This window comes from Struthio camelus, chromosome 4, assembly GCF_040807025.1.
Source record: "Struthio camelus isolate bStrCam1 chromosome 4, bStrCam1.hap1, whole genome shotgun sequence".
Lineage (NCBI taxonomy): Eukaryota > Metazoa > Chordata > Aves > Struthioniformes > Struthionidae > Struthio > Struthio camelus.
In genome coordinates, this window is record NC_090945.1 from 27,622,704 (window position 1) to 27,879,081 (window position 256,378).

A 256,378-nucleotide genomic window follows, 5' to 3' on the forward strand; every position below is an offset into this window, starting at 1 on the left:
TCCTATTTATGTCAATTATGTCCTAGTTTTATGTCAATTTTGGTAAATATAGTCCTTCTTCTGGGTTCTAGATTTTTGAGTGCAGGAACTGAAAACATCCTTGAGATACCCAGCTAGGTGCTGCGTGCTTGCATGCTACACCCCTTTCCCATTTCACTTCTCAAAAGCTGAAGTTTTAGTGAGCACAGCTCTAAACTACAGACCCCACGGCAGAGGTTTGTAAGGTACATCTTTCAAGGATGTTTTCTCCTGATTATACATCTTCCCTGAACTAAACTGGACCTCTCAGGAAGAAAGAAAAAACAGAAACTCCGGTCCTCTAGGTCTAATTTACTTTCATGCTGCACAACAGCAGAATATACTCCTTGCGAGAACTGGTCCTGTGGATGGATTAACCAAGAAGTCTTTGCTGAAAAAGCTTGACTGACCAACGCTTTTTGGCCTCATTTTATTAGCCTGTGGGGTTGCAGGCTTTGCTTGGCTTTAGTGCTAAGTTGGAGGGATCCTGAGTTGGGTGTCCACTGCAGCACTGGAGGCTTTTGAATGGCATGGAGCAAAAGAAGAACCGCCCTCCTACAGAGGAAAGACATCCGCAGCCACCATCCACATTATAGCAGTGTGTGCCAGAAGTAAGTCACAGTGCAACTACAGTAGATGTATATCTATATGTCTATAGATATATGTTTATGCATGTGTATATTAAAAAAAATGCACACATATAGAAGTATATCTAAAGCTATCTATCTATGCATATTTCCCATGTATTTTATTAACAGCACGGGGGGGTTTCCAGTGCTACTTGCTGGTAACTTGTCATGACCAGGCAATTCATTCAAATATCAAGCAAAAATTTTGAGAAAGGCCAAACTATTAATATTCATAGACTTTAAATCTACTGTATGGCAAGTAGCAATGCAGCTTTTCAGTGAACTCTCAATGTCATCTCTTTCGTTCTCTGGTTTAGAGCATACGTCTGTGCATTGCTATGTGTAAGCGAAACCTGTTGCCATGGTGACACTAGAGCTTTCTAAATATGGCATGTGATGTCCAAAATTGCATTTGTGTTAACTGTTGAGGTGAAGATTAGAGAGAAAGTACTGCACGCAGGGTCCTTTCAGACAATAAAAAAACTGCTGTTTTGACTCATGAGAAAAGAACGTATTTGCATTGATGTATGAACTTACTAAGCTGATATTATTAACTATGGCTTGTTGATTTTATCTTCCACAATATGCCACATGCTCTTCAGGAGGACAAGACATGGATGTGATTTCTGTCTCTGGGACCATGCAAATTGAAGCTGATAAGGAGCTATACTGTATTTTTCTTACAAGTGCATGTAGGTATTTGAATCATTTTAAGTAATTAACATTACTGGATTGCTTCTCTTGCTTAAAGCTAAATATCTGTTTAAATGCTTATCTGTTGTGGGCTGAATGGAAGTAGGGAGAGGTTGTATCTGATAGAATTATCAGTCTTGTAATTACATGCAAACACCCCAGACATTCTCCTGGGTTTAGCATATGAATCTAATAAGAGTCAGGTATGGGAATATTATAGGTAGGTTAATGAAATCTGTATTTGCCAGACCCTTGCATATAACTTTTGGTGAGGGCTGCAACATGAAGAGCAATGATATGTTTTAAGCAACAGCATTTGCCTGGTACTTTTTGTCACAATCTGTATTAGCTAGGGTCTGGCTGTCATGTTAGGGAGTGAAAAATTACCTTGCAAAGTGAGAGCGCCGGCTGCACGCACCCAGCAGCTTGTCAAGTGCTAGATCTGTGTTTTCAAGGCAGAAATGATTGTTATGTAATTGCAGTTGACATTTATGGAACACTTTTAATCCTAAATGAGCTCAAATCCAGTCACAAGCTCTGAGTCTGTTGTGTCAAACAGTCGGGTCTGCTCGGGTCTTAAAATTTAGTTGCGGCACCAAGTGCCATGGGACCTGCCAGAGCTCCCAGTTCATACTGATATATTTTTTCTCCTCTGAAGTACACCAAGAACCTCAGCCGAGACACTGGACACCTTGCAGTACCAGTGATCGACGCACCCTCTGGACGACAGCACTGCAGAGCACAAGGGTGGGATTTTCTTGGAGGATGAGGGAGCTGGAATTGCTGCACGAGAGGTTTTCCATGTAGTCTTTCCATCTGTGCAGTTGCTGCATTTGGCACTGCCTTGTGTGTTGCTGAAGTGCTAGGACATGAGGTCCCGGTGAAGCCTCCAGCTCTCTGCTGCAGCCTGGGCTCTTCCTTGGACATCTCTGGTTCCCAGCCCTACCCAGGGACAATGTAAGGCCCATAACACCCACTCTGCTCCACCCTACTGCTCAAAGAGACTTCAGTTTAAACGAGAATTAGGAAAATAACAGGGTCCTATTGTTCCTAACACTGTGAATCATAAAGATGCGTGTCAGAAAAATGTTATTCTGGATCCAGCTTGTCATACTCTTCTCTTCAGTAAGACTTTATTTATGAGCTCCCCCACTAAGACTTATGCTAGTGCAAGACCCTTCTCAGCCTGCAACAGGATGTCAGGATCTGGCCCTGACTGACAACAGAGTTCCCCTAAATTTCAGAGTCCACGAGGCTGTTCGGTGGTGGCCCCATGCATCTATTTGTCACGTTTGATGTTGGTTAGTGAGATGAAACAGAGCTGGCACGCCAAGGGACAGTATACAGGGTGACGAGTTTGCCACCATGTTAGAGCATGTGAGGGAGTAGGGACTACGGCCAGGAGTTGCAGCTCCCGATTCATCTGTATTAGAGAGCTTCCAGGCTTCTTGAAGTAGTCTGAACCTTCCTAATGTGAAATTTCCTCAAAAAAGGACAAATAGCTCATATTTAAGGTATGAGGTATGGGAGGGAAAAAAGGCAAGGGAAGAGAAATATGATGCCACAAAACTTCCATAAGCCATTACAGCTAATAAATAATAAAGCTAGAAGCAAAATAAGAGAGGGAAGGAATGAAAGCTGTAAAGGAGTCCTAAAATGGATGCCAACTACTCTCTGGAAACATAAAGAGATAGAGAGAGAGGGGCCAGGAACAGGAATTTTTCAGATGAAATAAGGACATCAGGGAAATCCTCCCTCACCAGGCCTTTGGCAGGTGCCTGCGTGCAAGACTGCCAGGTTCGGCACTGGATTTGTCCTCAGACAGATCTGTCACGTGCAGCCAACAGCACAGCACTGCAGAGGTGAGGCTGGCTGAGCTGCGCGTGGGGTTGATCTATAGCTAGTGACATCCAACGGAGCAGAGGGGCCAGGGCTGTGTGTAATTCAGTACAAGCAAGGCTCAAGGGTTGCAGTGAGACAGCCAGGGTATGTGGCAGTGCTAGATGGATGCCTTGAAGCTGTGTTGTGTTCGTTTCCATTGCAAAATGGATGTGAGGAGGTGTCTTTTGGAGCCTGGGGTGTTTTTTTTTTTTTAAACAGATAAGCTAAATGTGAAAAAAAGATATTGCTTCTAGTCTTATATGCTCAGAATTATTTATGTTGGTATGTTAGTATTTAATTCCATTTGTGTTTTTCTGCCCACCATGTTTTGGTTTTCTCTATACTTTTGTAAATTGTGCAAAAGTAGTGCATTGCTACATAATGGGGTTGCAACCCAAGGCTATTTGGAAACAGACCTGGGGTGGGAGGTTTTTTTCTAAAAAAAAAAAAAAAAAAAAAAAAGTCACTGCCATCACTGTAAATCTGGGTCCTACTCTTTGCAAAGATGGCCAATAAGTTTCTAGGCAGAATTCAAGGTAGTGGTAATTAGTCAAAGCTGATGTGGCATAGGGTTTGATTAGCCAAGGTGTTTGCTCTGTCTTGCACGTCACTGTGACGAGCTGAAATATGCAGGCTCTGGGGGATCTGGGAGGGTCTCCACCAGCATGTTGCCCGAGCCACGGATCCAGGAGGGTCTCCATCAGCACGTTGCCCAAGCCATGCAGACCACCTATGGGTGCTGCCAGGGCAGGAGGCAGCTCGGAGAGGGCTGCTGCCAAGACAGCCATGGTGGTGCGTCCAGTTCAGGCCCAGCATGTGCAAAAGGAGAGCTTCTGTGGGGGCCCAGGGCACAATGGTCAATCACCACTGGCTTGAGGTCAGGACTGGCTGCTGTTGCTGTGGTTGTGTTGCCTGGGGAAGTGTGAGGCTGTGGCACGTGCAGTGTGCATGCCAGCACAGCTATTTGCTTTTATTGTAATCATTTATTGAAAGCTTTGTTTTAAACTTCCAGGCTCTCTTTGGTTTCCTGAGTGTTCGCACGCTGATGGATTGTACAATCAAGTACTTCATTAAAAATAAATAAAAAGGCACCTGCATTGCTTTTATGTAGAGTATGCAGGCATTAATAACAGGAGTATGAATAGTGAAAAACTGTAACAGACATGCACATCATCAGACCTGTTTTCCCTTGCCCATGTTTGCTTCCTCTTAGCACACTCCAGAGATCACCTCGATGCCCAGTATATCTCAGACCAGCCCATGAGTGACCTGGCAGCGTGTCAGAGTGGAGCAGGGTGGACATTGGCATTGCCAGTGCTGACACCAAGGACTGCTGCCTGTTCACCACCCAGGCTGGAGCTGCCTAGATGTTTCCCTTTGTCATAGTCAGTTCAGCCAAATAATACAGCCTTCTAATTTCTTACTGAACCCCTGTTTCAGTTAGTTTGTGTTTGCTGTGGCAAGTCATCTGTGACCTGTCCCTCTTGACTTTTCTTTCTGGTTCAGGGTCCCTTTCTCAACAAGCTGCCTCAGTCCAGCAGAGAAAGAAGGCAAAAACCTCAAAAAATCCAATGAAAAACCATACAAAATGCATACAAAAATCAGACACAGATATTTCCTCTTCCCCATGTTCTCTTGCAAAAGTTAGCAGTTTAGCTCCTTTATTCCATTTTTTCTGACTTTGTTCAAAGCAATTGCATCTGACCTCAAGTGAAGGTACTTTATATTTTTTTATTTAAAAAAAAATCAAGACGTTTTCTGCCCATTAGGACCCTTTCCACTAATGGCCTTAATATCATTTCAGGAAGCAGCAATACTGAAAGATTTGCGCAATTCCAGAACGGTAAGGAGAAAACTTTACAAGCTTGTGGCTAGATTTCACTGTCTATGGAAAGATTTCCTCTCATGATGATTTTTCAGCAAATCAACAACTGAAGGTGGCTTGTGAGCTACAGTAGCATGTCTGAGAAGGTGGGAAGCTTCTCCTGGTTGAGGGTCTCAGGGGTTATTCAGGGAGTAAATAAAATCAGAGTAACATAAACTAGACCTGAACCAATAGTGGGCTGGTGACAGTTTTTTCTTCTTGCTCCTCTTCAGACAGCAGAAGAGCAGAGACTTTTTCCTGGGTGAACGCATTTGTGTGGACACGTAGCTTGATGGACACAACATGATTCTGGGCCCTCAGAGATATTGCTGAAAAATTGCCCCAGGGTCGGATAGTGCACCAGAAAGACACATCACTGTCAAGATATTTAGTTTGTGCATGTGTCGTGGTGGGGGGTGAGGGGAGGAGAGGGGTGTTGTGTTTTTCTCTATTTTTGGTTTGTTGGGTGTTTGTTTTTTGTTTTTGTTTACAACCAAAAGGGCAAGAAATATAGTTTCAAGTTAAGGCTGAAGTTTTGGAAGATGATACTTCAGGGAGAGGTGGATTACGCAGCAAACCATGCAGGTACAGAATAGCCTACTGGGGAATGAATTAGGAAAGATACTTGGAGATAGTTTACAGGAGAAATACATTAAAAAAACATGCCGTCCGTGGTTCAAAACTATCTTGTCTTCCCTCCGGAATCCCCCTGACATAAACCAGACACACTGTTGCCCATTGTGCTGAGGTAATCTCCTGAGTTGTCATTTTTCCGCAGAAATCATCAGCTGGGAGATGGGAAGGAGGAGAGCAGCCCAGCTCTTCTCCCCACTCCCTTTATAAGCCTCTGCCTCCCTCAGCACCTTCCCGAACTCTAAAACACAAGAAGAGAATTGATTTCATTTAGCTGTTGAGCAACTAGACCTCACATTGGTGAAACTAATGAATTATTAATAGAAAGCAGAGCTTCATTAGGATTCCTGCAGCTCCGCCATTACAGTGTTTCCAGACAGAGTTAATTTCTGTAAAAATATATATGGGATTTTTCGGCTCATTGGCTCTCATTGTGCTTCGCTTATTTCTTCTGGCTCCTCCCTGCGGCTGGTGTTGGCCTAACATAGTAGACCACCAGAGAAATACCTAAGGATTAATTAATTTAATCCAGCCTCTGCTGAGATGGAGCCCTGGAGACTGCTTGCAGCACTTGGATGAAATGTAGTGTTTGCACAAATGGCCAGTGGAAGAGGAGAGAAAAAGTGCTCGTAACAGGTTTCCTGCAGGATGGTGTCTGCTTCCTCTTACTCTGCAGGGAACAGATCCAGGCCTCCACAAGATTTTTTTCATTAATAGACTTTTTTCCCCATGCTTCACAGCTCTCGCTGAGGCAGTCTGTTTCTTTAACAAGGAGCTGGGCAAAAGCTGTGCCACAATGTAGCTCGAGGAGTCGGAGTACCTTAGAGATGTGCTAGCGGTGCCCATTTCCATTCCTGCTTCCGCACCGGCTTCAGAGGATGCCTGAAAATTGGTATCTGGCTGCCTTTGGTGCTTTTGATAACCTCAGAAGTCTAATATACCTTAATGGCTATGTAGACAATCTTCACAGGGACGAATTTAACCCCGAAAGTTTTGACTGCGGTTCGTTTCAGTATCTGCTTTACCTTTTAATGATTATCAAGAATCTCCCAGCATAGGGGTGAACAAAAGGGATTCTTCTTGTTAAGTATTTCAAAAATTTCCCAAGATTTGTTTCCTTTCAGAAGAGTTTTGTAGTCTGCCAACTTGCTTTCCTAATGCATATCCCATGCTGCCTTTACTCTTGAAAAGTGAATCTGTTGCCTTTAATTTCTATGTTTGGTTTGTAACAACAGCATTTCCACATCTGGTCTGTTCTTATTTCAGCCTTTCTTCCTTGTCTGTGGTTTCTGTAACCACTGAAGTTGTATCTGTGCACTTTGCAGGCAGAAGTTGCTGTGCAAGTTCACAGGGCCAGGGCTAGTTACACCCAGCACTGTCAGATCTCTGCCTTAGAAATCTGTGCTGCCTTTCTGGATGAAAGACTGATAAGGTAGCAAAGTTTGATTGCTATGCAATAAGCAAAACATAAAGAGAAAAAAGTTCTCTTTGTTTGAAAATTAAGTTATTTCCTTGTTCTTTTTTTTTAATCTCTAGAAAAAAAAACATCTGGAACTATTAGATCATTGCTTTATAATCAGTCTTTGTCTTTTTACAGAAGAAAGGTATTAATAGAGAAAAATGAAACTCAGCACTTAAATTTTCAATTGGAGATGAAGGGGCAAAGAGTCCAAATTCCACTGATGATACATTCAAAATTATCCTTTCCATAGCAGAAAATCTCAAGATTTAAAAAATTATTAACACTTATAATTCTTAATATTCTTACTAATTATTTGCTTTCTGTTAGATATTAAAAACATGCTTATGGTTTATCTTTCTTCAGTACTCAACAAAAGAAAATTTCATTTCTCCTGTATCAGGACTTGACTTTTCTTCATTGCTTGACAGCCCAGGAGTGTAGCCCTCATCAAGTGTTATTACAGGCTCTGGAGTGAAGTGTTTTCATGCAGTCACAGACCCTCGTGCCCTCTTCTCTCCAAACAAAAAATCTCTTCTCCCCCTGCCTTCAGACTTCCCTCATCCTCTCTCATCTTCCCAGTACCGATCTTCCCGTCCAGCAAGTCCCAGTATGCAGGACATTCACGCACACATACACCTCCTGGTATGAGTTTACTTGCCAATACTCTGACAAAATACCAAAATCAGATAGGAGACAAGGTGGAGCAGTGCACGGAGTATCCTGTATGCAACGCACTGGCCTTACCCTAACTCAAAAAGCTTTTCGCCATCTGATTTTTGCACAAGCTTTGAGCTGCCTTTTATCCAGCTCTGCTCCGCTACCAGGCAGATATCCTCAGCTGAGCATTTGGGCCATAGAAGTTGGAAAGCAACATCCAGCCCAACATCCAGGCAGTTAAATATTCCGGGGTTTAATTTGGAGAAAGAGTTGATACAATTTAAAACATAAAAAAATTTGCCTTGAAACCTGCTAATTAAGATTTTAGGGCATACTGAGAAACTCCTGGATTTAGCTAACTTGAATTTAAAAAAAAAAAACAACCCTGCTACAAGCAGTATTAGCTACCAATCCATAATCCTGCAAAACTGGAAATCCCTTGCTCAGCTGAACCTAGCCCATTGGTATAGCATCTTAAGTGACTTAACTGGCATTGAAAAGCTAACATTTCTTATAAATAATGAACTAAACATTTATTTTGAAGTCATCCTGACAGTTTTCTTGGAAATCTGCAAATACAATACTTATGTTAACTAGCTGTGTCATCTGAATCAGTGTTTTAATTTTCTGATGGAGAATTAGAAAAGGCAACATCTGTAAAGCAGTAGAATTCCTATAGATTATAAAATACTGTCTCTAATGCAGAAATCAACCAGCTAAAGCTTGGTTTTAGATATAATCTAAAAAAATTCTGTATCTATAATTTATAGAGGTATTTATATTACATAGTAATTTATTCTATTATTTTGTGGCTTTTGTTGTTGTTTAGCTTTTATTTTTTCCCTTGAGAGTCTTCTGGGTGCAGAAATTTTATTCAGGTAAGTGCACAAAAGTTGAGATACGGGCAAACAGTAGGAAGAATGGCTGGGAACAGAGAATCAGTTTTAACGACAGCATTCACCATGCATATTGCAGCGTAAGCAAAAATCCAGTGTAGGTCATCAGTGTTAAGATGCAAGTATTTTGCAAAGCAGATAAGTAAGATTATTTAGGAAGGTGATGGTTCCTTCATGCTTAGAGACTTTAAATCAAGCTTGTCACTGTCACTAACATATATGCTCTGTTTCAGCCAGGAGGAAGTAGTAGGTGGGACGGTACAGTCTGTGTTATGTGGATCATCGCAATAGTCCCTTTAGGCTTTGGTGGAGTCATAAATTTTAAGACTAGAATACGGGAGGGGAAAAAAAAAAGAGGAACCGCAGTGTGATTTTTGTATTTATTGAAGAAAAAGTGTTTGGCATTCTCATTCTTTCAGGTGTTGTAAAATTATAATAGATAAAGAACAAGGTCATTTGGTTAGCACAGCTTTTCTTAAGAGAGAGATCTCTGCTTCTACCGCTCAAACCTTTGGTATTCTCAGGTCCTGTCTGAAATCACTGAGGGCTGAGAAATTTCAACAGGTTGTGAAAAAACAAACTCAAGGACATCAAAAATACCTCCTTTTGGTTGAGTCTCATGAAACCCAGAGAAAGGCCTTTATAAAAAAAACTGATAGTCAATTGACACTTCTCTGACAAGCGTGGTGGGACAACTCTGTGTATGTAAATAGGAAAATTCTGATCAAAGTCATTCAGAAATATGTAGTATCACTCCTGGCCTGGACTTGGTAGAACCGAGTTACAGTGAATGAACAGTTATACAGTGGAAATGGTTTCTTGTGAGCTTCAAACAAACATCATAGCTGTAATCTAAACTCTGTGGTAAAATGGTTTTACTTACAATAAGCCATTATGAGTTCTGCTGAAGCCATTTTGCATCTGCTTCAAAGACAGCAGCTACTGGTTCTTTGATTCTCCCTTTCTGTAAAATAAGAGAAGGGTCATACAGGACATGCCCCTTCCTGAATGCCTCCACAAATTCATTCCTCATATCTGCATGTCTCAAGCCACAGAATAGGGTTGAAGAGGGAGGTGCAGTAGAGCAGACAATGTCAAAAAGGCTCAGTGCAGCTAGGGCAGGCTCAGAAGGTGACTGTCTGATTTCTAAGCTTCAGAAACTTTACTAGACTGTAATCAAGAGCACTCATGTGGTTGGATAAAGAGGGCCCAGAACAATGGGGTGACCACAGTTTGCAGAGCACAGCCAGGAGAAATGGTGAGGTTTGGGCACTGGCATTCTTTTTACAACCTGAGAGGGGGAAAAACAAGCCACAGAAAGGGAGGCCCCAAAGCAAACAGGCATCAGACTTATCCTGTATGGTGTGGTAAACTGTGTGGCAGCCTCCAAGGGAAGAGGCAGTGCATGGGAGACAGCAGAACTCTGCTAAGTGACATGATCTGTACATAAAATAAGAGATACATAAAAGCTAACACCCAAGAAATGCTGAAGATTCTAATGTCTGTCGTCTTTGTTGTATTTCAAAGGGTGGAAGACAACACAGTACATGGATGGTCCGTAAAAGTGCTGATGAAGACCTGGAAGCTCTTGTGGACTTCTAATGAGTAATACTGAGTCTGGCAAAACTACAGGATCACGAGGCTGCAGTTCCCTGAGATAACATCATAAAGGAGTAAGTACAATTGGTGGCCAGTTAAAACAGCTATGACCACAAAATTCACAAATGAGAAAATCCTTTGAGGTCTTAAAGAGTTTTCCAAGTGCAGATAACGAAGATGTTTGTCAGTAGGCCAGGCAGCAAAAGGGGAACCTGGAATGAAACCAGAAATCTGAGAGGTCTTCTCTGCATGGATGAAACCCACAGAGGAATGCCATTGTTGTTTTGTGTGACTGGAGGGATTCAAAGTATTGCTGTCACTATTTACCATTTTACTGGAGAAATATAGAAAATGCAAGACTATATGTATTTGCTAAGCCATTCATTGGAGGATCCTGAGGACAGACTCATTCGGCTGTTGCTGCTGGCAAACAAAGCATCCCATTGAAATTCAAAGGTTTGTGGAGGGAATATGAAAACAAAATGATTTATGTGACAAGTATTATGGAGTCTTCTCAGTATCAAAAGGAAGTCAATTTAATGTTATGATTTGCCTCAGCTTCTCTAGAAGTCTGTGCCTCTGCCTCCAGATGGGAGCAAACTTGATTTGGTAGGTAACTCCAAGCCTTGAGCTTAGGCCTCCTTCTCTTTTGTGGTGAGAGGGAAGAAAATAATGGGTAAAAGAAGTGGAGGAGTAGCTTTGCCACTGGTGAGAAATACTCTCCCTGTGTAGAAACAGGCTGTCCACCTTGAGCTTACGGCCACCTCTCCTACCTATCTCACATTAACCTTTCTGCTCTGTGCTGTTGTTCTAAGTCACTGCTTTGATTTCAGAGTATCTTCTCCTTCTGTAACAAAGCAGTGCAGCAGAGCAAGCCTGTAAAGTATCACAGCAGATTAAGTCAGGGTTTCACAAGTGTTCTTATACTATTGGGTTTTCATTATTGTTGCTACAGCTCATCTTGTAGGTTTTCTTTAACTGTGGTAGAACTCTGGATGATACTAACAACCAATTAGAAAGGTATTCACAGCATGAACTGATGATGGGGAAGGTACCATCCTAACAGATCACTGATAATTTGATGCATAACCACTACGAAAGCTGTTAAAAGCAGTACTCGTAGTAGCAAATCCGTAACAGGATGGGAGCAGCAAGCCCCAGACAGTGGAACCTGTCCTTGGATTAAACTACGGTGAATGAAACTTGAGTGCACGTACACACAGCAGGTAACTTTAGCTATGCTTTCAAAATGATTTCAGGTGTATGTATGGAAGCTGCTGAGTATAGTAAGGAAGGATGGTCCAGTGGTTAGCAGGATAGTTTTGGACCTGGCTATCCTAGATGCAGGTCTTTATTTCCCAGCAGACTGCCTGTGTGATTTAGCCAGTTCTTCATCTGTAGATTGCATTGATATCTGTGCCTCTCAGGGGTAAAGACCAATGCAGGTCTAGTAGTTTTCTTAAGACGTCAAGTTACCATGGCACTGGGGTTGTATGGGCACTTTACTGTAACAGCTTAACCATAGTTGTAATCTTTACAGATTTAAGTGTAATTCCATACCACTTGCATTGTCACTACTCAAATTAGAACAGCAATCCCACAGGGATATGAGAAATCACTTATTTTTAAAAATACATGGTAATTAAAACTATTATAAAAATTAAACATTTCTATAACCTCAGTTTCCCAGTTCTCCAGTGGGATTGTGATGTTGATAATTTAAGATAGAAAGAAAAAAAGGAGATGCACATATCTAGGAAGGTTAATTTGGGGCTGAAGTGAAGGATTCCATTCTGTGTTATGAAAATTGTCAACAGCTGCAGCTGTAGGAGACAGAAATAGCTCTGTTCCACTTGTCATACAACTGTCCATATGGAAATACTTATTTGTGAAGAAGTAATTGAGAGCCTTAATATGATAATCATTTTAGCTTTGCCTCCGAATCAAAATGTCTTTGTCCTTGGAGATTTAAATTTTATATTAAATATTAACAAAAGAACAAAAGCAATTTCTGCTGAATGTTTGTAGTGTGCCTACAAAGCAGTCAGGGAAACATTCACAGGAATTTACAGTTGCAGGACAGTGTACACATGGAGGCCTGCTGGAGGAAACCAGACCATTGCTGCTCAGTTCAACAGTGTGAATACCTGAGCAACAAGATCAACCTGGCTCAAATAACTTGAAAATGAAAAATCAGTTCCAGAACAAAGAATGAAAGAAAACTGGTTTGCCTTTTCAGAGGTTTGTATTTAAAACAAAGCACTTTTCACTCAGCTATATGCACTGCTAAAAATCTCTGTGTGCTCATAATTTTGCACACAGTCACTACAGAGTTATGTCTGTGTCAGTATTCAGCATCCTTTCTTTCTACTTTATTGCTTTGACAAATAGACAATTGTAAATAATTTAAGACTGCAAATTGTCTGTGTCAGTGACTGCCTTTTAAGATAAAGGAATCTTCAAGTGCACTAATGCTATTCACACAGTAGTTTGAAGTTCTGGATAACAGTTATTATTTTATTTCAATTTATTTCTGGCCAGAGTAGGCTGGTGACTAAAAACATTTAAAAAAAAAACACAATTCCAACTCAACCTAGTTAGTGGCAGCTTCTTATATCGGTAAAGATTATCTGTATTATTCTATTCTCTTCCTTGCACTGCCCTCATCAGATCTGAGCTCTAGCTGTCTTTCACGGAGTGCTAGAAATACAGCCAGAAATAGTATTTAGAAACTTAATTGATAGTTTAGCTTCAAATGCATATAACCTGTCTATAGATTATAAATATGGTGGCCACAGATTACATGCATATATTTTAGCAGTAGTTTCTTCTCTGTAGGCACTTAGAATTAAATGGAAAAAAAGTAAATAGGATGAAGGCCATGAAGGGTAATGGGCAGCTGAGAGAAACAGTCCTGTGAGTAATGCGGATCCTCTCTTATGGAAATCCTCACTCCTACGCTTCCTGAACTATGGGGAAAGCCCAAACCACCACTGAAACATGTGCGTCAGGCCCCAGTCTCTTGCTAACATCTGTTTTCAATCTTTTAAAAATCACTGTGGATGGAGTGTAGGGAATATTGTTAGTTAGCTGGGCTTTGTTTTGGTTTCTTGTCTTTTCTGCTCTTTTGGTGTTTGGAATTAGGGACAAATTACAGTACAAACACTAAAAATCATCTGCCAGACACGAACCAAGAGACATGTGTGTCCGTGTTTTCTGTGTCAAAAAAGGAATGGTGTGATTTGTATTTGTTCCCTCTTTCTCTGAGTGCTTTTTGTTTCTAAGACTTTCCCTGTGCTAGGGTATTCAACTTGCTTACAGATGTTGAAATGATGCCTTGGATCATCATGCTGTCCTGCTGCTTTGCTGCTTGCTTGGTCTCTAGTTAAACTTGCATATAGCCAAGGAGGATAGCATACACTAGCGGGCTGCCCCAAATGCTACTTCTCCATGCTTTGCTGCATGCCCAAATGTTGTAGCGCTAGTGTTTCTTCCATCTTTCTGGTTTATCTAAATAAATTCCTTAATGCAGATGCAGGAAATAGTCTTGCTCTTTAAAAAATGTTACATGATAAAGAACCAAGCTAAGGGCAAGAAAATTTGGTATGCCATCTGCCTAATGCCTGTAGCAGCACCATGCTTTCTGGTATTTAGAGCAAGGGATGCAAGGAAGTGGTTATTTATTGATTGCGGAAACAGCCCAATGTTTCACTGATTCACTATTGATTTCCAAATTTGATATTTAAATATGCTTTTACAGTGTATAAATCCAGACAAAATGTCATTCACCATATGTTTATTACTAAAACTTGGCACTTACTTGCATCAAAGTAGTTTTCACACACGGACTGTTTGTTTCAAAACCTCTGCGAAGCAGGTATAATTAACATTAGCACTTTAGGGGGAAAGCTGGGGCTGAGAACAGAGAAAATAATTCCATCACTGCTGCAGAGGGAGTCAGCACAGGGATTTGGATTAGAAACAGCCTTTCATAGCTTCCAATTTTCTTCCAGCAGATGACTAAATTTGCATCTTTTATTATAATAACTGGACAAATAGTAACTTGCTAATTTCTTAAAGAAAGTACCTAAAATGGTTGTAAGCCTGGTTTAGAAAAATGTAAAGAAACGATCTTCTTACCTGAATAGCGATAACTACCTCACATGGAAGATGCATGATAAATAGCTCTATGCCATTTTGCATACAATTAACTTTTATCAACCAGAACAAGAAACACATTTCAAATGCATCATTTATATGAACTTTATAAATGACCCACTCTTGTACTGCTGGCATAAGTCACTATGATGAAGCCACGTAAAGGGCCTCAAAGGAATAAGAAACTAGGAAAAGATGTTTTTGTATGAAACTTCTCCAAGAACTTGCATATCACTGCTAGGACTGTTAGCAAGTGTTCAGAGACTTTTGGCTTTCAAACTAAGTTTGAGCTCTAAGGATGCAAAGATAACTGGTCTTTTTTCACTTCAGTGTTTATACATGAGCAGATCAAATTATAGGCTGATTTTGGTATTGTGTTGGCTGCAGAACAGACCTATCAAAAGATTAAATTCACATGCAGGTTTCTGACTTTTAGTTAAATTCCTAAGAAAATGCGAGCTTGACATTCTGTCTGAAAATGACAAAAGTAAAAATTAAAAAAAAATCCATGAGTTCTTTCTTCTAACATGTAGAAATGATTTTTCTTTCCTCTTAGTTAACTGCTTTGTGTATGTTAATGAGTCTTTCTACCAAATCCATGAGTATCAAAGGAGCATAATTATGCAGGCAAGGTTTTTGTCTTTATATTTCATTATATATTACTTTTTATTTATTTTCTCCTATTGTGAAATCCATTTGTAGAGAACTGTGTGCGAGAGAGAGAATGGTAAGAGATCAATGAAAAAATATTTTCCAAAAGTTGCTTTTCCCTCACCCCCCAAAAAACAAGGTTAAAAATTAAAATGTGCTTATAAAACATGCAAACCCCTGTTGTTTTACTAAGGCAGGGTCCCAGGCATTACATACATTCCCGTCTAATACACATACGCTATGAGTACCCTGGCACACTTAATTTCAGCGTAACATCAGTTTTCTTAAAAGAGGGTAAATTACAAAGAACAGCAGTTCAACTCCTCTGCACAACACAACTATCAACCGTTTTGGCTTTTTGGATTCATATTCATAAAGACATAGAGAAGTCTGAATCCCCAGATCAACTCTCTTTACCCTAACTCTTTCCTTATTACTCTCATTCACTTCTCAGTCATGCATATTGGGAGTTTGCATATTTTCCTTCAATGGCCTCATCTCTAATTGCATCCTAGATCTTTTCAATTAGATTTTCACCACCAAGATGACTGTTTTTATTAGTGTTCTTAATTTATCCCTTCCTGGCTGACTCACAAAGTTTGTACTCCATCCTTTTTTCTCAACAATTGCTTTGCTCTCTTGTGGCAACAGGTCCTTCATTCCTCCTGGTTCTGGGGTTTGTCCCTTTGTGCCTTTCGATGCTCCTGCAGTATTGCTGCAGATGGATCTTCTTCTTTCCTCGCTGTGCCAGAAAAAGGCATGGCTGGTTTCCGTGGCAGTTCCAGTCTTCACTGTCACCCTACCCCTGAGAAGCTTTATTCAGTCTGTGTTTTGTCTGCCATCTGTTTTAGATCATAAATCCATGTTATCCTGATCTCTCAGTTCAGTTCCTCTCTCTAACCTTTCTTTCTGGATGTCTAATTATCCAGCACTGTTTTGCTTATTCTGAAAGTTTTTTCCCCTCCCCAAATGTTCACAACCTTCTCTGACACAAGAACTTCTCTACCATTGTTTGTGTTGCCACAAAGGTCTGTATTCAAAGGTCTGTATTTCAAAAACATTTCCTAAATTTAAGATCTGCATTTTTGGATGCCTGGTGGGAGACACTAAATGGCCTAATTTCAAGAAGAATCAAGCACTCTAATTTCCAAGTGACTTTCTTAGGACATGCCTGTTATCCTACATTAATCGACTTAAGACTTCCATGTTGGAAACCCCAGATCCCACTTCTTCACTCAGCCCCAGGCCATATAGATGTTGGCTTCTTCCATAGTCTTGCACAATCTAAAATTTCTTTCCCTTACCCACAGCTGAATCCCTCCAGGCATACTGCAACAGGTTCATGTGCCATTACTGCCATAGCTTTCTCTCCACGTTCCTGAGCACTCACTTTCTAGGCTATTCTGCTTTTCTGTTTAAAATGCCACAGCTAAAAGAGCTTTACTTACTCGTGCTCAGTTAAGAAGCCTCACCCATCTTCCCTTTGACAGCTGCACCAAAGTGTGACAGGCTTCAGGGAGGAACTCGTGCCTCATATTGTCACATTTGCCATTCCTGATTGATGAAATGCAATGTTTAACAGTTCGGGGGGGGCTAAATCCAGGCTGTAACCCAAGCCTTTCTACTCTCCACCCTGCAATGCTGTCTAGTCCAGAAGCCAGGCCTAGCAAGAAATTGTTGTATATACCTGTGCGAGGTCTGCAGAGTCAAGTTTGTCTGGTAGGGCCTCTTAAATCAGATGCAGCAAGTGTGATTACATGAAACTGCCTCACTTTGGCTGACAGCTGAGTCGCCAAGTGTGCTCTTTTCATGATCCCCCCCCCCCCCCGTAACTATGCTCTAGGCCTTTGACGTGTAACTTGTCTGTATGTCAAATGTGGATTGTAAAAAATAGATACATCTATCTCAAACTAGACAAGCAGTTGCAGTATATGATTAGACTTTCATGGATATGGAAAAACTGGTGCTTTGCAAGAAGGGAAGGAACAGAAAAGCAACATGTGAAGTGACTACCAGAGATCTCTGCACCCTTTGGCCATGATAAAGCAAAGTTTCTAAATACAGTGAGTAATTCTACGGCTCTGAAGTGAAGCATATAGGAGCATGTTTAAATTCCAGTTACTTCAATGGGATGTAAGGGAAATCATTTAAAGATGGCTCTATGCAGACAGAAATGGGAGTTAGAGCTACAGAAGGTTACAAGGAAATGTTAGCCTCGCAGTGACTACTTGTAATTTTACGAAGAAATTACTTTTTTGTAATTCAGAGACAAAAATAATTGATTTTGAGGAAGTATGTTGAGGCAAAATAACATGACGTAATCCTCTGCCTCTCATACATTTTGCTTAGAGGCCCTCAAATAAGACATAAAATAAGTAAATGTCGTCTGTGACACATGCTGTAGCTGTCCTTTGAACATAAGCGTGTGGTCAGAGAATTAGAGAATCCTTTTCTATGATTTAAAAACATGGACATCTACCTGTGCAATGCTTAATGCAGGCCTATCTTGTGATATATGTTATAAATTTAAATGTTACTATAACATATTGGTTGCTGCTACTGAATCTAGTGGGATGGCTCTTCAGATAATACTCAGACTGAGTAAAGGTATCACAGCCTGGGGTTAATTCATAGAGACAGTGAATATAGAAAGAAGGCTGATGCAAGTGGTACTGAAACATGTACACAATGTCACTCAGGCATTTCCCCTAGTCTAGTACAATATCAGAGATGAATTGAATTGATTTTTCTAGTCCCCAAATTGCAATGACAGGTTATGGGTAAATGTTAGGAATATTACAAATGCTGCTATGGTAATTTTGTGATACAGCATACTATTTTGAAAACCATTATGGTACTAACTCTTTCACAAAAGCTTTTTTATTATAGCCCAAGAGGTACTCTTACCTTCAAAGAAAGTACGTTACCAGTCCTATTTTCATCATCACGCAAAAAAGCTGGATAAATGATATTTTCATAAGGTAAGTTTTCCCCATCATTTTGTGTCCTCTGGGGAGTTTTTAGGACAAGAGTATAGCCTAGTAATAAGCATACTCAAAGGGCTGATATCGAGCCATTTGTACCTGTTACAAGACAAATGGCTTTGATACTTTCAGGCTTAGCCAATTGTTATGACTGATTTTTACACAAAACTTCCTGGTCTTGGTTATTTTTAATTAAAGCTGACTGTGCAGTCATGTGGCGAAGAGTCTAGAGCTGCCATGGTGAAATGCAAAACTATTTGCAGGGACGTTTTCACCAGCCTGGGAAAATGGATGTCCCCGGAGGAAGGGGGACTAATGGAGAGAGTGTTATGCAGAGAGCTGGTTAGGTAAATGGTGAAGGCAAAGGAGAATTGTCCCCCACATGATGGTATAGCTGCAGGTTTGCTGCCAAGGAGGCACTGAAATGGTATGACTCTGCTTGCTTTCTCTGGAGGCTCTTATTTTGGGTTTGCACAGTGATGGTCAGGCAGCTTGTGCTGGTTTCTTTCTGCTCTAGATACACTTCTGCAGACACAGCTGAAGTTACTCATTATCCCCATTCCCCTTCTTTTCACTGTCTTGGCTGCTTCTCCCTCTCCTTTTCTTTCCTTTTCTTTTTTTTTTTTTTTTTTTTTTTGGGGGAATTGGAAGTGGCAAAGCTTTCACTGATGCATTAATACTGCTTCAGGTGAGTAGTTAGCAGGTAAAAAACAAATGCATTTGGAGGCACTTAGGACATGAGTTGTGCTGTCAGCATGGAGGCAGATAATGGAAAACAGGCCTAGCAAAACAGAAGGGAAAGGATCATTAACCAGCGTTTCTTTAAGTCAGGCTTTGTGGGAGGAAACTGCTGCTCTGCCTTTCCCTACAAAGCGATATCCCTGGCTTGCTTCTTTTCCTGTCTTCAAATTGAGCAACCGCAAGAGCGCACAACCCAGGGAGGAGTTACTTGTTGGGGGAAGGGGGGAGGGGTTAATAGCCTCCTACCTGTAGGTTTGGCCCTGAGCTAAACTAGGCCGGTGGGAGTCATCAATCTTTGCGCACAGCCAAGAGGTGTTGTGTCAACCAGCTGCCCAGGGGAGGTGGTGGTGGGCAGAGCTCCTGAAACCTGAAATCACAAGTGTTCACTCATGTATGAATGCAAACCCCCGCTGGCAGATGCTGCCCACGCATACCTATCATAGGAAGGCAACTGGAAGAGAGCTCAGGGTGTATATCAGGGCATGCAGGCTTTCCTGTGCTAGTATAAGTAACTAATGGTGTTGTGAGGGTTTACTATTTTGCTATAGCTAACTAGCTCAGAGGAATTCCCACACGCACTTTAGGGATGGGGAAACTAGGATTTCAAAGCCAGATTTTCTTTTTTTATCTGCCTTCAGGCACTCAGAAAATAGGAGGAGTTAGTTAAGAAATGGCAACCATTCATTTTATTTCAAAATTTGCCTGTGTCTTGGAGGGCCCTAAGCGATTCACAGTCTACTGATCATAGCATTTGGATAATTTGCAAAAGGCTATATAGATGATGTACAACTGAGCTGCTTTTCAGGTCTGTTCCTCTACCCTCTGTAGGTGTTCCTGGCTGTGTGCACTGTGTTGCTGTGGGGTGGGCCATGCACCCCTGTGACAGCTAACTGTGGAAGGAGAGCTCTGTTCCCACATGGGAAAGCTGCATCTAATGGGTGGAAAGGAAAAGACCAAGCCAAAACTAGCCTGTTCAGATTTTTGGGCAGGCCTGTGACTGTCAAGCCTTACTCAAGAAAGCATCCATCTGATTCAGCTTTGGAGGTCACAGGGAAGACAGCACACCAAATGTTAAATAGTCCTTGCCTCCATAAGAAACTGTAAATACTGCTGCTGAAAGCTCATTGCATTAACTGAAGCAGTAACTTTTCAGATGAATAACCCTAATACATTAGAGGAATAGCCTAGGGTAGAACAGGCTGGCAACCTGTCGGTGTGAAAAGTGACTCAGATTAAACAAGCATCCTTTAAGCCACTTTGCATTGCCCCAGAATACTGCTTTAGGATGGAGAGGTAGGGTGTTAGCAGGGAAGACGGAGCACATTGCTGTCAGGGCACATGGTACGCTGGTCACTGATCGAAATAAAGAGAAGATATATGTGTATGAAAATATACAGAGAGAGAGAGAGTGTGTGTACGTATGAGCAAGTGAGTTGGGGATGGGGGGAGAAAGATTTTGGAAAACACACAAACCCCTGAATTTTAATGGGCGTACCAAGTTAAATGTTGTATCTTTTTGAATCACTTCAAAAATAACTTAGGCATGAAATAGAGAATAAAATCCTGTTCTAGAAAACAGTTAGTTCCTCATATAACCTCATTGGGTCAGTTACAGGAGATGGGTTGATTTCAGGTTTGACCCTATGGAAATTAGAGTTTTATTCAGTCTCAAAAGATGTGGAAAATGTTTTTGAAAAGTGCCTTGTGATAAGAATCAAGTGTTTGGGAGCAAGGCAACTGATTTCCTTAAGAAATTGAGCACTGTCTCAGCAGGCGTCAGCCCAAATCAGTGCAATGGTGCTGGCTGCAACCACAGTGGATGTGGCTCCAACGTCTGCCCACCATGTGTCCTCCATGGGCTGGGTTTTGTCTCCGCGCCTGGTGGGAGCAAGGCTGGGCGGATGGGCCCTCCTAGCTCAGATATTTGGATCTCTAGGTGCACTTTTTTTTGGTTATTCATCTGGACTGGGGAGGGGTGGAGAGGGGAGTTAAGGGGAGGGGAGTTAAATCCTGAAACCATACGACAACATTTCCACAAGCAACGAGACTGTTTAAAAAAGAAAGTAAGACCAGGTTACAGATGATGCACTAAAATGTCAAGCCATTTTGTTTCTATCGAACAGGCAGGGGTGAAATAATAATTGTATGTGTAGGTATACATATACACACACATATATATATGTACATGTGTATACACACACATATATGTATATGTATGTATATATCTATATATAACCAGGGTCAAAAAATAGAGTTGAAAACAAATGAAAAACTAGGTCAGGCAGGAACAGGGTGAAGGCCATTTAAAGAGGACTGAACAATAGAGCTACAGTAAGCATGAGTGAATGGGGGTGACTGTAAATTGAATAGGAATAATTAGAAACTTTACATACCATTAGATTATTTGTTTGAAATTCTGGATACATACATTTAAGCTTATTTCAGTTGCCATAACAACCTGAAACAAGTATCACATCATCTTTTATCGCATTATTTTGGATATGATTGCATTATTTTACAACTTTGGTTGCCAGGAGAACACAGTACCTTTTCGCGTGCTTCAAATAATTCTCACTTTGCAGAGACGTTATCTTCTTGTTTTAGCTTCTGAAATAGCTTATGTAATCATTCGTAAAGCAAGAAACCTAATTATAAATGTTGTAGTGATTGCATTTGGAAAACTATCAGTGAGAGGATGGATTTTCTCTTGCTGGGGTGCTGACACAGGTGATTTTTCTTGAAGATTTGGGGAAGAGAGGCCACAGAAGTTTGGAGGGGAAACCTTAGAGGCAGATATATTTGAGAGGTAGCTAAAGCTGAGGATCATACTGTGCTCTTGTTTTGATGAGTCTACAGTATCTTTATATTAAGGAGTACAAGTTGAATTCTGTAATCTCAGACTCCTTTGCTGGAAATGCTAATAAATGTGAAGTTATAACTTTAGAGTCTTCTCTAAAGTAACAGCATAAGTGGATTCCCAGTCAATGAACCACAGTTTTGTCTACTGAATAATCTAATATACATAGAGCAAAACTATAAGATAAACTGTGGGATATCTGGATAACTATTGTTTTACAGCAGGGCATTGCAGAAAAGGAGAACCTGCTATTTAGAATATAACAATGGACATATCTTGGGGTTCAACAACCAGCAGAAAGCAGTGGCAGGCAAGGCTAAATGTGATGGTTTATATTTTGGGACAGGCGTGCACCACACCAGAGAGGCATTGTTTTGGCATGTGATCTTACAGATGAATTTGGGCCTCATGTGAATGGCTTGTGATGACAACTCCAGACAGGGGAAATAAAGGAAAGAATGTGATTTACTGTAAACATTGACTAATGGAGAAGGCAGTGCTGAGAGAGAGGGGACAGGGATTAACAGACATGTCCCACTGTCTGAGACCAAGGACACGGCTGTAAGGGAACTGCTTCTGATTTCAGTGCTTTGTATAAAAATTTTTCTTGTCTGACCCTTATCTTCCCTAGTTAGTAATTTTTTTGTTATTATATTGCAGACTTAGATCCACAGAACTAGCATTTTTCTTCTTTCAGTAAAGAAAAATGTTTTTTTGCGGGTGTTATACTCAGTTCAGAGCATCTATCTGGGAGGAAGCCTGACATTACGAGAGCTCAGCTCAGCACCAGGTGTTGGTGATGAGCAGGCAGAACCTGGCTCTCATGAACCCAGCCTCCAGGCAGGGGTAAATGAGAGGCACCGTCCTGCTTCATGTGAAAGGGCTCTGTAGCCTGTTGGTATTTTCTGGAGGAGATGCAATAGAATTGTCTGTTGTCCAGTCTTTTTCTCTATTTGAGCAATATATCACTTCTGTTATGTTATTTTGGAAATTCTAGATTTTGCCCCCACGCACATGTGGAAAAAAGGCTGCCAATACTTCCCTACCTCTGGAGGTTTTAATGCTTTGAAACTTAGGAGGAAAAGGCATTACAGGTCTGTATATGCTAAGGGTATTGTGGTTACTGTGGAGATTATAGAGGTCTAAAATGAATAAAAAGAAAAGATGAACACTGAAATATTTTTAAAGTGTGTTCAAAAGCCAGGGTTGTTAGTAGGAGCAGGGTTTTCTTTGTTTACCCTTCTTAGATTTATTTATTATAGTGGCTCTAGAAAGATTTTGTTCTTTAGCCATACTCAATAGTGTGAAATGGAAGAGAATTAGTCTTTTTTTTCTCAGTCTTCCTCCCTCCTCCTGCTTAAATTGAGACTGCAATTATAAAAAAACAAAACAAAAAAAAAGTTGCCCAAGAAACAAAACAGAAATTCGTGAGACAGCCTAAATATCAGCATCATCTTGTTTTCCTTTAGTTTTCTCATCTGAGAATTACAGTGATTGCACAATAAATACAGCAGTGCCAAGCAGTGAATTTGAATAATAATGTGCATATCTTAGAATGAAAACATGACAGTGGTGTGTTCTTTGTTTTTCATGACTGCTGTACGTCTCTCTGTAGGTATGGAGGGACAGAGATTACTGACACAGACTGACAGGAAAAGAGATTTTATCTCACAGACCATGTTCTGTTCTACTACAGAACTAACATTTCTCAGTGGTACGGGACCATCCTCCCTCCACTACAAAATGTCAGGCTTTGGCATCTGCAGAGTACCTTGCTTCTTTTAAATGACAGCCTGACTCTCCAAGTGTCACTAGTAATACAGGCTCCAATTAACGGTGCAGGTTTGTAGGCTTCTGACACTATTCTGAAAGCTTCTGTAGGCTGCTGCAGCCTACAAGCAAAGGATCATTTTTGCTTTGCAAGATTCAAAGGAGAGGAAGGAAAAAGCTAGGAAGGAAAAGCTACAGTTTCATTATTCCATGCTAGCAGGATAACAGAATACATTTCCTTTAATACTAAAATGTGTCATTTGAGAAAAAAATCCTGCTGTCTGATCAAGCTCTCCATTACTTATTTTTGCAAGTGTATGCACAAATCCAGCAGCTAAGCCTACAACACTGCTGTATGTTGGAACCCAGAAAATACTGCAGGGTGTTTCTAAAGAATAGCAATTTAGAGGTTGTAGGTGGTTTGTGGGTGTAATAAAAAAGACTGCATACCGAGGCATCTGAATTAGGCTTCTCTTTAGGCTGCTTACATTCTGTATCAAAATTGTTAAGAACCTGATTCTGCCATCCTTATCTTCACCTACTAGCATTTGCTCATGTGAGTAATTTTATTTAAGTGCTACTCATTGTATCCAAGGCCCTAACACAGAAGCTGAGCATGAGTGTTGCTGAACGTAAGTGGAAAAACACTGGGCTTTACCATACATATTGATGTTCCCTGTATTTTTAGCAACTGATGAAAGCTGAGATCAGTTGGTCACCAAACCATGGCGCATGGGCGACGCACTGCCTGTGTCATCTTTCCACATTGCTCACGATCCTGGAGGCTGCCAAGACCACTGCCACCAACGTTAACAGAGGGTGCAAAACACACTGTTGCTCTGCATATGCCGCTTGCTTGCCTCGTTCCCCTCCCTGCCATGCCAGAGCATTGGCTCATGGTCCTGCATCCTTGTAGATGACGGCAAGGATTTACTCCTGCTCCAGCCCCTCTGTGGTCAGTCACAGCCATCACCATCTCAGGACTCTCAACAGCTCTTATCCTCCTGGGTTTTTTTTTTCTTTCTTTTTGTTTCTGAGGTGGTTGTGGGTTTCTTTTGCAAAATTCCCTCCTCTTGCAGCTAGATTCCTTGCTGTTCTTGTCCCTCACGGAGCCAGGCTGCTGCTGAGCTGAGGCTATATGCTCCTCATGTAGCCAGTTTGTTGCACAGGCAGCTGATTCCAGTCTCCAGCCTAATCTGGTTTCTCAGTTACCACTGAGAAAAAACAGTCCTTGTTCTCCCTTGAGCTAAAATTTTGCCTGTTTTTTTAATTGCAGCAATAGTCTACTTTATAACCTCTGCTCTTTCACTGTGCCTCGGCATTGCTATGGAGCAGAATCCTACTCAATCAAAACCGTTATTTCAAGAGCACGCCTAGCAAGTTCCCTTGGTAGTTTATAGCTGTTATTTTGCTAATGGAATGTTAATCATTGGCTTGAAACTGTGCAAAAATGTTTAAGGGAAAGAATCACACGATCACAGGAAGAACTCTAATATGTTCTCTAGTATGTCTCTCTGGTTTGCCTCTGCAGACTTCAGCTCTAAATACCTCAGGGTGAAATGTGTCTGAGCATTTCAACACCTAGCAAATATTAACTACCTCAGAATAGATTAAAACAACAAGGCTCGGAGGGTGCCTTTATGCTGCAGCCTGTGAAGATGAAAGGTCTGAAAACTGAGGTCTGTGGAAATTTTCACTTTTAAGTTCTGCCCTTCATTTCTGTAATTTTGTAGAAGACTAGCACTGTTACTGAATAATACTAACAGAAAAACACTTAGAACACGCAAAGGCCTTAAAGTGCTTGACAAACATGATTTCATTAAGCCTTCTGATGCCCTTTCAAGGTAATTGTGGCATTGTAATAACAGTCTTCCCACTTTTAGAAATGGGAAAATTAAGGATTCTCACAGTGTAATGCAGAGCCAACTGACTTGCAATGCCAATCAATTTCTGCAAATCCTCTCATCTCTACTGAATGGGTCTAGTGAGCGGTACATCTGCATTCTCTAGTCAGCTAAGTGAAGCATACTGTTATAGCTGAGCTGTTTGTAAAAAAAAAAAAAAAAAAAAAAAGAAAAAAAAAAGTCTGCATTCAATAATGCTGTACGCTTTTCTTTCTGAATTCTATTTTTGCTGTTAAAAAGCAACACTGTGGTCTGCCCACTGGAAGTAAACTCAGTAATCTGAATGGCAACCACCATTTCAGGAAGCCAAAAAGGTAGGATCACTTATATGTACCTTACTTCTTATTTGCTTTAGGTCTTTCCCTAGAAGTCATCACTGTAGTTCTCAGAGGCAGGACCGTGGGCTAGATGGTTTTCATGAATGTATATTGATTTTAGTGAATTATTTCGTCAAAGAAAATATGAAAACAAATCTGGAAAGATTTGAAACGTATCTTTTCTAAAAATTGCTATATAGTAGATTTTCAAAAATGCCTGGCAACCTGCCTGCATCTCAAGCACTGAAATGTCTGTATGAACCCAATGGCAGAACAGGGTTTGATCAATGTGAATTTGTCGAGGGTACCTGCTGCTCTCCTCAGTTTGGGGCAGTGAGCACAAATGAACTTTCCTCTTCTAAACAACAACTACCAAAATCTGAGCTCCAAGTTTTCAGGGCAAGTTGTGTCCATTTTGCAGGCCAGGTGTGCTCCATCGTCCTCAGCTCCTGCTTCACCTGCAGTCTCACTCAAGACTGCATGGACAAGATGTTGGTAGCCACCATCTGCCTTGGAACACTGGCTTCCTTTGGAGGAAAAGTTGAACACAGGCAGGGAAGGAGCTGTGATGTGCTCCAAGTGGCCTTCCATTTTGGAGGAGCAGTGGGACCAGGCCTTTGGGTCACACCTTATAATGTATTTGTCCTGCAGTAAAAACAATGTCACTGAGCACTCAACACTCTCAGCAAAGCCTGCATGGCTTGCAGGACCCACAGCACCCTCTTTTTTCCAAGCAGTATATTCTAAAGCAGGAATGATACACAGCTAGTTAAAAATGCATGAGGCAAATATAGAGAAAAATAAAATGCTAGTATGTATGCAGAACTAGCAAGTGACGTATGTGGAAGTGCTACATGCCTGCTGATAATTTATCTGTGAGGTTAGGGGAGGGTTGTGTTTTTTAGAGAATATAATCTGGCCACCCATGGAGAACAAATACAAATTTTGCTGGGTGGGACTGTTTGCTAGGCAGCTGTGTTCTTTAAGAAACAACATCCCAAAGGAATATAGTCCACAAATCAAAACAGGCTGGCCTTTTTCTTTCCTCACGTTTGGACTATTTGAACAAGTGAAAAAAACTATGGCAAGAGGAAACTGCTAGGGACAGAGTATTGCATGCCACTATGCGATGTCTGGAGCGATGGGTCTTACATAGAGCTCAGAGTACTTTTTGCACTACTGGTAGCACTCATTACCACAGTTTCCTTGTGTCACTGATGCAACCCCTATTTTGTAGTAATATGTCTGCTCGCAACTCCCCTTGATATGAATACAATGAGGTGTTTGTCAGTGAAACAGCATAGCCTCAGTAGCCCCTTTCTCTCTCTCAGGGAAACAGTTTTTCTGTCTGTGGCAATATGCAACACAGAAGTAAGCCTGGCTTTAGTATGTTTGTATTTCAGCTTGCTTGCTTGCTTTACTGCTTTAGTATAAATTACACTGATTTCTAGCAATCTTGGATGCTTACAAAATTAATGAGGCAAGAGAAGAGCACTATATGTAAATGCCAGAGAGCAGCCTGCACTGCTGCTATTTATGGTGATATTTTATTGCATTATGAAAGCGCCCATTGAGGTACAAACTTCTACATGCTGTACAAGTTTTTAAGACCCCAATAAAACTATGACTGAGTACAAGGTCCAAGAAGTAGACACTCAGACAAACTGGAAACAGGCACATACACACAAAGGACTAATTATCTTCTCCATACCACTGTGCTTCTGTCTCTCAAGTGAGTCATGCAAAGTGGCATGAGAGCAATCATTTTATTCTCTTTCTGGATTTCATGGCAGTCTCTCCAGATAGGTCTTCAAAGAAACAATTAATGGGACACTTATCCTAGAGAAGACTTTATTTGCTGCTGAACCCTCGGCCCTGTCACTGCTCTGAGTTGATGGTGCCTCTCCCAGGGTATATGTCGACATCGCTAGGTGCAGGCACGCAGGCCTTTGCCCACAGCCTGAGCCAGATGGACCAGAGCCAGCTGTCTCCCAGAAGCCATGTAGCTGTGTTAACCTGGGTCCCAGCCCAAGCCAAAGTACCTCATTTGTTAGCACTACTGCTTTTTGGGACCACATCTAGTTTCCATACATGATGCTGAGGTACTACATCTGTGAGGTCAGAGGTAGCCCTCTGCATTGCCTTGCACTTTATTGCACTGTATACCTCTGCATCAATCTCTTCTGGAAAATTGTAGTATCTTTTTGTGATGCATCTTATGTTGTACGAGCACTGATGTAGGCAGATGTCTTAAATAACATCTGTTTGATGAACAGATGTTTTTGAATAACACTGTTTGAATAACACTGTTTTTGAATAACACTGATAAACACATTAAGCACTTGCTAGTTGGTTCTTGTCAATAGTAGCCCTCTCCTGCCAGGGACCCCACTGATCAACACTGCATAATTCACGTTTTCCGTGAATAATTATGTTGAAGGAGTTTTTGTTTTAGACCTAAACAGTAAATGCCCTTGTATCTTGCCTTACATCTAAGATCAATATAAAGTAACCATCATGACTCTAGAAGCCACTTCTCTGACTGCGACGTGCCAAAATCTGAGACAGGTATAAATGCATGGCACCCACTGAAAACACTAGCAGTATATACTCTTATTTCAGGCACTGCCTGTTGAAACTAGAAAGGCTCATATTCCTACTTTTATGTAACAGTAATCCCAGTGAGAACAGAGCTTCTTCCAGGCACACTTGCGAAAGCATGTGAAACAATCCAGAGACGAGTCATAAACTGCATTCTAAGTTTATGTTGTAGAGGTCACTATAATAAATATGCAACTTTTTTTTCTTTCCAAAGAAAGGTGTTCTTGTACGTTTTACAGCCAGCGATGGAAAAGAATACCAAGCATAGTTCCTGTTATGAGGAGAATTTGGAAGTAGCCCTCCAAGTAGTGCGTTGGGCCTTGTCTTAGAAAACACATTGCTATGGTCCACAGTGCATGAGTGTAGTTCCTTCACATCTGTTTCTTTAAAGAGCAAGAGGCAAAACACAGTCCTTACTTTAGGTGGATGTTTGTGTCTGCTCTAAGCCTGCATGACTGATCTGTGCCTGATCTGCTTTCAGAGCTTTCTCCCTAGAAAGGTGAGCAGTGGGATCTGTGCACAACTCCATGAATGTCCAACTTAGACCAACCCTGCTGTCCATAAGAGGAACACCAAAGTAGGCAATCCAGATGTGTTAGCCCTGGGAGTGAACTGGAAGAGAAACTACTCCACCACAGGGAAATAACTCTTGATTCGTAGCTTTACTTCATGCTTTATTCCAGTTGCTGCGGTGCTGACTGAAGAGGTTACTGTCCCTCATATCCATGACTACTGCCAGCACAGGGGATCAGGTAGGTCCCTGTCTAATCTCTTTCCATTCAAAGGAGTCAAGGCAGCAAAAGCTGCTGAGCAAACTGATAAACTTGATATAACTGCAATGTGCTGAGTGGCTAGAAGGTCTAAGAGGGCCCTAGTCTCTGGTAGGGGTCAATGGCAAGCATGTAGATGGACTGGAAGTCCTGATTTCTCTACTTGGCACAGCTGCCTCCAGCAGAGGAGCTGTGAGGTTATCCCAAGCAATGCAGATGCTCCAGATAAACTTTGGTGTCTATAGGGCTGCAATTTTCAGCTGAGGAGTGGGCCCAGCCCAAGGTACTCTGCTTCAGTGTTGGCAAAAAAGATTCCTAGAACAGTTAGGGTTTTGGTCTAAAGAGACCTGATTTTGACAAATAGCCGCTACTTTTTATTTAAGTCCTCCTTGTCCTGATTTTCAAGAGGCTTTTACTGTTTACTTTGTGATAGGGCGTTGACATTACTAAGCAGGTGGTGCACCTGTATTCGAATTGAGATTTATTCTAATCTCATAATTGTATCCCAGAGGAGACCCTGAGCACATGAAAGACACACATGAGATTACAATTTTCTTCCAGGTCCACCGTATCTTCTGTGATGAAAAGAGCACTCTCTGGGTGTTCAGTGACCACTCAGAGCCCAAATTATTACTTTTATCTGATCACAGTTCCAAATTCTTATGCTTAAAGACACCTGACTATTTCTGGCACATGCGACAAGCCTGAGAGAAGACAAGTGCTTTAGAGAAAGAGTCTGAATAGTTAGACTATACAGATACTTGAGTTGCTCAAATGATATAGAGATTTTCTGTGGATTCTTTTTTGCTAAATTCTGACCTGTTGCCTGGATTCAGCCAGGAAGATGTGTTCATAAATGCGGGTGATGGTTGCAGAATCAGGCCTCCTTAGATTAAGCTGATCTGTGAAGACATTCAGATCTTCTTGCTGATCTACACCCAGGTGCCCTTCTTGAATAGGGAACTGGGAAGCATTATTGCTGTGTTGTTATAGCTGCAGTTGACTGTTCCTATGGTAGGCAAACAGACTGTGCTAGGATGCCTTCTGCACTGAGACCCTTTCCAGTGTTTGCACAGATTGCTACAGCGTGGAAATCTTTGCCATGGCAAAAAGTCTATTGAAAGTACAAAGGTGGCAAAATAGGAGTGAACGGCCATTAAAGATTGCTACATTTGCTTTGGCAGGTGGGAAAGATGCCAATTTAAACAAAATATGCTGAGCAAACCAGAGGGTAGCTAAGGCACCTTCGGGGAAGAGAGCTATTCAAGCACTCACAGAATCTGTGTACTGCAGCCTAAAGGACAAGGTCTCTTTTATCTTTCTTGGTTATTTCTTAAGAAAGATATATTTAGCCTTGTTGTTTAAAGATGTGATGCCTCTACTAATGAGCTTTGGGGGCCCCTGTGCTGCCGTTAGGGGGCCCTGATCTCTTGTGGAGGTATCAGTTTTGCTAAGGTGGGAGGACATACTGCAGAATATACACGCTACTCTTGTAGGAGAGCACAGGCCTCGCTGCTTAGCCCCGCTGTGACAAACCCAGCCTTCCTTCTTTAGCAAATTAACCTGGAAGTCTACTTTCCTCACATTTTTCTTTCCTTTCCACTGCGACTCCAAAACCATAATGAGCAGTGCATATTTAAAGCGTTCATTCTGGCTTAATGGTTTCTTAATCCTTAGCAGGCAGGGGGTGGGGTAGGGGCAACTCACTGAAATTGTATGAGCAGCAGACAGCTCTGTCCTCAATACCTCAAGGTACTCTAAATTAATGCTGATAGAGCTGGCAGTCTATGCTAATCCTCAACTAAATGCATGAAAACTGATTAATAAAACAAAGCTTCAAGCTCCAGCAGTTCTTGCATTCGGGTCACTGACCCTATTTTAAGTAACAGGCTTTTGTACTGATATATGGGTCTCATTCAAGGGGTGGGGAGGCAGAAGTGGCAAGGAGAGTCATGCATTTGCCTCTGCCATGGCATGGCTTCTCCAAAGCTCATCTCTCCCTCGGACAGAAAAAAAATTGCCATTAGATATTCTTTTTACTAAATCCTCCACTTATGTCCTATTAAATGCTTCCTGATGTTTTGTACTAATGTTCTCATTATTTAGTAGTGACAAAAGAATACATTTTGTTTCCAGGAGAGCAAAGCCTTATTTTCTAACTGTGTTTATCTCACTTGGGAGTTTATTCTGAATGCAGTGCTATTAAGACTGCATAAATTTAAGCCAGGAGTGGTTTATGACATGCTTAAAGTGTGTATCTAATTTGTTTATACTGGTGAATTGGGAAAGGAGGTAAAAAGCATATTACTTCCTCTGGATACAATCCGAAGGCTTAGCTCTATCTAATTCAGTTAAAGTTAATGAAATATTTTAGGCCAAGAGATAGAGACCTCCGTCTTAAGGAACTGCCCTTACAGACAGTGGGAGTCCTTCTACTAATAATGCCTTCAATGTCTCAGATCCTTTGAGAAAAAGAGGCTGGAGTGTCTTGCCACTGCCATCACAGTCTTGCACCCCCTCCAAGCAGCCAGGAAAGAGTAATTAGCTATAGGTTTGTTGTATTACAAGGTCAGCATGTTTGTCACATATTCTTCAGGAACTACCCTAATGGTTGACTGCTTTACTGTGATTAAGCTGCAAAGAATGCAGAGTTCCTACCAACTGTAGCACTGGGATTTGCCTTATCCTCTTTAAGACAACTGTTATTATTATCATGCCCTTTGCCAGGACAAATTTGGTCAAAAGACTGTAGACTGCCTTCCCATCCCAAACAATTCAAATTTGTGACCCATCAACATGGACTCCCTCCCCGTCCTGGCTCTTCCCTGTGCCTGTGTCCGCTCCCACAGGAGCACTCAGGGCTGACTGCAGTAAGCTAACATGGTGTGGGGAACGCTCCAAGGGTTAAACACACAAATTTGCTGGCCAGGGCCAGAGCTTATACCACTTAAAGACTGAGTTTGTCTTCATGAGCTGCTGTCTCGGCAGAAACGCCCTACCTTCCAGAAATGTTTGAAGGCATGTATTATTCCTGAGCCACTTGAGCAGGGGAATTTGCAGTCATTTTCTTTAGACTTCACAAGGAACCATAAGCTGCAATTTGGATTCTGTGCAAAACCCTCTGAGCACAAAGCCTTGCACCAATAGCTGATGTTCACTCCTGCTGCAGACGGAAGGGTGCATTTGCAAGCAACAAAGGAACAAAAAGCATTCATTGCCTATGCAGTTTATAGATGCCACTTAGCATCCTGCACTTTGACTTCCAAGCACATTCTTACTTTAGTGCAAAACCTGTGACAAAAAATTGGATTTCACTGAAGTATGAGGTATTCAAAACACTTATTGCTTCTGTCTCACTTGAAAAACAGCTCCCTCTCAGCCCGAAGATATATTAATATCCTTCCCCATCACTTCTCCCAAGTTCAGCTACAATAGGAATGAAATTCAGTGGAAGATGCAAGTACCAGATCATCTTCGTCAAGAGATGGCAACAAATCATTATGGAGCAAGTTGTATTTAATCAGCACTTTTCAGAGACTCATACGCTGTTCTTTTTCCCTCTGTCTCTCTCTAACATAAATGAAGTTCATTTTAAAACAGGATGAACAGGTGTTTGCTTAGTCTTAGTTTTGACAGGGCAACCTGAGCTACAATAAGGCTGATAAGGTGATAGTCCTGAGCTTGACCAAAGAAAGTTGAGCGACTGGGGGAGCTGAGGGAGCTGCGCAATAGGAAGAGAGCTTCTCCTTCCAACACTACATATAGAGCCTCCCCCACTTGCACTGAGCAGTGGAGATTTTGTGTCATGGAGTTGCTCATGGGAATCAAAATACAGCCTCTTTGGGAAGCTGTAATATATCTTGTGCTTTTCCACTAGTGTTTAAGTCTAAGTTAAGATGGAGGAGGTGGTGGATTTCTGGCTGAGGAGAGGAAGAGAAAGACTTACCCCCTACGAGGACTACAACCAATAGGATTCTGTAGAATGATTGTAGGAGTTGCTTGACCTTTTTTTTTTTTAAACCTACAAAATTGGAGAAGCAAATTAATAGGTTCTTTGAGTCATTCTGTGAAACCAATAGCAAGCTGTGAAATTCTCCTGAATGGCTGAACTTCTGTACAAGTTGTTTGGGGTATTTTTCCACTATAGAGAAGGAAAAAGAGAGAGGGGGAAGCTGCAAACCTGGAAGGACTAATGCCAAAAGAGAAACTCTTTGCCAAAGCTGAATTTCATTCCTCTGCAGCTTTTCAGTGGAAAAGCTATGAATAGCTTCAGTTCCAAAAGGCTTACGTGGGCCTTAAGTCATGGACCAGTTTTGTGCTGGGCAGCTACGTAGGGCGAAGGTCATCTTACACAACTGGCACCTGAAATGAGGGAGTGAAGCATAAGGAACCTTTCCTCTGCTTGTGCTTATGTGCACTAAGTCCTCTGAGAAAATCCTGGCAGAGAAGAAAGGAACATGGGGAAAACAATTTAACTGAATCAGTTTTTATTAGCATAATGATTAACAGTGGGTTCTCTCTGCTTTATGCTATTTGAGATCACATCATGACTGTACTATCTGGGTTATTTTATCAGATTAAAACTTTGAGTTTCACATGCCATAAGTCATTTTGCTTGAATCATGATGCATATTTTGCTAGAATGAGAAACAATGAAGCATGGTACACAATCCCAAAGAAAGATCTTATGTATTTTTTTGGAAGGAATACCAAAACAGGGACAGAGATTAGCCTCTGCTGGTTCCTTACATCCTCTTTGAATCTGTACGCTTTTTCACTTTCAGGAAATCAGACTGATCCAAGGGTGACTAAAACATTCTAATGAGTCCTCTTACAAATGGCAAACTGTTCCTCCTTTGTCATTTCTTTCCTTTCCCTAGACCCTCTTCCACTTTAAATTCACTGCCTGACAAAAGAATCCTCACATTCTTCAGCAGCAGTTGTGTAGTTTTTTGGGAGAGCATTAACCTGTGATTTTTCAAAGGCTTCTGAAGGATCTGGATGCCATTATATGGGAAGTCTGTATTATTTAGGCTTTGAAATATCACAACCCGAGACCACCACATTTTTTAGGAAAGGGAGCTTTTTTTCTGATAAAACCGAATTTCTGTTCTACTGAAGAGACAAAATAACATCTTCTGTGCTTAGGGCAAAATTCTCTTCTCAGATCAGCATGACAGATTGCTTCTCAGGTTGGGTGAAGCTCAGACATATGGGGATTGGGTTGGGGACCTTTTTTCCCTGCAGCATGTGCATAACCCTATAGAGTTGGTGTTAGTAAGGCAAACTAGTAGTCATCCCCTTGAAGTTTAATCTGAATTCAGCAACTTTAGTGATTATTTGAACTTTCTGAATCAGCAAAATTAATCCTGTATTCCAATCCCAAAACCCACAAATTCATAAATGGGATTTCTAGCACTCATTATATCTCATACTGACCAAACATAGCAAATGTACAAAAAACAGCCATTCTACTGTGACAAGGTCACAAAGATTTGAGAAGAAACAAAATCTATTCCAAACTTTTAAATAAGCAAAATTCAAATTTAGTTCAAAAAAATGAGCAAGGATTGGAGAATACCTTTGTTCTTTTTCTCACTCTTGTTTGTCCCAATATATTCATTATACTACTTTACTATGTGACATCTGTAGGAGTCCAACTTCTCTCCCAAGGGCACAGAAAATCTTTCCCAGCTTCATAAAGAAACACAGCATTGGTGGACTCTTTATGCCAGATGGAATTGGTTCAGTTTTAAATAAATCTGGGGAATAATGGTGTTGTGAACATAATGATCTTTTGTCCTTTGCTATCAATAGCTTTGTCCCTTTCTCATATATCATTATAACATTTTTATAAGGTATGTAAGGTTTACCTTTACTTGTGGAAAAAAAAATTAGCAAACAGTGTGTTTTATTCCATCTCTATCCTTACTCTAATAAGAAGCAGTAATGTCATGAGCATTATGCCACATAAATGTAGGTAATTAGGTCCAGTGCACTAACAACCACTCTGATGGCTGCTGAAAACTTGAAGGTTAAAGGATGCTTTGCCCCAGCCACTCATACCTTCCTGACGTCCTTTCATGCTGCACAGTGGCTAGAAAGGAGAAGGGTTTCCCTGTTTAGTCTAATGAGAAGATGAAGCTCAGGGCTACTGCTTTTCAACTAAGGTTTTACCAAAACCTGTGGAAAATTTCCCTTCAGCATTACTATTTTTGGCTATCTGCCCCTGCTTTGCTGCCAGATATTATTGCCCCTCTCTATGGCAGAACAGATCATAGCTATGTATTAGGCACCACCAATGTCATATGCAGAGCCTGTGATCAATGGTTTCATCACTGTGAACTGGGCTGGCCAAAGTATGGGAACACAGCTTGGTCTTCTGCCTTTCCTACAGGAAAAATAATGTCTGATGGGGTGGCAGCTGGAGGAGGGAATACCTTTAAGCATTGCATCTAAATCATTCTGGCCTTGGCTATAAACACTCCTCCAAGGAACTGAGTAGGAAAAGTAGAAAGTTAAGGCAGCTGGAGCCAGAGTTTTATCAGTATTCCTGAAGGTGATTAGAGTGTGATTTGCAGGATTTTTAAAAGTGGCTATATGTATGCTGTTATAGTTTCAAAAATTTAGCCATGGTGTCCATTGCAGATGAAGGGAAAAACATATTTCTTCTGAAAACCCAGCAGAGCCTTAAATCAGCACAACCAACAGGTCATGTTTAAATTTGGGGGGGGGAAAAAACCTACATAACTAAATTACTGCAAGAAAATTCTGTCTTGGCATCACTCTCTTCTTGGAAAGTGACCACCTGAAAGGCCCCAAGCTGCAGAAAAGATGCTGCCATATTGATGAGCTATGGTTTGCAGAGAAACAAAGCTCTAAAGGAAACAGGTCTGAGGGAGAAGTCTTCAAATCACTTTGAGTCTTGTACTAAGAAAAACAATGGCAGCCTCAAGTATTTTTCAAAATAGGATGGAAATATGGTTATATGGAAGGTGGGGGTTGAGGGAGATGAGGCCTGTGAAATGGGTTTATATCAATCTTGTGAAGTACCATAGCATATCAAAACACTTCAGTAAAATCAGGAAAGATAGATTTTGACACAAATGTGTCTTCTGAATCAGCTAGGTGCACATCTCCCTGCCGACATTATTCATAGGTGAACTTTGAGAAATGAAAAACCAGTTCACTTTTTCCCATCTAAAGACAAGCTAAGGTCTGAAGGAAAATATACAGTTAGATGAAAGAATATGAACTTTAATGAGCATATGGGACTGGATGGACCTCAAGAGATTGGTTACTGACTTTTTCCTCAGAGTCTGTGTAGCTCTACTATGAAAATGTAATTTTGTCTTACTGAAATATAGTACATTTCTCATTTCCTCATATTTCATGGGCCCTAACTCTACCAGCTACTGTTGCAAAAATAACTAAAGTGCTCATAACTGAGAATTTAAATGGAATATGAGGTCTGTAAACAATGAGCAAACTCAGCTTTTCTTGCATGCAAAACATGAAGTTTATCTAAAATAGAGGAAGAATCTCTATTCTAGCGTTATGTGGATTAATAGTGTTGTTGTAAAGCTAAGTTATCTCAAACAATGTTGTTCCTAGTGGCGTCAGATAAAACTTTTAGCTCATTATTTTTCTCCTTCATTTTTTCAAATGGATATTTTCTGAGTGATATGTAAGAAGATGTGGGAGGGGACTGAAGAGATGTAGGTCATTTCATCAGGAGTTTGAACAACATCTAAAGCTACTCTGGGTCTAAAGGATAGCTACCTAGATGAAAGAAAAGCATACTGCATCTTCATCTTTTTGTATTATGTTGTGATGTTGCAAGATTTGTGTCTGTGTATTTGCTTGCACTTACAACTCTTTCTTTGATTTGTGGATGTTTCTGTGAAAGGATTATAATAGAAAGAGAAAAATGAAGAAATATAAGATTATCTTTTGAACTTGGTTCCCAAATCAACAAAGGAATATACTTGAAAATGATTTAGGTGGTTGTTCAGTCTGCAAAATAACCCATTTTGCCATGAAAACACTGTGTAGCATTCTCAGAATACTGAAATTTGATTCAAAACCACAAAATTTTGCTCTGATGTGGTACAGAAAAAGGATTTTATGATTTTCTTCTCTATGAGGTGAACATTTGGAATGGACCCATAAGCAACTAATGTTTGAATAAATAACTAACCTTCTTGGCTAGCTGCTCTTCAGTGGGCATGCTCGGACCTCCGGAGACTCTCTCCTGACTCTCTGTCACAATCGTTTCCAGTCAAGCCTAGAGCTTGCGTCAGGCTCTTTCACCAAACCTAAAGAAAAAACATGTTAGCTGTTAGTACTAAAGAACCTCTGTTCCTTCAAAACTGCAGCCAGGCAATAGACAGCAATGCACAATTGCCCCTGCTTCTAGTAATATTAGCAATAAAAAAGAAAAAAAAATTTTCTGTTGACATCAGTGAGGCAAAGAGTGGGCCAAGCTTGCTTCACACCCACACAATATGTTTAATTAGAAACTATTTTCCTTTAAGAGCAGACATTTGATTTTTTTGAAATGTTACAAAGAGCTTAAAGAGGGAGTTACCAAAGGGTGGGGGTGTTTCGGATAAAAGGAGGCAAATCACTATTAGAGAAAAAATTAGAGTCTGAAATCAGGATACTTTTGTAATGATCCATAGTCAAAGGCTGTTTGAATGTTCTTCAGATTTTTCAGAAGCATTTTCCATTACTTTCAAGATAAATTTGTCAATTATCAGGCTAGATCTATTTTTTAACTACTGTTCATATGGGGCCAGAATTTTCCTGTATAAGGGGAGCTACCTTCGCTATGTGGAACAATCATCATGTATTGAAACTCATTATCCTTTTGATTTCTTTTTTTAGGCTGTCTTGAACCTTGTCCATCCTGTGCTTTCAGTCCTGTTCCCAAGGAAATGGGCATAGTTATTTATTAGTATTATAAAGAGAAGGTTTGTGCTTGACTTAATTAGCAGAGAGACAGTGTCCATAGCTTGCTTACAGCTCAGCCATCAGGATTTATGCAGGCTACGTTTAACCATTTGCCTTATAGTAGTTACATGAAGTCCCTACAGATTTTGGTCCATAAGTAACAGTTTAATGACAGCAGTAAACTTGAGTTGAAGTCATAGATTCTGTGAGAGCTGGCCTACTCCATACCCAAATTATGCGCTTGGAAGTTGGCACTTGTAAGTACTATCATGGTTTGCATGATGCATAAAACTCAGAATTCGGGGATAAAAGTAGAAACCTGACCACAGGGAGGTCCTAGATTTAAAAAAAAAAAAAAAAAAAAAAAAAAAAAAAAGCTCCTCAGCTCTTCTTTATTATAGCCCACAGCATCAGATCCTTCCACACACAAAAGCTGCAACTCAGATGACCTTTGAGGCTGAAGTCCTTTCAAAGTAGCTACTAATTTTGAGAAGTGCAGAAATGAAGTAAAGGTTTCTTGAGGCTGCTCCTGTCTTTTGAGATGCATAAAGGAGAAATGGCCTTCTGCCTTCTAAAGAAACCATGCACTACAGCACTTCTGTCACAGGTCTCTGAGCATATGGGGAATCAGGGACACTGACCAATTGCAAGTGCCGTTCTTGGTTAAAAGTGTGAGAGAGACTTGCTGGGAATTAATAACACTTTTAAGGCTTCTTATTAGACTCTTCAAAGTACATAAATACAGGCATGCATGCATAAACATCCCACTGAGACAAACTAGACTGACAGCTATTTCTGAAAATCAGTGATACATACATTTGGTAGGAAAAAACATTTTCCTGATGGACTGGAATTGCCCAGAGATGCTATCTAATGACAGCAGCGGGGAACCCACAGTGATAATGAAAAGAGTGAGTTATGCAGTGATTCCCTGAAGCGTTAGAGTGCCCACCACTTTATTGGATCTGAGTGCAGTCCTTCCTTCTGTTTCTTAATTCATTTTGATTACTTGATAGCTGACTAAAATTGAGTAAAGCTGTCACTACTGGCAGTGAAGATAAAGATGTGCTGTACGCCTCTTGTTTATTTTCATTTCAATTTGGAGGATAATACAGTCGTTAGGTACAGTGGTGCTACACGTAAAACAAAGCCCCCCATTTCTCTGTAACTGTCTCTTAGTTCTGCTTAGCTGAACGGGTAGTACAATCAATGGGTGCAGAACGGGGAGGTGGCACAAAAAGTTACCACATAAGCATCTTTGTCTCGGGGGATGAGATTTCCTAATAAGCTGCTGTAGGCAATGTACTGTGTGCAGCTCATCAAGTGGAAAAATACTGCTTCAGAATCCAGTGTGGAGGCCACCTTTCATTAGCTAGAAATGACAATACTGTTATTTAGCCCCAGTGCTTTGCCTATGAAGTCTCCTGTGAGAATGATGCAGTGCTAGGGAGAGATATTGCTGACAGTGTCAGGAGGAGCTGGGGAGGGTCTTAAGGAGCCCAAGTATTTCAAGGGGAAGGAGTTCAACTGGCCAGCAAAAAAAAAAAATTCTTATTTTACTGAGCAGGGCCTGTGTAGAGGTGGAAGCAACGGGGACTGGGAGCAGGTACCACCTTGATTTACTCTGTGCCATTGATTTGTCCAGCTGAATTTGATATTAGAGTTCCACTTATGAAAAGTTGATAATCTATTGCTAGTTGTTTTAATAGAGGAGTAGCAGTTGTTACAGATTCATGCAGTCCAGTCATTTGCTTGTGAATATTGTTTGTCAGGAATTTTCTGCAAAATGTAGATTTTCCACAAACAAACTTTTCCAAAGGAAGAGTTCTGTTTTACTAAAGGGGAAATTGCAAATGACATTTTTCATTTGACATTAGCTCAGCACAGACTGATACATTTAGATTTGTGGCAAGGAATCTAAACACTGTTTTAAGTCAGTTCAGCATTGAACAGCACCACCCAAAACTGCGTTATTGCTGATGCATATTGTGTGCTCAGTGTCTCCCCACTGCAGTTCTCCCAAACCATGCAGTATCTGTTCATCTTGGAAGAAAATGGTGCAAGTTCCAGGCCAGTTTAGCTGCATCTTGCAGTCCCATGAGTGCCCTCATTTTTCCCAGTGGGCTGGGAAGACTCCTGGCGAAAATTAACCTAAGTTTCTTACTTTTGTGCCCTAAGCTGCACCATAAGAAATGCGTTTTGCATGGGAAAACACACTGTGGGGTCAGAAATTTTCAGAACATAATATCAGTGACTAATTACAGCTTTAGTCGTTCAGGACATGTTATTATTCCATTAAAAATTTGGTGCTCTTATAGTATAATCATTTTTTTCTAGTGGCTCTAAAGACAACATACACAAAAGAAAAAATGACAATCAAAATGCTTAGTAATTCTACTTAACTGTTAACTCAAATGATATACTTCAGAATATTAAGGGGCACAATATCTTTGGCAATTAATTTTGCTACTGTTAGAGGAAGGAAACTTGAGTAATGTACATAGCATTATTAACTATGCAGCTTTATAAACATCAATACATGGGACAGATACTACGTGCAGAATGTAGACAGAAACTTGTAAGGGGAGCTACTATCTGTTTTACAGACAGTGACAAACTAACTCTCAGAAAGATAACCTTTACATGAGGAGAGATTATTTAGTAGCATTTTCTGGCTGAAAACAGTGATCAGTACTAGCTAAATTTGGATTTCTGGTCTGCTCTAATTTTTCACTCTTGCTTGACATAGAATTGTTCCTTTCCTTCTGACTACTTATTAGACTCTATTCTTCCATTATTTTTTGTATAATTATTACTTGAGGAAGCGTGCTCTCACTTAGTTATATGGCTTCAGTCACAAGGGAAAGGTGAGCCTGATTGCAGCTTTTAATATGCTATCATGCTATAATGAGGGGTTTTAATAGGAGCCCATTACAGATCTATTTTTCAAGATATAGTTTAAAATATCCACCTTTGAAAAGCAGTGTTAAGGTTTAAAGCTTGAAAACCAGTGTTAAGGCATTCTGCTAGAACCATATTTTGGATAACATTAATTTCATAATGTCATATTTTGGCTTCTGCCTCTCTGAAAATCCAGGTGAAACCATTAGACTCATTGAAAGTACCTGGAAAAGTGCTGGACTGTATTCTTGTCACAGACATGTATCCACTTCCAAGCTGTCTCATGGCCAAGATCTAGCAGGGTCTTTTTTTTTTTTTTTTTTAGATCAGGGGCCGGTTTAAAGACTGTGCTGACAGGTGCTGTAGGAGTGAGTTGTGTGTCCTATGCAGTGGCAGCCTGAGGTTACAAGAAGCCATTTTCCATCTGGCACCACTCAAAGACCAGAAAGAAGTGGTGTGCCAGGCTACTTACTGCATAGCATGCTCATAACTAAGTAACCACTGATGCTGCGGTCCCAGGGGCAACCCAAAATGAAACCCCAGCCAGCAACTGATGCATAAATCAGTGTAACTAATTTTCTTTTACTCTTATTTTAATGTGCAGTGCAAACAAATAATTGGATACCCTGGAAAGCTGCTTGATCCAAGGGCTATACTTCCTCCTCGTAAAGAAAACAGTGAGTCCCCTTTCTTTTATATCATTACTGAGCATTTCAATGGGAAGCACTGAATACTTCATGGTATTGGGAATTAATTTTACTGGAAAATTTACTATTCCTAAGGACTGGAAATGTAGCATTAGAAAGCACTAAACTCACACTTCTTACCCAGGACAATAAGAATAGTCTGATATGCAAATTCATGCAGAGAAGGTAAGGGACCCATCTAGGGTGTCTTTTATGGGGAGAAAAGCTCTATGGGCAGCTCTGCCTTCTCAAAAATACTGATGCTTTCAAAAGTTATTAATAAACAATGAGAAGTTCCTAATTCCAGGGAGATTTACTTAATTGGGTTACTTATCATGAAAACTTCTACTTAAAGGCTTACTGAAAGTCTAGACAAGGAGAAAAAAAATCCTAAATATTTCTAAACTGACTCAGCATTTGGTTAGGGCCAACCTGTCAGTTCAATAGGTAGTTCTCAAATGATTCTAAAATTAATTTATAATCCTGGCCCCTCTAGTGCTTCAAGATCTGGAAAATTCAAAAGTTGAAGTTTGCCTGCTGAGTTATGAACTTTGGAAAAGACGGCAGTGGGATAAAGTATTGGTTATCTTGCTCTTACCCAAAGAATTATGAAGGGATTTTGGTAACAGAAGACAAAATTACAAGTAGGAGTTTAAAATTAGGCATGAAAATTCAGTCATCCTCAATAGATTATAAAAATGCTAAATCCAGAGATGATAATCTGAGTGTAGGTTGGAAAGATTCTTATTTTTAAAAAATGAATATTTTCAGACTGATGAGGATCCTTTCAAGTTAAATGTTTGTGAAAAGAATAACGGTAAGAACAAGGATGGGGTGAAAAATGAGGATGGCAGTAAAGCTCTGAGAAAAGCACTTTTGAAGTAGTGTTTGTATGTCAGATGAGGTATAGCAGATTCATGAGATGAAAATAACTCCTTTTATATGATTGTCCAAACATAGAAAACAGATGAATGCAGTAACTGTTCCATACGAGCAGCAAAGAGTAGATATCAGCCACCCTTCTCAGCTGAGGGACCCTGCAGTGCTGTTTCAAGACAAAGAAAGAAATGAGAAAGTAAGTGCTGGGGTGCCCTGGGAAAGTGACTATTTCATCTGGTAGTTGATTCTTTCAGATATTGCTCAAAAGTGAATAGGATAAGATCCTAGATATGAGAATAGAGTTCTTACACTCAGCACAAGAATGTTGACTGTAAGAACAAAAACCCTGCTTCAGAAAAAGCCTTAGTATGCAAGCATTGTATCTCTCAGATCTTTAAGGGCTGCTAAATGCTGAGGAGAAAGGTGGGCAAAAGAGGCTTTAATGAAAATAGCAGTAAAGATTGTTCTATTCAGCTGTACCTCCGTAGAAACCTGTGTAATCTTTCCACTCTATACTACAACACTTGGTAGCTGATCCAACAAAGGAAGTGGATCTCCACATAGTACTTGCACGGAAAGCCCAGCAGAATTTGGCAAATTTTGATGTTTTATTAAAAAAAAATAAATAGCATGGACCTAGTATTTCCTAATTTAGAGCAATTTTACAGAACAGCCCTAACAATTTCCCAAATTCAAATTACCATAGTTGTTGACTGAGAGTAGTGGTTGGCCCACGGACACTGCTGCAGATGTGGTCTCAGATATAATTATGCTAGTTATATTTTAGGAACAATACAGGGAGAAATGGAAACCCTTGTTCTTGCAGTCTACGTATACCTATAAATAGATGTTGACATTCTAATGAAAAAAACAGCATTTTAGATAAATTCCCTCTTTACTGAATTTTCAGCCATGAATCTATCCACTAGAGTGCTGTCCTTTGTTTAGCAGCTAGTGAATAAAGGTCAATGAGTACAGATATTGAGGGGGGTTTTTGGAATTCTAACATAGAGAGTAAAAGTATAAACCTTGATAAATATTAAAGAATATATTCAAGAATAACTAATTGTTTTGAATTACAGTGTATCAGTTACCAAGGGACCTAATAGCTGCTTAAACTTAATTTTAACAATGAGGCAGAAGTACAGACTAGAATAGGGAAAGAAGAGATTAAAGAACATTTAGATAAGATAGATGCACTCAAGTCAGCAGGGCCTGATGGAGTTCACCGTAGAGTACTTAAGGAGCTAGCTGAAGCAATCTCTGAGCCATTAGTGATTATCTTTAAGAACTCATAGAGGAGAGAGGAGGTCCCTGAAGACAGGAGAAGGGCAAACACAGGGCATTATATTTTAAAAAGGGGAAAAGGAGGACCCAGGGAATTACAGACCTGTCAGTCTAATTTAGGTCCTTAAAAGATTCAGGAACAAATCATTAAACAATCAATTCATAAGCAGCCAGCTGATATGGTGACAAAAAAACAACAAAAAACATAGGCTTGTCAAGAGCAGCCTATGTCAAATCAATCTAATTTCCTTCTTTGACACAGTAGCTTGTCTAGTGAATAAAGCAGAAGCAAGAAATGCAGCAGTGCTTGATTTTACTAAGGCTTTTTGACATGTATGACAGGCTAAGGAATATGGTATAGATATAATTGCAATGGGGTAGGTGCATAGTCTGTTGAAAATTAGCTCTGTAGCAGCGGCTACCAATGAATCACTGTCAGGGAGGATATTTCAAGTAGGTCATTCAGTGGTTTGTCTTATATCCAGTTCTGTTAAATATTTTTGCTTAACAACTGAGTGAGTAAATAAATGTGTGGATGACACAATTAGGAGATTCTGCAAGTCCTAGGAGGACAGGATCTAAATTTGAAATTATCTTAACAACTTGGAGAAATGAGTTCCAAATATTTAAACAAAATCCCGCCAGGAACCGTCCAAAGTGCTGTGCTTCAGAAGGAGAGCTGCACAGAGATTAAAGGGTAAAAAAGCAGCTAGGTAAGCAGCATGTTTGTAAAAGATTTGAGGACTGCAGGGAATCACAAATTAAACATGAGTCAACAGCGCACTTTCTTGGTTATATGAACAGGAGTGTCATACTCAAGATAGAGCCCACAACTATTTCCCTGTCTTTCGTTGTGGTGAGGTTTCACTTGGGGTACTGCACCCAGTTTTAAGTGCTACCTTTTATTACTGATGTAGAGAAAACGGAGAAAATTCAGTGGAAAACAGTTAGAAGGAAAAGCTGTGGATAGCACAAACTGTGAGGAGATACTGAGGGAATTGGGTTTGTTTACTTTAGAAAAGAGAAGGCTGAGAGAGTAAGATGACAACAGACTTCCAGTATACAAATGGTGGCTATGGATAAGACAGTGACCAATTGCTCTCTTTTTAGTCTTGGAGAGACTAACAAGCAGAAATTATCTTAATTTGCAACTTAAGTTAATGTCAGGGTGAGAAGAGCTGGCAGTCATGCAAGGATGGTCCTTGCTGATTTTGTGAGGGTTTTTTGTTTGTTTGTTTGTTTTTTAAGATAGGTCAGACAGCATCTGCTAGGAACCCCTGGCTCTGTTTCAGTGCAGGGAGTTCATTCCATGAGGTTTCATACAGCCTCACATTTCTACTCAGGAAAAAATGTGAAAATGTTCTTATCACTAGAGTTTCCATTTTAACACTGCTTTGACTATATGCCAGAAATTGTTTGATTTGATGATCTTACATTGCTCACCACAAAAATGTCAACATTTATTCTCCGTTACCATCATCTGTATTGAAGATACTGCAATATTTTAGTTCATAATAAGCCAGCTGGTCCATTACACATATTCTCTTTGTGAACAACAATTACTGCCTGCTTTAGACTCTCCTTCTTTCTCCATGGGCAGCATCACTTCAAACCTGATTTCATGAAAGATAAGAGACAAAGCAGGCTTATATAAATATTAAATGAGAATGTTGTGAAAAGAAATTATCTGAGAACCTGTCCCTTAGAGAGATAAGCAGAACAGACTGTTGCATTAAAATCATCTTAATACAGTTCTCAAGCAGACCACAGACACCCCTAAATACTCTGAATAATCAGATTCTGATACAGACCAAATCTAAGGCTTTTTGTTGTGTTGCTTACAATGGTGCAGTTCTCTGAATTTCACTAGCAAGCTCCTGGCTGCCACTAGTGCGGGCAAGACCAGGTTTGGGAGTCTCAGGGACTCTCTGCACTGAAACTGCTCAGCCAGCAACGTGCTCCCAGGGAGCGGCGGAGTGAGACGGGAGGTGGAAGGGACGAACATGGTAACAGCCTCATTTCTCCTGAAGGCTCCAAGTCACTGCAGCCTTCCCATGTAAGATTTTGCAGTGCCTGCACAGCCTGTCCCTTATGCAATCGCACTCCTCACTGCGAGGAAAGTACAGACTGTGCAAACTTCACCTATGGCATGAAACATATACTCAGCCAAACAGTCCCCCCGAGGTCGCTTTAGGCTGCAGCTGTAGCTGCACCAGCACGAGAAGAGGTTGCACCAACACCTTGCTCCCACTGCCACCAAAATCAACGGGAGCCTTCCTACAGATAGCAGGGAGCTTTGGGCCATGGCCTCCGTGCCTGAATCACATTTCCAACAGCACTTATACCCTGCTGCCTGCTTAGGGGCATATAGCTGAAAGCCTAAGTCAGTGAGTTTTTTCCTAATGCCACCACCTATTGCAACTCAGCCAGTCCCTTCTTTAAATCATACATAGGCTACGTTGTAGCTCTGAAGTCATTGATTATAGGGTATGTTAGCAATAATACTATAGTTAATGTCTGGTGGTTTGTTAGAACAGTGAACACTCTCAGCTTTGCTTTCAGCTATTAATTAACCAACCAGTCATTAACTGCTGCTAACAATTGATTTACAGGGAATTATTGCTTAAATAGCAGGAGGTATTTAAGAGGAAAATAAATTAAAACAAAGAACTGCTGGATCCTTGGGCACAAAAAGGACTCCTCCTAATATAGAGAATGGCTGCCACAGCACTGTAATTACAGAGTGATAAACAGTCATTGGGAAGTATGTTCCTTTCCAGAGACAATGACATTATGTCTCCTGGAAAGAGCCCCTTTGTCTGCACTAATTGAATGATCTGAAGTGAATGATGTTATCAGAAACCTAACCAAGGCAACTAATATTATATTTATGGGTTATCAAAAATGTTTAATCACAGCTGCACTCTCTCCAAGATGTGTCATGGCCATTGCAGCATCCAAAAATATGATTGAGGGCCAGCATGGCACATTATCTTAATTAAAAAGTAGAATTACAAGTTCCTCCATCAGTTCTACTTCCCTTAGTGCTTGCAGAAAAAGCGAGACCTATTAGCCTAGGTGCAAGTGAATACCACCTCCTAATGACATTTTTTCCTCTCTGGGCACAGAGACAGAGAAAGCAGTTGCATAATTTTTTCCTAAGAAACAATAACACAAATCAATTTACAGTGCTTACAAGACGTGAAACTTCACTTATAATTCCTCCTGTTGAATCTGCTCGTGTTTGCGCCACCAAGGTCAATGTTTGGGTTGACTAAGCAGGCATTGCTAAGTAGCTCAGTGTATTTTTGCCACATCCGTACCAAGTTTATGCATGTTCCACTGCCCTCTCCTGGAGTGAAGCAGCTGCATGCTTAGCTGCATTTTAGGCCCTGTACTGCAGCGTTAGCAAAGATTTACTTAATGTAAGGGCAAAAAGAGAGGACTGATGCTTTATCATACCTGAGGATATGAGTTCTCTTTCTGTGAAACTGTGCATGACATAGTGAAGAGATGGAAAAGTATTGCTGAAAAAACAGAACCTGTATTTGAACTTTTAACATCTTTTCCTTTCATGGATATTTAAGGGTTTTCCCCATCACCTGCCCTTTGGGAGGGTTGATTGCTGTAAATACTCTAGCAAATATTCAACCCTTCCCGAGAAGTGAACAGTGCTGTATCTGGGAGGCTTTCGAATGACTGACAGCTTGAGGGCTTTTTGGAGCGCTCCGATAAGGATATTGAGGTAGTACCTGAGGATGACTTCTGGCTTTGTATTGTAAGAAATGGCACATCTTTGGTCACTTTGAAATATCAAGTTGGTAGAGCCATGAGCTGACTCCTGTTCTTTTGCCTCCTGTCATCAGCTGTGTCATGTCCTGGCCTTGTCTCTCTCCCTTTCATCTGCTGGTTTTAGTGGTGCTTCAGGAACAAACACCTGGAGGAGGAGGCAGGCAGTCTTTCCAGAGAGCCCTGGGCAATACTGCTCCCTATTTAAATGGTGCTTCACTTTGCCAGACTAGCCTAGCGTTAAGCATGTTTGTGAACATTTGACTCACTACTTATTCTGTTGAGAAGACCAGCCAATTTGGCATTCATGTTGTCAGGCTACATCCCTGCATAAACAATTTTTCGGGCTGTAACCACCATTAGCTGTAAAAGTACAGCTGTAGCTGTATTATGCTGCCTAGTAGATAGGGACTAGCCAGGACAAAATAAAATAGTGGGGTTTTTTATTTTTTTCTCCTCCTCTACTATAGTGTGAATAGCTGCAGGAAAGAGAAGTTATTAACCAGAGTGTGAAGCGATGGGGAAGGAGTGCTGAACTAAGTGACACATGCAGTTTACAGTAAATGTCCTCATTTTAATACTCTGTTCATCTGTTTCTTTATGAAGCACGCACAACATTTTTGTAAATTGTACTGGGATAACTCAATGTAAATTGTATACTCTGGCAGTGGGAACACTTAAAAATCCTCAGTCTCGAATCTGCAATCAAAATCTCAGGTTTTGTATCCAGGTTTCATTAATGCTGCAAGAATTTCCTCAGTCCAGCAGATCTGTAGAGGGATGCAGACATTTCTGAATAAAACTTTCAACTCTCAATCTTTCTCATGTTCAGCTTCAACTAGTTTCATCTGCATACATCTGTTTTGGGTTTAGCTTTGTTAAGAATATCCTATAATAAGAGAAAAGACCACAATAACCTCTTGCCTTTGATGGTTCCCTTGTTCTTTCATGAGCTTATAGTTATAATTACATGTAAGTTTTTGATTATCATCAAATAAAGAGCTGTTTAGAAAAAACTGTAGAGAACAACAAAAAATGAGGCTGGAGGTAGGGTTTGGGGAGCTGGATTTCCTTGTTTTGTTTTGTTTTAATAATACCATTTCTGCTTGGTTGGTTATTATTCTTTGGCATGTCTCAGTATGTTTCAGTACCAGGAGGTGGCACTGGTAATCACAGGTATCCGTAGCAGGCCTGAAGGGAATACCAGTTGGTAAAACCTCTTTGTTGATTCTAAATATGACTAGAGCTGTGTGAATCTTTGCAGAGATCTTCATGTCTGTTTAAGCTTTATTTAACAGCCTGCAGAAGAACGGGAGACAGCCTCTCTCTAGCCAAAATTCTCAACTGAGTCCCAACAAAGGTAGTTCAGAAGTTTTATAGGCTATATGATGTGAAAAGATTAGCTGCTACTAGTAAAGAGATGATCAGTAGCATGATTCCCTAAAGCATTTGTAATCTTTCAGCTCATCAAACTGTTGTCAGGTCAGATGTATTTAATTCTTCCAAAATACTTCTGAAAAAGATGTGACGTTCCTTGGGAAGGCAGCAGAAGCAAGTAATACGATCACGTTTTTTAGAGAGAAAACTCTTTTCTGATGGTCGTAGAGCTGGATCCAATAAATGGCCTAGATGCCTTCAGGCACTGTAACGCCTGACTTCTAGGTCCCAGCCAGTGAAATCCAGATGCCTAGGATGGAGCAGGTGCCTCGGCTCTTGATAATACTGCCTGCTGAAACTTTGCATCTCAGGATGCAAAAGGTCAGGATGACATTCTGATCAACACGAAAGCAAATTCTGTCTCCTGCTGCTCCCAGTGCTTGGTTTAGCTCAGTCAGAGTTAGCCTGAGCATCTGAAACACGACTGTAGGTAAGGCTTACCTTGATGCGCTTGAGAAGCAAGGTGTAGCAGGAAAAGTAAATACATTATATGCTATTGGAGGACACACTATTTTGAGATGGTTGGTGCGATCAGTTTTGGTCAGATATAAAGTCCAGTACTTTCATTGCACACGGCCTGTCCAGCTTGAGCTGTAAAATTCCTTAGGCCTTTAGAGTAAGCAGACTCTTAATTTTCCCATATACGCCCTGTGTGCAAGTATGAAGGAACCAATAAAACTAATAAAATAATGGTTGGCTTAGTTTGACTAGTGAAGGTTGTTTCTGTTTTTATCATTTCTTGAAATAGTTACCATAGTAATAAAAATATCCATGAGAATGTAGAGATTTTTAGGGACAACAAATGCACAATTTAGATCAATAAGTATCTAAGAAAGAAGTAATTAGTAGTAACTGACCTGCCATTTATCTAATGTCATCTTTTCCCAGTGTCTAATCAATATTAATTGTTCTTTATTGTTCTTAATTTAACTTGACGAAGTACTGCATGTTTGAAACAATCATATAGCTGATGAGGTAGTTATTACAATTACCTTGTTGTTTGTCTCAGTTGTTATTTAATTAATGCAGTTATTTAAATTTCAGGTTTAATTTGGAGTTACAAATTCAAGGGATGTGATACAGGGGGAATAATTAAATTGCTATGATGTTGAACAAAAAAACTAGAAGAGCTGCTAAAAACTTGCCAAAGCGTTAATAATGGCATTTGAAGTAACCTTATTTTATGTTCTCTGCTGTCAAATGAGTTTTTTGATGGATATTGGAGAATTTAGGTCAAGCTACAATAAAAGGAGACTCTGAAGAAAGTTTATCAGCAATTTGAAGACCCTGATTATTTTGTGGGTTCCAGACTCTGGAATGAGCTTTGTTGACTGAAATCATGTATAACTGATGGACTGGTCATTACTTTATATTAACCCTTTTCCTTCTTTCTTATTTAATACACAAAAAGCATTGATTCGCCTTCTCCATTTTTGTCACAGACTTGATATGTCATTAAGTCCCTGTTTAAAAGCCAAAATAAATGTTTCAAGGGTCTAGCGCCCACAGTAAAAACCATGACCAGGAAGGGTCTGCGTTGCGGATTGTGAGGAACTCGGAAAATGCCTGCCAAGATTTTCTTCAATCAAAACTATGTAAAATATTTGAGAGGACAAGGCTGACATTTGAATAAAGGGTTGCTGAGCGCTAAGTGTTCTTGAGACTGAAGATCTGGCAGCAAATAAGGTGAACTGAACAGGAGCTTATCTGTTTGGCTGGAATTCCTGGACCAACAAGTCACTTGTCCAGGAAGCAGACTGATTGCTGAGGGAGAAGTGGGACTGGAAAAATATATTTTTTTTTTTTAACTGAGGATGCTTTCACAGGTGCCCTTCTATTTTGCTGATTATTCCCAAACAGTGTTTTTCCCCTATGTGCAAGGCTCACCTAGTGCCAGTATTTTGCTCCTGAAGGGCCACTTTCTGATTAGACATCAGGGCAGGGGGCTACACAACAACATTCAGATTGTCCATTGGTGGCTGGCCTTCTTGTCCAGCGCTCCTCAGCAGAAACAAATTCTGTTTCACCTGCAACCAGTTCAGAGATTTTGCCCAAGCTGATATTATTCAGTGGAACAGTTAAGGCATTCACAAATAATAAAGAATAACAATGAAACACCAACTGAAAAAACAAATCTTTCCCTCAGCTGATTTTATTCAAAACTTCTGAAATTGTTTCTCCATAAATGAAGCTCCTCATTGAAGAAAACATTTCTTAAGCAAAAAGAAGTATCACAGGGCATGACAAGGAACTTGCATTTGAAATCAATTCTGGAAGAAGGGCATAGGTGCAAAGTGCTAGTCTCTGTAATTTCTCTATAGAAAAGTGTTCTGTAATTTCATAGGGATGGAATGAATAGAAACTTTGAGAAATTTAGCTAAAGATTGCAAAAAATGTGTAAGAATTTTTCAGTCATTTCATGGCAATTATGATACTGCAATGCTTAACTTCCATATGTAGAAAATACTATTCTTGAGAATGATACTTTCATTTCTGTGGCTTACTTCCACAAAGTTTGGGCAGATTAATTGTACGGCCAAACCTGCCACACAAGATCAAGTTGATATTTCAGCCATAGCTTAAACTGTTGTCAGGACCAGTGAAGGAATGATGGAGGCAACCCCCCCACACTCTTCATTCAAAAACTACTTATATAGAGAGGAATGATTCCTCAGAGGCCTAACACTTGCTGCTAAATAGAGATTAGGGGACCTTTTAATACAATGTTCACATCCTTGTACACAGATTCTTTTCTCAAGATAAAGATCTTTTGGCCTTGAGTGCAGGAAGTTTCTCCTGTCACCTAAAGAGGAAGCTTGAAGTACACATGAATACAATCATGCCCCTGGAATTAAAAAAAAATCCAAGAGATGGGATCCTGATTCAGGAAAGTACCTAGGTACCTGCACAGGTGCTTGCCTGAAATAGCTTTGAATATGCTATGAAGAAGAAGCTGGGGTTTTTGGATGGCCACACTAAAACGTGAAAGGTGTTGTTTTGAAGTACTGCTGGCTTTTCCTACAGTTCATCACAAATCTTGTTAGGAAATCAAGAAAGGAAACTGGGCAACAACACTGTTCAGCCACAAGGAAACGCACAATGAGCATAATGAAGCCAGCAGCTGCAGGACAATGGGAACAGAGTGGGGTTATTTTTGTTAGATGTGAACAATCAATTGAACATGTGAGACCTTATCATGGTTCTTTCTCCGCCTTCTCCCCCTTTCTTGAACACTGGAAATTTTCCCAAAGAGAAACAGCTTTCCTTTTTTACTTAGTAAAGCTGATTACCATAGCAATTTTCTCTTTCATCTCAAAGCAGGTTTCTTTTGGAAGTCTTTGATGGCTTCCTCCGAGTACAGTTATTGTCTTGCTCTGACTTAGTGATTTGCAGCTGGGTCATACTGTGTCCTGAGACCTGGAGCAGCGCCTGCCAGTACTTAGGAGCGGGTAAGGGTCCCCTAACTTCTCGTCTGCTGAATGTAGAGGCCAAAAGCATTTCTCCCAGGTTATCCTCAGGGCAAAAATCTAAACTTGAACTGGGCATAGCTTTCACATACAGAAAATAAACAGCGAGCTTTTGCATCCTATCTGATGTTATGAGCAGAAATACATAATTAAGATAGTACTTATCACTTCGATATCTGTATTTCCCCTATCTTAATGGCTCTCTTCTCAACAACATTTTTTTAAAATGTCATAGCAATATTAGCCTCAACTTACAAATGGAAAAATGGAGGAACATAAACACATGATTTATTTAAAAAAAAAAAAAAAACTATTTTGCTCTTGGTCTACACAGAAATTCACTGTTCCTCCTCTATATTCAGATATAAATGTTAAAAAAACACCTTCAATATAGTTATGTTTAATTAATATTGTTTCAGTATTCTGTGTGCCAAAAGCAGATATACTACTCTAGATGTTCATACTTCATAAATACAAAGGGGATATTAATTTGGAAATGAGCTTTTCTAACGTCTTGTGATATTTCAAGCATGTACTGAAGCAGCACTTACAGTTTCACTATTAATATTTTTATCTTCAGTTCTTCACTGTGTAAGTCTTTTTCCCTTTATTATTAAGCAGCCTATTAGTCATAAAAGATCAATACTTTCTGCACTTCTACCTATTATCTTAATGTCACTGAGATCTGGCTAGAACTTGCATACCACAATTCTTGCTAGTATTTAATTTAATTATAATGGCATGCTTACATTGGTAACAGCTTAATCAAAACTGGATGTGTTTGTAACACTTATTGCAGTTTAGATTAACAGCTTAGTTCAACAGTTTAGTTCTGCTTTACTATGAGGAAAACCATTAAATTGACTATAATCCCTAATCAATATAGCTACAATTCTTAGCATTTAAGTAGGTTTTTAAATGGTCTTGCCTATGCTGCTAAAGGTTACCTGACTGTCCTCTAATTTGTCATCTAGTTACTACAGAACCCATTTGTTTTATTCTCTTCCAATTATTAAACCCAGCAAGACTTAATTGCAGGCTCTTTTTTCCATTTCTCACTCCCCGCCCCCTGTTTTTTTTTTTTTCAGCTGGGCTTGATTTAATGAATGGTTACATTCTATCCTTTGTCACTGAAAGCAATTTTTGAAATATCTCATGACTGAATCCATTATGATAACACATGCATGCCTATGGCAAAGAATAAGATGCTGATAGGGTACATCTGATTGACCCTTTCTTTAACCTCTGGTCATATTCTTTTTACTCACCCTTTGAGGACTCACTAATCTTTCTATTTCCATCTTACTGTCCCACTCGGATTAATATAACTATTTACTCCACTCCAGTTTTCAAGTATTCCAGACCTGTCTCTACCAGTTCACAGTCATTTTTCTAAAAATCAAGAACCATTAATATCTTCAGCTCAGCACTGAAACCTAAGGTCATAGTTTTCTGAGTGGCAAAATCAGTGCTCTGACCTCACCAGTCACATGTGAAAAGCCTTAAACAGTTCTTGTGATCACAATTTAACCTCCCTCTTCCCCTTTCTGTAGGAAGAAAACCTAGCTACAGGGGATCAGGACATCTTTGGACTGGTCACGGATCTAGACAGCCGAGAGATTTCTGGATATACCTTTGGACTCACCCACTGCTCAGCTCAAACGCACCCAAAGAGACTTAGTCAACTTCTCTTACTCTTAATTCACTGCAGTTACATGAGAGAAAAAATGTGGCCTTGCATGCTTGAGCAAAATTCAGGCAGATAAATCTTGACTGATTGATCAGAAGTAGTATGGCACCTTGATGCAGATTGGTGCTTTGCAGGCTATACAAAAGCGCCCAGTGAAACAGGTGCCTAACTCCAAGTGATGTCATGTCTGTGGCCTCTCAGCTTTGTAGCGATGGAAGCCTTAAAGGATGTTCTGGGTCAGACCCTGCCAGATATACTTGTGTTTTGGATATAGCTCCAGTGGAACAAACTGTTGAAGACAGGAGAAAAAAGCTTCCAGACAGATAACCCAAGTCCAAAGTGCGACATACAGCATTACGCTCATTATTTGTGTGGGTTTTTTTTTAGTATTATTCCACAGCTTACCCTTTCTGAACAGAATAAAAGGAGATTCAAGAAAGCGTTTTAACAGCCTAGGTACTTCCACAACTTGTTTTCCCAGGTTTCCTAACTAAAAAGGAGCTACAAAACCTTTTCCCTGAAACAGATGGAACTCAACTTATTTCAAGGCCCCATGATCCTCCGTGGAAAGACTGCTGCCCTCAGACTTTGTCTTTGAATTGCACAATGAAAAGCCTAGAAACTGGAACCCTGTTTTGTCAGTGCTTCTGGGTATTTAAGAGCTCTTTCATCAAGTAGATATGACAGCTTTCTTATCAAATCAGCTCACTTAAAAAACCAAACAAACAAACAAGAGGAAGGGGAAGAAAAAGCTCTCAGCTCACGCAAAGTGAAACTCATTATTCCTTTCATTGCAGATAGGCAAGATTTTTAATCCATTTCTCACCAGTTAGTCTGAGTTCAGTAAACCTGGGATTCCCTTCTACTGACAGAGAAGTAGCTAATCAAAAGCAGGTTTACAGCAGAGCCTGAATGTATTGAGCTGTACCCCAGCCACCTAACTTTAACTCTCACTTAAACTCTTAAGTATCTTAGGTGCTCCTAAGCGCAGTGCAGGCAGATAAATCCCTTCCCACAGGCCTGCAAAGGCACCTGCCTCTCTCTGCCGCCTCACTGCTTCCTTAGACACCTACCACATGGGTGTAAATGGGTGCTCAAGGTGGCTGACTGGGTCCTACCTCATCTTCTAAATAGCTTTTTGGCATCTAATGATGGAAAAGTCTTTTCCAGGTTCTTTTTTTTTTTCTAGGTCCTGTGGAATCAAGATAGCTCTGGTTACTGTGAATGCCTTTTGCTTGGGACTGGAAATGTGAGGCTTTTTCCCAGTCAAGAAGCTTGACAGGTTAGCAATGACAGGTTATTAATACTTATGATGAACTTCAGGCACGATATCAGATTTGTTGCCTGGCTTGGGGTTTCTCTAGACAGGTTGTTTTATTAGATAGCAGATGGTTTGGAAATTGTTTGCTGTGACAGGGCTAACTGACTGGAATTTGAATTCTCTGTTCCCAGATCAAAAAGGGGTGGGGTAGAGAAAGAGGAGAGGAAAAACTCCCACGTTTCCTATTCAGATTGAAAAATGCATACATATTTTATTGAGGGAAATGAGCTTAACTGTGCTGATCACAGATCCTCAAGCAGCTCCAATCAACTGCAGAATGAATTTCCCTAACGCTATCAGTGCCAATATTAGAAAAGTAAATTTATGATCTTCGAGCATTACATTTTTGCAATTTTGATCTAGATAAATGAGCAACAGTAGGACATACTGACTGGGCAAAATAATTGCATCGATTCAGATTCTGGTATCAGGTAATTGGATCTATTCTGCTTATTTGGACCTGTGTGGGCAGAAGTTTAGACTGCCTCCTTTGTAGAGAGTCTTACTGGCAATGATTTTGGATTTCTATTTAGTTCTAGGCCAATCTTTATGCACTCGAATTCATTTGTAGGGGAGGCAGCAGCTCTCTCCCCTCAGAGATAGCACAAGGCTCTGCAGATGGTCTTTATATGTCAATATGGACTTTAGCATGAAGTTTTAAACTATTTCCCCTCTGTCTTTCCTGACATAAAGGTCTCCTGGGGAGGAACCGGTTAGTGAGTCGAAAAACTGTAAATTTCCTGAAGTAATGCATGTTCTCTGAAGAGATCCTGGGCTTTTGTTTCTGGCTGCACAGGAATGAAAAGCCATGTTTTGAGCAGAAGCTGGGCCATCTGCGCCTTGAAGTATTTCAGATTTTATCCCAGGAGCCAGAGTATGTACTGACAGAAAAAAGCAGTGACGGTTTAAAATTGACAGCCCACAGCCTCGGTTAGTATAACTATGGTAGCATACATCAACATTTTAGGGTTAGGATTCAAAACTGAATACTGCTTTCTGTTTCCCAATGCTTCTTGTCCGTATTATGAGTAACAACGTGGGGTGTGTCTTGGGGGAAAGTAGCTGTTTGAGCAGCAGGGAATTGAGGGACAAAGTCTGTGTGCCTTAGCCTCCCTTTCATGCCATATGCCAGCCAGCAGAGCTCAAAGCCTTGCCAGTCAAGGCATGATAGGAAATCCCTCGTATTGTTTTCTTCGCCATCTAGAGCAAGGAGAGATGCAGCAGCTCTGAATGTGGTTTTTAATCTCTCAGGGGATGGCAAAATTGCACACCAGCCTGTGTTTTACATCCTAGTGGACAATAACATTTTCCAAGAGGATTATGCACTCCTTTGGCTATTTCTAACTTTGTTTAATCACAGTGTCTGCTTAAATGTAACTCTGAAATGTTTGGGAACTCTCAAAGGTCACATCTGGTCAGGTAGGCAAAAACTAACAGGTTTTGTAGCATCATTTTATACTAGATGTTAGCGAACAAACCTCTAAATCTCTTATGGGTGCATCCATCCAGAGAAAGAGCCATCTAAATGTGAGGTCTGTTTTTCTGTATTCTTTTGGGATTCATCTTTCATCCCAGGACAATCCTGAAGTGAAAGGTTTTGAATTGGATTTTGTGGGCAGTGAGCTATCTACCATATTATCTTCACTCAGCATCCAGGTATTAACAACCTTTTTAATACAAAATAATGCATATCACTTATCTAATAAGTGATAATAATTCTTAATTATTAGTGATAATAATTCTTGCGATTATTTTTCATGCAGAATTATGCCACTAGCAAGCTGCTTATTCAGAGTATGAGAGACGGAGAATTTTGCAGTGATGTGCTAAGCAAAGTATTTGCTAACACTGACTGACGTCTGCCTTGCTGTTGAGGACATGCACACTATGCGTCACTTCAGTCTTCTAAACAGTTTTAAGGCCTTGTGCTAGTATTTTTCTGTACAGGAATGACTTTACCTTGTTTAACATTGCTTCACTAATCTATGGTTGCTATTCATCAAATAACTGACTAAATGGCAACACTCAAATTTAGCAGATGGCTCAGTTGTCAAATATCTGGCTGCATTTTTGATTGATGTTAGCTCTGACATGCATGTATGTACATGGTGGAGGGATTTAAGGTGTATCAGTCAACAATACAGTGGCATCAGGATGTCTGGAGCTAGTGCTGTTAATTTATTTAGTGCTATTCCCCAGGATGTGGAAATGCATTTTTTCTGCAAACTAGAGGATAATGCCCAAGGATAGCTGCACACTGCCACAGAATCCAGGACAGGTTCAGCTGTAAGTCAAAGGTTAATTTATAATTATTTTTAAAATCATCTCACTAAAATGCATTGGTTTAGACAGAGCTTGTCCAAAACCTGATTCCTTACAAAAACCCTATCGTTCTATTGAAGCACTTCTAAAAATATATTAACATGGTTCCAGTTTGCTTAAGACAGATTCTCCATAAGGTGTTATACAAGATAACTGTCTGGTTTTGAGTGTTTGTAGCTATGTTTGCAAATGACAGAGTGACTGACAGCACAAGCTCTCTGTGGGATGGCTGTGGACCACAGCACTGATGACTCATTGTGTATGATGCTGTTTCACGCCAAAGTGTTTGCTCTATATACTGAACATGTGTGCGAACCAACAGCAAAAAGTTCAAGAGCAAACACAGCTTAGGTGCAAATAAATTCAAGGTGACTGAAATCATTGTGCCCAAGTCAAAAAGCTAATCTCATCGAGGGTAGATAGCAAGCAGAAGACCCATTTAAACTTCTTAAAACAGGAAGTTTACGTGGGGCGTTTCCCATGTCCTCTGCAAACGTTTGAGGGTCAGGCAGAGTGTGAACAGAATGTCTCGACATTTCCTTGTAACAAAAGCCTTTTTGTTCCAGGGATGGGTGGGAAGATCTCCCAGATACAACAGCAATACCCAATAATTGGATACCATTTTTCTCTTGGAAACATAGACCTTTGCCAAAGAGTAGCTTTCTCTCCCACCTGTCTCTCCAACTGCCATTTCCAGAGTCTAGCAGAGATATACATGGTTTTTTTTTCGTATCAGGAGCTATTCATTTGCTTTGTTGCCAACTAACCCTCCGCTCCACCCTTCCAAGTCTATAGGGCATAATTTTAAAAAACTATTTTTGATTTGATGATGCTCTTAATGTCCTCTGGGGAACAGTTCCAGTCTCAGGTTAGTTCAGTGATGAGGAGGTACCCCCCTCGGTTGGCTTGCCACTTCCCAACTGAAATAATAAGGATCTGTGAGAACAACATTATGCTATTTCAGTCCTTCAGGGGCTCTTGACTGTACCTCTGGGTTACCTCTTCTTTTGTTAGGAAAACCCACAACATTCTTTGGAAGATTTCAAGTCCTGAGGGACATTATACAGAACATGTAAAGGCAATTTCAACTATTGCCATGTTCCCTCTGTGACTATGGGGTAAAGGCACACAATAATGTTCCTTTTATCTGACTAGCAAGTAACACATTGCTTTTCTAATATGAGGTATTAAACTGTGCAACTTATGTCTTAAGTCAGGTTTTTCAAGGGATGTGGGTGTGAGCCCACAAAGACATTAGGAGTCTCTACTGGGCTTTGAATTGTGTCCATAAAAAAACCATTTCAGTTGCAGGACTGGTTCAGACATCACTGGCCAAAAGGGAACAGAGCAGTGAATCACTAGAACTTGTGCGGAGGCTCTTATGCATGATAATGTGCTTTGGGGGAATACCCATGTACCTGGAGGACACCTTTAATCAGAAATCTCCAAACTCATTCTCTAAAGCCTCTCTCGCAAAGTCCCTTCTGCAAAGCGTGCTTCCACACCCCAGACGTATGGGTCATTTCTTGCAAGCCTGATGTTTCTGGAGTCTGATAAAGCTGAGGAGTGAAGTGCCCTTATGGAGTGACTCAAGACGCAGCTGAGCCATTTGATCGGGACTCTGAGCAAAAAGGGAATTCCCATATATTCATGCCACAGAGAGGCCACAAGGTTTCAGTACAGTTCCTCCTTTTCTGCTTTCCCAGTCTCTAAGCTGAAGCAATGGCAGCTTCTGCCCCAGGTGAGCCACTCCCTGGGAAATTCTGCCCAGCCTGAAGGAAAAGTTCAACCTTGATAAATAATCAGCAGAGTGTCACTGTGATCAAAGGGATACTACAGAGCTCAGCTAAAAGAGATCCCTTAGTTACTTTTAAAGCATTTTATTTCACCCTTAACTTCATGGAGCATGGGTTCTCTCTGTGAAGACAGAAGAATAAAATAAAAGCAGAGATTGGACAGACCCTGAAAAGCATGAGCACCTCTGAAACATTGCCATCTTTTGAACCACTGTCCTCCTCTCAGTGACTGTGTACTACTACTTTCAAGAGGTTTATTATTGCTTTTATATTTTTTGAAATGCAACACTGCAAAACTCTGAGGCTGGAAGTACTGCTTTGTGATTACATTTAAACATTTTAAATGTAGTGTGCATATATCCAGTTTCTCATAAGATGTGCATGTAACCTATATGGGTGTGAATGAGGGAGTGAAAGAGACTGCCTAAGAGTAAGAGGTAGAGCAGTTACTTCAGCATTTCATTGTCTTATTCAATTTGTTTTTAATGAGAGGGAGAGCATTTTTTCACTGTTTCCATTCTCTGTACTGATTTATCAGTCTGTCAGTGGACACAGACATAAATGCATGTAAGTATTTGCATGTCAGTTAAAATTTCAAAAAATGTACAAGCTACAGTGAGCCATCATATTTTGCAGTTAAATTTCACATCTCTGATGGATTTCCTTACACTGTTGCTAGGAGATGAAGACACTGCCTAACAAAGGATATATTGACAAAAAATTTTCCAGAACAAATCTATCTTGTTATGGTAAATACAGTCTCACATAAAATGGATATCGCAGGATTTATTTCCCTTGTGCTAGCACCGGCAAAACTGCATACATCAAGATAAGGTGAAATTTTTCCACATGAATATGTTTTTGTTTTGTTTTGTTGACATGAGGACTTTTAGTGTGTTTAATAGCGAAAGCACTGTTGCCTTCCAGTATATTTTGTTGCTAAGCTAATAGAATGAACACATCCTACATTAGTATTTTTCCCCTCTTTCCTTCTCTGTTACTTCTCCCTTTCAGGAACAAATGTGACTTACTTATTATAAAGGTTTCCCTTTTTCATGACTCTTCTGGGAAACATTAATTCCTTTGCTTATTTTAAAGTAGAAAAGAAGTGTACATGATTCTGGACATGCTAGGATTTGGCATGGAAGTAGCTGAATGCAATGGAAAAGCAGAACAGCCTCTTGCTTTACAGCTTTGGGCACCTCTACATAAAAAACAAAGTTGAATGGAAATCTAATGAGAAGAGAAACTTTAGGAAATCTCATGGAAGGACTTAATTTATAGATAATGACAAGCTTTCTCCCTTTCTTATGGTGAAATAATGCACACACACACCAGATTTGAACAGCAAAACCAAACGTGGCCTAAGTCACATAAGATAAATCTCTTTACTGGAAAATAAGTTTAGCTCTGGTGTGGCAATTATATTCACTCATCCACTGCCATTGCAGCAGCTGATTAATGCCTATGCCACCTTAAATGTCTTTGGTCCTAAACACATGTAAGTAAATAGGTAACTGTCCAGAAAGATTTGCAGACTGAAAATGAGATTGCCTCTTACCTTGCAGGAGTGGAAAGGAGTCAAGGGGAAATAACAGTCCCCTTTGTTTTGCTAAATGCATCACTGCCCAGTGGGAAGAGACAATTTAAATTTTCTATTAACAACTAGTGCTTCCCTTGCTCCACAGCTGTACAAATCTTAGGCTGGTTTCATTCTTCCCATGAATCGGCTTGCCCAGCTGAGCTGCCACAGATGAGTTAGTCTGCAGATATATTCCTTCCTCCTCCATTTGAAAAGGAGTGGTGTGGCAGGGGAGTTAGGTAGCCAATAGGCCCTTCTTTGCATCTCAGCTCCTTGGCTAGTCTCCTCCTGGGACACGTTGTTACAAGCTGTCTCTTACACTATAGTAAAGGTGAGCCCACCACCTAGACAGAAAAATGTGGGTGGGGAAGGATATGACATGTCAAGCCTGGAGGTGTTCTATTACCATTTATCAGGGCCATTCCCCTTTTCATGGTAAGAGAAGGAAGTGCTATTTCTGTGGTGTTGATGTGAATGCGTTTGAGAAATGCTCTTTCCACAACAGTCCTGGTTGTCTGTGTAAACTTTTGCAACACTTGACAATTGCCAACAAAACTTGTCAGAAGCCAGAAATCTGTATTTAATTTCTCTATTAACTTGCACAGGATTTTAAGTAGACACAAAGGCACTCAGATTTTATCTGTGTTTGTTCTGACAGCTCTGGGAGAGGGGACAACTGGGAAGGGCAAGGGCCTTGCAGCTCCCACTGTTACTGAGCTCATCCGTTTTTCTGCTGTAATATCCTGTTTTTAGATGCTTCCAGTTTAGCCAAACATTAACCATTTAGGATGAGACTGACCATGCTGGGATGGCAAAATGTGAGTCAAAATAAAGCAATGTCTTTTTTTCCCAGATAAAAGCCAAGCAGCGGCAATATTTTATTCCATATTAAAAGATCACTGCAATCTCTTTGCTTTGAAATACAGTGTGGCAGTAGCATTTAGGTCACAGTGGTGCTGTTTGCTGAACATATGGCAAACTAAGCACATTTAGCCAAAATAAAAAAATAGTAACAATAAGCCCTTAAAGAGCTGTAGCACGCTCGAGTTCAGCAGAGACTTTGATTCTCATGACTGCATTTCCTAAGGATTTGTTCTTGCCAAACATGCCCTGAGGAGGGACCAGGCAGGGTTTCTCCCTCCAGCTCTGCAGGGTGGGCATCCCGTCCAGATGGGCCTGTCTGCTGAGCTGCTAGTGGGGTGTAGGAAGCACCTCTCCTGACCATGCAGAGGTTGCAGCAAGAGACACAGCTAGAGGTTGGATAACAGAGCAGAGCTGGGAGCTCAGGCAGCTTCCAGTTGAGCTAAAATAAAACTACAGTCTCTGCCAAAGAGCAGCGTCTTCGCTGGACTGGGGACTGTCTGCAGCAGGATGACATAATCCAAACAGGCACAGCCAGTACATTATACTCAGCAACCTGGAATGGGAGGTTTGGGAAACAATCTGTTTGATGGGAAAAGGAGGCGAGCCAAGGAAGGAGAAAAGATAGCCAAGATGACAAAGGAGATTTGGGAAGGAGGGGAAATTTACTGGGTAAAAACTGGAGGCAAATTGTGAAAACTAGGGACTTGGAGGAGCGGGAACAAGTTGCATATTGAAGGAGAACTGTGGCACAGGAACGGTGACTATCAGCAGACAGTGACGTAACAACATGAAGAAAGGAACAGAATGGGAAAGGGAAAGGAAAAATAGAGAAGAGAGATTTTTTTTTTCTTCTTTTACATTTATGCCAAGTGCTTATTTTCTTTATCCAGCAAAGTGAAGTTCCTATCCAAGAGTGATTCATGTAAGTGGTTAAAAAACAGCATGAAGTTGTCTTCAGCTCTTTCCAGCTTCAGGCTGGGCACAAGAGTTACTCTCTTTCCCAGACTCCATGGTCTGCGCCATCTCGGCAGCACTGGTGATTTCTCTTTTGAAATGTCAACAGGGAGGTGTTCCTAAAGCTCCCATTTTCTGCCACCTCCCCTGGGGCAACAACTTGCAGCTGCTCCTGAGAGCCTTACCCACACCACTGCTTAACTTCAGAAAGCATCCAGTATTGTGAACAGCAGTGCTCCAGGCCCTGCTCACCACAGTTGCCTGTCTTTGGGGGGTTAGCCAAAGCTGAAGGAGGACTTTTAAGGCAATCAAGTCTCTGTTAGTTTAAATGGACCTTAGACCAGAGCATCAGGTGGGATAACCACAAAGCATCACGGAAGTTTTAGTGACTAGGGCGCGTTCATAATGGAAAATTTTCGCTTACCAAAGAGCTCATCTGAAAGATGCTTGCACACAGCAATGACACTGCATAGCCGTCATTTGGCAGGTACTTACTGAACCTTACTGAACATCAACAAATTGCCTTCAAAAGGCTCGAATCAGCTTGTGGTAAATTGGTCAAATAGGGCTGAACTCTATGGCCCCTTAACTGTAAGTTAAATATATTTTTTGTTCCACTGAGTGCTATTTGAACAAACATTATTTCCAGTGTGCTCCCTCTAGGATATGGACTGCCGTTGCCCACATATTTATTTAGCTCATTCATTGGAAAGTTAAGGTGGAAAAATGTCTTTTCACAGAAACTGCAAATAGAAGAAAATCCTAGCTAAATGCAAAATCCTATATCTTCTGTGATCTGGCCCTTACAAGGAACAACCACAATTCCTTTTCTCAACAGCTATATACTGCAATCCCCATTTTTCCTATTTGTACCAAAATAGATATTTCTCAGTACCTGAATATAATGTTTATCTGCCATGAGTAGCTCCTGCCTTTGTGAAGAATAGGGACTATTGATAGTACTGAGATAGTACTAACCTTTTGCAATAACATTCCTCTTAAAAGAAGAATTGCCACCTGAACTATATAATTAGTATGTTTTCTTGGGCGGAAATAAGGGACAACCATATGAAAAGTAAGAGCTAATACTATTTGTTTTATGGGACATTTTAAAGAGATGCATTTCACATAAACATGTATGTATTTTTTTCTGAAAAAAATGCACTTTAATTACAACTCAAGGCAAAAATCTTCAATGCATTATTGAGTACGAGAGTAATTAATCTGAGTGTGTTTCAGATACCTTTGTTCACTGAAATCAATTCATAGCACTCTTTACAGATACGGTTAGAGTTTACTTCAGTTTTCCGTTCAACTCACAAAGAATAAGTATTAGATTTCTGTGACCTGTTCAGGTATGCTGACATGAGGAAAATATTCCTTAAATTGCTATGTATGAGAAGGGAAATCTCCAGAAACAGAGAAAGCTATAGCAATAAGGCAGAATGTTAGACCACTTCCTAATTCAAGGATGAGCACATATGCACTCTATCCACACTGCACAATACTCTTCTTACAAACAACACTTAGCTCTTAGAAGGTACTACAGTTTCCTAAAAGATAACTTTTTTTTTCAGGAAGAAATCTCTGTTAAGTTAAGGTAACTTTTTTTCTGCTAGTCAGAAAGTAAGAGCTGATTTCACTGGAAAAAAATCATTTCTATTCTTCCTGCTTTGCTATTTTTTCATTTTTTTGCATTTTTTTTCAAAGAAATAGTATATATATGAGGAAGTAATTAGTCATTAGTCATAGATTTGTTGTAATCACCTCAGTCAACCTACTAGCATGAACTTCAGCATATATGAGATCAGTCTCTTCTGGTTTAAGGTCATACTATAATATCCTTAAACCACATTTTGGAAGAAATATTAGTGTGTTGAATCACTAAAAAAGTTTCTCTATCATTCCCACTTTAGTATTTTGAATAATTTAGAAACTGCAATTGCATAACCTTTACAAAATGTAAAAAAGTAATTTATAATAGCAAGAAAATAATTAATCCCCTTCCAAGAGAAGAATACAAAGTTAACCAGCTTGTGGAACATGTGTTCAAAGTAGACAGAATGGGATTTCAAATGCTGTTCTGAAATTCCTGAGAATAAGGAAAAGTATTCAAAAGATTTTGTTATATGCTTCCACAATCAAAAAATGACTTATCTGTGACCTACTATCTGTATCATTGTGTATGAGTTTAGAATTATCTGGAAGCAAATATTCATTCTTGTTTGTCATTCATTTGGAGGCATACTGATGGTTACTATAGTTAGTATTAATATTAACAACTGCAAATGATTATACATTGGTAAAGTTCAAACTATTTTCTTGCATTGCAATTTAAAAATTTCCAATATTCCTAATGTATTTTTCACTTGCTCTTCATCAAAATAATCAAGTAAACAATGGATGTTTCCCCTTTCAGTTATATTCTAATAAACTCAGTATCCCTAATATACTAATAAAAAATAATATTCCCACGAATTAAGGCATTAATGCCCATGACAGGCTTTGCTTTTGCAAGCAAATCTTTACTTTAAAGGGGGTCAAACGTATTACTGACATATACATTTCTACTTCTACTATCACTTTACTTGTAGGGAGTCTTCAGAAAGCATTGTTTAACTTCTTACAAACAAATGCAATACATGAGTGGGACTAAGAAAACTAATAGTTCTGCAAAGCTGCCTTCTCATTTTCTGTTTTTTCACTTTTCCTAGAACAAAAAATATTTTCAATAGTTTTGTTCTGAGATGTTATATTTAAATCACTTCTCTAGTCCTCTCTAATTGCATGCTGTCTTATATCTGACAATCCATTGTCAGAGCAATGGAGAAACTTCTACACTGACTACAGTAAACCTTTGGCAATTGTTCTTGTTTCGACTGATTCTGTACAAAATCATCTCTCCAGTCACTCTATAAAAAACAAAATGTCTTCTTTAGCAGAGTATCTTGAGTTCTTAATGGGGCATCACTGGGATAGCATTGTTGTAAAAGAAATGTTACAATTAATTAAGAATTCACAAAAAGTGCAATATTTATTATTATTACACTATATTATTATTATTAGATCACAATCTTTTTCTCTGCTTTGCATTTGTGTTGTCATGATGCGGTTATGCTCCCATATAACCACTGTTTAACTGATAACAATATACAGGATAAAATCATCTTTGGATAGCAGAAAGTGTGTCATATAGAGTAATCTAGCGGCAGTGCTTTTAATTAGACTACAGCTATTTTGCCTATAAAATATATGTTTGAATTTCAGCAGGAAGTGATGTAATTTAGATACAAAGACTGTAAAGAAATGTCGAGCCCTTGTGTTTAAAGATACTGCTTAAATGTAAACCAATGTCCTTTGATTTCAAGTACATAAGGTTTGATCAACGAAGTGGTCTGGGAAACAACAACAGCCTTCAGCTGAGATGCAATCACTCAGGTCCTGACTTAGAAGTATATATATCCCCTCTCCCTTTCTCAGCAGTCCCCTGTTCAGGGCCCCTTGTTCAGGTCAGGTTCTACAGTTTTCAAATAACAGCCTGGGAGAAGGACCTGAGGGAGTATCTAGTCGCTTTTTAATGAATTTTCTACCTTCATTGCTCTCTTTACTTCCCACCTAGTCTTTGCTGTAATACAAATGAACTGGCTTTCTAGCATGCTTCAAAGCACAATGCTGGACATCGGACTTATTGAGCCTGTGCAATAAAAACATACTGGTGAGCTACGTGGCAAACATTTGCTGTTTACATAACAATTACGAGAAGTTTTCTTTCTCATTTGCTATTTCCTTGCCAGGTTTGCAAGCGCAAAGACAAAGATCCAGGGAAACGTCATGCTTAAACAGACAAAAACTCCAAAGATGAAGACATACCTATGTTTTCAGGTGTGCAGTTCAGTATGGTAACACAAAGGGAGACGGTTTCTCTTTCACTCCTTCTGGTTTTTCTAGTTTTTGCAATTAGTTTAACTCAGGGGATTTAATTAACAGTTAACTGCTTAGGTTTACTCTAAAAAGATTTGGGTGAGGCAAGTCTTCCCCTTCCTTTTGCAGCAAATCAGTAAAATAAGGACCATTACTTAAGTAAGAGAGAGCTAATCACTCTAAGTGACAGATTAAGATAAAAAGGGGCATGAACCCCTAAAAGTAGAGACTGATAGCCACAGCTAGCTACTATTTTTGGCGCCCTACACATTGTAAGAGAGAAAGCAACATGTAGCATAAAAACAGAGGGTTTTCTAAGGACTGACATGGAGCATACTTTTGTTTTTTAAATGATACCTTTACTTTTGCAAAAAGGCGTCTCCATTCAGTTCAGCAGTCCACTCTTGCCCGCTGCAAGCAGAAAAAGCATCCCTGTAATCTTAACTAAATGTTAGTGACATCTAGCGTGGACTGTCGGAATGAGCAGGAATGAGAGAGCCTGTTCTATCTCACTTTACTCTCCTCTGTGAGTTGTAGGGGGAGCAACAGGTTTATCAGAAAAGAGAAATAACCCCCCATGATTTTATAATTATGTTTCAGCCTAAGGATACCCTTAGGAAATGATTCCTGACTCGTTCTTCAGCGTGTGTTAACTGAGTGATTTTTTTGGCAACCCACATAAACCCACAAACATCAAACAGGCTATTGGTAGTAGAGTCATTGTATATTAGCCTCCCTAGATGTATATGGAGCAAGTATGAGGCAGCACTGCTCTGTTGTTAAAATTCACTCTCACTAGCCACCATTTAATTCCTTCACTGGTAGGTGTACAGCTAGCTCTGATAGCCAGCAAGTATACGTTGCCCTCTCTTTACTGCCTTTATCTTTCATGAGGGTGGTTAGGCACAGACCTGCCCCTTATATCCAGATCAAACAGGATATTTCAAACTAACATTGCAGCCTGGCAACAAGAAAGGCATTGATAAACAGGCCAGAATATGTTTTATCTTTGGGAAATCAAAAGGGAATCAACATAATAATTTATTGTTTCCTGCAGACAGACATCACAGAAAACAATACTACATTTATCAGTGGTTGATGCCTCAGTCATATGACAGTGAGTGCTACCAAACAACTGCAGCTTCTCTTTCCAGAGAAATATCTTGTGTAAATTACATTACTAATTTGCTGTGTTTTTATTTCCTGCTGTTGAACTATCTAGTGAGTGCTGAGGCTTCTGCACTTGATTAGGTAAAAATCAATCCTCCTCCTCTCTATCCTCCTCCTCTCTGTATGTGTAGATATACATAACACTTCCTTCCGTCTGTTTTCCTCCTTCCCTACAGACTCTTGTCTGCAGGTGTGATCTCTGTAAGGCCAGTATGGCCTTTGTGTTTTGTGCAGACACAGGGATACTGGAGGTTTCTGGGCCTCACAACAAAACAAATATAGATGAGGGGCATGCATGTGTGTAACGTGCTCACCCCTGCATAATCCTGGTGCCTATGTATCCCACAAATTCAAAATCATTAAAAAGCAATGATCTGTGACATGACTGCCCGACTGTTCAAATGTGGCAACAGAATGCTAACTTGAATCATTGATATACATACAAGGATTTTGGGTTGAAGAAATTATGGCATGGGAGAATTCCAAATATGTCTAATTCTTGAGCCGAAGAGAAATGAAAGCATGAGAAGGGACTGCATGAAGCGTTTGTTATGGGAAGGGAAGTGACAGGAGAGTCATGAGACCACTGTGAGCCTGCAAATCACTGAACCTTCCTGGTAGTGCTGGTCACTTGGTATCCAGAAATAGAAAGGGTGAGGTGTGCTCAGAGCCTGAACAAGGTGAAGAAAAGAGTGCAAGAAAGGAGTCACAACAGAGAAGAAAGAATCTTTCTGTTGATACTAGGAGAAATGTTATTTTATAGTTGAGCTGATGGTTTTCTTTATTAGAATTACAGCATGTTTGCAGCTCTTACGTTACTGAATTGTGACTTCTCAGATCTCTGGAGAAGCATCATTAACAAAGTTCAGATAGCTTCATCTCTTTACCCTTCAAGGTCATAGTTAAAGGTCTTTGCTGTATAAAGAGGTTTAAAGAGAAAGGCCAGAGGAGATGGGCATTACAGCATTACAATCTGGAGGTGGTGTGGGCTAGAGGGTTGTGGGGGGGTTTTGTTCTCTTTTTTTTTTTTTTCCCCCAAAACAGTGTCTCAAAAGCACAAAGTTGAGCCAAGGAGCTGCTTCAGCTTTCTATGCAGTGTTTAAAAGTCCTGTGCATGGGATGATAGCATTGATTATATGGGGTAATGCCACTGCAAACTGGGCAGATACCAGGCAACAAGGATGCTTCCTTTCCGTATGGTATGTTTTGGAGGTGTATTCTGGAGGCGGGGAGTTCTGAGGGGTGTATTCTGTAAGGGGGAATTCATGACTGTTGTACCTGAACTGTTTGATCATACAGTTTTTGGCACTGACATTATTTTGGGCTGGAGCTCCCTGCCATTACCACCTGCTCCAAAGTCTAAGATGAACCGGGCTATTCCCTCACCTTTCAAACTTGCATTTCCTCATCCCGACCCATTACACACCCTCCCCTGCCATTTTCCGTGCTCATGTGCTTTTCGCTCAGGACGTTTCCTCTCGCCTCCAGTCAGCATTTCACCCCTCAGCAGTGGCTGGCAGGAGCAGGTGGTGATGGCAGAAATGCAACTTTTTTTACACTCATGGCTTTTACCTTTTTACCTGAAGTTTGCACACTGGGAAGGGGACTTGATTTAGGTTGCGTGAAACACATTGTGAATGGAAATTGCAGACTTCCCTTATAGCACAATGTTAAGAAAATGTAAAGGGGACTACCCAGAGAGACATTTTTAAACACTGCTAATTACAGCTTGACCTCAAACCTTAACTTTTAATCTCCAAACCAGTTTTCCTCACCTATCTTTAACCAACAGGTGGGCTGGCAGTTTTTGGGAAAATCCAAATAACAAAACTTTCGGCTGCGCTCTGACGGGATTGTCTGTGAAAACCCTCCCTTCAGCCTGCCTTACCCTCACCTTGAAACACGTGGTGTGTGAGACCATGTGGAAAAGGGGGAAAAGTATATGCATATCGGTACCTGAGTCCGGCATCTTGGGCATTGGTGCTGCAGAGGCTGCGAACTTGACAGTTGAGACACCTGTTGCCAGCGAATTTGACAGTTGAGACACCTGTTGCTGTCCATAACGGTCCGGGCGGGGTGGGGTGGGGCGCACACGCCCAGGACCGGGTTTCTTCACGCAGGCTGCTGGACCCGCCTCAGATTCTCAGATTTTTAAATACACTAATCCTTTTTGAGCTAAAAATGTGGGGGGGGGGGAGGGGAAGGAAGGAAGACACCAACGCCAAAATCCTGTTTCTGAACAAGCCTGAAGCAGAGCGGCGATTCAGAGGGGAGCCCGAAGTCCCCGACGGCCACGTGGCCCAAGTCCAAGCAGCGTGAGGGCAGAATCAACGCCAGCCTCTCACGGAGATTGTGGGCAAAGCCTGGGGTTGGTTTCTCTTCAAGCAGTGTAGGAATAACTCATCCAGGTACTCTGTAAGCATGAAAAGATGTTTCGGTGCAAACGGAAACCTCCAATGCTGCATAGAGCGACGCAAAGCAGCTCTGAGCTGCGGCTCTTCCTCGCTCGGCGTTGGCAGTTTCTTAAGGAGAGCGGACACGTGCTGTCCCTCTGTGCGCTTTTCGTTTCTCCCTTTTCACCCAGTAATTTTTGAATTAAATTGACTGACTTTGAATTTAACAGCTGGGTGAGAACCTTAAAGATACAAAGCTCTGAAAAAATTCTTGAAAATTGGTGTCTGGGTAGAGGACAGAGACCCCCTAAATGGTGGCCCTTGTGGGGAAAATCAACTCTCTGGGCTGCCCTGTGCTTTGCTGTCTCTGGTGCCAGACCAGCACACACATGTAAGACCAAGCTTTGTTAATATATCTGCCCACAAAAAGACTTATTTGTGCCAAGGAGTTAGGCCACTGTCCGTTCTCCTTGCATTTTAAATTGGAACATAGCTGCATCTCTGTCATTGCAAAAATTTGGTCGTTGCTGAACCAACTTTTCTTCTTGACCTCCGTTTCCATCCAGTCTAAAAATGTACTGCTATATCCACGTATTACAGATCTTTTTGTTTGTTAGTTTTTAGGAATTACTATCCAGACAATTTGGGATATACCAGGGAGGCAGGCAGTGGCATTGCTTTTATTTGCCAACAGTTGTCGTGATGGGTGGTGGCAGCAGAGTTTCCATCCGCTGTGCAGACACAGTAGTTATTTGAGTGTGACATGACCTTCAGATTAGATAATCATGGGCTGTTATTTTTATCAGATCTGCCAAGAAAAAAAAAATCACTTCCTTCAAAAGCAAAATAGAATTCATGATTTTCCCAGGGAAACTGCATACTATTTTGTGTAACAGGGAGGTGTTTTTGTAACTAAAATTCTTCTCTTATGTAGACAAAGAGAGTAGAGTAAAATATGGCCTTGACATTCTTAATGAGGCAGCATATGTGATGCTGTGCAAGACAGACGTTGCTGGGATCCTGGAGCTTTGGTTAATATAGACACAGGCTTGTATTTTATTTGTCTTTTAATCCACTGGACAATATTATACAAAGAAAATATTTATTTCACAAAACAGTCGAAAGCCCATCTTCATTCAGGGGTTATTGGAATTCATTTGTATATGAAGAAATTAATCTAATAGGTGCTTAACTCAGTCCACGATTTTTACATTCTGTGTCTAAGCCTTCTCTCTTTTGCATCACATATTTTGGTGTACATTTTATCAAAAAATAAGAGTTTAGCGAGTATGTCTGAACATCTTAGACCCTCGCATACTGTGTTCAAGCTCATGCCATGATTTTCTTTAGGGAGTATATGTTAAGTGCCAAATATTATGTTGACATCAGGAAGTGAGCCTTCCGCTACTGGAAACATGTGCTGCCAAGTATAGCATTCCTAAGTAAATATGGAATCAGAGATCATTGTTTATGATCCACCTATTCACCCGTCCAAGCGTCTGTGCCCTGATGTCCAAAAGCAAAAGGGAGTTTCAAGGTTAAAAGTACACAAGATCACTTTTCTCCTCAGTTGACTTGAGGCCTGATCAGGCTCCTCTTGAAATCACTGTGAAGAAACTCTACCCCTCAGTAGTAGAAACCACTTCCAGAAGTTTTGTTCCTTATTTGGAAGTGTGATGCAATTTAATGACCACCTCAGGGTGACTGACCTGAATAAGAGGCAATTTTCAGCCTTGTTCCTGACTCTAATTCCGTATATACCCACGTGTGTGCTGTTTGATGCATTTGGTTCAGTGGTCCAAACCTGGCTTTAATAGCTGAGGAGTCCCGTTTTAATGTCTGGTGACGAGAAAGATGCCATACTTATATCCAGATGGATCCTTGCTCTCGTTTTGGCCCTGGAGGGCAGCAGGCATTTGGCGTGGTGCAGAGTAATGTCAGAATCCATCAGCTACTACCAGCCAGCTCCAATAGAAGGAAACTGGGTTGGTGCCAGATTTGCTTGCCTTTCCTAGTATGATATGCACCCAGCACAACTAAACCTGAAGAGTCAAGTCTGAAAGATCTGAGACATTATTTCAGTTCATATCACTCTCTTACAATTGGTAACATAATTTGTTTATTTGAGGAGATAGAGCACTTCATTGTGGTTGCTATGTTGTTTATATCCTATTTGGGGATGTTGTGGAATGTTCTTAAAACAAAAGGCTGTGACCTTTTCTAAAGTCCTTGTGCAAAATAATCTGTCATATGCTTACGTCTCGTGCTCATCCATGTTGCCATTGCTTTCACATCCTCATATATGTCTCTGTAGAAGGAATTTTTCATTACATGTTTATATCATATGTTTATATAACAGTGTTTGTATTATATATGTCTAAAATATTTGGGGGCAGCTATGGCATCCATTTCAATAGACATTTAATACATTTCAAATGTCCAATTAACCAACTTTAAAAGTCCCAGTACTTCACAACTCAGCTTTCTATACCAAGTTTTGTGAGGTAACTTGTATTGTGTGACTTGTTAAGTGCGGTTGAGTGCAATGGGAGCCAGGGAGGCTGCATTTTGATCATTATATTTTAATACTGTCTGCTTTTTTTATGGAACTCGCATACACAGAGTTCCTTCTACTATACATCATGTACCACTGTAGTCTGAGTTTTGGCTTAACATGCTTAAATTTCCAGTCTCTGTTTAATGGCACGATAAAGAGTTATATTTTTCTCTCTGTCCTAGGAAGAAAGTATATCAGAGGTATTACTTGTGGTGGCAGCATATGTGCAACAGACACTTTCTATCTTAGAAATGGTTTGAGAGAGTTATTAACTATGATTTGTACTTGTATGACTGGAAAGAAAGAAAATCAATTAGTACTGGCCATTACATAGCCCTGAGCTAATAAGATATAGGCAACAGATCCTATCAGTTCTTTTGGGATTGCCAATTATCCAACTTGGAACGTACTATTAATATTTGGGAGGCAATACTGTCAGGAAAATTCCTTCAGGAGGAAGCCTGGATCTTCTATTTCAGAATGGAAGGGTTGCAACAGGAAAAGGAAAGAATGAAGCTTAACCACATTTTGACCTTAAAAAAATGCCTTTTAAAGTGAAAAATAACAGCATTTCTCTCTTTAATCATTTGCCTATTTAAAACTGTGGTAACACTTTAATGTACACTGGCTAAAAGTCAGGGATGATGCCCATTAGTATCATATCCAGCTACTTGGAACAAGAGATTTAGGAATGAGTGAGAACTGAGGTATGACACAGGCGTTTAACCTATAGGAACTGACAGTGTTGCTGCTTGTACCCTTGGCAAGTGTTTGGGAAGGCAATATCAAGCAGCCAACCTAAATAAATGGGAAGCGTCTCACTGTTTAGAATAAGAAGTAGCCAATTTTTTTCTCTCTATATAAAACACCTAAGTGATGAGATTGGAGCAGACAGTTATTATATTATTTCCACTCAAGATGTAACAGTCTGGAAGTAGAATAAAAGAAGGCCCTTCCCAGGAATTAGGAGCTGCAAAATCCGAAGTACCATACAGATTGCAGTCAGGGCTGTATGTCCCCTTCAAGAGCTCCAGTGGCATCCTATTGATCCCTGCTGCTCTGCTGGACCTGGGATGGACAACATGTGTTGGGGCCAGGGCTGTCAGCCTTGCTGAGAGGGGAGCGCAAAATGCGGGTGATTCTGTAGCGGTGGTTATGGAGAAGCTACAGCTTCCTAGCTTCCTAGTTCCCTCTCACCTGTAAGGGAGACCCAGAGTAAGGATCAGCCCCAACGTAACAAGCAGAGAAAAATGCCTGATAGCTGGATCAAGGAAGAAGCGGGCTATAGGCTGAGCAAGGGATCAAAATGATTTAAAAAAATCTCTGTTCCGCTACTCTTGATAAACCAGTTGTGAATCTTAACACTGGTTTCATCATCCTGTGACAGCTGTGTTGTAAACCCCGTGGTTATGTGGTTCTGCCTTGCCTCCTGTTCTCCTGTTCAGGCCATGGCTATAGCTACCTTTCATTTTCACAGGCATAGCCAATTCCAGTATCTAAGATAATAATTTAAATGTAAATATCTGGAAATAATCCTTGATAATTAGGTGTGATCCATAATCCACAGGAATATGAAGGATCAGAGATACCACTTGCCCAGTCTGGCTTGGTAGTTCCTATCTTATTCATAGTATCACCTCTGAGACCTCTTTTTACAGAATGTTATGCTAAATATTGTCTGTTTCATTCACTGTTTGATTGCTCAGGCTAAGGAAGCTTGAAGAGCTGCAGGGAGAAAACTCATTTTACCAATTTTGTTTTTAAAGCTGTGGAAGAACAAGCAGAGAGAGGGTGCAGAAATTCGAGTGTAAGGAGCAGAAGAATTGTGGAGGAAGGCATGAACCTGACAGCTATGGATCTGCATCTTGTTCATGTGGCTGGGATCTCAAAGGTAGCAGTTTACTGATTTTGTTGACAGCTGAGCCATATCCTTCTACTAGATAGCGTAGCATTATGCCACTGCAAGTGGGGATATAAGACTCTGAAATTGAATATGCAGGACTGGATAGAGGACACAATCTAGACAAGAGCAGATGATGGATCCTGTTCAAGAAAGAGAAAATATAACGGCGCAGTCAGATCATTCTTATGATGCAAATAAAGGATGTAGGGACCTAAATCCAGGTTTCATTAAACTCAATAGCTGTTTTGGCATGGATCTTAAAAAGGCAAGTGTTATAGTCATTAAAGGCTAGATGTTGTCCCTTTCAACATTAGTGGGAAGATTGTCATTGACTTTTGATAGCAAGGAATTATGCCACTCATTTTGTAACATGGAAATAATGTTTAGTCAATTTGTTTTGTGCAGAAGCTTCTAAAAGAAGAGAGCCAAGATATAAAAGGAACAATGAACTGAAGAAGCAGCTGTGGAATGTTTTTTGTTATTCATATGTTAAAACTTTCTTTTGAAATAGTCTTGCTGAGCTTACATGTGTTATTTGAAGATAAAAAGAAAACTTAGGGTGGCATTTTCAGCAGGGACTTTCTCTTGTTCCCTCTCAAGTCAGTTGGATTTCCACACTGGCAGGTCAGGGTAGTGCTTTATAGAGAGAGTATAATCTAAACCAAAGCCCATTTAAAGTCCCCAGTCCAGTGGGAGTCTTTCTGCAATGTCAATTGCTTTAGACAAGAGTTTTAAAGACTTAGTTACTATTTCTGTAATTTTCTACAGCTGATCGTAGAGATACTTGTAACAGTCCTCTGACCAGTAATAAAAATACACTGATAGTTAGAGCTTAGTTCTCAAGAAAGCTGAAAAAGTTAATCCAGACACTTTGAACTGTTTCTGATCTTGTTAAAATTATCCCATAAATAATCAGCTTTCTCCAAAGTCACAGGCCAAGGCACAATTCAATTCCAGTCTGTAGGTGACTAAGTCACAGCTGCAGTATCAGACAACCTTTCAGTTGGGGTGCCAGGGTCCTAGTATGTTTCCAGGTCATGAAATACCACATGAACATAAGCTTGGCTTTTTTTCTAAGCGGGCAGTTAGGTGCAGTTGGAGAAATCAGCTTATCACAGGACCTGAAAATAACAATTTGGAATGCTAGTTCATGTACACCCTTGCAAACAGCAGAAGTTCATTTAAACAGTGTACACATTTGAGTTTGCATAGACTGATGAATAGGGGGAAAAAAAAGAGAGAGAGAGAGAAAAAAAAAATCAGGGCTCTAGAGCTGTTTTAAAGATTAACTTTCACACAATAACACCCTAATGAGCACCTTTGATATAACTGGAATAGAGAAAACCTCTTTGGAAGCCAGGGCTCAGTGGGGGGATTCTACTGAGTTTATGCTGAACTAATGCAGCTAAGAGACACCTCAGAGAAACCTTGTACAACAGCTCGGAGAAGAGAATCACTTCAGATGTATTTTAAACTCATATTTTATTATGCTTTTGCAGTAGTGTTTCTGAGTTTGTAATCAATCGTGTTTCTCAGAAACAAGGTACAAGGAGGTCTGACAGACAGGCCATGCAAAATAAGACAAAGTGGCAACCACATGGTTGCGGTATGCTTATTTGTTGCAGAGTCCATTTTAGGGGATTGCTGAATACCACTTAAAATGAGACATATTCACTAGAGACCCCTATCAGATCTCCAGGAGATGCTGGCATCTCTGTGGAGTATAGAGCTGGTGTTACCACTGCTCTCCTGTGGAAGATGGGTAACAGCTGGTGGCTCTGTCTTGCAGGCGTTTACATGACTGCAGCACTCGACACACTGTCATGAGGCTTGTCAGGTAAAGCTCTAGTTGTGGATGGAAGGAAGGAAATCAATGAATCACCAAGAATCAGTGCACAGCCCTTCCTGCATTCTTTTGAGAGGTTTCACTAGGCCTCTGACTAATGTAAGTACTGAAAACACAAGTAAGACTCTGGTAATTACTGTGGGGCTCTGCTTTAAGTAAATCATAGGTAGGATGTTTTCACTATTCTAACAGTGTTTGCTTATAGAGCCTCCTTTGTTGCAATAAAGTGCTCTTTAATCTCCTCCAAATCAGCCACATTAGCTAAGAACAAGCTCAATTCACATTTTAGCTACTTAACTTATCTTCCACTAAGTAGTTCTCGTGAATTTATGAGGTGATGCTTGGTAGCTATCTTTATTTTACCAGCAAGGACAGTGGAACCAAAGCCCGGATGTGACCATCCCTGAATGTATGATACAGGTCTTGCATACATGGTGTTATACCACCTCCAAGGGGAAATCTTTGAAAACTGGTCTGCAAAGTTTCTTAACTTTGTTCTTAGGCACAAATGTGCCCTGAAACCTATGGAGGAGTTATGTACTGAAGAGCTCTTGAAAATACAGCTTTGACAGTTCACTATAATAGTTCACGCTTTCTTTCCTTACATTGTCTTCTTCATTGCTATACTACTAGCTCTTTGCTGCACTGGATTTCAGAGGATAAGCAGTTCTAGGAGATAAATGCAAAGGCATTCTACAAAGTAGGAGCTCCTCTCTCCTGTGAAAATGGTTTTTCCTTTTATATGAGGGATATTTAAAGATTTCCCAGCCCTACAGCCTACATCAGATGTCTTTTAATCACTATTTTGTAATATTTTTAAGGCCTGTCAACACAGGCATTCGCCACCTTGCTCTACTCACTGAGAAAGGCGGCTCCAGTCCCAAGGAAGCTTCCTTCTCATGCTATTTTCAGAGTCCCTTTGAATTAATTCTATACCTCTCTGTAACCAGCCAAAACTATTATCCCACACTCCACATTGCAATCCTGCAGGGGCTGACTTACATGAATTCTTTTAGACATACAAGTCTTACACTGAATTCAGTTAAGGAACTCAGAAAGATTCTTCCTCTTTGTAAAATTATTCAACTGTCATTACTGAAAAAAATCTGGACAGAAAAATATATAGCATCTTCACTCTGAGGACTCCAGAGACAAAAGCTGCACTGTCTGTAAGGAATGAATTAAGACAAATTAGTGCAAGGTGTTCTAAGAATGACCTAAAAGGACATGAGAGGACTATCCTAACTGAAATAAAAACCAGCTTCTAAAAGGCATTTGTGAAATGGTTACAGCTTTTGTGTATAGGTGAGGCTTGAGAAAATAAGAACATAGTTCCATTTTTATTTGAAAAGAGGACTTTCTAGGAATAGAATTACATATTTAGTTTTGATTTGTCCTTCTGGTTTGGGTTTGGCTTCTGCTTAAGATTGAGCCTAGGTTTTGGTTTCAAGTGTAGCTGTACTCTGAAGTTATGCTTTCTATGTTTCAGAGGGTCTTGACAAGGAAAACAAATCCTCTTTAAAAGTAGCTAGATAAAATGGCTTATTTTTATTTTTATCTTCTAATCTGCTGTGAGGCATCCTCTTACCACGTAGATAGCAGAAACAAATCCACCCCTTCATCAGAAAGGGGCAGGTTGTACGGGCTGCTGGAGTATATGGAACCCCTGGGGAAGGTGAGAGAGCTGGAGCATGCTGGAGTCCCTTGCCTTTTGCTGAACGGGTGATGAAGGGAGAAGTAGCATCTGCAGAGCAGGGCCAAGAAGGAGAAGAAACCCTCAAGGCAGGGAGCAGGAGTATGGGAGGTGGGAAAGGTGCTGCTGCAAGGTCTGAAAGCCCTGTGAGAACCTGTGGAGCTGTACTGAACGCTAGGAAGACAAATAGGCCAGATGGCTTTTGGATAGATAATGGGAAGGAAGGAAAGAAGGAAGGAGCTGGGGGAAATGCCTTGAGACCTGTGACAACTTTCTCAAGCAGCTGATGGGAGGAAAGGAAGCAAGGCTGTGGCACAGGGATTGTTCTGCTTCTTCAGGCCCTAACGTCCTTCCCTGTCCTCCACCTTGTGGTGCTAACCGCTCTGCTGAATGTGCCAGAGAGACAGACCACAAATGCCATTTTCTGTCCAGCACCGAATCTTACAGAGTAAATATAACAATGATGAGATTTGGGGTTGCATCTAAACTGGAACACAAAAATTAGACTCTCTCTGGTTTTGTATCTGACCTGGAAGTAGAACTGTAATAGTAAGTTACAATCTAGACATTATTATTTTTCCGTGGATGAGAATGCAAGGCCAAGATTTCAGGCTTGAGGGACTAAATTTAAGTTCCCCAAACCCAAATTTAGATACCTAAATAAGCTACTTTCCCAGAACCCGCTGGGCGATTACCAGTAGCAAAGATCAAACTAGTAATCTAGGCAGCTAAAAAGCACTTAGGAGCCTAACATTAAGCACCCACTTCTGAAACGTGCTGACACTGAGTTTTAGCCCATTTCTGATTTATATATTTTAATTTTTGCAAAGTTTTTTTCCAAGTGCAAGCATAAGACACCTAGGTTCTCTTGATACTTTGTGATAATAGATACTGTTTGCCAAAATTTGCTCTCAGCCTGCAGCCCAAGCCATAGCCGAACATTACAGGAGTTCTGACATTGGCTGAAGCCTGCCAGTAGCTGTCCCTGCTTTTACTGACTGAGGAAATGCGTTTGGCAAAAAGGTGATAACTGCATTCAACTGAAGGAGGATTTACTTAGTAAAATAGCCCCAGATTTTCCACATCTGAAGTAATTTTCCATAGTAACTTGAGAAGGGATGTCAGCCAGCTACAGAAGTGTGAGCATTATCTTCATTTTTCTCTCCTGGCCAATTACTTCTTTTGTTTTTATGATCTCCAAGAGAATAATTTGGCTAGTGAGTAGCCTGTGTAGGTTTGCCAGATAGTCATACGGTCCGAACCCCCTCCAGCTAAGTATATACTGCATTGCCTGTTGTATAAATAAGGAAAAACACTCATTGTTCATGATGCAGATAGGAAGGAGAGAAATGACATTTAAACATAGAAAAAAGATGCAGCAGAGGAAAATAAGCAAAACAGAAGCAGTGCCCCACGCAGGGAAGTGGAAGACATAGCAAAACTATTGAAGAGACCTGAGAAGCAAAATGTTAGAGGGAAACAATTATAAACCTGCAATACTGAAAGCCAGAAAAGAAGAAAAGTATTCAGCTGAGTTCTTAGCTATAAGATGTTATGGGAGGTACACAGACCAGGAAGAACTGGCCACGCTAGTGTAAGTGCCTCCTCTTAATTACTGTGACAAGTCTATATGCCATGGGATGCTGTTTCATTACTCTTAACACTTGGGTATTTAGGTACCTGAAGGTCACTTTAATTAAGTCGTGTGATTGTGACCGCTGAATCCAGCGTAAGGAGCAGCTGAATCAGAGAAGGGCAATCTCAGGTACTTTGGTTCACATGCAGATCACATCGGCCTTACCTTTTGAAGCAAATGTGATGCATGCTTCTTGTTCCATGTGCTGCTTTTTAGTATTGCTGTTGCTTACTCATTTTCATGCACAGTGAATGTCACAATCCAGTGGTTCGGCAAGTCCACAACTAATTCAGTCTAAGATCTAATGTGATGGAAACTTTCTGTTGTTGTTGGTATTGTTTCTAACTTGCAAGTTCCGTTATGCCACATAAATTGGGCTAATGCCCAGTGAAAATAAAGATAATCCCTATTCTATGTAACTCTGCTTGTGGCCAAACGTGGCTTCACATGGCCATGGGAATAGCCTCACATAGACATCAGAATGCAATATTAGGCCAGTGTAGGATGCAGGAGGTTCACAGAAAATAGAAATACAGGACTTCCATTCACATGCCGTAATTCCTTCTCTAGGCCTGATTCTATAAACACTTGCACACATAACTTTGAATGTCGAGATGTGTTTAATACCCGCTGAGTTTAATGGGAGTAACCATTTAAATCTTTGTGCACTCAATGTACAAAGTTATTAATCTGTCACTAAAGTAAGTGTTATGAGCAGAATTTTCCAAAGTGATGAGCCCTAAAGCTTCTCACTGAAATCAGTGAATGGGTGGTTTTTTTTTTTTATTATTTTATTGACTTCAATGGGAGCAGAGTTACGCCAACCTGGAGGGGCCTGAAGAATCTGCCCTGTAGGATTGGCTTGAGAACAGATCTGCCCTCGCCAAATACCAGAAAACATTATTTTCAGTTAAATTCCTTAGCAAATATTGCTATTTACTCTCCAAAACATGTACTAAAAGAATGTATATAGCCAGCTGTGAGGATGATCAAATGATCAAAAAATTTCCTATCGAATAAATCTTTCAGCAAGAAGTAGCAAAACTCACAAAATAGTCAACGTGACAAATAGCATTCCATCAACTCTACTGTGACTCAGTGTTTGAAAGATTTGGGGAAAGAAATCCATTTCAGAAAAGGGAATAAAATAAAAATGTGGCCCAAATGAAGCGTATTTCCAGGGCAGTTGCAAATGTTGTCAGTAACTAGCAAACTAGCCTGGATAAAGATACCTCCCGTTCATTGTTATTCTTGAAGGACTTTGTGACTCTTCCTGTTGTTTTGCGGAGCGTGGCTCAGTGACTCACCCCAGGGGCCTCCCAGCCAAACAGCAGAATCCCAGGGAAATGAAAGCCTAATGCCAACTGCTATCAAAGGACTGAAGTGCAGGAGCACTCAGCACGAAAACTAAGGAGTGATTGCTATGTACTGCTTGATTAAAATGAGGAGAGCACAGAGGAAGGGGTTGGCCTGGGTTCTTGGTGAAGTATAACTCTTTGCATCCCTTACCTGTTGATACTCTGCTGGAGCAGTACTAATGTCTTAGCTAATCCTTTCAGCATCAGGTTATGCAGTGATTTCTTCAGATCATTGCTCAGCTGTGCAATGAAGGTGATAGAAAATAGTTATATCTATTAAATTGAATAAAAAATCCTAGGTTTCCTCCATGAATACTTGAACAATTGCAATCACTTTACATTTCTCCTAATGTGGATGAAGCTATCTGGCAAAACTGAACTTTCTGTCCATATAGAAATACCCCTACCCTCTCACCTGGAAAGGAACAGTTTTGTTCTATAGTTTATATAGTTCTATAAATATAGTTCTATATTTACTTTAGTAAATGTGATGGTGTAACTATATGCTACTTCACAGGTCTTGGCTATAGCTGCCCATCTTTTGTTAACACATGGATTTGATAGTCTGTATATAAGGAACTGCTACCTCATGTAGCTCTTGATTGACCTACTGTGAATTTCCTATTGTTACTTGAATGGACTAACCGTCAGGTTCCCCAGCTGTGGACTACACATGCAAGCTGAGCAGAGGTCTGAAAATAACCACTGTACTGATAAATTGACAAATTATAAATTGACAAATTATAAATTTTCTAGACTGAAATTCTACCTCATAGATTCTCAGGGCAGGAAGAGCCCAGCAGAAGTGTGGGCCAGATCTCTGCCACAAACCATCGTGCATTATTTTCACATAATCTTTGACAGATATTTAACCAGTTTTTAAATATTACCCATGATGGAGATATTCCCTCTCTCCAGCCAAACTGTTCCTGGTGCCCAGCAAGGCCAAACAGGAGAAAGTCAGTTGAAAAGAATATGCAGTAGTTTTACTAAGTGCTTACTTCCTTCATGGATATGATTAGGGTATTCAGCCTGAAGCTATAGTTTTGTGGACTGCATTATCCTAGCCTTGTCATTATTTCTCCCTTCTTTTCCCATCCCTCAGGAAACAAAAATAACTGGTTTGTGGAAGCAGTTGATGTACACCTGCTATTCCTAGCACGGAACAAAAATGAAAGCAAAGCAGTAACATCAGTATTTGAAATGCTGAACTTCAGAGTGTAACTCCAGCTGAGTTACCAGAGCTCACTGGGGTTTTGCTTTCCAGCTGAAGCCTGGGAATTAACAACATGTAGTCTCTTAACATGACCCAACAGTAAAGGTCTGCTGTCTTAAATCCAAAGTATGCTATCTTAACTTGTTAGCGCATAATATATAGCTAATATGGGTTCTTATTCTCCATGGAGAAACACAGGGAAGAAGCAGTTTTTTTAATACCATTCTTTACCTCGCTGTCTTCTGAAGATACCCTAAGCCTATTTTGGTAGGGCTTGACTCTAAATCAGCATTTTTTTCCGTTAAATTGAGATGTGTTGCTGTTGCTGCAAACACACAGGTGCTAATGTCACTGAGCATAGGTTCATAACTCAGAATATATGACAGAGTATACCATAAAGTGAATTTAAAAAGGTGATTGGCATAATATATTGTAGTCTAATAACAGCTTTTTGTTACTGCAAGCATTTTCCATTGCTACTGAACAGTCGTAAATACAGTACTTGGCAGCACAGAATGCTGGTAGTCCATTTTAGGCTGTTTTTTCTTCTTAGACCAGTTTAAAAAAAAGTTGTAGATGAGTATAAGCAGACAGCGATGTGACTAGATACATTCCTGATAACAGATTGTCCAGCAATATAACAAATTACGAAAAGCACATGCATGTGTGAAAAATTTTGTGCACTTTCCAGCTACCTGTGGATAATACCTGCTTTTAGCAGGTGTCCAAGATGCTTTTATTTTCAGTTGGCTACTTACTGCCTAACTATTACTACTGTGGAAAACATTTCATTTCTTTTATATCTCTGAATAAATTGGAAAGTGGAAATTCAGGGAACAGGAAAATGTTTATGATATCTGCAAAGGGGCAGATATGAAATCTGCTAGGCAGCTGAAATACTGGGGGTATATTTTGGCTCACAGTGCGGGGATTTTACCCACTTTTCTTGGCGATGTCGTTTCCTTATTATCAGATCGGACCTCAGACCGGACATGCATTGTATTTTGCATGTGTCAAAAAGTGCCTGCCAGCAGGACTCATTCTGATAGCGACAACAGGAAGTCTGAAATACACCAAAGGAATGAAAGCTTGGGAAGCCAGACACTGAAGAGCAGCAGTAATAGCTGTTCTGGATAAGCAGTTTAAGCCATGAAGAGTTCAAGCCTATCAATGCTGGAAGTTGGACTGGAGTAGAGGGTAGACAGCTGCAAAAAAAGCATGCAGAAAAATGCCAAGCAGAGCAAAGCTGTTTTAAATTCAAGAGTGGCTCTGTGCAACAAAATGTCTCCTAGACATTGTTTTGGAGGCTTTTGTTTTTTTCCCAAAAAAGCTACTCATGAATCTTCTCTTCACCTCACTTTCATGACAGAGTAAGAGAAGTAGGAAATGAGTGTACCGGCCCAGCAGTTCCTGCATATTCTGTCTCTGTCCTACATTAAGTTCTTCCTGACTGCCAGACCTCCTATAACTGTCCCTTCATGTCCTGCGGCTTGGAAGCTCCCAGAGTCTTATAAGAAGTGGCCCAAGCCCCTCACATCTCAAAACACTGATCAACAGAAGCAAAAGTGAGAGATGAGGAAGCTGGACACATTTTTTCCAGTGGCTCCTTTTATGAGTGGATGAAAACATAGTTTTATAATAGATGCTGGGATACTTATATAACCACAGTGTTGGCTCCTGAGAAAGCTTTAGTACTGCATTGTATTTACATATAATGGGCTGTTTGTAATCAGATATTCTATCTTATTCTAAGATGTACTTTTCTGGCACTAGTGGTCTGAAAAGAAGGCTGACACAGTTAAAAGCTATAGCTTACACAGACCAACACACAGAGTATCCCCTCATGGGACTGACAAGAAACCTGATATGTTTTTCCGCTGCTTGTGCAGAGGAAACCAAATGGAAAAGGGAAGCCACAGAAGCAGCTCGGCAGAAGCTTAGTGTCCTTCAACATCATGCTCAGGAAAACTAATGTACAATTGGAACAGAAAGTACATCTTGCTCTTCAGTACTGAGGTCCGCTGCAGGAATCTGTCCTCTCGTACTGCTGTGTGTTTTTTAATGAGGACGAAGAAGAATGAGCTCATTGGAGCTTAACACAACAAAGATGAGATATGTGCCTGGATAGATAGTGACTGGATTTATTCAGACTTTTGGAAAATTAAGGCATGGTTCAAACACATACTTCTGTTTTGTTTCCTCCGAGACAGCCAACAGTATAATCATTCCATGCGTTTCAAATAACACAAGAAACTGAGACTGACTCACTGTTTCCCATTTCATTAGCTCAGGACAGGATGCAAAGCCTATAAACACACTCTATGAGTCTTTACATGACATGAAATTACTTGCACAAGTTTGCAAGCCCCCACTGTTTTATATCCCTAGAATGACTGTTTACGGTGTCTCCCTGCCAACTCGCCGTACAGCAGTATGAGGTATGACTTGGGGTAATAGTGTCTTTCCCTCTGTGTCTCTCTCTCTTCTCTACCACTGTAGTTATGCCTAAGCTTCTCTGACCAGTAAGATAGAAATATCAACACATCAGTAACTCACAGATAGAGAGAGTGAACCTAGAAGTGTATCCTTGGAAGGTTTAGATGGATGTTTGTTGGAAAGTAGCATGTTGCAACTCCAAACTTAGAAGCTCACAGAGACAACCACTGGGTGAATGGTCAACAAAAACAGCTACGTTCAGCTTTCAAATACATAATTGAGATCTGAGCAACTCCTGAAGCCAGTAAACCAGAGGAAACTGGTGTCCTTCCATTAAAACATATTGTCTATTAGCTTAGGAAAATAAGGACTGGGCACAAAAATGAGACTACTTGCGGTGATACCTGGGAATCATGAGACTGTGAAATAAATTGTTTGTCAGGCTGGAAATACAGTTTGGGGGAATAGGAGCATGCAACTTGTAAGTACAGCACCCTCTTTCTATGTAATGTTTTGCTAGCAGCAGAATATGGAGTGTACAGTGAGAGACATTCAGAGGTAGTTCTGGAGCATAAATCTGCTGTATCCTTTTGACAATGCTGTGTATTCTGCTGCATGTTTCAAACACAGGACAGCATTTGCAATCTGGCAATCTAGTAGAGTGGCAACTGCTTTTCTTGCAGATATGCTCCTGACTTGTATCAGTTACTAAACAGCTTTGAACTAGTTCCTTCAAGTGTATTTTCACTCCCTGTAGTAAATCAGTAGAGTTCCAGGTATGAAAGAATAGGAAAACCATGCTCTTCAGTAACAGATACCCTTACAGAGTCTGTTGATATGGCAAAAAAAAAACCCCACAATACTCAAGTCTGATAGCTAGTGCTGCAGTAATTGTATTAGGTCTGGCCTTGAAAATACCTTTCGTAACAACAACAGTACTGAATACGGACTAAATGCATTTTGGTCTTTAGTGCCTACATAAAGGCATCTAGGCTCTTAGAGATTTATTGGACTTTTTCACATTAATGGCTGGCTCCTGAATCAAATCAGTGACATTTAAACATTTCTGTGCTACAAACAAAAAGGGACTATCTTGGTTTCCAGGCACTTAAATACATTTGCAAGTCTGATCTTTAATATTTTTAATATTATTGTGTGCAGAGGCATTTGGGCATTGACATTTCCGTTCCTTGAAATGTTCCAACATTTGCATTAAAAATTCAGAACAAAATATCTACATTTTAAAATGTCCCTCAGCATGAATTTTCAGAGTAACTTCTAGGCATGACCATCAAAATATCTTGTTTTAGCACTGCTATATTGAATTTTTTGGTGTTCTAGTTTATAAATTTTAATATATGAAATAGATTAAAAGAAATACTTTCTAAAACAGTGAAAAAAAGAATGGAAAATATAAACTAAAGAATACATTTCTACACTGTTTACAACTGCATTTTTTTCAATGGAAATTTATTCTGTCTATGGATGTATAACAGGGTAATTAATAGGTAAAAAAATAAAGATTGAGATTAACTTACTCTTCTTCTATCATTCTGCTGTGAGAGTAAAATAGCCATCAGTGAAAGAGATAGTACGCGTCAGTGGAGAAGACTAGTACATTTAGTCAGTGTGTTTGTTCTTTCACTTTAGAAAGTTATCAAAGACTCTGTATCTTTTTGGTTTTGCTTTTGTAAAGATTTTGACAAATTTACCTTTAGCATCCACACACGAAATTGCCTGTAGCCCAAAGCAAGGCAGCGTGGCTGTCCATATTATTTTCTGTTTTCTGCAGTGGTGCTTCAAGAATATTGAGTGATATGTTAAATTTTTACATTCTTTAAATATGAAGGGGATTATTTGAACCTCACAGGAGAACTGTGCAGAAGGAGGCAATGTTTTGCTCCAAGCAGTGTGAACTATGAAAAAAATACATAAATACAGCCTAAGACCAATAAATCTGTAACTGCAAATCCACTGTGGCAATAAATGGTTTCCCTTTAATAATGAAATACCACATTGGCAAAAATAAATATATAATTCAGGCTACCCCAACCATTATTGAAGTACAAAATAACAAAATTTTAAAACAGAAAGTCCTTTCATTCTCTAGCATGCTCTTTGGTCATATTTCAAGTTTTCTTCTGCAACTCTGAGGGCTAAAATATTACTTGAAAAAACATGGAAACTGAGACTGTCACACAATCACTTGTTCTGAGGCTCTAAGTGAAACTCCAGATATTCCAGAGCTGGCAGTAATACCACAGTTGGCAGCATTGCCGATGACCAAATTTCTCTTTATAAAACAAAGCACACATTGGCACCGAAGCTAAATTTCTTGGTTTGAGAGAAGAAAGAAAAACATTTATTCAATAAAAGAAAACTTATTTGCCAGTAGGGAGGAAAAGAGAATAATTTTTTTTAGTGAACACATAGAGGAATAATCTTTTGCTACAAAGATCTTTGAAAGATCTTAAAAGCGTAATTGTTTTATTTTTTAGGAAAAAAATGTATCTGTTGACAAGAGTTGTGAGCATTTACTTCTTCAGCTGACATTGTGATATGCACATCAAATACTCTTAAATCAGAAGCTGCCACTCAACTTTGGCCATAGCTTTTCTTTCAGTGAGTTATTTGATGTGCTCCCCTTCTATTCCTGTTATTCCTTGCTGTGTGTGCTGCTGCTGTTCATATCACGTTTGATCTAGCAAAAGTTAGCTGCCTTTGATGTAGGTGTTAGGGGGTCTGATAGCAGGGCAGTTTTCTTGATGCTCCAAGGAGGCAGTAAATTACTATAGGTCTCTTTGAGGTACAATGTAAGTTGCCTGACGTTGCAAGGCACAGAGGATTGGCCTTTTCTTTTGCTTTCCTTCCCATCCACTTGCATGAAGTTGGAGAGCTTATTCTGCTTCCACTCTTGTGCCTGTGATATGGGTAACTAGTGCAGGGCTACAACATCTTGTGCCATTCTCCCCTCAGTGTCTTAAAGGTATCCACCACACTCAGCAGCAGCAGCAGCAGCAGCAGCTCACTGGGGACTCCTTGCGATGCTACTGCACATATCAATAGCAGTGAATCAAGTCAAGTACTCTCTTGGATATTCAAATAGTTTCTCTGGATCTCTACAAAATCCAAAGAAAGGTCTCTGTCATCAGGCCTCTTAGATTTTGCAGAAGTTTCACTTCAGTTTACAAAATAATATTTCCTTGTTGAATCATTCTTCAGAATTCATGTTTCAGGTCATGGCTTGGCAGTGCTGCAGATCTAAGGTTAGAGCTCGTCTTACCGCATCGGAAACAGCACTAACCTGGAATGAGTTCACTCTCCAAGTTAAAAATCATCTTTTCTGTTGAAGGCTTTCTGCTGCAGCAGTTACTGCTTTTCTAGGCCACTCTAACTTTATGCCCTATGTTGGTGCAAAACTAGCATAAAAACAGAATGCTGGCACAAAATCCCTACCATATGCTCTGTTCAACTTAACAAAAGTGTCACTGTATGGCCCACCTCTGATCTGAGTCAAATTTGTATTACTGTGTGATCCTTTCCAATGATCATGAATCACAGTCTCACTATGGAGAACCGAGTATTTGCATGTCATGCACCTACTGTTTTGAGTTTCTCCAAATGAAGTGCTAGAATTTTTTTTGTCTGCCATCAGATTTCTGTTGAGCACCATCTTCTGACACCTGCAATAGGCAGAGGATTTGTCACAGCCTTGAGATGTAAAAACTTTTTTTTTTTAACTAAACAAAAGCTATTCCATACACAATGCTGATCGGCTACTGTTTTCCTCATCAGGTTAATAAAACAGCAGTTTTGCTGGGAGCACTGTGGCTTAGCTCCTGGGAGTTCCTGTGTGTAAAACCATTTCAGAATGTTACTTCCCCTTATAGTGAGTGACATTCATGAGGAAAAAAGTCTTAAATTACTGCCATAAGTAGCGCTGACTATTTAATAAGTCAGCCTATTTGTGAGGTCAGTTTTTCCTCTTAATCTTTCTGAGAGTTGACAGAGAGGCAGATGAGCAAACATGCTGTACCTTGTTCTCATTGTATTTGAACTCTTGTGTTTAATTGTCATCAGCTGCATAAAATCATTAAGGCACAAAGCATGAGCATATGACAAGATCATGTTTTCATAGCCTCTGACTTTAGAGCTCTACTTGGGTCTCTTCCACATAAGCCACAGAAATGGCTGTGAGAAGAAGAGATATCAAAGTTTCCCAGATCAATGGGGCCTGAGGAGAAGACTGGCTCATTAGACAATCCCTTTGTGAACCTCACTCTGAGGACTGTATTCTTATCACATGGCATAGCAAATTAACACTGCAAGTACCTAAACAGAAAAAGAAATATATGCTTTCTGTTACTAATGGAACAGACCGCAATTAAAGCTACTTGAAACTTTTCAAATTTTAATAATAAAAAAGTCTAGTTTTCATTTAAAAATAATGCTTGCTAAAAAAATATGCACCACCAGCCCTAACTCAATGTTATTAATTGAGCGAAAGTGGTTTGATTCTCTCTGGCTTTGATACAGAATGAGACTAGTCTATCCTCGGACTAGCTTTTTTCAGAAACACTCTGTAAATTATAAATGATTGGCTGTTTTATATCAAGTGCAGACCAGAACTTGCATCATGTCTCCATTTTCTTCTAGGACACCAGACTAACCAGCTTGAACTCTCTAACATACCTAGGCCATGCCATCTATCACAAGCAGAGCCCCACCTCTTGGTGTACCATCACACTTGTCCAAACTGGCAGTTTGCAAGGTACGTGCAGGAGAGTTGTGTGTATGGAGATGGAGCATCTTGTGCTCTCATAGGAGCAGGAAGCTTCTCTCTCACGGCAGTAATGATATCGTCATATGTAATTCATTTCAAAAGAGTGTCTTGTGCTGGGACATGGCCTAAAGTTTGGGAAAGGCTGTTGTGGATCTGGCTGCACTATCCCCTTCTGTGTTCGCTGTGTATCCACACAACGTGTCATGGTTGGCTGAAGTCTCTCTGCCCAGAGGTTTGGATCTTGATCAGTCAAGGTTACTGCTTTAATATTGTATGACTAAACTCTATTATATTAAAAACAGATAGCAGAGCCCCTTCCTAAGTGAAGCCAGGAGGTGTGGCATCTCCTCAAAAGAAGTTCAAGGACAGGGGACGATGTAGGCTACTAGGTGGGGCGCAGAGCACTGCTCCTATTCCTGGCTGTGTCCTTTATCTGCTGGGTGATGCTGCGCAAGGCACTTCCTCCCTCCATGCCCGTTTCCCTCAGGTCCTTTCACAGCTATCCTGTGATGGCCAGCTCTCACAGGGAGGCGCTTTCACTGGCTTTAGCATGAAGCAGCTATGATTCTCACCAAAGGCTGCAGCCACCTTATCTAACAGAAGAGCCAGGGTGAGACCTCCTGTTGCTTGTTTTGCCCCTCCATTCCCAGTTGTATTATCTCCCACTACCCAGGCTTTCTCTCTATTAATAAATGTTCCCTTTAAAAGTATCCCCAGATACACAGTATGCAAGTTGTTAATGTATAGCCTATTCTAAAGAGAAATTTGCCTCTGTTCAAAAACTTTCCTGACCTCTTGGCCGAAGAAGAACAAAATAATGTTTTAACAAAAACACAGTTGGCTGCCAAAGAAAAGGAGTTCCTGTAAGGACTGAAACAATAAATCTCCTCCGTACTGAACTCACAGAGGGAGTATGTTGTGTTTCCTCCTGTTCTTTATCAAAGTCCCCAAAATAAGCAGGAATGGGCAGTGACTAGGCACAGTCTCTACACACCTTTTTCCATGGAGTAATTAAGGCCTGCCTCAGAGTGAGAGAGCACTCCCTGCCCAGCTGTGCAAGGGAAAGCTGACACCACCACCACCAAGCATGAAGCTATCGGGGATTGCCTTTTTCCTAGCTGTATGTTGTGTTTGCGCTTTGGAAGGTAAGTTCTTTGGCTTTTTGCAGGGGTAGACTTGTTACCTCTGTAGGGCATTTTTGTGAGCAAAAGCTTAGCTGTCAGTAGCTGGATGGGGTTTTTTTCCCCCCCAGTGCAGTGGCTGAAAGACTGTGTGTTGGAGGAGAAGGAGGTAGTAGTTGATAGCTGAGTTATATGTGACAACTCTTTTTCTAAGTATCATGAATCTTCTCAGTCTGAGAAGTTAAAAACAGAGGTGTATTTACAATGGTTTTCTGTTCTGTTTGTCTTCTTTAAAATAAAACACCTTTTAGAGAGGTATTTTTAAGGGGGAACTGAAAAGTGTGTCAGATTTTGCAAATAGTACTCTTGCAAATCAAATGCAGTATGTGCCTATGGATTTCCTTGGCACTGTGCCAGCAATAAGTTTGGCCAAGGATGTCTCTCAGAAATGAGTTTGGTTTTGGCCCCAAAGTTATAGGGACTTACAGTATTTACCAAGTGTCATGTAATGAGGGATGCAAACCTAGGGGCAATATTAGTTACTTAGTGCAATACCTCTTTAAAGTCATTCTCAGATGCACGGATTTAATCACATTTCATGGTGTTCAGATGGGCACTGAATTGCTGTTTTCATTATTCTTCAGCTTGAAAGATCATGCACTTTTATAGTAGAATTAATTACTAAATCCTGAGAGGGTGAGAGAAAGTGTAACAAGGACCAGAGTCTGTCATCACCTTTGTCAAAACATACATTTGAAGCCAAATCTGCTTTTATCTGCACTTTCATTTGCTGACCATTTAGGCTGAACATTCATAACTAAAGCTCCCAGAAATGCTTGTAGATTGCTTGTAGGTGGGGTTTTTTTTCCTGAATCAGAAGTAGAAAATCTGTAATACTAGATTAATTGAACAGTTAGTGAACTTTTGCACAGATTATGTGTTAAAATCTTTAAAAAAAAAAAAAAGTATTCCATGGGGTGGCTTATGTTATTGCTTGGGCTCATTGCTGTTAGAAAAAAATCAGTAAAGAAGTTTGAAAATAACGTTGTACAATAGAAGGAACTGCTCTTTTTACTTACTTATTAACACTTACTATGTTAAGTAAGTACAAGCTCTGAAAGTCTATGTTGAGATACTATTTATTCTCTGCCTGCTGCTCCTAGTAAAAATAGTCTTCCTGTCATTGTTAAACCTTTAATTTCTTAATAACAACTTCTGAAAAGCAAGGTGGAGTTGGATCAAAAGGAGGAGGTTCAACAGAACAGTCCATAAATCTTATCAGAAAGCAACATGCAAGCAGGAGGACAATCCTTCCTTTAAAAAAGATTTTTCCCTCCTCTGCATGATGTGAACAGGGCAGAACTGGTGACCCTGAATAAGAAAAGTTCATATAGGTGACGTTTGCTCTGAACAATTTCTGTTCTGTAAAAATAATTTTTAAAAAATGCTTTATTGCAGGGTGGACATGGTCGTGAATTTCTGTTGGTAAAATCAGATTAGAAAAGCAAGACCGTGTATGGGGAAATCTGGATTATGTGTCTCCATCGTCCTCATAAAAGAACATAATCTGGTCAGCTCTCCTTCCTTTTTCTGCACTATTATTAGCAATGAGCAGTCAAAAGCAGGCTACCATGACTTTCCTGGTGTGTCAAAAAACCAAAAATCTTCTGTTAAGATAAAGCAATTTCATTCAGTTTTATTGTTTCTTGTATGAGCCTGGACCAAAGTCTTTAGGTTCTCATTATTTCTGGTCACTAAAGTATCCTGGACATCTAGGCTGTAACAGTGGGATCTTATAATCCGAGGAGAGGGATGGATCCTAAGGAGGCTGACACACATCTCTCTCATGTTGAGTCTCCCTTTTTTGAGCTTTGGAGATGGCAGCAGGACACTCCTCTCTGGCTGCTTAGATGCACTTTTAATGTTTTAAAATTACCCTCAGTAAAATTGAGAGAGGGTCAAATAATAACCAGCATTTTCATGCTGACCTCCAAATCTTTGGGTAGTTTGCTCGGTCTTCACTGTTGTGAAGAAATAAGTAATATATGGGTTTGTAGCCTCTTCACAGAATATACACAAGTGGTCTGTCTTTGAACGTTTTGTAAATCATGTAGAGGTGGACTAGGGTGTTTGTACTGCAGTTTGTAGAGGACATACCAGATCTCCTGCAGGACTTCAGAATTTTATGCCCTGCCTTGGCTGTGCTTTCCTGCTAATTTTCTAATTCATCTTGGGATCTTGCATCCTTGGAAGTCCCTTGCATTTTGGTGTTTATGTGCTCATAGCACACTTCACTTTCCTTCTCACCCCAACACCCAGGTTTCTCTCCTACAGAAGTGATAGCACAAAAGAGTGGGATTGGATTCCTCTTTGCATCAGTCTGGATGTGTTCAGGTTATGTGCTCAAATTTAGGAGCTGGAATGTATTGGTCTCAAGTTTCAGCCGTACCTCATTTGTTAATGTCTGATTAGTGACCCCTGTTGACAGCTAGCAGTACCTTTCCCCAAGAGGGCTCTTGTAGAAATTGATGAGACTGCACACACAAACGGAGACGTTTCATTTTGAAAAGGCGGGAGCAAATCTTTGCATTGAGAGCGTGGTCGGAAAGCCACTGAAGCAGCTGGAATTAACCCTAACTGAGGTGTTTCCCAAATGCCTTCCCCGTTTTGTAGATGTCGTGGAAACTGGGATGTCATCCCCTCCCTATAACATGGCAAAATCAATCCCAGGTCTCAGCCCGATAGCTTGAGAAAAGTTCCACTAAACCCAGGTTTCCTGAGTGATAACGTAGATTTGTAGTTGCTTGAACTCTGTTACCATTGTCAATGTTAACCAGATGAGACAGATAAATAGTCTTTTCCATTTCCATCCTCTGTGCTCTCAGCTCACAATTTTAAAGTGAGATACTAACAAAACCATTTCTGAGCACTTAAAACTTTTGAGCGTGATTTGCCCCCTCATTCTAGGGCATTATTCATGGCTGTGCTCTGGGAGAGGCACAAATGTACAAGATGTCACAATCAAATCCCTGTATCAGCTCTGAAAATTTGAGAAATATGAACAGGCTTTAGATAACCAGCTGCCTTTTTATGCCTTTAGCTTGCTTGAACCCAAACTTTGAATGTCCTGGGAGTTTGTCTGTTGTTAAAAAATGTATCTATCTATCTCAGACGTTTCCACCACTCCTGGCAGTTTGCAAGACCAGCTTTCTCAAAAATCAAATTGCAGTGCTGGAGCTTAACCATAGCCTTTAATTGAGTTCTTGTTCATGTGCAGAGCCTTTTTTCCCTGCTGTCACATTGCTTTAATTCATCATAGCTGCCTCATGTTGGGCCAGTTTTGCCTAGTGGATTTTAAGGGTCTAAATACTACAGGACGAAAGAAAATCATTTGTTCTAGCCCCAAAAACAAATGCAAGTTTACTCTGTTTACTAAAGATAGAAGTAGGTGGCTTGATACTTGCTTGATGAAGAGATTATGATTTACAGCCAAAACAAATAGAAACTGAATCTGAAGGGCAAGTTGTCTGCAGTGTTCAGCATCAAAACTGAGAATACATAGTGTCTTATAACATACCTATCAAATGGTTACCTTGTCTGAAGATTTACCGGAATATTTTTTCTAGTTCAGCTATCTCTTTTGTCTGGGTTAAAGACTAGAGTTATTATTAATCTTTACTGCTTTAAGCTAGGAAAAATGATCCACAGAGGCTTATGCTTCAGTTTGTTTGTTTTTTCTAAATAAGAAAGGAGTAAGAACCTTACATTTGGTCTCCTATCGTCTACATAGCTATCTGTGTCCTGTGTGAAAACCTGAAGAAGCACAAATAAAAAACAGTCTTTAAGAAACTCTCATCCTGGAGGAGAGACAGAAATTTTAACTAGTACTGTTCTGTAGCCAGGTTAACATCACAGTCTAAAAATGAATCAGGTTGCACGGTAAAATCACATGGGAAAGATGTCATTATTTCTGCTCCTTAAGAAAGTTGGGGGATGTTTGTTTGTCTATTTATTTTCACTGCAACAAATTCAAGAAAGACCCTTTAATGGCTTACTTTGCGACGATGTAGATAGAGACATAACTTGACCTGTTGGATTTGTATGTTAAGCAGCCGTTATTTCCAAGTACAAGTCAAGAATTAAAGACCGGGCTCTGGTAGAAAATAAACATTTACTTTTAGTTTCAGCTAGCACTCTAAAAATAGGTGTCCCAGATTTAAACAGAGGATTTGACACTCTGGGTTGTACCATGCCCTGCCATGTGAATCATTTGCATTTTCAGTGCTAAGCTTGAGCTATCAGGGGATAGATACCTTAGGATTCGTCTCTTGTCAGTGAATTCTTGGATGCTATAAAATTGGTATATTGTATTAGACAAACCTACCTGCAAAAGGACAAGTGGTTCGACACAATTTAATATGGTGCTATCTCTACATTGTGTGTTCTTGAACTGTCTCCCAGGATGAGAAAGCTGCATTTTGATGGTTACTTGCTAATGTAATGGTTCTTAGGGATCAAACTCAGCAGGCATGAGTTGTTGGGGTAGCATCCCACTGCCGAGGAGGTAGGAAGAGGGGAGGAAGCCCCCTTCTGCCACCTCGCCCCCGCTGTGTAGCAAAAGCTAGTCTGGAGGGTCCCAAACTGTAACTCATTTTTTTCCTCAGCAGCCAGGCTGGACAGTAGCCTCTTTCAGGCAAGACTCACTAGCTAATGCTCTAAAGATTTCATTTTGAACTAGTAACAGGGCAAGAATTTTCTAACTGCTTTTCAGTGGAGAGTGGATGCTTGTGACTGACTCTGACTTTGGTACAAGTGAAAATCTTAGCCTATTTTTCAATAAAGTATTTTTAAAACAATTTTTAATCTCCTTTTCCAAAGGCACTAACATGCCTCTGAGTGTTAGCTGCATGTTGTAGACAGCATCACATCTCAGGCTGCTGAAACCACAGAGCGAGGGGCACATAGTTTTGCTTCATATTTATCTACTGAAAGCTGTCTGCCTTGTCTTATCGCTCTAATGAAATTGTGTGTTTTGCCAGGATGGGAGTGATACTCCAGCCTTGCTGTCCAAACATTTCTACAAGATATGTAATCATTTTTAAAAGGACATTCAGCTTGTATTAATGCCCTGAGTTCACAGTTTGTTTGAGGAATGTCAGTGTAATTAAAACTTTAGGGTTAAATTAATTAAACCCCTGATTGTATTAATCAATTGTTTAGGCTTCCTAAAGATTTCTTCTTTTATAATCTTTAGCAGAAGATTAATATCATATTTGGGCTTGACAGATTTGGCTCTTGAGGCAACAACTGGTCAGCATCACAAAATCTTTCGTTTTTAGTTAGTTTGAGGAAAACAGCATCAATAGATTTAGTAAGCTTCCTGGCAGAGCGGTTGCATTATTTTTTTTTGTAAAATAGATTACTTATCTGTTAGAGTCTGTATTCTTTGCATAATAATAATTTGAAGTGATCAGAGCCCCATATATTCCTCCATTTTTGACTAGGTTGCCGCATTTTCTAACTTGTTTGCATGCCCAACAGTGAACCTAGGCTTTTATTTAAAAGATAGTAGAGATAATCTTCTAAACGTAAATAGGTGTGGTGCTATCTATCCAAGTGCAAGGATAGTCTGAAATCATCTATCTTTGACAGATAATTACCCCTCCTCATCTCAGCATGGATTATATATCACACCAGTGTAGATCACAGAATCATTTAGGTTGGAAGGGACCTCTGGAGATCATCTAGTCCAACCTCCCTGCTCAAGCAGGGTCCTCTAGAGCATATTGCCCAGGATCACATCCAGACGGGTTTTGAATATCTCCAGGGAAGGAGACTCCACTACCTCTCTGGGCAACCTGTTCCAATAATGATGATGTAAATGTCGGTGTTTGCAAACTCTTTCAGAGGCTGCTAAAGCAAAAGTGTCTCCAAACCTGGTAAGATGAGGTGGGGAAAATGCTGAGGATTGCTCCAGCAAGTGGTGAAAAACCCACATGTCTTCACCCAAATTCTAAGCTGCCACATCCAGAAGTGAGAGGTGACTCTGGTTATGGTAACGCTTCCACTGCCTTTCTAAATCCCCAAAAGCCAAAATACTGCCCAAGAATCACAAATTCTCTGAAATTCTCACCCAGTTGTCCAAGCTTCGTTTCCCCTTGTTGCCTGCAGATGGTTGTTAAGGCAGAAGTCTGTGGCACACTAAAAGAAATGTTTCAGGGCAGCATGAAATTTAATTGTAATTACTCTTTTTTGCATGGGACTGTTAACATTTGTTTCTGGAAGACTACTGAATTCTTTGAATTATGAAGCTTTCTGGACCTTCTGTAGAATTTAACTTTCCTTTGCCACAAAGCACATGGGCTTTGGAAATTACAGAAGTTCAGTGCTGAGAGGATGGCTGCCCAGAAAAGCTATTTAGGTTCTCTTTCGGAAGGTTATTCTTACAACAGCAGGTTGCTACAGTGCAGTAATATATTTTCTAGGTGCAGAAGGCAGCAATTATATTTACCAAACTGCTTCATTTGGAACAGCTTATTGGAGTGGTTTCCAGTGTGCAGCCAGAGGAAGAACTTACGAAAAAATATATGCCAAATAACCTCGTAGTTCAGATGTGCTGATGACAGAAAGGGAAACACAAAGCACAGGTATTAGAGGCGAATGCCTCCCAGTGCCGGACTGTTTTTTGATCTCAGCATGTTTTATCCCGTCTCATTCAAACGGCTTCAGAAGAATCTTTTGCAGGCTCTTCTGTGTGCTAATGGAGTCGTGTGGTTAGCATATCTTAATGCTATTGAATTTAAGTGGACTAGTGCACCATTTTATTTCATTGGCTTACTGATACTTTCTTATAGTGCACTGTCTGCTTCCTCCCTAATTGCTTTCATCTTACATTTCCCAGAACTGGCAGAAATACTGTTTTCAAGTGAAAACACTGGAAAATGAGGATTGGTCATTAATAGAAAGAAATTGCCAAGGGAGAAGATCAGAACAATTTGAGTAGGAATGCAACAGCTGATCCACAAATACTTGTAATTGTCATGGAGAATGAAATTACACTACTTGCACATAAAAGTACAAGTGATATCTAAAGCTGCGAGCGACATGAGATCATCAGTTGTCAGAAACACCATGTTTTGCTCCCAGCTCACCAGTGCACTTACTGGGACCCAGAGTTTTCACTAGCTTCACTACCTTGAATTTGCTCCAGTTTCTGCTTTGCCAAGAAGTTGGTAATCAATCAACTTGGGTGATGATGTGGCTTATCGCATCAATCCCACTGCTCTTTGCTAGCATAACTTCTTATTGTTGACCCTCTGCCTCAGGTGCTCTGCTAGCAACAATTTCCATTTTGCAATAAAAAGCATAGGAGAAAAACATTTTGATTTAGCTTCTGAGCTCTGCTGTTGTATAAGATTGGCAGAAATTACAAATGACATGACTACTCAGTCAGCTTTTTGGGCTATTCACAGTTGGGAAGGTTTTCCTCAGCTATGTGTTCCAGTTACAGAAACCAGACATTTTCAAAGTGCATCCTTCATCCTTGCACATAACATAACTCAAATGATACTGTACGCCAATCTCCTTTTTGAGGCTTTACTTATGGGATGTTTTATACCATTTAGCCTTTGTTCTAGTAATTGTAGAAAAAAAGAAGAGGGATTCAACTCAGTGTGGAATTATATTAATTATAGAAGCAATTTACAAAGTTTCCACAGAAGTTTTCTGATGGGAATAGGTTTTTGATGCTCCAGATGCTTTTAGACCTTTGTCAGGAGCAGAGTCGCATGGGCGAGTGTGGCTGAAATGAGTGTATAGGCTGATCCAGGATGTGCTAAAAATGAACACATCGTAGCAGCCACTGCAATGACCATTTCCTGAATTATACAGTTAGCCATGTTGCTTGAGATAAATTTTGATCACAAACATAGAGCTAACCAAACACAGAGTGGTAAAACTATGATTTTACCAACAGCTGCAGTACCAGCACATCAAAAAGGATAACTACTGATTGACCTGTGCTCAACTTCCTCTGTAGTTCTTTTATTTTTTGTCCTACCCAACCACACTCATTCCTTAGAAGCAAAAATATGTTTGAAAGTAGTGTGTTAAGGAAAAAACATTGTAGTCATTACCCAGAGAACTACATAGTCTTCTCTCCACTTTCTGGGTGGGGGTGACATACGTCAACACTCCTGCCCTTTCCTGTCTCAGGGGAAGGGGCTCTCCTTTTATTCTTTTTCTTGTTCTACTCTACAATGTAAAATATGTTAAAAGCTCTTTCTATGTAAAACTGCACCCATTCAAAAACATTTGAAAACTGATCTGGCATGACTAACGCAAGGCGGGGTGGTGGTTTGTTTCTCATAGTATAAAATAACCTGTAGTACTTTTTATCTTACACATGGACATGGAAATACATCACCATCAAAGGGTGACAATCTAGTGGTTTTAAAAGCTTTAAAAGGTTTAATTAATACCTATTAAATAGGTTTAACAGGTTTAAATAAAGCGAAGTACAGAGCTTGGAGCCTTTGTCCAACACAGGCTGGAGTGCTAATGAGCCTGCTGAGCACAGCTTTTTTGTGGAGGGCAAACAATATACGGGGAGCAAACAATGTCCTCATCCCTCTGTAGTATACAGTAATAAAGATATCCACCACACTTAATGTAGGAGCAGAAAGCGCAGAGAGAAAGCTTGAGATTAAGAGTCGTTGGTAGGTGAGTTTGCATTTCTTCTGAAGCTGTTAAGACAAATGATGAAACTGACTGGTAAGCGCCCAGATTTCTCTGTCCATGCATGCAGAGCGGTAAACCGTGCTTCGCTTGCTTTGCTTCAAATGCTAGATGAAACATGTAGGCATTTATCCCAATCCTTTTTACTATTGTTTTCAGTTGAGGGGGAGCCCTTAGCAACCTAAAGCCCTATTAGCTGAGGCCAGCTGCCTTTTTTCAGTATTTCTCTGTGATGGCTCCTTATGTAGGATCTGAGTGTGCTTTGTGGAAACTGTGCTGTTTGCTCAGCTGATAAAACAATTCTCAGCAGTTGCCTGCTGCCACGGTGTGCCCAGTGTTTGGCACGGGCTCATGCTAGCCACATGTTTGGGTGAGCGGGAGGAGCAGCTGAGGCAGTGCTGGCACCAAAATTTTGTTTCCTGGCTTCTTCCTGTTCCCTTTTAAAGAAATTGCAGGGCTGCCTCCCTTTCCTTCCTCTCCTCAGTTGCTGCTGCTGTTGGGTTCCTCCAGGCAGCCCTGCTTGGGTTTCCTCTGTGGAGTGTGAATCTCACATTGACCCGTCTCCAGCTATCAGTTTCCAGGAGCAGCATTGCCCTTGCTTCCCTTTCCTGCTATGGAGGTTCGCATTGACACTCCCTCTTAACTAATTTTTTTTCTCCTCACGACATTTGCAGATGCTTCTGCTTTCTGCATCTCCCGTAAGGGAGCAAGGAGGGACTTGGACCCCTTGGGCTGGGGACCTTCTCATTCCTGCGTTGTTTTCTTCCCCGCAGCACCTGCATTTCTCCCCACTCTTTTGTAGCACATAGTTTTCATTCTGTGCTACCAGTCTGCAAACCAGAATCACGAGCTCCAATGGAGAAGTAAAAAGGGTACCTAAATGTAAGATCTCAGCATGTTCAGTTTTTTAGCTTGCTGTTTAAGAGAGATTTGACTGAAGGGAAGGTAACAGCTTGGCAAACTGGAGGTGGTTTCCCTCCTCCATAGGCAGTGGAGAATCACAGGCTTCCAGCTGATTGGCATCAAGCAACAAAGAACGTGGGGTCTCTCTCTGGCTTTTATATTTTTGAGCATTGCCTGTATTATCTGACTTAATCGCACAGGGGTTCACTTGAAATGTGATCCGTGTAAATTTGTTCAGGGTCCATGTAGTCCTTCCAGTCATTGCTGTAAAATATTAACAATATAGAAAATACTAATGAAGAAAATGATGTACATATATTGCAGAAGGCCACATTAAGAACATTTTCAGAAGTGCAACAGCATTGTGAGACCACACTGGAAAGATACTTTGCAATTTTGACTCATAAACATATTGCAGTAGTGATGATCAGCGCAGGATCACTATTAGGGGTGCAGCTTTCTTTTCACCAACTGCTATTTCAGTGCAGATACTTGGGCTTAGATACTATTGCAAGCGCATCTGAATGTGTGTGTGAGGCATGCCGTGTGTTGTGTATGCTTTAACACCCATAGAAGAAATATGAAGACATGCAGGCTGTGTATTTTTCTTTGAGTTTGCTTCAACTTCATGAAATTTGCAAGTGGGTAGTTTGATTTATCACCATTGCTCCACGTGGTAAGTGCCAGCCATTCGTTTCACTGGGTTACATCAGAAACTCAATTTCTCACTTAAATTACAGCTGATGTGACTATAGAGGAAAGACTTGCAGTGTGAGTGTCAGAAGACTATTGATACTAGAAAGACCATTACTTTTATCAAATTCTTTTAAAACACAATTTCTATGGAGTTTAATATTTTATTAGTTAATTTTTTAATTTTGGGAGGGTTGATTTATAGATTTTGTATTATTGATTATCTTGGTTGGTTTTAAACAATACTGCTAACATTGAGGTTAAACAACTTCTGACAATACATCCCAGATGGAAGGTTTTGCAATTTGGAAACACCTGTGCTTCTTCTAAGATTATCATATTGCCTGCTGACGTTTTAGACAGTCTGCATAGTATGGGTTAGTAATTCTTACCCAACCAGTAATTAACTATGACCACAGTTGAACACTGTTGTTTGATTTTGGGGAGGTTCATGTCATGATTTCAATCTTAACAGAATACTTCAGATGAAATTGGAAGTACTGTAGGGAAAACTGTTCATAGGTTTTATGCAAACATTATAGTTTAAAAAAATGCCTTTAAAACATGCCTGGAGGTCTTGAACCTGCAGATTTCCTGGGAATGCATTTCTGTTGATACTGGGTAGCTCTTATTTGTGCTATTTTAGTGAGAGGTTAAAAAGCTGCATCTGGTGGAAATAAAACTAGCTGCAGAAGTGCAGAGGGAGGACTGAAATAGCAACAGTTATCTAATGTGAAACCTGTTCCTTGCTCTGGCCTAAATTAAAGCTTTGTGCAGTATTTTCAGAGGGTTGGTTCTTCACTAACACATGCTCCAAACAAAGCAAAATATTGAGAAAGCTGAGAACAGTTGCAAATGCAAACTTTGCAGCTTGTATCCATATTATTATTATTATTTTGGAAGGTCTAAGTAATAAAAGATGTAGACACAGCTGAGATTTTGAACTGTGAGTTTCTCTGTTCTTATGCAACTCTATTAATGATAGTGTGTGGTGCCGTTGTGTGTTGCAGTTTGTAGTCTTCTAGGAAATAAGAATATAATAATATCTCTCTTTTATGGATGGAACAATGGGACACAGAGAGTGTCTACAGGGCCCAGTATACCCAAGCTGATCTGAACAGGACAGATCAAGTACCAGAAGCTCCATCTAACCTAATTAAACTGCATTGTTCTACATAGACATACTATAGAGGCTGGAGTAATGTCTTTTTTCTTTGGTGGATGTGCAGCCCTTTAGGCCAAAATGCATTAAAAAATAAGAAAGAAATTTATCTCAAGATTTAGGTTAGAAGGCGGTGAACCAGTACTGAGAGGTGAGTGAGAAGTAAAAATAGAAATAAGGGAAGTGCCAGAACAACACTGGGCCAGGGAAAGATCAGATAAGAGAATAAAGAGATGAAGCAGCAATAAGTGAAAGTCAAAGAGAAATCATAATAGACAGAGCTCCAAGGTAAGAATAAACAGGTTGTGTGCATTGTCAGGCAACAGCTATTTATTGGGAATCCTGAGAATATCAATACTAGCTTTTCTTATAAGGATAATTATACCTTTCCTCAAAGAGGACAAAACAGTGGACAACTCTGCCCACAGATACTGCTGTAGCAGCTGTCACAGCTACAGCTGCTTCTGTGGTCATGATGGGGAGCGGAATTATCATCTGCTTCCTGGAAAAGGATCACAGTTTGTTTCTGATGCTGTGGTAAGAAAGGAAGCGAGAAGGTGGTAACTTTGACCTCTCCTTGTCTTGCATATAGTTCTCAAAGGTCCAGGATCACACAAATGCCTATAATATGGGAAACACTACCTGTGGATTCTGCTTTATTACCTTAAAGCAGGGAAATAATATGTACAGAAGTGTGGGATCAGCCTTTCTCGGGACATGTCTTTGGTATTAGCTACCAGCTAAAGCGATCTGCATATTGGTCTGGTTTGAAGAGGGAATATCTTACATCCTCAGCAAGAAAATGGTAGTTTATAATTAAAACACTAGGTTGTGGTTGATATGCCATCAACCTGATATAGGGGTTGAAAAACCTGGAAATTTCCTTAGCATCCAATCCAAATTTCCCTTATCTGTTACCTCTAGTTTCATCCTCAGTGGACATGATGAGAAGTTTATTCCCTTCTCTTTGTAGCAGCCCTTTACCTACTTGAGTGCCATTATCCTGCCTCCCGTTAATCTTTTCCTCTCCAGACTAAACAAATGCAATTCTTGTAATCTTTCCTGCAGGCTTTTTGGGTTTTTTTCTAGATTCTTGATGATTTTTATTGTTCTCCATTAACTCCCCTCCAGGTATCCCACACTTTTCTCAACAGGCTTCCCCAAGCAGTACAGAGCGCTTCCACTGTGCCCTCACCAGTGCTGATCTGAACTGAAGGATTTTAATATGAACATACATTCCTATCTATTTATTGCAAGGCCAAGTTAGAAAAAGTCTAATAGGTCATTTCACTCACTATTTCTACAGTGATAATGACTTTTCCATTATTTTTTTTTCAAAATTAGATATTGATGCCAAAGCAGCAAGCTTTTAAATACAGTAACTGATATAATGAATATCATCAATATGCATTCAAAATAGTCTATTCATGTTTAGAAATGTTTTTGCTTTAATTTTGTTTTTTTTTGCATTCACTTTAATATTAGCTGTTTCTTGTAGTGTTTTACACTTGGTCATTGTGCAAATGAAGGGGGGTGGGGGGAAAAAGCAGAAATTACTGCCTGATATTGAATCAGCAGTTGGGTTCATATGCTACAGGATACTAGAGGGCACAAAGCACTAATAGGCACCTAATCAATACAAGCTCAAGACCTGCTTATCTTAGTCTTCCCAGTGTAAGGGTAAAAATAATGAGAGACAGAAATCGTCAGAGCTCCAAGCTCAGACCTTGGAGGTTGAAGCCTATGTCAAAAGCTGCAGTTTGAGGACAACTGTGGCCATTGGTCTTTTCCAGCTGAATTTAGGGACCCCTTCTGAATTCTGGAAAAGAAAGAAAATTCAGTGTTTAGGTTGGTTCACTTTGAAATCATGTCTCAAGACCAAATTTAAATGATTTTACTGTTGTTTTAATTTTATAACAAATGAATCATTTCAAGCCAAGCTAAAAAAGTTGTATTTTTTTTTTCCACAATAAAGGCAAATTCTGTGAGTCAGAAAAAAAAAAGACACTTGACCCTTTTTTTTTGTTTTGGCCTTCTGACCATGGGTCAGATGTTGGTCAAGCTCTCTTCTTCATTCCTTCACATCCTTCCCTGCCACAATTATTGTCTTACTGTCTCTGTGCCTTCCTGCCCTTCTGCTCTCACCTTCTTCCCGTGCTGTTATCTTTCCCCCTTTGTGATTTCTTCTCTTTCCTATCTAGTTTTAGACGTGTTTTTCTTTTTGGATTTCCCACCCAGCAGCAACAGCTCTGCCATTCCTAATTCAATCCAGTGTAGCATCTTAGCACCTTTTAGCAACATATATGTTCTCCAGACACAAGGACTCTGTATCACAGGCATATACACAAATTTGGCTGAGTTTATTGCCAGGGGAGCACAGAAAATAGGAGAGGTTTGTGTGAGGGAGCAGTTGCCAAGTAGATTTTGGCTGCTGCCACAGTAGGGTACATCATGACTCTGTCGTATCAAAGGAATGCCAATCTCTAAATTCCCTGAAAATAGTGCAGCTGTAGCTTAACTTGAATGCCCTTCGTCTATGACTGCAGCCAACCTGACATGAGCAGAAAAATAAATCTTTCTGTCTGTGTGTATCTCTCTCTCCTCCTAGCTAGCTAACAGTCTGTAACACTTAGACCAAGATCTTTTCTCAATCATTTTTAATCTCTTGCTTTTATCCCCTAGGATTCTCCTTAGTCACAACTCAACTTCACAGGCTGGGGGTTGACCTGCTGGAAAGCAGCTCTGCAGAGAAGGACCTGGGAGTCCTGGTGGGCAACAAGTTAAGCATGAGGCAGCAGTGTGCCCTTGTGGCCAAGAAGGCCAAGGGTATGCTGGGGTGCGTTAGGCAGAGTGTTGCCAGCAGGTGGAGGGAGGTGATCCTGCCCCTCTCCTCAGCCCTGGGGAGGCCTCACCTGGAGCACTGTGTCCAGTTCTGGGCTCCCCAGTACAAGAGAGACGTGGCACTCCTGGAGAGAGTCCAGCGGAGGGCTCCAAGGATGAGGAGGGGACTGGAGCATCTCTCCTATGAGGAAAGGCTGCGAGAGCTGGGCCTGTGTAGCCTGGAGAAGAGAAGACTGAGAGGGGATCTCATCAACGTGTACAAGTATCTGAATGGGGGGTGTGGAGAGGATGGGGCCAGTCTCTTCTCCGTGGTGCCCAGCGACAGGACAAGAGGCAACGGGCACAAATTGAAGCACAGGCAGTTCCATCTGAACCTGAGGAAAAAATTCTTCACTGTGAGGGTGACAGAGCATTGGAACAGGTTGCCCAGAGAGGTAGTGGAGTCTCCTTCCCTGGAGATATTCAAAACCCGTCTGGATGTGATCCTGGGCAATATGTTCTAGAGGACCCTGCTTGAGCAGGGAGGTTGGACTAGATGATCTCCAGAGGTCTCTTCCTCAACCATTCTGTGATTCTGTGAAATCAGAACATAGTAAGCCCACCAGCTGCATTACTACTTTGAACCAACCAATTCCGCCCAAACTACTGGCTAGTTGTAAGCATGTTTTCAGGTTGCTTTTAATTTGTTTTTAAAATATACTTAATTTTCCATCCTTTCCTAAGTATGCAATCAATTCACTCCTAAAACTCCATTTTTATTCTATCCCGCTAATCCAATTTTTCATAATTTCTCTAGACTATGATAAAATCCACAAATTGCAATTCACGAAACAGCATAGCAAAAGCTTTAGGAAATGGCAGCGCTGTTAACTTTCCCCTGCCTTTCACACTGCTAAAGGAGGATCAAAGGGACAGAGGCACCTGCGCAGCAGTGGTGTGCTGCAGGAGCACACTGGGGCACTACAGTTGCCTCTGAGGGGAATACGTGGAGTTAGCTATGCCTGGTCATAGTATTATTAGCTAATATTAATAAAGTGACCCAAACCATAGTGACTTAAATCCTCTTTTTTTTTTTTCATTTTTGAAGAAATCTTGCACCATCATCATGGATGGTAAGTACAGCATGTCTTTACAAGATGAATACTCTAAGTATTACAATGGGCTTTTCACAAAGGCACGCTGAGTTAGGAAATGAGCTAACTGGCCAGCTAGTATGTTTAGCTGGTGTTACAGACATGGTAGTTACTGAGAAACGTTATAATAAACCATATGAAATGTAGGCACTATTGAACAGACATTCTGTTTTAGTGTTAAGGCCCTGTGGCATGGGGAATTAGAGAAGCTTTGTTACCAGCTCTTAATGAGAATTACGAGGCAGAAAACTGTTTGCTGTTTGGGAAACCCCTGACAAATACTTGCTTTTTGGTCTGTTTGAATATAATTTGTTTTTAAAGTATCAGGTTATGAAACATTATTTTGACTAGGTGACTAAATAGCGGGAAAACTATAGTTAAAATGTATTGAGCAAGGGCCTTAGCATAGCCTGACTGTATTCATATAACCTGGAGAGTAAAGCTGAGGCAGCAGCAGGACCGTAAGGAAAAGATGTAATTTCTATCTTGTGTGAATGTTGAGGTTTCCATAGACAGTCGATCTCTATACTGCTGTGCCCCTTTGGTAGTACAGTGACAAAACTTATTCTGGCTTTTGGTGAGAAGGGCTAGAAATTTTCTGCAGAAGCTAATGAGGACAGTGGCAGGGCACCCTTCTGGCTGAGCTGAAATTACTGCAGCCTGCTCCCAATTGGACAGAAAGGTTCGCCAGGGCCAGCCCTGCTGCCCAGCACACGCTGGGCTGAAGTTGGTGGTGGGGACAGGGGTGTACTCCAAACAAACTAGGCCAGTTTGATGTGTGCTGGGACGTGACGTTACGAAGGCGGTAGAATACCTAGAAGAGAGAGCCCACAGAGGGACGCTGGTCAGCCAAGATCCGTTAAAAATGTATGGTGTGCCATCACCACGTCACAGCTGAGAGGACTGCTACCACCTTAAACTCTTTAAACAGCAATTGTAAGGGCTCATCTAACAAGGCCCTGTCCTGAAAATGTGCCTGCAGAATTCCTGCAACTGTATTACATATTTTTTTCCTGAATCCCCAGGTTGGGTCGGTGACTCTGGCAGGCCTCTGATGGAGCTCGTGAAATGCTAATCAGGCTGCAGCACATTGAGCAGAGGGAACAAAGCTGACTGTTCTGCCCTGTAGCCAGAAAAAGAGAGCATGCCAGCAGATATTACCATGAATGGAGTCACACAAGACTGGTGACATCCTGTCCTGACTCAGTTTTGCAGTGTCTATATTATGGCATTTTAATGCAGCATGACAGGATGTCACGGTACAAACCTGAAAGCACTGTGGAATTAATCTGTGCCATTCTGCTCCTCCATTCAGTAACAGAGCTGATTTCTTCCTCCCCAAATGTAACCACTCTTGTTTTGCAGTGGTGTAGGAGGGCTGTGAAATGCCAGTGTTTCAGATTTGATGCAATTTTGCACCCCCTTCATCAACCTCTAGTGTTAATAGAAAAAAGGACACCCCAGAAGTGAGACTGAAAATAAAATCTTATTTGAAGTCAAAACTCTAGTTGGAGAGTTTGGAGATTTTTACCTACTAATTTGACCTAGGCTTTTTAAGATTGCCTTCATTTACTGCAGCAAAATCCCAACAGCTGGAGCACTGCCTCTAGGGCAATGTGGAATGTCCATCACTAGTCAGCCTGGTGTTTCCTGGACCATGTTCTGTGAATTCTCCTTTCTTCACTATGTATAGGGATAAGGAAGAGGCTGAAAGCATCCCCTCTCAGAAAACAACCCACAGTCCTAGGGGTGAGGCTATGAAAGATGCTTCCTATTAGGAGCAGTGAGGGTGTAGTTAACAGATTTAGGATACAGCTTGAAAAAGTTGCTAGCAGAGTTGTATGACTTGGCTTCTTCTGGACTTGATTTTCTAGGAAGTTCCTTGCTACTCTCTGCCTTATGTGCCTGCCCTATCTATAATGTAATGGTAAATAGATCTGGAAGATGGCTATGCTAATGTGATTGATTTTTTTTCTGTGTTTATTTCAGAAAATAATCCTACCACCAAAGCATCCTGTACTACATTAACATCAATATCAGGTAAGAGCTCAAATTAACTATTATCTGGTACTCTGAAGTTCCCGTTACCTTTTTAATTTTCAGCTTTTCCAACCATTGAGAGAAATCAGGTGAATTGCTTCATCTAAGGTGACTGTAGAACACTCTATGTCTTTGCCTGGGATTCTCATTTAATTCTGTTAAGAAGAATAAAGGATTGAGGGTTCTTAGTGTAGAGAGGGTTAATTGGAGCAGGCTGGGAGGGTTTTTTGGTTTTGGGGTTTTTTTTTCTAGATGAAAAAGGCTTAAATTCTATGAGTTTATAGGCTCTCAAGGAGTGGTTAAAGTGTGATCAGGTATTAGCAAAGTTAGCTGAGACTTACAATTCAAGAGGTTGTGAGACTGAGAACCTGGAAAATGGCACCAGCTATCCAGCTAGGGGTATGGCAGCAGAGAGTTACTGATCTTGACAGGATGGAAAAGGACCTGGGCTTAAAGAATAAGGAGTTATGTAATATTTGACAACACTGGGTCTCAATTAATATGAGAGTATACATGTGCAGAAAGCTGTCAGTTGCAAAAAGGCTATTTGCAACTTCTTAAAACCACTGATGCTGTGGTTCACATTTCATTGATTATTGATGTTTTTATCTGTACCAGTGCTATCTATTTCAGAAGGTGCATTCTCTCTCTTTTGTTTGTGATTGTTTTAACTAGGTCAAACTTAAATTCCTAGTACTATGAAAAGTTAACAGAGAAACTCTCTGGCTCAGATGGTGAAAGTCTGTGCTTCTGGCTTATATGTTCAACCTACACATTCGGTTCCCCTTATTCTGTGCCTTCGGACCTATTAAAAGTTAATATTGATTACGTTTCATACATGTGAGCTAATTATCAACTCCTTTATTAGTCTGAATGTTGAAGACGCTGCTGTATTTAATAATTGATACATGTGACACAGGAAAACTTGGAAGTAGGACTGGATTTTCTGATAACCAAAGGCACCAATGAATCTGTTGCGGAACTGATAGCACTGGGATTATAATGATGTATATAGCTGAATGGAGTAATGGAGATGAATAAGATGTAGCCAAGTGAAGTAAGCATATGTTAGGGTTACTGTAGTAGGGTTACTGTAGTCCTTTTCCAATTGTGTTGCAGTTCTCTTATTCTTCAAAAACCCAGATATTTACATCTGTTTCAAACATGTAATGAAGGTCCAACGTAACACAGTCGATGATCTCTTCAGATGTTTCGCTGAAATTTGCCTGACAGCCTTTTGTCTCACAAGGGAAAGTGTTATTGTTGTTTATGCCTATGAGAAAAGTCTCAGAAGCAACCTATGAGAATAAAACATTTTGTGAATGCAGAACATGTTCTCAGGAAGGTCCAGGCCATTCTTTGAGGCATTGCTCTTCTAGGTGAACAGCCAAGAAACCAAGAGTAGAGGAAGAGAGTATGATCAAGTATGTTTTAAAAGTTCTGGTGCGAATATTACATTTAGGAGTACTAAAATCATGTGAGGGAAAACAACGAGCCATGATTTGCTTCTGTTCTATCATTTTCCCCATCTATGAAAAGACAGCATGACGTATGTTGGGTTGTTGATAAGGATTGAAATGAGCCTCTGTAGCTGACTATAGCATTTTCTGTTTGTATTAGATTACATAACTGAAAGCTGGGCTGTTCAAATAATTTTCTTATGTTTTTCCATCCTGGCCACTTCAACAGCAGGTTGGCCAGTCCATTCCCTTGGCTGCATGCGCAGGGGAACGTAGGAGCTGCAGTATGCCACCCATGTGCTGTGAGACACACCGACATAAAACTTTCCAACACCTTTGCAGTGTCTGGCCAGCTCTGCTCCCCTCCTTCTGCACCAGCAGCTAGAAGTTATCCCTACTGCATTTGGGAGTCCTTTCCCCTCCTCTCAGCCTCCAAATCTTGCCACTCTGTAGGATAAAATAGAAAACTACGATGAGCCACAGTATAAAGGGCACAGAGTTCACCACTGGGAATATCACTCAACAGCGAATATTATTCCTCTCATCGAGGATTTCCTACACTTCTCTGCACACCTCAGAGAAAAGCCTGCCAGGGGCTCTTTTTTCCCAGAAATCTGAGTGTAGAGGAGGAGAATGGAAGGCACAGGGAAAGTGGATCTGGGAAAGCTAGCTAGCAGAAAAACTGAACCGGGGCTTGAGGTGGTCAGCACAGACAAAAGAAAAAAGCTCCAGCAAGGTTAGACAGAGTCTCTTTCTCCTCAGTCCTTTACCTGTAATATATAAGCTGTGTTCCTGCATGTCACTCATACTTCTTTCTGTGGAGTTTACGTCCTTCTTCCTTCTAAATGTAGTAAAGCTGTGATCAGAGGTCCAGTCCAGCAGCTCGGCTAACCCATCCACCCATGCCAGGCTCCTTTCCCCACATCTCTCCACTTGGCATTGTCATGCCAAGCCCCTTCCCATACCTACCAAACAGCAAACACCTCTTCCCTAGGGCATGCCTTGAGGGTACAGCTGCTAATTTTCAGTGAGCAACTTGCTGGTTGTGTACAGGCCAAATCCTCTCTGTGATACAAGCTGTGTGTACTTTGCATCTTCTTTAAAAAAAAGTCATTAAGAAAACTCTCTTAAGAGTCAGACTACAAAGAGACATTCATTACCTTTTTGCAAGAAAGTAGCTAGAGCTATGCAATGTTTATTTATGTGTGATAAAATAAATCAATAAACCTGAATGCCTTTCCTGCACTAACGGAAGCTGAGAAAACGTCCGCTTCACCAGTGACAACATTGCAATCACCAGTACCGACAACAACTGCAAGAGAAGTTAGAAATGAATCCATCACAAGCAGTAAGTGAAAATTTCTTTGCACCGCTTGTTGATACATATTGTGTGGAGGGGGGAAAAAAAAGAAAGAATCAAATGCTGATCAGAAATTTAAGAAGCAGTGCCTCTTGGCCTGGAAATTTGTTTTACAGATAATGAATTCTATGGTGAAATCTTACGGGTGTACACAGTGGCTCTCTTCTGTCCGATTCAAGACAGCTCTAAAGCAAAGTCTTATAACTGCATTACCAAAGGCTTGTGTTCAGTGGAATGACCCATCTAGGGGATGTGGGCATAGCTTCTCTGCAGAACAGGGAGGAACCCTTTTCATTTTGAGCTTCAGTTTAAATTAAATATTCATTTGATAATCTGAGATTAGACTGCAAGCAGGCCAATAGGTAGTTTGCACATGCATGTGTATGCAAAAATTAATCAAATAACTTTAATGTATTTCCTTAATTAGGCGCCACCCTTTCTTCAACTAATGCTACACAACAAACAACACAAGGTACAACACCACAACCACCAGTAAAAACGTCCCCTGCAGCAGAAGATAAAAGTAACAGCACGACAAACAGTAAGTGATAATTCCATTGAACCATTTCTGATTCATTAGAAGCTACAGCTCTGAAAAACAGTGTGGAGCAATAAGAAGAGATCAAAGAGGGTAGTTTGGGTTCAGAGATTTTGAGAAACATAGCTCTTCCTCTTACAGTATTACATGTCCTTAATGAATCTTGCCCAAGAATCTGACACAAGGAATACTATACTTCTAATGTGTAGAGGAGGCGAGCTGGAGCCATTACACAGGATTTGAATCTCCCTGTAACTGGAGAGATGAATTTGGAAGAGTTTTAGCTTTTCTTTCCTTCTGTTTTTTTTTTATATTTAATAAGTATTTAATTAAAAGGAAATGACTTTATATGATCAGAATGGTATCAAAGCAGCCTCTTTGTTTTACATATATATCTATATATTCAATGCTAGAGTTAATTATATTCTATATTATATTGAGTCATAGTACTGAAAGCAGAGATGTGGTACTAATTACCCTGTAGCAATCTTAGGAAATACTTTTGTTCCCCTTAAATCTTCCGAATAACATCTCCAGTGCATCAGAATCCAATCTCTTTGTTGTCTGTGAACTACAAGATAAATGTTTGCTTAAGCCTTTTTCTGAACCAGAGCTTTCAAATACTCCTTTTTTTTTTTTTATATTTAATTGACTAAAAAAATTAAGACAGAAATACTGTAGATATTTCACTCAGCAGTCAGTGGTGTACCGACGTTCTCCAAATCAACATTTAGAGCATATGTAGACGTGACAAATGATTAGAATTTGGTTTCTCTTTGCTTGGTTCCCTTATCTGAAAAGTGAGCCCTATTAGTAGACTGCTTGCATGCTTACTCTGTCCAAATACTCTTTTAAAACCATCCCTCATGGACCTGACCCTGTTCACTGCCTACAGAGCAATTTCTCTCTCACATAGTGGTTACATCTTCTGTTAACGCAGCTTTCCTGCTGTGGTTTCATAGGGAATAGTCTGATCATTAGTCTGCACTCTTTTGCATTTTGGCTTGCCTTTACATGCTAGTATTGGTGAATCACAGGATACGATTTGGCCAGTGCACAAGCTGGTGAAGTGATGTTGAAGGCCACAAAGTATCTTTTTAAGTTTGTACTTGTAATCGCGTAAGCCTGTCAGGAGTCCACGCAGCAATACATTATGAGTGCAGTTTCTAGTTCTTTAGGTTTGACAGAGGTTCCTGACTTGCGGGTATCAGATCGGTACAGCCACCTGGAACTAAATCTTACTGACAGGCAGAGCTCCTGGCAAGGGAAGAAATGTTAATAAGGAACGGCATGCCTGCCTGTGCAGCTTAGTTCCAGGCACTGCTCTGAACCAATACCCGAAAAAGTCGGGTGTAGGTCAAATTACAAACCTCCTGAATGTTGTAAAAAAGGATTTTCCTGTGGGTGGTATAGTCCACCATGAAAATATGCATTCATGTGGAGATGCAAGCTTCAGCTGCAAATGGCCACAGGCATAGGTTCTGCAAGTAGGATGGCTCTGGGTGTGAAGTTTTGATCAAAGCCCTTCTTTCCTGTTTCTGTTCTTTTCCCTTTCCACCAGCCAGCATTCAGTCTGTCTCTGGTTGCTTGGATTGTAACTTACTTTTAAAGCCCCTTATTTATACCAGAAAACAAAAACTGAATAAAAATGGTTGATAAATGAACCTAAAAACAGAAGGCTATGTCTGCACTACTGACCTGATTCTCATACCTCTTGAATAAACAGGAACATTGAGTAGGACCCGGAGAACTGGCCCAGGTTAAGGGACTTTGCAATATTTTCATTCAGTTTTAAGAAATATTTGGAAAAACTGTGTGTGTGAAAACAAGTGTTAGTGTTTTAAGACAAAAATTTGTCCTGCCTTGCAAAAAGGTCATAGCCTTGGCTTCAGCACAAAGGAGTGGAACAGGACACTGTAGGGGCTTTGCAGATGTATGGCCAGCCCTTGTGGAATGCAGATAGGTCCCAGGACTGCTGTATGGCTGGCTTGGCTACAGAAATCTGTCTGCTTTCACAGGCCGATTCGCCCCACACGTTGGCACTTTGAAATACTATTGACTTTGTTGTCCAGTTCCAGGCTGTATGTACATCTGCAATAGCAGTGCAGGGCAGGGGGAAAGTTTCTCACTGAAGACAACATAGGCCTGGCAAGACTTCTGCTCTTAAAAGCAGAAGAGAGAACATAAAAGTTGGCCACTATCTCTTTTTTCTCCATAGCACTCAGCTTCTCCTCTCTTTTGTTGGCATTATGGAACTGAGGTAGAAATTGAAGGTGCCTTTACTACACCTGATTTTTAATAAAAGTCAGACATTTCTGTTGTTTTCTAATGGAGGCCATCACTTTCCCCGCTTCAGCCCTTGCTAAGAGCTTCAGTGAATGATCACGTTCACACACCAGAAATTTGACAGGGCTTCCTGTCTCTGCTACTATTTCTGTGGCTGCCGTCACCTTTCATTACAGATTCAGAAAAAGCCCCCAATGCTCCATACTCTGTGAAGTCACGGAAAGGACTTTTTTTAATCTTCAGTATTCTTTCCTTGCACGGGCCATAAGTACAGTCTCTTCCTCTTTCTGTTCATGCCAACGATTAAGCTTATTTATTAATGTGAGAGATGTAATCCACTAGTTCACATTTAGTCAAAAGAACGTTGTCACTTGTTTTGGGGTCTAGACTGCACACGAATTTTAAATGGTTTTACTCCACAGCAAGTTGCATCTGCAAACAAGAATACCTATCTTGGGATACTTAGAGCTAACAAAGAGAATATAAACCAAAACGGAACAAAACATTTCTATATTCTTCCTCCCCTGCATATGGAGCAGCCAGCTCATTTAAGGCCTGTGCTCAAAGCATTAAGTTAAGAAGAAAGAGTGGATTTTTTGAAGATGTGTTCCTGCTTTATCTCAAGCCAGTCCCCTGGATGGTGATACCTCCAGGAGAGGTGCAATGAAATATTAAATATTAAAAAATGGGAAAAGGAAACAGCAAAAGAGATACTTTTAAATGAAACTCCTGGTAATTAAAAGTGAAACTTTACTTCAGTAAAACTACTGGAAGAGTAAACATAGGAGTTTTAAAGAGGGTTATGGTGACCATGTGTTGCACAATTGTCCTTAGGTCATTACTGCAAGCTATGGGTATGCTTAGCCATTCTAAAACACTGAGTCTAGACGGCTGCTAAGAAGTGTTAGGTAGAAAGATGTTTTAAAACACTTTTTTTTAAAATTCTCATTGCTTTTTTGCTCATCAGAAAATATGAAGCTTGCAAAATGGCAGATACAATCAGCTATTAGTGTTAACCTTAAAACTGAGAACTGCTTGGTTTTCTCAGTAGACAATTTCCAGTCCTCTGAGCGGGCATGGAGGTCCATTGGTTTTGGTACTCTGAGATTTTTTTAAAGCTTTCATTAATGCATTCATTAATGCAAAAGTTTTCTCAGGCTATTGATTGCAGATTGGAGGTCTATATGTGTTTTTTGCTTAGGGTGTGGGGTCTCTGGGGAGGTTTAGTCCTCCTTTTAATGTCCAATGATGTCCTTACACTACAGGTTTATTATGGATCATGTGTGGTTTCTTCTGCCCTGTAGAGGTGTAGCCTTGATTCTCTGGTTGGCCAAGCAGCATGTTTGCATATGTACAGATGTTTATAATCTCTGTACTGTGCAGTCACTTGCCATTTATTTGAAGTAGGTTTTGATGTCAAAGATAGTTAGCTAAGAGCCTGCTGTAAGGAAAATTAAAAGTACTGTTGGAAAAAACAAAATACATGTGAATTATATGTAGATTAAGTAGGAAATCATACTAAGATCAAGTGAGGGCGTGTGTTGAATTTCAACTGGTTAAAAAAATGAAAGACTCTCAGATCATAAATAGTAAGGAAAAACCTGAGGCTCAGACAGCAGCTTTGCAGAGCAGCTTCAGGTTCTCCCTTGTTGATTTATCTGTTTGACAAATATGTGTGGAGAACAGTGGTTAACACATTGTCATTTATCTTATCAAAATATCAGCAGGGAGAGCTGCATTATCACCAGGGAGTTCTGTGACTGCAGCAATCAGCCTGATTCGGACAGCTGTTTTACAATATTTACAGCTTTACAATTTTATTCATAAGCAGCTATTGACAACGAGCCCATTAAACGATGATGTGACTGCTTCTGCAGCAGCAGCCACCCTCCTCTGCTGTGCTGCTTTTCTGCAAATCCAGGCCCCCCCCCCCCCGTCAGGGAGGCAGAAATCTCTGCTGCAGCTGGCTGAGCTGGAGCATGATGAATTACTGCAGGGATGTGTCAGTGGGGATGGCAGAACTGAGTCACCGCGTGCTCACACAGAGTTCCCTGCCTATTCCAGTGCAGAATGTGAGCACCGCAGTAACGGCTTACACTGTCTCCTGCTTTTGAGATCAAGTTAAACCTTGCATAGGTTTGAGTTAGGGAATTTAGCAAAAAGGCAGATTTCTAGCAGGCGCACTGTGCTTTCAGTGCTTCTGTTGCAATGGCTGGATATGGATGCTTCTGTTCCCATAGACTTTTGGCACAGAAGCTTTTCAATCTACTGAATGTGTTGTTGGTAGAGCCTGTACTGTGTATGAGGCATAAGGCCTGGATGCTGCTTAAGTGCCACTTCAAAGCCACAAATCAGCAGAAAATTAAGTTGCTAGGATTTAATCGTACAGTTGTATAGTGGAATTAAGGGACCCTTCCTTGCGAGGCTGCATTTTTCATCTCAGGAGTGGTAAAAACTTGCACACAGAATTTTGTACCATAGCAGGTTGATTTTGCCCCTTGACATCAGGAATGGGAGTCTGATCTACAGTCCACTGAAATAAATGCAAAAAGCTTCACATCAAGCCGTAGGTAAAGACATAAGTCTTATCTGGTGCTATCCATAAGTAGCAGGAAGAATTGCACCCAAATCAAATTAAAAAATAAAATGAAAATGAGATCATCCCTTCCCTCCCCTCCGGATCTCCTACTGAGGAATATACAGTGTACAGCACATGTTCCCGAGAACAATCTGTTCTCACAGCTCCTAAACACAAGCGGAGTGCTTAGAGCTGGGCTGCTGCCAGGATTGACAGGACGTGGAGAACGTGTGATCCCGATGGGAAAACAGCTCTCCGTGCGGTTACAAGACAACTGGCTGCCTCCCTCCTCATTTCTCCCACACACCTGATTATTTTGCGCAGTTTGCAAAGCATATTTGTGTTTGAATGTCTCTGTGCCTGAAGGATTACCGCTAGCCTGGCTTTCTCTTCATTCTCCTATTGCAAGCTTTTACTGACTTGCTCCTCTGATGAGGGAGCCACAGAGGGTTACTGTTATTATGTTTACAAGCCTGTACATATTGGGGGGGGGGGTCTCTTCTTTTTTTAAATTGGTTTCAGGTTAAAATTCAACATTTAAAGTTTGAGTCTGAAGTAACTGCAATAAGAAACAAAAGTGAAAAAGGTTGTGTTTAAAGATTCATTCACCACTTCCATGATGAGAAGTCTACAGGTGTATCTGACCTGATTGTCTCATTGCCAGCTACACAAGCATATGAAACACAATCAGCACAAAATGGGAGTTTGGGTGCTTCGTCTACTAAGGGACCCTCCTTGCCTCCTACAACTGCTCTACAAAAAACAACTTTTGCTCCTGAAACCTCAAGTAAGTCTTGAAAACATATACTCTATTTCCTTATCCAAATGACTGAAAAGATGCAAATAATTTTGAACTCATTTGTCATGTATTGTCCTGGAATAATGGCTCCTCCTTATTTATGCATGATGTGATGATGAATCCATGTCATCTAGCTATGAAGTAACAATTAGTAATGGGCAAACTTCAAAAGATTCAGTTTGGATACTCAATGTCATTACAGGATATAAATTATAAAAGATAATAGAAATCCTTATACATGCTGCATGTGGTCATTGTGTAGCATTCACTGCCAGAGGAGGTCATTGAGATAAATCCTCTGGCTGCAAAGCAGAGGAAAACAGCTATAATTTTTATGACTGTTAATAAATCTGGATGGCAAGCTAATGCATATTACCAATTAAATGACATTGTTCAAAGTACAACATGGTCACATGCAAGGTCAAAAAATATCAATCCTTCTCAACTCCAGTCTAACTTTATTGTTTTGCTGGGTGTGTTTATCCAGTAGGCGACTTTGTGGCAAAGGCAGATGCCAGGTCATAAGAGTGATAATTTATTATGCTTCCCTCTGCCTGAACTTGGCTAGATTTTGAAGATTAATAAATCACTCACTCAGGTTTTCTTAAGGTCTCTCACGCCCTCACTTAGTACTTGCTCTCAGCTACACGCGCTCTCAGCTAACCCCAATGAGGACACTGATTTCGTTTTTGTGTCCTAGTTATTATCACACAACATCCTCCAAGAGACGTAAGACCCTTTACAACTGTCCAGACTTCTGTGTGGGGGAGCTAAGCATGGAAGACAAGAATGGGTCCTCCGTAACGTTTTGTGATAGTTAAACGGAGCATGGCAAATATGTGTGTACTGCGATTTTCTTGTAGAGGATGGGACTGGGTATAAAACAGCAGTAATATCATATGCTTAGTACATACTGAAACAGTTAGGAGGGCACTAAAAGATATAATAATAATAATTTTAGAAAAGTTGGGTTTTGTTCATTTTTAATCCAAGGCCACTGATTTGAAGGGGAATCTTTACAATTATTTTAATAAGTCTGTGCCCCATAATACATATATTGTGAGCTGTAGTTACCTGAGCGTCCTGTTATCTTTGGTGTCTTTTGGCAGACACATACAGTATGGAAACTTTTCCCTTGGTACGTTGCAATAGGGCAATATCTTACAATATTTTAATGGAAGGTTCTTCCCCTGCACACAGGTAAATTCTTCAGGTTAAAATGAAATTGTAATACATATATACCTACGGATCATGTGTATTGAATTACCTGTTATATTATTTGTACAATTATATTCTACATTTAAAATTTCTCCAGAAAGCTTTACATCCTTCCATGGGTCTGTTTGTGAAAGTCATCATCTTACTCAGCTCGCTTTGCTGTAAAACCAGTAAATCTTCATTAGCTCAGAGACTATCCAAGAAGCCAGGACTCTAATTGCCTTGCTGAGAAAGAAAGGGACCATCTATCCTGGGCCACTCAGTCCAGGTCCGTGGCATAGCCAGTACTTTGATTTCCCATAAAACTGCTGTTTCAAAATCACTTCCTCACTCACCAAGGCTTCCACGTTCATACCTTCCCTGTCTCCTCACAGAACCAGCTCCAGGTTTCTTTCATCTTAAATATTCAAGAAATCCCTTTACTCATCCTGATGAGTTAGGTAGCTTATCGCTAATGGGTGCACCTTTAGACCATCCCTGCTCCCTTTTTCCATGTGCACGTTAAAGACTTAAAATTTTTTAGCTCACTCTGAACAAGTTTCACCTCACATGTGCAATTGCTCAAGGCCAGAGGAAGCCACAAACAGCACCCTAATAACTTTAAAAATATTGCAAGTGTGGAGCCAGTTGTTTTGTTTTGCACTAAGACTAGAAGAACGCTGCATATCTCACTGAGATTAGATTTTTATTCTGCAGCTCTGTAAAATTTTGTGTTCAGGTGCTTCTCTAGGGACATGGATATCTTTTTGTTCACCGGAGCAGAGGCTGGTATTCAAAAGGGGCTCACACTGCAGCCTTTAGGGGATAGCAGAGCTTGGAAGCTGAAGGCACAGCTTCTGTGTGGGAGCTCAGGGGAACACAAATTAGTGCGAAATTGGTACAAAACAGAACATTTCTGTTTGATTTGCTCAACCAAAATATTTCAGCTGGCTATCCTCAATCAAAAAGAATATATTTAGCTTTGAGGCTATTTTCCACCAAAAAAAAAAAAGTCATTTCTTTGAAAAATTCCTTTATTGCTGAGGAAAGAGAAAAAAGCACGTTTTGAGGAGAAATTTCCAGCCAGCCATATCAGAAAGATCAGGGTGTGGGAGGAGTGCCACAGAGAGCTGGAGAGCAACTGAAATGAGTGGGGAAGCCTAGGAAAGAACTTGGAGAAACATCAGAGAACAGTATTGCTGTATTAGAAAGACTGAACCAGCCAGCCACGGAGGAGGGGGCTGCTTAGTGCTCACCCAGGCTACAGAAGGGAATAAAGACTGTTTTTTAGCAGAGGGCAGCAGGCATGCATGCCCTTGACACACACACTGCTTTGACTTTAGCTGTGTCTGTCATGTATAATATACCTCCTACCCATTCTCTACCTCCACAAAGGAATGCTTGCTAATATCCTTTTGTTTAATTAATGAAAAATTGGAGATTTAATGGATCCATCAGAGTCTAAATACATCTGAGAAGCAACAACTGTAGTAGCTTTTCATTCTGTGACCTAAACAACAAAAAATTCATAAAGGAGTATTAAAGTTCACCCGGTAGGGTGTTAAGATCAAATGATCTATTATAATAAACTGTCAGATGAATCAACCTGCTGCATCTATTGATAACTTTATTGCACTCCTCAAATTATAAATCCTACTCACTTGATTCACAGGAGGCATCTCCCTAAGAAAACTTCTTACTCATAAGACAAGGAAAGTTTGACTCTTTCTGTGCAGAAACTATATAGGAACTCTGGACAGTGATATTAGGTCAAAATTACTCGCCCTAGCTTCAGCATCCTCACAAAGAGAGATGTGTGAGAATCAAAGAGCTTGGGACACGGACAATGTAGCAAAGTTTCAGTTAATACAGTTACAGATCTACAGCATGGTTAGGATAAGGAGGGGATTTTAAGGTTCTTAATTTTGCTTTAATTTATATTGCGGTATCCTTTCTGAGTAATCAGCCAAATTTATTCATTTGTTTTGCCAGTAAACACAGTTTTGTGTGGCTGCCCTCCAAAAACAGAAGCAGCAAACTGCAGGATATCAAGGCTGTTTAGGTAGCAGACCTCTGAGGACAGAGCAGGGAGAGGTTAGTTACTGGTCTCTCTCTCTACCTGTCAAGCTTCTAACCAGCCCGGAATTGACTCAGGCAGGTATTTTCAAATCAATCCACAGTCGCTGCCAAATTTTTTATCCTTGTCCTCCTTACTGCACAACAAGGACTCAGCACAGCCAGTGTTGTACACCTGACTTTTTCGTGATGAATCTGGAAACTTTCCCAGATTATTTATGCAGAGCATCTACCCCTACCTAACTCCCAGGCCCAAAGGATGTAGTAAGCTATGAACAGACAGCTAGAACAACTACAGTAAATGTGTTAGCAGCAAAATGCTGCCTTTCTTTCTGTCTTTCTCTTTCTGTAGAGTAGTAGTGCATGACCCCACCACCAAGAAGGGCACTTGATGGTTATTTAGAAAATGCAAACTGAAAGCACCTACTGACCTGCTCTGATTAGCGTACTTTGTTTACGTGGCAGGGCTGAGCAATCTCTGGAGCAGAGCGTGAGCTGGCAGCTTGCTGGCATACTGGAGACAGTGTGGGGAGAGAGGGAAGGGCAAAAGGTTTTTCTTCATTACCTGCTTAATTTTTCATGCACTAACAGAATCCAGGTGAGATATCTTTGGATAAGATATTTGTAGTTCTATTGCATATAGACGTGTGCAATTTTTAAGAATAGTAAGGGTCAGAAGGCATCTGCAGTCCCTGAAGGAAGGGAAAGAGGGCTGCTGTCATGTTTACTACCTGCAATCCGCTCTGCCTTCTGGGTTTATAGAAGTGGCGAAAGCCTGGCCAGGATAGCAGCATGAATTCTGGATGTACCTGTGGGTACCAACTGTACTAAGGTCACCTGACACTTCCCATTCAAAGATCCTAATATCACCTGCATACAATTTTGACAAACCTTAAGTCTTCAGGCTGAAACTGGATATCAGCCTTAGTCTTGATAGTCTTTTTCTGTTTATTTATTTATTCTGATTTCAGCCAAGATGGTTCACTTTGTTTGCAATACTGAAATCAAGGGAAAATGTGTTATTACATTAGAATCTTGAGAACTTTCCTTAGGAAAGCTCAACTCTCCTCAGACTTTGGAGAAAAGACTTGAAATTTCATAGAGAAGTGACCTACCTGTAAGACTTGACAAGGACCTCTCCCCACCTCCATGAATACACACGTGCACATACCTGCACAGACACACACACACACACACACAGTTTTACAGTTTGTGGTTTATCAACCATTGCTATATGTTATGATATTTTTTCCATGTGACCCCACTCCTTACAGGGTGCAGGAAAGGCAGTATTCAGGTAATGAACAATCATGTCATATTTCAGTGTTTCCTTAATGCTGGATATGTGTCCTGCTCCTTTCTGTACTGTGTGTTATTCCAAATCTCCTTTGACAGTAGAGTTATTAACTTCCTCAAAGCCTTTCTTTGGATCTTGTCATTAATATTGCCCAAACATGTTATAAGCATTACCTAATGAATCATCACAAAGATCCTCTAGGAGCAAGGTGGCACTACTTTTTGCAGATGGATTGCTGAGATGATAAAAAGCTTAAGGAAAAAATATCCACTGAGTTTTAGGAAGCCAGCATGAGATATAATGTTCCTCCGCAGTACTTAGTATTACTAATATTTAGTATGTTCAAGAAGAGCTCTCACTGCAGACTTCTGAGTGCTTGGCTTTTCAACTTGAATAGGCTTTTTGTGCATATGTCTGATTAAAGTGCAGTTAAAGCTCTGTCACATATATCATTAGCAGAAGTGGTTATTTAGACCCCAGTGGCTCAAGTGATTTCTGTTTTTAATTGTGTCTTAAGAGGAAGAAACACAATGGCACCCATTCTAGTTTTCAACGATTATATTCACAGTAGTAGAATAATGTGTTTAACTCATATTACAGCTCCTATTGTAGGAGCTGTCTTTGTCCAGAGCATCAGTTCACAGCACTGAAAGTGCAGCAAGGGCATAAAAGTAAATTTGTACTCTCTTGAGACCCTAGTCTGATGTGGAGTTGTGTAACCCCGGGCACGCAGAGGAGCTGCTCAACGCCTGCTCTGAGTTATGGCAGCTTTCACCTTGTTACCTTTACTGTTTCCCAACTTGGCACAGCTGCAACGCAGAGGATGTGGTGGTTGGACATGTCCTTCCTAGGAGCTCTCAGTATAAGGTCAATTAAGCTACGTTCCCCACAGTCACCTTGGCAGAAACAAAGACTGAAAAGACCCAGCAATGGGGCTTTTATGGCGCCATCCAACCTGGAGGAGGCTGACCAAACACCTTGATGTACACCTCAAAATAGCAAGCAACTGCTGAGGATATAGTGCCTAAGGGTTGACTTTTTTCCATGGTAGCTTCAGTAATCCAGTATGAGAGGCCTCACCAGCCAGGCAGAGAGCCAGTCACTAGCCCCTGGCAAGAGACGGTCTGTCTTGTACAAACAGATAAATGCTTTGCTGCCAGTTCGCACAGGTGGATACTTTCAAAGACACAGATTAGTTAGGTGCCCAGCTTCCTTTGACTATAGAGTGATCATGGAAGAGATTTAATGGAACATAATAAAAATCACAGTGGGAGTGATGGTTGTCTGTGGCTAGCCTCCAAATATGAAATATTCACAACCTTCTTAATTTCCAGGCATGCTACAGTCTAGACACACAAAAGCAGCAGCACACTAACAAAAGCAGGAATTAGTGTTCTGCACTAAAAATATCTGAAGTGAATGGATCAGCTGACAGTGGTGGGCCAGTAAGCATGATGCAGAGAGCAGTGTAAGGTCCATCCCTTCCTCATTAACAATGTCCGTTATTCCTGCTGCTCGGCAGTCTGTTAACCAAGAACACTAAGATAATTAATGAAGACTCATTTTTAAGAGGATTTGTGACACTTGAAGATGTGTCTCGGTTAGGAATTTGAATTTCTTTTATTAAAACACTCATAATATTTGTCAGTTAAATGCCAGCTGTTCACTCCTTTTTGGTTTGCAGGAGAAGTTTTTTAGGAATGTATCAATTAATTCAGGATTTTCTTCTCTTGAGTGGAATAGCAACCCAGTGTAGGCTGTGCTTTGGATTCTGGTTCCATTTATAAGGGACTTCTGCAGACTGTGATAGCTCCGATTTTTTGAGCTCAGGAACAGTGTCAGCAAGGCTGCCACAAGCAGCTGCCATTCCAGGACAGTGTTTCTTGTGCAGTTAGAGAGTGCATTGCTAGAGCCTGCAAATTTGCATGATATTGGAAACTCTCTTTGCTTTCTTCTCCTATAAGCCAGGACATCTAATATTAAGCTGTTCCTTCTGTTTTATTACAGGTCTTCTTGTGAGCTCCACAGCAGACCCAGCAAGTAAGAGTGACAGAAGGGTTTGATCTTTGCACACTTACTAAGAGAGCTGGTTTGAGTGGGAGGGAGGCAGACTGAGAAAAGGAAATGCTGAGGGAAGTAAAAGGCTCCAAGGGAATTTTCCGATTGAAGTGAAGTGTAATGCTGAGAAGCAGATGAGTGATGCTCAAGTTGTAACAATGACCAACTTTGCTGTGAACTCAGCTGAATGCCATGTTGGACCAGGGGATACCGCAAATAAAAGAGGGCATGAGCACAAAAAAATCAGGCCTAGCGGATCGCATGAGGCAATGGGAAATTGATATAAAAGTAGAGTGTTTACTGAGTAGGTTGTTCTTGCTGGTGGCTCTCATTGCTTGTGCTGTAGTTAGAACCAGCAGTAAGAATTGCCCAGAGTAAGACAGCAGTTTCCTGTGCTAGTGAGCCAATATTGTCCTATTTCCCTTTCTTTGAGCTTCCTTATCAGGAAGCAGTCTTTTCTGTACTGGTCCCTGCAGTTCCTGCTGCTGCTGCTAACAGTTTGTCCCTCCTGTTACCATGATGAATCTATTACTCTAATTAATTGTTATTCTGATCCCAGATCATTCTATAGCTGGCAAATATCTTACAGATTCACTCTGCAGATCCAGAGAATACAGGCAGGATGGGCTGGCTTGCGAGAGAATTTTAACTAATAAAGTAGATAGATGAATTAAAGAATTTTAATTCCTTAATACATTTTATTAATTCAGTAGTGTTTCTTTTTAGCCATTGTATTTCTCATTGTATGTCTCATATAGTCAAAACACTAATGTATGAATTCCTCTTTTCTGCATTACTGACAGCTTGGTCATTTAATAGAGAGCTAGGAAAATAACTTATGGATTAGAATCCTCAGTTTTTCCCTGAGGAAATGTTAGACAAATATGGGGGATACACATTCATGTTTTTCAGTGTAATTCTTTTCTGTTGGTATTTTTGGTAAGTATCCATGATAAGTCATTGCTGTGATAACTGCCTGCTTGCCCTATGTATCCTGTAGTATATCAGGTAAGGTAAGGAATGGGGCAGTAGTATTCCTCTGGGAAATCTGAAGCAATCACATGGAATTATCAATGCATAAGAATTATTTCCATCACCTCCTGATGGCTCACAGATTCCATCCCTGCATTATCGTCTCCCAACAGACAGGCACCACCAGGGAGGTAAATTCTGCTTTAAAGAAACGTAGTGCTTTTTCAGAGATAAGGGCTCAGACAATGATTGTTTCCTATACTAGTGCATCAATAGGTCTCAGCTGAGACTGTATTGTTTAGGCACCTTACAAACACATAGTAAGCGATCATTTCTCCCCAGGAGGTTTCACAACCTTAGACCACACAACCCCAAAAAAAGGAAACAAAACAGAGAAGATAAACAAGCTGCCCAAAATTCACATGGCTACAGAACCGCAGAACAAAAATGAGAACACAGTTCTCACAAATCTTTGCACTATCAGCCAATCCATGCTACATTTTAAGCAGGACAATGTGGCTTCTAGTTATCTGGAAAATCCAGCATACTTGCATATCCAGCAAACCTGTGGAGAAACTAGCCCCGGCTCTTCTCTGCTTTATGCCTCTTGCATCAAGAGACAATGTACTGTTTTGTATTTGAACTGATCAATATGTTTTGAGAATGGAAATAGGGGTGAAAAGAGACTGTTCGGAGAAAAACAGTCTCCAAAACATTCATTGATACTGGACTTGAGTTTAGAATTAGTGCAGCAAGGGGAGAGAGAGTACTCCAGGCTTAGCATTGTTTGTTACAATCATTCAATAGACAAGAATTACCGGTACTGCCTATACAAAGGCTTTCATAAAGAAGATGGGCTTGTAATTCAGAGGCTCAGCATGAAATTGAATCCTGGCTTTCAAAATGGCCCTGGGAAATTGATTTCAGTGACTCAGTTAATTTCATGACTCAGTTTCCACTCATTAATTTGAACTCTCTTCTGGTCTTTGAAGGAGGAACTGTGCATCCCTACGGGTGCACGGGGCATATATGTATACCCGACCAATGGATCAGTGACTGGGACAGAGCCTCAGTGGCTGCTTCCCTGTTATAATTACTTATATGCAAAGAGTTATACTCTCTGCTACTATCTCTGTTTAACAGACCTTCTTCCCCAGGCGCTCTTATTTGAGAGCCACGTCTGATATTATAATGAGCAACAGAAATGTTTGGCCTTACATTACGATGTTGACGTTAGGCATCTAGCTATCCGTTTAACCAGTTGATTGGCTTTTTCAATGGCAGTAAACACAGGTACACTCAAGCCTCCTTTCAATATGGAATATAATCCTGTGTGCTGTGTAATGTTACTAGAGAAGCACAGATGTTTGCTTTTCCCTTTTTCTCTCTTGAAGTTCAGTGGTTCTGTTTTTCTTCAGACTGTTTGCAACAAAGTGTTAAACATCTTGGGTAGTTGATACCTGACTGAAATTCAGATTGGCATGTGAAGACAGAAACACATGCCTTAAAATCCTACCCTAAAAACGTCCCAGAGGCTCCCAACAGTCATTGCTGCCTCCAAACATGGCAGAGAGAGAGTGTACACATGCCTTTGTAACACTTGACTCTCAAGAAAATTGCTAGCTACTAATATTTCAACTCTTTGAGTGTCTTCATTTACTATTAGCTTTTTTTACTATTAATAGTGAATTATTCTGATCTTTCTTCTTTTGGAGACAGGTCTAATTTTCACTCTCTTGCTTATTTATTTGTGTGTCAAGAGATCTCTCTGAAGTTGAACAGTATTTTAACCTCCACAAATTGAACAAGTTTGTAGCTCGTGATCTGTAAGTGAGCAAGCAGATGGTCCTAGGGAAGACAATCCATGTGAAGTGCATATTTCTCCTAAGTCACACTAGAGAAACTTTTCTACCTGCTTGCCAAATTATTCAGGTATTATTAAGAACACATATATCAGTGGAGCATACAATGGCTCCAGAATTGGGGACACAAAAATTGTGTGGGAAGGATAAGGAATGAGAGGGGAAGATGAGCTCTGACAATTATATATTAACCTGACAGGCAATGTTTCTTTTGTAAATCTAGGTTTTGGCAGTTCTGAAAAGAGCTCTGAAAACAAGAAACTGCCAGAGGACACCATCCATTATTCTAGTGAGTGTTCCTACTTTATTGTCAGTCTCTTGAATTTTCAGTAGATCTGTTTGGCTTTAGGTGAGTGATCAGAGTTGCAGAGAAATAAAACTGGCATTTTTATCTTAGTCTTTACCAGACTGTAGACCCTATTACAAACCCATTTTAACTGCCTGTTATAAAACTCCTGTCAAAGAGAAACAGAGCTTAACATGTTGACACCACTCTCACTGGAGGACAACTCAATTATTCTTAAGGACTGAGATCAAAGAGATACAACTGAAAAAAAATCTGAACAGTCATCTCCTGTGAGAGGAGAGACAAGGAAACATGAAAATATTGCTCATATGTTGTTAAGAATATATATTGTCATGGATATATTGTAATGAATGTATTATATGAATATATCATTCATATTGTCATGGGAGGATGGAGGGAGGACTAGGAGGGAGTCTTCTGCAAACTGTTCAAGTAGTAAATATTTGGGTTGTGTATGTTATTTAACATACTGATTTCAAAAGTGTGCATCTCCAGGTTGAGAGTGTTACTGCAGGTCTGCTATCTAATACCCAGAGTACTGGCTTAGCAAATTAGGTGGTTGGTGTTTTTCCAGAGTCTAAACTTGTCCCAGGAGAGACCTCAGGAGAGGTCCTCCCTCTAGTTTTACACATACAGACACACACACACACACACACACATATCTGTATGAATATTACATTTTAATTGCATCAAGAGCCATTGAAGAAGCCATTTCTAAATATCCTCTGCCTTGCTAGACCAGTCATACTAAAGTGCATCTTTCAGCCTCGATCCCCACCTACTTTGGCAACATATCGCCTTACATTTAAGACTTCCTAAATCCTTCCGGGAAAGAGCCAACCGCCTGCCCTGTGTGCCCCCACTCTGCTTGGGTGCTCATAGCGAGGGCAGCCTGGCTAGGTGGGAACTGGGGACTCCAAGGAAGGCTGCCACAGGAGCTCTGCCTCCCAGGGCTGGCAGCGCAAGAGTAGGCACTTGCCTGGAACTCCCGCTGGAGCCCCCGGGCCCAGGGCAGAGCTGCCCTTGCAGGCCAGCAGTCTACAGCCTGCTAAATTTGAATGTGGCTAGGCGCTGCCAGAAAAAAAAAAAAAGATAAATGGATCGAAACTGAGCCTGTATGTTTCCCCCAGTAAAGCTTCTCTTCATTACATAATTCTTTCCTTTTTACTTCTTGGCTGGGAAACACCTGTCAGGAAATGGCAGATGGTGGGAAATAATAAAGGAAAGAAATGTCCTCATTTGAAAAAGAGAGCTTGCATTTTCTATCCCTGGTTATAAGTGCTGGGGGGAATGCTGCTGAATTATGTAACTCCTTGGTGTCTGTCGGGGCTTACGATGTTAAAAGAGAAATAATTACTTTAGTCACTGAATTTCAGATGCGTCTTGTTTTCAAAAAAAAAAAAAAATTGCAGCAAAAATTTGCTCCTGAAACATGACTGTTTTGTAAAACCTTTGGGGGTCATCAACACCGGGGGTGAATCATGAGTATTTTGATCAAGATTACAGTGGTCTCACTGGGGAAGATGTTAAAACCTCTCTCTCCTACAGAAACATAAGGTGCAAGCTGGTTCTGAAGGGCTGTGCAACGGCTGGGGACACCAGGCTGGGGAATGATTAAGGATGGGGGAAGGAAGGGGCCTAAATCTTCCCTTCAAAAAGGCTACAAGCCTGACACTTGGTGGGCATGTGAGGAATAACAGAAGCAGCAGGTTACCCCCACTCTGGGGAAATTCAGAGTTTTGATGAAGTTGCTATGGTAGGAGAAGCTAGAGATTCCTCTTGCCTTTGTGCGTGTGAGTGCCTACATAGGGAAGTAACGAAAGCAAGAGGCAGCTCGCAAAATGATGTTTACCCTCTTTTGCAGGTGTTATCTTGCCAATTGTGATCACCTTGATAGTAATTACCCTTTCTGTCTTCTCTCTGGTGGCTTTATACAGAATGTGCCAGAAGAAAACACCAGGTATTTTGCTTTCTCTGTGTGTGGAGGGGAAGAGTGGGAATCACTAGGCTTTTTATTATTAAATGATCTCTGGTTTTTTAGATTGCTGTAGCCATAGGTGTTGCTGTAGTCTGATAAGAGATCTTCCTGATTTAAAAGTGTTTTGCCTAAAGTAGAAAAGAGACACTTCATTTTCAAAATTAGTGTGAAAAATAGAGGAAGTAAAAATGTCTGTAATTTTTGGGAGAACACATAGAGCCATAAAGCTTTTTGTTTCCTCTTTTGCAGCTACAAGAGGTAACAAACAGCTGTGCTAACACAATCAGTCAACCTAGTGGAAAACAAAGATGCAAAATAAGTTTGGAGGTGTTAAGAAAATCACCTGCATTCATTTCATCTCTGCTCCAAATGCAGGCAAAGGAAAATCAATGCTTTCTTTTAGGAAATACCCAATATTTATATATGTATATTATTTTCCAGTTACAGTTTACACACAGGCGCAAAATCCCTGAGCAAACACTATTCTTATAAACAGACAGTCATTCTGACAGATCAGCCAAAGCCAGTATCTAACTATCTATGAAATACTTAAAATAACGGAGATATAACTCCATTAAATTCCATTTGCCAGGTATTTTACAGAGTTGCCAGAGTGGGCCATAGGCAAATGTAATTCTCCATTAAATGGATACCCATATCTGAATCCAAACTGTGTTTTTTTCTCCCTGTGAGCTGACATCAGTTAAGAGATCTGTGCAGAACTTTAACTGTGAAATCTCTGGGCCTCAGAAATGTAAACTCACAATAGGGTGTTGAAGCTGTAGATCAAGGGAAATAGTGTGTCACAAACAATTTAGCAAATGACATGCAAAACCAGAACCAAATGAAAAGAGGATAGTGATCTGTGCTTAGGAAATTACTGAATATTCAGTGTCAAGAGGTAAAGATTGGTTGAAGAAAGTTTCTTTGCCAGTCCCCCTCCCCCACATATAAATGCCAGCACATAGTAAATTCACTTCGAAACTGGACTAGAGATCTGTGGTCCTTTTTTACAGGATTTGCTCAGGTCTGTCTGATTTGCTTCCCGTGCAGACTGAAAGCCCTATGACTGGTGCAGCAGAATACAAATTAGCTCTATGTCTCTGATACAGGCCCTAACCCCATCCATCTGTCCACATTTGCACATTAGAATAAAATATGTTCAGTGCATCATTCATGTGGGGGAGAAATGCATTTTTTGTTGGCTGGGATGACAGATTGCAACTCTGAAGCCTTCAGAGTGCGACAACCATCGTTGGTGAGCAGCGTATTAGCAGGCCCCTCGCTGTGTAGTCTTTGCTCAAGGACTAGACTCCATTCCCAAATTTCAAAGAGCTAGTTGAAAGGCGAAAACTGGGCACTTAACTGCCCGTTTAAGAACCTCAGTCTGAAACTGAGAGCAAGACTTACAACCACATCTCAGGTACCCCTTAGGCATAGATGTGTGTAACCTCCATAGGCTATACTCTCTTATAGTAAAATTCTACAAGTACCTACAGGTCTGATTTGGATGGACAGTCCTGAGCTAGCTTGTGACAGATCCAGCAGCTCTGTTGACAGCTCAAGAGCTGTTGTACACTCACCACCTTTGCCCTAGCTACCAGGGGATTTGGGGGCTGCAGGGAAAAAGACGTTTTTACCAACTCCTCCTCCTCTCCCCGAAGCGTTTCATCTTCCCACAGAATCACTGAACATTTGTTTGTGCAGTGACTCTCAGGTATGGGAATTACAGCATTCAGCAGAGCAGGAGAAGATCTAGACCCCAGCTCCTACTCTTATAACAGCATGGCAGAAAATTCTGCCCCAGCTTCCCTCTGGATTATGAGAAACGCTGGCCTAAGCAGTGAGAGTGGTTTGGGCAGTGTATCCCGAGTGGATGAAGGCTGGTTTTTGTGCTAGAGAGCACCATTCTGTTCAGCATGCAGGCATTAGAGGCTGCCATTCATCTGCTCCTGTCCTTTCACCACATGATCTGGGAGGAATCCTTTGTGTCCAGCACCGCTGTGGGTTACAGCGAGGCAAAAGCGTCTAACAGCTAGGTGCTGCAATGCCAAACGGACGTCTAACCTCAAATGACTTCTGCTGTACTCTTTCACAAGCCATGTACGTTTCTCCCTAGTTTCCAGAAATATTGGTTGGAACAGTATCAGTTCACTTACATGGCTGACATGGCGATCTTTTGAGACGAGAAACCAGAAGAGTACCAGTTACCATTCCTGCTGCTTGATTGTTTTAAAGTACTTAATGCAATACCGTGGAATCGCACCAAGTCTTCTGCTAGCAACAGCAATAGCTATGTCTAAATGTTTTACTTAACTGAGTTCTAGCAGTCAAAATGATATTAACTTTTTTTCTTTTTCCAGAGAGACAAGAGAATGGAACTGAACAGTAGGTTGAATCCTGTCTTTTTGTTTCTTTAAGATCTATCACACAGTGCTTGTGAATGCAGCAGATTCTGCATGTGCTTTTCTTTGATCTTTCTCTATTTAAATATAATAAGTGGTTGCTTCCCCAAAAAGAACTCCTGTTAAAAGTGATGTGCTTGCAGTTATTGTACACGTGTTAACCCCTGTATTGATGATAACCAGCTGTCCTAGCATGGACAGAAATGTGATGCCTTGAGCTTTTTTGCAGGGAATCATTTTGAAACAGGAAAACGGTTTATTATATACCTTAGGGCCCATTGGCCCAGTCTTTTTTTTTTTTTTTTGCCCTTTCATTTTTTTCCCATTCATTTTTTTCCTCTCCTTTCCCATCCTCTTCCTTTTTTCATAAGTTTTCTCTTTCTTTTCTACTTTTTATTTTGTTTTTTCCCTTTTTCTCATTTTCCCTATTATTTCATATTCCTGTGTCACATTTTCTCTATGTTGTCTCATTGTCTTTACACCTGCCCGTCTGCACAGGCTCAGCTAAAATGGTATTAGCTTAAGGAGTGTCAAGAGAATGAAACTGCAACAGACTTACTAGAAAATCATACTGTACTTGAAGCCACTGAGTCTGGCTGTAGTCTCTATGTTTTGTATGACCAAAACCAAAATTTGAGCTGGTGAGCTGATTCCCTGGACACCTGAAGTGATCCTTCTTTCATTTCAGCATGGCCAAGAGCATTGTATTGACAAAGAAGAAAGATTACTCCCTCTTTTCCCACAGATGTACTTCTACTGTGGAGCATTAGATTGTGTCTGGAGTCATGCAAATTGATTTATTACATATTTCAAGAGAAAGGTATTTTCAGAAATACTGGTATATGGTCTTTTCCAGCAATGATTCCTACACATGATCCCATGCAAAGCCCAGTTCAGGGCCATAGGGCTTCTCAGCATGCCAGTGTGTGCTGGCATGGGTGCTATCTCCGCATCATAATCTTAGAGTTTTTCTTAGCTGACTGACATGCCAGGGCTGCATGCTGACTCTCTGCTTGAATGTCTTTTGATTTCAACAGGGCCCAATCAGATAAAGAGGGCGTGAAACTTCTTTCTGTAAAGACAAGTTCTGCTGAGACTGGTGAGTATGGTGTGTGTGTGTGTGTGTGTGTGTGTGTCAGAGCCCACAGAGGAGGAGTTTGAGGATGTCAATTCCAATAGCATAAGCATCTTCAGTTCCTGTCAGGTCAAAGTCACTGCACAGGATTCCCCCACAGTATAAATCCCCAGACTGGGAGGATATGAAGCTGCAGTACAGCTGCACTGTGTGATGCTTGTATTTGGGAGTGAGAATTGTGACAGTTTTAGGGAAAATCGTGTTTTTAAATCACTGATGGTAAGTGATCTGCTGCTAGGCAGTTCGGAAGTAACAGTGACCGTGATATTTATCAGCTAGATCTGGCTATGCTGCTTGTCTGACTGATAATACTGCAACAGCCAAAACGTCTGGGAGCCAGTGCTGTATGTAAACAGCCATCTGCTGGAACTGGTGTTTGCCATATTCAGCCAGCCCTGCAGCCAGCCATCCCTTATATTCAAAATCTTACCCTTGTTACAGATTCCTCTGTCCTGTGCTTAGCTGATCTAGTTTCTTGTAAAGTATGTGTGTAATAAAACTAAAGGAAGAAATAGAGGTTAAAGATAATGTGCACAAAAGAAATTAAAATCTCAGCAATGATGAGAGATGGAGGCAGTAATAGGTCCTGCAAGAAATAGACTAGAACAAAATAGGACTGAAGCAGACCAAAATTCTGACTAATCTGATTCCCAGCTCTTCAACCAAAAAAGTCAAACATGCTGAGGTAGATCTTCTCATGGTGAAACTTCCTCCCTCACCCACTGCAATTCCTTCCCTCAGCCTTGTACTTCTAGTCTTGCTTCTGCTGCCATCTTTCATCCATAGAAGTCCTCCAGGAAAAAAAGCCTCTTACTTTCTAAGAAAAGCCATCTTTCTAAGATTTCTGGCTGTCTGCTTCCCCCAGTGACATTTCAGAGCTTGCCTGGTAGCTGCTCTCCCTTTCCTCTAAATCCTTGGGAATCCTCTGAAATACAGTAGTTGATCTGAACTATCCTGTATCTGTAGGAGAGGTGCAGTCTGCACTCTTACAGACTTCTCTGCAACTCCCAGATGCTTTTGCACAATTCAAAAGACCCACAGGCCAGCTCAGGCAGCCCTTGCAATTCAAGGGGGTCATCTTCGGTCTCTGCCATCTTGCTTGCACAGAGTGGCATGCTGTAATACTAGGGAGAAGGAGAAAGCTGTGGTCTATCACAGGCTGGCTGATTCTGTCCCACTGCTGCAGAGCAAATGCAAACTAGACTTTGGCAAGTAAGAGACTGCATTTCAGATCTTTGTTATTTGGGATTTCTAAAATCTATATATATTTCTTTGGGAATGGACTTGTACCTCTATTTTAAGGGGTATGGAGTTGTGTGTATGTTTACATTTAAAATCACAGTAATTCTTTTAAAAGCTGAATTAAGTGAGAGAAGGATTCTTAGGCATTCTTGCATCGATTCTCCCCTCACACAAGTTTCAACAGTAAAGTTACTGCACTAACAGCAGTGGAGTTATTTGTGTTTTGCATCATCATAAGTGAGAAACGACTCAGATGCACTGGTTTTTCACAAGATGAGGTCTGACACCTATTAAACAGCTACTAGTTCACAAATTATCTGAATTTCTTCCATCTAGAGGGTGCTTGCTATTCTTTTTCATTGACGTATGATGCATGCATGCTATAATTGGAAGGTATGAGTCATCACCACTTAGAAGATAAGATTCTTGCCCTCTTCTCATTAATACAATTCATATTTAAACCAGCTACCATTTTCTCTTGAATTTTTACATCTTTATATGTTTCAAAATTAAACATGCTTTCATGGAAATTGAAGTCCATTTTTTCCCCAGGTTTTTAAAGATGCTTTACTTCTTAACTTAAAAGCGCTCTGGAAGGAGGCTCTGTTTTCTTACAAAAATACTCTTCACCCATACAAGTATTTTCAAGTGTTTCAGGATACCTGTCCATTTGAATAAGATTTACTTCTTTCATTAGAAGTTCAGGCATAAAGGCAAGCATTTCTTAACGGTACAGATACACAGACACATGTGAAATGTCTGCCTAATACGGTCACTGTTACAACTATTGAAAATAATTGCGCTGTGTAGAAAGTTTACATGTGTTTTTCTTTTTTTAGACACATAAAAGCTAACTCATGAAAAAGTGAATTAATAGTCCAAGCATTTAGAAAATGTATGTTATAGCCACCTCTGATTGTGCATACAAGCCAAACTACAAAAGGTTTAGGCTAGAGCAAGAAAGTTCTTATGAACAGTCTTAACTTTATGGACCTGCCTACATCATCCCCTCACTATAAACAGAGCTGCTCAGTTGCTTAAAGTCAAGCATACATATTACAAAAAATTCTGCTTTGACATGCATTCTAATTAAACTTTATTATTAAAGTATACTTCATATTTTCTGTTTTTTACTTTTATTATTCCAAACATAAAATGTGGGGATTTTATAATTGCTTCAAAAATGTATGAAATACATATACAAAACAAATAAGGATACAATGAACAACTCTGCTAAAAGAGGCAACCTAGAAAACCTACCTGTGTCACGATGTGCATGACATATCTTGATCAAAGGTTAAGGTGGGTTTAATCTCACCTTATTTTATCTATCTAAAAACTAAGCCGGCTGCATGTGGTCAGTTGAAATAAACACACGTGTCCAAGGGGCAATTTACCCCATCTATCTTAGACGCATATCTTGAACTGGAAGGATCTGATCTATGAAAGTGTCCATTTCCACCTATTGGCTACTGGCGGATCCTGTTTGAGGCCCGCTAAAATTGGATTCTGACTATAAATTAAAAGAAGAAGAAAGTCTGTCCTTTTTTCAGAAGCATAGCTGAATTAAATCTGATTATGTAATCAAGAATATTATTACAAAATGCCTACAATTAACATGAAAGAACATAGGAAAATAACAGTGTTTGATTAAGGCTGGACTAACGTGATGGTTACTAATGGAGACATATCACCAAGAACACTAGGTAAAACTGAGTTCTAACATTCTTGAATTTTTAAAACTCTTCTTTGAAAGGTGGCGTTGCTGATGGCTATGAGCTCCAGGGCACCACTGGTTAAGAACTGATATAAAGTAAAAAGCAAACAGACAAAACTGAATACTGAATTTCTCAGACATGTTTGCTACTTAACTGCAACACCTGATGCAAGATAAGCGCCCCTTTGTGCAGCTTACAGGGAATACTGAACTTGGATAAAGAATTCAGTATACTGAAACATCTCAAAAGTTTTACATTAATATGCAAATATAGAACTTACTGCAGCCATTCCATGTTTACTATATGGGCAAATTTAGGATAGTTCTTCCTAAGAGGAATAAATACAGAGCTCTAGAAAATCTACCCAAAAAAGTATTTCTTATTTGGGATTCAGTATAACACACAGAACTGCTTGTTTGGCTCTTCAGTGGTAGATATCTTTGCCCAGGGTGTACGATGAAGGTTTTTACATGAAGGTCAACACATTCATCAACCATAATGTTATTGATAAAGTATACCTAACCTGAAAACATATCTAGCTTTTGCTGTAATGGTTCTTGCATATGTTACTGGAAACCAGTGTAGGTATTAAGCCCTCTTTCAGAACAAAAAATAAATTGAGGGACACAGATTCCTCAGTAACAGAAAGGCTGAGGAAAAGAAATTGGGGTGAGGCTACTCCATAAGTGTGAATGGTGCATGGTAGAAATATTGATCCCTAATTAATAATTTGACAATATTATATTATGGTCCTTGTCTGGAATACTCATTCTAGATCAGGTAAAATGTGTCAAGGGTCTTCATAGTAGTACACCAGTTCGATATTCAATGTAAAGTCTCATAGGAACGTGACAGATGACATAGTATTTCAAAGTTTAGGTGTAATCCCGATACCTAAGTGTAAGGTGATTCATAAGGGTATGTTTTCTAACCAACATGTGCTGATTTGAGATGACAGGGTGGGATAAGGCTTACATGGCTTGTGAGGGAATTGTAGGTTCTGCATTGAATTTGCCAGAAGGATATTAAAAGTGCGTCAGAGCTTGTGTGACTTAGATTTTGGTGAGGCGTGTGGAGTGGAAAGTGGCTTGAGAGGTGATCTCAATCACCACATGAATGTCTGCATTAGGGCTTTCCAAGACACCTTCTGTGGACACAAATGAAAGTTCAAATGTTGCTGTTGAACAAAGCTGGGAAAACATATCAGGCGAACATGGGTATATGAGAAGAGACCTGACTTGTCGTGTCTTAGACATGTCCACACTCTGAGACAGCAGCACAGAACAAAATAGCATGAACCAAGGACAGAGCAACCAGCATTCCCCATATGCGTTCTATTATTTCCACAAACTACTTTTCATTAGCAATAGTAATAATCTTAGATCTGTTATCTGCTGCTTTAACTGAACCTATTTCCAGCCTGTAGATTTTCCTAACATGTTTCTCGGGTGTGTCTCTTGCACAAGACAACCTACCTGCCTTGAAGATAAGTGAAAGTTCATAACGTAGATTATTTCGATGCCCTAACTTCAGTAACTTTTGAGATGACCTTAGTTTGTACCTGCAGCAGTTCATGACATTCTTCTAAACTCTACAAATTTCTGAAGCATTCTCTGCACAGGCCTTGAGATTTCTAGCTTTTGATGTCAGAGATGAAGACAACTGTATGGTACCTAGTGACCGAGCACCAAAATCATCACAGAACAAAGAAAAACTTGTTCTCATTCAGCACAAAAACTTGCCTCAGCTGCTGGAGCGCACATGAAGTTCAGCACCTTGACAAGAACATTCGTCTGTGTAGCTGGGTTTTGAACCTGGTTAATCCTGTGGTTTTCTGAAGTGATTTGGTTGAATGACGATACCTTGATCACCACTTTCCATGAAATCTCCTGATGCTGAGACTATTTAATTATTCTGTCCCACACATCAAACCATAGCTTTGTCTGTGGTAGAATAGGACAAATCTGGAGCTGTGGCCGAGGATTGTTCTCCCTGGTATCGACAGGCCTGGTTTCTGTTATGCTGAGCACATGTGAGCGTGGACAGTGGTGTTTGAGGAGGTAAGAAAACTTCACATTCTTGTCTTTTTTTTTTTTTTAACCCATTTGGGGCTCAACCCCTGGAAACTTAGTCCTGCCAGAGGGATTACAGCTATGTAGGACATGGTTCCACAGTGGGCCATGGCATTTTTCAACACTAGTTTCATCCTTCTCTCCTTTCATTTTGTCTAGGATCTGGATGGGTGCATGGGTACATCTAGGATCAGTCGAAGAAGGCAGATGTCTAGGTGAGGCCCTCAGTCACTGAAAATTCCCTTCCCTCCTCCTTTTGCTTGCAAGATAAGCAATGCAGGTCAGCAGAGAGCAGTCTGCTAGTATGCTATGTGCTTAGAAGTGGTAAGAGCTGATGCTCTTACTAATCTGAGGCTATAACATTGTTTATTTCTTTTTCCTATTATGAGCTGTACTTTCAGTGACCTATTTTTTTCCCTGCAGGTAGAAAACGTAGAAGCTGCTTCCTAGAAAAGGGTCCCCTCGCAACAAAGAGATAGATCAAGTACTCGCTTCACTTTCATTTTCTTTCTCCTTTTCTCATCCTCCACTTTTTTAACCTTTTGTTGTATAATGGCCTGAAGTTGTAGTTTCTTTCTTCATAGAAGCTGAAGAATAAATTTTCTCGGCTTTTTACAGTCTGTGGCTGAATTCTGTTTTGTGTTTATTTCCACCACAAAGATCTGACTGCACACACTTGTGACTGAGACTTTTGGGCAAAACTGTAGTCAAAATGTTAAGTAGCATATGCTGCCTTCTATCTCTGTGGCTATAGTTCTAATTGAGTTTGTGAGCTGTGTATATTTGCAAGACTTTTTAAAGCAGCCTGTTACAATCAGAGACTGCTGAGGGTCAGATGAAGTTTCAAGATATCTCCCCATTGGGGAAATCGCCTCCTGTCCTCTTGCTGGCCATTCAGCAGCAATTACCTTCCCGTCCTTCATCTGAGCATTTCTTTATGCCCTCTCTCCGACATGGTGAGCTGTACAGAGCCCTCTGTCCTGTTGACGGTGGTAAGGAACTATTTGCAGGCAGCTCATGGGGATCACAGATGGTTGGTATGGCAGGGGAGCACTGCAGCGCATCACCAGTTTGGGACCCCGTGGACCACACTAACCTCAGCCGGTGCATCCAGGCCTGGGTCCTGCTCAGCGCTATTTTCGACCATCTCTAAGGCTCCCTTCCTTCTTTTATTTCAGTATTGTAAAAGATAAGCATTTAGATCCCCTCTGTCTATAGAAGTAGTTTTATACTTTCATCAAACCCGAGTCTCTACAATCATATTTTCTTCAGACTGAAAGACTTGGGGTAATTCTTTGTTCCAAACCAGATTGGCACTTAGGAGCAATTGCTCAGCAGCAGATATTACAGTGAAGTAACAGTACAACTTATTTTTTCTTATAGACAATATAATCTGAGATGCAGTACAACCTACTTTTATGTCACAGCCAATTTCTTATGTCCTCCTTCTTCCAGCTTTCCCACTAAACTCAGAGGCCTTTGTCCAGGTCAAAGACTTTCTGTACTTATAAGAACATGATCTGTTAATTCTCATATTTTTATTGTCATGCTCTGCAGTGTATGTGTATTCTGAATAATACATTCAGATCCTGAATCAAATGGGAAAAATAACATTTTTTTAAAGTGAGATCAATTCAACAGCCTGCTACAAAGGGGATACAAAGAAATGTTTGTTTCAGAGTTTCAGAATTCCTCTTATTCCGTCTCTAATTTCAGCTGGCTATAAGCCCCTTAGTTAATCGCATATACTAGCATTGGGATGCAACGTTAATAGGCAGGAATTAGCGTATTTGTGAGTGCAGTGTATACCGCTCTCCAAGTGCATTAGTGCACAAATGAAAGTTCAGTTTTTCAGAAAGTCTTGCATTTTCTTTAATGTATTATTACTTTCCCAGTTAAACCATGTAACTGTGCAGAGACCTCAGTCCTCTATGTACTCAATCTACCTCCCAGGTTCTTCAAACAAATATGTTGAAGGATCAGGAGTTAGGAATACAAAATTTTCCAATTACATCTTCCCCATCCTCATCCTCTTTAAGGATGACAACTTCTCACAGGAGGATGCATGCGGTGTGTATCAGACTGTGTCCAGTGCCAGACTGCTGACCAACTTTGCTGGTGAATCCAGTATCTGGGCTCCAAAATAAGTGTTTAGTGAGTGTTCACAATTGGATGCTGTTCAAATGAAAGACTGGTGCTGTACTACGGGAGTTGCTAGAGCACTGCCTCTTTTCTTATTGCAACTAAGAGGGTATGCTGGCAATGGTTAGCAGGAGATGTCAAGGAAAGAATAAAAACTAGGGAAGACATGCAAGAATACGTTCTCCACTGTACCCTTCCAGCAAGCTGTTACTTGGAGACTTCCTGAATCAGAGGCTGTGCTTCTTGCGCTTAATAATCCTCAGTGGCTTTTACTTCCGTGAATTTGCCTTATCCCTTTTGGCATCTACAACACCCTGTGGCAGTAAGTTAGATGGTTTAACTTCTGTCTGCATTGTATTACGGTAATGTTTAGAGACTTCATTGTGCCTATGTCTTTGTATTTACAGTGCACTTTCGACAAAAGTAACAAGTAGATGCAACATTGGGGGATGAGAGGAACAATAAAAGGTTTAATAGAGGGGTTTACAACCACTTGTCAAATAGAATTTCCATGTCAGTATCAGTATAATTTCATTTCCAAATACTCTACCTAAGGTGTCTTTCTCAAACTGTGCATCATTTCTTTCAGTTTTTGTAGAAGTGCGTGATTTATATGAGGTTGGCTTCTCACTGCCCTCTGCTAATCTATATGAGCTCACAACTCCTACTCCAACAGGAGAGGTGTCACAAGGCAGGACCACAGGTAAAAGGGGTCACATTGCACTTACAGCTGTGCAGTTGACAGCGCTTGGTTAACTGTGCCAAATACTTTTTGCCAGTTCCCTAATCTCCCACTTTTCACAGTTTACTTAATTACCTTAACAGAGTAGAGAGGTTTGCAATGAATTTTCCACCTATTATCAGAAAATTATTGCAGTAGTACTTATAAAATTGAATTGACTAGCACTAGGCTACTTTTATGCTGGATGCCGTACAACTAAATTGAGAGAAGCTGATGGTTCCAGTCTCTCTTGATGTCTTCCATCTACTAGTGTACACCACTAGATTTGAGGTGTTTGCCTTCCCCTGAATGAACAATCCAGAATCAACAAAAGACTAATTTTCACTGATTTTGCTGTCCAGCTGTTTTGCTATTGTTAGTGTATTTTATGTAACTATAGCCTTTCTTTCTCAACTGCAGTCTTCAAAGCGTGCAGGTAATCTGTCTAGACTGGTGGAGTACTGCCACTGCATGTGGAAATATTGGAAATGCAGGGGTTTTAGGAAAGACAAGTTTTCTCCACTGGCCACACAGTTCTGTGCTAAACAATTCCTTCAGTCAATTAAAATATCATCCATTCTAACAAAACAATAAACACAAGTATTTGTTTTCAGTTTCCCTTATGGGAAACAAGCTCTAATTCATTGTTTTTAGGGAGTGATGGGTTGGGGGGGGGGGGGGGGAGGGTTTTTTTTTTAGTCTTGGAATTCATTTCTGTCAGTTAAGGCTATTTTGAAATTGATAAAAATGTTTTCACATTTGCAACTAACCTGAATGTTCTTCTGAATTTGCTCTGTGTTTTGCAGCTGGATATTTAGCACAGCATCAAACTGCTGAGCCATCAGACTTTAAAATTGATCTAGACAGCTCTGTGCAGTCCCAAGCTGTATTGCAGTTCTGTATCTAAAGTAGTTCGTTACCCTCGTTAGTCTTGATTAGAGAACGCCTGTGTGCCCATTTCTTCTCCAGAATATAATCATTCTGTCTTCATCACTGAACTGTTAGTTGACGCTAATGATTATAGGCTCTGTAACGCTAATACCTTCAAATGCATTAGCAGTCATAAAGCAGCAATGACTTTGTTGTATTCCCGAATTCTTGTTGCACGCCTGCTCTCTTGGGAGCACAAGCAACAGTGGCAAAATGGCATAGAGCTATTTAACCCTTTACATCAAACTCTCATCAGACACTCATTGATATTACGAGGGGACATTGACACCCAGCAATATTTTAAGGCAGTTCAATATTTCCATGGGTTATGTATATAGCATCAGGAACTCTAGGCAGGGAACGTGAGTGTCCGTGTGTGCTGTGTTCTCTGGTCTTGCAATAAGGCAAATTCACCACTATTATAATACTACAGCTGTCAGTAGGTATGGATCAAGCAGTCTGCTTTCTGTAGCAAGCATGACTTCATCCATTTTTATAGTCTGATCCAAAGCCTACTGACGTCAATGGTTGTCCAGTGAGCTACACTGGCTTTAGAGCGTTTCCTAAGGAAAAATTCATTATTTTTCTGTGGTAGAAAGCATGGCTCTCTACGCAAGTTTGCGTCCTTTCTAGCTCAAAGTTACCAGCTGAGACTGGAACTCATAACAAAATATTGATATTTTCAGCAGCTGTTGAAGTTTTTTCTTCTCCACAGTGATATATTTTTCAGTGAATTTCTCCTACACATTTTTTAAAACTGTTTTGTCAATTTCCCCCTTTTGCACCCCATTGAAGTATTAATTTCTTTATATTGAACAACTATCTAGAAGCAAGGAGGGTTAAAACATGCAGAAGAAAGAAAAGGGAAATAAAAAATGAGGACAATTTTTGCAAATCTAATTGATTTCTTAATATAAAACTATATAAGAATTTGAACTGGTTGACTTTTTTTAACCTTTTCAAAATAAGATTTTTATCTAAGAAAAACTTACCAAAACTGTGTCAATCTTGTTGAAATATTTCATTTTTTTTCTGCCAGAAAAAAGTGTTTTCCTTTTCTGTCTAAATTCATATAGCAAATTGTTGAAGTATTTGCTGAGGGGATTTTCAGCTGAAATTTAAGGTTATCAGAACTTCTCAAGCACTAACTTGGCAACATTCTTGTAATGCTTCTGAAATAATTTTATCCCAAATAGAACGCTTGGAAGTAAAAACAATTTCAGCACGTTATTCTTAAACCATTTTCAATGTTTCTCATAGAATCCCATTGGATACAAAGTTTTCTACTCATCTGTGAAAGGCTACACTAAATTACAGAGCATGAATTGCTGCCAAGAAAAGCTGCCTGAAAATCATTGACTACTCTTTTCTATTTTCTTCCAAGTGGAGTGCAACTATTTAATTTGACTGCTAATTAGTTAAATGCCTAATCAATGCATTTGTTGTAATCCTAATTTGTTTTACATTTTTTCAACCCCAAGCTATAGATCATGTGCAAGCTATTTAATACAAATTCACTGTTACTAGAATGTAGTATAGCTCTTCACTTTCTTGCACCTCTTGTATGTACTGGGAATTAAATTGTTTTTCACAGGTGAGCAGAGAGGTGGCAGGCTGTTCCCTGAATGTACCTGGGGTTCAGTAAGCTAATAGCTGTTTAAATGGGGCTCTGTCCAGGCTGGGGCTGTGATTCCTTTTTCATCTCTGTGCCAGAATCTATGATGCAAAGTAATCCTGCTGATGTTACTGGTACCTAGGCTTGGAAGTAGGACAACTGTAGACATGTCCTCATCTGGAGGCATAGTTGTTTGTGTGTAATTGCTAGTAGTAGCTCAGCTTCTCCAGAGAAAGAGGAGTAAGAGCTGTTTGTAATTACTAACTGAAGTTGTTAAATGGTCATTTTTCCGACTTAGGAGGAACTGAGCTACTGTCAGCAGTAGCAGCAAAATTTGATTTTATAGTTGCATGTTTTTCTTTTTATTATTTAATGTTATAATCATAGTTCACAACTGATTTGAAAGTCTAACCTTTTCAGAACCCCCTTGGAAATAATTCTTGGTAGTACCCCACCATCTGAGAGCAAATTATGCAGGGAATGAGCTATAAACTACTAAGAGAGCAGTGAAAATCTGTTGTGTGGATAGATTTTTGCCTGTTAAGTAGGTCTGACAAGGAGACTGGCTGGTTTGCACAGTGGTCTGTGATGTGTTCCCGCTAGACTCATTTGTCTTCTCTTTATATATTTAACTGACCCAAAACGTATTTTCTGTCTCTTAGGAGAGCACTCATCTCAGGGGAAGAATAAAACTCAGCAACGTGATGATTCTTCTTCACACGTCAGCAGTAAATACGTAAGTTTATTATTTTCATCTTGCTTCCTGTAAGGTTACTATTTGTTAATCTTGGTATTTTGCCATGAAACTAAAAGAAAAGAGCTAAAAATACACAAACAAAAATGTCCTATAAGAGCAAACAGTGACTTCAGTTGGTAGCAGCCTCAAGTGGCAATGGCTTAAAAAAAGTTCAGCTTGAGCAAACTGTCATGAACGAGAATCCCAGAAAAAACGAGGCTAATGAAGTCAGTGGCAACTGAAGAACTGAAGAAGTGGCAACCACTTTGCAGAAGTAGACCTTTATGGACATAGCTTTTTAGCTTTGACTCCTAATCGTTCATTTCCTGGTTGTAATTCCTGAGGTCAATTACCTTTTGTATGTCCGAGAACTAACAGATTTCTTAAGGCCATTGCCTATAAAAAGGAACTTGATACTTAAAAGTGTTCAGCCCCCTTTAGTGTCTTGAAAGTGCTATGCCCATTCCACATCGTGCAAATTCCAGCACTTCTATTGAGGTTTCTGTGGCTTAAAAATCTTGATTGCTAGCATGCAAAACTGGCAGATGCTGGCCTATATTTTTGTGTGTGCCAAGGCAGAGACAGTCAGAGCACCTATGAAGGCCACAGTTTGAGAAGTGAATTCTGCATCTTCCTTCATGTATGAAGCTTTCTCAGCAAATGGGGCCTTTTGCTGAGGGAGGGGAGAAGGAAGATGAGGAGGGCAGTGACTCTGGGAAAGGGCTGGTCTGCAGGAAGGGCCCGGCCTGAGCAGGGTGAAGGAGGGAGGCAGAGGAGAAGGATGGCCTGAGGAAGGAGGTGTCAGAGCGTATGTGGAGGTCGAGCCAGGCATAGGCTGAGGCAGCTATGTTGGGCCCAAGCTAAGAACAAGCTTGCACCGTCGTTTTAGGATGAAGCCCCCCTAAAGTGCATCCCATCAACCTCCACAAATGTGGAGAGACCTTTTGCAAAACATCTTAGATCTTTTTCGCCCATTCTCATTTCACCCGGAATACACACTGCGCTTGTCCCCAGACTGAGTTTTCCAGATGCCAGCAGTAAGGACAAAATAATTTGTCCCCTGAATTGGAGCATCAGAATGCAATTTTACCTATGTTATTCAAAACCCCAGAGCTGGCTCTGGTTCTGTGAATTTAGGACGTTGTCCTGGACAATGGATTTACTCCCTGATGTCCATTCCATGTCAGATTCACTCTGTTATTTATTTCAGCTTACTATTATGGTCCTGAATAACCTTTCCTGGATTAATATTCTTGAAATGTTGTTGTCTTTTCAGATGTGAAGCAGCCTGTTTTATCACAGTGTGCAGGAACTTCCCAGCAAAGCTGCAGTTTTACAGGAGATGTGGAACAGCTGAAGCTTCTAACCAGACAGGACACTTGTGTTAATAACCAGCTCTTAACGTCCAAACCTTAAGTGCCTCCTGTCCCCTCTGGAATGACATGTGCTTTTTCGATGGCTTAATAACTGGTGTATCTTATATATTTATTATTTCTACATATAGTAAAAGCAGGAGAACTTTCAAGAAGGATGAAGGCAATGTAATAAACAGGTGAAGTTTGGCTAGCAATTATTAAAAATGTTTTCTACACGTACAGGAGGCAATGTATTAACATACTTTCTGGAACTTTTGGTAGATAGGGTTCTTTTGATTGTATGTGGCAAAACGTAAATGGGGCCTGATCCTTGAAACAGTACTGGGCAAATTGCCACCACAAAAATTAGTTCAGTGATTTCCATGAAACTCCTCACTGTAGCGCACACTTGGCTTGCCATAAATGTTTATAGGAGGGGATGCCTGGATGAAATGCTGAAGTGCGTGCTTTTTTCTGTGAAGGGGGGGGGGGGAATATACCTTGCACTGAGGTTGTTTGACGTTCTATAAATTGTTGAATATGGTCCCTGTAACGTAGCAGGCAATATAGTTTATTTTCACCTGTTCCATGGCTAATCACTGCATTATGTATGCTATCTGTCTCCTACATAGCCTGTGGTGCACAGTGGGGATCAATGGGATAACAGCTTTACAGATGAACTTTCTTCTCTGTGTTCTGAGTAATGCTTGGGATTCCCATTCGTTATTTAATAACTCTGGAAGTTTAAAGAATGCTTCAAATGATAATTACAGACTCTCTTAATTTGTACAGAGCTAGCACTTCAAAAATATCAAGTAGTGCTTCTACCTGCGTGTATCCTGCTTTTCTAGAAGTATAAATGTTTGAAAATTATATTAACATAAGCATCTGCTCAGACTCAATCCACTGACTCTGGTAGTCTGGTGAGAAGCTCCGTTGATTTTATTGGGGAGTGAAAAGGCGACAATTAGTGGTGTAAGCACAGGACCAAGAGCCAGGAATTCCTGAACAATGATCTAAGATTTTGCTACTATGCTTCTGAGGAACCTCTCATAGTCTCTCTCCAATTTCTCTCTCATAGTCTCTCTCCAATTTCTCTCTCATAGTCTCTCTCCAATTTCTCTCTCATAGTCTCTCTCCAATTTCTCTCTCATAGTCTCTCTCCAATTTCTCTCTCTTAAGTAATAAAGCTTACCCAGCTGTCTCATAAGAGATTGAACAGATTTGTTAGTTCATGTTTATTACTCAAGGATGATAAGTGTTCATGTCCCTATGCTGGACCATTGCTCTAATTTTCTCTTTCATGGATCTAATCCTCTGTCTTAGAGGCACCAAGAGAAACTTTTGATGAAGCTCTGTGAAAGATGGGGAACCAACAATTGTGCTACGTGCTGCAGCTACAGTTTTATGGTCCATTCAGGTATTCCTAGATAACTTGCATTGCTCAGGAGCAGAGGAGTCTTTGATGCCTACTTTGGAAAGGTCAGGACATCTAAAATACATTAGTTAGCATCTATACCTATTCAGATTCCTGATTGCTGAAGTTTCCAATGAAAAAAAGCAACCACTGTGGATTTTCATGACAATTTATTTATATATATATATATATATATATATATATATATATATATAACTGTAGCCTGTCAAATCCTTCTGAAAGGGCAGTAGAAAAGAGCAGAGAAACATGATGAAAATATATTTGTTTGTGTAAAGTTTGTTTGGAAACTACTACTATGTGTCAAGAAACAATTTACTGCTTATTAAAAGTTACTCTTTATTAAGAAGCTCTTATTTTTCTCTTTGCACAAATGCAATTCATTGCCCATACCCAATAGAAATATCAGACACTACTCTACATTCCTGTTGCACTGCGTGAACTCATAATGGTAAGTGTAAAGACCAGACATTAGATGTTCTGGGCATTGTGATGGCAGAGGGAGCGTTAGGCCTTGCAGAAGACAAGCTGGGGATGGAAAATGGAGTACAGAAAACACTTCTTCAGTACGAGACATGGCAGGGAGAGAGCAGGGTTCACTGCAGATCTTGGTACTGGAAGAATGAAAAACACCATGATAAGGAAAGATGTTTGGGCTTTTGATGATAAAGGGCATGGCAGACAGCCAAGTTCTCATCAGAAGGCTGGGAAATGTACCAAAAAGTGACTGGCAGGTGTGAGTGTGTGTGGTGCAAAGAGGTGGCTTTAGTGGTGAACAGAAATGCAGAACTTGTGATCTTTTAACTCTTGAGGCAACAGAGCTTGTTGTAAAACATATGATGTCCTTTATCCTTCTGAAGTATCAGGAGGGAACTGATATTTATATGAAGGAGAGAAGACTGAGATATGCTTGAGGGATGTCTGTAAAACAAAGAAAGGATTTAGAAGAGTATTTGGGACTTGCTATTCTGCAAAGCTAGAAAGGCTGGAATTAGATTTAATGGGAGGTAACAAACTGACTGCAAAGAGAACTGTTATTGCACCAGAAAAAATTGTACTACACACAACAGCTCGAATAGATGAAAAAAAAAAACGAAACAGAAAAATCATCTCCAATTGCCTGGCTCAACCGCCCCTGTATCATACCCGTCTGCAAGATGCAATTGAGTTTTTTCTAGTCACCAGCACAGCCAAAATAAAAAGCAAAAGTAAATGTTGGTCTTCCACATGTGAGGCTTGTCTAGATGGGGTTTTATAGGAAACTGTATCTACATTTGTGAAACACTTTCCATGAAAGGTTAACTAAATCTAAATTTAGTAGTCTTTGGTTTCTGTCATAGTTTACTGTAGAAGTGAATGATGTCCACTTTGATTGAGGATGAGAAGGCCCGCACTAATGTAATTTAGCTGGATCTGCTTAGAAATTAGTTCAGTTCATGATTTACTAGGTAAACAAGTTTTTAGGTCAAGCATATGGTTCTGACCTATATGTCATAATTCAAGAATAAAGAACTTAACTGGCTAGCAAAGACTTTGTTTTGGGTATCATTAGTTACTATCAGTAAAGCCTGAAAGGCTCAGGATTATCAGGAGAAAGGAGTTTTTGTCACTGTTTCAGTCGGACTTGGCTTGGGGAAAAAAAAAATCTATCTGAATTCAGATGCTCAAGCGTAACAGAGACATTAATAGAAATACTGCAATACTGTCATGAAGTATATCTTTCTCCTGAAACACAGCAAAAGTCTTGGATGTTGTGATAGTTCATAAAAGATCGGAAGTCAGTGGGATTAGCTAATGATGCATTACAAACTATAAATTTTGCATTTCAGAATGAATATTTTGCATGTGACCATTACCTTGCTTGATGAAAGCGTTCCTAAACAGCTGCTTTCAACTCAAACAATCATTTTCTGTCTGTTTACAATTCAGCATAGCCTTTTTTTTTTTTTTAAACGAGCTTTTACCCCTTTCTTTCCTTCTTAAATTGCCAGGTATTGTTGCTAATTTTTGGAGATACATTTTGCAGAAGTTGGAGCATTCTGCTGGTAGAGTTTGTTGTGTTGTCAAGTGCTTTGGGATCCTTAAGGGTGAACAGCAGCAATGTAAGCAGCAGTAATTGGTTATTATTTTGCTTTACTATACCAAAAGTCTTCCTTTTTCTCGAAGGCAGAGGGCATCATTATTAACATAATAATATTGCATACCCTGGAATAGCTGGAGCAGCCTGTGGCGAAGGCCCGGAGGTGGTTCCACATCCAGATGTGAACTTAATGAACTATGCTTATTTAAAATCATTATTTCCTTTAATCTTCTGCAGTGGCCATACCCACTCATTTAGGGTTAGAAGTATCCTATAGCACTTGGTTTGAATTGTTTTGAAAGGGCAGCGGGGCAGATGTGTTCCTGAATAGGAGCAATTGTGCAGAAGCCCTGTAGGTCCTCTGGGTAAAACCAGGTTTTCAGCTGGGCAGGACAAAGGGAACATTTGATCCTAAAGTAGGTGTGAACTAGCCCACTGATCACGATAGAGTGCTGTCTGTGGGGCCTATAATGTCCTTATAAAATGTTAGCGTTATTATCTATTAAATTACAGATTATTTCGGTTGGAAAGGCAGTAACTGTGAGAATAGCCTGGAGAGAGATTTTCAACCCTTCTGCTCCAAGCCTGATTGCTGATTGGTGTGGTATGCAAGTTCTGGGAGGAACATGGTAAGGCTAATCACTGTCTTTAAGGGCAGAAAAGTTCCCTCGAACTCTTCCTAGATACTACCTAACCCTTTTCAGTTAAAAGGTTTGCAGTATTTTGTGAGTGAACAAGTTCAGGCAGTACACTGGGACTTTGGACCTGGTCCCAAACAAGACAGGTGGGCACTAAAGAAAAGAAAAAACAAAAGCTGTGATGCCATATATTGACATTTGACTTTCTGCTCTAAGATGCTATATCCAGCTACCTATTTGCCTCACATAAAAGAAAAAGTAACAGAAGGAAAAATACTTTGATCATTATTTACAGGCAAAAGATACAGAAATGAGAAAATAGTATAGAAAAATTTAAGAAATCTATTTCTAAAAAATAGGGCCTGAAGAGGTAGGCATCAGGTGCTTTTAAAAATCCCCCTAGCTGCCTATTAACTTCTGTAAATGCTTTAATATTTTTGCACATTTGGCTGATGGCCTCATGTGAATTATTCATGAACTGGTCATTCTTTCACTCATTATTCTGATTATTTGACCGCAAGTATCATTCCAATCATTATTTCCCTCGCAGTGATGTTGAGTTCCTCTGTCTACCCTCAGTGTCTTGCCCTAGAAATGCTTTAGGATTGGTATGATCCCCCTTTTGGATCTGCACTGGTGTATCCCCTCGTGATGGGGGTGCTACTTATCACTGTGGTTCTGGGCTCTCCTGTAATGGTTTGATTAATGGGTGTCCATGATTTTCTAACTGTGTTTATGCAGCCTTTGAAGTCCGCTGGGCTTGCATGAGGGTCATAGTTCCCTAAACAATTGTCAGTAATGAGCAGTGGTGACGTATGATCATTCCCACAGAAATGCCCTATATTCATGATACAACATTTGTGCTAAAATTGGGCTTTGCTGCATTGTTGCAATTTCAGAAAGGACTTGGCAGTGGCTGAAACGAAGTCACCCTGCAGGTGACCCTGCCACCAGCAGCAGGGCCAGGACTCTGTGGGCAAGACTCTTTACAGGCTGCTTACCACACCACTCATAAAGGTGCTTAATTAATAAAAAAAATCCTCAAAGGACCTCTGTTCACTGTGGGAAAGCTATATAGCCTGCTCGTGATGACACTGTCTGGGAAGCCATAATGTGCTGGATTCTTTATCCTACAAAATGCCCAAATTTCAGATAAACTCCACTCCATTGAAGAGGGAGGAACCGTTTGCTGAACTGCCTGTAGACATACAGTGGGCTGAAAGAAGGGCCTAAAGCCTATACACTTAATCGGCTCCATAACAGGGTGGGCATCTAAAATACCTTTGGGATGCCTCAGTTACAGACAGCCCTCTGCTGACCCCAGGACTTGGCTTTTCTGTTGCGATACCAGGTCAGGCCCCTTTGCAGCATAGCTGCTCTTTGCAGCCTGCCCTTAAATTTTGCCAGGAGTGAGTAATAAAGCACGCTAGCTGTTGAATTGCCTTTCAATTTTTGTAGCTCCAGAGAAGTCCCTGGAGTTCACTCATCAGAGTATTGATCTGACCTAACTGCTCTGCTGCTAATGTGCAGCAGACTTCTAGCATATTATACAGGATGGCTGCAGGCAAAATGCTCTGAGGAGGCTTTAAACATACATCTCAGGACCTTTCTAGCACCGTTAATTATGGCTCCTCAATTTCTTCAAATTAGGACTCTATATCTGATAAAATAAATGAGCTTAAAGATTATTCTATTGATTCCCAATTGAGGCATTTTTTTCAGTTTATAGCTAAGGGCAATCTATAAAACATAGGCTTTAATTAACCCCAGTGAACGCTGCTAACGTGAAACACCAATCCTCTAGGAATACTCAGTGTGCGCAGCTGGAAGGATCTCCTCAGCTCGCTCTCATCATCCCCCACAGGCTGCCCTCTGCGAAGGACCGTGGCAGAGGCTTGTCACCCATCTGGCTGATGCCTGCTGTAGGTGCTGACTGCAGACCATTCCCACACACACGGGAGCTTTCATCCCGGCTGCCCCAAGGCTCGGGTTGCCCCGAGCCACCCAGGTAGTACCCAGAGGAGGAGTTCAGTTTTCTCAGGCTTCGCTTTTCTAGTGTGGCAAGACAGCACTGAGCCCTAGAGTTTCCTTCAAAATCCGCTGTAGCCTTTTGAACTTGCAGCCTGAGCTCAGGAACTCTGGCTGTCTGAGGGCAAACCACAAACCTGTCTGCAGGAAAACATCCCTAGCTGCTTGAAATTGCAGGGTTTCTGTGGCAGAGCTAACACAGTGGCTTCGGTAGCTGTAGTGCCTCGGTGTATCAGTGTGCCCCACCTGCAGCGTCTGGAGCCCTATTGTAGATCTCAAGGGAATAGCACTGAACAGTGCAACTCACAAAACTTGGGGCAAAAACTTTCTCCACCCCCCCCCAAAAAAAAAAAAAAAAACTGGAAGGGAAAACAGGGCTCTGCAGGCAAGGAGTATTTGACTGTTTTTCATCTCTGCTTTCAACAGTGCTTTAAATTCTTCCAGATGTGGTGCTTTTTGATGGAAGAGCAACTAACTGCATTATTGTGTTCTTCATTATTATTAACAACTTTCAGCTTTCTTATTACATCAGTAGGACACTTAGCTGTTCAGGATTGCTGGTTTTTTAGTGAATGAGGTTCATTTGTCTTCCTTTCTCCCTCCCTCCCCATTCTGCTTTTTGTTTGGTTGCTCTTTTGGTAGTAATTTGATGTGTACTGCTATCACCACCTCCGCTAGCCCCCAGGGCTGACACTCTGACGCCGCTAAACAATTAAAATGCAATGCAATTACAGGCAGTACAAAACAGTAGAGAATAAGACAGCAGAAATTCAGCAGTGCATAACGCTATGGAGACTATGTGACTGTCAGTCTCCAACTCTAGGAGATAATTTGTTATTTCTAAGAAACAGTAATTGAACATTTTTCATGTGCCATGGTTATGAACTAGTCAGAAGCATGTTTGCTATGCACACAGGAGCACCAGATGGGCTGGATAGTCCCTGCAGTTCTTTAGGGGCTGCCAGTTTTACAGTTCAAGTCTTTTCTAGCTCCTGCACTTCTAAGTAATTCTTTTGACAGCTTTTATGCATAAGACAAGGTTCTCTGAATTTAGCTGGGGAAGTGAAAGAGGAAAGATCAGGAGGAGTGTGCCAAGTGAAATCTATATAATTGGGGGAAGTTCAGATCCAGCACTGAACTCTGCTACTCAGCTCCATCTAAAGAAAAACCCATAGGAGAGGCAAAACAGCCTCCAATCTTGAGCCTTCATTAGGAAAAGCATCATTTCCTGTGGGTCAGCACATAGCTGGAGGTAAAATGTGCCAACTTCTTCCTTGCCCCCTCCCATCACAGCTGAAAGTGCTATATACAGGCATTTATTTTGATCACACTCAGATGCCTTCATCCTATTTTCACGAACCCTATGGATGCATTACTCTAATCCCCACAGCTTTACCTTTCAAAAGAAGACTTAGTGTGAGGGAGTTCAGCAGAAGAGCTGTCACTATCAAAAAAAAATAACAATAATTAGAAAGAGTCTTCACGCTGGAGACTTAATGGTTACCTTAATGAAATGCACATCTGATACTAAGGAGAGAGATGAGGTGATACCAAATACCATTAAGCACTAAAGAGCTGATCTGAAAACCTCTCAGGTTCAGTTTGCTCTTCCATGCAAGGAGCACCGAGCAGCAGAGATGCTCAGACTTGCAGGCCCAACCCTGAAGGTGGGCTAAAGAAAACTCTCCCCTAAGCTCTTGCCCTTGCTAAGACCTCTTCTGGGTCTCCAGGCCTGACGATGGCTTGCACTCGCAAGCGAGCAGCCCCCCAGCCGTCCCACATGCAGGGCCAGGCACGTTGGCACTCTGCTGCCTATCCCCACCCCACCCCCGCACAGCTCTGCAAAATGCATCTCTAAATTCACAGGCACTCATTGCAAGCACAGACTGCAATGACTTAATCCACGTATGCTGCAGTGATTTAATCTGTGCTCAGCATGCTGGATAAGGGTGCTAACCTAGACCTCCTGGAGATGGAGATAAAATGGGACCTGGATGTGACCACACACTTCCACACTGATTAATTCTGGTGATTTACAAGCCATTTCAAGTGTTAACTTTGTCTTGCAATACTCTGCTTTGCTGAGGGGCTAAAGCAGATGGCCAACGTGCCAAGCCCTGCTAAGGAGCTGGCCATGAGGCACACGTGACTCCTGTTACCCTATTTATTTTATTCAGGTGCTGATGCTGCTGGCTCACCATGGAAACTCAGCACCTGGGAAGCAATGTGTTATGCACTGTGCCTCATGCTCATCCTCCGTGGTTCCTCTGTTGTCTCTGTTTTCCAGGTGGGTCCTCTGTTTTTGTGGCTGCTTGGTACTGTTCCTGCTCAGCAATAAAGCATGTTTGTGTGTGAGGGCAGGTAAAGCAGCAAGGTGTGAGACAAGCTCTCTGCTCTCAGGAGTCCTGCCTCAGCCTGGCAGAGGATCCCTTCTGTGGGTGAGCTTATAGCAGCCCTGAGGAGAAGCACACAGTCACAGGGCCTTTCGGAAAGCAGGGATTAACCCCTTGCTTGGCTGGGGTCTTCCAGCCTGGCCAGAGAGAAGTCACCCAGCCTTACTGGCCACCACTCCCATTGAGATGTTGTTGGGGGAATAACCCTGCCTCCCACTGTGGGGGAGACAGACTCACTGAGTTTGGGTCCCCAGTGCTGGGCAATAAAAAAAAAATGCCCTTGTGTTGTCCAGCAGCTTTCCATGCAGAACTCTCTGCTAAGCACAGAGACTCCCCGCTTGCTTTCAGGGTTTCTTTTTAATGCAACTTTTGAAGGTATAATTTGCTGGTGCCAGGGAGCTGGGTAGGGCAGGGAAGGCGGACACAGGACTGGCGCTTTGGGGCTTCTCCCCCTCCCCCCCCTCGAATCTGGGTGTGCTTAGACCCACAGCTGCATCCAGATGTGGCAGCTAACTTAGGAGTGAAAAGGCTGAGCACGTGGAGGAGGCATTTGCTGCTTTTCTGCATGATATTTGAGTGTATCTCATCCCAGACTGCGTTGCCTTTCATGCCTACAATGACTCCCTGTAGGAGCTCTGAGCATTGGGCGAGACCACGGCCAACAGTATTTCCAAGCCCAGTGGTAACGTTAGGCAGCAAGAGCTGTTGCTTCCTGTTCAACGGGCTTTCGAGGCAGCCGCATAACAGTATTAGTCTTGCAGCCTTGATGCAAAGCGGAAGATGGGGGTGGCCCGTGGGTCACCTGCTCAACCTGTCCTACTGTCTCCTCTCCTCCCTCTTCCCTCCCCTTAGCCCCAGCTGGCATGCACCTTCCCTAGGCTGTCTCCACGTAGGTCACTGCAGATGAAAATGCTCATTTCTGAGAACAAATGAATTTGTTGCCCTCCAAACTGCTTGTCATCTAGTTGAACAAAGCGCTGTGAGTCTGCCATAATGTGTTTCTAAGACTACCTTGTCCATTTGGTTCCTAGCAGCATGCAACTAAGATATATGCCAGTGTCTGTGTGCTTGACAGCTGCAATGGGTATCTCTTGTTTAATGATTACAGCAGAGGATGACAAATTGTGTTATTGCACTGCATCCATAGCTCTTCTCTTTGGAGGGTGGTTGTTTTCCGCTGCTCTATCTAGTGGTGAGCTTTTGTCCTTGTGTGAAATAGTAACTGAGTCGTGGAAGGGAAAGTTACCCTTATCTCCCGGGGATTGCCCGGCTTCCCTTAAGAATCCATTAAAGGATCCATGCACTCAAAAGAGCTATTTGTGGTCAGCACCACCTGATCTTTTCCACATAGACCATTATGAGGATTTATACCTAAAGAATAAAATTAAAAGCTTGCTGTCGATTCCATTTATAAACTGAAAGGTTTGGAGCCTGATTCTTTTTGCTGTGAGCAATCTTAAAATCTGTAAAAGATACAGTCTCAAAGAATGCTTGCTCCCTTAAAATGGTTTCTCAAAAGTGAACAAAAGTGCTTGTCAACATTTCTTAAACTTTTTTAAAAAGTATTTTTAAAATTACTTGTAACTTTGCTAGCGTGAAGCAGTAGTATCGTGCATGAACACAGCAAAGCAGCGATGATGATTCTTGTTACCCAAACTGAGTAAAATGGAAAAGCAGCAGAAAGCAGGGAACTAGGCAGGCAGGTTTTTTGCTTTAATCTGCCATTTAAGGCAATATGTTGGTAGCAAATGTAAGGAATGTTTTTTGATGAGTGAGTGGTGCAGTAGGTCTGTCTATGAAAAATTTCAGTCAGGTGCTAGCTCTTCCCTTGGTGAATGGACAGTACTTCCAGGAATCAGCAGCATGTTGTGAATATGTTTTCATGGGGGTGTTTCAGCACTGCTCTAGATCCTGGCTCTACCAACAGCATATATCTTAGGGTCTTACTTCAAGATGACTAGCAAATATTTCAACAAAAATTCAGTAAATATGTTGTGCCAAAACATATTAGTTTGTTCAAAAGAAAAAATAATAAGCCCATTAAAGGAAAATAGGAAAACAAAATCTGGAATAATGGTGGAGAGGGAAAATTGCTCTTGGAGAATCAGTCTCTTTTTGGCTTTGCACAAAAGTAATCTACTAGACGCTACCTTTGCCCTCATGTTGGTAATTTCTAGTCTTAACTCCTTCAACAGAACTAGTAAGAAGTGGTCTCTGGCTTCTATGCACTTGCATGGAGAAGAGACTTCCCCACCAGCTCCTCAATAGCAATGGCACAGTTTCCCTAACAGAGGAGTCTACAGCATGTCAGGTTTGAGCTTTCAGTCACTCTGTTTAATACACAAAAAAGCATAACTAATCAAAAAAATTAACCTGAGTCAGTTCATACAACACAAAAGTTAACTGGGCATGAGATGATCCTGGGCCAGCTTAGTTGGAAACTCTGGGATTGCTTTGCCTGCTAAAATCAGCTAGGAGCTGGAGAGGTGCCCTGGCTTGGGGGCCGGGGAAGGATGCAGACCCTGCAGGGCAAAAGTTTGCCTCAGGGGGACACTAGTCTCCAGGGAGGTGGCAGTATGGCAGGTACTGGTGCACTTGCTGGTGGCGCACGATTCATGTGGAAATAAACTGTTCATTTTAGGGTTGGCTGTGTTGGGTTGGCCTGGATTATTGGGCGGTGTCTGTGTTGTAAATGCCTCTTGCCTAGCATGCAAGTTTTGCTCAGGTGAGTGGTACCGGATCTTTCTTTGTCTCTGTGATATAAACTAATTCTGGTTCTACATCCAATAATTATAAAAATGGCTCAATTTCATGCTGAATTGCAGAGCAGCATTGTGAAAAATGGAGAATATCTCTTGCAATGGGTGCAATGCACCAAAATAGCACCATATCCACACCCGGAGGGGGTGGTTTGGATTCACTTGTGAACCCAGCAGGCAATTATGAAGCCATAGCTAGTTTGACAAACTGATGCCTTTTATTAATGTGCTTTATTAAGTGGATTGGCACCAATTATAAAAAGAGTTACATCTGGTTATGTTTCAGTCTCTTTTCTGTACCAAACTCCCCAACCAGTTTTATTGTCAGTCAACATCCCAACAATATTCTTCCCTTTGTTTCAGTGCACTGTAGGGAATAAAGGGTGGCAACTTTAAATAGCATCAGCCTTCTTGTACTTGCTGCTAAGTCCTCCTGTAATTCCTTCAAAGGATAGATGACAGCTGACTACTTTGACGATCTCACACGCTTTTCATTTTATTACCTTCTGAGATCTTAAAAAAAATTCTTTGCCTTTTTTGTATGGAGCACATGCACAACCCATGCCCCCAGGGCAGTATTTCATCTTCGCAGGTGGAGACCAACAAGAGGTTGACAACAATCACATATCAATTTGCTGTCAGGTTACTGTAAAAATAGCATGGTTAATTTTGGCAATAAGAGGCATGTGTTACAGCAGGTGGATTCAGTTTTTTCCAGCCTGTGAGCTGCTGTAGAAAAGCTCTAGGAAAGACTCTGAAATATGAACCACCAGGATGCCCAGCTCACTCTCTACTTGCAGTAAGTGTCAGCAAGGAGTAAACAGCAGCGCTGCTGGCAGAAGCAACAGAACAGCCCAGTCTTCTGTGTTTTTTGTTTTTGTTTTGTTTTGTTTTTTTAACCCTGTCGCTTGCATGATGCTCAGGTACAAAGGCCAAGCGCAATTTTCAACACGCAACACAAAGTAAAGCGAATAGCAGCTCAGCACAACGGAATAGTGAACACTAAGCCAAGAACAGATGCAGGAACCAAGCTAATATCTCTCTGTGTTTTGCCCTTTAGAGATACCAGTGTCTTCAGTGCCTGGTCAAGCCAGTTGCATTGCACAGGATAGACATTCCCAAAGTTTCCTGCGGGTGCAGCCTGTGTGGTGCTTGTGGCTAGGAAGCTGCTGGCCATTATTTCTTATGCCAAATGAAATTCCCATGTGTTTTTTCCTTAAACTTAAGGCTTTGACACAAGTGAATGCGGTGAAGTTATCACCAGCACAGTTCGCGCACTAAGTTATGAAGGAATTGAAAGTTTGTTCTAACTTTAGGTGCAACAAAACTTGGATCTTAGTGTGTTTCTTAGTGGACTTTTTAAGTTATTTGCAAGGGGCTCCACTTGCTTTGGGCCTAAAATCAAAAAATAAAGACAATAGTCTGAATATAGTCTCTTAAGAGACCTGCCTAGATCAGTTTATAAGGAAAGAAAAAAAGAAGGGGGTGGGGGGGGTCAGACTCATTCCTGTTGGAAGAGATATTCATCCCCTCATCTTTAACTAGGACATTAGCTGGCATTTCTGAGCTGCTCAGAGGTGTTTGGAGCATCAGGCTTCCAGATCTGCAAATAAAACAGACCTCGGCATCACTCACTTTGCTTAAAACTTCCTAGCGCCAAGCGAGTGGCTCGCTGGTTCTCATGTTTCAGAGCAAGTAAAGTGCAATGCCCTGGGGAGGCACGAGGAGGCCTGCAGGGTGTCCAGGAGCGGGGCGGGGGCCCCCACCGTGGCCCAGCTCGTCATGCACAAAAGGTAGAGGAGGGCTGTCACTGAACCACTGCCGGAAAAATATTACTGAAAAAGAAATGAAATATTTCATTTTTCAGGTCACTTATTCATTGGACTTGGAAAAGAGGAGGGAGCACTTGTTTATTTGGGATGAATTTTGCAGTATGAACACAATAGCAAATGGAATAGTTGAAAGTTCTCAGATTTTCTGAAATGATTTGACATCTTGACAGGAGGGAAAGAAACAGCCTGATATGTTAATTGAGTTCAGCCCAGACTGATAAAGAGCTTCAGTCTTCCTGAGACTGCATTTTTTTAAATTAATTTACTATTCACTAAAAATAATATTAAAAGAAATCACTTAGCTCTGGTCTGGTCTGGGATTGTTGAGTGTATAAGGAAAAATAAGTTTTATGAGATCTGGGGGATTTGTCTGAGGACTGAGTATAATGGGAGGGAAGAGCTCAAGTAATATAACCCTTTGGAGAACAGGTTAAGAAGCAGTTTTAACGGTGGCATTGGGTACCCAAAAATGTAGAAAATACCTAACACTAGAACCTCTTCCAGGGAATCTGTCAAAAGTATAACAATATCTAGGGAGCCAAAAGAAGAAAGGGAAACTAATCCAAAGGGTTATTTGGAGCAGGCTGCCCAGGGACAGCAGATCTCTGGCACCAGGAGCCTTTATATCTGTCAGGATAGTTTCCTAAAAGGAAATCTTTCAAAAGGAAGGGGGGCAGGAGGAACAACCTCTGAATCCTGCTAATAAATAAGCACAAGGTTTGCAAACCAAAGTAATCTTCTGGATGTCACCTGCTCTTATTTCCTTTATGTATTTTTTTCAGTGCAAGTTTGAGCCCAGCATGCGTATTTTGAGAGAGCTCTCCAGTGGAGCATGCAGATGCTCAGCTGAACGGGAAGGCATTGCCCAAGAATAGAAACAGAGGAACCAGGTGTGTGATGAGAAAGGTTAGTTCTGAAAAGCATGAACATTTTTCCCAAGAATTCAAACCAGACGTGCTGAGCTTTTTCTTTTCTTACACAAAGAAATCATTAGTGTTTTTTAATAGCCTTTATAAATCTACAGCTGTGAAGATAATCTTCCCAAAGATAACTGGGCTTAACTAAAACACTAAAACGATCCATTTTATGGCAGTTACTTTGTAACACAATTGTGAAATGAGCTTGGTAACAACTACTCATAGTTACAATAATATGGAAACATAAAACAGAATATTTTCATCTTTTGCTATCCTTCGATAAGGTAGTTTGTCATTTTGTTTCCATGCCACATTTCCTTTTTTCCTTATGTTCTTCCACCTGCAAGATGCTCTGGGATCTAGCTATTGGTCTGAATTTCGTGGCATAGCTATCTAGGGTGTCCATGTGCCCACAGCCAGTGCCTCAGGAGCCGCGGCCACAGGTTGTGGGCTGAAATGGCTTTTAAGAAGCCACCTCTTAATTTGCCAGGTGTGTTGATGTAAAACCAGTGAAATAGCTGCTACAGATGAGGCGTGTAGAAATATAGGGAAGGAGGAAGAGGCTAGTCTTATGAGCCGCTCAGAGTTTAAACTTGAGCATCCAGGATGGAAATGAGCACCAGGGTGGGGAACTAGCTTGAGGTAAATTCTTGAGGTAAATACTGCAAACTATGTTGGTCTAAACCTTCATCTCTGCTTCTGGGCTTCACACAGGCTGGGACAAGTCATAATTCAGTTGGGGACTCTTTCTCATACCTCTTCTTTGTTCTTTTATCGGTGTTTGGGCTTCACCGAGGTGATGCCACCCAGGGCCTATCATCGCTGATGCCTTGTGAGGCTTCTGTAGGGAATTCCCTCTCTGTGATCTATCATGGTCAGATATAATCGCCATAGCTGCTTCCTACAAGAGTCCTGGGCAGGTTCTGCTGCTGCATACAATCATGGCGTCTACAATGGGTTTAAGAGTTACTAAACTCAATCTGCAAAGGTTTTTGTGGGTACTTGGTCTTGTACGTCGTATGTCCTGGGGGCACAAGGAGAAATGGCAGACCCTGCCCCCCTTGGGCAGTGGCAGACCTCAAAGTGACTTTTTTGTTTCATGTGTATTTTAATAGTTTTGGCAAACACTGGTTTGCATTGCAAAATGTTTATGAAACAGTTTTAAATTAAGCAAACAAAAGAGAAGCAGTTGTTTGGATTTAATTTCCATTACATCTGTTGGAACGAGTAAATGTGTAACATACTGAATATTCAGGCTGTATCAACTATGTATAGGTAAATATACCATAAGCTGTAATAAAGAGCACTAAATAATTCCTATTCTAAAAATATCTATTAAAAAGTCTAAGTAACACACGTGCTGTACAAAAGAAAACGGCGTTTTCCATACAGGACAACGTGTATCTTTTAATTCAAACTAGTAATAGATTGGAAACATCACTGTAACAATATAACTACCTTTCACTTCATTTTTGTTTATATCCAAGTAAAGAGAAATTTGGCATTCTGACTGCAAATGCCCTTTAGATCAATACTCAGTGTGGTGCATCCAGAAATGATGGATAAGAACCAGCTTGTGAATTTTGTGTCAGTTTATTTTTTCCATGGGAGCAGATAGGCTTCCAGTCCCAGAAACTGAAAAACCCTACTGAAAAAATAGAAGACATTTTCAAGGAAAAATAAAACATATAAAGTACCTCTGAAGTGTTTTTAACAGACAAACATTTGTAACGGCTAAACCAAATCTTATGAAATGTGCAGGCTTCCCTTAGCCTGCGGACAATTAAAGACAAGACCTGTGTTTTGAGCAGGATGTTTTCTCCCAAAACTATCAGACGGTGGATGCTCCTGGCACCTATGTTTGCAGTGCAGCGTCCTTCCTTGTGAGGGCAGGGGCCGATTGCTGCCAGCCTGCACTGGCAAGAGCTGCTGCTGACTCCTTATTCCCGGCATGATGCCAGCCCCTCTCCCTCACCGATTCCTAGTGCAAGCTCTATTTCTGCTTGTCTATACTGAAATGCATCAATGCTCAGTCCTGTGTATGCCTAGCAGTCATACAAAATGCACACCAGAGTCCTCATACAACTCATATGTTAGCTAGGAGTTTGTTGCTTGCTTTTCCCCTGCCAGGTATTGGTATTTTATTGCTCCTGTACTTGTCAAAACACCCAGACCGCACATCTGGTACTGTCAAAATAAACCACCTGTGACGGAAAATTGTTCCCATTAGCGATTTGGGGAATGGCAAATACAATTGCAGAAATTAGGAGGAACTTGAAATTTTTCCACACCGGAAGGTGAGCTAAATTTGCAATCGAGGTTGCTTAAAAATAAAATATTGCTAGCTCTAAGCAAGGTCTTTGAATGCCCATGCTACCGAGATTTGCAGTACCTGCTGTGGAGTTCACATATGCAGTGTGCAATAAATGCAGGCATCAGATCTGCCACTGAGCACATCTTGCTGACTTTGCCTCTGGCACGTGGAGGTTATCTGTCATCACCTCACTGACTTATGTTTTGCAGTTTGGTCTTTCTTGGCTGGTGTAACCCTTGTGAGCTCCCAAAGAGAGAAGGCCCACCCTGCTTGCACCACACGGGGGTGATTCAGTAAGTAGGGAAACGCGAAGGCCATGCCGACCCTGGTCCTGCAGCTTTGCCCCACGTGGGCGCACTGTAAAGATGCAGAGATTTTTGCACACTTCCTCTGTTTTGGCAGAGAGCTGCCTCTCTCCTGTGCTGTCAGTGTGGAGTTTGTTAACAAGTGATGAACTCACTTGAAACAAATATGTTTATAAGCAGTAAAAAAGGAGAGAAAAAGGCAGGAAGAAGTGTTGTGAAAGTCTTAATGTGGTTACATGTGATGTGCAATAATTTCATTCACTAGGACAAACACTAAAAAATTTAATGTATTTACTTATAATTATTTTTAACTGGTTTTAGGAGTTCTTTTCAAACTCCGGTAGTCAATTAGCACCAAACAGAGCTCCTAACATGGCAGCGTGCAGTCAGCCTCTAGCCAGACTGCCTCAAGATAGCCTTTGAAGTCTTTCCAGATGAGACTTTCAGCCCCCTCGCACAAACTGTACAGGAATTATATTCTACTTTCAGTACTGAGAAACGCACTTTGTTTGACAGGTCCTCATCTGCAATGCTTTTATATATTACATGTAATGGCAAAAAGCTATCCAAACACACAACTGCAAGTAGCCTGCAGGTGCTTCCTTTCAGGGTGAAATTTTAGGCATCAAAAATTCTTTATGCCCCTTCCTATTTGCCCTTCTTCCTTTCCCCTCTTCAGGTTGCACCAGGGTTATTTCCAGGAGAGGGCTCTGGCAGGTCAGATAAAACATCGTATTCACAGTGCACTGACATGTCGCCTTTGACTACTGAGGACTTGGGCAGTAACACCTCGCATGAAGATCTGCCTAAGTTATTTTGAGCTCATGCTATAGGTAAGGAGGATAGTTTCTCACAGATTCCTCCATTATTATTTCCTCCATTGGTTTTAGTTAATTGGCAAAGTACTGAGTGTTTAAGGATGGGTTGAACTCGCTCTCCCATTTTCCAAACTCCTATGTCTGGAAATCTAAACAGAGACTAATTTTGGTTGTAATATTTGCACCTTTCACTTCTGCTCTCAGTGCCTGGAGACTCTGGAGAAGAGCTGGACTTCCCAGGCACTCTCTACCTCTTCTTTATTTCCATCAGGAGTGCTCTTTCCCTTTAAAACATAGCTAAGTCTTCACCAGCAGCAGCAGCGAATTGTGGGGTTTTTTTTGGTTTTTTTTTGTTTGTTTGTTTTTTAATCCTTCTGGAGTAAGGCTCAAAATACTAGGATGCTAAGAAATATCTTTTAAGGAAACCAAATGAGATGGAGGGATCTCATTTGCCATTTGGGAAGAGATTTGGTTAGCATGTTTCAACAACAGCATTTCTCCTACCTGCCCTTCTCACTCCCTTTCCTGTCTGTCCTTGGTAATGCAAGGCTGGTTAGTGCCTTCAGATTTTGACCACACTTATTCTAAATTATGTTGTTATTGTTAGTTTTAAGCATGGCATCTGTTGCCTTGGAGGCAATTAGATGAAAATATCTTGCTTGGAGATAAAAGACACTTTGCTAGGATCTGCTATTCCAAGGTAAAGTAACAGCAGTTGCCAAAACTTTTGGGGTCTTGGGACAGGCAAGGGAAACTATCATAGAAATGATGCAGATGCTGTCCAGCCCCAAGTCTTTGGCAAGTAAGGCAGGAACTTTATGCAAATCTTTTGGAAAAAAAAAATAATAAAAACGAAAAACAAACAAACAAAATAGCAGCCTCTCTGATTGCTACAGTAGATACAGTCTGAGAAAGCATGTTCAAGCTTTGAAAGTTCAGCAGACCTGACATCTGGCTGGTGGAATAGCTGCAGCTTCTCAGAGCCTGGCTTTTGGCTGAACTCCATCAGCCCTGAAGAACAAATTATAACGTGCTTTCCACCTCCTTTACCCCATCAGGCTCTGGGTCGCCATTGCTTTTGCCAGGTAGCGTGAGTGAGCTGAATGGAGGTGATCAGATATGAGGAATTTGGATTAAATTCTGGCCTCATTTATGTAGAGTGAAAATAAAGCAGAAGCATGTGGCTAGCCTCACTGCAGACAGGGGTGCAGAGCCAATTGTGGCTGAAAAAATGCCTGAGCAGTAGAGAAGAATTCCACCCCAACAGAAGTTTAGCTACAGTCCCTCAGTAACGCAGGGGGGAACAAATGTCAAATAACACAAGAAGAAGAGCAGAGCAAGACTACTGCAGACTTGATTCAGCTAGCAAAAAAGCATAAGAAAGGCTTCAGAATTTTTAAAATTTAATCTTTAACTCTATTAAAATATATGGCTTGCCATTTTTAATGCAGGAACACCTTCTAATGCACATCTGTTGTTGTTTCCTCATAATTCCTCTCCCTGCTGCAATGCCAAAACCAGACATGCTTTCAGCCCCACTTAGCCACCCACCTAGGGCTGTGAGCAATTTCAGGCTGAAAAAATAGTACAATGGGACTTTATTTAAGTGCCATAGCCATTGTGCTTGAAGAAAAGAAGGAAAATGGCCAATGAAGTAGTCCAAATTTTCAAATTAAAGTTGTAGGATTTCTTTGCATGCAGAGACACGTTTTGCTTTCCATTTTGAAGTGCCTTTCATAGTGAGCTATTGGCAATAGCTTTATCTCCATGTACAGGCAGCCCCAGCTTTTAATTTTCTAAGGTCGCTGCACTGAAAACCCAGCCCTTCGTTTTGTGTCAGGGGCTTTTGCACTTCTCCGTAAGTCGATGGTCCGAGGGCCCTGCACAACTGGGCTTTGAAGATGAGAAAGGGTGCACGGTGACCCATCCCGCTGGGTGACTCCCATCATCCATTCACAGGGAAGGGTCTCAACCTGTAATGAAAATCAGTTGTAGGTAAAGTTTTAGGAGAGCGCATCCAGAAACCTGCTGGTTATTCCTCCTTACTTCTGACTGGGCCCTGGTGAACAGACCAGAGTGCAGTTAAAAATAAATAAATAAATACTCGTGGGACCCCGTAGAAACAAAATGTTTCCGTGCAAACACTTCTTTTGAAACTTGCTTGCTTGAGCAGTGATCGAATGTAAAATGAAAACAATACATTTTTGTTAGGATTTAATTTCCCCATGAAATTAATTGCAGTCATTTAAATTGGTAGTAACCTAGGTTGCCAAGTGCTACATTTATGCTGCTGAATCTCATCCTGTGGAAAAGAACTATATTCAAAGACCTTATATTATCTTATATAACACATAGGGGAAGAACTATCTCCATTACAATTATGTTAAGAAGAGGGCAGCTTCATTAACCATACTAGGAGATGAGCAAATGTATTTAAAAGCTGTCTCTTGTGTAATTTGAGCTAAAGCGAATGCAATTTTCATTTTCAATTGCTCTGTACAAGACTATTTTGAATTTAAATGACGCACGTGCCTGAGGACAGAGGGGTCTCGTTGCATAGTTGAAAGGTGATTTTGGCTCCCTATGGGAGGCATAAAGGCCACTGCCTCACACAGGCCTGCATTAGGGGACTCTATCTCTGGTAACGTTGCAGCCCTCCATGTAAAAAGATCATAGGCAGAAGGATAATCCTTCCCAAAACTTTTTTTTTTTTTTTTTTGTAATTTAGCCACTCCTTTTCCATTGTTGCTTTCTACAAACATTCAAGAGCTCAAATCTGAAAGTCATTTTTTAGCTCAAATTTTGCTACGTTCATATTGGATTTCTGTATTCTCTTTGCAATTTGGCTTAGACACATGGCCAGCTCTAAGCAGCACGGTGGAAGTTGCAAAAGTTAGTTGAGTCTCCCAGGAAAAATTTGCAGTGGCGTTGGCTCAGACAGTTTGTCATTTAATTTATCGTATGCAATTCCCCCCAAGGTCATCAGGAACGATCTTCAGGTTTTAGTGGCTAGAAAAAGAAAAGCTGAATAATTTTCTATCAGAAATAAAAGCTCTTCATAGGCCGTGATCAATCCAGAAAGTGACTGAAAGGTGGGAAATCATCAGACTAGTAACTGTAACAATAATTCTCTGAGATCTTTCCAGGGCAATGCTACGGAGCAGAGCTAACAGCAGCTCACAAGGCTATTGAGATCCTGTGGAAATTCGACTTGTTTTAACCTGCATGTATAGGGCTATCCTATATAGGCTATTAGGGTAAAGTCTGTGTACCATTTTGAGAAGTCCTGTGGCCCTGTACGGTATATATTTCGCTATAGAAATTCCTGTTTTAGCAAAACGTTGTCAGAATCCTGCTTGTGGGTTTAGATGGCTCCTAGGCTAATTTTTATGATTAAGCAATTGTAGGAAATTTCAATAGGCAATTTTTATTTCACCGCTAACAACTAGTAGTGTTGCTGAGGAGCCCTGTGCAGCAGCTGTGCTTTGCACTGACAGTATCATTGCTACAACTGTCCCTGCACTAAGGGTCAGTGAAAGAACAGTGATTAGAGGGTGTCTAGTACCTTCAAAGGTAAGGATTTCTGACACATCTGGCTCTCGTCTCTGTCCTTGGAGACAAATGGGGATATGGTGGAGAAATGCTCACAGAAGAGGCACAGAAATAATCTGGTGATGGAAACACAAGCCTCATATCCAAGGCTTTGAGAGTTCAGCAAAGCTTGTGCCTGGCAAGACGCTCTCTGCTTGTAAATAGTTACAAACAGCAGCGATAGCTGGTGGTAGCAGAGGCTTTTTCAGACTTGCTGATCAAGGCAGAATGAGACTCAATATGCATATATAAATGTATGTAAATTCAATGTATATAAATTCAAGCATTAATTATCACAAATGGGATATTCTATGTCACAGTTGTTTTATATCTTAAGTTTTTGCTGCTCTCAGCCCCAGCCCACGCCAAGCCATGCCAAAATATCCGTGCTGCACACTCTGTGTGAAACATGGATGGGACATCTCTGCTACTCACTGATTTAATTAATAGTGCTTTGAGCATGAAAAATAAAATATGGAAAACATAGCCCCAACCAGCTGTATTTGGATATGTTGGCTGTGGTTTATTTCTTCACCTGCACTACACTTAGTCTCCTAAACTTTATGAAAATGATTAATTCCTCCCATAAAATGGACATACTTCACCTAAACTGTAGATACGAGGGGAAAAAAAAAATTCCTGGAGGAATTCTAATCGTGAAGTAGAGACTTAAGGGGTGGGGTGGGGGGGTTATGCTATGTATAAAAATAGTAGGGCAGGTGTAAAAGGGAATGAGGCGCTGGAGCTTAGCTCACCCTGACCACTATAGGCCTGTAACCCTGCAGTGGACCCGAACCAGCAGGTGTGAGCTCATCCCAGGTTGCTGCCAATGCATTAAACTAGTGATGGTTCAAAAGTGCTATGTTACAGATTTCCAAACAACTAGCCCAACTTTTGTCCAACTTTCCACTGCAGTATCCATGTTTGTATGCTAGTTCCAAGACTTATTTTACTATCCTGAAACGTAGGCTTTATTCTATGTCTACCAGGGAGTCCCTTCACAGCAAAACCTACATTTAGCAAGCAATGGTAAAGGGTAACAGCCAATGCTTTATCTGCATATGGAATTAGCCTGCTACCAATTATTGGAATTACCAATATGCACTTGCACATGTTATCTGACAAGACAGCTTTACCTAATCTATCCATGACTATTTATAAAGCACTGTACATTTCATATGTCAGGTAATGTAATTTGTAAATGGCAAGTATGGATTGCCAGAGAATAGGCTGGGAGATTACTTCAGGGAATGAACCCAAAAGGCCCACAATCACTAATTTACCCACAATAGTGCTGTAGAGTTTGTATACTGATTCTGGCTGCTTTTCAACACAGTTCTTCACTTCTTCACAGGAAAAGGCTTTCCAAAGGTTTTTTCCATTTTCCAAAAATGTCAGTCTCTTAACCATGCAACGATGAAAATACAAACTTCAGACAAGAAGTCTCCATCCTCGCCTTTTGTGCATCTTGCTGCCTTGAACACTCAGGGTAGGATTTCTCAAGACTTATTTTGTTTTCATCTCCCATGATAGAAATCTGTTTGCAGATCCAAATGTCATTCATCTATAGGACTCTTCTGAAATTGGGCTGCTTCTCCTGTTCTCTCTGGCATTGCATGAGAGCTCGAAAAGTCTGATTTGGGTTTTGGGAAGGCAAACGAGAGGGAGAAGGGAGCACTGAGAGAAAGGAGGGGTACCTTTTAGTAAGTTACACATTTCAAGGCAATCGGGTTTGATCTTTCTTATTATTGCTAGAGGATCCCAGTAGGGGACCAGGAGATGTCTATTGTAAGACCTAACACTATTTAACTAAAGTCTCTATTGAAAATATGGATCATTCATGGGTGGTGGGGGAGGGAAACCTTCTGCACCATCTTTGCACATTGTAAGGAAGCTGAAAAGGGCACATACCTGTTTTATCTCCTCCTAGGCGGCGGGCCACCTTTGAAGCAAGGTGGCAATAGCTCATCTGAAGCACCTACCCCTTTCAATTTTTCAGGAAGAAAGAAGTTTGCACTTATTAACTTCCAAAAATAAAAGGCTATTTAAAGTCAACAGCCTAAACTAAGCCTAGGTGGAGCTGGCTTGGTATTTTAATCTTTTGGAGCTACAGCATCAGGATTTTCACACAATAGTTAAGATTTGGCAGGATTTTTCTACAGGAGAAGACACCTCAGAAAGTGAGAATCCCATGTTTCACATGCCAGGGGATGCCACCTCAATACTCTCCCAAATCTGGGGTATTCCTGAGATCAGAGCAAGTGTCATAAGGTAATTTAAGCAGGCATAAATGTAATATAGGACGTTGTATACTAAAGTAGCCTGCTTTAGGGCTCTTACTGGTAACAAGTAATCCTACAATGACATGAGAAAACCCATTTGTCTCTCCAGTTGGGTTTGTGCTGCCCCTGCATCTTTGATTACTGGCAGCACACTATCCTTCATAACGAAAGTTACTAGAGTTGAGCATAAGCACTCCACCAAGAGTGTGTTACAGGAGGTGTTTGACTCCACCAAGCTGCAGAGATTCAATTAATTAGTCCAGTTCTTCAGCCCAACAGCCTGAGCTATGACCACCCGCAGGGAGCCTGGCCAACATTAAGTTGGTTTTCCCACAAGCCAGACCCAAGCAAAAGAGCGTTGCATGCCCCTCGCTCATCACAGTAACGAGCAGCAAGTGATCGTACCCGTTATTAACTGGAGAGAGTACAACATCGGGCTTCCTGTCCAAACTGAACCAGGGAGAAGTCCCAGATGTAACTGTTCAGACCAGCCATGTGCAGACAGAGACCCAGGAGACAAGAAGCCATTGATGGTAAGGTATTATTGATTAACAATAATTTGTACACACCTCCTTGAAGATTGTATTTTGTTTGCTGCATCAAAACTTGCATTTGTTCAAACTCTAGCAGAGGGTTGAGACTTCAGAATATTTTTCCATAAATCTTCACAGGGAAATGCTGGTAGCTGTGCTAGTAGATAAATATACACTGAGACTCATCAAAATAAAATAAAAAACAATTTTTTTTCACCTAGCATGGCAAGAAATAGTGGGCAGTTTGTTCTATAGAACAAATATGCTCTCTTATTTCTTCTCTTCACTCTTCCTAATTCTCCTTAGTGGGGGTTAAAATTCTATCACAGATTCTGTATGGACTTGAAAGGTTTGCAAGACTTTGTATATGCACCTAATCTGAGATAACTTCTGTAAGTATACTTGCAGGTAAACATTCATATAAGGATCTTCAGGCAGTAATCAAAAGGGTATTAGTTTTCACATATGGACTTTATTGTTTTTTTATACACAAAGCCTAACACTTGGAAGATTCATCTTCACAAATTGCTTTTTGTGAAGGCAAATATCTTAGTGTTTTATAAAGCACTGGGCAAAAATTGTTTTTAAGGAATGGGTCACTATGGTAACCACTGCTTATCTCAGAATGAAACAGCAGTTGTAATTGTAATTAACAAATGTATGCTTTCTACTAAGAATTGTTCTGAATTATAACTCATTTTCTTTTGCATATCGGGGTTACTTTTATTGCCCCCAAAGCCTTCAAAGTTTATTATAATTCAGCAGTGCAACACCTCATATAGAGAGACTATAACCTGTTTTGAATATACTATCAGAAATTGTGGTCAATGACTTCAACCACTTAAATACTTCAACAGTCTCCAGAAAAACACCTGGAACGCTTTTTCTTCTTACAAAGGGGAAACCGTAATATAAGAAAGGCCCCTGAAAGCTCGTGTCTCATCACAACTGGCAGCATATCCTCATATCAGTGATGCACAGAAAGGAGCCGCTGTAGGCAGGTGTAATTACCATGAATTCAGCAAAGCGGGATTTACTCGCATTGCCAATTAACATGCTGTGTGGTGTTTTTCACTGTTTAGAAACAAGTAATTAGAAATATATCTATAGCTCACACAGAACATATGGATTTCAGAGGCAATGCTTAACTACATACAAATATATTGTCTTTCACGGCAGGGAAGAGTTACGTAAGTGAAACCTATGAACTCATAGCTACCATCTAATTATTAATGGAGCTGATGGAGATTTTCCTTCACCTTAAGCAGAAGAGTTTTCTGAAAAGAATAAAAATCCTTTTCTGCCATTCTTCCATGGGTATTTGGGCCCATCACTTCTGTCCCCAGGATCAGGGTCATCTGCAGAAACTTTTGTCAGCTGCAAGGACACAACAGGGACTCTCAGCGAAATAATTGCAGCTGCCTTTAAAAATCATACCATAAGCAACAGAAGCATAATACTCCTAGTGGTCCCCATCTAGCTGCTTGGGAGTCAATGGCAAAGCGCATTTTGAATCCAACAGGAATAAAATTGGGCTTGTGATTATGAACTGCTCTAGCTGACGCTCACTGAAGTATGTCCACATATATAGCCTTCATGGAGGACAAAAGACACTGCTGCTAATATTAACCATTTTCAAGCCAGTAGCGCAACAGTGACTTTACCACTTCCTCCTGGTTTGGGTCTGTTCACACACAGTAAGAATGCAAAGACCTTTTTAGCAGAAATTCTGGCACTTTCCAATGCAGTTTCATAATTTTCAACTTTTTTTTCCAACATATTTCAATTATTTTCAACTATTCATTTTTCATTTAACATATTATGGAGCAAATATCTGCCTATGTTTTATGTATATAGTAATACAATTGTTTGCCTATACGTGTCTTTTCTTTACTCTTTCCAAGAGGGAAGTAGAACAAATGTTTATTTTCCTAGAACCTTTAACTTTCAAAAAAAAATTCTTTTTTTTCAGCTCACTTCTCTATAATACAGTTGTGAATCCCCACGGACTACTGAGCTTTTTCTCTTGAAAATGGATTTACTGCTCAGTGGCTGCAATTATACTAGCAGAACACTCTCTGTAAAGACTTTTCAGTGCCTAAAATGAGGGGTTTATTCTTCCTGGTGTGGGGAAGCAGACTCCTGTGCGGAGAGGGCTGCCAGATTAACAATAATCAATCAGGTTAATGAGCCACAGACTAATAATTGTTATTCCCTTGGTGCTGTTCCAGTCACCCATCAGCTGAAATGACGCCAGGTGAGCCAGGTGAATGAGAAGTGTTAATTAATGAACTGCTGACCTAACCAGCCAGCTGAAGGCTTTATAAAAAAGGTGCCATACAAATCCTGACCCTGAACCTCCCATGAGGGTATCTGCCCCACTGCATGGAAGGACGTGCTAGAAATCTCTGTATCATTTTTGTATTTCCTGTTTAGTTTTCCACGAAAAATACCCCTGCTAGGACATAGGACTGCCAAGAGAGGATAAGACAGCGTTTCAGAGAAGCAACTTACTTTGGTCTCACCTTGTAACGTGCTCCCTCCTGAAGACTGAGCAATGCAAAGCCATTAGCAAGAAGCCAAAATTATTTGCAGCCCTGTAGTAAGCATATCACAAACTGAGGTCTTCCAAAAGAAGCAGAATAAACACACACCCATGACAGTATGAGTTCAAATGACCAACTGTTGCTATGGCAAGGTACGTGCTTATGGTGGCCACCACACTATATATAGCTGTGCACGGAGCAGTTTACCCCTAAGACCAGGGTAGGCTGTTTTAATATCGAAACTCCTTACTGGGAACATCATATGGCTCAAGGTGCCGTTTTGCCCCCACGTGCAGCTTGTGGGAGGGTGGGAGCTACTTTCTTCCAGGGCTGTCCAGCACCCTGCAGCCTCACCTTGGGAAACACTAAAGACAGGAAAATAACTGCATCCTAGGTCTAACCCTGGCTGAGATAAACCAGGGGCTGCTTCAGGGAGAAGAGCGTGGCCAGGACCTGGCAGCACATGCTCCAGTGCCGTCCTGGGCCCCACGCTAAAGCAGCTGCTGTTCCAGCCAGAAACAGCAGCTGCTCATTTAATAAAGCTCAACACATGCCAGTTTGGAAAGCTGTTTGCACAGGGGGACACGCGTTCGTGGGGCTCCCCTAGCCTGCAGGGACTGCTGCCTGCTCCCTGCTGAGTCCCTCCTCTTCTTGCTCCCTAGAAAGAACAGAGGCATTTTTTTCCCCTTACATCCCTAATGCCCTAAATCCCGCACCACCACCACCAGAGCACGCAATGAGAGGGGGAAGGTTTGGCAGGCAGGGACACAGCTTGGCCATGGGAACAGGGTGGGGAAAGGTGGAAGCTGGGAGAGGTGGGGAAGGAGGGTAGCAGAGGTGTATCAGCTGCCGCAGCTCTGGAGTGGGAGGGTGGTGTCAGCTGGTTGTCACTTTTTGTGGGTTTGTTCAGGGGTTTTTCCTTTATTTTCTAAATTGTTTAAAGTGGTTTGCCTTCACTGAAACTAAAGGCAGCTGTTTAAAATCTCTGATTTGTAGCTGTACTTCTGCAAAGTTATTTTCTTTGGCAGGTAAGATGAAATCATGTGGCTTCTTTGGGCTGAGCTAACTCTGTCTGGTCTGCTTCTTAAGGTCTGTTTGTAAAGTGTCTTTTCCCTTTAGAAAATTAAAGAAAAAAAAAAGAAAAAAGCAGCCTTGCTTGGTGGGCTGAAAATAGTTTGTGCAAGCCTGCTTTAGGTGGTGAGACTGAACCAAGAGAAAATTCCTCTTCTCCTCAAGAGTTGCTCTAAGCCAGTACAGTCCCTCTTAACCCCTAGTTTTGAAGTGTGTGATATATGCTTTCTTTTTAGTAATCCAGAAGAGCACAAAAATCTGTCTGGAGCACGAGCACTGCACTTGCCATGGTTGGCACTGGCAGCCTAAGCAGTAAAAACCCCCCACGTGTTTTGGAGCAGATACGGGGAGGCTTTCCACAGCCAGGTGTAGCGGGTGAGTGTTGCGGCCCTTCACGGTGCCTCTCCCGCTTCCCTCTTTCCTCCTGCTTTTATTTGCATTTTAAAAACAAGACTGCAATAAGGGGATCCTTGGATGCCTGTGATAGTGCTGTGCCTTGCAATGCGCTGGCAGGGGGCACGTCTGCGGGCAGGAGGAAGGCTTGCTTTAATGAGCTGCTAAATGGCTTTGAAGAGGGAGCAACTTGAAGCAAAATACTGTAGTGCTGTATGTAGCTAGTGCTTCAAGGCTGCTAAAGCTTTCTCGAGAAAACAGGATAATTTCTGCAAGGGCTGTCGGATATGGCGGGGGTCAGAAGGAGCTGGCTGGATTTCCATTGTGTTGCTGGAGACTCAGCTATATCTGAGTGAATTCTTAAAAAAAAAAAAAAAAACCAAAGCAAAACAAAAAAAAAACCCCAAAAAATCAACTCCTGCACAACATGACTCTGCTGTGTCAATGCACTTGCCATGCGTTTCAGATTTCGATAGCTTGCTAAGATGAAAAAGCGACTCTTCCATGCATGTAGCAGGCAATGAGTGGGGAGCGCAACAGCCAGCCAGAGGGCTGTGATCATATGAGAAAGCTGGTGACCAAGTGCAGGGCTATCGCTTCTCCTTTAAGCAGGCTAACTTCATGTTTTTTTCAGGTGAATTTCTTACCATCTACCGAAGATAAATACTTAATAATGGCTATAAAGCCTTATGTCGAGTGGTGAATGACTTCATTAAGTCAGTAGTAATAATTACTTTAATCAGTTGAAGTGTGGCGCAATAAAGTGTGCTCCAGAAGTACTTTGTGTGTCCGTAGGCTGCTAGTGCTGCTGTGCATGAAATACACCTTGCTCTAATGCTTGATAATGAGGCGCAGTACAGGAGCGCTGCTAACGGGCTGCCTCGCTGATTAACCGCCAGTTAGGATGTCGGGAAAATGATTGGTGGGTGCATAGCCTGCTTCTTGACGCTGACCGATGTTCGTGTGAGTTTTCTTCTTTTTTCTCACGTGATCTTTGCAATTAATTGTCCTGCAGACATTGGCTACTGAAAGTAGACTGGGCCCAAACCTGACCTCAGTGAGGCCATGCTTGAGGAGAGAGCCTGTCACGCTTTAGTTAAAATGCTGGAGAAGTGTCTGTTCAGATCAAAGCAGACCAAACGTTACTGCTCATAGGTTTTGGTCCCAGAGAAACTAACTGAGAAAATAGCTCAAGATGTGCTTTCTTCCACCGAGCCCTGTATCTTGAGAGGCTGGGTTATCTATGTGGTCTAGAAACTGGAAAGGCCTGTAAAAAGCTAGATAGGATTGCCTGTGACCCTCGTGTTGTTCCCACCTTTGAGCTGATGCTTGTGTTCAAGCAGGACTGTAGCTCGTGGCTGAGTCTCACGGACTTCTTCACTCGTGCCTGCTTCGCTCCTCAAAGCAGGTGAGCTTTCATCCTCAGCCCCGGCTTCTGACCTGTTAAGAAAAAGTTGTACTCTGTCATTGGGACGGTCACTGAGGAATGCTGAAATCGCCCTGCAGGGTTAACACAGAGCCGGCATCCGCTATGAGTGAATTCCTGCTGTGACTCGACACTCTGCCTCCAGAGGCAAGGGAGCTCGCGTGGGCTGGGGTTTTGCAAGTGCAAGTCGTTCAGTCCCTCTGAAATGAAGGGTCTTCTTGCACTACTTTCCTTTACCGGATCGGCCTAAAAGAATACAGGCTATAGTAAATTACTGCTGAAAATGCTGTTAGTTAGCTCTAACATGCCAGGCCTGAGGTTGGCCTTGTTATTGAAGCATGGAGGATGTCCAGTTTCTCTGAACAGATTAAGAGGGCTCTTGCCTAACAGAAAGGAGCAGACAGGGCATCTGAAGTAAAAAGGAACATTTTTACCATTTATTAGGGGAACACAGATACCTGTTAGCTGGAGGGCTTTGCAAACTTGAGCTTTGGTGCTTCTTAAACCCCTAAAAGGCCATGAGGGACTCAGTGTTCAAAGAACAATGTTGGATGGATTTCCTCAGTGTGAGTTTCCCAGAAACTGAAATTTACCTCAGTGTCATTAGGGGAACACAAGATAAACTTAAAAGCAAGTTAGCTTCTGAAGCAAGAATACTAAATCATGTGGTCATGAAACACTTCTGTAGGCTTTTTCCAGAAGTTCCCTGGGGTTTCTCCATTTTTCCATTTTCCATTTCTCCATCTGCCCTGCCAGAGCTGGTCAGCAGCCTACGCGCTCCTGCCAACTGGATATCTCTACAGTTGGGTTTCTCTTGTAGGAAAAAAATGCCTTCAGAATAGCGAACGATGCCATTCTCCGTTACTCAAGCCACTTCTTTTGGGACCAGACCCAAAGAAACTATAATCCTTTTGGATTGTCTTTTTGCTGCCATGCTACCAGGCCAGTCTGGGTATCTGCTGCTCTTCTTGGTGAAGGCTAATAGGGTCCTTTTGTGGGAATAGTCAGGTTTCTTAGAAAATTATTTCAGTACCAGATGTCAAAACTGCCTTAATATGTATATGCAAATGTTTCAGACCCTGGCAGCTGTCTCATTAGTCTTTGCTTTCCATTACTCAATGCATGTGAAATAATTGCAATGCTGTCTGGCCGTGCTGGGTGCACAGAGGTGGAAACGATGCATTCCCCGCTAAGCAGCACAAGGCAGGGAGGGGAGGTATAGTACACGTGGGCCTGGATGGCTTACAGCACTGCAGGCTTGCAGTGTTGGAAAGGTACTCCATCTTCCTAGCTGCTCAGTCTGGCTCACTGGGATTGGACCACTGTGAACTGTCTTGCATTTTGCATTTGTGCATTTGGTTTTGGTGTCGAGCAGTGCCTTAAAGTGTGGTGTCACTTGTACAAGGCGGATCTCTTCCACTGCCACGTGATGTTAGCATCCTCCCTGCTGCCTCTCTTGTCTTTCTAGTTTCAAGATGGCAATTGCTTGCTGGTATAACACTGCCCTTAAACACAGAGCTTTTGGTAAAAGGGAATGAGCTTGTCTGTGCTGTGAATAAAGATTATATTTTTGGTTATCAGTGTAGGGTGTCTGTGGTGTGCAGTCCTGTCTAACATGGAGGACATGCGTGGTTGTCCAGGCCAGCAGGGATCCCAGCTCCTCTCTTAATGATCTGCACAGTGCATAAAAGCGCTGAGACATGACACAATGGTGCAGAGCAAACTTCCGCCCTCCCGCTATAGTGGTCGGGGCCTCCTCCTCAGAGCCGCTCGCCCCAGGGGTGATGGCCCCTGCTCTACCGGTGCCCCCAGCCCCTGGGTGGTGGCTGGCTGGTTGCCCACAGCAGGGAGAATTTTGAGGAAGGAGGATGGGCTACAGGACCTTGGGGAACAGGTGAAGAAGCAGGGGTAGACAACGTTCATTGCTCCTGAACAAACAAGTGTGGTAACGCTTGTGGCTGCCTTGCATCCAGCAAACGTGCCGACACTTAGCAGCTCACCTCCTTCCTCCAGCAACTGCAGGCACATATCTATTGCATGTTTGCCTGATCAGAGACAGGGTGGCTCCAAAGCAGCTCAGTCAGGTCAGTGCAGTGTTATGTAGCTCCTGGACAGTGTTCAGAGATGCACAGGTTTCTCCACCCCCTCTTTTTTCACGGGGAAGATTGTGTAGCACTTCAGTCTCCTTGTGCTAAGCTCTAGGGAGTACTTGCGAATAATAATTACTCAAGACTATAGAGGCTACTGTAATCAGAGTGATGCCAAGCTGAGAAGAGCCTACTTCAAGTTGAAGTATATTAACATATCTTATACTGGAAAGTAGAAATCTGAATAAAGAAGCCTCATTTTGAAATGCAAGAAACAAATTCTGCTGTTTGCACTGGTTACTGTGATAAGGCCCTCCATCTACTTTCTCCGCTTGAATTCATTTCCTTCTCCTCTTGAAGAGAGTGAGCCTCTCTTGAGGATCATGATCATCCTCACCCATGGAGCCTCAAAATGAAAATGCCCTTGCAGAAAGGAAAGGGATTCAACTGCAAGACAAAAATAGCGTGTTGCTAAGGTAGTACCAACACTCTCCTAAGCCCATCTGTTCTCCTCTTGCAAACAAAGCGCGCGCGCACACACAGACACACACACACCCCCAGAGCTCCAATATCAACTGATCCCATCCTCCATGAATTGCTCTAAAGCTGAGCCGGTACTTTTGAAAAGCCTCTCTTTGCAGGAGTGCCTACTCTGCAGAGTTGCTTAAGGAGCCCAAAACTCTCCCTGCTCTGACTTCTCAGAGTAATGCTCTGCCGTGCTGCAGCTCTTGAGGCTTTTTCCCCTAGATATGGCAGCAAGCCATTAATGGAGGCAGGGAAGAGGAATAGGGCCTAAACAGGTGCCTAGGAAGCACAAGCAATAAAGCAAGGTCCCTGCCTCAGAGCTTCTTTAAACATAAATACTTGTGAATGAGAAAGGAAGCGTGGAAGTGTCAGTGGCTAATGCCTTCAGCAGATGTTTCACGTGAATAGATTATGCTGAAAGGTAATTGTTTGAAAGAGGGAAAAATAGCAGTTTATGGTTCCTTGTACAAGCTTGCTTCTTCATCCTTGTAAATCTACCCTATAAACCAAAAGAGGCCGAGACCCTGTAAGTAAAATAAAAGGTCTAATGTACTGTACGTGCCTGAGGGGGCTGAATTACAACTGCACCGACAGCTGCAGTACCGCCTGTCCTCCCTTCCAGCTCCAAGATAAAGAATATTCTTCTCATACAGGAAAAAAATTCCCAGCAGCTTTTCAAGTGTAAAAGCCAAACTTACTAAATTTCAAGTTCTTTCATCTCAGCTTTGCAAGCCAAATTTGGATGCAGACACTGCCCGTGCAACCATGAGCTAGGGATGAGGACAGGAAAGCTGGGCTTGGTCATGCATCTCCCCTTTTCTGTCCTCCTCCCTTCTAGGCCAGTCTTGCAGTAAAGGTGGGCACAGGTTTCTATGTTGATGGGCTCAGGCTCCCCTCCCCGAGGAGCACGCCTATGGAAGAGAACGGTTTTCTGAAGCTCGGTCAAATATGCCTGAAAAATAATAGTGCTCTGCACCGCACATCACCAACCGCAATCGTTCTCTCCCACACAATCCCGGAGTGCACGGGGCACTGGGAAGACTGGCATGTCTCAAATAAGTATGTCTGGCAACTAAGATACTGGCTACTGTATTCTCCTGTCCTACAAATATGGGTAATTCTCTAAATATTTCAGGCCAAAACAGGGTAGTGATTATCTGGCTTTGAATGTGATACAAGGATGAATAGAAACTCTCCCTTGAAGAAAATCACGTGATAATTTTAAACTATTTGTACATTGTCTTTGACACCCTGCCTGATGTGGGGAAAAACAAGACAGGACTTCTCTGAGATGAGTGTAAGAAATCTCACTGCGGGTGAGATTTCTTCCTGGAAGAAAGAAAGATAGGTCACTTCCTTTCCTTTCCTTTAAGTCATGGACTGTAGCAGGCACCGAAAGCTTTTTCCTTTTTCAGTTTCTCAGGAAGCGAGCACAGCTGCTCAGCTGGGAGGGGAACTGGGCGGTTTTCCTTACTTGGCCTCGGGGTACACCTCTGCGTGTTACGGGCTCCCTGTGCGATGTTTAGCAGAAGTCAGGCTAGTAGAGGGGGTGAAAGCTGCCAGCCGTTGTATGGGGCAAAAGCTGTTTCTGCCCTATGAGATCTATTTCAATGCAATTATATTCTTGCATCCCCAAAGAAGGTCTTAGCCCCACTTGTGGATCAGGACGTTTTATGGCAGAACAGAAAGCCGATTGCTACTTCTTTAGATTTGCAGTCTTGCAGCAATATTTTCCTTGATATCTACAGCAGTTTAAATTTTGTTTGCCTACATATGTCCAAAAAAAGCCCAACCCCTTCACCTCAAATACATGCACGTGCCAGGATTCAGCACTTGATTTACTGCTGCTTTGGAAGGTGAGAGCTCAAAATTTACTTTGAGGAGGCATCTTTGCTCTGCCTCATTTCAGTAACCAAACAGCTCATGAAAACACTCCCAGCTCTGTAAGTTGTGCAAAACTACACATGTGAAACAAGATAAAAAGGCCAAGGTAAAGCATCCCGAGGTGCCCCATTCTCCACTCACAGGGGCAGGAGGAGGAGGCATCCCGGGGCTGCTGGGGGAGGAAGGCTGGGTGAGGAGGGTCCCCGCTGCACACAGCGCTAAGGCGGTGTTTTGCTGCTGGCTGGTAGGGCGCTATGGAGGATGTTTTGTGGAGGTCTTGTTATTTTTACATATTATTTGACTGCTTTGGTGCGTGTAGAGCTCCCTCCACCTGCCTGGTATCGATTCCTCCTGCTCCAGCCATGGTGTTCAGGTTTCAGAGGTAATGCCTCGTAGGGGAGTTAATCCTTCATGATTCTGTAGCATGACATTTTCACCATCTGCCATGTTAGAAATGTAAAAACCCACAAAGGTGAAAGGTGAAGCCTGGAGAGTGATGCAGGGAGCTGCTGAATGCTCATATTCCTTCTCAGATTTAGTTGTCATCACACTGTCTCATTCCTAGTTTGTGGTGATCCAGTTTGAGAGAGGACCAATAAACTCATTGTTCCTGCCCACAAATAGAAGAAGAAATCACAGCTTCAAAAATGAACAGCCGAAAATGACTATATGTTTTACTTTTCTAAGCTTGGGGCAAGTAAGCCTTGAAATCAAAGTAAATAGGCAAAAGCCCCTCTGTTTTGCTCTGAAGTTTTTGCAGCCCCTGCTGTGTACTAAGGAGGCAGTCAGTCAGCGTCGACACTGCCTCTGCATCTAAGCTACTTTCTCTGTGATGTTTGTTTATTTGTACCGCATTTTACCAGGAAAATTGCAACGGGATATAAACATTTCCTTTCTCTGTGCAGCCCAGGAAGGCAGCAGATGTTGCCAGGGAGGTCGGAGACATGGCCAGGCGTGCGTGCAAAGCTACCAGAAATACAAGGCTCTCACAAAAAAGTTTCTCTGTAGATGGCGAGGGAGAGGAATGAAGCTGTTTTCTCTAATATTTACCTTCCCTCCGGCTAAGGCCAGGTCACAGCTGGGCCACAGAGTGGCAAAATTGGCAGTAATACTCTGTGCACACAACAGCCGAAGTTTTTAACCGAGTCTAAATCGGGGAACTTCATACAGTGATGCGGATGCTTGCGTCTTATGTGGAGGCATACAATTACGACTGCGTGTCCCTGCACTGCTTTTCTCTGCTATACGTTTAGAGAGATCAGTGTATTGATGCCGGCTCTATCAGGTTGTCCAGCTTCTTTACATGTATTGCCTGTCATCCAGCTATAATAGATGTATTAATACTCTGCAAAGAGCGAGTAGGCTCTTGGGAACACTCAGTCAATAGAGCTGTATAAAGAGGAACCTGAGAGGAAAATGTCTTTTCTCAAATTCTTTTAATAATGTTGATTTTATAGCAGGAATATACTATGCAGGTTTTAATAAGCCTGGTACAACTTCAGTGTTGTGTGCTCAGGTAATGGAAATGCAGCTGTTTGCCTGAGAATAATTTAAAATCCCCAAATGCACAAGTATTACAGTGGTATAAACAGGGCTTGGGCTTGAGAGATTTTGCCCTGACAGTAAGCCAGACCCTTCAGAAATGCTGGTGGAAAACCCGTTTGGTACCTTCTCCAGACCAAAGAGAAAAGGAGTAAACAACCCCGTCCATCAGCAGGAGCTGCGGCACGCTCAGGGGGATACGTTTCAGGTGCTGGCACAGGAAGAAATTGATGAACCGCAGCCCCTTGCTCGCTCCCAGAGCCGCGTACGCGCAGAGGGTTTCCCTTACCTGCGCAGCAGGGCAGCAGTAGGAGGCACAAGGCTAACTTTGAGTAGGAGAGGCGCTGAATTTTTTAAGTAATTTTTGAAACTTAGAGGTGCTTCCTGGCAAAACCCATCAAGGGAACTAGGATGCCCTGGGCCAGCCAGGAGCTTGCCAGCATCCAAGCAGGTTAGTGGGCGATGCGTGTGCAGCACTCAGTCAGGACAAGAGAGGTCCTATTTTTAAGGAAGATATCAGAAAGCAAACCAGGGCTATGTTACTTCTTCTATTTGATCTGTGGCAGTTCCTGAAGTCCTCTGGCCTTCACTGAGTATGGTGTTCAAATCTCAATTTCTGCCTCTCCTGGAGCCATGTTCCCCCCAAAAGCATCAGGGTCATTTCCTTATCTGAGTCTAGTTCTGCTCACAAACATAGAGATCTGGCCTAGTCCTTACCCTATTTTTGTTACCCTAGGGAGACCCTTACTGGACTACCCGGTTCTTTCATGCTAAAAATGGAGGGGTAAGAAACATCCATGCCTCTGGATTTTTTCTCTCTTCCCACCAGTTTTTGCAGCCTCGTGAGGATTGGCCCCGTTGAATACCTGCCTGGCTTTTTTTGCAAAGGTTGTTTTGACTCAGCAAGTTGGAGCAAGAAAGCTTTGAAAAGAATTTCCAGCAGGTGTCGTGCCAAATGCTGGGGGACATAGATTTAGCTCCACTCATCTGCTGCAACACACTTTCGCTGTTTGGCCAGGTGACCTAAGTGTGAGAGCTGTGACTGTGATGTATATATAGAGATAGACAGAAGAGATTTCCACGCTTGAGAGCCAAGATGAATGTGTAAGAAATATCTGCAGATATTTTGCACAATCTGAGCTACCCATTTATAAGGTAGTGATGAGCTGATATTCTTGGGTAGCTGAGCACTTGCCAATTTCCAGGCAAGCCACTTTTACAAATGGATCTAAGGATAGCAAAGGCGAGTGCTATCATACTATGTGGGCAACAAACCCAGGAATCTGAAAGATCTTCATATTCATGTTTGAGTGACAACTTGTCACTGCTCCAGTAAAGTTCAAACAGAAACACATCACAGAGGACTTCATAATTACGTAACCATCAGGAGTAATCTGCTCTTTGGTTTGAATTTTTTTAGTTATTAAATGGAATTTGCAGAACATAGAACTGCATTCCTCACAGGTTGTGAAGACGTGTTTTTTGCTGCCTGCAAACTCCTTTCTGTAGCAAAGTGCAGTTATTCCATTCTCCATGTATCTAATCTCCCTGGTTAGAAAGAGAGATCGTCCTTGGCTGAGGCCTCCACCTCTCTGCTTTTGCCCTTCTTCCAGGCAGGAGAGTGACTCCTGAATTTGGCAGCTGCTCCTCTATATCCTTGCTCACAAAAATCCCTGTATATCCAAGAAGAAGGGAATTCTTCTGTTCATTGCTCAGTGCATTACCAGCATGCTAGCAAGGCACTATCCTGTAACCTCCTCCCTCCCCCCAGAAGCCAGGCTCATTGTTGGCTTCTGACCAAGGGGGATGGTGATCCCAGGCAAAACACAAGAACAGGCTCCAGCTCTGGCCACTTCTCATTTGTGCTTGACTGCAGATATTAAAATGTTTTTGGAGGGATTTGCTACTGCTAAGTGCTAGGAGACAGCACAGTACCTAGTTATATTTGGCAGCCTCCTAGTTCTGTGGAAGGTCAGCACGGACAGTTATGTGAGCTCTTAATGTCTACCAGTGCTCTCTTCTCCTGCGAATATGTTAATTTACGTGGGTACAACTACAGCTCACATCTCAACATGGAAACCACAGCCCTGTCCTACTGTAATGCCAAAAATGTTGGTTCTGCGAGCTCCTGAGCGCCTCAGTAAATGCTCACGCCTTCAGCTGGCAGGAATGGCACGAGCTGCGACCCAGCAGATGAAGCGTTACACCTGCCCCAGTACATATCCGATATGCTTTTTAATTTACTCTGTGCTTGGTAAATGCACCATGTTCTTTTGATGGCCTTCCTTCACTGTGAACCACAGTTTATGCTAGGTATTTTGGTCTGTTAAACTTGTGCCTGTGGACATGCCAAGGCAGTGGAGTTCCCTTTTTACAGCAAACTTGCCACGCGGGTCACAAGGAATGCGAATCTGGGCAGCTTTACAGAGGGTTGGGTGGTTTGAAACTCTTCAGTTGTTTGTTTATATTCCCTGCAAACAGGCACTTTCTGCAGCTGGCAGATGATGTGTCGCAGACCATCTTGCTTGCAGTGCTGTCTTAGCAGAGCTGTTTCTGAAGTGCTAGAGCCGTAGCTCCAGCCAAGCAGCTAATCCTTTGGAAAGGCCTCCTGCGAGGCCTCCCTCCATAGCCCTTTAGGAAACTTGGCCCCATGTGGTGAAAGCATTTCAGAGCTGGGATTATCTGCCAACATGGAACCAATCTTTTTTCTTAGGAATTAGAAAAAAATGTTTCTTAATTAGCACACATTATGGGCATCTCTGAGCTTGAGTCACTCACTCCTTGGATGAATAGTAAAAACAAGGCCAAAGACTGAGTACCTAAGTTACCCAAGAGGTGTGTGCATGGGGTAATCTAAAAACAAATAAGAGCAAGCGCTGTGCAGGTGGTGCGTTCTGCCCGGCTCCTGTGCAGAGGTGCTTGTCACAGGTGGCAGGCTTCAGCGCACCCCTCCAGTGTGCCGTTACATCCAAGCCATTTTCCAACCATCCGTACGGGATGTAGAGAAACTCATGAAATGCATGATGAGGGGTAACGAGCTGAAGCGCAGAGACCTTGCAACCCCTCTCCAAAGACGCCCCTTTGAAATGCGCTGTATAACTTTGGCGGAGCTATGCAAGTCTTCAGCAGCTGGCAACCCCGTCCTCAACTCCTTTGCAGTTTGTCTCAGTAGAGCACTCATCCTTTAGGTGGTGGGAACACGTTTTAGCTGGTCGTTGTTACTGCTATTTTTTGAATAGGCCTTGGGCAAATAACAGGGGAACTGATAAACGTGTCATACAGAGCCAAGGCCCAGATTCAGTAGTGCACCAGGCTTTATAAAATAACTGAAGCACGTCCTTTGCTGAACTGGGGATTTTGGGCAAAACTCGCTCGATTCTGTTCTTGTTTGCCTCTATGTCAGCAATCAAATTCCTCTTATCACCTTAAGCAGATATTTATCAGCGTTTGAGCAAAAATGCTGACATGTTGCTTAGAAATATTTCATAAAGATCCTGTCAATGATAATTCGAAAGCCAGTGAGTAGGCATTTTGGGAAACAAATGAGGATAAACCTGCATTGAGCCGGGTGAGTCATATATTTTTAATTTGTGAAGAGGAAGGGGGAGGAGAGGCAGTTGGCTTATTTAGTGATATTTTCGGCTGGCAGCAGTACTAATGCAAGCTGCAAAGGGAAAACCAGCACGAAGGCTGCCAGGCCCCTGCCTGCTGCTGGGAGCACTGCCGGGAGCTCCCATTCACGGTCAGCCCTGAAACCTAGCCGCCACAGCCACGGGCATGGCTGTGGTGATGAGCTACCCATTTCGGAACAAAATCAGCAGGAAAAGGGATCTGGTCAGCTTTAGGCCTTCGACAGCATTTATTCTAATTTTGACCAAATGACTTTTCACTGTAGCTCAATTAGGCAAATGCTTATCGAAAGCTCGGTGAGAAACAGGAGGCGCAAAGCACTTGTTCAGGGAGCGGGAGAAATACCACCTGCGTGGTAGGGAAAGTTGGAGGCAGATGTGCTGGTTTATGTATTTTTCAAAGACTGAGAAAATATTTTCCATTCCTGGGAGGCCGCTCCCAGTTCTTGGCTTCTTCAGCCCGTGTTTTTTAGTGATTCAGGGGAGTTTGTCCAGCAGCCACAGAGATGAGGTCTTTGCAGCTGCTCGCTGCTATTTCACCAGCCTGCAAACGCATCTAGCCTGATTCTTGTAACAGTGAGCTGCTTTTACGGAAAAAAAAAAATCATTTTGGCTTAGGCCAAAAGACCTGTTTCTGATAATTGTGGATGCTTAGGGAAAGAAAATGAGCCAAGAGTGATCTTCCCCTGCATTCGCCTGCCCAGGAATTAGCAAATTAACAGACTTCCTGAGCCAACAGCTGCCTCCAGAGTATCATGTTCAATAGCACCCAGACACTTGCCTTTCATTAAGTAACAACTTAATTTCTTTTCTGGATCCATTTTGGGCTGTAGAAGATCTTGCAGCATAGACCTCCTGGGTTGAACTCCACACTGCTCACTTGCAATCCTGCTGCCTGATTATTTCCTTGCTTCAGTGAGAAATACTGACTTACCACTTAAGACAACAGGCTAAGCTCATCTTTTCAAATATAGGTGATAAAGAAGGTATTGTATATGTCTCTACCCGTTTATGAAGGAGATGTCAACATTGTGTTTTTATTTCAATGCCTGTTGTTAACCCAGTACCAAAAGACAAGTGGCTGAAGGAAAACTTTTTTTTTTTTTAAGTGAAATGTTCCAATTAGTTTGCTGTTATTCTTTACAGGCTCTGGTGTGAATAATTTTGTCTTTTCAAACAAACCGCACACACAGGCTAAAGCCAGAGTATTGTTCTTTCACTGCTACCTCCCCTCCCCCCTCCTATCCCCCTTCCTGTTTTGAGCACAAAATAGGGTTTATCGCACCAGGTAGTGTGATAAACCACAGCACAGCCTAACCTGTGGCTGTGGGCAGGTTATATAATTGCTTATTATTGCCCCATGTTGTAGGTGAGACACTTCAGCCGAGATGAAGCCTTAACAGGTAGAAAGAAGTAGAAAAAGGCAGCGCTTGTTCTGCGCACCACTGAACCAACATTAGCTGTTTTCCAGAGAAAAAGGGAGTTTAACTTGACTGAACTACTCCCTACGTTTTTAATGCGTGTACTCCGCGTTAAATAAAAGAAGCTAAACCATTTTCAGAAACGCTGCCCGTCTTTCCCAGCGTGTGCATGGCGGGGTGAGGAGCTCTAATGATAAAGAGCCAAACTGCCGCTTACCTGAAGAATATTCTGTCTCCCGGTGCAATTCCCCCCATTTAATGTGTTTTTAATGTCAAGAAAGCCTTAAATATTAGTCCTTCAACCCATAATCTTCTCCACACAGCTCCATAACTGTGTTGGTAAATACAGGTGGAAAATACTATCTTTGAAACACGGCCTTTCCATGATTTTGAAAGGCAAGTCTCCCGTAACCCCAGCAGGTCTAAGTGCTTTATGCCAAAGGTTCATAAGGCAGCGGGGGCCCCGGTTGCTTCACTGCGCATTTTGCAGGTGGGCAGCAAAAAACAGGCTGTTTCTGATCGTTTCTGCCTATAGGCTACATTGGCTTGAACGACATCTGATTCTTAGGGAGAAACTAATGTAGGAGGAAAAAAACTACATGTCCGGAAATTCGCTTGGTTTCCACTGAAAGGAAGATGTGTGTACATCTGCGCATGTGCATATAACGCCTGTGCAGACGGTCAGTTCAGTTGCTGATACAATTTCTAATGTGCGTCGCTGGTTCTTCTCGCTGGTGTCTAGATGAAGCGTGGTGTTCTTGGGGGCAGAAAATGGGGTTTGCAAGCAGGTCTGTGGCAGGTATAGCAGGTGTTAGAGCTGGAAGGATATCTGAGAGGATGGTAGGTTTTGTTAACAGCTACATGTGAATACGTGGACAGCACTCGGCACTATTTTGGATCTTACATTTGGCTTCTGTCTTAAAATAAATTAAATATCTCTTTGTCATGTCTGGCAGTCAGTCAAGGAAGGCTCAGATGTTATATTCCTTGGGAAAAGCCTTCTGTGCTGTATATGGATTGTTTTGTTCAATAACCCTAGATGGGAAAGAAAAATTGCCAAAGCCTGGAAGAACTGACCTTGGTATTTCTGTTGTCCCTGAGCTGAAGCATTACCTGACCTCAGCAGAGTTATTCAGGCTCAGCAGAGGAGACTAATTTTTTAAAAACAATCCCCTCCCTCTTAGACTTGAAGTTGCTGCGTTATTCTCAGCCAAAACGTGATATATTAAGGGCTGTGTGGTGAAGGGAAGTCACCAATGTATAATTTTGATGGCTTTTGACAGCATTTTGCAATATGCAAAGTGCCCACATTGGAAAATGAAAGCCAAATGTTGGCAAGCATTGGAAGGAAATTCTGCAGTATTCACCTGGTTGAGACTTCTGGAGATCTCTTCCTTACTGAAGTGCCAGCCCCGTAAATATGCATATGCGTGTAACTTGGACACTGCTTTTGCAGAATCTTTACCTTAATTCCAGCATATGCTTTTTCAGCATTTTGCTTCATTTGCCTCCAGCGTTCCTGTTGGAGGTCAGGTTGCAATGAATTGCCGTTTTGACATGCAGGGAAGTGAAGCGTGAGTTGTGTCGCTCGATCTTCGCCTCCATCTGTCCCATCTTTTCTCACACTATTCTGTAACCCACCCCAAAATGGTTTGTAAGAGCAGTTTCTGCATTGCTCTTACACACGGCGTGAAGAAAAAGGTGTTATTACAGAGCCACTAAGTTAGCCGCTAGACCGAAAGGTAGGGTGAATGCCGCTCTGAGACCATTTGCTGCATGCGTTTCTTGCACTATATCGCTCTATATCAAGCCAGCGGAGCCCCGGCTTTTCGGCATCTCACAAAGCAGCGTGTATCGTGTACAAAAAAAGTGAGTAATGGGTTCTGTCCTGGTTTCCTGCAGACCGCTGCGGGGCTGTCGTGTTTATTTGGTTAGTTTCGGACTGTCTCTCTAGCAGGGCCTCCCCACAAGGGACTTCTGCCCAGCAAACGTCAAAGATTGATCTTCAAGTGCCACAAATGACCCCAAACCCTTCCCTGCAACCCGCTAGTCGCAAGCCTTTTCATCACCGATCAAGACAAGCACTGCCTTCCCCCATCTGCTCCTTAATGCGTAGCACTATCTGACTTAATTAGATTATAATAAGATCCCCTGAGCATGGGCTTTTTTTGTCTTGCGTGTTTATAAAGTGCCGCAGACTCTGGTCTCAAACTGTTAGGACAAATCAAGGAAAATAAAAGCTTCTTCCAGCTAAGTCTTGTGCTGCCGACAGGGGAAGGAGTTCGCTCCCAGTGCTGTTTTATCCAGCACTGCGCTGTTTCTTTAGCGTGACATATTTCTTGCTGCTTTTATGCAGCACAATTGGTAATGACTACTGTAGTGACTTTTTGTCATGGGATTATTTTATTGAGATGCTTAATCCTCTGCAGGTGCCATGCAATATGACATGTGGTTATGCCTTAGAGGTAATAATGTTGTATTGATGTTTTACTACACTGTTAACCCTCGGCTTGATGAGGTATTACAAACATCATTTATCTTGTATTCTGTTACGGATAGTACACGCTCTTGCTCGGAGCCATCTTGCCAAAGCGATGATTGATATGAAGTGGAAAGCAGCATACTTCTTGTGGCCAGGTGTTTCTATTGCTCTTATTTTCCATTTTTGTGGTTTCTTCTCTATTTCAACGCTTCAAGTTCTCTCATGATAAAATGGAGGATCTCTCTACAGGACATGGCATGGCCTTCTCTTATAGACGTGCCTTGCTGCATGGACCTTGTAGGGTCTCTTATTTTTGTAGCTCCTTCTGCCTCTATTCTTTATTAGGCTTAAGATGGCATAATGAAAAACATGTAACGTGAGAAATATAAAATACTGTGTATTTCCCTAAAAATCTACTACTAACCTGTGTCAGGCATGATGCAGGGATAGAGCTGTATCTGAATTGATCTATAAGGCAGTTCTGTGTTACAAGTCATCTTTTAATACTGCGCATATTGTATCTACTCTATTTTTCTTGGCCAGTGAAAATGATGGAGCTTTGGCTAAATTTCTGGGGAGGAATAAGATTAAATGCATTTAGATAATGAATTCTAAGTACATTAAATATTTTCCTGATCATGATTTTGGATAATCAGGAAAATTTTCAAAGTAATTGGAAGTCACTAAAGGGACATGATTCTGTTTTATACAATAGGAAGTTCTGGTTAACTGAAGTAACAGTGAAAAAAACAGCCAAAAATCCTGGGGCATTTTGGGTACCACTCTTATACTGATCGGGCCATTACAGCACTCAGAGCTTTGTAACTTACTGATCTAGAGATCATCTGAAGAAAATCCTGATGAAGGAGAACCTACCGTTTTTCCAGTCACCAGGACGGTTGAAATTTGTCACCCTACTTTGTGTCCGATTTTTGTCTTGCTTCCACTTCTAACAGTTTGATTTTTGTCATGCCTTCGTGGCCTGTCAGAGTTTTCTCTTAGTTTTTTGTAGACAGCAATCAAGTGACCTTGACTTTTTCAGGAAGAAGCTCAGGTGAAAACTGGTAGCCTTTCACCCTAAGGCTGGTTTTCCAGTTCTTAATTCATGCTTAGGACTGTTCCCTCTACTCCTTCCAATTTCTATCTTTCCCTCCTGATTTGTAGCTGGTGGAAACGGGGGCTGTTGTGCACCAATAGATCATTTTACATGAAGTGCCTTTCACGCTAAAACATTTAACAAACCACCTAGACAAGGCACCAGCAAAACATACGCGTTTCTGGCTGGACCGCAACCAGCAATTGGGTTCCTGGGCATTGCATAGAGGCAACAGAGAGGGAAATATTTAGACATCCTTCTCCCCAGAAGTCCCTGCTGTTATGAAAAAAGCAGCATCCCTAACAGATGCTTTGCAAGAGAGGAAGACTGCAAGGTTTCCCCAGGAAGGCCACAGAAACACAGTTTATTTCAGTAAACCTCAGAGTTTATCTACAGAGCGTCCCGCATAGTCTACCTTCTTTGCAGCATCAAGGTGGCTGGCATGCAGGCTGGAGCATAACTTCAGCTCAGGGATTTATGGATATTTGGATGTCAGCTGATTGCAAAATAGGTGCTAGAGTTGTGAGACTGCCTGTCTACCAGTACGGCGTACATAGCCTGGTATAATGTATAATTGCACAGTAATTATACAGCATCTGTAATTATGCAGATGATTGTGTGCTTGCATTTATGATAATAAAAAGGGTAAACAAAATAGGCCCTCGAATTCCTGTAAAAATGGGAAAGCTGCTATTGCTGCCCCAAACGTCAGTATCTCACCACGCATCCCTTAATAATCAATTAGCCCTTCCTGGAGAGCAGCCAGGGAGGCCCCAGGGGTGGCTGTGGGCTGCAGGAAAAGTCCCAGGGGACGCTGCCTGGTTCGCGTAGTGACCATCTGCCCCGAGGCCAGCAAATATGCTCTTGCCACTGCTTCACCAGGTGAAAAGGGTGTTAGTGGCTGAGATTTGCAGCAAACTCTGTCCCTAGCAATGAGCCCAGGTAAGGCGTGAGGTAGCCAAAGTGTCCCTGGTGACTTCCCGTGAGCCCCTGCCCCAGCACCCATGTGCAGAAGGCCTGCGTGGGGGTGTGTCAGCCTTTGCAGCTGCTGCTAACCCCAGGTCCTAGCCCCATTTGCTTTGTGGACCCAGAGGACTCGGCACTGCCCACTAAGCTACAGGAGAAGGCATCAATGATCTTAAGGAATAGCTGGTTGCTTGCCCTAGCAAGGGAGAAGAAGAAGATGCCCAGGGAGGCCGTGCATCTTGAGAGCATCAGGGAAACTGAAATTAGCTGAAGCTACTCAGATTTTCTTGCTATCCATAATAAGCACGTTATGGAGAACTCCAGGCAGCCAGATTTTCCAATGGCTTCAGCAAGTGAAAATACAGTACATGTGAGGCCTTTGAGCTGTCGCAAAAGGCCAGCTGAGACTGGGAAGTGAGGTGCTGGATGTGGCCAAAGGCAGCGGAGATCTTCTGATTTGGCAGGCTGGACTTCTAACATTACCCCTTCACAGACAGAGGAGTGTGGGCAAAAACCTTATACCCAGCCACTGGACATAGCTTATTCCTGATCATTGTCACAGTCATTGAATTTGCACGTCAAGTGGATTTGCTGCCCGTGTGCCTGTCTTATGCTTGTGTCATCTCTGCCAGTTGTCTCCCTTGGGAACCGAAGGAGACGTCTGCCGGTGTCTCTGCGTGTCCTCGTCCCTCAGGAGGGGCAGCTCAAGGCAGGAACTGACACACAGCGTTAACGTCTTGGTCTGCCGCTCGGCTTCTGTCTCAGATGACTGCCACAGAACTATACAAGAGGCAGACTCAAAAGGCAATTCGGTTAAAAAAAAAAAAAAAAAGTCAGCATGGGAAACAAGTTGCTACAGGTTAACAGAGACCATGTCAGTCTCAGGAAATCCTTGAGGAGGAGGTTTTCACATCACAGCTTGGCCTTGCGCCACAGGCGTTATTCCCAGGGGGATCACAAGAGCTGTTACTGACCTTTGACCAGGACCACCCCCTCCAGCCTTTAGATAACCTTGAGTATTTCAAATGGAGCCCATTTGTTTGGAGGAGCTAAGCAAGGTACGAATTGAAAAGAGGATACAGGTTTTTAAAATTATCTCGGTCACAACAGATGTTACAGAGCCCTGAACGATGTAATGCCCGCTTTCTCACTTGCACCGCTAAAAATGGATTTGCAAATGGATATTGGGGGTTCATTAAGCCTGGTTCTGGCAGTATTCACTGCACAGCAGAGACAATGTCTGCAAAAAATCCTAAGTCCTATTTTGAAGCACCTGCCAGAAAGTGCTTTACACAGATAAAGCATAAATGCAACGTTCATTTTGCATCAGTCCAGGAAAACTCTTTCTTAAATACTAAAGATACGTCATGATGTTTTCCCTTTTGTAATCTAATAAGGGAAATGCTATGGGGCATCCTGTGCTGCGTGCCCTCTGGGAAATGATGCTTTCTGGGGACAGGCACGTGCTGCTCAGTGAGTGCCCGGTGCTTGGGGAAACCTACTTTGGTGTGCGCCTCACTGCTGCCAGCACAGCAAAGAGCTGTGCGGCGGCTCGCCGCAGGCGCTGCCGACAACACTTGCGCTTTGCACAAGTGCCCTCCATGACAGTGCACTGTCTTCATGAAAAACCTGGCAGGACTTCTCCTGAGAGCTGTTCCTGCTTTGGTTGTTCCTAGGTTTTCATGAGGAGCGCAGGGTGCTTTCCCCAGGTCATGGTGGAGGATGAATGAAAGAAAAGCAGCGTTCTGGCTTTGCGCATCCATCTGCTGGAAGTCACTGGGGAAAATTCTGAATTACATGAGGAAAAAAAAATAGGCAGTGCCGCCCAGCCACTTTGAACACTCTTGTGGCTTAAAGCCCCGCTCCGTGTGGCGCTATTCACCGGGAAACGCTTGCTAAACGGGTGGGCATTGCAGGGCCCAGGCAGCGCAGCTGGTGGAAGAAGGGTTTCGCTGTTTCTCTCCTCAGCCAGCTGGCTGTGCAAAAACGATTTCCAGGCTGCATGATAGTTTTGAAAGGGCAGGCAGAGTGGGAAAATGCTGGCACTGTACATTTATTAACTACTTGCATGGTGGGGTAGGAAAGAGGGGGGTCGTAATCCCCAAGCGGCACCAGTGTGGCTGAGCTGCACTGGGGAGGAGTTTGCTTTTTGAGTAAAACTGCAACAGATTCCTTCCTGTGTTGTTGCTGGTGGGGAAAAAAGGGAAACACACCTTTTTCCCCTGTGAAATTTTGATTTTGCCCTGTTTTGCCTAGTGGTTTGGGTACATCAGTTTCTTTCCACGCTGCGTTTGGCTTTTGCCCTGGTTTGTCTCATTTTGTTTCTTTTGGGGGCTCATTGCCAGGGTGCAGCCCGGGCCCTGCCTCAGGTGAGAGCCCAGTTCCCGAAACCTCGTGCAGAAATAGAAAGACTAGGGCAAAACACGGGAAGAAATCTTGCTATAGCCATGGATACCATTTTGAGCCAATTGCCCAGAGTTTCTGCTCTTATGCCTTGTTAGAAATCTTGCGTGACGGACTGGAGAGTCAAAGTTGCTCAGCCTGAATCAGCATGCGGCTTTTGCGTTTTATTACTTCCTGACCACAAACATGTCTGACTTTCATCCGGACGCAAACGCTTCACTTGTTCTCCCCTGTACCGCCTTTCCCTGCATCCATCCTTCGGTCATTAGGGCTATCATCTAGAAGGTGAACCTTGCTCGTATCAGAAAACCTGTGAGCAAAGCATGACGTTTTATTACACGGGAAAGCGGGAGAGAGAGAGGGCTTAGCAGTCCTCTGCGCTTAAGCAATCTGAATGATGTGACAAGCGCAAATGAGCTCGCTAATCCCGCCACTGTCCCGACACTTCTCTCCAGCAATCGCAGCCTCCGAAAACCGCTGCCTTAGGGCAGCAAGGTTTCCACAGGGGCTGCCTACGCTATGCCAGTCTGCAGCCAGGGCCGTTATGGCTCTGTTACACGAATGCTGAATTCGCTCAGCAAATGAAAGAGATCGTCTCCCAAGGAATAAAAAAAAAAAAAATTAAAAGGGAAAAAAAAAAAGACAAGACCCTCGCACTAAAATAATGCTTGCAATTAAGTACAAAAATTGACAAAAAAGCTCTGAAGCTTGACTTTGGGCAGAAAGAAAAGGCCCTGTTAGCAAGCCCCCGTGTTTCTATAGGCACTGTGCTGTTTTCTGCCTTGGCTTTACATCAGCGTGCTAACGCTGTTGTTTCGCCCCTGGTATCAACAGAGCTCACTTGGTAGGTGGGTGGGGTATTGGGATTCATATTGTAAAGAAAATCAGGAACACTCGAGCCTTTTCTTTTTTCTTTTTTTTTTTTTTTTCTTCTTCTCCCAAAGCTTTTGAAAGTCCACTGGGGACCCCTAATGTTCATCTGATGCAGAGGCACACACTTCAAAGCCAAGGCTGCAAAAGCCTTTTTAAAGATCTATGGTTGTGATAATTTTAATGTGCTTTTATTATTAGCAGTAATGTTCCCTTTTTTTCCCCTCTCCCTCTCTAAAGTAGAGTTAAGCATGTTTCTGGGAAACTCTGAGAAGTCCTCAAAACTTTTGGTAAAATGCCATTTCAGAAGTGGGAATATACCACATGAATGGTGGCACTCCTAGATATGCTTTTGGAGGCAGGTATCTTCATGCTACCCAGGTAATGTGCAGCACTCCTTCCTGCCCTCAGCCATGGTAGGAGGAACACACATGGCCAACAGAAGAGTCTGCAAGATAAAAATTACACACGTTTTACTCCATAGTAATGTATGATCTGTTTAAGCAAACAATCCTCCAAGGGGAAAAAAGGTAATAAGATAGGTGACATGGGAACAGAAACAGAACTAGTGGTCATTGTCAAAGGTGTTGAGAGGAATAATCTTGGGGTTTTTTAAAGGGTATCGGTGACAGATCTGTAGGTATCCAAGCCGCTATGAATCCCCACCGCCTACCCCCACACACTCCCACCTTCCTTCCCTGAAAAAAAAAAAAATCTCGATTGCCTACTGATTATAGGGGAAAATGCAGCTAGGCCAGGAACAGGCAGAGAAACTGGGGCTGAGCTGTGCTAAGCCACCTGAAACTGCAGAAAAACAACAGCGAATGAGCAAAGCATAACATTCACATGGCCCGAAGCCCCGTTAACTGCTCCATGCAGCCTCGTTTTTTTATCTGCCCCTTCCCCAGACCGCAGCAAGCTGCGCAGCGCCCACAGCAAATCACCCTGCGCGGGTCGCCCCACTGACAGGAATCCCTGCAGAAATATGTCACCTTTCCCAGACCAACGGCTTTGTCTTTTTTCTCGCAGCCAAAGGCAGCAGCATGGGGGAATCCTGCAGGCAGTTTTTGGCAGTCGGCAGCCACACCAAACCCGTCTGCAGCTTTAAGGCAGAAAAATGTTACAAACGGGATTGGAATAAAGTGCCCTCTTCTCTCTCGCATCTCTGTCCCCAAATTGAAGTAAATCGGAAAAAATCTGTGCGTTCCAAGTGGCTTCTAACATAATGAAAGTCAATTAGAGTGATTAAAATGGAGCTGATAACTGCAGGTTTTCGTCACTGACTCTGTGCTAAATGTGTATTCTGTGTGGTTTGCAAGTAAGTGAAAGTACAGAGAGAGGAAAGGATTTTTTTTGAAGCAGTTAAATTGCCTCTAATTAGCCACACAACTGTAGTCAAAACATAATGTGAGGATAATAAATTGATATTTGCATAATGGAAATGCTACCAAAATGTACTTCAAATAAGCTGAATTAGATTATAATTAGTGCTGTGTTTTGGGAAAGAAAATCCTTCTAATTGCCTACGTACAGTCCGTGCCAGTGAGGAGAGGTCTCGCAGCTGCCAGGAAGTCAGGAGTGCCGTTTGCAGGACGAACGCGTGGCAAGCGGGGGGCTGCGCCGGGGGCCAGTGCCCGGGACGTGGGTTGTGTGCGCACGCCTGCTCGCCACCAGTGGCCCCAGCAAGTTGGGTTCACAGGCAAGCTTGCAGGTGGGCTGCCAAAAACAGCTATGTGAAATGAGATTTCGGCTGAAAACCAGCCCTGTGCGCGCTCAGGGCTCGGGGTGCTGCTGTACGAGCTGTTATCTCCACTTAGGCAGCGATCAAGGCAAAGGCTGCTGCCTGGCCTGGCTGCGCCGAGGGTTGTGCAAACATGCAAGGAGTCGTGGCCTGCATTTTGGCCATCGTTCAAAAGCTTTTGTGTCTGGGGCTGAACCTGTGCTGGACTGATTTGTGCTGGGCAGAAAAGGGAGCAGCCTTTAGAGCTGTGCGGCCACCCCCTTAGAGGGGCTCTGGCTGGGCCAGAGATAAACGCGTGATACTGAGCATCTCCAAATGACAACTTTTTTTTTCCTCCCCTTAATAGAAGAAAATATCAATAAAAGGCGATTCAAGCAAATACAGCTAGCACCTGCTGGCAGTCGTAATCTTTATCCGAGGCACCTCCTGGCAGCCACTGCTGCTCAGCCGCTGGGGCAGCCTGCGCCCCCAGCAGTGAGGGCAGCGGTGCTGCCAGGGGCTTCGCTCCATCGTTTGGCCTCATATTCGCTCCAGGGCCACCGGCTGCCTTTCTGCCATCACGTCTCTCTGACTTGGGCTCCCTGCTATACAGTTGTGCTGTGGCTGACCTCGCTGGCTGGCAGCGAGAGCCGTCCTGAGTGCCTGGAAAACCCCAGGACGCTCTTGGTTTATTTTTCCCAGCCAAGAATCGCAGAGGAGTTGCTGGGCGCAAGGCAGGGATCTTGCGTTTCTTAGCAAACAAGGACGAGCCCTGGAAAGGAGAGGATCGGCTAGTTTTCCTCTTTTGGTAATGGAGAGAGTGGGAGCCTTTTTTTCCGAGGCCAGGAGGAGGAGTCGGGTGCACCGGACTGCACTTGCAGCCCTGCGTTTCAGAGGAACATTGCGCCCCAGTAAACACGCTTGGAAAGGAAAGACGCTTTCTAGCGGGTGTTTTTTAGTTTGTTTGCTTCTGGCAATAGAAAGTCATAACCGGCTAGAGGATATTTAAAATCTAGGGAGTATGTGTAGGTGTATTTACTTTTATACCGTGAGTGGACATATAAATATAGGTTTTGTTCCACAGTTTCTTCATGAGAAAAGTTTGAGAATTGTAGGGCCGTAGCTCCCTACTGTTTGTTAGCCGGGTGCCAGGGCTCTCAGCGAGGCCTGAAACCTCTTGCAGAAGGATGTCATGGCCTGAGGCAAGCGCTGGCACCCCCGATAGAGCCATTCCCCTCGTCGGGGCCCTCTGGAGACTCCTCACCTGGCCCCTGCCTTTGACAATTAACTTTCGGGGGCTTTAGGCTACCTGGCAGCCTGGAAGTGGGACGTTCATAACACCTTAATGGGCTCAGCCCTACCCCTGTGCTTGGAGCTGGTTTGTTGCTGTCTTTCATTTTCCCCCTCTGATCCCCTCAGGAAATAAAGCGACTTCGTACATCGTTTAAGACGCTGAATTGAGACTGCCAACTAAATGGGAAAAGTTGTTTCTAAATATTGATTTCAGCTTGCTTAGTAACAGGTTTCAAAGCGTTTTTGAGCTGAGTGACTCCTGCTTTTATCACACTCAGAATGTATCCTGAAAACATAGCTTAAAGAATTTGTCATAATATTTGGTCCTTTTTTACTAACTGCTTGGTGCTGGGTAGGAAGCACTAAAACCAGAGTGATCTACAACAAAGGTCATTTGGCTTAATTAAGGGTTTCTGACTGGGGGAGTAAACATCTAAGAGAAGGGAATGCAGGCATTTCTATGGCCCAAACAAACAGGGAACATGCTCACAGAGAGGGAGACGCTGGAAGTACTGTTAACACCAAAGAAATGGCTTAAGGTGCGATATTGCAAAATTCCAAGAAAAAGGAAAGAAAATCAAGAGCTGAGATATCAGCCATGAAACATCCTTGCTCTTCATGGCTTCCAAGCAAGCCCTGCTTCTGCTTTTGCTCCCACACCAGTCAGGTACTGTGCATGCTCCTTTTTAACAGCACAGCGAAGTGCCTGGGTACTTTATGAGAGTTGCTCACCTTGAAATCAGGATGATAATAACATTTTTGAAGAGCTCTGTGTTTCACGCTGTGCTTTGTAGATGCTCAGAGATCAGCTACATTGAACATTTTGGGGAGGGAGCCGGACTCAATTGCACTGTGCAGCCTTCAGTGCTGCATTTTACTTGTTAAATACACGCTGCCCTGGAAAACAAACTTCCATTGCTTGAACGGAGTGATTGCCATTCACGGAGCTCAGAAAGTGCCCACTCACCTGCCCTGGCCATGGCGTCCGCCCTCCTCTCACAGGAGGGTGCCCCAAAACTGGGGCTGCTGACTGGCTCTAGAGGAAACCTCAGAAAAAAGGTAGGATGGATATGGACGAATGCACCAGCTGGTCATTGACTTCAAGATTATGTTTTCCTGGATGGTACTGAAAGAAAACCCAGGGAAAAAATTGTATGGAAAAAAAATCTGGAGTGGGAGAAAAGGGTTTCTCAGTGTGTTGGTGCAAAAATAAAAGCTGTTATGTAAGAGCTAATTCTGTAAGTTGCACTAACGCAACTTTCGATGGTGAAGTATTGGCACAGCATTGAATTGCAATAGCCTTCTCCCACTAGCGTTTGATAATTGGCTATGTTACATCAGCAGGGTTTTTTTCTGCTGAAATATATGCGAGGTTGCTCTTGATTTATTTTCCAGCCCTTACTGCTACTTGTCAAAAAACAGCCACTCAGAAAGCAATTGGTTCAACATTGGGCAATAAGTCACTTGGCTGTTATGTGAGATCGTGTATACCAGGGAGGCAACATGTAGGCTAATGAAACTGTATTTGAGGTAAAGGAAAAAAGTAATATTCAGACATGGTTTTTGTAGTGAATGCGAACACAGGAACTGGAAAATGAATAATATGCTGGCAGTATGTCTTGTCACAGAAGCTAAGGCAACGTGAACCTCGATGCTAACATGTCGCTCTAACTCTAGTGTCTCGCAGCCCGTGTCAGTGACAGCAGTGGGCAAGGGCAGGAAAACGTGCCGGAGCAAGCCAGGTTTCTGCACAAAGCACCCCGAGCGCTGGGGCTCTCCGCCACCACGCTCTGCACAACTCCCCAATTCCAATCGCCCTTCAGAAATGAGAAACGCCATACCTAGAAAACTGTTTTCCGGAGGTGGGTACCTCTGTCTTTCTCTCTGCTCCCCTGGGCAGACTTCAAGGAATTCAGCCAGTCTTTAGCATAATGCGATTTTCTTTGCTGCTGAAGGCACATTTCACTGACCGGGTGCCTGTGGGTGAGAATTTGAGATATAGCAGTACATGCATGAATCTTTGCCAAGAAACTGCTTCACTTGTATCAAACCTGAGGCCATTCTGTCATTTTGTTATAAACAAATAACAGGGCACCAGCTGAGCCGCTTTCATCCGAGCACACACACAATACAAGGCAAAAAGCAGCCTGCAAACCTTTGAAGTTGCCACCCTACGGCACCATAAAGAAAGCTCTAACAACCATTATTTTTGTTTCCTCATTGCTTTAGAGCTTCATATTATCTAAGCTAATGACAGGCAATCTCGTAGCATGAAAGCAGCATGGAAGGAGCGTCACAACTCGCCCATTAAGCAGCAGTAACAGTACTGCAGGAGATGTTTAACCTCAGAGGCCTATTAAAACATGAGGTCCTCTAGAAGCAAAGCGGTTTCTGCTGTTTTTTCTAACATCAGTATGTCCAGGCAGTATGCAGGATAAGTACGTGGGAAGTGCATCAGGAGACCAAAGACACTGCTTTTTTCCTGCTCAAGATACAAAGGGGAGTATACCACAGGCCTGAAAGAAACGTCCATTGTACTTAGCTGATGTGTCTATATATACATATAAGACACATAGCATAGGTCTAGTTTTCAAATCAAAGAAGAGGATTTACAGCCCACGTATGCTTGCTGTTTAAGAAAAACATGGGTATGAGACATGTCAAGGGAAATATTCCCCTTGCCTTCAAAGGGTCCTGGCTCAGGGCCCCAGTCAGCAACTGCTGCACGGGCAGAAGAAATAAGCACCTTTTTGAACTGGCAAACACTGTATTGCTTTTCTACTTGAGTGGGAGGGAGAAAAGGAATTCAGCTGGTGCTCTACGCTGCTGCTTGCTTTGCGGTACCCGATTTAATAAGAGGATGTGTGGGAGGGGAGCACAGAAGGAAAAGACAAAGGATAAAAGTGGGCTAAGGAAGCAAGCAACTGTAAATCAAACCGAAAGAGTTAATCTGCAATTCATGCTGGCAGGGGCAAGTTGGTGGGGGAGGCAGGAGGAAGGTAAGGCCCTGGTGCTCCTCCACCGCACATTTGGTGACACAAGTGCAAAGTGCAGATCTGGCCCCCGTGAGTGAATTGCCACAGGGGGCCCCCAGGCTGCATGGAGGCTAAGCCAGGCCATCCCCCATTTAGCACCTTGACTCTGAGCCCCAACAACCTGCCTCAACAACCACGGAAACAGGAACTTGAGCAAGAAATCCTTTACATCTTTGTTGATGAGTCACTGTGCAAAAGCAGTTCTTCAAAACCAAACCCAGCCCTCCATCACGGTCTTGTTTTCTCATTTGCTCTCTCTGCTGCAGCCCTTGGGACTCAGGCTCAGCTGCACAATCTTAGACACCCATGGGAAGCTCAGGCCCTCCTACAACACAAGAAGTAAGCTGGTTGATCGTGATAGGAAAAAACAATGATTGCACACCAACAAACACATCCCAGGGAAAAAAATTTATTGCTAGCAAAACACCATGGATCTTTGTTTAGTAAGTGCACTTTCTGTTAAATGTAATTACTCCCACTGTGGCTTTAAACTGCGACCACCTTGAAAACGAAGGCAGTTTCCATTAAATTTAATTACATTTCCCTGAAACTGGCATGGTAATGGTACAGCTGTTAAGGAATGGTAGCTATTAAGTGAGGGCATTATTTATATTTTCTATTATAATCATTGTTATTTCTATTATAAATGACATCATGCATGTATCTCATGCTGATTTACAATGATAAAGCTTCAGTCTTGATCATTTATTTCAACACATAAATACAGCATAATATATAAGCAACACAGCTGCACAATTAACACTATATCAAGCCCCATATCAATATTTGGACCTAACTTAATATTAGCAGATCAGTTGGTACAAAGTGTGATCACCAACTGGCAATTACTGCTCAATAAAGGAGAGGTGGTTTGTCCTCTCTTTATAATTCTAGAAGCTCCTTTTCAGTAACATTTGTATGTCTGCTGTTGTCCAGGTAAGCCTTAAGACTATTCATCTTGTCCTTCCCCACCGTTCAAGAACTGTTCAAAGATGGTGAGCCAGAAAACAAAAGGGAAAGGATCAGAACACTGATCATTTCAGGTATTTTACATTCCCACACTGTGCATTTTATGGCAAACGGACTGAATGGTCCTTGCTGTTAAAACTGAGACTGGAGCTAATCTGTACTGCTCATTGATGACACTGAAATCAACCTGAATTCTCGTCCATTCAAAGAGGGGATATAACTGTGTGTTTTCCTGCATCTTGCAACAAATCACTGCTGTAGCTCTAATTGTGGTGATCGAGCACAAAACAAATGTAATGTCCTGTTAATGTTTCAAATACTTAGACATTCAGCCAAGACGAAGCAGAGGAGCCAAACACAGAAAAAGGCAAGGCTAGAAGAGCATCAGTGTTGCCAGCTCTGCTGTGGTTGATCAGGGAAGGTTTCTGTTCTTGAGGATGTTTTCTAAAAGTTCCTGAGCTTCTTGGAGCCCTTGGTCTGCAGCCACACCAAGGAGCTTTTCCACTTCCCTGAAGGACATGAAGTCATTATCAGGAATATATAAAAAGAGGTTACATTTACTCCTATACAATTTTTATCTACCTAGGCTTTTATAAGAGGACCAGAACTACTTCTGTAAAGTCAATTCTCCATTATTCAGAAAATGATTTAATTTTCTTTCTGCTTTTCCCTGTCACCATTGCCTGTATGTTTTCGTTTTGGTGATTTTTTTCAACTTAATTGAATTGCAGCAGAGATGAATTTGGAGCTCTCAAAATACATACTGCTCATACAGCTGAACACATGCGCCTACCTGACCTAATACACCGACACAGATCTAAATGAAACACAGTGGCTTCAAGTCTTAGGGTTTACACAAACATTGTTTTTTTCAGTTTCAGTTAGTTTAAGTTTGCTCTCCCCAAGCTCAATTTTAACTTTCAGATATGGAGTAAACTTTAAAAACTCAGGAAAAAAAACAACAGAAAAATGACTGAGTTTCATTTTGATGGCGTCAAGGCAAGTCTTTGGCTAGCTGATCTTGCTGGGAACATTTGTGTGCCGCTGAAGTATGCATAAGTGCAGCAGGGTAAGAAAGATGTGTCCTGGGTAGCTTCAGCCAAACCCCTTGGAAATCAAAAGAAAACTTTTCACTGGCTTCACCAGACTTGAGGAGAGCAAAAAAGGGGTGCCCCCAGAAAGAAAGGCAACTCTTTCTAGCAGAAAATTTGCATTCCACTTCAATAGCTCTTAATATACCAATGTGATTCTTACTGTCCCTCACCCCACCCTCCACCCCAGGAAATTCCTGATGAAAATACATACATAATCAGATTACACGCATTTTAGGTACAGTGTCGTCTAATTTGTAAAACATCAGTGGGCTAACACAAGTTGTTTTGGCTTTCTTGCTACAGATAGAGCTGCCTTACTGACAATATAATGACAGGACATTAAAAACGCTTACGTAGCTACACCTATAGACTGCTATTGGATTACCCACTCAGGAAGAACTGGGAATTCAACTGCGAAGGAAAAGAATAGGCACAGTTAACCTTACCCTTCTTCAAGTGCCACAGTCATGTTTTTGAGTGCTCCCACTGCCAGGTTAAAGGAGGAGTGTGGATGGCCCTGTTCTGCAGCCTGTCTAAAGGGAGGAAAAAGAGGAGGAGAGAAAATGATAAGAGAAAATACAGAAGAAAACCTTAGTTTGAATGTTTTCAAGTGAGGTAAGAGCAAACAAGGAGAAAGATATATATAAATAAATATCCTGAAATGTGGCACCTTTAAAATTTTCAGGCCCTGAAGGCTTCAGTGTACTCCTAAGCACGGATGGCCTTAAAGATGCCTTCCTGGTTCACAACCCCTCGTGTCAGAGGCACAGTTATTTTAGCCCTAAAAGTCCTGCAGCTTTATGCTATCTTCTTTCACCTTGTTTGGTTCGCCTTAACCAAACACATCTGAAACATCTGATGTGCCTCTCTTTCCCTGCTTTTTGTGCACTAAAATAACTTTTACAACTCCCTGTCTTTCTCAGCAGGAGCTGAAGGGTGCCCGGGCTTGGCTGAGTCACCCCCAGGTTTCAGAGGAAGAAGTCCCCGCTCTCGACAGAGGTGCAACTACCTCATGCAGCGCTGCAGCAGGTACCACAGCAAATTCGCATGCTGGGGACAGTTGCCTCATTTACATGGCAGAAGCCTCCTGCGAGCATATGCAAAGAGTGGGAAATTCATACGCTGCTGCTTTTATTTACCGCTGCCTAAAGCAGCTTCTGTCCCCCTCTACTGCTAGGCCTGTACACATTCCCCCCTACCTGCAGCTCAGATGGCTGCGCTGCCCAACACGGTCACGGCAGCCCCAGCATCCCTCTCTGTCAACATACTTCTTTGTCTCCCACTGATTTCAAAAATAGAAATAGCAGGTAGGGAAAGCAGAGTGAAGTGCCTGGCAGCAGTCAGGAGCCGCGGGTCCCTCTCCTGCTGCCCCGTGCTGCAGCACAGGAGGGGTCAGCACAGCTCTCCCCGCAGGAGGCACTGCTGCCTCTTCTTCCCCCTCTCCCTCCCCAATAGACTTTCCTCAGGAAAGAGCTAATTGCCATTTTGGGAACTGCTTATTCCTACCTCACCTGAACCAATGCATGGCCATGTCCTCATTTTTGTCCACTCCAGCTCCTGGGTGTGAGCCAAAGACAAGGAATTGAAAATAGTTAGGATATAAAATATGGCATCCAAAATCCAGCTGTGTGGTAACATGCCACATAGCGCAGAACCACATTTGTGTTTCTTTTCTATACATACACATACTCTGACACCAAGTTAGCCAGGGCTTGGAGAAATATTACCTTTCAAATATCTCTGTCCCACAAGGTGCTGGGCGTTGGGGTACCCCAGATGAGCATACAGATGAGCCACATGGAAATGGAAGTTCTCATAACACAGCAAGACATACAGCAGGAGGAGGCCAGTGATGACTATAGCTGACAGCTGTAAAAGAGAAGGGAAGTCCTGATGAAAGGAGAAAAAAGAAGTGGGGGACTAGTTACAGCAAATATTTCAACTAAGCTCTAAAGCCTCTTAAAGCTATTCCCCAAAGAGAAATGGCAGGAGAGCCTCACACAACAGCAAAAAATCAAAGTAAGCTTTGATACAGAGCCGGTTCCAACACCCATTAAAGCCAGCAGAAAAAGCTTTGCTGACTTCAGTGGGTAATGGATCAGGTCCCTAGTTAATATCTTCTTTAGCTCTGCTACAGCAAAGGAAACTACAATCATTTTATTTTCTAGTGGTCCTCTTGAAATAAAAAACCATAAGCTGGCATCAGACTTTTATGAGCAATTCATCAAGAGAGTTTGTCAGAATGAGTCTTATTCCCCAGGCAGATGGGTCTTCAGCCCATCACTGTTTCACAGCTAACTGCATCTTCACTGCATGAATGTGAAAGCTCCATTTATAAACGTCACCAATTCATAAGTCCTTTCATCATGTGTTACAGTGAGGGTCCTTCTGAAAATTCCAAATCTGACAGTAGAAACTCTTCTTGCATCCAGGGTATAAATCGGTGAAAAATCTGTTGTATTACACCTGCAGAAAAGAAGATCCGAGACCAGAATCAGGCTGGTTACTTTTTGATGCCAAATTGCATTTTCTTTTTTCAGTGTGTTACCTATGAGTTTCTAGTGGAGGAGTTGACAACTCGAGCAACCACATCTTAGCCAGGGGTCAGAGATCCCTGGCCTAGGAAAGAACAGCAGGGTTCATGAAAAAGTTCTACAAACTGCATATAGAGCCTACCTGCACAATTTCCTGAGAGCCATTTGTCTCCACATTGACTTGCAGTATGAGAAAGTGAAACATTTCACTAAGGGTGCCAGGACTACAGACATTAAAATTCTTCAGATACATAGGGAGATGGAGGCCAGAGGCTATAACTGAGGAGAAGACACTGGTCTTTGAAAATAACAACGAAGGCAAGCGCTGCTCAAATTTTTCAACTGTACTAAGAGAAACTACATTGATGGTATGCGAACCATAGCAGATTGCTGATACGTCATCCTTGAACTTTGCAGGTTTTCTGCAAGTAACGCTTCCTCCTTGGGTCTGGTTTTCATGGGGACATGCCAGAGCACTTGCAGGCTAAGTATACATCACTGTCCCTCTTTTACAAATGCAGGAACAGAGCAGTTTTGACCAGCCCCATTTCAATTTCCAAGTTAGAAATAGAAAGAGGCTGTTGTCCTGACTCCCCATCTGCATGGCTGTGGCTGTCACAGAGTAAGCGTACTTCTGCGTTCATGCATAATTTATTCCTACAGGTCTTTGTAAAGACTTACTACAGCATCTATTTGAGTTTGCAATGTCTCATTCTCAGAATGAGCCAAGGCTGCAAGAAGTAACTGAAAAGGATGATGCAATGCAACAGCTTTAAGGTTCAGGGATGTGTCTGGTCATTACAGATGGTTTGATGTAACTGATATAGAAGGGGACAAAAAACAACTACCTCCTTTTGGGGAGTTTGGCACAAAAAGCGTATTCAGACCACTCTAGAAACAGCTGTGCATTTAGCTCCTGATCTGCTTCCAGACTGGCCTGAGAGCGTGAGGGGAGCAGTGACCTGGGCCCAGTGTTTCCTTGCTGTTTCTAGATGGTTCCCGCATTCGTCGTGCCTACAACGAAAGCTGTGTCAGCCACTGAAACCAGCTGGTTATCAAGATCTCATTATCTCCCAATTGCGACCTAGGTCCTGATTCAGGCCCATCTCTAACTGGGAATGGCAAATGCTGAGAATTAAATGAACCTCATTAGCTAATTAAGCTAATTAGTTAAAATAGGTAAGCAATCATGACATGAAAATCCCCCAGTATTCAATTTTTTGGCTGACAAGCCTAGGGATGGGAGAAATCTGCTGTTCTGTTTCAGATTCCCCTGTTCAGCCAGTGCGATGTTCCCTCTCGGACAGAGATGATTCCCAAACGTTTTGACCAAGAAAGCTCTTCTGTAATGCAACCGAAACTTGCGGGGCCTGAAAACACTAATGCATATGTTAATCTGTGGTAAGCCACAAGCAATTCCAAAGGGAAATACAGATTACAGATTGACCTGGTTATTGCTGAATGCTTTTTCTCTTATTTAAGAGGAGGAAATGATAGTTTTCCCTCCTGAAAAAATGATAATGGCTAGAAACATGATAAGAAGCACTCCCTACTCAAAACGTTGTTGATTTTAGGGCTTCTCCTCAGGCAAGGCTGAGGGCAGATCTCCAGTGCCTGCACACCGGAGATGAGTCCACCGTGGAAAGATGCTCTTAGCACCCAGGCTGCTGCTGGGGAGGAAGGGAGTGTGTGGTGAAGGGAAAAGCAGCGTTTCAGAACAAGAACAAAGGCTGCTGAGTAAGAGCTGCCACGTGTGATGACAGCGGGCTGCGTTTCACACAGCCTCTGTGAAAGCGGGGGAGAGAGTCGCGGGGCAGGCTGGCACAGCGCTCTGAACAGACAGGGAGAAGGACTCTCCGAAATCATGCTCGCCAGGGGGAAATGAGGGTGCCGCGTGTCAGAACACAGTGCTCCGACTTTGGAGCTAGAGGCTGATCTTACACTTTAATTGCAGCATGTTTTTTGGTTTTGTGCATTAGCTAACGCTATTACTATGATCTTTTGTCACTGCTACAGTGTCTAGGGCCTGAATATTTCAGAAACTGTTTCATGCAATTGCACAAGATATATTCCAAAGTGTTGCAAGAGCTGGTGGTGTTTTTATTGTACCGATTTGGGGGCTGCATGACGCTTGCAGTTGTGATATTTTCTTTACGCATTGCACAGGACTACCTGAATTCTGAGAAAAGAATTAGGAAATGTCACAAACAATGTCATGTTTGGGAAGAGCTTTTGTGAAATGCTCTGCTGTGGGTCTGGTGTGGAAAAAAAGCCCCAGAGAGCAAACCAGTGATTGGCTATTTTTAAATTAAAGGGGAAAAGAAAATCTTAGGACCGTTTCCAAATGCCTATGCTAGGCTGCCATATTGGAGGTGTTGCAGGTGCAGTTCAAGCTTAGCCAAGCCAAGATGGCCAGACTATGTCTTTATACAGTCGATGAGTAAGAGCCTAACACCGGTAGCTCAGTGCCTCCCTGAGGCTGGGTAGCTAGGTACACTTAACCCTCGGGGCACCTCCCCTACACCTATGGGATCCTACGCACAGGCCTCCCTCATATTTTCCCCTAGTTTGCTTATCATGCTAGGAGCGTTTAGTGGCATTAATGAGAGGTTTTGTGCTGCTTCTGGCCTGCTGACACAGCTAACGCTTTCCTTGCCATCTCTTTGGGCAATGCCTCAACCTCCACAGGCACGAGCGTCCCTGATACCTCTGCCTGTCCTGTGCAGCACTGCTAGATATCACACTGGCTTTGCGGTGCCCACGCTGCACTACCCAGCTCCCTTGCAAGGAAGGCACTTGTTTGCAGCGTGTTTTAGAGCTGCTCAGACTCCTCGTCATCCCTGAGCTTGTCTGCCGACCCACAGGACTGTGCCGTCCTTTCCCTTTTAGGACACACAGTAGAAAATGAGGAGCCAAACTAAGAAAGATTTGTGATTCTCCTGCAACCCAGGAAGGCTTGAAGGGCCAGAACCATCTGTGAGAAGACCAGCTCTTTAAAGACATGTACACACCAAAAGCAGCACCCCTTGCTGGTGAGAACTGAACGTGGTGGAAAAACTGCTGCAGAAAATCTTCCCCAGAAGTCAGCTGCTAGGCAAACCTCTACAGCAGTCGCATGTACTCAGCGTGGGCTGTCACCATGTGTCACCATCATGGAAGTACATCATGGTACAAAATTCTCAATGCAGGGCACCACCAATCCATGGCAATGTCTGTTACAGTCAGATGTCCACTGCTGGCAGCAATCCCATTCACTGCTATGGTGATATTGTGCCTGGCTCCTCAGAGACAGATGGCATGGGAGTTGCCACATGCCACTTTTTTTGTCTCAGGTTTTTTTTGCAGGGCTGCTTTCAGCTTTTTACAATTGAGTAGGCACTGTCAGATGTTGCAAGTGAGAGCTCTCACAGGCAGTTCCTTTAGAAGTGACTTACTGAGCACCTCTACTTTTTTTTTTTCTTTTTTCCCCCCCCTAAACCTTCCCAAAGGGTAAGGAAGACTAAAATCTATGCATGGCAAAATGTAGGCACGCTAAGTGCTGGAGTGTAATGATCCTAGCTCCAGGAGGGTAGCACCACAAATGGTTCTCAACTGGATGCACATCAACATCTAGGCAAGCGTCTAAAAGCACACAGCTAGCTAGTATGATAGCAAGCGGGGGAAATGGAGATGTTGCTACAGGTTTTGATCACTATCTAAAAAAAAAAAAAAATGCTCCTTTGCCCTCTGCTGGGTATGTGGATATTCCTATGTTCACATAAATGTTTTGCCTATTCCGTTTTAAATGTATGAAAGAGTTGGCAGCTTTGGATCTTACCGCTCCGCTTTTTGCTTGGGTCACCCGTGAGCCAGCTTATCAGCAGGTTTACAGGTGGCTGCTGCCAGGCCATACAAAGCAAACAATAAGAAAGCTATGTATCCTGTGGTGGGTAGTCAGACCTCTGGAAGATAAGCAGGTGGCCATTCAGCCTCTTAAACAAAGCTGTGATGATTTTATTGTGCATGATTGCTAAAGTGAAAGACTAGGAGAAAGGGGAAATGTAATAATGTTTCTCAAAAGCATCCACTGATGAGGGGGAGGCGCTCTAAAGTGAGATCTCACCTGAAGAGTGATGGAGGAGGGAGCTGCAAATTCCCACATTTCCTTCAGACTGGTTGTCTGCAGCCCTTACCCTCACAGCTGGTGTTAGGGACTGAAGGTGCAATACAAAGTAGCTTTGCAGAGGTGGTTTGGAGCCATGTTGCTTGTGAGAGGACAGGAAGTGGCCCAAAGGAAGGCATCTTTGTGGAAATGCAGCATGGTGCCCCAGAAAAGGAAGGTTTTGCCTATGTTATGGTGAAAGGGGTTGGGGGAGCTCACTTAACGCCAGCTGTCCCTGAAAGAGAGAGCTCCTCAGAAACTACAAATTCAGGAATGTGGGAAGCTTACTTGCATCCCCCTAAGTAGAGGTGGCGGGTGAACCACTGGCCTGAAACCACCTTCATATTCTTCTGAGAAACACCTAGTTACGCATTCCCACCTTTTCCCTCCACAGTAACTCATTTAGAAACTAGTCTGCATGTTCCAGATCTTGCATCGTTTAAGCTGCTTGAAAGCAAGAGAAAGCCCAGTGCTATCAGTGGGGTTACACACAAGTCTGGGTAACTTGGCAATAGAATCAGGTTAAACATAAATATTTAAGCAACTCAGTTTCTCTCATGCACCCTTCACAAAACCAGAAGAAACAAAATTCATGATGGTTAGATCAGAACTGAAGTCTAAATAATCACCATATGAGCAGCTGGATCTGTTTGGGCCATAAAAGACAGTGAGAAGCCTCTGCATCCTTCCCCTCTTGAGACCTGGAGCCTGGGCCCAATGACACTGCTTTGAATCTGTCTTGCGATGGAGGAGGAAATTTGGTCTCTCCAGAGACTGCCCTTGCATCGGTGCCAGGGCTCAGAGCTGTCAGTTTTCCCTGAGCAGTTTCAGCTGCCTTGTTTGCACCATTACCTATATGCCACAGCTAGGTAAATGGGAATAAAAACATGGGCATCAACCTTCAGAGAATGCCTTTAAAAAAAAAAACAAAAAAAACCTTACCTGTAATGATTGTGTTGGAAGATGCCAAATTATTGCACATGAGCAAACGTCCCTTCTCCCTAAGCTTTGTTTGTATTGCAGTAACTATCAGCAAGTCCTTCATTACATTCCCTGTATCTGTAAACAGAAAGCCCCAGGGACTTTGCAGAGGCTTCAGTCATGTTACAGTCCGGTCTACGCAAGGCCATAATGCTGAGAAAGGAAGCAGATGATTCAAGTTTGAGGCACTGTGTGTACAAGAAGCTTCCTGTGGCTTCTCAAGCAGCTTTGACCTCCTCTGGCGTCCATGGGTTTCACAGGCTACTAGCATTTCTCTCATATGCCCACCTTGTTGCAGGATCCCACTCCACCTCTGCGTGGTGGCAGGTTTTACTGCCCGTGAGCAGCAGCAACAAAGACAAGCAGCTGATGTAGAAGCAGTGCTGCACACTACACTGCAGTCAGCCGCAGGTGCCTGGCACACCGCTGCTTCAGCTGCAATTGCACAGAGGCAGACAAAGCTGCGGAGACCTCATTCAGCTGGGGCATGGTGCATAATTTAACACTCTGGTTTTGCGCTCCCACTGCTGGCCCGCGACTGCACGCTTACCTCCCATTTGCTCCACTCAGAATGAGAGAGTTTCTTGCTCCTCGGAGACAGGTTTGTCTCACAGGTAGGGACACTGCTGACCTGGCTCCTTCCTTTCCGTTTCCGCTGCACCATGGGCTTCATGTTCCTCATCGCTCCCTCTTACAGAAGCTTTGGGCACCTTGTTTTGACCTGGTCTGCTCCCTGTGTTCCCAGGCACTGCCACCACCCAGCCACAAATCTCTCATAATAACTCTGCTATTCTTACACCTGATTTATGGTGTTGGCAGCCCAGCTGTTTCACTAAGATAAGAAGGATAGATACACATCACTCAGAGCCACAGAAGAGGAAAAGATCCTCCTGCTGAAACCCTTTTACACATTGACATTTAACTCTGTCTGCACCAAATATTTCTCTTTAAGATCTCTCCCAGCTTTTGCAATAAAATGTTTTTTTCTTCTGCAAGCCTTTACCAGAACAGGTGAATCTTTGTATTTGACAAACTTGACTAAGAAAGAAAAAGAATTTGTTTTTCTTCTTTCTGTTTTTCTTGTGAAAAGGAAATTGCTTCACAATTAACAATAATGTTACTTACTATTGCAAATTTTTAGTATCTTTTCATTTAAACTGCCTGGTCTCCACTGGGCTGTGGGGTCTGTTGTATCAGGCTTTAGACGAACGCAAGAAGACGCAGGCCCTGCCCCGGGGGCTTCTAGGGAAAAATAGACTTTATAATCAGGAAATTATCAGAACATACAAAATCTCCACAAAGTTCAAGAGGATGGATTAGGGTTTTGTTTGTTTGCTTGCTTTGATTAGAAAAGATCTTGCTTGTCAAAGGCAGTCATTTTAGAGCTAGATAGTTATGCTTTTATTCTTCTGCAGTAACACCCTCTGGTGACTTACAGACATATTAAATTATGTTTTGCCTTCACAGTTAAGAAAACATGTTTCTAACACAAGATACCTATTGCCTGCTCTGAAGTCCTAGTTGAGGATCTGAACTGGATGGCGATTAGACAAGATCAATCTCATGCATCGTGCTGACCTTGCCTAGTTACCTGATAGTAAAAAATAAAATGTTTTTTCTCTCCAATTTTTTAGTAACATAAGTGCTCTGCTATGGTTTTACAGACAACCCCACCCCCCCAGAAGAACAAGGATGCCTTTTTAGCAGTGATGACTCAGCCTAAAAATGTTCCTGAAGAGGCAACCCTTCATCCTTTTGTACTTTAGGTAAGATTCTTATTTCTTGTGTTATACTGCCACCATTGGGACAATTTCATTTGTTCAATCACAGCCACGTCATATTTTAAGAAATCCATCTCCGTTCCATGCCCCTGCATATCATTTCATTAAAGTGCAAAGCATTTTCACAGTATATTTAATTTAATTGGATATTAATAGTCAGATTGTAGGATCTGTTGCTTCTGAGTACAAATCTCTGGTTTAGGAAAACTAAAACAATCTAGACATTTCTAAAACAAGTCCTGGGGAGAAGGACCTAGGTTATAGGAAAGAGCAAGGAAGAGATGAAAGCACATGTAAAATCTAACACCTACTTACCTCTTTTCTTTAGCTACAATTATTAGAATTTAAAAATAAAGAAAAAAAATCTCAGGGAGTCATTCTTCTTGGGAATGAACTACCCTGTAGCTGCAGAACCCAAATTCTGGCAAAAGTGAGCTCTTGCAAATGCGTGTTCCCTTTCTGAAGGATGAAATCAAAAAGTCTCAAGCACAAATAACCCTCAACAGACAAAAACTGGGGAAAGGAGAAGGCTGAGATGGATGGAAAGTCAAATGCTAAAAACTTTAAGAGTTGCACTGTCTGTGAAAGTAGCTGTATTTCACTTTTAGTAAATGTGCTGAATCTCATATTGTTCACAAATACATAAAGTTCGTGTTGTTCAAGAAGATGCTATTTAAGCTGTTTAACAACAAAAAAGCTACCCTCATTTCCTAAATGGGGTATGATTGTTGTCATTGCTTGTAAAGGCATATCTGTACAAGTTATATTCATACTGACACAAAACCTAGCTTAATGAAATCAGTATTTTTCTCTATATAAAACATGTCCTGGTGCTTGCAGTTCTTTGTTGCAGGTGGCTAAAAATGAGAACGTGTTAATATTAATCACACATTATTCAGTGAGGGGTATGCTGTTTGTGTATCAGTTTCTGTACAGATTCTCATTCCAGCAGTGAGTTTGAGTTACTTCTCTACAAAAATCAGCTCAAACCATGAGGAAAAGGTAATTCAGGATGTTGTTCTAGAAACAAATAATGACTGTAGCGTAGCTGCCTTCTACCAATAAGGAAGAAATTGGATCACTTCTCTCTGCAACAACTTTGGCAATGAAAGGACAAGCCCCCTAGTGAATTTTCTCTCTGCTTTTCCAAGGGGCAGATGGCATTTCTCTTTTCCCTTTCATCTTCACAGAGCAAGTTGTAAAGAATGACTTCCAGCTCCTACAAATGAGCATTTTGATTGAAAACCTGGAACCAGCAATATCCAGGGAAATGCAATTTTCTTCCTGTTTCTTTTTCATGGAAATGGTTTCTCAGGCTGCATGGTTTCTCTTTTTCTTGCTGCATTGAAGTAGTCAGGGCTATAGGCACTTAGATACTCCGATTCAATTGAAAGATGGATGTCAAGCGTTGGAAGAAGAGTGGGTGGCTGTGAATATAAAGATTTAATAGGACAATGTCTGCATTTGGGAGGGCTGCTGATTGGACTGAAGTCCCAGAGAAAAAGGAAGGGAATAAAGAATACAGGATTGCACTGAAAAACAGAAGTGAAACTCTGTGTTCATCCTTTCCCATTTATTTTTTAAAGTTTGCTACAAACTTTGCTTCAAATTAACTATAAGCCATTTAGTAAACAGAGTGATTGAAGAAATATAATTAATCATTGAAAGAATGAAGGTCGTGAAACTAAAATAAGATGTGCTCATAGCACCTTGCCAGTCACTGTTCAAACCAAATACATTGATTTTACCACCTCAAATACAGACTGTTTACAATGCAGGCTTAGTCTAAGAGTGTTGATGGATTAAACAAGAAGAAGTGATTAGCCTAAGAGAGTTTTTTCAGGCTGTTTTATTAGGAAATAAATTGATATAACTGACATGTTTCTTTGGTACAAGCCTATTCAAGCACAGTGTCCTCTGGGCATAGATGTCATAGGCCAAATTAGATCCACTCTGAGACTTTCACAACTTGAACATAGTTTGAGCAGGTCCTCAGGTACGGCTTAATAGAGCAATACAAAATATAGCATAAATATTACATATTTCAGCTACCATACTGGATGGAGCTCAAGCATGGGTAACGAGGAAGCCAACGCTCTTGCTACAGGGAGGATCAAGGCACCTGCAGCAACAAAAAAGGACTAAAGAAGAAAAGCTTCTGCATAAGAAATGTTTTCTGCATAAGGCAATGGGAGGGATGAAGGTAAGGACTTCTAGTTGGCACCATCTCTGATAGGCTCTCATTTCATTTGGCCTAACTAGCTACAGCTTTCTTTCACAGCTGGCTAAACAAGAACAAAATAAAAATCTGTTCAAACTAGTCGTTATGACACTATTAATAGCAGATACAAGAGCATACAATGAATTTAAGTGGAGGTACAAGGGGAGCTCAAGTCTCTCTGATAATCAGTATGCAAGTATTATCTGCAGATCTAATACAAAGACTTGAGAAGCTGTTTCTAGATACCAGATTAATAAATATATCTGTTAAACTAAACAATTGCATCTGTTCATCATCATACACAACAGTGCTACCAGAGAGCATGTGATCTTCCTTAACCCAAATACACTAGTCATCAGGGAGACTTGACTGATGCAAAACCCTGTTATTTCAGTCCTGCAAAAGGACAGCAGGGAATACTGTGCCATGGGAGAGGCCCCCAGCCTACCCCGCAGTGTGTTTAGCCTGGAACAGCAGGCAAATGCAAGCCATCCTACAGTTCATCTTACCACAAAAATAGAGCCAAAATGAATGTAAGCGGTGGCCGCAGATTGAAAAAAATATGTGTGTGTGTGTGTGTTCACCTAAAGGGGGAGGTGGGTGTGTAAGGCATTTATACTAAAAAACCTGTGATCCTGAAGTCCCTGCTTAGCTGCCACCTAAAACCAGAGGCTCATGAATTCCCTAAGCGCCTACTCCTGTTTAGGTCTGAAGTCCCTCAAGCATTCAGATTTGTAAAGCCAGGAACACCATGGTAGGATTGAGCAGCTGGGCATATATCTCCCACATAAAGTCATTCAGGATCCAGAAACTGCAAAGTTCCCTAAGGGATGTGATACCAAAAGCATTCTCAGAGCACAACCACCACAGAGTGACAGGAATTACCCTTCACAAAATACAGTGGTGGCTATCATGAACTAAAATGTCGCTGTGGGCAACTGTACTTATCTTATGGATATCCTTTAGTATACAAATGGTGGCCTCCAGCCCAAACCCATGCAGCAATTATTTTTGCCCGGAGGTCACTAGACTTCCGATGTACCCTGCATTCCGGCAAGGAGATCCACTACCTTTCACCGTCCTCCCAGGAAGCAGCTGCAATGGTCCAGCTGTCCTCCCCACCATGAAGCTGAAGGGCAGCGCTTGGCTGACCCCAAGGATATAGCCTTGGTGTGCTGCTAACTGATGAGTAGACCTCAGTAAAACTGTCCAGTTGATCTCAGCAAAGATGAGCTGGTCTACAGGTTAGCTCCATTGCCCTGAAAATGAGAGATCTGGATTAAATTCTTTTTACCTCTTGATGAAATTCAAGTCAACAACTCCTGCCTGTTCTGCACAAGCCCTACCTCAGTCTCTAGGCTGTTCAGGCTGTCATGAAGTTGTGAAGATAACCTCTACCCCATTGGCAGAACCCGAAAACTGCAAGAAACAAATTCAAGAGAGAATCCAAATAAGACCATGTCTATAGCCTAATGATTAGTGAGGGTGAGAAGTGGTCCCTGCTTTAGAGAACATGTCCATATTTTGGAAGAGAATGAAAATGAGCTTTAGCCTCCCAGAAAGTCATATTAAGTAGCAGACAGCAGAAAGACAAGTGGCACTATACTCCCTTCTAAGATGCGATGAAAAACGAAGGGGAGATCTATTTACATTTTTGCAAGAAAGTATCTGTCCCCAGGATGCTATGAATCCCATCTGAATAGTGATACCTTTCTGTGGCCCTAAATAAAGCACCATTAAGGCATGATCTCTCCCTCCTCAGCATCACTCAGGTGCTGAGTCGCCCCTGAACATGCTGGCAATTTCAGGACCTATTTTGTGATGCACATCTTCCCCTCTGAATTCCACAGGGAGCTCAGGCATCTAATACAGAGCTCTGGGGTCTATTCTGAAGACAGGCTCCCTAAAGCTATGTTATAGGCTCCTCGCTTTTGTTGCGTTACACATGCTGAAAAAATGAAATAAAGGCATGCTTCCTTAGTGATGTGATGTGCTCTAGCATAGATCCCAGATAAGTCCCAGAAAATAGAACGGTAGATCCGTAAGGTACATCCAAAATGTACATCTACCCTGTACTTTGCAGATAAAGAAGAATGAACTCTGTCCATACTCCAAGCCGACTGGACACTGGAAGACAATGGACAATGGTAAATGTAATGTTGAGCTTCACCTAACAAGCACAGCTGAAAAGCTACATAAAACATGAGCATGGCAAGCCCATATCTGCTCACAGAAAGCATCCTCTAGACATGGCTGAAGATGAGATTCTTGGGAGCAGAAGGCCAGCTGGTGAGACTCAACCAACCAGCTGCTTGCTCTGAGACCGTAACCAGGTGATTCAATGTCCCTGACTTTCAGTTCTCTGTCTCTAAAGCGGAGACAATTCTTACCTGAGAACTTATGCTGTAAGACTGCCTTCCTCCTAATGGGGATCTGTATAAAGCGTGCTAACACAGGGCTTACCACTTGGTCAGAGTTAGTAGGTGTTGCAGCTGGGCAAGAGCAGCACTCAACCCAGGTCAGCTTACTGATGGGAATCAGATAGTTGTCACACCCCATGTCCAGGCATGGCTTTGCTGCCTGAGCAGATGCCTGCGCCCATCGCTTGGCCATATACCCTAGTATATCATAATCCTGGCCTGTCTATTGGATTGAGTGTAATTGTACTGCAGTGACAGGTCAGTTACAGAAAACAGTTTAGTATGAATGTAGTGTTTTGTAATCAAAAGCATCAGAAAACGTTAATACTGAAAACCTTAATACTAATAAAGCAGTGTACAAGTACTGAAGCAAATGCAGCAAAACACTCTTCATCACTGGCCTGTCAGAGATAACAAAAAGGTACTCCAGCAGGCCTCACTATTGAGACTACTGGGCATGAATACTACTACATCAAGCCTCTTCCTTCCCTTTCTACACCCATTGCATCACCAGATTCCCCATAACCTTACCTATTGGAGGGATTTTTCACCCCATTAAAGGGACCTATCAATGTTAATTGGACCAATAAAGGCTAATTTCTCAGTTGTGCCCCCTTGAAGCATATTCCCCTCTCTCCCCAATGAGGCAATTACTTTATAAAAGCTGGGCAAGATAGTCAGGTTGGCAGTTTTGGGGGTATTGAGAAGGAGCCTGGTTGTGTCAGGAGGATGGAGGTGGTAAGTGTTCCCTTTGCATACAGGGGATTGAAATAGGAGTTATCTGTGTTTATAAGTGGCTCTGAAGTTGCTTTTGGACTAATCCTAGAGTACTTGCATTAGTTTTACTTTATCTCTTTAAATAGTGTGGGGGGGGAGGGATTGCTGGTTATGTTGAGAAGCTTGTTAGCTAGTTTAGGGTGATTAGAGACTACTTTCATATACGATCCTATCTAACATATGTCTCACCTGATCTATTCAGTATCTATACATCCTTGTATTAGCTTAAGTAGCTACCTACCCTGATCTTTGATGCATGCTAAGAGGGGTTATGCTTGCTTTAAACACATCAGTGCAAAGCACCATCTTCAGTTTTATGCTGTCTTGCCCTTGTAGTGCAAGCTGGAACTGTAAGAGGCCTTAAGTGGCTAAAAGCATGCAGCTGAAGCAAACTGTCAGGGAGACTTGTGTGGGAAGCCAGGAATGTCTGTGGTAGGGATTATTTCCATCTGGTAGGAGTCCTCTTTGTTCTGTTTCCTAGGACTTCTGTGGACAGAAACCAGCAAGAAAATTAATTTTTTCCTACTGCATCCAGTATACTATTACCAGAGGGTCTTATGGCCTGGAAATGGGCTTCTGTTTCCTTTAAGGAAGAGGGTGAATTGATCCTTGCTAGGCACTTCAGACAGAACCCATTTTTTTAAACAGTAGGTTGAATGAAATCCTAACTTCTGCAGGCTTCTGTAAAAATCTTGATTTTTTTTTTTTAACATTAAAAAAAAAAAAAACCCTTAACTTGGAGTTTGTTGAAGGAAAATATAAATAACTAATGCTTCAAATAGATAGAGGCACCAGACAGCAATATAAAAACAAAACGCCAAATTCCTGAATGTAGGAGTGTCTGCTCTTAATGTGATCCTGCCTTTGTGCTTGTGCCTAGCTAGATAGAATTAGGTCTCTACCCTGAAGTGGGACTAGCTAGCATAAAATGGCTGAACTGAAACTTGGAGGTAAAGGGTAGTGATGATATGATCTGGGACTGTTTGAAGACTCGGGCAGAGTCCATTCTGCCAGTGCACTGAACACATGGCTCTGAAGAAAGAGCAGCTAAATGACAATGCTCCCTGGGACTCGGACTCCTGCTCGTAGGTAGCTGGTTAGCAACTAAAGACACCTAAACTATTAGCTCTTCTGTCTGTTTTGCTGATGTAAAATTGCTCAAGCTCATAAAGTGGTTGTAAGTGTCAACTTGATTTGAGACTCTTATTGCCATGGCTGACATTCAATAATAGGTACCCTGGTAATGAAGTTTAAATCTTTACTATTTTAGTATATAGCAGAAAAGACTTTGAGGACGAGCTCTAGGCATCAGCAGTTAGACATGTATCTTAGAACTCTGTATCTTTGGCTTGTTATAGATAGGAAGAAAGAAAAGTTGTGGAGAAGAATAGCCTTACATAAAGTTCATGTCAACAGCTCCATCTCCTGTTAAACTTCAGTCTGTAAGAGTACTGCTCTTGCTTGGACTCTTTGATATTGAGGTTTAAGGAAAGACATATTCACATCTGAAAGGGTAATTTGGTGATTTTTATTAGTAAAGTGTATGACAGACTGAGGTAGTCTTAGCTCTAAACAGCTATTCATTCACTGAAGTACCAGGACTTCTGCCTGAGCATGTTTGATGCTCCCAGGTGAATTAGACATCATCTAAAACTAAGATCTATCATGTTTTGGAATTGCACCATGAATAGTTAGCTTTTTAGAGCTGAAAGAGAAATTAACAGACAAAACCTACAAATCATTTCTGAGGTTAAATGGCCAGTCTGCTGCTTTTTTTCTGCAGCAGAAATAACTATACTGCACTGGAAATGGCACCTGCCAAAAAAATGGGGCTAAGGCTTCATTTCAGGGCAATATTGGCAGGGTTTTGAAGTGCCCAAGCAAAGGACATCTGCACTGCATTAATTTAAAGTTATACTTGGAAAGAACTGAATTCAGAATGAATGGTTTAACTACAGTTTGAAATATTCAGTAAGATGAATGGGTCTGAAGCAGGGTTGCCCTTGGTAATCATGTGGCTCTTACATAAGACTGAGGTAAAAATAAAAACTAGTGCGTGTGTGCACAGTTGTTTGACATGCTGGCACTTCCCCTCCCCCAGTGTCACAAGCAGTTGATGTGACTTCATCTCTGCTGAAACCACATTGGTTGGCCTCATGTGTTTGCCAATATAGCAATAGCACCTCATCCCAAGTCTGAGATGTAACCTCATTCCGTCTGCTTCTAAACTGCTTTGTACACTAAGTCAATTAACTTCATTGAAGTGTTTCAGCTGGCAACATGATAAATTAAAGTGTGAAGCACATCATGTTCAGGCTCTCAGTCGAAGAACTGACTGAGAATGATTATCAAATAGTATCTTTGTATAGCATAAAGACCCCCTTATTTGTAGGCTGCTCTGTAATAGCACAATCTCTTCCATCACCTTAAATTATACATTGTGAGAGTGAGTATACTTTCAAGTAGCTTCATGTGACTTATATTCTCTCTGAAGGACCTCAACAGACTATGCTTCTTGCAGAAGCTGCCCGGCACCATGCATTTGCCATATAGCTGTAACAGAACTATGGTTGTCTTTGACTGATGTTTAGTACTTCCTTTATAGGGTCTTGTCAGACTTCCTGCTCTTGGGTGTCCAATGGGACATGGCAATAATTATTTATAAGTTTAGGCACTACAGTAATATCAACTAGATGAGTTCTGGCAAACACTTCTCATGCAGGTAACCCCACCAAGTCCTTAAACCTCATCTGCTTTCTACTATGAATGCCACATTTCCTAACCTCCTCTGATCCCTGTCATCTCCTGCAGCTGCAATAATGGTGATGGCAGCTGGAATAGGAGAAGCGCTCTGTGTGCTGCTAAGGGTTGCACACAATTGGCTTGCCTTTGCTGCCAAAAGCAGCAGGTGAGATAGGAAACACTGTTGCATGAGGGAAGTGTGGGGGGGAGGTTAACAATTTGATTTATTCCTGTTCAGAAGTCTGGGGAGGCCTTCAGGACTTGATTTCATGTCTTGATTTTTTTTTTTTTTTTTTTTTTGGGGGGGGGGGCAGGTGGGAGCCAGGTGCTGCTGTATTTGGGGTGGGGAAGGCTTGTTGTGCGCACACACGAGCATGCGGATTATGCAAGGCTGCAGCTCTGACTTCCTGATAGAGAAGGAAGGTGTCTGCAGTCTGAGGTGACAACTGAGTGGGTGCCATTCAGATGGCAATTTTACATCAGAGCACACTTCACATATCTTGTTAATCTGACTTGAGCTCCTGAGAGCTTGAAACCTAATAACAGCGACTGGTTAAGCAATGCTTTTACGGCTATGACTCTCCCACCTAGCAGCACGCAAGATGCTGAAAAGGCTTTTCAGAATCTCGCTGGCTAATACACAGCTCATTACCTGACAGGCGCTCAGCTTCTCTTTTAAATAGCTGCATAAAGCCATCAAGCACAGCTCTGCCGGGGCGTGCCGCCGAGCTCCCTCGGGGAAGGCGTCTTAACCGCGCCGAGTAACTGGAAAACGGGGGCGGGGGTGGGGGGGGGCACGACACGCACGGTTCAAAGCCGGGCGGCCGTTACCCGGCTGCAGCGGCGGTTGGGGCCGAGGCCCGCGGTTTCCCCGCGCGGGCGGCTCGGAACCCCCTCCCCCAGCGGAGGGCCGCGCCCCCCCCACCCCCCGCGGCGCAGGCACCGCCGGCCGCCCCGAGCGGGCGGGGCCCCGGCACAGCCCGGCATGGCGGAACAGGCCCCCCCCCTGCCGCGGCGCGAGCCGTAGGCTCCTGCTCCTTTAAATGTGGGCGGGCCCTCTGCGGAACGGCGCCGCTCGCCAGCGCCCCCCTCAGCTCTGTCGTAGCGAGGTCGGCGCGGCCCCCCCCGCCCCTCCCATTGGTTGTCGCCGTGCGAAGGCGCCCCGCCCCAGCCTGCGGCGATTGGCTGGCGGCGAGGCTGGGGTTCCCGGATGCAGGCGCGCTCGGCGGTTATAAAGCGCCGGGGGAAGGCGGGAGCGGGCGCAGTTTGAATCGCGGCGCGTCGGGGCAGGTCAGCGTTGTCGCCTGGGCTCGGTGCGTGCGGGACGCTCTTCTCCTCTGTGTCCCCGTGCGTGGCGCTACGGTCCCGTTCACGATGGTGAGGAGCCGCGCAGGGGAGGGGGGGGCGCGGGGCCGCGCCGCCTCGGCGATGGCAGAGAGCGAGGCGATCCGGTGGCGGCAGTTGGGAGGAGGTGGGAGCACGCGCGGGGGAAGGGAGCGAGTGAGCGCGCGCAAGCAGCGGCAGGCGCTTTACCTGCCGGTAGGCGGGGGAGGGGCGCGCGGAGGGTCGCACGCGCACTGGTGCCGCCGGGGAGAGGGAGTGGCTGCGGCGCATGCGCCCGGCGAGCGGCCTGTGCCGCTAGGTGTAGCGGGCAGAGCGCACGCGCCTTGGCGTAGCGCGTGCCGCCCTGCGGGAGGGAAGGGCCGGGAGCGCATGCGCGGGTAGGATGCCGCCGCTGCGCGGTCCCTGACTGAGACCTTGGCTGCGGTCCCTGACAGGTAGGGGAGGAGAGGCGGGGGATGTAGCATTGCCGCGGACGTATCTGTTCTTACACGTATCTCTTCTTTGTTAGGCTGGTGGTAAAGCTGGGAAGGACTCTGGAAAGACCAAGACCAAAGCGGTGTCCCGTTCTCAGAGGGCTGGCTTGCAGGTGAGCAGAGACTGGGGCATGGGCAGATGGAAGTCAGGTTGGCTTTATGCTTGCAGGTGGTACCTTTTGAAATCTGGACAGGCTGTGCCTTCTGTCCATTATTTGGAATGGTGTAAAGATCTGTTTGATCCTCAAATATGTCAGTGTTTGGCTCAAGCATGCTCTGGACTTGCTGTACATCTGTGCTGGGGAAGAGAATTGCCTTGCGGTTGCTACTGCTAGTGGTTTGTGAAGTGAAGTTGCTGATGTCGTCTGGGGAATCCAGCTAAGGACACTGTATACTAGGTGTTGAAATGTAGTCTTCTGTGCTACACAGCATCTCTGGCACTAGAATTCAACTAGCACCAGTTGCATATGCTAGACAACAGAATCCCTGCAGCCAGAGTATTTCAGAATAGTGTTTTTCTTCTGTTTCTATGGTGACAGCCTACTCCTACTTCTCTTATCTTTCAGTTCCCTGTTGGCCGCATCCACAGGCATCTGAAGTCAAGGACCACCAGCCATGGGCGTGTAGGAGCTACAGCTGCTGTGTATAGCGCGGCAATCCTGGAGTACTTGACAGCTGAGGTAAAGCTGCTGCAAGGGGTACAAGCAAGTTGGTCAGTCCAGCTGAAATGGTGTAATGACTGGAGTCTCCTGTATTTTGCCAGTTCAGACTGGGTTATGAACTCTTCATTTGCTTTAAGCCTGTTTTGTGAAGTACATGCTTCTTGAGGAGACCATAAAGCATGTATGGAAATTTTTGCTCTGGATTTTATGCAGAGCAAGTAGCTGTGGCTTATGTTGAAGACACAAATGGTGAAGTACTTCATAAAATGTGCAGTTACAGCATGTTCTGTCTGCTGCAAAACATCATTCTTTCCTTGGGGGAAACTAAATCCAAAGCTCTAAAAGAGGAGCTGGCTAAAAAAGACGCATTGTTTGATATCTTTTTGTCGGTAACTATACAGTTGTTGTAAAGAAGGAAATTGCTAAAGCAATGCAATTGGTCTCGTGTGACTTGCTTAACTCAATCTGAAAATGTTCTTGTCTTCAGGTTCTTGAGCTGGCAGGAAACGCATCCAAAGACTTGAAGGTGAAACGTATCACTCCCCGTCACTTGCAGCTTGCAATTAGAGGAGATGAAGAATTGGACTCTCTCATTAAGGCAACAATTGCTGGTGGTGGTATGTAACTTGCTTTCTAACTTTGTGTTAAGTGACAAGGAGTCCAGTAGTCTCAAAGGTTGTTTAATCTATTTGAAGTGTAAAGTTTAGCCAAATCTGATAACATGGAATAACTTGATCTTAATTCTTGGTATTGTTCTCTCTTAGGTGTAATACCACATATCCACAAGTCTCTCATTGGAAAGAAAGGACAACAGAAAACTGTCTAAAGGATACCAGGATTCTGTGTTATCTCAGGACTCTAAGTACTTAATTGTCCAGTGTTGGTGATTCCAGTGGACTGTATCTGTGAAACACAATTTTGCCTTTTTGTAACTTTGAGAAGCTAAAGCTCACCGAGCTTTCTAACAAACCAAATTTCTGCATTGAAGTCTTAACCGTATTTAAGTGTTACCATGGCTTCAAAGAAGCTATTGTATTTGTAGTGGGTTTTGATTGAGCTGACTGTTTTTAGATCGGTTTGATTAAGTAAAGGAAATGTTTGGTTTTGTACAGACTTTTCATCCACTAGAGTGGAAATATTCAATAAATGTTATATCAATACTAATTGTCTCATGTGCTACTGGAAAACACTTGGTCTCAATAATGGAGCCCTGAAGAAGAGTAGTTCCAAGAACACACAGTTGTGACAGTTCTCCAAGCTGCGAAGTACTGCAGGTGTCCATTTTCAAATGGAAACATAGTCCTAGAATTCTGCACTTAGTAGATACAGCCATCTCTGAGTGACATGGTGTGCATGCTTCACCTCATGAGGTTGAAACAGATTCTTAATAATTGAGCCTGATGCATAGAATGACCTTTTAGAAAGGTATATCTGAGGGCTCTGCTATTTCGGGACAGTGTTACTTGCTAGTAACCTTCCAGCTATCGTGGATGAAGAAGAATGGGAGCTTTTTGACTGGAGGCTGAAAATATAAACTTCTGCCTGCATATTTCTATAGCTTTTCTTCTAGTGAAGGGCAATGGACAAGTCTGTAAAAGCAATGAGAAATGTACTGCAGTAGTTTCCACTGGCTCATAATATACTTTGTGGAGGAGTCTAAAACACTTCCAAGGTAGCAGTCTGCTGGGGGTGGGGGGGTTGTGTGTAGGTGTCTGGTTTTTTTGTTGTTAAGCTTGGCTGGCTGCTCCGTCAACAAGGCCAAGTGTGAATGCTGGTTCTATGAAATGCTAATAGAAGACCTGTTGTCAAAGTAACTATCTTAGCTCACTGACCTGAATCTGGAGTTAAAACTACTTGCTTTCTGTTATTCTCAAGCGCTAGGGTGATTGGGTGAGAAACTACCCATCCATCCTTAAAACTGTGATCTGTAAACTCGTTTTAACTTCTGCTTCAGCTCTAGGAAGGTCATGTTGGATACTGTATTCTCAGCAGCAGACTGAAGGAAGTTCTGGTCTGATTTCCTTTACCTGTGCTTTCCTAGCTCCCTCTAAGCTTTGTTATTTAAAACAGGGAGATATATATATATGTGTATTTCAATATCCTAAAGGGAAAAAGAGGCCTGTCTGCTGCCCTATAGTCTTATTGCTGAGGCAAAAGGTCCTGTGAAGAGTGACTCTTGGATGTGGTGAAATGAAAGGGGACAGTGAACTCTGCGCTTTCTAGAACCACTTCTTTTACAGCAATTCAATACTTATCTAGAGATACTTCTGCCTTAAATGAGGCTAATCTGCTTCGACAGCCTCTTGCAGGTAACGTGCTCTGCTGCTGCAGCACTGTAGCTAGAAGGTGTTGACCTAGATCTTAAACGTCGGCTAGATCTATATTAAACGAGTGCCTTCATCCTCTTAAAACGAGCTGCCTCGCTGTGGCGGTGGCCGAGTGCTCTCAGCCAAGCAGTTCACGGCAAGAGGTGATGGAGCTCGCTCGTTAAAGCGAGCGGTGACAAGCGCCTTGAAGCGTAATTAACGCCTTGTAAAGAATGCAAAAGCGGCGGCTCGCCTCCTTTCTGCAAGGGCCGGGCCGCAGTGCCGCGCTAGCACGCAGCCGCCCGCCCGGTAGTTTTCCACGGGTGTCCGGGGCGCCCGGAGCAGGCGCTCGCGGGGCTGGGGGAGGGGAGGCGGGGGGAGGCACCGGGGATCCGCGGCGGGCGGCGCATGTGCGGCGGCTCCCCGGAGGCAGGCGGCGGGCCGGGCTGGCTGCCGTGGCCGAGCGCTGCGCTGGCGCTGCGGGTACCGCCGGCGCGGCACGGCACGGCCCGGCACGGCCGCATGAGCTTCGCGGCGTGAAGGGGAGCCCGAGTCCGCCCTCCTGCCCTCTCCTCTCGCCCGCTCTGCCCTCCCCGGCTCCGCTCTGGCTTCAGGCCCCTTCTCTCTGCGCTGCGGCGGGCGGAGGCGGCGGAAGGAGAAGCCCATGGAGGGGAACCGGGACGAGGCGGAGAAGTGCATCGGCATCGCGCGGGAGGCGCTGGAGGCCGGGAACCGCGACCGCGCCCTGCGCTTCCTCGGCAAGGCCCAGAAGCTCTACCCGACCGAGACGGCCCGAGGTGCGAAGCCGGGCCCCCGCCCCGGGCCTGCTGCCCCGGGAGGCCCTGCTGTGGCAGGTGTCCTCCCCGCCTCCCCCCTTCCCCGCTCCGCTTCGTTATTACCGAGTTTCCTCGGGCCGGAGGGAGGAACGCGGCGCCTTCGGGCCGGGCCGGGCCGGGCCGGGCCGGGGGGGGGGTCTCTTCACAGCCGGGCTAGCGGCCGTTAGCCCCCGGCGCGGCCGTTAGCCCTGGCGGCCGTTAGGCGGGGTGACCGTTAGGCGGTGCGCGGCGGGGCCGTCGGCAGGAGCGCTCTGAGGCGCAGGTGACCCGAGCGGGGCCGGGATCCGCGGCCGGTGCCGAGCTAGCCCCGGTTGGGGTCCCTGCTGCAACGCCCGAGCGGGTCGGGCAGTCGGCTTAAAAAAGCGCGAAAAGGGGGGCGGATTCAAAATGCCGAGAGGGAAGGCTGCGGCCGGGCGGGTTTCTGTTGTAAGTATCTGCGTCAGGCGGCCAGGAGGAGTGGGGTTCCCGTATCCCTCGCCGAAAGGGGCTCACTCTCGGTCAAGCCGAGCGCTTGCCTGCGTTTTTACTTCGGCTATCAAAATAATCGGAGTCATCCGGACTGAGCCTAGACCGGCTTTACAGCAATACACCTCAGGCTCCCGGGGCAAGGCATGCTAGGCTGGCTTCTTTGTATCTCTGTCAACTAGCCTTGCACTAACAGCTTGCGCTAACGGCTGAAATTCCAGACTGGGCAATGCCTTTATTTTATAATTTATTTGTAGTTTGGGTTTTTTTTTTTGGGGGGGGGGGTTATTTTGCTTTTCATTTTACAGTAGCTGAATAGGACACAAGCGCAGGTTTAGCTATGGTAGAGAAAATGGGGCAGGTTGCTCCCCTATGACTTAACTGGCTCTTTAGACAGTTCTTTGCTAAAACTTTAATTAGCATCTTTCTAGCAAAAGGTGTTTGGAAGTGGTTCTGTGAAAGGAACAATAGTAAGGTTCCAATTCTCAAGGTATACAGAGCTGTTACCTGTCTTGGAGTCTTCCCGTTATACTATGCCAGAAGTCAGCTCGACACCTTTGACTGCAATGACTTGTTGCATTCCCCTAGTTCTCACTTAAATTCTGTATATCAGTGAAGGGACAGGAAAAAGTTCAGTGCTCTGTACTGTCTTAAAGGCTTTGCTACAGAATGAAATATAGCACAGAATACTTACAGTTAAGCATTTCACCCCAAAATTGTATTCAGAAAATGATGAATGCTGCAGCCTGTTTTCTCATTTAGTGTCAGGCATGTATTCAGTGAATGTTTTCTGTCCTCTTTAATATCTTGACTACTTCTTATATGAAAACAATATGCTAAGGTCTCATCAATACTCTTTTTTTTAAATAGTAAGTATTTTTTTTTTCCTGCAAGACAGGATGGATGTTGTTGGTAAATGACCTGAAAAAATGTAATCATTGCTGCTTTGTTTGGATCAAGAAGGTGGCACTGTTTGTACTCCTGTCAGCTTACATACCTCTCTGAAATAAAAGCAAGCAAAAGTTTGTCGTATTCCCTTAAATTTCTCTGGCCTAAGAAGATGACATGCATGAAAATACATTCAGCTTTTTGGAAGCTGCGTTGGTCAGGAGGCAAGAAGACTGAGGGTTTCGGTTTGGCCCCTTCCATTCAAGGGGGTTCAATAGCTTTGCCTGCTTCACACAGCTTATTACAGTCTTACACCTCCAGTTTGAGAGTTACAGTAGCTCTCGGAAAAAGAAGATGCCTACGTCTCTTTTATGTTTTGAGGTTTTTTTTTTTTCTTTTAAGTAGGACTGCTAATACATAACCACCATTGTAAAGTGTTCAGTGCAAGAAATAGATGGCTAATTAGGCTATTGTCTCTAGGACACTTGTTTTATTCGCTGTGGAAATTAGCAAAGTGTGTCACAAGTGAGGTAGAGATCTGGTGAAAAGAGGATGGCCTTGTGGTTATGGTAGTGGACTGTAATCTGGGGAATACACAATTTAGTGTATTGACGCTAAATGCTTCTCAGACTTTCTCTGTGGTGTTAAATAAGTCACTTCACTCGATTTTCATTAGTAACTGCTAATTGTTTGTGCTTCACTTTTCAGGTATTCAGCTTGAAACAAGGGCCTGATTTGTGGAACTGGTGGGCAGTTAAAGCTCCATCTGAAGCTAATGAGACTTGCAGGTGCCCTAATACCACTGAAAAATCACGCCCTAGGCCTGATTTGAACTAGGTGCTTAGAAATTAGGGGACTCTGTAGACTTTTTGTATCTCTGTGCTTCAGTTTTCTAACTGTAGAGGTTGGTGGTTCTTCTCGATCTAGCCCATTTCCTCACAAAATAACAGCAACTCATTGAATTATTTTTCTTTTTTTCTTCTTTTGTTGTAAGTTTGTGAGGCACTTAAATAGCCCTGTTATAAGTGCAGTAGCCTGCAAGGACACAGAATGTCCTGTTTTCAGGACAGGATCTGGAAGATGTGCAATAAATTAGAATGGGAATCTTGCACTGACTAAGAAAAAAATGAGATGACTGCCTCATTATCTCATTGTCACCTTCTTTATAAATTAAATGGCGTCCACTCTGGACACCAGTAAATCATCAAACAATTAAAAATTGTGTAGTAATGCATACCCAGGAGAAGGGAACATTTAAGTTTTTTTTAAGTTCCCTTAATCCTAACACAAGTTCTTATTTTACAGTCATAATGTGTTGGTTTCATTTGGAGATAGGACAATATGGTGCAGCCCCAGTTATCACTGTGTTTGCTTATTTTCTCTTTGGGATATGCATTAGAAGATAGTTCTTACCCATTTTTCCAAGGAGTCAGATATTCTCCATGAGGTATATATTCACTATCATTTTGGGAACAATTGCCCACCATTTCACAAATGAAGTTCCATCCATGAAAACAGCGATGCGAATGATAGTGCTGACTATTTTTACTGATGGGAATCAGCCCATCCGTAGCAAACATCAACAAGACAAAGGAGAGGAGAAGAAAGGGAGACTAAGAAAAAAAAGCTGAGGGAGAAAAATTATTAGAGGGGTCAGTGGATGAAAAAAGGTAGAGAGCAGGCTCCAAAGATTAAAAACGTTAAAGGGCTTGATCAGAGGAGGACAACAAGCAGAGCACTCCTGATGCTGCTGTTCCCCGAAGGTATCGAAGAGGCCAGTGGGTGCAGAAATTGGCCTCGCGCTCACCAAATTCCTTTTGTTGAGCTTCCACCTTCTGATATTTAGTGGTTTATGAAAGGACAGAGAGCAGCTTTTAACCATTGTCTCTGAAATGGTACTACACGTGGTGCGTCTTCAGCTACGTTTGCATTTAAACTGCATTCAGCACTGGTTCACTCCTTGCTGAAGTATAGTGTTGCTCAAAGAGGCTTCTGCCTGAAATACGCTGACTGCAGCAGTGCTATTTTAAGGCATTAGTAGTGTGAAATGTAAGGTCAGTGTTTATTCAATATTTAGCTAATAGCTTCATAGTAGTGGTTTTTGTGTCGACGTCATTCTTTGCTGGAAAATTGTTTTGCGGTTGATCTGTTCAGTCAAAATAGTAAGATAGATTATGATTTTTGATAATGATCTGTCTTGCAACCTGGAGGAGTCCAGCTCTTATTTCTGAGTATATGAACTGAATCTTTTACTTGAAGAAAAGTGTCCCTAGGCCCTTTGTATGACTTTCTTTTTCAGCATAGAGTAATGGCATGTTTGCCTGTGCTGTGTCCTGCTAGCTTAAGAAGTTAACACTTATTTATTTCATATTTTCTGCAAGCATCCTACTTTGTCTTTTCAACAGTGCAGCTCCACTGTGGGGATGGGAGGTCTGAGAAGAATGATTAGGAAGTAGTAATGTTGGAAGCACTGGGCAGGCAAGCTTGTCCTGGGGACAGACTTATCAGCTAAACTTGCTCTAGGTAGATACTAGGAGTGAAAAAAGCAAATTGGTGTCTGTACGAACATTTCTACCGCTGTTACTGCTCCTGATTTGCACAAGCATTGCTGCAGGGATGGGGAATTTATAGAGAAATGCCAATATAAAGACAGGCTTTGCAGAGCTGATGATTCAGCATTATTTATAGAGGGTAAGTTAGGGTCATGTGTCCAATAGGATCCCAAGTGTTATCTTTATTTTATATTAAAGGCCACAAAATAGAAAAAGAATAATGTTGTTTTCTATTCTCATTTATCTGGAGCGATCTTGGACCAGAAATGCTCATTTTAAAGGCTCTGTCTGTTGAAGTCTCTTGTTCTTGATTAGTTCTCAGCCTGCAGACAAAGTCATCTTGTTGGAGTTGTTATTTGAAGCTCTGAAGTGAATGACTTATTGCCATAACAGATGATGTTAGAAGAACCTAATGAAAATATTTGGATATGTGCTTCAGTTATAATCCATAATGGGATTATAGCTCTCCTGTTTTCAAGAACTTCATTTCATTTGCTGTGAAAGTTCTCTCCTGGTATGCAACTCAACATCTAATTATTAGCTGCTTGTTTATTTCTCCTCTGCAGTGAAAAAGCCTGATCTGATCAAATGATGAGTCTTGCTGAGGCAGGCAACAGCGCAGGACTGGCGGCTGAAGTCAGATGACTTGCTTGTTCAGGCTGAGTGTAGCTGTTAGTCTGCAGTCCTTCAGACTGCTGTGGCCAGTGAGTAATAAAAACTAAAGCAAATAGTGGGGAGCAAAAAAGACGCACATCTTAAGGAAGTGGTTCTCTTCCGTAAATAAAACTCTGCCTTCTTTTCTTTCCTGTGCTTGTCTGAGATACAGCCTGTAGTGTTCAATTTGCTGCTGCTGCTCTAAGCCTGACCACGTTATTAGAAGATAAATTTTTCGTTAGATTTAGAAGAAAGTCCTTCAAGCTTCTTCTCCTTATCTCCTAGAAGACGATACTTTTTAACAGTGAAGCTACACATCCTTCCACGACGAGTGGAGTGTTTTTCAGTAAGGATCAAGAAAGACTGTTAAATAGGTGGTCTTTTACACACATTGTTTCTCGTGCAGTCCCTCAGGTGAGAATGGTACTATTTGCAGGGCGTTGATAAGACACACACCCCAAAACACAGGCTTGTATCCAGAAACAAAAAGGCAAGTTCATGTCTGGTGATCTATTAAAACTGACACATTTGAGATGTGTTGGATTGCAGAAGGGAAGAGGATTTAAAGGTCTAGCAAAAGTACGCTGTTTTTTAAGATTCAGGACTCAAGAGGTGAGTGTAGTTGGCTGGTCCTGACTCATCTGTGGCATTTAACAGTAGTTTGAATTTCAGCTGGTATTGCCTGAATGGGGTAGAGTGCATCAGTCTGTAGCCGCTGGTGGCTCAGGTTACAAATAGCTGTGTTCTGTAGCAGCTGAAATGTGCTGCTTCAAAGAAAACTCTAGAGGGGTGCATTACAACTTTCTAGCCTGACAAAAACGTAACTTCTGTCTTCATCTTTCTCGTTCTTATCACCCTGGTCATGACTATATCATCAGTGCTCTTCTGAGATACAGGTGTACCTGTTCTGCTTTCCAGATAAGGATGGGATCGGTTGTGACATGAGTGAAGTTGAATTCCTTGGCTCACTCAGGGACCGAGCCTGTGTCCTAAACCGTTCTTTCCACGTTAGAAAATCGGGTCTTTGGGTTGTTGGGGGAAAAAAAAAAAGGGTGTTTGGGTTGTTGATGGTATTAACAGCGGTATAATAAATGTCTCTTATCTGGAATCCAGGATTGTCAATGTTCCCATGATATCTACTCTTGTTCTACAGGCAAGATGGTCCTTCCGTCCTGCTTCTCATTTTCCGTTTCCTGCAAACGTATAGATGTTTTGTCATGGTTGATCTCAGTCAAGCAGTCCTTTGTTCATGACCTCAGCTATAAGTAACAAAGCAGCAGGCAGACTTGTTGGGAAAGACAGGGAGCTGAGTATCAACCAAGTCTTGTCTCTTTTTCCCAGCAGCCGCCAATAGAAGCGTTTAATGCAAACGATGACCTGAATTTATAGTGTAGCTTTGGTCAGATGCCGTGGTCTTTTCCCTTGGGCAGCCTCTGTTGCTCGTCTTTCTGTTACAATGACTTGTAAGGATGATAGTCTGAGAAAGGAGCAGAGTTTTTTCTTCTATTGCCCTTTTTAACATTGCCATAGTAAACTGTTTGCCAAAAAGTGTTTGTTGTTGCAACTTTGAGATACCAGGGGTTTGATCTGCTGTCAAAGAATCTTTTTTTCAGTTCTGTCCTCTAATTTTAGTAAGGCACAGAAACTTAATTGTTGAAGTACTCCCTATCGTGATTATTGTGTGTGGGGTTTTTTTTAAGAAACAACAGAGATGAATTATCAATTTTCTCGCAAAGACCATAACTCTTTTTTTTTTTTTTTTTTTAACTAATCTGTTAACCAGATAAATCTGACTGAAATTTCACTGTGTTGTAAATATCAATAAATCTGTTGCCAGGACAAGTCTGCATAGGTACCAAGGAGATGTGCTTGATATCTGTATGGAATAACTCTCTGATTCTTTAGAGTGTTATGTTAGTTCCTTTTCTCTATTTACAGTTGCTTATTCAGGTGTTTTGGTAAAGAATGGGCTCAGTGTCTCTGAAAGCATCTGGAAATGAAGGAATTGGACACATTCTCTCCACTGTTAAATTACCTTGGCAGAGATGGAGAGGAGTCCAGTCACTAATTTTGAAATGTTTTCCCATTGTTTCACCACGAAAAGCAGGCGCTAGACTGGCTCCAGAAACGTTTGTGGTACAAAGAGATGATTAATAAGAAAGGAGGATTTAGCAGGTAGTCTTTTACAATGTGGTGCTCCAGTTTAAGTTACTTGAGAGCCCCTGACTTAATCGGTGATGCCTGTAATGATATTATCATATACTGTTGTTTTATAGTTTTGTTGGAAGCTATTATGAAGAATGGAAGTACTGCTGGGGGAGGCACTTACTGCCGAAAACCAGCCAGCAGCAATGATCAAAGTAAGCCCAATAGCACGAAGGAGAGCAATGCATCTGCTGCAGGTGAAAGTGGAAAAGGCTACACTAAAGACCAAATGGAAGGAGTATTCAGGTATGGTCTTACTTAAATATGTCAGTGTTTTTCGTTCCGTGTGTTATATACTTACGCTTCCAGATACAGGATCTAAAGAAGCATTGGAAAAATAAAGCTTAGCTGAGTGGGGCTTCTTGTACTGAACTGTGACCGGGAAGAAAAGGAGAGTTGAACTGGTTTAAGACAGCGTGATATACTGTCACGTTGTGCGGGAAAGAGTATACCAATCTATATGTAAGGAAACCTTGATAGTTTAAAAAGAAAATATTGAAAATAGTTATTAAGTAGTTCTCATGATAAATGGAATTAGTAATGAAAATTTTATAGTAAAACTTGCAGGACAGTGTTTCTATTCTTAAATATTTTCATATGAAGACATTTAAATTTACAGTGGGATTGAAAATCCAGGATTAGAAGTAGAAGGAAAATTCTTACAGTTGAAGTTTATTTTCAAGATAATCTTGCTACACAAGCTAGTCTTAGACCACTATTACAATCATTTCATTCTGGAAGTACGTGTGTCTGAGAGGCACTGAATCAAGTGGTGTAAATTGCATCATAAACTCTGGACCTCACATAGTGTGACAGTATTAAGATGGGGCAACAGAGGGAAAATCAGAGTGAGTTAAAAGAAAAAAAGACCTATAAAAATGTCCTTTGAGAGTAGCTCTTAAAAGTTATGTTATCCTTACAGACTTGTCGGCGGTAGGAGTGAGAAAAATATTGTTTGAGGCATGCTCTGCTTTCTACTAAAAAACGTTGATGCAGCCGCTCTAAAACTGCATATATACCTCAAAACCAGCTTTTATTTTCTGAGAAGCATAGTAAAAATTTTCAAGGCGGTTCAAGAAAAGGGAATCAAAAGGTCCTTGTCTCTTAGCTTGTGTGGATTGGATGAATTATTGCTCAAAACAGAAAGTTGTGTGTTACATTTTGCATGTAAAAATGTAAGCTACTGTTACTATTATGTTAGGATCATTTTCTGAAGTTCCATAATCTGTTCAGCTATGCTAATAGTGACAAAAAGTTGCCTTTCTTTGTTGATACAGCAGCATTGCATTCCGGCAGGTAGAGAGTGCATATGGCATGGTTATCCCCATGGTGTTGCTGTTTAGTAGCATTTTTCATTTACCATCATCTCTCTGCTTAATTAATATTGTTGCCCTTTGTTACATCTGAAGTAAAACCTGAATAAGCATGTAAATTTTCAGATACTTTTATTTTAACAGGCGGTATTTCAAAGCAAGAAGTGTGAGAGTGTGTGTCTGTGTGTGTGATAAAGTATGCAGAAAGAAGTTTGTTTTAAAGTGAGGCTTAGATCAATTCAAGGCATGTAACGTTCTCAGAAAGCTGTTACAGGTAAGGCTGTCTTACTGCCAAGATTCACTCACTCTCGTGATGGGCCATTCTTGAGCTACAGTTTGCTTTGACATCAGACTCCCTGCAAGTTCTGGGAGAGACGGTGGTTTGTTTTGTTGTTGTTTTATTTTGTTTTTTTTTTCCAGAAAGTAATGTTGCCTACTTTGTTGTCTTGAGTAAAATCACATTGTAGAGCCAACTTCTATCCAGGAAAGCTTTCCTAATATTGCTTCCCTGAAAGGGTTTACTAGATAACAGATAAAATTAATCCAGTTCAGGGAGATCAGAACCAGAGTTTGAGGTATTTAAGAAGCTGCACGTTGTGGAAAATGATCTAGTATAGCTTCTTAGTGGCCATGTCAACAATCTGTCCCATGAACATCAAATCTGGATTTTTTTTTTAAAACCTGCCCAAATCTTTATAAATAAGCAGCCATAACCGTTTGCAGAGTAACCCATGTTTGTTTGTATTTTACTTACCACTTGGAAAATCAGCCGTTGAACAACGACCAAATCTTGATCTTAGCTTCAGTGATGCTATTATCCTTTAGTACAGCAATTCATAAACCTTTGGGGAGAGACTGACTTTTGGTTTAGAAGCATAGGAATCAACAGAGCAAGTCCCCAGTCTTTAATGGAAGTCTTGAAAGGTTTATCATATTATCAATTAGTGACATCATTGCTCCACTTAGGAAATTTGTGGTTGAGAAAGGAAAAATATGTGTGCCTTGCCAAGGAGAATAGGATTAAATCCAAACAGTGGGCTAAAACTCAAAGGAAAAAATATAACTTTGTGCAAGTTTAACTGAACACAATCAATAGTGATCACTGAGGGGAAGTTCATATTTAAACTACAGCAAGAATGAGCTTTTTTTTTGTTGGGGGCATGACAGGCTGCATATATGCTATTGCTGCAGTGAGGCCCAGACTTTTCCAGTTAAATGAAATTAGGGAAGGGTATTCTTTAGAGAGTCGAGCTTGTCACCACCACACGTTGCTGCCATACCACAGCTGAATGTTTTTCAGACCTTTGAATCAGTTAAAGAAATGCTCTGTGAAAAGAGGTGATGTTAAATAGTGCTTCATGCCTGGTTTTAATATTTTCCTGTGGAAAAACAAATTTAGATAACAAGGTAGTAGCTCCCCAATTCATAATAAATTCTCAATCTTAGCCTGAATTTGACTTTGTCAAAATAAATTGTTTTGTGTGCTTATGGCTTGAAATATGGCCATTATCTTCAGATATTCTTCCCTCCATGAGTTTTAGGTTCTGTGCTAGCAATTAAATAGAGACTGAGAGAAGGTATTCCTAATTTAACTATATGTGCCACTTACACCCCTTTATCAGCACTAGTGAGTGGCAGGATAGGGAGACTGATTCTGAGCTCTCTGACTTTGAACGCTCATTCATGTTTCTGGAGTTGTCCAGCTATTTGGAATTTGCTTGTGACAATAGATTTAAGAAGCATAGCGAAGATGCTTCAATTTAACTGCATTAATTTTCATCAGTGTTACTCCAGTAATGTAGGTACGAGTACAAACAGGCACCTCAGTGTGGCTTTTTATTTTTTTCGCATACACAAGGGACACTGATCATCAGCAAGCTACCATAACGCTTCTGTAGAGCATTGCATGAGCTTGCAAACAAGTTGCTCGACAGGGAGAAGCATAAGATGCAATACCTTTCCACTGATTGCATAAGTGCTCGGTGATGCTCTGGTTCTTTCTAAGAAATGTAGCAAATGAATGTGCTCACTTTGAGTGCCACAGTTTGAAACTTGAGGTATTCAAAAGCACGTCATTACTTGTGAACTGAAATGTTTTGAAAATACAATCTGTAGTATATGCATCTTTTTTTTTTTTTTTTACTGACAGTTATTGTCATGTCAGTAAGGGTTGGATCACACAGTTTTAACGCTTTCCATGTCCTGAATATCAGAGATAACAAAAGGAGACTAGCAAAAATGTATTAGGACACATGGTAGAGTTATTTCCTTCTAGAGCCGGTGCCTTAGAAGTCTCTGTTTAGGCAACTGAATCCTGTCTGAACTATGTCAACTTTAGATAAGTGCTTAAATCATGTGCATGACAAAAAAAAAAAAAAAAGGGAGAACCTGGGTTTGGCTTCTGTGGTCTTTACTTCAGAGCTGTTTTATATAGGTTATCTGTATTTGCTGCTGAGGTAGAGAAATGAAGCATCTGTTCAAGAAAGATTGCAACTTTTTTTTTCCCTTTCAGTTGGCTTAAAACAACTGAAGAATAAGTGCTGAACAGGATTACAGTTATCAAAGAGTTCTTACCCACTTTCAAACAAATTCTGTTTGTAGTATCTGCCTTGTCATACCAAGCGTGCAGACCCTTTGGAAAGCTTTTGTGGGCAAATTAAAAAAAAAAACATTTTAAAAAAGTATCAGTTGCCTGCTTTTGTGTCGATCCTTCTTGTTTCTTTTAATGCTATCAAGCATGTATTATCTGTTGGCTACATAATCTAAAAAAGCAGTTGAGAAATGCAGATAGGTTGTTCACTTTATATTGACTCCCTTTAAATTATCTTAAAATTGATACGGTATCTGATATCTCTTTATAACAAGCTTTAGCATAAATTCCATATTACCTGTTTGACACCTGAAAAATAACCTCCACGATTAGCGATGTGCTAGAGATGGATTGCTTTCTTGTGAAAACTCTGCTGGAATATTGCTTTTTCTGCCCTGTTAGTGCTCTTCTGAGAGCATAAGAATGAAATTTTCTGTTGTTTGGATTTTTTGAATTAGAACCAAAGCAAACTGTTGGTCATGAGTTATGTAGGAGTCTTGCAAGGCAGGATTAAATTTCATCCAGTAGCGGTCAAGAATAATCAGCAACTTCATTTGAATTCACAAAGTAAACCAAAAAATTGCCTCTGCGCATTTTATGGATCAAACTGCAAGGAATGGAAGCTGTGTGTGGCAGACTTTTTCCAGGCTTGCTGCTGAGACTTGCAAATTCAGCAAAAAGAGGTATATTGTTACTTTGTTAGCATGGGGTCAAGAAGATAGTCAACTGCAAGTGGAATAATAAGAGCAGTCAACGTGTCCTAAAATGGAAAAGCAAAGCACAGAAATCAGAGCATGCCTTTAATTAGGCTGCCAGAACTGCTGTGAATTGTTGAAATATCCAGTTGAATGACTGAGAAAACCAAGATCGAAATCTCAGTAGTAGGGCCTGTTAAAAGTGGCACAGGAAGGTCTGGTGGACTTTGTCAGAAAGCTCCTGCCTCCTTTCCATTTTTTTTCTCCTAGTTAAGAGAAAAGCTTTACAAAATCTGGAGGGAAGTATACTAGTGTTTAACATAGACCTGAATATTTCGTGTAGTACACACAGGAGAAACAAACTGATCAGACACCTGCTCTTGCACCAAGGCAAGCACCCTAATGTCTTGCTGAATCTGGCGCTAGAACAGAGATCTGGAACGTCCAGGGCATTTCAGAAAGTGGGGTATGCTGGGACCAGCCTGAGTTCCTCCACAAGACGGTGACACCCTCTTTCCAGTCTGGAGGACCTTTTAAAGACCACATTCACGTCATTCAAATTGTGACTGGCACATCCTCGTTTCAGCTGCAAGATGCCATTTGCATCAGGCTCTTTGGCATCATCTGAAACTAGAGCCTGTGTAGAAATTGGTCTGCAGTTTACTTTCTTTTTCTGCTCAACTCTGGGATCAGAAGTCATCAGAGCTCCCTTTTGCTCAGTTCTTCGTAGCTAGCACTTCGCTACTCAGGACAGATTACGATCAGGAGAAGTAACTGTAGTTCCCATCAGGAGCTTTTGAAAGTTGTGGTCCACCTGTATATGCCTTTTGGGCCATCCCTGTGTGTGTAGGCAGAGGTTTTGGAAGGCCTTTTGAAATGCATAATCGTACTCAAAATTCTGTGTTCATGGATCACTGTAGGTGTTTGATACAGAAACAAAAGCGCATCTGATAGGTTTGGTTAACCTGATAAAAGCTGTTGATGCTGACACAATCTGAATTGTAGGTCTGCAAGTAAAACAAGAAGCGCAGAGCAACAGGATCACATCATTTTATAGTCACAGGAGAACCGGTGGTTGTATCCCCAGAATTTCTACAGGAGAAAGCAGACATTTCTTGATGCGAAGGGCTTACTCTGCCTCCTGTCATCGGAGCGTAGACAGGAGCTTGATGTAAGGCAGGATTGGCTGCTGCTGCAGTTTGGAAGGCTGCAGTTGGCTTGTCAACTGCCAAGCTGGTATAGTGGAGGTTTGCAAGTCATGGTGAGATACCTCTAGCAAGAGATTGTTGGATGTTCCTGAAATAATACCTGTCTTCTAGAGAACAGAGTTCTCAAATTGCATCAAGGCGAGTGATGGCCTGTGTGCCCTCCTAAAAGAGCCAGCAAATATGTTAGCTAGAAGGATGGTGCCAAGGTTCTGGCAGGGGCTAACAATTTAGCAGGGACAGAAATTAACTGAACACCACAAATAGTTTGATAGTAATTCACAAGCAGAAGTAATCCAAGCAGGAACAAAAAACACAAGAAAAGCAGCTCTCGGGGGGGGGGGGGGGAAGTGAAAACACCAGTCTTTAAATAAACTGGAGAATAAGTAACAAAAGAACAATTGACTGCAAGAGTGCAGTCAATAAGCAAGTGCTACATAAAATACAGTTATTAAACATCTGTGCAGCATTTACACATGCGTTCCCCACCCCCCCCCCAAAAAAAAAACTACAAAGGACAACAGTGCCTTAAGTGCAGCAAAAACAAACAATTGAAATGCAGCTTTCAAAAAGTTAGTTGCTCATGCTGACTGTGCTGCAGGATGGGTTTGAGATGCAGGTAAAAGCCATAAGTACCATCAGTGACATCTTTTTCCAAAACCTCTGCTGGTTTTTCTCATGCTTTTCCTAGCTTCTGCTGGCCTGCATTGTATGGCTAGAGTAGGAGACAAGTGGGAGGGGGACTGATTGCTTCCATCCATCTGCCCTCCCATGACCAATTTCCACAGGACAGTTTCCTATGCCAGGCAAGGTCTTCTGGCAGAGCAAGGATTATCAGACGTTATCAGTTAGCCTTGACAAACATAGCGAGGAATATGTCCAAGGGAGCCTGCTTCTGCTGAGGTGCAGGGATCAAAGCTCAGCCCTGGCTTCCAATAGCTCCCAGTAGGTGGAGAGAAATGTCTCAAAGGGGCAGTGGCAGTTTGAGGGAAGGGGGCTTAGCTCTTGGAGCATCTGTTTGATGAGCCCATGATCCCCACCTCTTTCAGGGGGAGGAGGGAGGTAGTGTATCCAGCCACGGTGGGGTGGGCCGTACACTCAAACTGTCTCAAAGGTGTTTAAGAAGCCTGGTACTGCTCAGCGCGTGTATGAAACAAGAGTTTGGTGGTTTACCCTGGTTGTCTAACAGTTTGTTCTGCCAGTTGACTTGACTTACCAGCTTGAACTCATTTTGCAATACAGTTTTGCCTCTCAAGAGTGTATCACAAAGTTGATAACTTGACCCATCTTCCCCACTGCAAAGCTGCTGCAGTAGGAGTTTTGATGCAAAACCCCCTTGGACTTCACTGAGGTGGGAAGAACTGAGTCATTACCCTGTAATTATGGCCCTGAATTGAGCTCAGTAAAGGGACCTCCTGACAGAAGTCACTAAATTCTTCCTCCCTTTAGGAAACTTGACTGGTAGTAGTTGGCATTAACTAGATGCTAGACATTTATGGTCCAGATGTGTTTGGCCTTGAAGTGGTAAGGGCCAAGTTTGCTGCTGAGAATTCCAGTCTTCATATAGTTTTTGTCCTCTGGGTAGCTAGACAGGCATTTGATGCACTTTAGCTTTAAAGCTTGATATACTGAATCCAAAGTTCTGCTAAACTCTGCAAAATTGCTTTATGTGTGTGCGTATTGAAGTCACTTGCAGCAGTCCTCCTCCAGCTATCAAGCAGAGTACCTGAAGCTCATGTTTGCTGCTGAGGTTTCTAGGAACTAACATGCACTTGGATGAGCTCTGGAGACAGCAAGGGGTTAAGCAGTAAACGGCAGTTACTTAACTCAATGTATATCCTGTGCAGTAGAAAAGAGGACAATGTAAATGATCTGGAAGATCAGATACAGGCCTGTTGTAGGCACTGTTGCTGTGAGGGTGCCCATCCTGACAAGAACAGGCGAAAGAGAGTAGAACAGAAGTAAGGGGTGACAGCCACAACTTCAGAAAGGCTTCATAAACTAAGAATGGCTCTGTAGCCTAGCATTTTTAGGTCTCAGTGATTAGCAGGTCAGCTTCTGAGGGTGATTTGATACAAGATGTGCTTGAAATATTAAATCATGTCCTCATACAAAATGAAGAATATTGGAATAGAGAGTTTGTCTGTATCATTTTTTGTTCAACAAATCAAACACCAGCAAAGACATGCTAAGAGAAAACAGAAACGAAATTATACCATAGCCGAACACTTGATTCTTGATAAATAACAACATCGTATTATGTGCAGACCAGGTTCAGGGTGGCTCTTGTATGGAGGGTGATTATGTTCATCTCTTCCGAGTGCAAGTGCTGCATGGCCCGCAAGGCAGGCTCCTTCCTGCACTTTCTCATCAGGAAGGAGCTCTAGCTCCTTAAGGACTCTGTCCTTAAGTAAATCATGGTGTCCGAAGCTGATGGTAGTGTCCTGACCTGCATGTCTTCTGGCTGATAGCGACCGTTCCTGTTTTTCCCATGATGGCGGTCCACTGTGGGACTTTCCTTATTGGTTATGAGTAGGAAGAAACTTTAGGGCAAGTTTCTGAAGATTAGAACAGGTGTTTTTTTGGTTTGTTTTTAATTTTTCTCCTCTCTGCATCTTCAAGTGCAGTGAACTAAATGTGTATCAGGTCTTCAAAGAACTGAACTTTCACTTTGTTTTGTCAAGTTTGTTTCATGGGTTTTTTTCATGTTTGGAGAAAAAATTGTTGAGGATGCATGGCTCTTAGAAACATTTAAACAACCATTTAAAACTACCATTTTAATGCTAATAAAATAATAAGGGCCAAATATTGATGGATCACTACCTTATTTTATATCAGCCCAAGCTCTGGAAGGTATGGTCCAAAATAAACAATACAGAGACTGAATTATTGAAGAGAAGAAGTTTAGATCAGATGGTGAGGCAGCAATGTCTTGAAGTAAAAGCCTAGTGTAATACTGTTACACTTGCATAGTAAGCTATTTGTTCTTGATGCAACTCCTACGTAACACACCTCCTGAGGCTGAAGATGAAGGGATGTGTGTATACCTCCAAAATTTTAGCCTATCGTACAAAATTTACAAACAAGTATAACCAGAGTATAACTCAGCGTATTGCCTTTCTTTTTCACTCTCTTGATGATGAATTCACTGCGTTCTTTTTAGTTAGCTTTATCATCTTCCTAACTAGAGCTTATTAAATGTTACTTCAATATAACGAGCTGTATTTATTTCACAGAGTGTTCATATTGGCAACTGCATGCATGCATTCAGTTGAGTGCTCTTGGGAGCATTACACTGAGACTTCCGTAAAAAGCTTGTGTTATTTGAACACAGGAAAAGGGATCCCTCAAATAAAACTTGAGCTGATCGATCTGTGAACTCTGAAGGACCACACAAGATGGTGTGGTTGTACTTCTGGTGCTAGCATTCCCTTAATTATAGGGTGCCCGTTCTTCTTTCATGGAACTGCCAAAGGCTTGCTTACCCCCTTTCTTTCCGCTTGGCTGCCCTACGTATAGTCTTTGTAACACTAAACCCATATTTATGTAGAGGTGCATGCATTTAAACGATTGTTGAAACAGTTGGATCAGTATGAAGAAGCTCACATTAACCTTTTAAAATACTTCTGGATGTAATTTCTATTGCTTGCTCAGACCAAATCTTTTCTTTTTGTATTCGCTAAATGCCAGCGTGTTTGATTTCTGCAGTGCAATTCTGTGATTCCGCTCTATTTCTCTGAGTTTCTTAACTCTTACCAGATAATTTGGTTTGACTTTAAGATGTATTTATTGGTTTGGTCACTTCTTCCTGCTCTGCCTGTCCCCTCTAACTACTATTTCTCTCTTCTGGGTAATGCAAAGCACATTACATAATTTCTGGATTTTGCTATTCCTATCTGGATGAAACTGTTTATAGGAGGAATATTTCAGAGTTTTCAGAGCTTTCCAGAAATGCTACGTTGAACGCTTGATCTGAATATGTAACTGTTGGCGCTGTTATTGTTTCCTCACATTTATATAAACACTCATAGAAAGGTGTTTTTCTGGGGGGTATCCGGGTGCATTTCCAGCAATGCAAGTGTTCTTGTGTGCCTTATTTCCCTGCAAAGTAAATGCTTGAATGGTATTATGACTTGACTTTTGTTTGGAGAAAGAGAAATGTGATTTGCTTGTTTGTTTTTTATCATGCATGCCAAAGTGCATTTGCTATTGACAGTTGAAATAGAGCTTTCTAACTGCTTGCTTTGCAAAGTAAATTTGAAATCTTCATTTTATGTAATATTAACAGCAATATTTATGTACTTGGGACTGAGTAACTGAAGACTGAAACCTTTTCTCACAACTACGGTAGTTCTACAGTACAAGTAAAAGTAAAATAAATGTAACTAGTTAGTAATGTTTGAGAACAATAGTTTGTTCTACTCGATACTGAGTTTATTGTGAAAGAATGCTCTTTCGCATTTATTTCGAGAGTGAATTTATTTGTATATTTTCTGTTGAAAGTCAGCAATCAGTACAATGTATTACCTCTTTGCAGCTGTGTTCTAACATATTGCTTTTACATCTTTTTGGTTACAATACTTTATTTAATTTTCTTTTACAGTATAAAGAAATGTAAAAATTATTATGAAGTCCTTGGCGTGTCAAAGGATGCAGGTGAAGAAGACCTAAAGAAGGCGTATCGAAAACTTGCTTTGAAATTCCACCCAGACAAAAACCATGCACCTGGAGCAACAGAAGCTTTTAAAAGTAAAATATCATCTTTCTTAAACTTTATGATCAAACTATGGCAGAATAAAAGGAAGTCATCTGCATTGGTCGGTTGTCTTTTTATAAAATTGGCAAGGTAGTGTTTTGCAACTAATACTAAACTAACCTTTTTCGTTTCTGAATTAGATGTGTAGTACTACAGCACATGGACAGAAAACTTAGCAGGGGAATCATGCTGACTAAAAATTACTACCAGAAAAGTAGCACTTTTCTTACATTTAAATTATTATCTTTTTTTCTGGTTGAGTAAATTTATCACTTTAGTCTGGTTCTTAAAGGTGTCTGATGAGTTTCTAACATCCTACTTGAGAAAAACAGTTTCATAATGATATCTGAAGAAAAAATTATTTCTTTTAAGGAAAGGTCAAGTTAGAGAACGGGATTGAGTTTGATCTTAGGCAAAGGTGCCTACTTAGATCTTGAGATTAGGTAGTACTACTCTTCTATTGTATTAAGTAGTCTCCCTTGAAGTTATTTTTTAGATTTAAGAAATATGTGCAAATAAAATTGCATTTTATCTCTTGAAATCTTTTTTAGCAACTTCATCAAAGACCTTTCAAAGGTTTTAGCAGTATTTCTTTTTTTGTTCTTTATTTAAGGAAAACGATATTTTAATCGAATCTGTTTTGAATCAGTATCGCCTAATCAAGATCAAGTAACAAACAAATAAACAGTCAAAAAGGGTTGCTTTTAATCACGAACCGTACTGGGACAGTATGGTTTCTTTACTTCATTTGCTGTCACCTGATTAATGTCTCCCTAAATTATTAATTGTTGAAAAAAACCTAAATTTTTAGTACCAATTTTATCCTTGTGCTGAGTAGCAGAGTAACCTTGTAACAATATTTGGTGTCATTAATGTATAACGTGCTCCCAGTTTAAGTTACCGTGCTTCATTTCTTTGGGTTTTTTCCCCACTTAAAGGAACTACTAATGATAATTTCTAAGGTCAACCTAAAAGCACATAGCTAAGACTCCATTAACTTTTTTCGAGTGGATAATGTTGAAAACATGAATTGTGCAAAGCCGTAGTCTTATTTGTCGGTGTTGAGATTTTAGTGCTGCACCTTTCACCAGCTTTTGATGACTGATGGCTTTTCGGCACTGAAAAATGTCATTTCTGTGACTTGTGTTGCTTGGCTGCAAAAGACAAGCCTTTTATTGGAGAGGCAAGAAGGAGAGGAAGAAAGAAAAGAGAAAGGGTTTAATTAGGATGTGATGGAGCGAAGATTATTTATTGAGCATCAACAGAAAATTTCCTTAAGTCTGCAAGAGCCATGTGTCTGTGCAGAGCAGTTAGGGTGAAAGCACTTTTGAGTCTCGTAAAGTCAGCAGAACTTGTGGTCCTTTCACACTGATTCTTTCCATGCTCACCTACCCAAGTTTTCCTCTTGCTTCTTTCAAAATCAAGTAAATTAGTTTGTGATAATATGACGTGAAGGTACTGGGGGCACGCACCCAGGCCAGGCATTCCAAGCGTTAAGGTTAATTCAACAACCTTAGGAGTGTGTCGTTTGACTCGTCAACAGGAGTGTTTCTGTCACGCACACATGTGGTATTCTTCATGCTATGTCATGCAAAACTTTGTTATTAATGTACTCTGTAAAATATCTAAGCAGCATGTGGGAAAATGCATTCAGACAGTTGAGGGCAATCAAGCTGGCACATTAGAAGTTGCCACCTATCAAATAAAACCAAAGAAAACCAAAGTGTTAACTGACTCGGCGATCATTTTGACCTTGGGCTGCAGTTGCCCCGTTTCTAAGCATTCATTGTAATGCTTGATTCTCTTCTGTAATTGCAGTAATTCCACTGGTGAAGGTGTTGTCGCAGAAGGAGGAACAAAACTGTGCTGCCTTCTGCACCTAGTTCAACAGAATAAAAAGCCTTTGAATGGAATTGGTGGGAAACTTAGTGGGAACTATGCTAATTTGAGCAGAGATGTTTCTGGGCTCTTATTTGTAACATAAAGGACATCAGTCTCTGCCTATTCTTGACTTTGAAATTGCAGTGTTCACGCTGAAATAGCCCTTATCTTTCATTTACGGGAGCTGTCTTCTATTCCTTGCTTCAGAAATTGGAAATGCGTATGCTGTGCTGAGTAATCCAGAAAAACGAAAACAGTATGACCTTACAGGCAGTGAAGAGCAAGCATGCAGTCACCCTAGCAACGGTAGATTCAACTTCCATAGAGGTTGTGAGGCAGATATTACTCCAGAAGATCTGTTCAACATGTTCTTTGGAGGGGCATTTCCAACAGGTATTTGTACGCATCAGCATACCCATTAATATACAGTGGTATTGATCAGAGTGGCATTAAACATTGTGCCATTCTAAAACAATAAAATTACTCCAAAACACATGCCCCCCAACTCTTTAGTCTACATCAGAGTTTATTTTTCTCCTAAGTATTGCTAAATCCCAGAAACGTGAATTGCCTTCTTTGGGGTTATCCTACAGTGCCTGAAATACATCATTTGTTTTTAGAGTTTAAAATACTTATTTTGAAAGACCTTGACATTGTAAGATGTCCTAAAGTTGAGTTATGTTAGGTGTTATCATGCAATAATGTTAAATACTGCATATTGTTGCCCCTATATTGTTTTTTCTAGATTTTTTTCCCTTTGTCAGATTTTACATGTTTCAAATATGGATTTTTTTTTTTTTCCTTAGGTAGCGTACATTCATTTTCTAATGGTCGCGCTGGCTACAGTCATCCTAATCAGCACCGTCAGAGCGGACATGAAAGGGAAGAAGAAAGGGGTGATGTATGTTTAAGGGCCATTGACTATAAGTTGTGGATTGTGAAATGTGCTGACAGTCATTTTCAGTGATGTGACTGTTGAGGCAGTTCTGTGCTGCAGAGGAGGATTTGTGCTGGCCAGTTTCGTACTTTAAAATTTTGGCAGGTGGTAGGCTTAATGAGCTGGTAAATAGACATGCAAATTTAAGAAGTTAATAACGTATTTTTGCAAGTGTACTGTCGTATGTTGTTAATATGGTAGCGACCAGTGCTGTTAGACTAACTGTGCCACTAATTCTGGTCGCTAATCTCTGTCTGCATTTAAAAGTTGTTTTGGGTTGAGATAGGACTTGTATATAGGGCTGGATAACTAGTCCTAGGTATGAGTTACATATAGTCCTATATAATGACATATCACTATATAGATGAGACCAAATAATGCAGTACTGTATAACTGAATCCAGTTATTTATTTGGTAGCTGTCTGTGACTACATGCTAACCCACGGACTCTTGTAGCTTCAGCACTCTGTGCACATTGTGTGTACGTTAGAAAGCTAAGATAATATCACAGATAATATCACAAAACCTGCAGCTTTGCAGGTTATAGTAGTGTTTGTAGTTACAGTTTTCCTAGCAGCTTTTGATGCTTAAGCATAAAATCATGGTTAGAATTACATTTTGTCAGGTTTGCCTCTTTACTTGATTCTATTTTATGAAATATTTGAATCTGTTTTGTTCCTTAGGGAGGCTTCTCTATGTTCATTCAGCTGATGCCTATTATTGTGTTGATTCTTGTTTCCTTGTTGAGCCAGTTGATGGTATCTAACCCTCCTTACGCCTTATACCCAAGAACGTAAGTAATGCTGAATTGCATTAGCTTAAAGCAGGGTACAATGTTTTAATCCCTTCCGCGAGAAGCATTTTAGAAAGTCCTCCATTAGTTGGACCTTGGTTTTCCACAGTGAGGGAAGGGAGAAAAAGAGTAGGTGAAGTAGGAATGGAGTGAAACAGAAACTGCAAGTTAGATAGTGAGAACATGCTGTGAAAATGTAATGGAGAAAAGAAGTCAGCAGCAACTGGCATTTAGGAGGGCATCTAATATGAGGCAGTGGGCCCATGCAACATAGCATGTTGCAAAAGTGTCTGCATCTCCAGCATGTTTAATCCAATCCTGAAACCTGTTAAGGCTCTTTACTACTTTAGGAGTCGTCTATGTTTGTAGCAAGCAGAGTGCTTAAAGGCAGTTTTCTCGTCCTTGCTTAAGTTTTGAACTAAATAAAGACTAGGGAAATTACCTGTTCTTTCATTCATTCTAGATGATGATAAAATAGTTTCTCTCTGCTGCCTTGCAGACAATTCCGATAGCAAAACCATTTGTTTTATGCAGAAGGATATATAAATCTTTTTTCCTTGAGAGAAATAATGTATTATAGTATCAAGCGTTCAACCAGCTAACAGACTTTAGCTGTTAGCTAGAGTTAGTCCCCCCAGCTGCTTTAAAGATTCTCAGTTCCTTGTAGAGCTCACAGCTCCACAATGGAAGGGCTTCTTTCTTCTTTCTTGTTTTTCAGCGTTCTTTAATTCCGGAGTGTGATGTTGTGTCTTTCTGCAACTAAGCTGTTGTGATGCTTATAAACACTTCGCTGCCAAAATGTTTGTGCACAGTCCTTAATTTTTAATCTGCAGAATGCCAGCAGGAAGATGGATTTGTCCGGGGCTGCAGAAAACATTTTAGAGCAGAGATGTCTGTACTGGGTTGCTGCAGAGTAGTGATGTATTTTTCTTTATGGTGGATTTGAATGTAATTTTATATGATCAAAACTTATAGATGGCTAAAGACATATAAAATAAAGTGTCTCACTAAAGTCAATTTTTTAGGATTATGGGTGAAAACAGCAGAAGTTTGATGTTCAGGTAAATGTAGTAATTTTCTTTTCTAGTAAAATATACAGCCATTCATTTCATTACTTGTCTTGAAATAGCAAGCTCAGTGACATGCTATTGTTCTTCTGTAATAATAATTTTTTTAAATTTGTATTTGTGGTGTTAACAAAAAAAAAAATCGAGTCTCTCTCTCTCTCTCTCTCTCCTTTCACTGCAGAAGTACAGGGCAGACCATTAAAATGCAGACAGAAAACTTGGGTGTTGTTTACTATGTCAACAAGGACTTTAGAAATGAATATAAAGGAGTGTCATTACAGAAAGTGGAAAAGAGTGTGGAAGAGGATTATGTGTCCAACATTCGTAATAACTGTTGGAAGGAGAGGCAACAAAGTAAGTCTGTTATTACGTGTAATTACATAAAAGCATGCATTCCTATAAAAAAGATTGTCTTAGGCTAGAATGAAGTGCCTATATTATTAATATATCTGAATGAAAAAGCAAATGTGAAGTTCCCTACTCTTTCTTACTTCTCAAATTGTCACAGCTAGTGTCGCTTTATTTCCCTGATTTTTACTCAGTGACATAATAACCTTCTGCAAATAATCAGGATTTTTAACATGTTGTTCAATTTTATGTAGCCATTTCTCAGAAAGTTAATGATTACAGTGAATTTATAATGAGAAAAATATTTCTCTAAATAAAGGATGAAAGCTGATTTCTTCCACATTATTTTATCTTGGCAATATCTCATTATTGTTGTGTATTCATTACTATTGTGTACCTTTCTTATGAGTCAGCCTTCACTTCTTTCTCCAGAATGTTATTCCTCATAGTCAAGATGAGGGTCACAGGTGCTTTTATAAAAATAAATAAATGAAACAAAAGCCCACATAGATGTTTTCAGAGAAGGAAAAAAATAACTGCCTTGGATCACAATACAAACAAGCACTACTGTTCCAGGTGACCAAGGACACCCAACATGTTGTGGTTAAATGGCATAAGCCAGAAATCAGTGCTTTATCTTTCGCCAGTGTTGAACAATTTTTCTCCCTGAATGTGATACCTTAGGCTATATCGCGCCTTAGAAAGAATCTTTTTAGTTTAACAGCTGTTTTGCCTATTTAAATTAGTATTACGTAGCCAGCTATTTTCTTGCAGGAGATAGAACTCTTGCCTAGAACTCAGTGTTAAAGCACAGAATTTGCTTTAACAGAGAGAATACTGAGTGGCATCAGACATTAGCCTTTCGCGCACTGTGAGAACAGCGCTGCTAAAACGGCATCGGTGTGAAGATCAGAAAGCATGCTGGTAAACTCAGTCATATCTTACTAGAGAAATAATTCTTTCATGAACTGTTAGTAAACTCATCACTGACCAGAAGCGAACAGAATGCTGTTCCCTGAATGAAGTTGTGTGTTCCTGCCTAACTTCACTCTCTGCCGACGAGAGATGCCAACCGTTGCGGCTGAAATGGCCCTTAGCTTCTCCCCGTTGCAAGAGACAGCCAGACATCACAGCTGGTCGCATACCTGCTCAGGACTGCACACGTTCATTACAGTTGGCCTGTCTGTGTATATATATGCAAACTGCATTGCCCATACAGAGCAGGCCCAACCTTACTCAACTATACACACGGCATGTGCTCAAGTAATATCTCTACAGATTTACAGATTGCCCGCAGGAAAGAAAAGCTGTGGGCTGGTAATGCAGACTGTCCCGCGGGGCCACAGGTATGCCAGAGAAACACCTGTGCTTTGGAGACAAATTTGGAGATTATCAGCCGGACTACTAAATTGGATCGGAATAACTTTTCTCATATTTTTCAAATACAGGAAATCATCAGAGAATGTTTGGATGTAACTCATAAGCAAATAATCAGAACTCTTGTGTATTTGCAACTAAATTGTCCTTTGATAGTCTTGAAATGTTCAAACGCGGTCACGTTCCAAGAAATGAATACCTAATTTTTCATCTACACGTGGTTTCTAGATAAAGGATTGATAGTCTCCAATGGAAATAAAATACTTAAATGTAATGAAATGGCTCACAAAAATATGGAAAGTGATTGTTATCAAAAAATTTAACACGTAAGAGATAAGCCAGCACAGTAAGAAGAGGACATATTCTCCGTGAATTTTTTTCAGCAGAGTGTAGATCGGGAAGGATGTTGTGCTTTTAGTGACTTAGTTATTACACTTAGATTTGCTGGCACATTAGATTTGTATCTCATGTAATATATACTGTCTAAGTATCTTTGGAAAGGTAGACATTTAGTTGATGTGCAATTCCCACCTAGGGAAGGAAAGAGGAAAAAAATGCCTCTCATTTTTCAGCATTTATTCTTGGCAAGCTTACTTGATAAGCATTAGCAGAGTCCTGGACAATACAGAGGCCCACCCTTCAATAGGCAAATATTTAATGGGAAAAAATCGATGGCTGGGGAAACAACTCACACTAGTATAACGAAGAAAATAACCTGATGGTTGTGACTGTCATTTTGTTTACTATTTGCAATTTATCAGGCTGTGAAAACTAACCCAGATTGATTTCCAAAAAGCAGTCTCTGATAGAATTTCTCTGTATTTATAGTTTATGGATATAAAATATCTGTTGTGTTTTAGATCTGTTTGACAGTTAAAATCTTCTTTCCAGTGCTGATTGGCGTTTAAGAACGCTTTACTAATCCATTTCAAGGTGAAGGGCTGAAAAAGATTGTATAGAATTAAAATACTCAACAATGTCAAGCTAATGAACAGCTAGTGAACGCCGGCGTAATACAGAGAGCTCTTCTACGAATACCTCTGAACACTGGCAGTCTGAAGCAGCATGAATGAAGTAATGGGCTTCGCATTCAGAACGGTTTTTGGGCACAGACATTAGAGCTCTCTGTAATGTGCAAGATCACCGAGTGTGACGTATATTTATGTTGTTTAACGGTATCTGTCGGAAAAGTAGTTTTTTCAGTCCGGGACTGCTGTATGAAATATGAGGGTCCAGGAAGGCTGTTACTGCTTTCGCTGCTCAACAAGATGAAATGCTGGTGAGAACTCAGCAAAGGGAAACCTGCGACAGTGATATTCAAGGGGTGTTTGTGGGTACTTAGAACAGGCAGAAGGAAAAAAGGGTGAGGGTTAAACCGGAGGTGGTTTGGACAGCACTGAGAAGGAATATATCATGTGTGAAGTTTTCCATTCTTAACCTGAAAAATCTTTTCTTTTTTTTTTTTTCTCTTTAATTACAGAAACAGACTTACTTTATGCAGCAAAAGTGTATCGAGATGACCGCCTCCGAAAGAAAGCAGACTCCATGTCTATGGACAACTGCAAAGAACTAGAACGGCTGACCAGCCTCTATCGAGGAGGATGAACTGGAATTATACATGTGCATCCTTACGTATGCTGTTATCTCTCTTGCAAGTTAAGAAGAGATTTAGTTTCATCAGGAATGCTGGAAAAGAGGGGTGGATGTAAAACTCTACTGTGTAGCTGTTTCCAGAAACCTTATGCTGAAATATCATTTAATGGCTTCTTTACCTACTGTGAAATATAGGTACCTTACTTGTTTAGATATTTTACTTCAAAGCTTCTGTGAATTCCTTCAGCAGAGAGAATAGCTCAGAAAGGATGCTATACTTGTAGAGATTTAGTCATAGTGGTTCTCCTCTAACATATTTGCCATGTAAATATCTGTGGAAAGAACACTTTGTGTATATATGAGTTAAATGACTTTCTATTTAAAATCTCAGAAATTTAGTTCCATACAACATTTTGTCTCACTGATGGAATAAATAGTATGATTGCATCACTCCTATTCAGATGTCAAGTGTGTGGAGTTGAAACAGAATTTTTAATATTTTATCTCTAACTCTATGTAAAATCTTCTAGGTTTACCAGCTTAGAGGAACTTGCTATTTTTAAATATAACGACGTATATTCCTAAATATATGTTGGGGTATATTGATCTGGTGTAGAGTAGCAGTTAGCTGTTGTAGTTTTTTAGCATTTCTAAGCAATGCTAAGAACACTAAGAACTACAGTAATCTCTTTTCAAAGTAAATATTTGCAAATGCTGTACAGTCCATTATAAGCATTGCTTTTAGTACCTGCAAGAGTTTACAGCAGCTCTACCGTTTGGTAGTTCAGTAGTAGTAAGACCATAACAGGCATCCGCAACTTCCTTAATTTTCGCTGAAAAGGTAGGGGAAAACATGCAATAGCAAATCTAGAGTTTCAAAAAGAAAAGAAAAGAAAAAGGCAATTTAATATATATTTTTTCCTGGGAGACTTACTTAATTTTCTTACTGTTTTTTATTTCAAGCCGAGTTCTAACACTGATTCCTCAATGGGCACCAGAAGCAGAGCAGGGAAACTTTGCTGAGGACAAGCTATGTGCCTTTCAACACTTTTGCCAACTATTTAAACGCTTTGCTAGTTTGCAGTATGCTTCTGTGGTCAGAGCCATATTACTTGTTCCGGGACAGGAACTGAAGGAACGAGTAGGTAGGGTATGCATTTCTTTGGACGAGAATGTTGCTGGATTGACTTGCTAGACATGAATAAGCGTACTGTTTGGCTCTAATGTACAATATCATGTAACTCAGTGGCCTGTACGTGGAGACTATATGTAGCCACACCTGCTAATGCAAATGCAGAGGCGTTTTGAAGCAGCTGGGTACAATGTACTTTAAGTTTATACAGAAAGTGAGCTGAAAACTTTTTTAGGTTCAGTAGCTGTTGTTTCTACTTTTTAACAGTGCTATGTAGCAGAATGTTTTCTTGTATCTGAGAATGCCACATGGCTTGTAATAGGGGCAGCATTTTTTGACTAAGAAAACTGTTTTCTTAAACAATGCTATCAGTTCATGTGGAGCCAAATTCTGCTCCTAAATTGGAAATTTAAATACTTGACTAAATTCCTTTTAATTCCTTCTGATCTAGACTTGCGGTTTGAGAAGAGGATTTGACTCTAGAAATACATTAAATGCTGCTGCTCTGAGTGACCCAGAAGTCAGTGTGCGTATGTACCTTTTCTAAACTGTCTCACAAGAAATGCCCTCTGTTAAATAAGTCGGTGTAACACGAGAGAGACTAGCTGCAGACTTTTAACTGAGCAGCTAAAGCAGCATTCAAAGTAGATGTGAAAGGCTGAGGTACAAAGCAGAACTAAAAGCTGCTGAAAGGAAGGAGTTGCTGTACTGGATATCCTTGCTAAGATTATAGGATGAGTGGGAAGAAGTGATGAAAGACACTCAGATGTTTGAGGTTCACTATACAAATTTATGGAGAAAATGTAATTCCCCAAATTTTGCAACTGTCTGGAATGTATTGTAAATATACTAATGAAACAAACTGTCAGAGTACATATTGATACTCCTGTGTGTTCTTAATAGAAAAAAAAATGTTTCGAAGGCTTTAGCAAGTACTCAGGCCTTTTGATTCACAAACGAGTCTGAGCTTGCAGTTGATTTTTTAGTTAACAGAGTAAAATGGATGTATAACACATTTGTCAAATATTGGAACAGTGAAGTCAAAGTTAAGAGATGGTCTTAGCAAAGCTGCTTATAATAATCTGATGGGTTATGTCTGCTCTGCAGTTACTTCTGCTTCATCTGAGGAGGTGGTAAATGAACTGCTGCTGAGCAGGTTTATGCTGGTTAGATCGCTATTAGTATTTCTGCAGACCGGAATAACGCAATGCCTGTGTCCTGTAGCGACGTAGACGTCCCAGTAGGTTACGAGTGAGACATAGGCTGTTAGGTTTCTTTGGATTATCTATTGTAATAACTCTTTTAAAAGAAGAAACAGCTAATATGTTTAAACTGGTGGAAAAATGCTACTTCACATTTAACAGATTAAATAGTTGCTGAGTTTGAATATGCAGTAGCATGCAGAATGTAGAAGGATGATATTATTTCCTGTAACATAAATATTAATTTGCTTTAAATATGGCCTATAAACATTCTGTTAATGTTTCTAGTGGGTGCTTCTCTCGCCTAGTTGTTACTTTGTTCCTGAGTCTAAAGTTTTTATCTTCAGAAATGTCGTCATCTTCCCAGGTTTGCTGAAGGAATCTGCTGGAAAGTTCAGAGTGAATCCTTTTATGAGGAAGGTGCTAACTGAAGAGAGTGGAGTACTTTAATCTTTTCAGATGACCTTTCTTCAAAAGGTTAAGTACTCATACAGTTAAGATACTAGAAAGAAAAGGGAAAAACAAAACTGTGATTTTGAACAGCCTCACTTAAAAACCCCTCAGCTTCTCCAGCTGCTTAGAATTAACTGCTTATTCTTTGGATTTAGTCTAATCTAGAATTAAAAACAGGACAAACATGGGTTCTTGATTTCTCCTTTAGAAGAGCAAGTAGGAAAGTCTTTCAAGAAGTAAAAAATCTTGGCGTGCGATTCTGACATACCATAATGAAAAAAGGGAGGTGATTTGCATCTGCTGAAATAACATCGATATCTGTTCTATTTATGGAGCAGCCTGAGTCATGAGCAAGTTCATTGTTCCCATCTGATGAACATTTGCCTGCAAGTTCTCTACCTGTTTAGGGAAAACGAGATTAAATTTGAATTTTTGACTTTTTTTTTTAAACAGTCTCAATTCTTTTATAAGTTTCAAAGAAATATAAAAATACATAGTCACTAAAATGTAATGGATGCTTTTAAATAGGCAGCAGAGGCAACTGTAAATCATGGACATTTTTAATATGCTGTTGTAATGAGTGCAATACAAGGATTAAAGTGGCCAGGCAAAAATACATTTTTTAAGGTTGTCTGCTCCATAAATGTCATGAATCGTCATCATCCTTTCCTAGTGTAGATCTTTCAAACACAGCAGAAGAAAGCAATATCGGATGGTCAAACAAATGCTTTGTTAGAGGAAATCCAGTCAATATGCAAATTCCTGAAATTGTAATTTTAAAAAAGTACTAGCTTCCTAGTTGTCTAGATCTGTTCAATAGACTGCAGTCAGTTTTGCCAGAGGAAGCTTGGTCATGATGATTAATGATGACTGGCAGCCGCAAGCCCTGGTGCTGTATCGCCGTTTTGCTACGGATTTACTATAATCTTGCAAGCATCACTCATCTCTGGGCTTTGTTTTCCCCATGCACCTTTGTAAACCACTTTAGGGAGCCTGGACAAAAGGTACCACATAACAAATGTAAAACATTGTCAGCAGTGCCATATTTGAAGGGTGATCTAGATATTTTTCAGAGCAAATAGTACAAATGTAATAAATATGGGAAAGAAATATGCCATTATAAACCCTCCTCCCCATATATCTGTTCTCTGGGATAGCTGAGACTTCCCAAGCTGGCAAGAATTAAGCTTGACTGTCAGATTTTTCAGGATTTCTCAGGGCAGGGTTTGCAAGCACAGGCTCTGTGTATACATAGGCTGTCACTGGGACTGGAGACGAGATTGCTGATAACTTTAAAATGCAGGAGTCATCTCATAGATGCTCTTGCACAGCTTTCAGTCAGTACTTAGTGTGACAGAGAAGGAAGTAGAATCAATCACTTAGGATGATGCTGCCAAATTTTAACAACCCAGTTGCATTTTTAAATATTTTTATTGTATGGTGAGGAATATCTTAAGAAATGAATGAATCAAGGTTTTTGCATGTAACATTCTCAAAATACTACCAGGAGCTCACATATGAGAATTTTATGGGGATTGCCTTAAGTGTTGCTCTAGTGTGACTAAGTCCCTTTTTAAATTGCCGTGTCTTGTATTTAGAAAGATGCATAGATTCTCAAAATGCAAAGGAATCTGCCCTTTATTACTGAACTTTTCCTCTGTGCCTTGCAAAATTGGCTTGTATCTGGTTATTTGGGTTTTTTTTTTGACCTCACAAGACTTATATGTTCAGAAACATTAGCAAGTTTGAGTCAAGTTTTTTTTTTTTTTCCTGAGCTCCAGTATTGTCATCCAGACAAAATCTTCAGATTCTCAGCCGTGCTCAGTGTGTAGCAGCTCTCCTTCAGAGAAGGAGCACTGTTATATGTTGAACACTCTTTGAAATGCACCACCGTGGTCCTAGGTTCTGACACAGCACGAGTTTTAAGATAGATACACAGTTTCTGTTTTTATACAGTGAGCATCTAGTGGATGAATCTGCTTTGTTTCCTCACCTGAATTTGTTAAATTGTTAGTCTGCAGGTGCATGGGACAAGATCCAAAAGTATGGGTATGTTTATGGGAGATGAGCCTCACTGGAAAAGTGAAACTAGGCATAACTATACTAGGCAGAAATGGACATTTCAGTTTTTGTTCCTTTAACTTAGATGCGAGGGGGGGAATTCTCCAAAACTGTGCTGTTTCCCCCGATCTTCCTAGAAGATGAGCTGTGGTGCTTACTGGAAAAACAGAACCCTTAGTTTTGCTCTGTGTTGACTGCAAGAGAAGAAACATCCGATTCCTATGAAAATAGCTCAACTTCCCGAAGTATTTGAATGCAGACAATAGTTGTTGAGGTTTTTATTCCGCTGCCATTGAAACTAGCACAGCATCTTGTCTGGAATTGTCCTGGGTGTCCTAAATGGAATTAAACAGCTTGTGCCCGAGGGGCTCTGGGGGATCCCAGTTCAGGTCGGAGCCCCAGGGGGGCACAGAAAAGCACAAGGTTCCCTCCCTCTGGTTACCTCTGTTGGTGCCACAGAAATGCTTTTTCTGCCCAGATGGTGAAATAGGCAAATCGGCCAAGCAGCCCTGCGTGTCCTGCAGGCCTCGGCCAGCTGTAGGCGCAAAGGCAGCGTGGGAGGAAAAGCTGCTGGAGCAAACAAAAAAACAAAACAAAACAAAAAACCAAAAAACCCTATCTTTTAAGTTTTTGTGCTGGTTGGTGAAAAGTAGCTGCTAATCTTGCAGTAATCTCTTAGGTGAATTTTGTAATCCTTACGGGGAAATTGGAAATTTCAGACTCCCTTCTTAGTTTCATTGTCACTGTTAACAACAGGAATTTGTTCCAATGTGTTTGATTTCTTCTAAGCATGGTTTAAAAAAAAATCCTTATATTAAGGATTATGCAAAGTGTGTGGGTTTTTTTTAAAGCTTTTTGCATGTATACTTTCCCTGGTCAGGATATAGTTTCTTTCAGATGCCAAGGTTTGCTGGTCTTGGGGCCACTGTGAATACTGTGCATGCGCATGTGTATAGGTGTACAGATTTTTTCCAGCTAATACCTCAAATTTGTGATTGTTTTATATTGTGCTACTGTAAGTTTGCACAGAGCAGGGCTTCCACTGGCCGTGAAAAGTGCCCACCTAACTTTGACAGCTCTGGAGTCGATTCACTTTAAAAAAAAAAAAAAAAAGTGTATTTTTCCAGTAAGCGAAGTGTTTCCCTAGCAGGGGACGTTCCCGGAATGAAACCCGGAGCAAGGGGCTGCTCAGGCTCGTAGACGAGCACTGCAGTGCAGGAG

General features: G+C 41.6%; 4 protein-coding genes and 1 long non-coding RNA gene across 22 annotated transcripts; 4 read left to right on the top strand and 1 right to left on the bottom strand.

Annotated features, from left to right (window-relative positions):
- The first annotated feature begins 1,091 nt into the window (after positions 1-1,091).
- Positions 1,092-148,441, top strand: EMCN (endomucin). 3 transcript variants are annotated; one of them, XM_009689340.2, is made up of 20 exons: positions 1,092-1,339; positions 10,261-10,406; positions 28,999-29,067; positions 41,546-41,618; positions 74,823-74,947; positions 89,801-89,915; positions 105,225-105,310; positions 106,471-106,495; positions 108,506-108,556; positions 111,272-111,364; positions 111,804-111,917; positions 117,443-117,565; positions 124,155-124,187; positions 127,263-127,328; positions 129,211-129,306; positions 131,688-131,712; positions 132,767-132,828; positions 140,628-140,741; positions 143,967-144,040; positions 145,317-148,441. In XM_009689340.2, the coding sequence occupies exons 3-20, from the start codon at positions 29,041-29,043 to the stop codon at positions 145,320-145,322; spliced, it is 1,308 nt and encodes a 435-aa protein (XP_009687635.2). In that variant the 5' UTR covers positions 1,092-1,339; positions 10,261-10,406; positions 28,999-29,040; the 3' UTR covers positions 145,323-148,441. The 3 variants fall into 3 exon arrangements, with proteins under 3 accessions (XP_009687635.2, XP_068798113.1, XP_009687636.2); XM_068942012.1 differs by lacking the exons at positions 28,999-29,067; positions 41,546-41,618 and adding an exon at positions 76,749-76,904 and having other exon boundaries at positions 1,094-1,339; positions 145,317-148,440; XM_009689341.2 differs by lacking the exons at positions 105,225-105,310; positions 106,471-106,495 and having other exon boundaries at positions 1,094-1,339; positions 145,317-148,440.
- Positions 148,442-200,102: 51,661 nt separating this feature from the next.
- On the bottom strand, positions 200,103-221,207 carry LOC138067168 (sel1-repeat-containing protein YbeT-like). Of its 16 annotated transcripts, none has more exons than XR_011140919.1 (10): positions 220,022-220,298; positions 214,777-214,849; positions 214,501-214,689; positions 210,554-210,670; positions 209,077-209,312; positions 204,118-204,238; positions 203,500-203,641; positions 203,284-203,329; positions 202,219-202,301; positions 200,103-201,187 (listed from the first exon to the last, which is right to left on the bottom strand). XR_011140919.1 is itself a non-coding variant. In XM_068942016.1 (6 exons), exons 2-6 carry the CDS (start codon positions 220,064-220,066, stop codon positions 201,091-201,093), a joined length of 417 nt encoding a protein of 138 aa, XP_068798117.1. In that variant the 5' UTR covers positions 220,067-220,134; positions 220,903-221,198; the 3' UTR covers positions 200,103-201,090. The 16 variants fall into 16 exon arrangements, 4 of the variants coding, with proteins under 4 accessions (XP_068798117.1, XP_068798115.1, XP_068798116.1 ...); XR_011140911.1 differs by having other exon boundaries at positions 202,219-202,305; positions 220,022-220,297; XR_011140914.1 differs by lacking the exons at positions 209,077-209,312; positions 220,022-220,298 and adding an exon at positions 220,903-221,201 and having other exon boundaries at positions 202,219-202,305.
- Positions 202,298-213,327, top strand: LOC138067169 (uncharacterized). The gene is made up of 4 exons (XR_011140921.1): positions 202,298-202,387; positions 202,696-202,801; positions 211,093-211,194; positions 213,258-213,327. It is a non-coding gene; the product is annotated as an uncharacterized lncRNA (long non-coding RNA).
- H2AZ1 (H2A.Z variant histone 1) lies at positions 220,443-223,012 on the top strand. The gene is made up of 5 exons (XM_068942018.1): positions 220,443-220,746; positions 221,222-221,299; positions 221,753-221,866; positions 222,336-222,465; positions 222,613-223,012. Exons 1-5 carry the CDS (start codon positions 220,744-220,746, stop codon positions 222,672-222,674), a joined length of 387 nt encoding a protein of 128 aa, XP_068798119.1. The 5' UTR covers positions 220,443-220,743; the 3' UTR covers positions 222,675-223,012.
- A 1,562-nt stretch (positions 223,013-224,574) lies between these two features.
- Positions 224,575-250,835, top strand: DNAJB14 (DnaJ heat shock protein family (Hsp40) member B14). The gene is made up of 8 exons (XM_068942019.1): positions 224,575-224,951; positions 231,826-232,000; positions 242,161-242,306; positions 244,402-244,587; positions 245,001-245,095; positions 245,815-245,924; positions 247,173-247,345; positions 250,197-250,835. Exons 1-8 carry the CDS (start codon positions 224,819-224,821, stop codon positions 250,319-250,321), a joined length of 1,143 nt encoding a protein of 380 aa, XP_068798120.1. The 5' UTR covers positions 224,575-224,818; the 3' UTR covers positions 250,322-250,835.
- The last annotated feature ends 5,543 nt before the right edge of the window (positions 250,836-256,378 follow it).

Excerpts from the sequence above, each read along its gene's own strand:
- EMCN (XM_009689340.2), top strand. The coding sequence starts at position 29,041 with ATGACTACTGCCAGCACAGGGGATCAG. Across the intron at positions 41,619-74,822 it reads TCCTCCTCGTAAAGAAAACA|CTGTGGAAGAACAAGCAGAG; the intron begins GTGAGTCCCCTT and ends TTGTTTTTAAAG. Across the intron at positions 132,829-140,627 it reads GACAAGTTCTGCTGAGACTG|TTTTTGTAGAAGTGCGTGAT; the intron begins GTGAGTATGGTG and ends CATTTCTTTCAG.
- LOC138067168 (XM_068942013.1), bottom strand. The coding sequence starts at position 210,110 with ATGAGGAACATGAAGCCCATGGTGCAGCGGAAACGGAAAGGAAGGAGC. Across the intron at positions 203,642-209,978 it reads CTGAGTGGAGCAAATGGGAG|CTGTCAGCTATAGTCATCAC; the intron begins GTAAGCGTGCAG and ends TCTCTTTTACAG. Across the intron at positions 202,306-203,283 it reads ATGGCCATGCATTGGTTCAG|ACAGGCTGCAGAACAGGGCC; the intron begins GTGAGGTAGGAA and ends TCCTCCCTTTAG.
- H2AZ1 (XM_068942018.1), top strand. Across the intron at positions 221,300-221,752 it reads CTCAGAGGGCTGGCTTGCAG|TTCCCTGTTGGCCGCATCCA; the intron begins GTGAGCAGAGAC and ends CTTATCTTTCAG. Across the intron at positions 221,867-222,335 it reads TGGAGTACTTGACAGCTGAG|GTTCTTGAGCTGGCAGGAAA; the intron begins GTAAAGCTGCTG and ends TCTTGTCTTCAG.
- DNAJB14 (XM_068942019.1), top strand. The coding sequence starts at position 224,819 with ATGGAGGGGAACCGGGACGAGGCGGAGAAGTGCATCGGCATCGCGCGG. Across the intron at positions 224,952-231,825 it reads CCCGACCGAGACGGCCCGAG|TTTTGTTGGAAGCTATTATG; the intron begins GTGCGAAGCCGG and ends GTTGTTTTATAG. Across the intron at positions 245,925-247,172 it reads TACGCCTTATACCCAAGAAC|AAGTACAGGGCAGACCATTA; the intron begins GTAAGTAATGCT and ends CTTTCACTGCAG.